The 288,358-nt window shown below is 41.5% G+C and overlaps 4 protein-coding genes across 4 annotated transcripts; 2 read left to right on the forward strand and 2 right to left on the reverse strand.

The window, feature by feature from the left end:
• The first annotated feature begins 10,887 nt into the window (after positions 1–10,887).
• On the forward strand, positions 10,888–95,843 carry PAN3 (poly(A) specific ribonuclease subunit PAN3). The gene is made up of 21 exons (XM_059836083.1): positions 10,888–11,311; positions 17,031–17,171; positions 24,132–24,253; positions 36,316–36,382; positions 38,012–38,082; positions 40,275–40,337; positions 50,227–50,388; positions 59,187–59,337; positions 67,315–67,562; positions 68,146–68,250; positions 68,900–68,957; positions 69,942–70,103; positions 70,264–70,380; positions 70,484–70,585; positions 78,457–78,622; positions 79,070–79,157; positions 85,141–85,280; positions 86,054–86,183; positions 89,123–89,187; positions 89,910–90,048; positions 93,147–95,843. The coding sequence occupies exons 1-21, from the start codon at positions 10,888–10,890 to the stop codon at positions 93,285–93,287; spliced, it is 2,862 nt and encodes a 953-aa protein (XP_059692066.1). The 3' UTR covers positions 93,288–95,843.
• A 1,638-nt stretch (positions 95,844–97,481) lies between these two features.
• On the reverse strand, positions 97,482–210,463 carry FLT1 (fms related receptor tyrosine kinase 1). Its single transcript, XM_059825882.1, has 30 exons — positions 210,406–210,463; positions 194,788–194,884; positions 194,271–194,491; positions 184,886–185,010; positions 178,666–178,828; positions 178,442–178,578; positions 176,750–176,924; positions 174,701–174,818; positions 172,584–172,753; positions 172,013–172,172; positions 156,677–156,791; positions 147,048–147,156; positions 140,363–140,653; positions 135,106–135,252; positions 131,925–132,056; positions 126,147–126,253; positions 122,881–123,019; positions 118,151–118,255; positions 114,868–114,981; positions 114,018–114,106; positions 112,035–112,194; positions 111,519–111,616; positions 110,837–110,959; positions 109,594–109,705; positions 107,871–107,970; positions 106,402–106,507; positions 106,178–106,308; positions 105,681–105,765; positions 104,729–104,820; positions 97,482–99,476 (listed from the first exon to the last, which is right to left on the reverse strand). Exons 1-30 carry the CDS (start codon positions 210,461–210,463, stop codon positions 99,272–99,274), a joined length of 3,984 nt encoding a protein of 1,327 aa, XP_059681865.1. The 3' UTR covers positions 97,482–99,271.
• A 38,814-nt stretch (positions 210,464–249,277) lies between these two features.
• POMP (proteasome maturation protein) lies at positions 249,278–259,080 on the forward strand. Its single transcript, XM_059821014.1, has 6 exons — positions 249,278–249,310; positions 250,818–250,915; positions 251,792–251,852; positions 254,846–254,947; positions 256,817–256,910; positions 258,559–259,080. The coding sequence occupies exons 1-6, from the start codon at positions 249,308–249,310 to the stop codon at positions 258,624–258,626; spliced, it is 426 nt and encodes a 141-aa protein (XP_059676997.1). The 5' UTR covers positions 249,278–249,307; the 3' UTR covers positions 258,627–259,080.
• Positions 259,081–261,340: 2,260 nt separating this feature from the next.
• Positions 261,341–274,850, reverse strand: SLC46A3 (solute carrier family 46 member 3). Its single transcript, XM_059817419.1, has 6 exons — positions 274,822–274,850; positions 274,353–274,565; positions 268,198–269,071; positions 267,693–267,776; positions 266,140–266,296; positions 261,341–264,213 (listed from the first exon to the last, which is right to left on the reverse strand). Exons 2-6 carry the CDS (start codon positions 274,542–274,544, stop codon positions 264,126–264,128), a joined length of 1,395 nt encoding a protein of 464 aa, XP_059673402.1. The 5' UTR covers positions 274,545–274,565; positions 274,822–274,850; the 3' UTR covers positions 261,341–264,125.
• Positions 274,851–288,358: the final 13,508 nt, after the last annotated feature.

Below are 288,358 nucleotides of genomic sequence, written 5' to 3' on the forward strand. Positions count from 1 at the left end.
TAAATGTATTTCTATTAACAACAATAGGGTTAAGCCATATGGGAAATAAGGTCTTGCTGCCCATTTGAGAAATGCTGCTGTTTGCTGGCTCTGGACTGATTTTTTGGTCCTTATTTTTCTTTTTAATCTGGGATTAAACACTCCTTGTCCTTTTCTAGTGTTACTATAAAAAACTGAAATTGCTTTCTGCTTTCATTGGTCATCCACTCCTGCTCTTCCCCATTTTTTCTTCGTAAATGTTTTACTCTCCAATTTCATTCCCACTGCTGTTTGCTGGACTTTTTCATCCCTGCCTTTTGCAGCAAACATCTCCATGAAGATTTTCAGAACACCTAACTCAACCCGATGACCCCAAACAGCTTCTCAGCTAACAGTGCAGAATCCTAAACCTGGGTGAGTTTATGCCATGAAGTTTCAGATCTTTTGAAAGATACATTTTCTGAAATCCGTGAACAAGACGTGGTCTATGTGATCTTATTCTGGGGTCATTATAGGAAGGGCTCTCGAAGGGGATGCTGCAGAAGGACAGGATGCCCACAGCTCTCCATGAAAATACGTCCTGCTAGGCACAACCGTTTCCCTGAGTAAGCAGACCATGTACTGGCCTTATCCAGCATTCACAGATGGCTTGCACCCAGGTTTTTGCATGTTTTGGGAACGAGACTGTAGTCAGGATCAAACTTGATTCCCCCTGGGGTGCTCATTGATTTCACCTTCCTGCCAGTATCAGGGCTCGGCGCCTGAACTTGCCCTGGAATGTTTGTCAGAGAGAAACTGGTGTATTGCTGGGAGGTGGACAGATCCTGCAGACAGTCGGGTCCCAAGCATTTCGGGGGTTCTCCTTAAAAAGCAGAAGTGTGCTGGCCCATCTCATATTTTCCTGGGTCTCCGTCACAGGGATGTAATGGACACCTGTGTGTTCTGCCAGGGGTTTTTCAACAGTATTGTCCTATAGTTTTTGTGCAATCAGACACACCACAATCTAATCCAGAGCTTGTTAGGGCCTGAGTTTGCAGTCCTTGCTCATATAAAATTTCCTCTCATTTGCCAGCCACAGCATCTCACAGCTTCATTTCTCTCAGGTGCCCTGAAACTGTGGGTAATCCCATGAATAGCTCTTAGTAAGAGAGGGTGCAACAAAAATAAAGGGAGTAAGAGTTGTTGTTGTTGGAAAACTTCCCCTGATGAGAAAGGTCACCGAAAGCTTCTGTTCCGCCACAAAATTCTCCAATTTGTAAACCACAAAACTATACTACCGCCTCAGTCCCCGGGCCCCATCCACCCTCCCACCTCATCCACTATAGCAAGACTAATTGTACGCTAGATAATGTTCTCTTGAACCACAAGCTCTAGCTTAGGATAACCAGAAAAAGTTAAGAAGATGAGGAACTGGAATAGTGCTTTTAATGTATATAGCTGTATTTACATATATATTATATTGTATATATTGTTTTCTAAAGTTCTTGGGATTACATTCCTTGCTGCTGGGGAACATTTATTTCCAGCAAATAACACAGGTAGGATGCTTTTTCTTTCCTGCAACTATTGCCTATAATTTAAAGACAGACCTGTTGTTTTAAGTCTACAGATATTGTGGAGATTCTCCTCTAGGTGTTATTATAGTTTAGCTTTTCTTTGCTGGTTAAGTGTTGCAGTTTCTGATGATTCTGGTTCATAATACGGATACCGTCTGTGCATCTGCACAACTTATTACTAGATCTTCTCTCCAGACAACAGACAGATTCTTAAAGGGAACACACATACATTTTTAAGCAATTACATATAATTCATTAAATGCTTAACATTTTTTACATCAAAATTGCTTTTAAAGAGTGATCTGCTAGAGAGAGCTGTATGGAGTTAGCCGTTGTCAGGATTTCTTCTGTCAGCTATGCCTCTGACCTTTCAAATCCTAGCCGGTTTGTATGTCCAAAAGCATTTGCTTTTTTCTTTATATCAGTTGGCCTTACAAGAACTAACACTGCCTCCCTATGTACCTCACCTTGATTAAATAATATCTCAACAGAAAGAACACCAGTCCTCCTGGAGGATAATGGCACCTTGGGGCTCCCCTACCTTTTACTTTCTCTCTGCAAAACTGTCTTGTAGCCGTGCTGAAGTCTATCCCTCGCAGGGGCCTTTGGGCACCATCATATCCCAGATGTTAATCATTTTTACTTACTTTGTTATGCAGCCTGCAAGACTAGCAAAGCTCAGTCAAGAAGAAAACACAGAAAACCCTTTTTGACAGGGTTTACTTAGCAGTAGTATCAGCAGTCATGCAAAGCAGTAGATCATAAAATACTCATTTTCATTTTTACTCCACCTTCTCTTCAAATAACTCACATAGATTTTCAACCATGAATGAATAATACCTAACAATTGCTCTTTGAAGTAAATATTATTATCCCTGTATATGGAGCTGAAAATGGACTGCAGGTTGTTAAATAACTTTCCCAGGCATGCATGAGAACTGCGTCAATCAGGAAAAACCCACACTCTCTTTTTTTTCAGTCCTGGATTTTGGATCGGCAAGATCATGTTTGACAGGAGCAAGCCATTTACTTTAGAGTTAGAGAAAAATAGTTTCAGGCATTTGAGATGGAAGCAGATGTTATTTCCTTTTCTCTTAATAGTTAAATGTTGGGATGATTTTCAGTAGAGGAAATCAAGCTTTAAAATCCAAAACTTTTCACTCTAACAAAACAAAGGCACTTTCTAGATATTAGTATCATGCCTTCTTCTATTTAGATCATTGAACAACAACAACAACAAAACCTGGTAATATACCGATGCATCGTTATATTTCACTCTACCAAGGTATCTGATTCACAGATTATTTACCTGGAAACTGCAGATAGATTGTTTAAAGTGATCAGGTCAAGCTAGCATTAACACCAGAAAACACATTTACATCAGAAAAAAGGAAACAAAAAATCAGTATATTTAAATACTTTTTGGCTTGAGCATGAAATGTATCAGGCGCAGTGAGAGCAAAAGCCAGGCTGGGCTGGGAGAGACGAGGGTGATGGGAGGGAGGAGAGTATCCCCAGGAGAGAGAAGAAAGGTGGGACAGAAAATAAAAGATGCGGGAGAAAATGAATGGGTAAGAAGTCAAAGGAGAAAGAAAGGAAAGATGTGAAGGGATGCAGTGAGAGACTGAGAAATGGAGAGGAAGGGGTCCAAGGAGCAGCGCGAGGAGACCTTACCTGCTAGCTGAGATGGGCTTCCAGCGGGGCGGCCGTGGGGCCAGCCCGCTGCCATGGCTGGCGATGCCCTGCAGTCCCCCGGCCCCAGCGAGTGAAACCGAGCGGTGCAGGTGGTTGCCTTAAGGGTGCACGTCACTGCCCACAGTGAAACCACTTCTTCAAAAGCGAGGGCCCGAGACCTGAGCCTGAAGGAAACGGCTGTGGGACGGGGAGAAAAGGGGCCTCTCTGGGGGTCGGGGAGCGTCTTCCTTCTGTCAGAGGATGCCTCCGCCAAACCGAGCAGCTGCCTCTGCTCCGGCTGCTCAGTCCTCGCCCGGTTCTTTAGCCCTTCGCTCACACTTCTACAAAAACATATTTTCTCGGGTAAATTTGGTGCAGCTGACTTTTTGCCGACTCACCTCAATTCTTATTTTCGAAGCAGTTATAGTTTCTGCTTTCATGCACTGGCAGTCTGCATAATTTCTCTGGGTATCAATGAGGGCAAGAGCAAGCGGCGCTGCCAAGCTGAAGAGCTGAAAAAAAAATCCAAACCAAGTTTGCGCGATGCCATGGGAATACCCTGCCACATCTGCCGTCGCGGGCTGAGGGATGTGTCCCGCGCTGGGTGAGCACTTGGCCTGCTGGTGCCGGAGGACCTGCTGCGGTCACCTCTGAGAGCCCGGGGGCTGCCACCCGGACGGCACGGGCTGTGTTTACACCGGGGGAACAGGGAACTAGCACTGTCTGCAGGAAGGTTCAAACCGAGCTACAGCTGCTCTGAAGTCGTTTCGCAGATGACTTGTCTAGGGGATAAAAATAAAGGCCTCTAGGCTCATGCTCAGATGCCTCCTGGTCGCTGGCTTGCAAAGGGTGGAACTAGCCCGGCCGTGGCTGAAGCTGCTTGTCCCAGTGAGGCCCCTTGGTTTGTACCAGGACAGGACATCGCAGAGGGGCAGGCAGGTCTCCCCGGCTTCCACAGCCATGCATCGCAGCCCCCAGGCAGAAAGTGGATCCAGTTCTAAGGGATAAGCTGGAGCACCTCCCCCAGGATATGCTGGGGGATTTTTACTACACATTCACCTGTTATATTTTATATATAAAATGACAGTTTATTATATTATCCATTCAGTTTTTATATTTTTACTTGCTAAGGACTAAGCATCCATTCTGCAATTGTACAGAACCCAGATAAAAAGAATCCCTAAGCAAATAAATTCAATGTCAGTAAGGTGTTCTCAGAAACCTGCCAGAGATGATACCTAGATTTTTTTATTCTTTATTGATACCTGCTAAATAGCTTCTCTTGCATTAGGGAAGGTTAAATAAAAATGTAGATGGACCAGAACTAAACAGACATATCATAGGTAAAAGAAGCCACAGAAAATGTCCCAAAGGTAATTGCAGGGGCAATGGGGGAAATGGCACTGAGGCCAGCATTGTTAGCAAAGATGAGCGCATGATGTCTCACAAAACTGCCTTAGAAATACAGACTGAGGCAATAGCATTGTACTCTGGTGCTGAAGACAAGTTTGTGTGTGATGCAGTGCAAAGGAAGGAGCTGAAATGGTATGAAAACTAGGGAGATACATATTTGCAAGGATGCAAAAACCAGGAAAGGAAGTATAGAATTCCACAGGCCTTAGAGAAATCAGCACAAACAGGGAAATGCCATACTGGCAACAAGCTTTCCTGGCTGGCAGGTTGCCTTTTTTTTCCCACAGCCCTCACTGGTACACAGTCCCAGCACGGATGTTGGAAGACACCTCTGGAGATGGCCTAGTCCAGCCCTGTGCTCAAAGCACGACCAGCTAGCACAGGTTGCCCCAGAGCACATCCAGGAGGGTTTTAAGTATCTCCAAGGATGGAGAGTCCACAACTTCTCCAGGCAATCTATTCAGTGCTCAACCACCCTCACAGTAAAGAAGTGTTTCCTGATGTTCACAGGGAACCTCCCTTGTTTCAGTTTGCACCCACTGCCTCTGGTCCTGTCAGTGAGTACAACAGAAAGGAGTCTGGCTCCCCCGTCAGATATCTATACACATTGATAAGATCCCCCCAAGCCTTCTCTTCTCCAGGCTGAACAGTCCCAGCTCTCTCACCCTCTCCTTGTATGTCAGATACCCCAACTCCTTATCATCTTCATGGCTCTTCACTGGACTCACTCCAGTAAGTCCATGCATTTCTTGTACTTTTTTGTATCCCTTTCAACACCACACCTACATACAAGTTTTGCCCTCAGAAACCAGGGTGCAGATAGTTTGTGCTTCTGTTCTGAAACTACCAGAAATCTACCCCAGCCACTTGCTGCTCATGGGCAGTCGGGTGACATGGCAATGACTTGTCTGAACACTTATATATATACTGAAAGAGTGGACGCTTGTCCTTTCATTTAAAATTGGCAAGTGAGCAAAGTGCTTTGTTTTCTCTTCCACTTAATTCATTCAGCACTGGAAGCTGCTGGGATTCCATTGAAGACATTTTGCCTTTTTGTGGTTCAGACAAGGAAAAATTAACATCAGTTTTCTTAATCGTGAGTATAAGAATCTGTTGTTGGCAATTCAGCTGATCTGGTGTCAGAAGTCTTAATGTGCATGTGATGTTTTCAGCTTAAAAGCTTCTGTGAAAGATGCCATCAGCTAGGACAGTTCGTATCTACTGGATGAAGCCAAAAAAAATGTATAAAATCTGGCATATTACCTTATTCCTAAAGATGCTGGACTGGGAGTGGAGGGGGTTCAACAAAGGTGTCATACACATGTATATGACAGTAAAGCATTTTTCTGAGTGAGTAGGGGTTTTTTCCGCCATGGGAGAGTGGTTTCTGTTACCAAGTATTTTATCCAAGTTATGTCACATCATGGTCGGCCTTCACTGCAACAGTTAGATAAAGCCAGCTCCAGTGGGAATAGCCACATTGTAAGAAACTCTCCAGCTAAACCATATGACTGGACTACCAGCCCAGTGAAACTAGACTTACATTTTAGTGCTTGTACTAATATGAACTCTAGCCTAAGGACAGATCTCCCCCCCCTACATTATTAGCATAGGTGTTAGCATACATTATTAACGTAGGTGTTAGCACGAGCACTTCAGGGTCAACTCCTGACTTGCTACTTGATTTGAATTCAAAACTTCACCGAGTTGGAATTAATTTCTTTTTGCATGTGAATGGGAGTCTGGTTAGGAGCAACATTTGGCTTCTTCCAGATACTGTTAGTAAAGACAACCGCCTAGTTAGGGACCAATGGGTACTGCCACAGCAGGTTGGTCCATTCAATCCAATACCCGGACTGCCGTATTAGTCATTCTCAAACACTTCAAAAGAAGATTAAAAAAACCCTAATTTTGTGGAATAATCTCAGGAGTGGCAATTTCCCTTAGACTTCAGGCAGCAGTTGGTGTATATCCTGAACAATCAGGCTTTATTACTCTTCCTTCAAAAAATAAATGAACAAATGCTAAATTCTTGTCTAATATGACTGTGGACTCTGATCATGCTTACATTCTTGTAAATCTTGCTAACTTTTTTTCTTGATGATATACTATAATGATAGACTTTAAAGGTTAAATTCAGATTATGTGAAAACTTTTTTCAGACATATTTCCTTTGATCTGTTTCAATAACATTAAGCAAGGCCAGTTTTGTAAGTAGAGATAGTATCTCTTAATAGACCAACTGGTACTGTTGAAAAAAACAGTGTTCAGGTATTACTTTTTCCAACTACTTGGTTGGTTTAACAAGATTCCTACCTACAAAACTTGTCTTGCCTATGCCTTAAAAAAAATCACAGCTACAATAACGCTATCCCTCAAAAAGTATTGTTACTCATTTGCATTATCTGATGCCAGCCTGCACTTCAGGATCTGTTTCCACATGATTTACTAAACATGTTAATTTTGGGTTGACACAGAAAGAAACTGTGACTCTCAATAGCAGACATGGCTTTCTCAACACTGGTTCGAATGTTAGGGGAGAGCTATCTGGCACTTGCGACCTGATTTAGCTGGAGAAAAGAGTTCTTGGCATGGCTTTCCTTCTCAAGGATTTCCTTTTTTCTCCCCTCCCTGCCCCCTCTTATTTTTCATCTCATAATGTTTGGTTCTGCCTTTCTGTGAGAGCTCATAAAAACTCTGTCACTTGGCTATGGCTGCATGCATGCATACAGGAGTATTTCCCCATTTCTGGGTTGAAAAGCACACCGCAGTTATGACTTGACTACAAAGTGGGACAAGACCCAGGGGCATCTATCTGTTTCTCCTTCATCTTGCTCCCTGGATCTCACGCAAAGTAAATCTGGGTATGTGCCCAGGAGTGGAAAGGCAGCGCTCTCCATATAGGTGCCAGCTTCAGTTAACAGGGGACCTAGTTTTGTGAAAAAAATGATAACATCATCAATCACTACTCTGCAAGAATGCCCAGTAAATCTCCGTGCACTGCACGAGGCAGCGGAGCAAGTTCAAGCAGATAGTGAATGGCCAGCAGGACTCCTCAGTGCTCTGGCTGACCAGCAGGAACAGGCAATAAAAGTAAAATTCTGGAGAGGAACACATAGTTGTGATTAATGAGAAAGTGTCAGGCTCCCATATGGACACTCTGTAGCTGCAGGTCAGCCTTCAGGCCAAGTCCTTATATATAGTTAACAGAACTGAAGAGAGGTGAGAGTTTGCCAGGGCCACAAAAAGAGGCTCATGCCATCTTGAGCCTCTTCCCATTATTGGCTCTGCTCTGCTGGCCAAGAGAACGTAGAAAAGACGAGGATTGCTTCCAAGCCGGTTTGATGCTCAGTGGCTCAGGTACAGCACTGACACCGACTTTGGTGGGGGAGAACCCAAACACCCTTGGCACCACACCGCACGTCTCATTGCTATCTGGACGCTCTGGCTGGCAGGATCATGCACTACTGCCCAGTACACTATGTCAGCTCTTCCCGCATCCAGTGGGAATGTTTTCAACCTGAGCTACAGCATGCAGACAGAAAAAATGTGGGGCATGTACACACAAGCCCATTTGTGTCCTTGTTCCTAACCTCACTGTGTATATATGTAATATTAGACATATGCATGGATCAGCAAAAGAGCTGTGGGAAAAGCACATTCACAAGGTTGAAAACACAGGTTAGAATACACTTCAGCGATGGGAGTGGCTATGCAACTGAAGTCTTTGCTTGGAAGAATTCCTTTCATGTTCAACCAGTTTACCCAGAAAAGGTATTACCCTATGTGTATCATGAAATCTCTTGTAAGATAACTTGATACCATTAAAACCACAGTACTAAAGCTCTGGATGAAAGATCCACAGAGCTCAGGAAAGCTCTGGGTGAAAGCTGAGATTTTTCTTCTCCCTTTATTAACATCTTTCTGCAGCCCCTGCCAACCTCTTCACATGTACGTGTAACTTGTCCATTCAGTCTGACCTTTCTGGAGGGAAGGGATGCTTTCCCAGGGGACATCATACCTGGAATAAGGGGTGATAAATAGACTGCTCATAACCAGACTTCAGCAAAAAGTGATATTGGGTTCCTCTCTTCCCCCACACCTGGCAGTAACTCAACACATCTTCTACCTCCCATACCCCTCTATGAACCCGTGCACTGTAAAAGCCCCACCTGCCTGAGACCTCTGCCCTGTGCTGGCATCTTCCCAGGGCACGGATGAGCAGGAGAGAGAGAGAAAACAATGCACTCCCAGGCTCTCCCTTTCCCTGCTGCAGCAGCTGAGGGAAGCGGGCACCCGTGTGTAGCTGCAACAGCTCACACTGCAAGGAAGCCCTTGGTTTTACTCCTCAGAGGCGTAACACTAATGCCAGGGGACTGAGTGATACACAACTAAGTAGCGCTGCGGGCACCTCAGCTAAAGCAGTTGGGACCGCGTCTGGTCCATGTACCAAAGCAGATTTTGATTGTTTGAGAAGGCGCAAGCTGGGACTGAAATATTTCCCATGGCTGAGCCGTTTATGACGACTCTCTTCCCTGTGGAATCTGCTGCAGTTTGTCTGAGCTCCTACCCTGAAGTTTTAATGGAGAAAACAACAGGGTCTTTCCACCCTTTCCCCTACTTTTCTAAACTTGCAGGAACACAGCAACTGTGAGCTCTTTGCCATACAGCTGAAAGGCTGAAAACTGTTGTGGAATGACAGGAGATGATACCCTCATCTCGTTTTCTTGGGATACCAGGCTAGAACTGGAGCCCTGACTCTTGTAGCCTTGCTCTTCTCTAGTTTTCTGGCCAACCTTTTTTTACGGGGCAACCACCTTTTTTTCCTCAGCTGGTTCATAAGCTCAGAGAAGCCACGCTTCTGACTGCAAAAGCGGTGATCTTGAGATTTCTGCTTAAGGCACACTTACTTCTTGAAGTCTTTAAAGACTTTATCTGAGGAAGAAAGATTTTGATTTGTTCCAACATGACATTTAAAAGCTCACTCATTATTTTTTTAAATTTATTTTGCACAAACTGTCAAATCATCTTGGAGGCAGGCCCTGATTTTCTCTTCGTTTTTAGTAAGAGAAAAGACTAGGATAGACAAAAAGCAATCTTAATTCTACAGTAAATTTTTTTCTTACCAAAATAATGTCAAGTGCGCTTTAACATATGATGATTTTTCCACTACATATACATCATTTCAGCAATTGCACCACAAGCTATGCCAACGATTGAGGAAAGATTTAAAAAAAAAGGTATCTTGAGTAGCTTTGCAAGTGAGTCACTGAAAATTCACGTAACAAAATTCTCCATGCTCAGGGGAAAACACTTCAAACACCCCCTTAAAAACAACCAGCCTGCCGATTCGACTCCTGGAGAGGGAGAATCCCTCAGGCTGCATTCCCGTGATGCCGGCAGGCAGGGAGAAGCCAGCGGGCTGCCGGGCGCTTTTCAGCAGGAGAGAGGTACCCGACTTTTCTGGGGGAACTCGGCTGAGATCCCGCTGGGCGCGCCGGTACCCCGACCTCCGCCCCGCCAGGGGGAAAAGGCGAGAGAACCAGCTCGGCAGACAGCCCGGCAGCCGAGCGGCCGCGGGCTTGGGCTCCGCCTCGTCCCGGCCCGAGGGCACGAGCGGGAGGCAGGGGGTCGCCCGCACCTGCCGTTCGCCCCTTTGAAACCGGCGTTAACGCTCGCAGACCGCGGTTCGTCGAAGGGGCGGCTGGCGCCGCGCAGGACGGTTAACGCCCGCCCGCGCGCGCGCGAACCCAGCCAGGCCGGCTCGACAGTCAGCTCGCTCCGCGCCAGCCCCCGGCCTCTCTCGCCCGCCGGACTCCGCGCTTGACGGCCTGAAGGCGCCGCGGCTCCCGCCTGCCGCTCTTCCGACCGCTCCCGCCAGCGGCAGCCAGCACCCCCCGCTGCTCCACCCCGGCCCCGGCCCCGGCCCCTACCCCGGCCCGGCGGGCGCCTTGGCTCGCCCCGGCGGCCGGCGGCGCTACCCAGCATGCCCCGCGCCGGCGCAGGCGCGCCCGGGCGGCCGCTCAGGAAGAGGAAAATGGCATAAACAACCCCAAGCGCCGGGACCACTGAGGAGGAGGCGCCGCCGCCCCCGCCGAGGGCCGCGCGGCCCCTTTAAGAGGCGCGGAGTCGCCCCCTCCTCCCCCTTCCGGAGCCGGAGCCCGGGGTGACGGCGGTTCCCGCGCCCCTTCCCCCTCCCCGCCCCCTCCCTCCCGCCCTCCTTCCCCATGGTGCCGACCCCGGCGGCGGCGGCGGGGCGGTTGCCATGAACAGCAGCGGCCTGCCCTGCTCGTCGCCGTCGCCGGTGGTGGGGCCGCCGCCGCCGGCGGCGGCGGGGGTCGGCGTGGCGGGGCCGGCGGCCGGCGGGGCGGGGGCCGGCTGCGGCGGCGGCGCCGTGAAGCTGAAGTTCTGCCGTTACTACGCCAAGGACAAGACCTGCTTCTACGGCGAGGAGTGCCAGTTCCTGCATGAGGAGCCCGGCGCCGCCCCCGCCGGCCCGGGGCCCGCCGCCCCTCTCGGCGGGCTCCCGCTCGGCATCCCCCCGGCCGCCGCCGCCGGGCCTGGCTACCCGCCGCACGGGGCCAGTCCGGGCCCGGCGGCGGCGGCGGTGGTGGGGCCTAAGAAAGCCGAGCTGGGGGCGGGAGGCGGAGGCGGCGGCGGCGGGGGGCTGGATGGCCCGCGGCTGGCGAGTGAGTGCGGCGGGGCGGCCCGGGGGTGGGGTGGGGCGGGGGCGCTGTCGGGAGTGGGGCGGCGGGGGGCGGGCGGCGCGTTCTTCCTGCTCCCCGACACGCTGTGGTGCTACCGGAAACAAATAACAACAGCCATGGTGGCGGCGGGGGTCCCCGGGCCGCCCTCCCGGCCTCCCCGCCGCGCTGCCTTGCCCGGTGCTGGGCGCCGTGGTGGTCCCAGCCGGGCGCCTCGGGACGGGGCTGTGCCGGCCGCCCTGGGGCACGCAGGGGGGACCCGCCCCTTACTGATGGGGAAGGAGCGGGCAGGTGTGTGTGGGAAGGGACCCCCGCCGGCTGGCTTTGGGGGGCACCCGGGCAGCTGCACATCGGTCACTTCAGAGCCAGGCTCGGTGCAGGTTCGCTGGAGCTCCCTGCCCAAAGTCAGGCGGGGAGGAGGGTGGTAGCAGGGAGGCAGCGCTTTCCGGAGTAGTACCCTTGGATGGGCTCCTCCAAACAACCTGTGCTGAGTTTCAGCTCTTGGAAGTTTTAAATGTTCCGGCTAAAATATTGCATTAAAAAATTATAAATACCTATATATCTCTACGTTATTTGCTACTGTGAGCAGAAACTGCTTCTAAATTCTTTTTTTCTAAGGCTTCTACAGCCTTCATATGCAGCCCCTTCTCAAATGGTGAGAGTTCAGATTGCCTGTATGCCATGCAGAGCTGCGTTGCTATTACTGGTCGGTTATGCATCTTCCTAATATGTGGTCCAATAGTTAGATGGTGTTTGCAGTAAACTGATTTTTAATAACCATTCTGTTTGTAGGTAAAGCTGCACTTGGCAGCTAGGAAAAGGATGTTCCTTCAGAAAAGTCGTGCCCCTTTAAATGAGTATATTAAGCTTGGTTGCATTACTGATTTCTGTCATAAACCTGGTATTTGTTTACATTAAATGGCTCAACTACTAAATGGTCACAACCATACCTTTTCTGAAATTAAGACGCAACCATGCTGAACATCCTGTATATATTAGTGCTTGATATGTGTTTCAGGAACCTGCAACTGCTATTTTGCCAGGTGTGGTGAGCTTGTGCCACTGAGCAGTATTATCTCTGTAGTTGGTAGCTTGTCAGTGTCTTACGTTAACACAGCACTGTTGTGTCTATACTTCCAGGAGGAGCCTATAATATAAAATTGCTTAATGCTTTCTATTAAAAGACACTATTTTGATATTTTGATCATTTTGTCAAACTTCAGTTGTTGAAGCTGAAGTCTTTCTTGCCTTTTTTTTTTATTTACAGGTAGAAATATCTTGAAGAGATTCAGCAGTGATAAGTCAATCTCTGTTCATTTTTCTTTTGGACAGACTTAGGCACAAAATACACTTTTTCCCCTATGCAAAAGGAAATCACTAAAATCTATTAAACCAGGGGATTCAGGCTTGGGGAGAGGGGGCATAATTTGGCTAGGGGGTAAAAGCTCCTATATGGAGGCTGTTTTTATAAGAAAGAGTTGCAAAATTTGCCCAAGCCCTAAATCTAAGAAAAAAAACCTCGGAGTTTGTGTGTGCTCAGAGGTTGATACTGCTGAACAGTTAAATTATTTGAAAAACTTGCTTCTGTTGAATGTGTCAGAGGTTTAAAACTACATTGAACTCTCTGCAGGAGAGGAGTGAGGGCACCAAGAGTGGACAAACGCACTCCAGTGTTATCAGTGATTACGTGCTGGGAAAGCCACCTCATTTGAAGTTATAGGAGGCAAAAGCTTGGACTGGTGGAAGAAGATCTTACAGGAAGGAAACTAACTAAGAAAAAAGAGTAAGGAAAGGAAGGACAGAGAAATTAAAGTTGAGCCAGGGAGTGGGCCCAGTCTCGCTTCTAAGCTTCCTTGCTTTGACGTACATGTGTGAAAAATAAGGAAATTAGTTGTTCAAAATCTGAAGTTGATCTGTGTAGGTACTGACAAGCTAATATCTAAAATCCTTTCCTTGCTGATGACCCATGATGTTAACAGTATGATTTCCAAAAGGATGGAATGAAAGTTTTATTTCTATAGATGTAGGAAGTAATACACAAAGTTGTATTAAATAATAAAGTTCTGAAGTTAAGAACATGAAATTGGGAATTGCCAGAAATCACCTGTCTGTACAGTGTCACCGACTGTCTTCCCTAATTCAAAAGTATTTGGTAGTCTTTGGTTATGTGACTGTGGATGCCACCTTTTCTTCCTCCTTCCTCGCTGGACCCCAGCCTCATTCAGTGCACAGAGCAGATAGTGCTCATTGACTAATTAACTGTGTAGTCCTATTTATTGTTAAAAGTGGGTCAGTGCCTCATTCTAACATGAGTGTTACTCTAATCCTGCTTTGAGTACAGGATTATTAATTTACTGATAGGTTTTTCTGTGGTAATCACAAAGGCTCTGCAAATACCGACTTATTTTCACAGCATAGGTGATAGGGACGTTGAGTGATAAGGAGAAGATGAACAGTAAAAATACAAGAAATACTCCAGTGCAGAAGTATTTCAATGTGAGGGTATGAAGTGGAATGAGCAGGTGACATCCTCAGAGCTAACTGGGAGAAGTTTCTTGCATGGTGTGTGGTAAGCCATTCTGTGCCACAGAGGTTTTGGATGCTAACATCTGACAAGGATTCCAAAAGTGATCAGATATTCTTGGAAGAAAACTCCGCTTGAGATTATTAAATGCAGAAAAAAAATAATCTCTGAATCAGATTCATCTTCCCCTAGTTATGGCTGAGAGCCTGCTGGGAAATCCTGCTTTATCCTTGCTTCATGCTTATGCTTTTGTCCACATATCCGCTACTGTCCAGTGTCAGGGATGAGGTAGTGGGCTAAATGTGGCTTTGGTCTGACTGTGTGGCTTTTTATGTTCTTGAGGAATGAGACTGACCATGCTGATGAGCTCTGCATGCTCTCAGAAGCTATCACTGCTGCCCCCCACCCCCAAACTACGTGACATTTGGAGCACATGTGTTCAAAGCACCATTCCTGCTTCTTCCCCTGGAGCTGTGAGTGCTCAGCCTTCTGCGTGGTTCACCTTACACATGTAGGGTGGCCAGCTGACTGCCTACAAAATAGGAAGCGTAGTTGGTATTACCCGTCTAAAGTTTGATATTAAAAAAAAATAAATTAATCCTTTTCACTTAGGACCTCTGTGACCAAAAAAAAAAAGGGAAGGAAAAAATAGAACAAAGTTTCCTCCAGATTTGTTAGCTGCCAAAATCTGCACATGGTGCTTTTCTAATAGGCGTATATCCCATGTGTCAGCCCAGCGAGCAGCAGTGGCAGCAGTACATAATCTGAGAAGGCTGTAGAAGGAGCAGCGGTGGGAAATGACTGTTGCTTGGCATTTAGGGGAAGCGATAGGATTGATTAGTAGGGTTTTAAGGAACAGCCCAGGGAAAGAAGGGTAGGGGGCATAATAACATGAAAAATTTCTCCTCTTGTATCTGCTCTCTGTTCTCTCTGGCAATTTCCAACTTCTGTAAGAAGCAAACGGGCAGCCTGCTTTGCTGCACACTGCTGGCTCGTTCCTAGGACACTGTCCCTTCTTGATGCCGCATGAGGGAGGGTCTGGAGAAAAATGTCATCGTGGTATTGAAATGTATCATGTCTATACATAAGTTGGATGAGTTGAAGTTGCACGGGCAACTGCGATTGTATTTGTTAGCTTTCAGGTAGTTTAACAGATGTAATGTACTTTTGTATGTAGACCTCTATTATATATTGATAGATATGAGCTGAGGTATGGCTCTAAACATTTACTAACTTCCAACCCGCTTTTTGCCATAAAGTACATGATACATAGCGCTCACTCTTTCATTTTGTCTTTGATTCCTATAAATGCGACCAAAACCCAGCGGTGTGGAGCTAGGAGCTCCAGGTGCCTTCTGGACGCGGCGGCGGCGGCAGCAGCATCGGCGGGTGGGCGCTGCTGGCCGCGGAGCCGCCGGCGGAGGAGCTGGCCACGGCAGCAGTGCTGCTGCTGCCCGAGATCCCCATGCCAAAGGCTAGCTCACCCTCTCCTAGTGAGAGCTTTTCAACTGGTTCTTTACCGGAAAGCCTTTCTCAAAGTCATCCTAGGAAATCTGTAGTCGAAACATAGGTCTGTGTTTCTGTGAGGTGCCCGTGATACTTCTGTGAGCAGCCTCGTGCTGTGTTTCTCCACAGCTGCTGAGAAAGCCTGTCTGCGAATAGGCTTTGTTGCCAGCCCATGAGAAGGTGGAAAGGGACATGAAGGCTTGGGTTGTGTTGGGTTAGCCTAATAAAAGCAGCATGTCTGTTTTTGCAGCCTGCCACCCACATGTTAGGCGGCCAGTCATAGCAGTAGTGGGTAGTGGCCACCACTGTAGCAAGTGTATGCAATCGCTTGGTGGTTAGCTTAGTGAGTATTACAGCTTAGGTTTTGTAAAATCCGTAAGTATGCTAGGCTTGGAGTGGAAAGACCTATACATTTGTATATTTTCTGTTTTTTAAAAGGTGTTTAAGTCTTTAGCAGTCCATTCCTTTTTAAACAAAATGAAGCAGTGGATATAGAAAAAATGGAAAGATAAGCTATTCAGCAAAACAGATGCTAAAGGTAGTCTGTTGGATTACACTTCTTAATACAATGAAACAATGGTCAGGATTATTCTAAATACGGATTTTTCTTATCTTTGCTAGCATTTCAGTATTTACAGCTTGAAGTATTTAGAAACAGACAGTTATCCCAAACTTTTAAATGTAAGTATAGTTGTGGCATGTCACATACTGGTCACTTTTCACTGGGTTTGTTTCTTTTTCTCTTGTATACAGGAAATAGGTATTATATTGAAGGTGTATGGTTGAGAATTCTTTTTCCAAACCTGTTTGTACTTTTTGCAAGTGATGCTGTATTAGTTGTTGTATACCTCAGTTTTCTTTAGAGACATGTTTCCCCATTCAATTTTCCTGATGCCTTTTCCAGGAGTTGATAGATGATACAATTTTCATCCTGCTTTGCTCTGAATATTTTTAAGAAATGGGGAGGCAATTCTGAGAATTGAAGAGACATTTGGGACATTTGGAGATGGTTAGAGACAACTGAGAATTGAAGAGTAAAAACAATAACCAGTTAGAGGTGCATGGGAGAAATGAAAATTACTGATTTAACTTAATCACTTTTTGTCAACTCCAGAAATCATGAAATTATAGAAATGGATTTTCTTTCCGCTTTTACATGTTTCATGTGGAAATGGAATGGGGAGGAAAATTAGGGGGGGAGCTAAGGAAAAAGAAAGGAGGGAAGGAAAAATTTCTCAATCTGCAAAGTTATATGGGATTTTGAGGGGCAGTTTTAGCATATGAAGCTTTAAAAAAAATACACTGTTAATTGGCTTTGAAACTGATTGTATCTGTTTGCATAATTTGTGGGTTTTCCTTATTGCTTGGGAAATCTTTCAAAGTCGAAATATTCCACAGAAATTACAGATACCTGAGGGGTACTGGTCATTATTTGTTTCTGGTAGTACCCGCCCTGTGTTGGGTATTGAAGAATGTAAAGAAAGCACTATAACTGTTGTAATTGTTTTTCTGCTTCAATGGCAAAGATAAAAGGAGTGTGTGATAGTTACGTTATGTGAGTAAACTCTATATGCTATATCTTAATAATTTGAAGTTTTGATGATGTTTTTTAAGATACAGAGCATCCCCATTTAGTTTCTATCTAGCAGGTATTAGATAACTGATTTTTTGTAGGTATCACTGTAGGAGTGGGCCTTCAGGAAGGATTTGAATGCTCAGAAAATAGTGACCTTGGGGACCAGCTCAGAAAGAGTTCCATGTGTAAGGAACCACCTAGAAGCAAATTTAGACTGCTGCGGGAAAAGTGGACAAATGGTAAGTGAGGGTGGGGTGATAAACACAGGCAGAAACACTTCTGTAGAACCTCAAAAGCAGAAAAAATAATCTTGGTCTTGAGGCAGCTGATGAAAAGGGGGTCAGTGGAAGGATTTAGATAGTAAGCTGATGTGGCTGATATTTTCCTATCTGTTGCTTTCTAGTAAAGATGTAATGCATTACACTGCCAGAAAAATGGTGTGGTGAATCACTGTGTATTGGAGATGAGTTGGAGTAGATCACGCTCTGTGTGTGTGTGCGTGCGTGCGTGTGTGTTCATTCCATCAGTCTTTCAGGAGTTAAACAAGTTCAGATCATGTGATTGTTTTGTTTGAGCTTCAAAGATATTTTGTGCTTAGAATTTATCTGTATTTTTTAATTTGCTTCCTAACAGCCTTTTACTCCTGACCTTTTTTTTAATTTTAGAATAGGGATTTAGAAACAGAGTACAGATATACAAAAGTGAGAGTAGAGACACGTGTTGTACAAGTTGTTGTCAGGTTGGTTATGTGATATGCAATTCCTGTAGTCTGTGAGTAGACTCCCTCAACTCCAGTTGGTCTAATGCTGATGCAACTGGCAGGAATATCTTTCCTTTCTTTTATGCATTCTCCCCCACTGCTGTGAAAAATGTCCTAATATTCTGTTTAGGTTATCTGCACACATTTCATGCAACTATTTATATAAAAAAAAAAAAAAAGCTGAGTTTTAGAACAGGGAGGCTATTAAAAACAAAAGCTTAAATGTGTGCTTTGAAAATTTTCTTGCCGTTTATTGAATAATTTGATGCAATGTATTAGGAATTGTGAAAGCTTTTGGAGAGGGTTTGCTCTGAAAGCTTTGATATTAAGTAATTGCATTACTTTGAATTGCTGTTTCTGATAACAGAGTAGTTCTGATGACTCTTTTGAAAAAGTATCAATTTTAATTTGTATTATCGCTGTGTTTCTGGACTTGGTCCATGGTGAGGAGTCCTGCTGCTCTGGACTCTGTACCGTGTTTTTTACAGAGCAAAAGCATGGCACCTATCCTTTTTTTTCAGTCTTTATCAGATGCTTCTATGATATGCAAGATAAATTAAAAAAAAAAAAAGGCAGTCCAGTCATTTAATATTATGGTAAAGATTGCTGTTTTCATTTGCTTGCCCGAGAATATCTCATCGCCTAGTGGGAGTGTTTGTAAATAAGGCAGCATTTCCCAAACTGTTTTGCTTCCTGTCTGCCTTTCAGCCAACTTGGTTCATTTGTGCTGTCTGCCCTCCAACTGCACTCTCTGTCACGGCATCCTAAGTCAGGCGTGTGCTTTTACTTTTGCCCCTCGTGCCTGAGGGTGTCGATCACTTTCTCTGTTGTCTCTATTTCAGTGATTCCTAGTCTGTGTTTCAAAAACATTGCATTAAATGAGAGAGGCATAAAAACACCGGAGAATCCACTTTCCCTAACAAGTTGCAACAGTAGCAGCACTGTAGAGAAAGTAACACTGAGATGCACATAATAGTATGTTTAGTGCTTGTGAACTGTTACAGGCTGGCACCTCAAGCATGTGATTATTTCCTGATACAAACATGTCAGTACAAAACAAAGTAGGACAAGCATAAGCTCCTTTGACACCTCGGTGCTTCTAGGAGACTAAAAGGACACAGGTCCTGAAAGACTTGCCATAGATAGGCTTTGTGTAAAAGTTTTATTGTTCTTTCCTCAATATTAGGATAGTTATCTCTGTGTAAAATTCCACTGGAGATATGGCACTGTAGTTTTTACTGCTTTATATCTAGCTGAGATAACACCTTGTCCTTTGTATGCATATGTATGCAGTGAGCCTATGATTCAGTTTACCAAGCTGTGTTGAGGTCAAAAGTGCCTGCCCTGTTTCTGTGCTGGGAGTTTAAATTGTTACCTCTCTCTGTATATACACTTTTTTCCTAGCTTAAAACTAATTGTAGTACAGTTTTTAAAGCAGTGATAATAACAAAATGAATTATTTCAATCCATGTTTTATTACCTCACCAGAAATCTTTAAATTGTTGTTTTGAAAAATATGTCAACGAAAATCTGTTGTCATCATACTTTAGCCCATTCATTTTTGGGGCAATATATCACATTACGGTAAAGGATCCATTTTTATATTAAGAACAGTTGCTGAGATGATCAGTGCTGATACTAAGTTCATAAAAGAAGCGGTATAGGATATTACAGTATCTGTTTACTGGTTAGTAAAATGTTAGAATGAAAATATCAGAAACGCCATCTTTTCAGATAGTATTAGTATTCAGGTAGTGCTAGTATTAGGCAAGACGAGCATTAAAACTAAAACCCACTGATTCTGTTGAAGCACGTGTGTTGAGTTCATCACAATAGTACTTAAACTGTGATGAGATCCTTTGTTCCTGAAAAATGTCTTTCTAATAAGTAAGGCAAAAATAACTATCTGTTGGGTTTTTTTCTCTTTGGTGCCTGCATCTGACGGGAAGCCTACTTTCTGCTAACATTCTGTGGGAGAAGAATTATATAAGATGATACTTATTTTTAATTGCAGTTGTCATATTAAGCTGCAGTGTTACTCACCAAGCAAAAAGTTATTAGATAATGTGTGTATAGAAAGTAGAAAATGTCTTCTAAATTTCTCAAGATGTTTTATTTAATTTCTTTCCAGGATTGCTGGGATGTAACTTCTGGCTTTAATATTGATGGAATTTAGAAATTTCTTCTTGTTTTCACATATGTGCTTACGTAACATGTTAGCATTTTGTTTCCCCTATTGGATTCCTAGTTGTTCCCTTACACATCCGTCTTATCTTCTCAGACCTGCTTAGTTAACCTTTCTACTTCTATAAGGAAGTTGTTGCTTCTCTCCAAGGAAGAGTCTGTTGAAAATGTATACAACTTCAATGCATGGCTAGTACTGTTACACAACAGAAAGGCATGTTCCTTTGACCAAAATAGCCAGTTCAAGACTTCTCTGAAAGTGTCTTAACTTACTTATCTAAAGTTATAATCAATGCTTTAAAAGAGAAAAGACATAAACCTCAGAAGAAGCTTTTTATTTGTTATTCTAATAGCGCTGTGCGCAGAGTAAAAAAGCATGTGCTTGCAATGGTTATATAGGAAAGATCTGGATAGACAAATTGAATGCAGCGTCTGATGTAAATTAGTAAACACATAAGAATAAAAACTTTATAAGGACTAAGATCTTCTCTTTCCAGTTTAGACTTCTGTGGCTTTTTAATACCACACTGCTCATGTGGTGAAGTGTGCCCACTTCTGAAGGCCTTCTGCTATGGATTGCTTATGATAAATCGCTTTTTTCATGCTCTGAACTACCATGGTCTTCCAGAAGCAAGTGAGAATTTATGATTTGCCAAATGTTTGGCAGAAGGACGATAAAAGCCTTCTACTTCTCATGGAGAAGGCCAGGTGCCAAATACAGTAAAACTGCCTTGGCTGTTTAGGTATTTGCTGAGCTTTCATCACTGTAACAGCTGAATGTCCCTTCTTTGAACAGAAGTGGAATATGTAGTGAACACTCTTTTTTGGTTCTATAGGCAATGCAGGAATTACTTTTTTTTTTGTACCTCTGTAAGCTGCATCTTTTCTGTTAGCCTTAATTTTCTTGCTTGTTACTATAGGGAAGTTAGTTTAAGGTAGCTAGTGTTGAGTTTTCTTTTGAAGGCAGTAGTTATAATTACCACTTCTGGAGCATTCTGTTCTAAATATGAGCTACTGCCAAGAAAACTTCCCTCTGCTCCACTGAGCTTACTTCTGATGGTTTTCTTTTGATTGTTCTGCAGAATATATTTTCTTGTGGTCTTGGTCCCTCTGCTAGAGGTGTGTTTCTAGGCTGTTTGGAAGGGGACAACAGAAAGCCTCATAGTTGAAAGCAATCTTGAAATTGCTATGGTACTAGTAGAATTGAGTGGTACGAAGGTGGATCAGCACTGGAGTACAGCAATTTGTAGGAACAGTACAAGGAGGCTGATCGGTACGGCTAAACCATTGCACTTCAGTAGGGAGATGGTCTTCATACAGCTGTATAAAAGAAAATGTTCTGGAGTAGCTTTTGCTATCTGGAGTGCCCAGTTAGATATCGGTGTGCCAACAGAAAGCCTGATTTGTAGCTCTGAGCAGCTTTAAGTGGTTTGGATAGGCTTGTGTAGCAAATACCAGTAGAAAGGCAGCAGTGTCAAAGATTAACTTTGTCATTCCCAGCAGTGTCTTTAGCCTTGCTCAGCTCTGGGGTTGCTGCCCGAAGCCTGCTTCTGCTTGCAGCTTGAGCTGCCCGGCACTGAAGATGCTTCAGCCAGACGAGGAGCAGAGCACCTGGCACTGTATTTCTGCCCTAGCAAAGCTATCTGCACCGGCTCCAGTGCTTTGTTTGGATAATGGGTGACTGCAGCTGTACAAGCTGTCTGGAGTTATTGGAGGTCATCTCTGGGGTTTCTTCACACTGAGGGGGCTCTTCACATGCCTTGCTGCTGAATGTGGCAAAACTTGCAAGGTTTCACTTGCCTCTTTCCAGTTTTAAGGATTTTGCACATTAATTGTATGTGTCCAACAGAGAAATGAAGGTATGTGGGTTTTCACGATGGCTCTAGCATAGTGAGGACCAGTGGGAGAAGTGGAAAGAATTGGTTGTTTCTTAATTCTTCAGCAGAGGCTGAAGGATTTGTAAAGTTGATGGTGTAATCTGAGGGAGTCGCTTGCTAGTTTGTTAAAAATTGGATAAAATCTGGAGTGTCTGACAGAAGTATAAGATGAAATAGCAGATATACTGCTGAAATTACATAGCGTACCTTGAAATGACAATTGCTTCTGGAAATTAAGCAGTTTTTTTCTTGGTCTTTTACAGTCAAGATGTAGCAGTTTTTGCTAATGGCTGAAATGCAGGCAGAGAAAGCTATACTGGAAATGTATTTTTAAAATAAATAAAAACCACAGTGTGAACCCTGAACAATTTATGGGCAAACTAGACTGAAACTACTCATAATTAAACATGGATTTGCTATCTTTTGGTTTTCTTGTATGAACAAGTTGTAGTAGTTTTCATGATGCCAGAAAACAATTGTGTTAAAATGCTAACAGTGTGAGTTAGGGACTGACTGTAGCAGGTAGGATGAGACAGTAATTGGTGTTACTGCAGACATTAGTATTTTTCCTGATACAATAGTTCAACCACAAAATACTTTTCCTAGGCTTTTGAATGTAGATTTCCCAAACGAAGGCAAAAGAGGGACAGACATTTAAAAGACAAGGCAAAAAAGCTTTGTCTTTTTTAGGGTTGTAGCAAGAGGACTTGTGAGGTTTCTATGTGGCTGCTCCTCATGAAAGAGTATCTAGGGCGTGGATAGTGGAGGGAGTTTTATTTTCTGATTCTCTTAGCTAACTTTTAAAACTTAAAAAGCAAAAGACATGTTGCATTCATCAGTAATTAGCATCTTTAAAGTTCTTTAGGTGTCTCCCTCAAATCTGCAGACTATACAAATAATGTTCTAGATTTGGCAGCAATACTTCAAGAATCTTTTTCACTTGCAAAGCTGATCAGGATTGCAACTGAAGTATTCAGTTTTTGATCTCTTTCCACATAGAGCTCTTCATTTGAGGTGCTGTTGGTGTTACCCCTGGTTGGCTAGTTCATACAGCTCCAGTCTCGGGGAGTGCAGCTGGGCAGTGTTTCCATCTGTCTGTAGTATGGATGCTGCTAGTCATTCTCCTTTTCCAGCCCTTCCTGTGATTTCATCTGGCTGTACTTTTGCTGTTTCCTGTGCCTACAGCATGGAAATGGCTTACCAGTTTATGTAGTCTCTTCTGGAGGGAAAATTCCCATTCTGATGAAATTTGAGAGGTTATAATCTGCATTCCTTTAGTTCTGCCACAAAGTTGCATTTTATTTCCTTTGAGGATTAGGATCAGGAAGTTGCTTCCGTGTGTCACCGGCTGGCTGTGAGTCCTCCCAGAAGTTCAAGTCGAATAGTTTGGTACAGGATGTTCTTCTGAGTTGGATGTGTGCCTTCTTACCTTGGAGCTACCAATTACTCATGCCTGTTGGCTTGCAGTGGCCTGGCCGTACTGATTAGTGTCTTTCTAATTTGCTGTGGGTGTTTTTCAGAAGCTTAATTTGAAGTGCAGCTTGTATACCATTGTAAACTCTTTTTTTTGTTGTTATCAAAGTACTACCTGCTTGAGTGTTTTGTGTTAATTATGACTGCTTCTTGTTGTTCTCTGTAGTCTCATAGTATTGAATTAATTTATTTCTGGTTAAAGTACTGTGGTAGCACGTCAAGACCCTGGTTTCTAGACAGGGGATTAATTTCTTCTTACATCCTTCATGCTTGCTTTCAGTCCAAAAGAGTTTTTGGCCACACTTCTTAAAATTGTTGCCACTTTATGAAGTATGAGATAATAAAAATAGTCTTATGCTTTTGAGGAAGCTTTTAAAATGTTTGTGTTTTGTGTGAAAGGACTTGAGATACTTTTAAATGTATGTTTTCTGTGTGTTACCCTTTAAAAGAACAGTGCATCCAGTTAAAAGCTCTACTCGACAGATATATTTCCAAGATGTGTATGCAAGAATATAGGTTTTCTTAAAATAAGCTTGCCTTCTAGGCTTTTTTTAGTTGATTTATTTTCTTTCTGATATCATTACTTGCCTTGTTATTCTTGTTTCTAAAGTTCAAACTCCTCATTGTTTCTATCAAAGCTTTTTACTTTTCTGCCTCTTTTTGCATTTGTGCTGTAACTTCATGCTGCATATGCTATCATTTGGTAACCTCTTTCCTAAAGTTTCTTTTCCATTCTGGACACTAATAGGTTTTTCGCTGTTTTGCTGGGAAGATAGATTTGAAATAGTGTTACCAAGCTTTTCCTATTCTACCCTCCCCTGCCAAAAAAAGTATGTCATAGATATTAGCAAATAAACCCACGGTAAATGAAACTTTTTCTGAAACACCTTTCTTTTTTCTTTTAGTTCCCGGAATAGATGGCGGTGGGTTAGCGGATGCTAGTCTCACAGATTCCTACTTTAGCACCAGCTTCATTGGCGTTAATGGATTTGGAAGTCCCGCTGAAACAAAGTATCCCATGATGCAGGTAATAGCAGTGAATTGTGTAGTCTTTCATTAGTTCTGTCTGGAATTGCACCAAGAAGGGAAAACTGTTCAAGAGGCAGGAAAAATGGAGCCTTCTGGTATGTGTCATCTTGTAGTGTATATACAGAGTATATATTCACTTTAATCTTCCAAATGGCGATGAAAAAATATTATTGCTTTAAAATTAGTCTGTTTTTATTGGCACTTATCTGAGCTGTTGTGTTGGGCTTTGCCACGTGTGTTAACTCTGTGTTCCTAGATTTCTTTTTAGGCTCATAGCTTATTTTGACAGCCTTTTACTAAATATATAAAAATTAGATTTTGAGACATTTCAAAGATCAAAAGTCACTGAAACAAAATGTGAACTGTCAAACCTGTAAATTACTAGGCAAAAATTTCAGAATTTGTAAACTCAGTCTCTGGTGGCTTTCAGTGATGTTGAATTCACATTTAAATCTTCTGAAATGTTTTCTTGTATTTATAGTGTTCTGTAGATGTTGGCATAGGAACTCCCATGAGGTGGAATTTATTGTTGGTAGTATTATGCAAAATATACAGCAAAAGGCTGTCATATTTAAAACCTAAATGAGTATCTATTGAATTAACACGTGTAGTACTATAATAACTCCCTCAAACTGTTATGCTTTTTAAAAGCTGAAAAGAAGTGGGTCTCTCCCTGTACTCAAAGGTTTAACAAACCAGTTTCTGGTAAATGAAAGAGAGCACAAGTCAAACAGTTCACACTGAGTCCTGACAACAACTCTCTTTTATATCAAGAAAACTCTCCTTATGAGCTTACTTTGAACTCAATTGTGGCTGTATTATGGATTGAAAAATAACTCAGCAAAAGGTGGGAAATAATTAGGTGTGTTCCTTTTTTTTTTAACTGCATGTTTTCAGGAAGGCTGGATTTTCTTATTCAACACAATTCAACTATAGAAATGTTTGTTACTGACAGTGATGCATGGTTTAAAATGAAAAATTTTAACCTCTGACCCTGAAGTGTACTATTGAAGCTGGAAGTTACAACTTTTGGTATCACTGAGATCACATAATTATATCTTTTTAGCGCAAAGTCATTATGTTTTGTATCCTTAAACTGTATTCTACAGCAACACTGGTGTCTTTCTAAACACAAATTTTTAATTATAATTGTTTCTTCTAGAAAGACAATAAGGCGTGCATCTAACATGAATGCTCATGGTATTTTTAAATACTTTACTAATGCCTGTGAGATAACAGTCAAGGCATTGTGTTTCTCTTTGAGAAAAGAGAATAAATTGTGCCTCTTACCCATTGGAGGCTAAGGAAGATTACTTCTGAAGAAGGATTTCATTCATGTTGAGAAAGTGCTTACAGGCATTAAACTACAGTTTAAAAAGCATTCTTATATTGATCTTTTTTTTCTTTGAATGATGTAATTTAAGTTCTTGTTTGCATAGGTAAAGCTAGTAATGCTGTCTGTTTTGATCGTGTGTCAGGTTCTAAATTAAGTCCATACTAACAAAGTTCAGCCACTTGGAATGCAGTTTTCCATGTCATTCAGCCCTTTGGAGAACAACGTGAGGGAAAAATCTTAGTGACTTTTACTTTAATAATACTAATGCTTTATGGTTTGGAATGCAGACTTTAAATCTGATAGATTGGTGGTTCTGTCAAGGGTATACCTTTTGCACTCTCTCTGAAAATTTGCCCAGATTTTGTCACTTCATTAAACCTTTGCAAAACTGGTTTATATAGAACTGCTGGAGACTTCCTAGATGTTAGATAATTTCCCAAAGATGTAGTGTGCATCGGCGTGTTCCAGCTTGAGTACATTCTTGCAGTTAGAGCTCTGGCCTAATCTAGGCCTTGCCTGAACTCTGAGCAGGAACGCTGATCTGCTTCGTTTCCTTCTTTCCTTTTCTTCCACTTCAGACTGAAGCAGCGTGGAAGTGGATCTGTGTTTAATGAAAGAGAGCTGCATCTGTGTTGGTTGGAACAAAGGGTGTGTAAGGGAAAAGAGACTTAGGCTGTGGGCTTACAGAACCTGAGCTGAAACTAAGTGAATAAGGAACTAGTGAGTAAGGAAGGACTGAGCAAAGGAATTGAAGCCAAGAGGAGACGGTGGTGGGATGCTCACAGAATGAGGACTGGAATTGCGCAAGTGAAAAACACAGAAACTGGGACAAAGAAACAAGTTGGCATAATGCAAAGTTGGGGCAAAGTAGGGTGGAGAGAACAAATGCATGTGCCTATTTCTCTCCAGGTCCTTGAATCAAACTAAAGATACTGAAAATTTAGTGTTCTGCCATCGATGGAACATCAGAAGTCTTCTGTAAAATATCTCATTAGCCTCTCAGTTTTGCTTTTGCAGAGGAAAACATCAGTTCCATCTATGAGTTACTCAGTCATCTCTGGTGGATCTGTGCAGTTCACAAATAGATGCATCAGTGATGCAATATGAGGAAACTTTTTCAGCTCGTTTTTTAAAACTGGGAAATTGCTCAAACATGCAAATAAACACACTGCTAGAAAAACACTAGTAAGATACAGTTAGATGTTAAGAAATGTTAACTTTAGGTTGCCAGTGCAGCCTTGAGGTTATATATTGACATGTATTCCTTGTAACATTGTATAATTTTTTCGGTGGGAAAATTATGTGGGACTTACTCAGGACACAAGATGCGTGGTGCACTTGTAATGAGCATCCATTTGATAGTTGATTAAGTGTTCATCTTACGGTTCCATGCCTTACCTCCTGCATGCTGTTCACATGCTTCTCAGGAAGACTGTTAGTTGGCAGTGCATAAGGCATGGGAAGAAAAAGGATGGCAATTAAACAAACAAACCCCCCCCCCCCCCCAAACAGTGCTGGCAAACTAGAGACCCCAGAGTTTTTGAGACTAACCTGTACAGCTGGAAAGTGAGGAGCGGAGTTAATGACCACACATAGAAAGCTTGGTTCAAGTTGTTTAACTGGCCTTAATCTATCAAAGATAGTAATAGAGTCAGTCTCTTCTGGGTAACGCTCATTTTCTTTTACCATGAGATAATCTTTCTGCAGTCCATGCTTTATTCACTAGATACTTTCCAACATAATCATCAGGGATTCAATAGACGAGTCTTCTTGACTATTTCTAATTAATCTCCAGAATGTATTTGTCATGTGCAGCAAATAAAACTGAGATTTGTTGAAAAGACTGTGATTGTGTATATTGGGGTTATCATAATGCATATGTAATGGAGCCAAATTGCCTCAAGCAAAGCTATATGCAAATTTTGCGATCATCATGGTTTTGTGTGCAGTGCATAATCTGTGTTACGGTGTTAAGTAAGCAGCAAAAGGAAGGAAAGTAAAAGTGGGTTGTATCATGATGAATTGGGGGGGGATGTGCTTCTTTGATCATAAATAATGTAGGTGACTAGTGGTCAACATTTGTGCAGAACGGCTATTTCTGACTTTGAGATTTCATTTTTATGTGTTGAATATTTTACAAGATCTCGAACATCTCATTGGGGTTAGATTAGTGGTGAAGATCCAATTAATGGCAGTGCTCAGTTTGCAGTGGGGGAAAAAGAATGAAAATCCTTGGTGCAGTTTGGAAGAGGCAGGATTTTTGAAGTGGCCATGGCTCTAATTCTTCTCTTTTCTTCTTTTCTGAAAAATATCTCTTTGCCTCATCATTCCACTCCTCCTACCTCAAAGGTCTTTGCTGTTAGCCAACCTTTCATTGCCCCCCCATTGGCCTCTTCTGTTGTTACTCACTAGTTTACTATTGATTAATAGTCTCCTCTCCTCATTGGTTTGCATTTTCCCGTAATACAGTTTTGTTTCATGTGTCTTTTTCTTCCCTGAATCTGCATGTGCTTTCATATACTGCATTAGCAGTATAGATTTCCAGCTTATCAAAGCGTATATTTTCTGTTTTCCCCTTCTCAAACTAATAACAGAGCAGGCCTGCACAACACATGGCCCACAGACTGCATGCTGTCCTTGAAGCTGTTCTTTTTCTTTTTGGCATAGCAACAGCCGAGAGAGAGTCAGAGGTGTGGTTCAAGAAGCAGCTCATTGCTTTTGGCTTTCCCAGCAGTGAGGAGCAGGAGCTGGCTGGGCCAGGATGTGTCTGATGCTTGGCTGTTTGCTCAGTCGCTCTGCATGTGCCACTTGGCTAGCTGGTGTCTGTGTTCCTCTGGCGTTAGTGCCGCCCCTTGACTAACTTGTGGCTTGATCAAAGATACAGAAGGTGCCTGAAGGAGCTTTAGCAGTATTATGTTGGGATGGTAAAAGGATATGTGAATAATCTGGCCACGGTCATAAGGGATAACAAAAAATGCTTCTATAAATACATTAACAACAAAAAGAGAGACAAGGAGAATCTCCATCCTTTACTGGATGCTGCGGGGAACATTGTCATGAAGGGTGAGGAAAAGGCTGAGGTACTTAATGTCTTCTTTGCCTCAGTCTTTAATAGCCACACCAGGTATCCTCAGGGTATTCAGCTCCCTGAGCTGGAAGACAAGGATGGAGAGCAGAACAAACTCCCCGTGATCCAGGAGGAAGCAGTTAACGACCTGCTATGCCACCTGGACACCCACAAGTCTATGGGGCCTGATGGCATCCACTCAGGGGTGCTGAGGGAGCTGGTGGAGAAGCTTGCCAAGCTGCTCTCCATCATTTATCAACAGTCCTGGTGAACGGGGGTGGTTCCGGACAACTGGAGGCTTGCCATTGTGATGCCCATCTACAAGAAGGGCCGGAAGGAGGATCTGGGGAACTACAGGCCTGTCAACCTGACCTCGGTGCCGGGGAAGATTATGGAGAGGCTCATCTTCAGGGCGCTCACGGGACACGTGCAGGATAACCAAGGGATCAGGCCCAGCCAGCATGGGTTGATGAAAGGCAGGTCCTGCTTGACCAGCCTGATCTCCTTCTATGACCAGGTGACCCGCCAAGTGGATGAGGGGAAGGCTGTTGATGTTGTCTACCTGGACTTCAGCAAAGCCTTCGACACTGTTCCCCACAGTATTCTCCTGGAGAAGCTGGCGACTCGTGGCTTAGACAAGTGCACTATTCGCTGGGTTAAAAACTGGCTGGATGGCCGAGCCCAGAGAGTTGTGGTGAATGGGGTGAAATCCAGCTGGCGGCCGGTCACAAGCGGAGTCCCCCAGGGCTCAGTTTTGGGGCCGGTCTTGTTTAATATATTTATCGATGATCTGGATGAGGGGATCTAGTGCACCCTCAGCAAGTTTGTAGATGACACCAAGTTGGGAGGGAGTGTTGATCTGCTTGAGGGTAGGAAGGCTCTGCAGAGGGATCTGGACAGGCTGGATGGATGGGCCCAGGCAGATTGGATGAAGTTCAGTAAGGCCAAGTGCCGAGTCCTACACACACTTTGGTCACAACAACCCCATGCAATGCTATAGGCTTGGGGACGAGTGGCTGGAAAGCTCCCCCGCAGAAAAGGACCTGGGGGTGTTGATTGACAGCCGGCTGAAGATGAGCCAGCAGTGTGCCCAGGTGGCCAAGAAGGCCAACGGCATCCTGGCCTGTATCAGAAATGGTGTGGCCAGCAGGAGCAGGGAGGTGATTGTCCCCCTGTACTCAGCACTGGTGAGGCCGCACCTCGAATCCTGTGTTCAGTTTTGGGCCCCTCACTACAAGAAGGACATTGAGGTGCTGGAGCGTGTCCAGAGAAGGGCGACGGAGCTGGTGAGGGGTCTGGAGCACAAGTCTTATGAGGAGCGGCTGAGGGAACTGGGGTTGTTTAGCCTGGAGAAGAGGAGGCTGAGGGGAGACCTTATCGCTCTCTACAACTACCTGAAAGGGGGTTGCAGAGAGGTGGGTGTTGGTCTCTTCTCCCAAGTGACGAGTGACAGGACTAGAGGAAATGGCCTCAAGTTGCAGCAGGGGAGATTCAGACTGGATATTAGGAAAAATTTCTTTAATGAGAGAGTAGTGGGACACTGGAATAAGCTGCCCAGGGAGGTGGTGGAGTCACCCTCCCTGGAGGTATTCAAGGAGCGTGTGGACGTGGCATTGTGGGACGTGGCTTGATGGGCATGGTGGTGTGGTTTTTTTGTTTGTGGTTTTTTGGTTGGGTTGGGTTTTTTTTATTAACGGTTGGACTTGATGATCTTACAGGTCTTTTCCAACCTTTGTGATTCTGTGACTTTATAGCAGGATGAGGCAGAGGAATACCTTGATGTTAAGACTTCTAATATCATATTAGAATTGGACAATTTGGTTGTAAGAGCATAAAACAGTAGAAGGTGTCTTCATGTATGTTACTTCACAGAAATAAGGTTTTCCTTATTTTGATAGGATGAGGTTTATAACTACATGGCTTTCATTGGACTGCAGGTTATGTAGAAAGTAAGAATCACAACTTTTCAATTAAGCACTCTAATCAAAATAAAAAAAAGACCTAACAGTTTTCAGTATTACAGTTGGCAAGACCAAGCAATGGAGAAGAATTGGTCTTGCTTGCTTTCACCATGCTAATGTTGGTATACTAAGTGTTCTTCAAAAGCCTGAGAAGTAGACACCATGCTCACTTCAAAGCCTTGCAGCTGAATAAACACAAAGACCTTTGTTCCCATTGCTGCATCTGCCAAGAGTCGAGTAATAAAACTCTCCTTATAGCACAGAAGCTTGTAAATGTCTTCAATTTTTAACTGTTGAGAACTGAGTGGAACTACAGACATGCTATTTTATATTTAAAATTATGCAGTTGTTTACATAACACTTTCTGAAGAAATCCAGTTGCTTTAGTTCAAACAGTTGTGAGTGGGACATGCTGTAGATGGTGCCAAATATGCTAACTGTTGAAGACCAGTTTTGGATTGTTTAGAAAAGAAAGCAAAAGGTATCACCCTTTGTAGGTCACAGAGTCAGACAGCTAAACAATGATTTGTTTGGTTGTGACAATCTTACTCTTTTGCAGGATGACTGCTTTTATAGTTCAATTAACATTATTCTAAAAATTACAAAGAAAATTCTGAAATATAGCTCCAGTAGAACAGTATTAAGACGAAGAGAATAGCTTGTGACATACTACAACATATTTTGAGATAACATGCTTAGCACATGAATGAACCTGAGGGAAGTGCTTATTCTGTTAGGGTTAGGGCGAGGAATGTGGAGACAGAAGGAACAAATGCCGTCTCTTATGTATTTTGGGGAAAAGAAATGGTAGAGAAGAAAGCAAAAATCTTCACTTAAGATAAGCGTTGTAACACAAGCTGTGTAAAATTAGATCTAATTGTGTGCAGCAAAGCTTTATTCATCCTCTATCTTGATGACAGTTTTGTAACTATATACTTCAGTGGAGGGAGATGAAAGCAAAGCAAACTTGTCTTAAGTGCAGCTATAATTTTGGGTTTCGCTACTGGATATTGAAGGGTAGAGGCAAGGTGGTGTATACCTTTGGAAGGTGGGAGTATTTCTTGTAACACTTGTTTTCCTAGCATAGAGAACCAAGGAAGTATTGAAAAGAAGGTGAATGGTGTCCTGGGCTGCATTAGGTAAAGCATTGATAACAGGTCAAGGGAGATGATCCTTCCCCTCTGCTCAGCACTGGTGATGTCACACCTGAAGTGCTGGGCTTCTCAGTACATGAAAGACATGGACATAATGGAGAGAGTCCAGCGAAGGGCCACAAAGATGATGAGGGGACTGAAGCATCTCTCCTGTGAGGAAAAGCTGAGAGAGCTGGGACAGTTCAGCCTGGAGAAGAGAAGGCTTGGGGAATCTCACCCATGTACATAAATACCTGAAGGGAGGGTGCAAAGAGGACAGAGTCAGGCTCTTTTCAGTGGTGCCCAGTGACAGGACCAGAGGCAATGGGCACAAACTGAAGCACAGGAGGTTCCCTCTGAACATCAGGAAACACTCTTTCACTGTGAGTGTGACTGAGTGAGCACTGGCACAGGTTGCCCAGGCAAGTCCTGGAGTCTCCATCCTTGGAGATATTCAAAAGCTGTCTGGACGTGGTCTTGGGCAACCAGCTCTAGGTGGCCCTGCTTGAGCAGGAGGGCTGGACCAGTTGGCCTCTAGAGGTCCCTTCCCACCTCAGCCCCTCTGTGAGTCTGTGAAAAGTATCTAAGCCTCAAAACTATTATTAAAACAGCAACCTAATGTGGAAATTATTTTTACAGTGATGCTGTTGATCTGCTGTCAGTGTTGTCTTAAAGTCTGTGTGAAAATACTAATTATTTTAAAAGACCTTAACTTGCAGCGGTTCTGAATAGGAAACGTTAGTACGCAATAGCCTATCTTACGTCTAGGTAAGATAATGCTACACTTTGACAAAAGTTTCATTTTTGACACAGTACCTTTTCACACAGTCTATCTCCTAAGAGGAGATGAGTTACTTTGATTAATCCTGGTGCTCGAAGAAAGAGTAAAAACTTCTGAATGAGCATATTCCCCTCCTGTAACTTAATTGCTTGACTATGCAGGAATTAACATAGTATTCTGAAAAACTTTATTTCTCAATTTTTCCATAAAATTAAAGAGCCTGTATTTTGTTACTGGTGGAAGGTTCAACAGTAGAAGAACTTCAAGCTGAAGCCTCAGGTTAAATCCTTGGACAGGGATGAATGTGACAGTTTTGTTCTGCAGTAGCTTTCTTTTGAGATGTGAACAGAAACAACTTTTTAATTTCTTTAAAGGGAGAGGGGCAGGATGTATGCCAGTCAGCTAGTTGAATTTTAACTAGTACTTAAAGAACCTCAATAAATCATAGCGATAGGCAAGCAAAGAAAATGCGTTTATATGGAACTGAGTGGCATTGGTGTGGTGCTTGGTTATGACAAAGTTGTCTTTCTGTATTAACTTCCATATGGTGAAAGTCATGATGTACTAAAAAAGTCTGAAGCTCTCATATATGTGAGCTTGCCTTGCCTGGCAGGCTTAATAGGAATGAATAGTTCATTCTCTTCTGTTAATGGTTGCTCTTACCTTTCTGGAGCTTTCATCTTTTGGGCTTGACGTTCTTGTGATTGCATTCTTCTTGAAGTTGAATTTGTATGAAAAATAGTTCAACACCATTAGAAGAGATTGAGAAGTGTTATTTAAAATCAAACCTGCCTTCCGGAAAACACAAATAATGAATAGTACTTAGGTTTTGTTTTCTTTTTTTCTTTCAAGACATTTTCAGCCTGACTTGGTAAAAATCAGATACAGGAATAACCTTCATTAAGACTAAATGCTTTCGGGTGTGGTAGAAATTTTAATACTAAAACAGTTTCAAAATCATTTACTGATTATATACAAGGCTTCTATGATAATGTTTAATAAGTGAGCAAAATGAAAAATTCATGAAAGCGAGTGGTGGTGTGGAGGTTTTTAACCTCGTTCAAGGTACAGCTTACAAGCACTTGTTAAAGCAAGAGCTGCCCAAGATCAGTGAGAGAAGCTTTGGTTTCTCAGAATCCTAGTTCACGTAAAATATGTTTGCTTCTTGAACAAGACTTGACTTTGTAAAATGCATGGTTGATGTTCATAGGCTTTGTTTGCGCTGTGCTTTCAGAATCCTGAACAATGTGATCTGTTGCTATCTGTTGCCTCCCTTGCACATACTATATGTTTTTAGTGATATCAGCACTGATTTTCATCATTGCAGTCACCTGTTCACATTGCATGTCTGTTGATTGAATGATCAACTCCTGTACTTGAAGAGGTTAAATATTGATGGCACAAATGTGCTTGGTGGTTCCAAGTTCAAGCCATATGCTTAACCATCTTTGATACCAATGCAGATCTCAATATCATATTTATCCCCATTCCAACAGACCATTTACCTTTTGCATTAAAATTATTATGAAAATCTTGAGTGTTATAAATAGATATTAACACTATTTTTATCTACACCTGGACAAACTTTGTGCAAATGTGAAAGGTTCCCTTTAGGAAATGTCTTCCTAAACCACTTCCTCTTATAAGGCTCAGTGTGGATTTATCAAATGCCAAGAAAAGATGTATAGTAGGGATGCTTTTCAAATATTTGTGAAAAACTATTTAACTTTTCCATTGCTTAGTCAGGAAGGGAATATGATGTATGAATAGTTGAGCTACTATGATCCAGAAATTATTTATTTTGATGTATTCTTATTTTGATGGTGAGCAGAAGGATGAGCGTCTCTGAACTTTGGCAAGGTTGTTACTTTGGGAGACCCACGCTAAGTTGTTACCTTGTTTTGTAGAAATAAGTAAACTTTGTTTCATTAGAGGCATCCCTTCTGTGTAAAGAGTTAATTGTTGATCACTAACCTTTTAGTGAGAGTTACATTGTGTCAGTGTCAGTTCAGTATATTTAGGAAAATGAGACAGGTGTCATCAAAATAAGGAAAGAGCATAGAGCAAACAGCTTTCTTCATTTGAGTCTTGGAAAAGCTGAAGGTTTACATAGTGGTTACATGTGTATGTATATTATACATATTGTCCTAGGACATCTGCATGTTCTGCTTCATGTAGTACTAAGTACTTGTACTGACTGAAGAGTTGTATCAGAGAAACCTGGATGACTGTGGAAAGCTTGCTGTAACAATGGAGCACAGATAATGGAAATAATACATGGGGAAATAAAGCGTTGAGGGATTGAGCATGTTGTTAAGATGGTAACATTTGAAGATACCTGCTGAAGTACCTAAATTTTACCAAAACTTTCTTCAAGTTACTTTTCTAACAATGCAGGCTATTTTTTTTTTTTACAACTTGCTTTCCACATAAAAACTAATTTACCCAATCTATTTGTTCTTTTAGTTGCAACTATTAAAAACTGCAGTGGTAGTATGAAAACTGTGAATATTGAGAAACTTGAATTGCAGTAGGTTTACAGTTCTACCAGACTGGATAACACTCCAGCTTCTGTTGGTTCTCCTGTGTTCTTACCAAATTTACTCCAGAATATTGATCTTTCTGGTCAAGAATTAGATGAAATGGCATTGAAGTATAATGTAGTAAGCTTCTTGCCCTCTGCCACCAACATTGAGATTGGCTGTCGAAAAATGTAAGTATAAAGAGCAGCTCCAGTGACCAGTTTTGACTCTTAGTCTGTGTCTAGACTACTAAATTAAACATGCCTGGAAACTTTCCTTGGTGCTTCGGGCCAGCTGGCAAAAAATAGCCTGTTTGTGCTGGTGTACGCTCACCCAGTAAAGCAGAGGCTGCATGCAAACTGTCTATTTGAAGGGATCTCAAATCTTTTCACTGCTGAATAGTGCCTGGAAATTGGCTGGGAGAGTCCTGGTTGGTGTGGGCCAAAAGCATGCCAGGGAATAACAAATTACTGGTAGCCTCACTTAGTGATGGAGAACACTTGGTGACCTTGCCTTGCTTTTCCTCTTGCACTTTTTCTTCCTTTTGGGAGACAGGAAGAAAATGGTCAAAGAAAATAACAAGCAGGAGTACGGAGAGACACTTCTAAACTTCTGTATCAAAGCAGTGGTAGTTCTTAGAGCAGCACTGCCTCACTTAGTCCAGTTTATGGCTAGCCCATATCTCTAGAGGAATGAAGGAGAAGTAAGTGGAGCCTAGGAGGAATTGAGAGGGTTTCAGATGTCCTGCTGGCTTACAAGAATTGCATGATTTTGCTGAAAGATCTCAAAAGGTGTTTTGTTTTTAAAAAGAATCTATCAAATGCTATACTAATTTGAGTATTTTTTGTTGGCAAAGTTTCATGTTGTGATGATAGTGTGTAATAAAGGGAGGAGTTGTTTCAGGAGTACAGTGTGAAAGAATGTTTAAAGGAGATAAGTAACTGGCTTATCTAACATTTTGATGTACAGGAAGAGAACCATAGGTTTGGTAGACTCTCCCAAGTTAGAAGAAATTAATGAAGATAGTGTTTTGTTTTAATATACAGTCATTTTCGGTTTGCATTACTCTCCTGCAAAATGCTTTATTTTACTAAACGTTTTTGTCAACTACAAACCACTGTCTGCTTAGAGTATTTAAGTGGGGAATAAGAACAGGTTTCATAGTCTGTTCTTAAAACTTTTTAAATATCATCCACAATGCTCTTACTTAGTCTTTTACAGCTTTATTTTACATGTGCAGTTTGTCTTTTATTTTTGCAGAGGATGACAAATAGCAGCAGCTCCCCTAGCCTTCTCAATGACAGTGCCAAGCAGTACGCAGGCCATGGTAAGTACTTTAAAAGTAATATGTATAATAGTATGTTTGGAAATTTAAGAGATTCACTTTAGTAAAACTGAGACTTAAGGGATTTTTTTTTTCTCCTCTGATTGGATTTGAGATGCAGTAGAACTTTTTATTTTTTAACACTAGTGTATTGTGTGATTACTTGTAATCCAAAGCTGAAGTGCTACTGAACTCATAATTTTTGAGCCTTCTCTTTGCTCCAGTAGGGAAAAACAAATCAAGAAAAAAAGTAAAATCATTATTGGTCTTGTTGCTTCAAGTGAAATGCTAGTTTGGAGATCCACTGTAAAGCACTGATAGCTTAAATAAGCATTTATATTGCTCCACAGGAGTATCCCTTTTTACTGTGCTTTTCACATAAGTTATTGTGTGGAATGAATGTAGAGGTTTTTATTCTTCAATTTGGGCTGTATGTTTTTTGTGAAATGTATCACATAACTGATGATTTTTAATAGATATTAAGTTTTGTCCTGTAAACAGTACTTTACATTTTACGTTTTTTTCCCTGCTATTTGAAACATGTTTTTCAACCAAGCAAAATGTCTCCGCAGTGTAGGCCAACATACTCACTAAATTACTGTGGAGGGTATATTGAACTTCTGTAATGCACTTTTCAGAATTGCTTTCCAAATTGTAACAGGCACTGCAGATTATTTCAGCTATAGCTGTCAAACTAACTTCTTTAAAGAAGAGGATACTACTCCCTTATGGCAAGGACATACGTCTAAAATATATTTCTGCTCTGCAAATTGCTGTGTAAATGATGTTCTAGAAATCCATTTGCATGTTTGACCCTGCAGCTAGTATACTTACTAGGGTTATAATTTTTTAAGCATGGTAGTAACTACTGTAAAATTAACTTGCTTGAAAGTTGAAATTTGTTGGGGTTTGGTGTTTTTTTCTTCCTCCTGGTTCATTTCCAGTAGGTTTTGTGATTAATTCTACTTCTTTTGTCCCACCTAACAATTAGCTATTGAAGGCAGTGGAGGTCTCCAGTTTTAAATGCAGTCAGAGTTTGGCTGTGACAGGCCAGATAGTATGGTGATGCATGCGAAGGAGAGAAACCAGACTGACTTTTGGAAACCAGTTTAAATTCTGTTGCGTCTCCAGTCCTTTTTTTTGTGCCGCTCCCCCTGCCCTGCCCTAAGCTGTGCTTCACTTGTAGAATTACCCCTTTAAGGAGTATTGATTAATGTTGAAGAAAGTGTTTCATCAAAACACCAATGTTTACAGCTGGCAGTCATCTGCTAATTTGACAACTCCACCCATGCAGTTTGGAGTGACAGGACAAATAAGATCCACATCATTATTTGTAAGACTGTGTTATATAGAAGATAACTTATTTCGAGAGAGGAAGGCTTTGAAATGTTAGATAGACATTAACAATGTCTATCTAATGTTAACAGCAATTAAACTTACTAACTTCTGCTAATGAGCTCAATTTCAGTTGAGCAGTTGCACAGAATCTAATAAATGCTGCATTTTTTAGCAGTGTGGTTGCTAAACATAGTTTTGTCAAAAGGATTTTTTCCATACAGAAACGTTAAAAAATGTAAAATTTCTTTTTAATATTAGAGGTATATAACATGTTGTTTTACGTTCTTTTTACAGATCCACTAACTTCACCAAATTCATCCTTGTTTAATGACTTTGCTGCCCTCAGTGTGTCTCAAAGGAGGAAGGTAGGCAACAACTAGATCTTAAGTAGCATATTTGTATATGAGTTGACAGGGAAGAAGATCTGGAATAACTTGAAATGCTAGGTGAAATAAAGGATGATTTTTCTAATGTTCCTGGATTTATTTTACTATGTCACTGCCAATATAAATAAGATCTTACTACTTCATTTTTGCTACACCAGATCAGACTGCTGCTGCTATTAAGAAATATTCCAAGCACTTGTAAACTTCAGTTTACAAGAATGCTTTGAATACAAAAATTAGGACCTAGCCCATTGAATTTGAAAACAAATGATTTTTATTGTACGGAGGCACAAGACAAGCCACCTGCTAGCCTTCATGGCAACAAGTTCTGAATATATTAAGAACCATTCCCCCATTTATTTATACATGATGTGAAAGTAATTCTTACAGTTTGAAATGCATTTAGTTTGAAAGATACTCTATAATATTATTGGGAAGCTATGGCTTGGGTTTCTTCCCCCCTCTAATGTCTGTTGAGAAATCTTTCTGTTGCTGAGGGGTAGAAAGCATCTTAAAACACCTTTGACCTGCAGCAACACAGGTTGTGGTGTTTTCCTATATGCTTACAAACACAGTGGCTGGAATAAGAGACAAAAGTCTGGTTACTCCAGAATTACTTCTCATTCTTGTGAACTGTGGCTTATCAAAAAAGACATCTTCTCCCAAGCAGTTATCAGATCTTACTTTCACTGATGACTTTCATGTTTTACCACTCCTCTTACTAGCCACATGATCCTGAACTTCCCTGTAGTCGATAATGCATTGTCTTGAAAGCACACTACATCACCATGCTTGTGACTTTTCATAGAGCTTCATTTGTGTGTTAGCAGTTAGGAGCTCTGTATCATTCCTGCAGGTGAAGGTTGGGCTTAAAGATAATTACCATAATTGGCACATCAGGCTGATGTTTCTTGAAATGAAATGCTGTTGTAGAATGTTAACTTCCTAATATTATGATGTATCCAAACTACATGAAATCTCTGAATTGCCCTTTTCCTTAATGCCAGTGTAGAGCACTGGAAATTGGATGTTAACAACTATATATGTATTGTTTATGCACTTACTGAGGATAGTAAGAATGAAAATAAGCATACATTTCTTTTAACTCAGTCTGCAAGCACTATATATGTGTGCACAAGTGTGACTGTGTGCTTAGGTATATAAACCACATAAACAAAAGAAAATGCACTATTGTACAGAAGTATTACCAGAGGGACCACTGCCTCTAATATTAAAAATTACTTCAAAGTTAATCAAAATAGTAGAAAATGGAAACAAACAGGTTAATGTTTGAGTATAAAGCTCAAATAACTCAAAGCTCAAATACTGATGTAGAGTCTTTTCTTACTTGATCCCTTTTTTCCCCAAGAAAAAAAATCAGCAAATTAAGCCACTTGCTGCTAACACAGTATCAATAGAAAGATTTATCTGTGAAACTAATTGACTTGTATTTTTTTCCAATTAATATTTCAGACATAACTGGCATTAATTGAAAGAGGTTTCTGCTTTTCATATTAGTAATTTATTGACTGCTATTTTGTAATGTATGTTTGTGTAAAAGTTAGTTTGTTAAATAATACTAGTAATGGGGAAGTTTTAATCTAATATTACTTGAGCTGTCTAAAATCTAGGCATCCAGGCTCCCTCTATAGTCAGTAGTGAGAGATGAGCAGCTTAAAGGAACATTCAGCTCATGTTGAGAAAAGTATTTCGGGAAAGACTAGATGTTGGTGACTGCTTTAAGTGGATAAAAATTGATGGCTAGAGTTACAAGAAATTAATCACACTTTTGTGACTGACTGAATTTTACTACCAGACAATATATTGCAAATAGTCATGGATGTCGTTTCTTAATATTTTTAGTGGTTTTTGAGTACAATATTCAAATTGTATTAAGCGATTTTCTCAAAAGCACTAAATGCTTGAGTGCCAGGTATTTAAAAACTTGTGTGATTTCCCCTCACCGCAGTAACTGGGATTTATTTAGAGCTTGATGCCTGCTGTAACACAAGATAGATACCCTTTTAGAAGTGTGTGCTTCTGTTCATTGACTCTAAAGGGAGCCTGGGTGATTAGCTCAAATACAGAAGTTTGACATCTACTATTTGAAAAAAAACTTTCCATTTACTTGCTAAGAGCCCAGGGCTAAGGTTTTGTTTGTTCTGAACTAGCTGGCAAAACCAGCATTTCCTTCGTTTATCACTGACTTGGAGGACAGATATAATACAGTCTTGGTAAGTGAATAAAGAGCAATTGCTTTCCTTTACAAATTAGAATTGTGATATTTTAAATATCTAGAACTATTAAGTTATTTGCAGCTGTGTAAAAACTTGCATGTTTGTGTGTGAAGCTGTGAATACTTTCTGTAAAAGCATGTAATGTGTAGCTGTGTTAAGCAAGGAAGTTAATTTTATTAATCTTTATTATATCTGGATATTGCTGATCATGTTATCCTGGCAGCCCTTTAACAATGGGCAAGCCATATGGGTGTAAATATTTGATATCAATAAAATATTGATAAACCTTGATGATCGTAATTCTGAATATCCTTGCTTTTTAATTAGACAGCTTTTTTGAAACTAGTTAGTGTGACTGGGCTATTCAAGTTGTTTTTGATTATTTTGATGTTTAAAGATGTTATACTTTTTTGTTTAAAAAGTAAACATAGTCCTTGAATTTTTATGAATATTCTCAAGGTTACTTTCTCTGTTTAGAAATTATTAAACTGCATTTCAATTTTAGATTTCAGGAAAGCTAAGATTACTATTTAAAGACATTTTTATAGGATACTTAAAATGAAATCAAAGGAGCTAAGTATTTCTGTAGATGGAGCCTTGGTGGAGGTTCTGTCAACTGTAGAACCTTCTGGATTTACTGTCCGGTTGTTGTAACTCCACATGCAGTAAGACAAGCAACCTTAAAGTGAATTTCCTATAAGAGATTTTCAGGTAAGTATTAATCTACAATGCACAAATAGGATTTGTGAAGCATGGAACAAAAGCTAGAGTTAGTAATAGACTAACCCTCTTTCCTGAGAATAATGATATCACACTTATTTTTTTCTTCGAATACATGTTATGCTTGTTAAAAATAGGGTGGCATTTTGAACTTGAACTTCTTGGGTGTTTTTCCTAAATTGGCTTTAGCCGTTATCTAGAACAATGCTCCCCTCTAAACCCTGAAATGATCTGTCTGGAAAACTCCTTGCATTCATTTTGGTGGTGTTGGTAAATAGTTCATAAAAACACGTGCAATGTAACTGATCAGAATCTGTTGCCAAGGGAATGACAGCTTAATGCACTAAAAAGAAAATCTATGTTGAAACTTATGTTTAAATTTGTTCTGAGACTGTTGCCACCAATCCAGGCTAAAGGGTTCCCCTACTTGTCACTGGTCAGCCTTACAGGATAATGGAAAGCATTGCTTTTAGATTTTACTTTGTTTTTTCATACCTTCAATCCTCATGAAAACTGAACTCTTCTGAAAAGTTCCTGACATTGGTTTATTTCAATTTCATTTTTTTAATTATTCAGTCACACCTAGAGGCGGCCATTAAGGTGGGAACCACTGTTAGTCCACAGGCTGCGAGGAGTGAACCAACTGCTGTAGTGAACAACTTTCAATACAATTTTAATGCTATTTTTTATGTATTTTGAAGAAATTTTTTTTAGAACTCCTTCCATTGGTTTTAGGTGACTAAAAGCCAGGACCGAAAGACTCTAAAATAGATTACAATGGAAAGTATAGGAGCGATTATTTGGACTGAAGTTCACCCAGAACAGGGTGCTGCTGTTTGATGCTCTCTATGGAGACCTAAAGCAAGTGAGACTGGACAGCAGACTTCTTTAATTCATATACTTTGATCAGCAGTAATAAATGTGCAGAGAAAATAATTTTGAAACAAAAGACTGCCTGTAGGCCTAGTCTGCATAAATGCAAGCTTTTTAATGAGTACAAGGAAAGTTTCTCCTCTCATGTTAAAAGAAAACAATAAAGCTAACTTCCAGTCCTGTGGAAACCAAATTCTTAAGACCTAAACTATTAGTTTATTTTTGAGTGTCCTGTTCTCCATCTCGTTTTGTTACCTGTTGGGAAGTTACATTTCTCTCCAGCTTCCTGTGTCCAGCTCTGTTTTGACAACTCTGGTACCTGATCTCTATATTGTTCAGTGGTGTTCATTGAAAAGCCATGTGTGCCATGTTGGGTCTTGCTGTGTTTATTGAAAATGTGCTGAGATAGTTGTTTCGTGTTTCATAGCTTCCTGAATACCATCTCAGAAGCATAAATCATGTTCTGAGAAGTTGAGGTGTCATTACCAAACACCACATCATGTCACTGTGTTGTAAACTACAGAATTATGGTTGCACAGGTTTATAATGTACCTGGGCTAAATTTATAATCCAAACCTGAAATTTTCTTTCTGGGTTGATACACCCCTACTGTGATACTAAAACATTACAGTTTATAAGTGATGCAAAAAAAAAGTTCTTGCAGGAATATAGACAGATAGACTATGCTTCTGGAGAAAACTAGTGAACGTTTGCAGGTAGTATGATGTTTACCTCAGTCTAAAATATGTTTTAAGGGTATGATATCATCTAACCTGTTCTACATTTTTCTTTGGAATAGTTAGTTATTGAAATTGTTCCTTGGTTGTGTGCTCTTGCTGCCTTAGTAATTACTACGTAGTAAGTTATTTTTCATTTTTGAGTGTGACATGAGAGAATAATTATTCACATTCATTTTTGTGTATGGATTAGTGATCATTGTATTATGTAAGAAATAAAATTATTAAAGCACTTCCTTTTAGAAATATGTAACATTTTTGCATTGATAAGGAGTCATCATATTTTTGTTGCCTCATCCTATTGTGTATTTGAAGGAAAAGAACAGAATAAGATGACTGCATAGCACAGCATTTACTTTAGGATTGTATTGAAAAGACCTTTGCTTGTTTTGGTTTTGTATCTAAACAGGTCAGATATATGTTATGACCTACAGATATCTAAAACTTTAAATGCTACCTTCACTCCCCATTTTTAAAGCATAACTTTTCAGTTAGCCACCTAGACTTTCTCAGGTGCAGCTTACAAGCTGAAGCAGTTAACGACAAATGTGACTTCGATATGCAAGATACTTTTGCTTATATTTACAAGCTTTATTTGATTCTTTCTATGCCAAGGTGTATGTAGTCTGTAAGAGTGATTTGTGGTAAAATAATGGAAAGATTTTTTTTAAACTTGTGCACACATTTGTTGAAGACACTATACAAATATTCGAAGCAGCTGGAAAATATACCATTTTTGAGAAACTGTATGCTTAGTAAAGATCAGAGTAAAAGTTGCATCAATCTTTAGTCCTCTTTTACCTGTATTTTTGGTTCTTAACTATGCATCATTTTTCCACTATTTTTATAAGTAATGTAAAAACTTCTGGCCTATTAGAAAAGAGACCTTTAAACATTAAAAAAAACTTGTAGTTTGTTCACTGTGTGCTCCTTTAACAATGGAGTTTTTGAAAGTACGTCTTGATGGTACTTTGCCAAGTCTTCACTACACAGTTAGAACTATCTGCTCTAATGATGGTGGAAAAAGCTTACTTTCCCACCAGCTTATTTCAATTCAGCAAGTGGTATTAGTTTCTTAGTAAAGAACTTTATCAGTTTAACTACATCTGTGCTAGGTTTTAGCTGTTGTGGTAATTAATAAGTCATCCAACATAGCTAGGCTGGAAAATTGTGAGAAAAGAGTTGACTTAAAGATATGTCAGTTTTCCTTAGCTCCTTCTGAACTATTCAAGATTTTCCTGTCTTCAGCATATATACTTATGAAATGCACTTTTTAGTATGTACACCTGAAAAGTTTTCCTTAGCTATGTTTAAAATGCATGATGTAATGCCTGATTTGTTGCAGCTTTCACTCTAAAATTTGATTGAACCAAGAATGGGTTTTTTGCAGTAATCAAACACGTTGCTCTGGAGTAAGACCTATTTCCACGCCAAATTGCACATTTTAGTTTTCTTTGGGTAGAAGAATCTTTTTTGTTTGTTTCTGTATGATACTTTTCAACCAGTGAAAGTTTTATCCCCAGCCAAACCTGGGGTTTCATGAACAATTTAAAAAAAGAGTTCCAGATGGAAGGTTGGCTAGTCTGTAAGTCCATGTAATGTCAATGTATAACATTATAAACTTTAGAATTATAAACATATAAACATTATAAATGTTAGCATACTCTTCCTTTTTCATGAGAGACAAAAAACCAAAACACCACCCAGCAACAAACACCAACCAACCACACACACACTTAATTATTTTTTTAACCTGTTGACCAGGCTCCTATTGCATTTTTTGTGGATATCAAAGTTAAAAAATTGGTTCCAACCCTCAGAAGTTGACATACAGAAAACAAGTATCGTCTGCCTCTCTACCAGTGAGAGGTTGTAGTGAAAGAGGAAGAGGAGAGAGTATCTTGGTTAGCAACAAACCCAAACCACGTGAAGGGGTTTGTAGCTCTTTTAGCCACAAAGCTTAAAAAGTAACGACAAGACAACTTCTCTTTTTCATCAAAGCTTGCAAATCTGTTAAGATACTCCTAGCGATTGTACCTAATGTGCAACACCTTGTAGAACTTATTACTAAATCCAGTTATGCAGTTGTATTCACAATTAAGATGCTGCTTAGCTGATTGTGTCTGTATAGGGATTCTGCCCAGACTGTTGTGCTTTTCCTTAGTAACGTATTGAAGTTCATATCTATAGCTGGGTGTTTCAAGTACTGTCTTATTCCAGCTAATCGGTTATGGCTGCTGTGTGAAAATAGCAATGATGATACCAATGGCTTGTAGTTAGCTTTTAGTGTTCAAGACATAACACAACAAAAGTTCATTCTTTTTCAGTAGACTAGCACCCTAGCTGTTTAACCTCTTTTTTTAATGGTCTCTTTGCCATTAACTTCTGTTAAAAAATTGGAGTCTTACAAAACAAGTCAACGTTGAAACTTAAAATGAAGCGATACATGTAATTTTAAGTACCACAAGGAAATTATGATATTGTATACCTTATCTTTCCTGCCTGACAATGTAATATTTATTTTTATGTTTGTACATGCAGATACAGTCAACTCACTGTACAACAGATGAGCACTAGCTAATGCTACTGTGATATCTTTTAGATATGATAATTGAAGGTAATGCTGCTTAATTTAGCCTGTGATGGAGAAGGCTTAAGATCACTTGTATTTGCTTCAGTAGTATATGCATATAGACATCATTACTGTAGCTCAGATTATTCACAATACTTTAAAACACAATAGCCTGCTCATGTGTTTGTATGCCAAACCTAATTGTACATTTTTGGTACAGAAAATGTCTTGTAAATCTAAAATTCAAAGCCCACCAGTGGTAAGTGCATTTTAAAGAACAGAAATGTAATTCGGGACACCAGTGATTGTGAAAAAATCCAATTGCAGATCTTCAGTTGAAGAAAACTTTGGAAATAGAATCATAGAATTATTTGGGTTGGAAAAGACCTTTAAGATCATCAAGTCCAACCGTAAACCTAACCCTGCCAAGTCCACCACTAAACCATGTCCCTAAGCACCACATCGACATGTCTTTTAAAAACCTCCGGGGATGGTGACTCAACCACCTCCCTGGGTAGTTTATTCCAGCGTCTGACAACGCTTTCAGTGAAGAATTTTTTCCTAATATCCAATCTAAACCTCCCCTGGTGCAACTTGAGGCCATTTCCTCTTGTCCTGTCACTTGGGAGAAGAGACCAACACCCACCTCTCTGCAACCTCCTTTCAGGTAATTGTAGACAGCGATAAGGTCTCCCCTCAGCCTCCTCTTCTGCAGACTAAACAGTTCCAGTTCCCTCAGCCGCTCCTCATAACACTTGTGCTCCAGACCCCTCACCAGCTTTGTTGTCCTCTGGACACGCTCCAGCACCTCAATGTCCTTCTTGTAGTGAGGGGCCCAAAACTGAACACAGGATTCGAGGTGCGGCCTCACCAGTGCTGAGTACAGGGGGACAATCACTTCCCCACTCCTGCTGGCCACACTGTTTCTGATACAGGCCAGGATGCCATTGGCCTTCTTGGCCACCTGGGCACACTACTGCCTCATATTCAGCCAGCTGTTGATCAACACCCCTGGGTCCTTATCTGCTGGGCAGCTTTCCAGCAACTCTTCCCCAAGCCTGTAGCGTTGCATGGGGTTGTTGTGACCAAAGTGTAGGACTTGGCCTTGTTGAGACTTCATCCAATCTGCCTAGGCCCATCTATCCAGCCTGTCCAGGTCCCTCTGCAGAGCCTTCCTACCCTCAAACAGATCAACACATCCACCCAACTTGGTGTCGTCTGCATTGAATTGTGTAGTTTGATTTGCCAGCTTATCCAGACTTAAATATTACATGGAACCTATGAGACAGGAAGAGTCTTTACAGTTTGAATCTTCGTAAATCTTTTCTTGTTTAGATTTATTTTTCTAGGATAGCCTTAGAACATCTTACACCAGTAGTATGTCCAACCCTGAAGTGGAAAGAGGAAGTGTAGCATTGCCCACATGCTCACAGGTCCATGAAACAGGAAGAACTAGGGTCAAAGACACTGTTATGACAAATAGTAGGAAGAAAACAGACTTGCTAAACATGTTCCCAATCTTCTTGTTGAATGAATGGCAAGTAAGCAATTAAGCTGACTTGAAGAATATTTTGTAGTATGGGCTAATTAAGTTACTCATCAGTAGTAGTGTTCTGATGTGAAGATGCTACTCAGGAAGGACCTTTTTGTTTTTAGAGTGGATTTCTTTTGTTCAAATGTAATGTTACTTAGACTTCGGGGGTTTATCTTTTGTAATGTAACACCTTCCCTCTAATCATGCCAACCAATGGCTTCCTATCATTAATTGCTGGCGGCAGCTTGGTTCTACAGGGCAAGGGTTATAATTATTGGCTAGGGTTGAAAATGCTTACCCTTCTCACCCTGGGGAGCCAAGCTGTTGCTAGCAATTAAAGGTAGTTAGCTGTTCCCTGCCTCATGTAAACATTTGCAGCCAGTAATTACTACTGCTTCTCACTTCTTTGCCCTGGAGGAACTGAACTCTTCCAGTCATGCTTTGTAATAATTTGGTTTCATTGTTTTTTTCCTTTTTCTTAGATTTCATTTTAATTATTGTAGTTTAACCTTATTTTTCCATTTAAAAATAATTGTGATGGTTTTGACCTTTAACAACTCATTTGGAACTTGTAACCATATTGGGAGTTGCAACCCAGTTTGAGAAATACTTGCTAAAGGATCATCAAGTGTTTAAATGGTTTAGCCACCTTCCCCTCGCTCAAAAAAAGTTCAGTATATTGAACTATCCCTTCATCTGTATGGCTGAACAGGTTTTTTTTACGTCATAGAAAGACTTCAGGGAAGGCAAAAATGCAATTGCTTTTGTAATCATCCAAGAGAAATTGTCCCCATGCCAAGAAATTGTGTTTGTCCAGATTGTCATGCCTCTGTTTTAGGTAGATAGTTCAGTTCAGAAATGATCAGTGGATGCTGAGTTCTTGCGTGTTTCAAGATGCACTATTCTGCCTCTGTTGCTTTATTTGCTGCTCTGTATAGAGGGCAGGGATGTAGCAAAGTTGATATGCTTATTCAAACTGCTCAGTCTATTTGATCTTTCCTTTCTATTGAATCTCTCCTCTTGGCAGACACTTTTTTTTCCTGTGTTTTCTTGTCTCCTGTAAACTCAGATTACATTTCTGGATCAGATGCTGTTTTGCTCATTGAAAACAAGTGTAATTTATAATTATTTTGATGCAAATAGACTGAAATGTATTTCCAAATGTTAATATTGTATAGTCTATCTTCTAATGTCTATCTGAACAATGAAATCCTGGCCCAATAATCTCCTGGTGATGTTTTATAGTAGATAATGAAAGTAAAATTTTAATTTAGTCTCACCCACTTTTTAGTTTGTTTTTTTCATACCAGTAGGCCAAGAACTATTGGTATATGAACTCATATTGTCTCTGTGTTGCTTCATGGTGTAGAATTGACTGTTGTTCCTCTCCCCTGCCCCCCAGTATGGTCCTTCATAAAGCCTAAAATACAGTTTCATTCTGTTGCCTGGAATCTGAGTCCCATTGTAACTGAAATAGCCTCTCTCCACGTTGGCTAAGTTCCTCTTCTGTTTTGGTTCTCCTTTTCAAAACATTTATAGATCACCTTTTATTATGGAGAATTAAAAGAACCCTTTATGAATAGGAATGTGTTTGGATACTGGGTTATAGTCCAGTAGTCCAAGGGAGACTGTGCCCCTGGACTTGGTAGAACATGGAGAGAGATGGGGAAGCTGTCAAGGAAACTGTTACTCTTCATTATGCTATTATTGCCAATAGCCAGGCTAAGAAAAATACATATTGCATTCAACCCTACCCTAAAGTCCAATGTTATTTGTATGTCTGGCTTCTCAGACCTTACAGCTTTGTTGTTTACGATAGTAGTCCTTCTGAATTACTAAGATGGTAGGTTGCCCAATAGTTGATTCTCCTAATAAATAACCAATATTTAGATTTACTGTGATCAAGTTTGCATTTGAACTATAGGAGGACTTTGTGCCTACTTTTCACACAGTTTACCAAATTTCTAGTTGGTACATCAAAATTCATTCTTGTTTATTGTTATTAAAGTTGGTTAACTTGATCTTCATGGAGTTTATTGCCTCTGTAGTACCAAAGTTAGTATCCTTGGTTGGGTTTTGTTGTTGTTGTGGTGGTGGTTTTTTTTGTTTTAGGCAAATGAGCTACTAGTGACTCTTCTCAATTGTAATTCTTTCCAAAGCTTTCAGCCTAAAAGTTTTCAGGGAAGTAGATGAGGGCATCTGTTTAGGTTTTGTTTTTTGCAGTCATTTTATGGTAGTTTTGTCCTGTGTTTTACAAATTTTTTGTGTGTGAGTGAGGAATCTTCTCCAATTAGATTCTCGCCTTGTTTCCTGAGGAACAATTTGTAAAATGCATCTCAAGGTACACATTGCTAAGATTTCTAAGGTACCAGATGAAGTAAATATCTGAATAAAGGTAAGTTAAATTTTGAGTCATTAAGAAGTGGTCTATGTCCAGATGATGATAGTTCCATTTTCACATCAAAAAACCACAGCAAAAGAAAAACAGCCCAAACCCTGCAATTTGGTCCAATTGTTGGTATAATTGGTATACAAGGTTCAGATCTAAATATGTGCATACATGATGGAATATTTCTTTTGGTGGTATTAACCATCTAGGTGGGTACACGGTGGTTTGAAACCACAGAGAACTTTGGAGAACTTCTGTACTTTACCTGTTTGAAAGTCTTTAACAGATTCCCTCCCCTAGTGTTTTTTTTCATTTAATGTTCATATCATGCTTTATAAATAGTTTCATTTGTAGAGATCATTACTGATGTAATAGAAACGTCACTCCTATCAATGCACAAGTACCTCCTGCGTGTTCGCTTCTGCAAGCATGTTTTATTTTCTCAAGTTAAGTCAGTTTCCAATGCTTTTATGATGGTAATTCTTGTCTGTCTTCACTTAAGACGGCAGCTGAAGTTAGTCCTTTGAATATTAACTTGAGCAGAAATGTTTTTCTCATTGAGTTCTGCTGCAATTGGCTGTGTAGTTTTATCTGATTTTTAAAAGCAAGTCTTCAGGAGATGAGTCTTGGCAAATTAGAACTTAAAAAGAATCATACAAAAGGCAATGTTAATGTCTTGCTTGATAAAAATCTCAAGCGAAGTGTTAGAGTTCAGTATTATGATGTGATTGAAGGTATCTATTTGAGAAATAGGGAAAATTTTAAATTTTTTTTACAGAATTCCCCAATTCATACTCATATTTCAGTAGCTGACTTGTGATGGAAAGTTTTGCTTACAAATAATTAGTAGTCCCTGAAGTTTATTTTCATTTTTTAAAGTTTTTTTTTTATTATAATCAAATAGTCAGGATTGAAAGGAAACAGTCTCAGATAAATTTTACTTGCAAATTGTTTCCTATTCCACCAATCCAGAAATCATATCACAGTGTAATACCTATTTTAGTGTAGCTTTAGATGAGGGTTGTTAGGAGTGGCCTGGTTTCTCTCCTTCTTTTTCGTAGCCCAGGAAGTATCGACTGGGGATGCTGGATGAGAGGATAGTTCCGGTGGGATCAAAAGCAAGAAAATCAAAGAACCCTATCGGCTGTCTGGCTGACAGGTGTAAAACAGGAGTACCCATCAATATGGTTTGGTGGAACAGAGTCACAGAAAACAATTTACAGGTAAAATTATTTTTTACTAGTCACTTTTTTGGATGCTTTATTTTAAATTTTGGAAAATGTTAGAAGCAGTTTTTCCAAATATGGATTGAGATTGGATCAAATACTTATTTCACAAAGGAGGCGTAGTGGCCCTCCAGGAGCGTGACTTGGAGATGTTTTATTCTCTTCACCCACTATGTACTCTGATTATGTTATCTGTGGAGGAGGGGCAAAAGTAATCATTAAAAGTATTTTAAAAGCAAACAAACACAACCTTTTAATTTAATTTTCATGTGAGGAAGTTTTCTACTGTTAAAACTAGTGATCTTCATTAAAATGATTGATACTTAATGCAAATAAAAAATTCCCTCAGCACAGAATTTGAAGATGTAACCACTATGATCAGAAAGTGTAAATTCTAATTTTTATGTTGGGGTAATTTATGTTTCTCAAATTGTGTGTTAAACTTCAGTGTTACTTTATTTCTGAATTTTCTTCAACTCCTTAAGAGGGGACAGGTATAGCTGGATTTGAGCGTATCTCACACAAAAGTAGCAGGTTATCCTTGGGATGATAATGAAGGATAATTCTAGTCTGGGAGGAATCTGCTTGATGTCCCTTAAGATGGGGTTTAGACTGAAATTATTATAGTGGTCAAAACTACAACTGTTTTGCACTTGTGTGGTGCTTTTGATTCTTCAGAGATTGTTACTTTAGTCTTTATGTGAGGGTTATGTTCTTTTTGATGTCTTCTGAGTGAGTGAGATAGGTAAATTGACAATAGACGTATAACTAGAATTTGTGGCACCTTGAGAGTTTCTTTCAGTTCATTAAAGTTCTGCCATGTAAGGGCCAATGTGAGGCTCCTAACAGACCCTTTCCATACCAATACTAGTGTTGTACTACTTGATGTTTGGACATCTTTGCATTACTGAAATTGGGAGTGACAGGCAGCGTCATGCAGGCAAACTGATGCTACATTGTGTAGGGGCATTTGGGCTTAAGTCTGTCTTGGCCCTTTTGTTGCAGGGGAAGCAGCAAAGCCGCTGGGGCGGTAAAGATGAAGCATAAAGGAAACATTGGTAGAGGGACCAAGCATGGTTGCAGAGGAGTAGTTGGAGCCAGTGAAGCACTACTTTTCTCAAGGGAGAGAAGACTGATGGATTGAATTTACTGTGTGTGTCTAATGGGAGTGCAAACCTTAATTAGTAGGCAGTTGCTTTGAGAAGAGAAACAGAAAATTGGTCTTCAAATTTCATGTGGCCATTAAAGGGCAGGAAAAGCCCCATTTGTAATCATGTCGTCCATTGTTTTCTCTGCTGTTCTGTTTCACAGCAAGGTTTGTTGTTGATCTACTCCACTTAGAGCAGATCAAAAAAACTTAATGTTTCTGGAGGCTGGAGAGCTAGTAGTCTGAGACTTAGAGCTTCTGACCAGGAACAATTGTCTCTTCAGTACCTATGCCCTCCAAAGATGTGTTGAAAGTGTGGCAATGAGAAGCTCGAGGTCCCCTCAAGGTTAGTGGCAATAGCTTGGGGTTGGCTGCAGAGCACGTGGCTTTTGAAGGGCCTTCCAAGCTCCTTTATTGTGCCAGAATCCCAGCTACATAATTGACTTAAACTGTGTACAGCATAAGATTTTGTATTACATGATGCCATTACATAGCTTCCCGTGGAGACATGGGACTTCAGAAAAGCATGTATATCTGGTGGAAATAAGAACAGAAGGATGTTCCAATCATGGGAAATAGGAAAAGAAGGGGGACGGATTGCAGAGAACAGTGGAGTCTGGCAAAAGTGAATGGGGAAAGGTGCAAAAACAGGCTGCAGAGGAGATTATGGGAATGTATAAAGTTCTACATAGATGAGAAACTAAATTTTATCTTGATGTTTTCACTCTGATCACTGTAAATCTTTGTATTGTGTGAACATTTTCTAAGTTAGAGCTAAAACAAAGCTCAAAAACTGCTAAAAATTGGAAATTTTAATTATAAAAGCACAAAAATGGCTGGAGAAGTTTGGTATGTGAAACTACTTAAAAACAGGTGGTTTCATGCTGAGATTTCAGATTGACTTTTTTTTCTATTTCAGTATGTATATAATCCACAGATAGCATTGCTCTTCAGTATTTTGAAATACAGGCTGTTTAGAGATTTTTGCAGGTGTGAATATAGGTTATACAAACGCAATCTTCACTGATGGTGAGTGCTAAGCAGTAAGTAGAAAGGTGAAATTATGATTGAGGCACATCTGTTTGAGGATATCTTCTTTTTGTTTATGTTTGAAGATGAGAAAGCAGAATTACACCTCAAAATTGCTGAGGGCTTGCAGTGCTGGGGAGGTGTTGAAGCTCATGTGTCTGTTTGTCCACTCTTCCAAATGTATGGTTCAAGATGTGGGAATACACCATTTCATGGTGCAATATTCAGAGATTTTTGTCCAAAAAAAGGCTTTTTAAAAAGGCAAGGTGGTTTACAATGTGCATTGTAAAACAGTGTAACTGTTTCTCATGCATGGCTATGAGTTTATAATCCAGATCTAATTACTTTAAATACTCCATTACACTTACATGATTACAAGTGGAGTCCACAGAGTGAATTGTGTTCTGGGTTGTGCATTAAAAAAGCAAAAAAAAAAAAATCAAATCAAAGTTTGTTCTTCAATGATATGTCCTACCCTATGTATAGGAAATACCCTGAGCTACTACACCACCACGTGATACATATTATAATAGCAAATGGCAATTCTGCTTAAAATAGTAGGAATAGATACATTTTTTGTTATACATATCAGTTGTTAAGCACCATGAATAACTTATTTTTTGTTGTTGTTTCTTGAACACAAAAAATTCATAGAAATGAATTTTTCAAATATTTTGCATCAAGAACATGGACTTTTAAAACTTTATAGTTTTTCTAGTACTTTAAAGTGGAAAAATGTGGAAATATTCTGAGTCTTTAAAAGTTTACTTTTTAGTGAGATCTACTTGCTAAAATGTAAGAAAACTTTACTAGTAGTTTTATTTGTCTGAGCCTGTGTTCTGGTTTTAAAAAAAGTCTTTGGCCAACAAATTTTACCCAGTTTTAATGAAATTATCTCTCACTCTCTGGAAAAGTAGTAGAGCAATACAGCTAATAATGTTGATGAATTGAAATTTATTAGTTTGTTGTACGGATGATGTGACGACTTGTCACAGTAATTGCGAGAAGGAAGCATTTGCACAAATTCAATAGTGGGAGGGAAGGAGATTTGCTTTGAAGCCCTTGGTGACCTCCAGTGTCTGCTGGGCTGCTCTGACATTCCAGAATGTGTCCTTCCCTGATGTCATAGTTAACAAGGAATCCTCCTGGAAACAGAGGGATTGTGGTGATGCTCTCTACGTGAAGTGAAGCTCCTTGTATGGCACATCTGTCTGTTATAAAACAACAACAAAGAAACCTACAAAAAATAACCACACATAAGAAACAAGCAACACTTTCACATGTTTTCAGATTCCTAAGAGGTATTCTGAAAACTGTGCCAAAAATAGACTGGTAGAGGACTGCCCTGCTTATAGCATGGGCATAGTTTAGTGGTGGTTTTCTGTAACCATTACAGGATTATGCAATTTGGGATGTCAGAACAGATCAGCATGAATTTGGAGGTGAAGGAGAACATAAAAAGAGAACAAAAAGGCTTGACTCCAGTTATTAGCATGGTAAGTACATTAGCACATTCTTCTGAAATAAAATGAATTCGGCCTACTTTTTGCTTCAGGTGGCTTGCTTTGGTAGAATGCGGGACCAGGACTAATCTAACAGAGTAGTGTTACAGCCACCGAAACAGAGGTGGTGACTCTGCCACTGCTGTGCAGCTCTGTGTTGTGAGATGCTGAACTGGAAATGAGAGAGAAAAGGGTGTTTTCCAGTACTCCTGTGGGATCCCTGCATGACCTTCCAAAGGCTCCATAACTTGTGCATCCCTGTGTTACAGCATACTTTGGTACTCCATGGCACTTTGAGGATTCATTTATAAATGAACGCAGCAGTGGGGCCTTAGGAGTTTATCACTGAGAAGCGTAGAGAAAAAAAGCATATGTGTTGAAATCGATAGTTGATGAAACAGGAATTTTCATCTTTCTTCTGGACTATGGAAATCTGTTGATATGTGCAACTCCTCAACATAGAGTAATGCTACATGCCACTGTGCAGTCCTCCCAGTGATGGTCTTCAGCTGAGGTCCTTGGCTTGCTCTTTACTTTCATCTACACCTTTCTTTAAGAAGCCTTGAATTGTTTTTGGTGGTAACCCACAAAATATTTATTTCTTCCCCTCCACACTTTATTTTAATTGTATTTCCTTTTGTATCTTTAAAAGCATAAAAGCCATCAGACAGATAACTCTGTGCTGAATGGTGACACAAATTAGTTGTTTTATAGTCCTTCCCACCTTTTTTACTTCTCTTGTAGTTCCATCCTTACTAACTGCATCATGACTAAATTCAGCCTTCATTTGGACTGTATTTGTATGTGTTTTATAACATTTTGCATTCTCTGATGTACGGAAGGATAGAAATTGTTTTTGTATGTGGAGCTGGATGGACTCAGTTTTGTGGTCTGTCTTTGGAAGTTTCTTTGCAAACCTGACTGAAAAGAGGCTCTTCTCTCTTTGAGAGAGCACAGACATAAAGAGTCTGAAAATAGGGTAGTTTAGCGAAATTTCTTTATGGAATCATTCTGGTAAGAATGTGTGATGCAGGTATTCATTCAGATAATGCCTAGGGAAGTTGCTTCCCTGCTTTAGTTTGACGGTATTTTTATGAAGATACTGGAAGAAGGGGGATGAGATTTAAACTGGCCAGGTTGAGAGGAAAAAGGAATGGTGGTAATTTTCGCAAATGTGTGAGTTGGAAGTTACTTTAGGTGGGTTGCTAGAAAAATTTAACATAGCTGACACAGCTGTACTTGTTTTTGTTTAATGCTGTTTGTTGAAAACTTGTTATTTAATGTTTTGAAATAATTTTGTATGTGCCTTTTTATAGGGCATTTGCATTTGAAACTGAAAATACAGTCTTCAGTTGCATAGGGCAGACAATGCTAGCAGGCTTTGTGTTTCTTGTTTGGGCTTTAGAGAGTGCATTCGCTGCTTTTGTTTTTAACATCAGTGTTGCATAATTCATTACATGTCCTCTAAGTATTTCCTGCATCTCCATTCTTTTAATTACTCCCAAGGTTTAATAGAAGTCTTCAATACCTGTTTTTCCTACCTTTTTTTACCAATCCTGATTTACTCAGACTTAAAATTTTAAGCTTGGTCTAGCATGAGTAAGTTACTTTACTCTGAGATGAGTAATTAATGACTAATTAAGTGAAATTTGTTTTAAAGCTGTGCTTGTGGGAAATTCAAACATAATACAGAATGAAGAAAATGTTTTTCACTAATTAGGTATAGATTATTTTCATTATCATAAAAATTTAAGTTTTTTTTTACTCAACTTCATTTTGGGAAGTTTGGAAAGAACCTAACAGAAAAACTGTAAAAATGCCCTGTAGGATTTTTAAAGCATACCCCCCTTTTAGACAGATTTTCAAGCTTACCGTGATCCAAATGTAAAAGTAACACTGGAATTTACACTTTGTATTATAAGTTGCCAGACTGAAAGTAGAATATTTTTGCAGACCAAGGGTATAATTTTTTGAATCATTGGCCATTAAGAATGTGGCTTCATAATTTGGGCATATTTGCATGCTCATTGGTGCAGAATAGGTTGTCTACAAAGTTTGAAAAATAATGAAAAGATTAAATATTAAAGAACTAATAGTGATATTCCATTCCCTCACTTAAGCTAGTCTAGCCACTTATTCTAGCCTACATGCTATGAAAGTGTTGGGTTTTTTTTTTTAATTGTTTTGTTGGAAGCAAAAAGTGTATGCAGAAAAATTAGTGTTTTACTTCAGATGAAAACTTGTATGCTTTTGGAAACGTTTTAAGAACTGCAGCTTCACATAGATGTAACGTATTTAAACATGGCCTGGGGCTTAAGCTTCAAATTTTCTGACAAAGTATTAACTAATTTTGACCACAAATTATTAAATTTAGTTGTACTAGTTAATGATTAGTTTATTCTGGCTGTTGGCTATGGAGCCTAAATATTTTTCTGTACTTAGAAGACAGCTTGAATGTGGAAGGGTCTTTTAAAATTGGAGCCAAAATTTAAACCACTTTTTCTGCTAATGGGGAGTGTCTTGGATTACAGCTTCATGCTTGTAATATCACAGAAAAATAAAACAGGCTTTTATGTTAAAGGGTCTAGCCATGCAAATCAAAGCTGTTTACTCATATAAAATGCTTTCATCAAAGTTATATAGAAACAACTTAATCTTATCAGGCTTTGATTCTGATTCTGAATTGTGACACCAAAAAATGGAATGAAAACTGAATTTCCACCAGGCTTGACCCACTGCTGTTCATAATTCTACAGCATGAACTCAACTGGTCTAGCAGATTCCTGGGTTTGACTCTTTCATTTGGATAAATTAAAACACCTACCAGTTAAAGTGGAGTTCTCAAGCAGCTTCATTTTGAAATGATGATGGATATATAAGTAACTTTTAGAGGCCAAAACTGGTCTATGAAAGCTTGCAGAAGGCATTTAGAAATAAAAAGCAGCCCTGTTTTGTAGGCATTAATTGAAACAGTTGTTGAAAGTGGTTAAGCCAGAATGATATGGATGGGATTTTGGGAACTCTGTCAGTTGCTCTAGGAAAGGCTGAGGTTATCTTCCAGAAGGTGTCTTTCTCTCCACTTCTATGCTTCAGGTTTTTTGCTACGTCCTGCCTTTGCCGCCTAGTTGACACAGTATTTAGGTGTGGTAGATCTGTGAATGTGTTATGGCTAGTTATAGCAGTGGAAAAACGTGGATCTCATGTAGTTCTTTGAAATTATGTGCTTTTAGCAAGGTGCTACAAATCTGTCCCTTGCTCTCCCAGTTGTTTTGGTTGATGATGACTTTTCAGCTGTATCACTATTTGGACAAATTCTAGTTGGCTCTTTACCAACTTTGTCATTTTTTCCCGTTTCAGTGCAGATTTGGCTGCATTGTTGCATGCCAGATTTTATCTAGTGGAACATAATTCTCTTAGTTATTCCTGTACCTAAAATTCAGATAAGTCCAGAATATTACCGTTTGAGTTTAAACGTATCAGTTATTTATCTTCAGCCTGTATAATGCAACTTGCCGTTTGTTTTGCTGCATTAATGCATACCTTAGCAAGTTTTCCTTAACTAAATGTGATTGAAGAGTTTTAAGATTCTTATGAGCTTTTTACCCATGTAAATCTAAGTTTTACTTCACCTGTCTACATATTTGGTTATAGTTGTTCTTTGAATGTTCAGACACGTGCACATATAGAATGACTAATATGTAACATCATAAGGTGGTTAGCATTTAAAACTTACTGTGTGATAAAAAGTGAAGTATTCTTACTCTTTGCTTTTAAACCTGAACATCCTCTTTAATTTTACAGCTTTTAGAATCCTCTTTCTTTTCCAGTACTTTGAAATACATTAATACTATGATACTTCTCTCAAGTATTAAAATAAAGATATTAAAAACAAATTAACACCAAAACCAATACTTTTCAAATACTGTTCTTCACTGTCTGAATTAGTGTTTTGTAATCACACTTATTTTCTATTTTAGCACTAACTTAACTTCTCTGATGCCACTTTATCCATATTGATAAAAATCGATATGAATTTAACTGACAGTTGATATATTTGGTCATTTTAAAACTGCTTAAACCCAAAGTGATCCAATATAATTTGCTTTAAAAAAAACATTATGGATTATATTAACAGTATCCTTTGTCTTTTGGGAGTTGTTACTATCTTCTCATTTTACCTCTTTTGTTTAGACACTTTTGTGAGGTGCTCTGAAGTTTACTTAAAAAACTTAACTTTGACAGTTAATAATCTTCATGCTTTTCAGTGCGTTCATGTAGTAATTGGTTTTCTTTCTTGGCTTAATGTCTTTTTTCTTCCACTAATGTCTTTTGTAATTGGCTGTCCAATAATAAGCTTTTTGCCTTTTGAGCTCTAATCAGGATTTTCTTTTTCTAACCCGCCCTACCCCAAAACAAAAAAAACACCTCACCCCAAGACACCCAACGCCCCCCCTCCAACTACAAAACCCTGTGCACAGATTTTAATAGAAATTAAAAGTTGTTTGTGTGATCTGTTTTATGTACTAATAAATACTGAATATTTGATGGTCATTCTGCTGCTGTTTGTTTGTGTGGTACCAAATTAAACCTCATTATTAAAGGTGCTACATAAATGGAATAATTAAAAAAGAAGTTAACTTTGCAAAAAAGGAACATATAGGCCTATTTAAAATAGAGGCAGGGATGACTTCTTTAGTAGGAATAATTTTTACTTCTTCACTTTGGAACTGCTACTTAGTTTGAGATTAAATCTCTAAAGTCATGTAGGGACAGTCTGGGCTGCAGTGCCAAGGCTTTCTTAGTGTCAAGTCTGTTCTCCAACTTCATAATGTAATGCTTATGGAAAGCCTTTTGCAAAGTGTTTGTATGAACTCATACATCAGCTGTTTATATGGAAAGCTTGCTAATGCTACTTCAGATGTAAGCTAGAAACATGTTTAAATTTGATCATGCAGATCAGCTTCCAGTATCTGCTGTTCTTGTCAGCAAGATGTATATAACTTAAAAATATCCCCTCCACTCAGTAGGCTTGCCTAGAAAGTATTTTCTACCACATAGGCACTGTCTATCTCTTCACATTTAAAATAAACATTTAATTTACGTTTGTTTTTAAACAGACACCAAATCCTTCTGCAAGTGAGTTTATCCCTAAAGGAGGATCAACCTCCAGGCTGAGTAATGTATCCCAGTCAAGTATGTCTGCCTTCTCTCAAGCCTTGTTCTCTCACCCTTCCATGGGAAGTCCTGCTACTGCTGGGCTAGCACCAGGTAAGTTGAGAGTAATGATTTGGAGTACAGTTGCTTCTTTTAACTCAATGTCAGACATAACCCTGTATAGATAGTGATCAGGTTTATCGGTTATAAATGTAGCCCCCTGTTTTAGCTCTTAATTTTAAGACGGTCTTCAAGCATATAAAAGTGCAGGAACTTGGGATTTATCTTCCAGTAGTATGGAATTCACACTGCAGGCTGTGAAATCTGTTTAGCCGCAGCAGCGCTGAAATTAACCCAGCCTGACTTGTACTCTATTCTTTTTGGGGAAAAGGGGTGCTGAGTTACCACATACTGTGCTCTATGCAGTCCTTGCAAGAACAGTGCCTGCAGATGATTTAAACTACCCCTAATCTAGAAATGCACTGCAGTCTACAATGAATATGTGCTCTGATTACCACATGTTGATCTGCTGTTTTGATTTGTTTCTGGAGTATGTAATCTAGAAGTAATTATTTTCAATGTTAGTGAGTATATATGAGGACTTAAAAATCTTGATAAAAACTGAAAAGTAGAAGATAAGCTTATTCTAAAATAATTTGCCTTGCAAAGTAGTGTTAATTGTTACTGTATCTGTCGTATGTAATCTCACTTTTAAGACCAATTTATGATGGCTCTTATCAAAATGTGTTCCATGCAGTCATACAATTCTGAGTGACAAGATTTTTTTTTTTACACTTAAAAAGTTCAATCTCTTCATGCATCTTTTGGACTTCTGATCTTAAAAAGTTAGCTTAATTCTAATAATTTTTTTAAATAAAATTAAATATTTTTAAGATATAACCATCAGCAGATCTGGATATTGCACATCACAGGCCCTTTAGCAAGTTTCAGTATGTACTTAAACCTTCGCCAATCTCTTGAGGTGAACAAGAAGCATTAGGTAGCTGCCAAAAGGCAGAGAGGCAAATACAGTAAATATTTGGGTTTTTAAACCAGTATTGGCAATTACCATTTATTAAACTGAACTTCAGTCTGTCCTGATGGCAGAGGATAGATCTCGGTGTCGATGTGAAAGAAGCCAGCACTTAGCTCGCATGTTGCAACTATCGAACAGCCTGGGAAAGTGATTGATGCTTCTGCTGACCAAATGAACATGTTGCAGTACTGTGTCTGATTCATACTATATTGTGCTGTACAGTCTTATTGGAAAACTGTTGTGTTTATATGCCTCTCAGCCTTGTCACCTGGATTGAAAAGTGTGTAAAGGATTAAATAGAATACAGTAAAATGATCTACTTTTGGAAAGTGTCCAGTGGGGTCTCAGAGGGATCCTTCACAGTCCAATTTCTTTACTATCTGTAAGTAATACTTGAAAGGATAAGTAACACTGTTGATGAAAGAAGTTCGTACAACAGTTGGAGCTCCTAGAAATATAGATGCCAATGCTGAAAACTATCTAGGTTCAAATACTGTTGTTTATGGATGAGAGGGATGGGGGAGTATTCACAAGAGCTAACTTCAGGCAAAGTTGGCTTGTTTCTCTGCTCTTCCTGTATAATTAAAAAGATAATATCGTTCAGAGTAGGGATCTAGGTTGGATGCTCTTAATTTCTCTAGAAGCTTCTTTCTCTACACGGAGTGCAGAATTCTCTGAACCTAAATGTCCTGTGTAAATAATACTCATAACCATTTAAATGAAAATAAATGTCTTAGCTGTCAATAGTATACATCCACAAAAACTTCAGTTATTCAAGGTGAGTTAGGTGCTCTTTCTAAAAGATTAGGCTCTTAAATAAGGAAGTAGTATTTATGTGTGGGGAAACTTCACCATTTAGGTCGTACTGGATAATAGAATAAAAAAGCATTTAAATATGTTCTGAAATTGTCATTAAAAGTTATTGTTGGGATCTGGTAGCTTTCAATAAGTGAAAAAAATTTCAAGTGAAATCCATGTAAAGAGTTTATAAGAATTTTCCTTTAAATAAAGATAAGTCTCCTTCCAGTTAAATGGTGTATATTCTCCAGTAGAATAACTTTCAGGAATTACGTGTAAGATGTAAGCATTTGCACGAGATTAAGATTGCTTATAGTAGCTTACAGGGTACTGGAGGAAATTAATATTTCATAAGAAATAAGGAAATGTAGTAGGAATAATTTGTTAAAAGTTCCATAGTTTAATTCACCCATAAGAAGCAGGTAAATTATGAGAACAATCCTTTGATTTCCCTCTTGAGGATGGAAAAAATTAAGTTTTTTCACATCTCTAACTTCTGAGATTTCCCTAAAGGTAGGTATAAATCAAAACGACTTTTGACATCTAGTATTTCATAGATAACTATTCACAAAATTGTCCGTGGAAAATATTTGTTCCACCTGTTGATTTATCAACAGTACTGCAGAAATACTGGAAAAAATGACAACTGAAACCTAAAATACTTTAGTATGTTGTATCCACACCTGACATATAGGGTGTAGCATGGAAGAAGGTTGCTCCTACTTTTTTGTGTATTTACTTAGATAAGTGCTTTCTAGCATAATTGCAACACAGAGTCAGTCTTCATCTCAATAGGCTTTAACAGAATGTGAAAACATGGTGAAATAAATGTGACTTAGACAAATAGCTGCAGAAAATTGTCCTATTGAAGAGCTTTGAACAGATCTCCTTCACCCTCTCCAAACCTTCTTCCCTTAAGCTCCCCTGAATAATACCCTATTTTTTGCTTCTTCCATTCCCTTGCTAGCAAACACATTGTGTTTATCATTTGAATGGGGAATTTAGTGAGTTGTCAACCATCTTCAAATAATACTTTTGCTCATAAGCTTAGCTTATCCAGTTCTGTGTAGCAGTTTCAGAGTAATAGCACCATTAAAATATGCAGCAAAGCATATGAAAGAAATCAATGAGTGTCATTGAAGTGCTAAGACATCATTGCTGTGTTAAACTTGAGAGAGAACAGATGTATAGCCCCCAGCAGAGAAAATCTTTGTCTGGCTTGGGTTTGCTTAAGCTAGGTTACAGCTAAAGAGTGATACCTTTGTCATCGATGAAAATGATGGCAAATTGCAGTTGCTTCTATATTTAGTCCAAGACAGGCCTTGAGCTTATGTATATCCCATTTCTGCTGCCAGTCCGAACCTCCAGGCTTAGGAGCCAGGAGCGTGAAGATGATGTGCTTGTGTCCAGGTGACACATCTCCATTCATGATGGGCTACAAGAGTGTAGGTCTCGGAGCTCATGACCTCAGCTGGAAATGGAGCACTTTCAGCTGAGGTGGTTTGAGTGGCCTAATGCACGAAGAGCTTGTTCCGGCCTCCCATATAAAGTATGGTGCAGCCATTCTGCTGAGAAAGTCCCACAGTCATGCCAGAATAATACAAGAGAGGAAGAAGGCAAAGAGATTGTGAAACTAGTTTTACCACAAATAAAATTGAGGAGAAAGAACTTATGACTCTAAAGTTGTTTAGGGAATTAAGCAGATTTAGTTAACTTGGAAATACACAACTATAACGCTAATGACCTGATAGAGAGCTTATAATAAAAAGAAATATATAGTAAATTTAAGGATGCTGCTTGGAAGAAGTTGCTGAAATAGTCCGGTTTTATTATTTACTTCATTTAGTCATTCCTCAAAATGTACCTAGTAGTCTAGAGTATCTCTAAAGTACAAAACATTATAGTAATGGTAAATGCTTAATTTTTGATCTCTGTGTTACAAGCCTTAGAGGCATAGGTATATGGTTGTAGATGAATAAATTTGTAGGCAAAGGTAAGAAAGTATGTATAGAACATTTATTGGATTCCTCTGGTTTTTAAAAAGTATTTATGTTGTAAGCCAACTGATTTGTGTACGCATGAGCTTAATGAAATTCTGCTTCATTAAGATGTAAACTTCCATTGAATCCAAAAAACTCTAGACACTGAGTGTTTAAAGAGAGTTCATGCTTGATGCCCTTTCTTTGATCCTGTTTATCTGTATGAATTCTCAAATTCAAAACACAACCTAGTTTTAATTCAAATACATAGCATGCTACAAAGCTTTATCAGAAGTGTTACTCTCATAACGTATCTTTGAGCACTGTCTCAAATGAATTTTAAAGTCTACCACTTCCCTTTCCTCAGTCACATGAAACTTCAAAAATAAAAAACAATGCAAGAAGTGAAAACGTAACAATCAAGAGGGATATATAAAAATCACCTCTTTCACTACCTAAAATGAGAATAGCAGCATGAGCTCCAGGTATGTGTAGGTAGCCTGTACAGTCACTGTGAATGTTGTGAAAAGACCTTCAAATCCCACAACCATTTCCATGTTGATATGATACCATGACAGCTGTGTACCATGACACTCTTTTTTAGATGTAAACAATAGTGAAGTGAAAGAAGCCCTTTCTCCTTGCAGTTTACCTTTCAAGATAATGATTGATTTCTTCATGAAGGGTGTTAAGATTCACCAAGACAAGGAATGGAGAGCCACCTTTCCTAGTAGATAACTCTCAGGAAGGACAATTTGAAGGAGGCTTTTTGGTGTTTGTCTTAGTACTCCTGTTGGTGTTTTAATATAGGGGAACACTGAACTGTCTCATAGGGAAAGCTTAAAGTGCTTTTCTGTCAGGATCACAGGTATGGTTTATATATATATATATAAAAAATATAAGTCATAATTACGTTATTCAAACCCCATTTTTTCTTAGGCCCTTAAGTGAACAAGTGTTTATATAAACTGTGCTATTGATAACAGCATGTGTAATGCTGTGAGGGGTGGTTCCATATTCACCACATTGTTACCATCATACGTTCACTCCCATTTTTTTCCTTCAGTATGAGTCAGTAGGAATGTATGTTCACCCTTTAATACAGCCATTTTCCTTTATTTTCCTCTAATTGTATTTTTGTCGTGGTTAAATATTAATATTGGTAGGTTTTAACTGATTGAAGTACTATTGAAATTGGTGAGATCTGCTTGAGTTTGTGCACCCAGTTGTTTCTGTAAGTACTTAGCTATGCATCAGTTTCACTGTATTAAAAGTGGATTTTTTCTTTTTTATGTGATATTGGACTTCTCATAATCAACACTTACTTAGACTCTGCAGAATTTAATGCAAGTCTCTCAGAAGAATCTATCCTCTTGAATATTTGCTGCCTCAGCCTGTTGGTACCCACTGCAGCACTAGCAGCAAATTTCTCATAACTTGTAGTATATTGTTCTAGTAGTATAAAACCAAAAGGATTGAAAGGATTTGTGTAACTCTGTCTTCCTTTTCTTTCAATCTTGCGTTAATATCCCAGCAAAGACATTAAGGATTTATATTTGTAACTATTCTTTGGCAGGAACAAATTTTTAAAAAAGTAAATCTTACAGTGGAAATAGTTTGAAATTATATCAGTAAGAACCTCTAGTGATAGATTTTTTTTTTTTCCTGAGAAACTTTCAGTAGAAGGTCGCAATATAATTTTAGTGAGGTTGCAAGTCATCACTTCCATTTCTAAGATAAGATTTACAGTGTACTGTCTCTTGTACGTACAGATTTTACCCTAAAGTAGAGAAGTCTTCGGTTAATTTTTCATTAGTATATATGAAGGCTACTGGGTTTTTTTCCCTGGTTCCTGCAGTTGACTGTTTTATTGAAAAGCCAGTTATTTCTATCTGGGTAGAGATAACATGCTTGCAAGGACTTCAGTTAATACCATGTTTTACTGGAATAGAGTGAAAAAGACATGTCAGTAACTTTCTCTAGATGAAGAGAATCCCTTGAATATCATAGACACAATTTGTAGGGCTGCTTCAGTTTTATGGTCATTTTAATTAGTCATTCTTCAAATTTTAATCGTAATATATTGTTTCCATTGAAACTGCTCTTTTCCCGTAGTGGATTAAGAATGCATTCATGTTTTAGTCTTTTGTTAAAAATGTAACCATCTATACAGTAGCTATTGAAATATTTAAGCATTAGTCACTCAAGGCAACTTTTACCTTAATGGAAACTTTCTTTTGTAGCATAAACCTGTGCTATCACAATCCGTAATGTTTTATGGTCATACAGTTGATTTGTAAGCAGATTTTTAGGAGACTACTTATGTTATAATTCAGAAGTACTTTGAAAATGAAACATTCAGAAGTGCCTATTATAATTCACACTTTATGAAGTTAATACACTAACCAGCAAGCAATTATTCCACAATATTACTTATCTATAAGGTGTGTGTACACACACGTACATGTATTGATATAAAGAGTTCTAGCCTGGAAAAGTCTAGACTTTATTTTTTTATAATTTTCATACTCATATTTTTATATTCTATAAAAAGAATGAATGACTTGAAGAGACCCAACTAAAGAGAAAGGTGTAAGATTTTCTTATGGTTTACAGAAAAAAAAATCTTATTTTGTTGGAACTATTCACTTTTCAAGAACAAAAGAAATAACTGTGCTGAATTAATATGCATGGTTTTTGAGATGTCAAAAAAGTAAATTATAGGTGCTAAATGAAAGGTTACAAATGTTCTGTTAATATCATTAGGATAATATAGCTTCAAAATATTTTTTCCCTAACTGATTAAACTGTTAATACTAAAATTGTCATTTGCTTTTGTGCTTTGTTTAAAAAAAGAAAAAAATAAATGTAGGAGGGATGTGACTACTGTAGAGACAAGACATGAGTATAAAAAACACTCCTACATGTTACTGATGATGCATATTGAGAACTCTGTGTACAATATCTCTTGAAGTAACTAAACTAGCATTTGGTAACTAAAAAGTGTATATGCAAAAAAAGTTGCTCTTGTTTTTATTACTCAGACATTTACTTAAATTACTTCCATTTATAAGATCTGGTAACCAGAGTTACTAACTGAATTCTTAATTAGAGAACAATTCTCAGCTGTCCATAGAGCATTAAATATAAAAGTTGTGTATCTTATATCCTTGCAAAAAAAGAATTTAGTATGACTAATACAATTCTGATTGTTAAAGAAGAGAAAGTACATCCCAAGCTGAACTGAGCAACCATAAGTTTCATAGATGCTCTCCTTTGTATTAATTGAATACTTAGATATCTAGGATCTTCTACTAGTAATACTAGGAGTTTTCTGAAGAGTAATCTCTTCCTCATCTTGGAAGGTTTCTTTGACATCTAAACTTCTATAAATAAGTATATCTGAGAATTCTGCATACAATGACTCTTGAAGTCACTAAACTAGTTTTTGGTAAATAAAAAGTGTGTATGCAAAAAAGTTGCCCTTGTTTTTCCCCACTGGTGCACTTTGTTTAGAAGCTGAGCTTCTCAAGTTTCAGTTGAGTTTCCTGTCTAATATTGAGGGTGGACACCAGTCAATAGAATAATTTTAAATAAATTTGAAAATCTCAGCATAAATGCCTAACAGACTTTGTATTCTGAGAAGTTACCTATCTTTACATATCAAATAGATCTTTTGGAGGATGATTTTTGAATATAGTAATTATAGGAAAATAGGTAATTTCTCCCCTGAAATTATTAAAAGTTGCATATTGTGTACTACTTATTTGTGTGCTGTAGTTACTGGAGATCTAACTCTAATACTCATTCATAGCTGTGGAGTTGGTTCTAGTAAAAGGTACACACGTAATTAGGTGAAGTGAGTTAAGCTTGGCAAACTCCATTAACCGCTCACCTAACTTAACGTAAACATTCACTTACCATACAATCATTAATATTTTATCTTTTTGCAGTTTAATAAACTCTCTTCTAGACACAGCATTAATTTGATTTGTCTCTCCCTTTCTACTACTTCTACATCTTTCACTCCAATTCTTCATGTGTAGATCATAAATTCCCAAGCCCTTTCTCTCTGAACTAAGCAAAGATTTTTGGGAAAATGTATCTGTTCAGTCCTGCTCTTAATGTTTTACTTCTTAACTCTTCATACAGATGTAGCAATCATTAAGCATCTCACCTGCTCAGAATATTATTGATAGTGAAGACTGTTTTTTTTCAAATTGCTAATTTTTTTTGATGACAGGTTTGATCAAGAATATCCTCTTGTGTTTCTTTAAGGAATGTCACTGTCAGCAGGTTCTTCTCCTCTTCATTCCCCCAAAATAACTCCTCATACATCTCCCGCTCCTCGAAGAAGAAGTCATACTCCTAACCCAGCAAACTATATGGTGCCTACTAGTGCCTCTGCTTCTGTTGCTAATGCTGTCTCTCAGCCTCCATCTACCGGCCAGGTGATCCAGAAGGAAACAGTGGGTGGAACAACGTACTTCTACACTGATACAACTCCAGCACCTCTCACAGGAATGGTATGTTTGCTTTCGATACAGAAATGTATCGAGTTTCCAAATTCTGAATTGGTTGATACTACAGAGGTGATTCTTAACGCTCCGAAAACCTTATTCTGTATGAAGATTTGGCCTTTTAGTTGTTGTAATTGTTCTCCAAAATCACTGAGATTTAAGGACCAGAGAATTTTTTTAATGTATTTTCATTTACCTCTGTGAAGAATTTTGGTGGTTTTATACAGCAATAGAAAGAAAGCATTTCATGTATATCGCAGTGGATACATACATAATGAGAAAACATAAAAAATTCAGATTTTTTTTTTTTCTCTGATGGGTTAAATAACTCTTACATTTATAGTGGAGGGGAAAAGGCAGTTACAAAAATGTTAAAATAACTAATGTACATACATACACACACCCCATTGAAATCATTAGTCGTGATTATCACATAAGGAAATTGTAATGTATCTGACAGTATGTTTATCACATGTACTTTGCATGAAGACTTGGTAGTGCAGTAGTTCAAACTAAAAGGGTGACAAAACTCTTAGTTTTCCCTATCCTTAAGGATTTTAAACTGCTTCTTAAAATGTTTTGTTTTCAGGTATTTCCAAACTACCACATTTACCATCCAGCTGCACCTCATGTTGCTTACATGCAGCCAAAAGCAAATGCACCTTCCTTCTTTATGGCAGATGAGCTCAGACAGGTAAGAGGGTAGAGAATTTAAAGGAAAATCACATATCTGGGCAAAAACTAGAAATTCACTAATAGTAGAAGAGAAATAGCCACTCAAAATCTGTGCATCCAGTTTTCCCTGTGGAGAATTTAAAAAATGAGTCCTGTAATGGATGGAGTACCACAGAGGGTGGGGGCAGGTTACAACATACGTGCCTGCAATCTAATCTGCATGCCATGATATTCTGTTCAGCTAAGTATTCTTACTTCTTGTGTATTGTTTTGGTGTGCGTGCGTTCATTTATGTAGCATTCCTTAAAACTGGATAGGATTACAGCTTAAAAGTCTTTCACTGAAATGAAAGTATATGCAGGTGTTAGCTGATGAGCCCTTCTCTGAGGGCTGGCTGTGACTGTTATTTATTTCAGCTTTACTGTACTAGGTGCCTCTATCAATGCTAGCTCTAGCTAATGTGTTTTCTGCAGCTCCTTCCTTCAAGAATTTATACATTTTGTCATTAATGTTTTCAAACTAGTGGTCTTCTCCACCTCCCCGCCCCAGACACTTGCATCAACTTTCTATTTTAATACAAGTGGCTGGTACTTCAAAACCAGTGTACTGTTAACTTATCAAAAATGATGAGCTGAATTATAATGTTCAAAACTTAATTTCCTCTTCAGGAACTGATCAACAGGCACCTAATAACTATGGCCCAGATTGATCAGGCTGATATTCCTGGTAAGTAAGTGTTTCTTATAAACTAAACTGTGATCATATAGTTCTGCAACCATGAATCTTCAACAACATTAACAACATCTTGCAAAAAATACCACCTGGTTTTAATTTTTCATGAAGCCTTAATCATCAGCTTGGGCTGTGGATAACCAGATACAAAGTATTTCAGAAATATGAAGTTTGTTTCTTGCTTCTATTCTCTTTTTCTTCTGTAATTTTCTTCTGTTTTGAACTCCTTAATGGTTGGAAATTCTTAAAATTGCTGAGAGAGGAAAAATCATTAAGGCAGTAAACCCTCGTGAAAAACAGTATTATATTACTTTGTACATATTAGGTATTCCTTTAAAGGAAGCATGTATTTTCAAAGGCTGTATATAAACTAGCAAATCAGTTTGTTTTAAAGTGGATTGGCTGGTATATCAGAGAAGGCTTTGTACTTGTTGCCAGGCAAGAGAAACATTACTATTAATTGTAATTTGGCTTTTGGGGAATTTACAATTGACTGTGTTCAACTTGATTTAAACAGATCACTTTTTTTTGTTCTAAACCACTATGTTAAAACACGTAAGATTTCAGATTTGCTTTTCTGTGATGAAAATGGGGTTCTTACAGTGGCATGAAGTCTGTATGGAAATTGGTGCTTGTTTATGAATCTGTGCAGGAAAAAAACACCAAAGAAAGGTCATTCAGAAGGATGAATTTTTAAGGCAAATGAGAAAATGGCAGATGGAACTGTGTGTCTGTTCTGTTGATTTTACTTGGTGTAACTTTTTCTGAAGACAGTTATTTTAGCTCTGTGGAATCTCTTCCAGAAACACATATATTGGCATTAAAGCAAAAATAGTGAATTTTAACTTCACATGCACCTAAAAGATGGTGCAAAGAATTTACATATTAACAACAGTAATTTTAATCTTCTCTGCTACTGTAATAACTTTCTCAAGTCAACTGACACCTAACATGTTTCTGCGTATAAACTGATTTTAGCAGTTCCTGCGGAAGTGGATAGCTACCACAGTCTCTTTCCTTTGGAACCACTGCCACCGCCCAATCGGATACAGAAAACAAGCAACTTTGGGTACATTACATCATGCTATAAAGCTGTAAATAGTAAAGATGACCTGCCATATTGCCTTCGGAGGATACATGGTGAGAAAAATTGAGCTGTCTCAATAGGAGTAGCGTTCCTAAGCATGTTAGTCATATTTTAATGTGTGGTTGCTTTTCGGTAGTTTCAGAAGAAATGTTAAAGTAAAATATTCTCCCCCAAAACATTACATTTTAAACCATGGTTTTTGTTTTTTTCTAGGTTTTCGTCTTGTTAACACGAAGTGCATGGTATTGGTTGACATGTGGAAAAAAATTCAGCACTCAAATATAGTAACCTTGCGTGAAGTGTTTACCACTAAGGCATTTGGAGAACATTGTAAGTTTTTTGGTTTGTGTTTTTTTTTTTCCCCAACTGATGTGTTGAGACTTTTTTCTAAATATGCTTGAGTTAGTAATTGTCACATGTTTCTATTTTTAAGCTCTTGTGTTTGCATATGATTTTCATGCTGGAGGAGAGACTATGATGAGCAGACACTTCAATGACCCTAGTGCTGATGCCTATTTCACAAAACGAAAATGGGGTAAGGAAAATACATTATTATGCAGTACTTCTGTAAACTGTTTCTAATACTTAAGCAGTAAATAACTGGTCAGAAATAGTCTTTTCGTCTTAATTTTTTTAGCTAATCAGTTCTGTTATATCATAAGCTGATTGGGATCAGAGAACTCTTCTTCACTTTCTATTTGTAAAATTTCTGAATATAATTTTTTTTTTAAATAACAGAAAAATTTAACTAGAATTAAAAGTTTAAGGTAAAAGTCTAACAATGAACAATTTACTTTTCTGGTCACATTTGACTTATGACTAATTTGCAAAATTGATGTCAGTTTGTCAGAGAACTACAATTCTTTGATAGGGAAATAAGTTTGAACAGGACTGGGAGCCAAGAACTCTGGGGTTCTAGTTGCAGGTCTGTCACCGAGTGACACCTGACCCTTACTGGAGAGGTTTCCAAAATCATAAGAGACTATGACAATTTGATGCTTGCTGTTCAGGTGCCTTCTGCTTACAATTTTTTTTTTCCTCATAAAGTATTATGAGGACTAATTAGACAGTGTTTTATTTAATGTTTTGAAATGTGAAGTACTAATTAAGACAAGAAATGGACTGAAAAATCCCTGTAACATACATTCTTTTCAGACACAAAGTTCACATCATAGGTCTGATACTATGGCTTCAAAGGAGTCACTGAAGTGACATCTACATTCATAAATAAAATCTCTCACAGCATGGTCTGTGGCTCAGCAAGTCACCCAGCAGAGCTCATATCCATATGGCTAAAGCCTCATCCCCTCCAAAACAGTACGCTGCCAATCATACTGCCTATTAGGACCCGTTTGTTACCCAGGCAGTCCCGCAAACTGTATCCCAGTGTTGTCTGGAACACAACAGGCCAAAGCTATTAGTAGAGCCCAGTGCCATGCTGAGAAAGAGATGCTCACAGCTAATGGAATCACAGAAAGACTTAGGGTAGGAATGTACCCTCAAAGCTCATTTGGCCCAACTTCCTGCTCGATGCAGGACCAGCCCTGAAATTAGATCCAACAGTAGGGATGACCAGAGGACTGTGACCTGGCCTTGTTTTTTTTATTGGAGTAGCTGTTCCCTAAATGTCTTTAGGCTGTCAGTGTATAAAGAGAAGCAGAAGCTAAGGTTTCTTCTTTCTTGTGCTTTTTGAAATTAGAGTCTTTAGCTGTGAATTCAGTCTGTTTCAAAGGTTGACATGGAAAACTTCACTTGGCTATCTGGTAGATCAGAGTATAATAGATTAGCAGTGCGTGAATACATTCAAAGGCTTGTAGATCCCTTATATACTGAATATTCCCACTGGCTTTGCACTGAGCTGACCAGTATAAGTGAGGTTGGAACTTGAGTTCCACCATTGCTTTTGGTGGTAATATCTCAGAGGAGACCCTAGTTTGATTTGTCGTATCCTGTGGTAAGTCAAAGAATGCAATTACAAATTCAGTGAGCCTGATGTGAAACTAATTTGGTAGGATAAACCTGGAACACCTACTGCCAGGTTAATGACTGTTACGTGCAGCAGTAGACTTCTGAGTGTCTCCCACCCATGTTTTTCAATTTCCACGTTAATCAGTCCTTGTTATGTTTTTATACCTGTCTAGAGTATTATAGAAGAATGATGTCTGTTCTAGATAAAATAATAGAAGTTATAATAAAATTCTTGGGGACACATTCTTTTGTCACACTGGAAAAGAATCAAGTTTTGCTCCTATAAAGGGCAGTCATGTCTCATTAATCTGTCAAAGTTCTTTGAAGGAAGATCCAGTAGATAAGATCTTGGGTTTTTCAATGAAGTCCCTAAGAGTCTCTAAAAGAAACTAAGTGAGTGACCGTGAAATAAAAGAGAAAGTCCTCAGTTAGGTTAATAACTGGTTAGAAGATAAGTAACAGAGTTGTTTTTCACAGTGAAGAGAGATCACTGATGGGGTCTCACAAGAATATGTGCCGGGTGTTGTATTTCTTAACACATTCACTTGTTTGCACTGAAGATAAATAACGGTCTGTCAAAGTTTGCTGATAATACCAAATTATTTGGGTTGTTAAAAACAAAGGCCAATTGTGATGCGTTGCAGAAGGATCTTACAAGACTGGGACTCTTGACAATAATTTAGCAGGTGATGTAATGTAAACCGATGTGATCTAGGGAAAACGTAACTCTAACTTTAAACATAAAATGATGGCCTCAATTGTGGCTGTGACCACTCAATACTGCATCTGGGTTTATAGCTAAGTAGATTAAGGAAAATATTGTCCTCTTGCTGAATAGCAGTAAATAGGAAATTGATTATTGCAGACTATTAAGAAAAGAGTAAACAATGAAATGGAAGACATTGTATTCAAGATGTGGGTGCATCATAGACTCTTATCTGTAGTTGTGGTCCTCCTTACACATTTTGAAGAGTGTAGAAGAACAGCAAAGAAGTTGAGCAGAGGTGACAGGGATGATCAAAGGCGTGGAACAGCTTCTGTATGAAGAACAGCAGCATGGAATAGTACTTTTCATGCTCTTAAAAATGGACAGGAATATGATGGGATTAAAAATGACTGGAATATGGTAGGTGTCTGAAAATTCATCAGGGATAAAGAAAAAATGAATAAGCAACAATAATTTGCTATTTCTTCCAGCATAGAACTAGGAACTGGCAAATGAAACTAGCCAGGCAGCAAATTCAAAACCTGTGTAAAGATAATTAAGCCATGGAACTTTGTCACAGATTATTGTGGACATTTGCCTGGGTTCAAGGGGGAAGTGGACTTACTCATGGAGGAGAAATACTTATCTAGCTCAAGAGTTCTCTGAGCTGCAAATCATTGGAGGCCAGTAGAATATTCTATTTGTTTAATTTCATATGTTCAGGTATCTATTGCAAGCTACTGTTCTGATTTTAGTGTATGTCTTCGAAACAGGCTAGTGGGCTATTTGGACCATTTATTTGACCTACTACAGCTTCCTTCTATAGGCAGGGATGGTCTTTGAAACTGGAAATTACATCAATTTCTGTTCAGCCAAATCAAAGTGTTATTTAATTAAAATGAACTGTTGTGGTGGAACTTACAGGAATATGTAAGGAAGATAACTCTCTCCCTGTGGCACTTCTCATTACCTGCTCTTCCAGTCTTTTTATTAGATAAATTAGAAAAAAGTCACCTGAAATTCCACAATTTTGCCAAATCTTTCTGCACATCTTTGCTTTGGCCTTTCTTTTTTTGTAACTGCTGCTTTCTAGTCTGGTCCTCAGTAGAAGGAGCAATTTAAGAGAGAAAAATAAGATTGCATACCTATAACTTGATTTCTCAGAATTGCCTGCCTTCACAGATCCTTTCTCCATCCCCTCACAGAGTTTCTTGGCCGTCTGCCTGCCTAGAGGAGACTTCCAAGAGAAGCAGGGGAATGGATGGAAGTTGGGTACTCTGCAGCATGAGGCCCAGATTAATACAATTGCTTTTAAAGGTTTTAGGAGGCACAACACTGTGAACCTGATCAGTGAAAGAGAATTTGATTTCAGGTATGCAACCTTATTTATGTTGAACACTCCAGTTGGCAACATGAGACTTTGACAGTTAAAAGATGAGGATTATGGTTTACATAGCTGTCTTGCATGTCACTGGTGTCAGTGTGGTCAGTCTCGTTTTTTTTCTTTTTGCCATGTTATTTACAGACCCTGTTACAGAACTATTTTGGAAGGGATTTGGTGTGGGGAAAAAAAAAAAAGCAGCTTATGTTTATTTTTATACTGTAAACTAATGTCTTTGTTGCTTCTGAATTCTATAGAATTTATTGCTTGTGTTCTTTATGCAGTGAAATACACTCTTCTTTCAGGTGGTACAGTGTGATAATCTGATGTTCTGTCATATTTTATTAAATTTTCACACATTTTAAAATCAGAAATCTGACTTTTCAGTTAATTATTGCTCAGAGTACATTGATTTGAAAAGTTCCTTTTTGTTTGATTCTTATTCCTTGTATTTCCTCAATACACTTTTATTTCTATCAGAAGTGTCTAAACATTAAATCTATCCTTCTGGAACTTGTTGGGTTTCTTAAACCTTTCAAATATTTCTCAACTTCACATTGTAGTATATGTTAGTGCATTTATCTCTGCAGAAATTATTAAATTAGCAATTTAACCCAAAAGTACTGAAATGTTGTTCTTAACAGTCCAATAATTAAATGGTAAACCACATTCGGAATGTATGTGTTTTAAAACTATTGGCTAGAAAATCCTGGCAAATTAACAATAACTATCCACTGCTGCCAGTAAGATTTTTTCTTTGTCCTGATGAGTTTTTGTGGTTGGCAGAGATGAACATGCCTTTGATATGTCCTTTGGTCTGTTTATTAAAAACACTCTGAGTAATTAAACGTTGGTGTACATGCTGTTGTTAATAGCTTTCAGCACCACAGATTCTTCTTTTCAGCGAACAAATACTTTCTAACGAAGATAGGCAAGTTTCCTGGACCTTGCTTTCCTTTGGACGTGGTGGTAGTAATAGTATGTAATGCACAAAAGTGGACTTCACTGCTGACTTCACAGTTTTTGCATCCCCAGTTGCTGAACGTTTTGTCATAAAATACCACTCCTATTGAAAAAGGAGTAAGTTGTGTGCTTAGACTGTGATGAGGAGAAAGAAAATATTGAAAGTCAACGTGCTGTTGTTGAGGACAAAATATGTGACTAATAATTATCCTAAAATACCTTTGCCAAAAGATGCAACTTTTTCAAAGTAAATTCAAGTTTTCAATATCTTCAGATTTTTTACAAAATGTAGTGCTGCACTAGTAGTTCAGAACCTTTCAGTATATTGAAAACTGGGAAGTGTAAAACCGAAGCCCAGGTTTCCTTGGAGAAGGGGGAGAAATGAAGGCTTTACTGCATTTATCATACTTTCAGTACTTTAACTCAGGAACACTAAGTAAGCACTGAACAATTCAGTTCTTAATGTAAAAGACTGATTTCCAGGCCTGAGAGGCTCAGTTTAGTGAGCAGCTAAGTCTTTCATTGGGTTTCTGATTTTTTTTTTTTGTAACTGATGAGAAGTGCTGTTTGTGAGAACGCTTTCCAACAGTGTTCCTGATGATGTAAAACAGGTCCTACTACCGATGGTCCGAGCTTTTCCTTCCCACCCTGGGACTATCCCTGGCTTTATCCTTGCTCTGGGGAACAGAATTTCATTTGAACGCTTTTTTAACAAGCAAAACACAAGTATACACACACACACGAGTGCAAAGGGGATGTTTCTTTCACAGTGGAGAACATCATACCACAGAACTTAAAAATAAATAAATAATGCTGATAATGAGTTTATTTTAACGCAGCAAGGAAAAATAATGGATAACCTGTGTGTTTGGAATGGTAGTTCTTTAATTTTTAATCTTCTCCATTAGTATCTATGTTCAGAGAGATGAAAGTAGTGGGAGAGTCTGCCCTGTAGTAGGTGGGAAGAACATAGTCTGGAATTTTGCATGTTGTGGCTATGGATTCAGCCTGTGGTGGGAAGCCTTTTTCAAATCAGCCATGAAGCCTGTGAAATACCACTTCTTGGCATAAAGTAATTCTGGTATTTTTTGAAACGTTTTCTTATATTCTTGTTACGTTTTTTCACTGTGTTCAGTACTTTTTGGAAAGCTTTCTGAAGCTTTTTGTGTTTTGCCTGAAGAATGAGCTTTTGGGTCTCATCTCCTTGGGTCCTTGCTCAAGTGCCATCTGTGGCAGGCCTGATGGGCCTTCCTGGGACATACTTCATAGTCAGCATTGCAGCAAACTGAACTGCTTTTAATATTACTTGTTTTGAACAGATAGATAATGTAAGAGGGTATTTCAAAATTGATTATTCCACTGTTTAGCTTGCACCTTTAGTGTATGGGAATGTGAGGTGCAGCCAACCCATCTGAAAGCAGCAGCCTAGATTCAGCTGTAGCCTCGAGCGAATCTTCCCAGTAGTAAAATAATGTTGTTGCTTGATTGAGATTTTCTGATAGAGGAGGAGAAGCTGTGTTGAACTCTGATCTCTCAGCTTTTCACCATATGTTGAATATTCTCTTGGTTTCGTTGCCTTTATCTGGAAATGAAAGGGCAAGTGCTGTTGGTTTTAAGTTGCATGAAGAAAAATAACCCCCAGGTTTTGGCTTTTCTCTCTTTTTGGGATATTATAGCAACATTTCTGTTCTGGAAATACTTATTTCATACAGATGTACCTCTGTCTTACAGTGTCCATACACATTCCTGTTAAACATATCACACACGTTGCTGTTTACCAAATATAAAGTGTATTCCATAGTAAGTAGTAACTAGAGAAGGAGCCTCAACTAATAAAGGAGGTTATATCTCCTCAGTCATTTTATATTGTCGTGATTTTTGTCATGCTGAAGAAGAGAGCATTATGAGGGGAAAAATGTTTGCTACATGAGACTTTTGGTATGCTGGTTTGTGGAAAGTGATTTGCATAATGATTTATCAGGAGGCCAGAAAAAACAAATAATATCTCATTATATTCAGCCTTCAGTAGACATGCCAGGCTTATTGCTATTTAAAGGAGTCAGTGTCTTGATCTTCGTAAACTAAACCAAAGCACCTTAAACCTGAAAAATGAACTATAGTTTAAAAGCAAACAAGCAAAAGCTCAGAAATGAAAGCTGGGAACATTTCCACCCCATCACCCCAAAATCTGTAAAATTTCTAAGTATAAGTTTTTCAGTAATCTGTTTGACTTTTTAACTCTCGCATATATATGTTTGTGTATACATGTGCAAGCACACACACACAAACTTATTTTGAGCAAGTGCACAGATATTGATATGCTCCCGTAGGGAGAGGGAAGAAAAAAACCTAAATAGAAAAACCAAGAAACAAATGTTTGGAGGAGAGGAGTGCAGTCAGTTTAGAACTGAATCAGGTGCTTACGTGATTTTACTGAATACTGATGATATTACTGGTCTCAAAATTAGCAAAATCAGTACTGAGGCAACCTCATGAGATGCCTATCATGTTTTGTAAAATTGAGATGCACTGTGTTACTCTGGATGCATTTTCTTCTCTTACTTCAGCTTTGTGCCACGCCAACAGTAGCAATTCTTTGTATTACATGCATCTTACTAAAAATAATGTGTTATCTTTATTTTGTTGTCTCTGGCTCAGTATTACTCAGAAACAGTTTGCAATGTAGAATTGGGGCGTGTGTTTGCAAAGAATTAGTTTTACGTTTGAAAGGACTACAAATCCATTTAGGAGGGGAGTGATGCATTGCTTTCGTATGGCCCATTAACAGGGTCATGCAGTGATGACTTGTCAGGGAGTTGGGTCACAGCAGAACATATGTGAAGTTGTGTTCAATGATGTTTAGCCACCAAATCTTCCAGTCTGATTTGTCCATGTAATTTGAAACCAGCTTGTTACTTTGTCTTATCAGATGATAGAGAATGTTTAATTTGTAAGCCTTCCCTACAATAAAGGAGGTAAAACTGCATCTGTTGCAGCTATTGTGGTACATGCTTGTTGTTTTAGAATATAGGCATTTTTACTTCTGAAGTACCTGCATATTTTGATGTACCACCCACTTTCAGCAATTTCTAACCAGTGCTCTTTTTGTAGTGATTATTCATCTTAGACTTTAAAAATGAGCATAGTTTTCCTGAATGAGACGGTGAAAATAATAATGCCTAATGAATTGCCAGCATTTTAAAATGTGGTGTCCGTCCAAAAAAAACCCAAACCAAAACCCAACCATTAAAGCACAATAGATAAGTCTTTTGAGGGCTGTTAAGTTTTGAATGAAATGAGTATGTGAATTAATTGTATAATTCAAAATGTGCTAACTTTAATTTTATGTAGTAGCCTTTTGTTGATGCTTACAAAATTTTGCTTCTAGGTCAGCATGATGGACCTCTACCACGGCAGCATGCTGGATTGCTTCCAGAGTCTTTGATATGGGCATATATTGTGCAGCTCAGCTCTGCATTACGGACCATTCATACAGCAGGACTGGCGTGCCGAGTTATGGATCCAACAAAGATTCTAGTAACGGGCAAAACAAGGTAAGGAAAGCATTCATTCTCACTGTGAACTGTGATCTGTGTTCATGGTAGCTGCTGGCCATGCATCTGTTAGGGAAATAACAAAGTCTAACTAGAAAGTTCTGTTACTTTTAACTGGCATGAGACTAAAAATGAATACATGCTAAAACTTGTAAATTTTTTGTGAAGTTCTTTTTAAACATGGTTTGGGAAGACTTATGCATTATCCTCAAAGTACTGTTCAGAACCACTACTGACAATTTAGAAATTTGTTGATCTATTTGTAAACTGAAGATTGTCTATTGCATTTCATCAAATAGTAAAATTAGTATTTTCTGCTTCATAGTAATTTGCTGAGTACTGATGACTTTTTTGTCATATCAAAGCATTCAGTGAATGCTAAAGGAAAAATTGATTAACCAACAAAATTTAATTACACTTCTTCCTTTTCTCTTCTTGTTCCTAAAGGTTACGAGTTAATTGTGTTGGAATCTTTGACGTTTTGACATTTGACAACAGTCAAAATAATCCACTGGCATTAATGGCTCAGTTTCAGGTAAGACAACAGCGCCATAGTTAGGTTGGTGACTTGGCACGGGGAGTAGCGAAAACCAGTGTGATTTCCTTTTGGAAGACAAGTATTTTAATTAAACTGTAGTCCGGTATATCTATCTCTAAAAAACTGTATTTTTTCATTCATGATTTGATCTTGGTTCTGCCATGCATTATTCAAATTTGCTTGTAATTTAGAAATGCGAATGCTCATTTTACTATCTCCTGCTTCTAAAATTTCAGCAAACTCACCAAACAGATTGAACTATAAGTGTTTAGAAACTTAAGTGAGAAATGGTTGAAAATATTAATTTCTAAAGGAAAGAGAAGAAAAATCTTACGTTTAGTGTTAGAGATCAAAAAATAATCGTTCAGTAACAGTTTTTGCTCTGCTTTCTCTTTTGTTATTTTAACAAAAATAACTAAGTGTTGAATACCTGTTCACAGAGGAGTAAGAGATCTTTTAAATAACTGCACTTAGGCCTTCTCCTCACTCCTAAAAGGTTCTAGTGTATCTTTATTTTAGGCTCCTAGTTTTTCCGTGCTCTCCTGGCGTTCTCTGAAGTGTGGACTCTGCATAATTCCTGAATTAAGAAGAATCCCTTTAGACTTAACAAAAACTGTTCCACAGTCATCTGGAGCATCACTGTGTACAGGAGTGCCTCTTTCCCTAACTTCCCCTCAGGGTAAAGTACATTGCTTCAGCAGTCATCACATATCCTGTCCGTACTGGGAGTGAAAGACTACAGTAGGGAGTTGGATTTAATTTATTTTCATTAATTGAGCTTATTCACTGTGAGAAAATTGCTCATTCAGAGTCTTCCAGTAATAAATGAAATGTTTGAACTTTGGCCAGGCAGAAACTAGCTTATTGGAGACCATGTCCTAGAACATAGCAACTTCTTTTTTTTTTTTTTTTTTTTGAATGATACAGTAAAGCAATTTTCAGTCTACTTTGAGTACATCAAAGGATTTTCCCTCTGCCCAGCTACATATTAATGGGCTTTTGATAATCATTTAGTGGAAAACAGCTGAGAAAAGATAGGAATACATGCAAGTGCAGGATTCCATGCCTAAAAATGTAATGAGATTTTTTTTTAATCTAAATACTTCCTTAAATTTATTTTAATTGCAGCTGGGAAAGAGATCCTCCTGAGATATTATGACATTCAAGTAATTTTAAAGCAAAACGTTTAATGTACTTGGAGGTACAAATCTAAAAATACTCTCAGGTACATGAATCTGTCAAAAGCATTTACCACCATAGCAGCCCAACACTTGGCAACTAACTTGCTTGGTAATGCCTAGTTTTGTTTAGGGGGGATGTTTTTGCATGTTTTGTACATTGTTAGTATCCAAATTGTTCAGGTATCACTGCTAAACCAGAAAAGAAGTACTCTTAAATAGGTAGTTTGGAAGATCTAAACTGGAGTTGGACAATATAGTATCACCTTTTTTTTTTTTTGTCACTTCTTCTAGAAGGGCTAGGCTTTCACTATCCATTTTGTTCCTTCAGAGATGCTGGACTGAGTTCATTCCTTGAAATTCAGGAGTCATTTATCATCCTCTACCTTTGTTTGCCCTAGCCAGATAAAATTACAAAATAACAGCTGCTGCTTGTCCTTTTTCCTCTCGATCCATGACCCAGTTCCTGAATTCCTCTGGGGCTCCTGTGACTGTTAAAAATGTAGGTTATCTCTTGGTTTACTGCCCAGCTAATATGTATTTCCTTGTCGCTGTCTTCAATGGAGGAAGGTATTTTTGTTAGCATTTGTCACTTTCTGGCTATTTCCCATTGTTAATAGAGATAGGAAGGAGTTTGGCCAGAACAGCGAGGGGCTATGTAACGGCAATGCAATTGTTCTTTTACAATCTGTGTTAAACACATTAATTTATATGATCATTTAAGAGTTAAATAAAGGCAACAATAAGGGAAGCTAAAAACAAGTAAATGAAATATGAATGGCCACTTGCATTAAAAACATGGTGTCAAATCTATATAAATTCCAGTGCATCACTTTCCACCCCCCAATCCTTAAGTCTTGTGTCAATCAGTTATGAGATATAGATGGGAAAATTGTAAATGGTGATGTAGGAAACAGTAGAAAGGTTAATAAATATTTCTGTATTTGGAATAAAATTAGGATGAATCCTTTCCATATGAAATGAAGAGAAAATGTAAGTTTTATTGATGTAACAAGGGCTATAAGGTTACATTTGCTAAAAGTAAATATTTTTAATTTAGCAAACCAAAATAACTTTCACATACACCTCCCCAAAGTCAAAGAAACTAGCTGAAGAGGCATCTGAAGTATTAATGTTGACTTGAAAAAATAATCAATCAAAGAATCTAGGAACTTGGAGGGACTTCTAAGTGCAATTCCAGAACTTAAAAAGATAAGTGAATCCACAGAATTGTAGAGTGTATGAGCTGATATTGATCCAGGTAAACCAGTGGAACTGGATAAACAAAAAAGTAATGTCAGTTTCAAAGAGTTTGTGGAAAATGGATCTTGTCAAAAATTTATTTGACTAGCTTGCATGTCTGGCTGATAAAACCAAGAGTGTGAAATGCTGAGTTATCTCCAGCGTATTTAGCGTAGTACCACATACCTTTTTAATATTTAAAAAAAAAAAAATGCGGAAGGGAGAGGGTACGTATTCAATTAACTTTTAAATTGCTCACTGACATATTTGAAATTCATTTGATGACAGGGAGACATTAATGAAGAGGGCTGCTTCTGAGTTTGTCTCCTAGGGTCTGGTTTTTAGTCTAATGATATTTAATATTTCTAGCAATGAACTACATGTTGATGATAAAATCTTTCCTAGCAAAACTTTCAGGAGATAAAAAGATAGATTGATACAGATTACAGTTATGAACTGAAGTGCTAATTCATTAGTTAGTCATTGGTCATTAGTTGCATGCAAGGTACATCTTTGAACAAAAGGCAGCCTGTACTTAAAAGGTACTTAAACCTTGAAGTTGAGAATCAACTTAGTATGACTGAATAACCACTGTTGATAGTTACCATAGCAAAGGCAGGTCTGTGGCAAAAGGAACTGGCGTCATCCATAGATATGTGCAAAGCATGATACAGAGTATGAACCGGGAAATGATCGTACCTAATGTTGATCCGAACCTTGCACTAGCAAGGCTACTACAGGAATACAGCATTTATTTCTGGTGTCCCTGCTCCAAGGAGGTCTAGTAGTTCTTGTGTGCTCCTTTAACCTTTCTCTGCCTAGAAGCAGGAAGAGCTGAATCTGTTGACATTTTCAGAAGGGAGGTTGGGGCTTAACAGGCATATGTGGATTGCTTCCTTATGGAAAGGATGGTGTACTCCAGCTCTTGGGAAGTTGTGTACCCTGTCTGCATGGGTAGAGTTGGTCAGTGGATGGTAGTTTTGTCCCTTCTAAAATAGGAATCCGACTTCCATAAATCCTGATCTTTATGGGTCCCTTCCAACTCAAGATATTCTATGATGCCCCTATCACACAGGAAAATGACTGCCTGTCTTTGTGCACTTGTAAAACTTCAAACATTGGGCATTGTAATAACATTTTCTTTCAGAGTTTCAGCTGTCAGTGAATAGTGAGGCACCTCTAGAGAGCAATTCAGCTTGCTCAAAATCTGAATTGTCTTGCAGAATTACAGATGTCTTAAATCGATCAGACTCTACTGAATCGCTTGAAGTTTAAGTTCCTAAAATTAGTGGGATGAATCCAAGACACTTTTGCAACTAAAACAAGTTAAGCATTGACTGTAATTTGAAATGGGTGTGTTTGAGGCTGCGTTGGTGTGTTGTATCATCTCTGCCAGTTTTTCTATTAGATGTAACTTATAAAACAAATAAATTCAGGTTCCGAGTCAAACACTTAAAACAAAAGCCTGAATTTAGAATTTCCTGGTTGATGTTAATGTAAGAGTCTTTCTCAACCATTTTTAAAATCTAATGCAATCTGTATTATGAAAACACCTATGTAAGGGAAGACTACGTTTTCATAGGGTGTTGCCTGAAATAGTATATTTTCTGTGTCTCGGGGTTGTGTGATGATAGAGAATTTATATAGGATACATCCTTACGAATTACTAAAAGTTGGAAGGTATTAAACGTAAAGTAGGGGACTGCAGAAAGAAGAAGGATTGTGATTAATACAAATACATATTTCTTCTAAGTCTTCTAGAGAAAGGAAAAAAAAATGCCATTGTGCCAGGTAACATGTCTCTGTATAGACACTGCATCAGCAAGATTCCTCTCTTTGATACTATAGCAGTGTCCTCTGCTGCTCAAACTGACTGCTTGGTAGTGGAAGCAAGTGGGTTCCCACCCAAATGGGGTTTGTTGCTTTGGTTCATTTCTCTTTACCAAAGTACAAAGGAATGCTGATACTCAGGAATTCCTGGTTCCTTAGGAAATCGAGTCTAGTAAATGCCAGTCCCATCTCCTTCTCCACCGCTTTGTCCTTATTTCTGTCTCATTTTCCACATCCTGTTTCTGTCTTCATTAGCTACAAGAGTATCATGCTTTTTAACTTCTGTCGTGTTGTGTATCCATGTTCAAATTGTGCTGCTTAATCGAACTTGATATGGAAACAGCAGGGACATTGAGAGACCTGGAAAGGTTTTCTTTACTCTGTCCCTCAATACCTGGGAGATGTGGCTGCAGGGAAAGCTCAGCTCAGTTACTGCAGCCAGAGGCAGCAAACATGGTTACCCCTCTGGGTGGAGGAGCTGTGAGGGGCTGTGGCACATCCACCATCTCAGCACTTCTCTAAAGCTGCCAAATTCTAAACAGAACTTTTAATGTTGCAGTGCTACCAAATTTTCAGCCTTTCTTACAGAAATGACACAAGGTATATGCCTTGTATGACTGCGTTCTCTGCTAAATGGCATAGCCTTGCTCTAGTCTACGGAGCTGACATTCTCAATAATTAGTAGCTTTTACTTTTTTACTTTCGCAAAATATCTTTCTCAGAAAAAAACCTCAGGAAAATACTGAATTTCTATCTCTAGCTGACTCTTAATATTCAATCTGAAGCAGGCATCCAGCATGGAAAGCCACAGGTGGTTCAAGTTTGGACAAGCTGTGTGCAGCTGAAAGGCTTTCCATGGAAAGAATTAGGCAGCTTTTGCTATCAATGTCACTGTCTGCTGCTAAATTAGGCTCCTGTTTTTAGGGGTGGCCTTTGCAATCTGGTATAGCTTTTCAGAATAATTTCTGGTGGCTGTCTATTAAAATTGGCAGAATTTTCTGTTGTGGCAAAGCAGCCTGTGTGCAGCATTCATCTTTTAAGAGCAGTTCTACTTTTAAGGAAAGTGTTTAGTAACACTAAGGATTTCTTCATAAAATGTGATGCTGCTCAATTTGTCAGTCATACAGGCCTGTTCCTGGCTAGTTATTTCAGGCAGTTCATATCTTTTTCACACTGGCCATCAGAGATGAAAATCTTTGAGCTCCTTGTTAAAACAGAAACATCATTTGCTGGAATCTGGTGCAGATGCCAGTGTGAAAACATGAGTCCAGCAAATGATGTTTCTGTTTTAACAAACAGTCCTTGATAGGTATTTCTGCATTTCTTATTGAGAAGACTTGCTCTATTTGCCACCAACTCCTCGATTTGTCGGGAGTGAGCAGGTGGGTGGTTAGGGGGGCCTATTTGCAGAGCTTCTGCTCACTACACAAGAGTTCTCTCTGGTACTATCCTTAAGCTAAAAATAAGTAAATTTTAAGAATTCAAAGGTAAATATAGTACCTAGAAATTGTTAGATATCAGGACAGAAAATCAGGACAGATTTTCCTCTGTACGTTTTGACTACTGTAACTTGAACAGTCATATTGAACTATGACTTGAATAGCACCTATTTTAGTTGCTCAAATTCTTCTAAGGTTATTGAAGAAGTGTCTCTCTTTAAACACCATCTAGTATCATACGTAATATTTATCTATACCAAGAATCTTATCTGTGTGTGTTTTCCCTGTTAGCAAGCGGATCTGATTTCCCTGGGGAAAGTTGTGTTGGCTTTGGCTTGCAATTCTTTATCAGGAATTCAGAGAGAGAATTTGCAGAAAGCAATGGAACTGGTGACAATCAACTATTCCTCTGATCTGAAGAATCTGATTTTGTAAGTTTGCTTAATAAATCTTTTAAAGGAAATTTTAAACATACAAATGAAAACGTCAAATGATGTTTTTAGATGCAAGTAAGATTACAGGTATAACTGCTGTCATTGAGTTGTCTGCAGTCAGTGCATCGTTAAACATAATTTAAAATTTGTTTGTATAATGTGTATTTTCATGGTGTATCTCATACATAAGCTTCTAATAAGAATTAGGAGCTTAAACAAAACAATCATTTTAAATTGTATTCAATACTGGGCTTCATTGCCTATTATCTACCATAGCAATATGCTAGTATTATCTTACAGTTTCAGGAGGTGTTGAGAAATAGGCACATTGCCTTTTTGACCAACGGGTTGAGTACTAGCTTTTCTTGGCTGCGTATTACTTTGTGTCATTCTTTAGTATAGTCAGCCTTTCTCTTCTTGCCGCCTAAGAGGGAAAAAGTAGAAATCTGTCCCCTCCCTCATTTGAAAAACAATTGCATGACAGTCTGAATCTTCACGTCTTCTCTCTTTTTGAGTATGTTCTTGCTGTTTGAGTGGGTGAACTACACAGTTCCATGAAAGTACGCTCCTATCTTATATAAATAACTGACTGGATGTATACATGTAAATTAGACATGTTTTCTCTGTTAATATCTAAGAAACGCTGCAATTGTCAACTTTGTGTGTTAAATAGACATCAGGGTCAAATAGTTATAAAATAACAGAATGATCTCTCTGGCATTTGCAGAACATTTAAGTAATCTTTTTTTGGGGTGGGGATATTTTGGCAGGTATTTGCTGACCGACCAAAACAGGCTTCGCAGTGTAAATGATATCATGCCTATGATTGGTGCGCGATTCTATACTCAGTTGGATGCTGCTCAAATGCGAAATGATGTTATAGAGGAAGACCTTGCAAAGGTAAATCATTTAGTAATTCCTACAGGGAGACCTATAGTCAGTATTCCTACAGCTGTACCTTAAAAGGGAATGTTTTTCTACTGTTTTTTCCTTTTGTTTGTTTAGCAACCTAAGTAATCTGCCTGCAGGCTTGAGAACTCAGGGTATTGAAAGTCTAGAAGCTCCAAGAACCTCTAGTTTTAGGATGTCCTCAGCTGGGCTTTAACAAAAGTAACGTCTTCGTGTCCAGCCAGCAGTCTTGTGGAAAAGATGTTCTTTATAGAATGGTTAAAAAGTAGTATTCTGAGTAAATAAGGCTATATATGTCATCACACACTAGAATGTCATCGGACACTAGATCATGTAGTTTGTGCTAGAGCTTATACAGCAACAAATGTTGCCTTTAAATTCTTGGATAGACTTGAATTCCAGTGTCCCTTTACTTATCTCGTACATTTTCCTTTCCAAATGAATGCGAGATCATGGACCTGAATGCTGCCATCCTCAGTTTCCCTGAAGTATGCACGTCTTGCTGTATGGGTCTGGTTAGTCTAGCTACAAAGGAAATATGTACTTTGTCCCATGTTAATGTGTATTTGTTCAGCAGGAAAGGATGTCTGCTCATTGGAAGCCACTGATCACAGGATTTTTTAACAAGACTGAGATACATTACAGAAGGCTTTCATGATGCTGAAGATATGTGTGAGATAGGGTATTAAGTTTTTAAGGATTTAATCAAGTCCTGTGACTCCTTTCCATTACATACCCTCATTGAGAATTTTTTTAAGAGGCAGTAGACCAATGGTTGGGATTCTGATGGATTGGTTCTCTTAATTTCTTCACCATTGGTTTGTTGAATAACAGTTTTTCCCTCCTTGGTGAAAGATACTGGAATCTATCAGAAGCAAAGAGCTGCAGAAGAGCAAGGTGGTATCTGCTTTGGACGCAGAGCTCTAGATGACAGGTGCCCACTCTGATAGTCAACCCCTACTGCTCTGAAGATGTTCACAATAATTTCTTGGTAAGGTGGCCCAATGTGCTTGCACAAATTTGTGCAGGTGGACCTTTTCCAGTAACAAAGATGGAGATTGTCCTGTAATCAGCATTAAGCAGTCCACATTTTCAGTCAGGTTGTTTGTAGCAGTTGCTTATCACTGGCAGGTGAGCAGAGCAACTACAAATACAAGTTGTTGCATAGTCCCCAGTTTGGCAATAGCTGTTTACCTGGCAGTGATAAATAGCAATTGCTAATTAGCTGTTGTACTATAACCTGTTTGTACTATCACATCCTCAGTAACATCAGAGCTACAGTATCCCTTTACTCTAGCCTGGTACCCTCTCTTCATTATTGCCCCAAAGCAGGTGCTTACGGGAGAGTGTTAGAACAAGACTAGCACGTGTAATATTTTTTCCTTGTATTCTCCAAGCAAGCAGTTATCTGTAGCTTAGGGGCTTCTGATGCTGGAGGTGGTTTGTATGTAGTCAATAACTTTGTTTTCTTGAAGCCATGAATATTTTTTTACTCCAGTAATGCTCATGTTTCACCCAGCAGTGACCCCATTACTCTATCCCTTTCCTTCCTCACCTTAATATTTCCATCATCTATATGTCACAGCATTCAAAGCCTCAGTTCTTCAAGTCCTCTAATCCATTCTGTAGAAGAGCTCCCTGCCTTACAGGCTACCAAGCCTGCAGGGAGGCCACTTGGAGACTTAGTGCCAGTGTTGTTGCTCAGCTGTGTCATCATTGACTGGGAAATCTGCAAGGCAGTGGCATACACACAGATGTGGTTTGGGCTTTTGTGTATTTGGCCATGTACAAAAAAATTATTTGGAGGTTGTATAGACCTCTGCTAGCTGGACAAGGTAAGTCTTCTCTGTCAATCTCTAAGCATAGCTACAATTGTGGTACGAGGTGTTCTGCTGTGTGTTTTTTAGACTGGTAATAGAAGCCTTGCAACCCCTAGGTTGTCTGAGGTCAAGCTGTTATCACCGTGACCTGCTTTATTTACCCAGCTGTGCACAGTAATCTACTCCAGACTGAATTCATTTGAAATCAATATGATCATGCATGGAATGAGATGCAGCTTAGCATGAATAATGTTGGAGAGCTGGGCCATTGGAGAATATGAATAATATCAGGAGAGAATCTTTTTTCCCCTGCCAGCTTTGAGCAGCTTTTACTTACACAAAAGATTAATCCACAATGTAATGTAAGCTAGAATGTAACTCTTTTTACTATATCCTAATTGATGAGGAAAAATGTATGAAATCAATTTTTCAATTGCATGTGTTCTAAGCATCTGTAATTCTAATGTTCTGTCTTTTGCGTGAGCTCGTTCTCATTGCTTTGTCTCTGTCATTGATGGACTCAGTTTATACTGTTTTAATACTTAAAAAAGTCTGGCTTTTTTTGGAAAAACTTCTTTCAAAATTATATTTGGAATCAATTGTAATTTGAATGTTAGTCTGATATTATTGTTGCTAAATATTTACTAATAATGGCCTACAATGCACTTCTGAAAAACAAATCTGGTAGATTATGTTCCTTCTCATCTTTACCTGAAATAAGGTGGTATACTATGTACTTCTACAGGTCTTGATAACTGTGTGTATATATATATTAACATATTCTTCTTTTTTTAACTTACTATATTTTAGCATACCATAGACTGGCAAGAGACTAGACTTACATTTCCACAAAGAAACAGATTGTCTGATCCAGTTCCTGCTGGGGCAGCAAAGTATCATTAGTTGTTAAATCTCCACATTATAATTGGGCTACCGATACACAGTATAATGCATTCAATCTCTTTCTGAAAAAATTATACCCTCCTCTTAGAATAAATAAATCATTGTAATTAATAGTGCTTCATTGCCATTACTCCTATATATCTTTTGCAAATAAGTGTCTTAATTTTATGTGTCAGAAACTTTAATAAACTCTTTCTTGTTTTCTAGGAGGTGCAAAATGGAAGGTTATTTAGGCTTCTAGCAAAATTGGGAACAATCAATGAGAGACCAGAGTAAGAAATATTTGTTTTCATGGTGTAGAGTATGTAAAAGCCAGTTTGCAGTGCAAGGTTTCTTCCCTCGTAAATTTAAGCTAAGCATTTTCCCCATACTAGCCCCTGAAGAAATGAGTATTTAAGAAGCCTTGAGAAAAATAAAATAAGACACTTTGACCAAAATTTTAAATAAAGGAGGAGAGAATACAAATAGATATGCCAAAGTGGCTTCATTTTTTTGGTATGGTTTCTCTTTAATGGTCTCTTGTGAGTGACAATAGTTTTTGAGGAAATCCATAGCTTGCTTTAACTGTAGTAAATGGTGTAGATATTGGTTTTAAGCTAGTTAATTTTCAGCTTGTTTTTTATCAACTACTACATAAAAATGAAGTGTCCATGGTCTGTTCTCCATCCTATTGAATAGGCTTGGAGTTGTGTCTGTAATGCTGGTTTCTAACATGTTTCTACATGTTAAACTTGTTGAAGATAACTGTTGCTTTCTTCCATCACTTTTCTGTGGCCTTCGGTAGGCATTAGCTTCGGGTACTTCAGCTGAGAAACTTTGAATATGTTGGTCTTCTGTTTGTGGCAGAGGGGAGACTGTAATTTAATTGCAAACTGTAACAGGTAGCTTAGCAGAGCAGTAAGATTACTCAGTTTAGATTGAAGAGTCGTGTATCTGTGGGTTTTGATTTTTCTTAACTTTCTGAGCTTTAATACAAGCCTTTGTTTTACACCAGGTTTCAGAAGGACCCAACATGGTCAGAAACTGGAGACAGGTATTTACTAAAGCTCTTTCGAGATCACCTTTTCCATCAGGTGACAGAAGCGGGTACTCCTTGGATTGACCTCAGTCACATTATCTCATGTCTTAACAAGGTACACTGTACTTGGGTTAGCTTTTAAAAATTTGTTTGGGTTAACTTTCTTTAAAATAATATTCCACTTCAAAGCAAGTTGGCATTGGCAGGTTAATTATGTTGATTTAACTGATGGTTATTTTCCCCCTGTTTTGGATGAAAACAATGTATTCACTAAGCTAATATTCAAACATTTATGGATATTTTAAATAAACTTAGTATATTAATATTCAAACTTGGAATTCGGTAATATAGCGTGAGATACAGTATTAACTTTTAATCCTAGAATGCATTGAATACTGTGGATAAGCAATGCTGGTCCCTTTATGCTACTCTGGTCTTTCAACACAGCATAAAGGATCCATAAAACCTCTTTAACTGGGGGAGGTTTCTGCTGATACAGTTATCACAGAGGATGGTCATAAGGCAAGAGGATCCATTCCTAAACTGTGCTGACCAGAGTAGGAGACAGGAGGGAAACTGCAATAGAAATTTGTTGAAAATCCTTACCATCTAGGACAGTGCTGGAAAATTTGTGACTTACAATGTTAAGTCCACTTATGATAACTTCCCTAGCCTCTCCAGCCCTTCATTTTCCAAGGTTGATTTAACAAAGCTATTTGCAGTTTTCCAAGAGCTGCACTACTAGCAAAATTTTAGCTGAGCACTCTCGTGATTAATAGCAGGAGACGGGTGAGAGACCACAAGATCTTCCGTAGTTGTAGAACTTGTCTTGCTCCATAAGTTAAAGTACGTGAGCTGATTATTTTTTTTTATTGGCAGATCAGCTTTCGACTTCTTTTACATTGTTTTGCTGAACTTCAGTAATTCATAGGAGACTAAGATGCTACTTCTTCCCTTTTTTTTTTTCTTTTTAGCTACTTGGTCATTCCACTCACTCTGTAGAGAATGGTGATGCAGACACTGACAATATACAGTTTCAGTGGCTAGTATTTTCTTTTCTAGTATTAGGATAGCCAACTTTCTCTTCCAGAAAAAATTGAATATGTTCAGATCCTTTGACATGTAACAACTGACTTAACTACAGTTAAATCTTTTTCTAAATTGTCAGGGCTTTTAATCTCCTATTAGACCGCTGCTGTGCATTTCTTTAACCTCCTTTTTATCTTTCCGGTTGGTGTCTGTAATCACTTTAAAACAGACATTAAAGGGATTGAGGCTAAATCAAAAAGAAAGCATGTTGATATTCAAATAGGCAGTGAAATGCCATCATGATTTGAAAGCAGTGACCCATACAGTACTGTAGCAAGAGGGGAGAGTCCTGAATTCATAGGTCAGGTAAGAGACGGTGTCAAAGAATGCCTTGTTCTATAAATGTTCATGGCTTACCTTTTTAAACAGAGGCTCTTCTCTTCTTTGGTTGTGGGCTCAGCACACAAAAAATGTAAGGCTTACAGAACTCTACTTTGGAAATACACTCTAAAAAACACTTCTGAAACTGTGGTGTGCACTAGTAGAAGTGGTTATTTGGGCTTTCCTGCTGCAGTCCAAAAGCATTCCTTTTGAATGAAAATTACTCTATTGTTTTAAAAAAATACCTTTTTCAGTGTGCTGTTTTGGGGATCTTTTCAGCTGAGATACTGGTTTATGCCTCCACAGGAGGAGAGAAAGAAAGCCATAAATATTGATGTTTCTAGTTAGCTGTGTGGCTTTCTTAATACAGATCTTCCATATCCTACATTCATTAAGGTAATTCACTGATTTCTTGTGTGATGCTAATGGAAAAAGTAAACTATTTCACAAACACCTTAATCATGATACTATTTTGTAATGATGTTGGAAGAGACTGGTGGTTTTATCCTAATCTACAGGAATTAAAAGCTAATTGGCTTGCTTTTGTCCTTCTGAAGCTACACACAAAGCAGGAACTTTAAATTTCGGAGGTTCCAGCTATTAATGTTATGCTCAGAACATTATTTTAGAAGACAAATGCAAAAAATTTTCTAACTTGCTGTGTTGCTTCAGACAGCAGCTAGCGGAACATCTCAGTGACAAATGTAATTGTTGTTCTGCTATTCAGTACAACATTATAATACATTTATTTAATCCTGCTGGGATTGTATTTCCAAAGATTGTCTCAATAGTGTCATATACCACTTGTCTCTGCCCCACCTTCTGTATTGGAACAAGAAAGTTTGTAGTGTCAAGTATTTGGAAATACCAAAATATTGACTAAAACAGAGCTACAAAAGTTTTGCATTATAAGGGAGTCTGACAATTTTTCATTGATGAACATTTCTTGCAAAGTGAGGAGAACGTAAAATACAGTGTTGGAAGGGCCTTCAGCATGTAAAGTAGGATATTATTATGTTCCAAATTAGGATTGAGTGGTACATCTCTAAACTACATAGTGTAACATACAATTTCCAATATTGAATTTGAGAAGTCAGAACAAAACATGAAAACAAATGTGGAACAGACTTTAATCGTTAACCCCAAATTGTCTATTTGTTTATGGATTATAACTAGGTAATCTTTTGAGGTTTTTTTGTGGTGGGTTTTTTGGTTTGGGTTTTTTTTTTATTTGTTTTGTTTTGTTTTTTGCTTTTGGGGGTTTTTAGAGTAAGGGGTGAAATGTACCATGTAGCTTAGGAACTGGTTTCCAGTACTGCCAAAAATGTGAGGTTTGGGTTTCTGCTGGTTTTTAGACTACCTGGGGCTGGTCCATCCATTATTTCATTTTAGAGTGGGCAAGAAGTAGTTTACCTACCCTACATGGAGGCTTGTGGATCTTCTGTGCAAATGTAACGTCAAACGTGGTTTTGTTCATCAGGAGCTATATGGAAAATTTGCTAGGCTTTCTACACAGGGGAAGATAGCATTGCAGGATTATTAGCTTTATGGAAAGGGAAGAAAACAATGGTAACCTAGTCCAAAGGTCTGGAATGTCCATGAGGTTAAGACCAAAATGTCTCGATTTTTTGGCAAGTATATTGTTGTGGTGCAATTCAGACACTTCCTTTCTGTGGTGTTAGCAGCTTTGAACTGCACCACAACAATATACTTGCCAAGAAATTGATTGCTTTTGTTATTGGGGAAATGTTTTGCCATTTCTTTCACACTTCTTTTATTTTATCTTTTGCATTCTTGTTACAGTTAGATGCTGGTGTGCCAGAAAAAATAAGCCTCATTTCCAGAGATGAGAAGAGTGTACTTGTGGTAACTTACAGCGATTTAAAGCGCTGCTTTGAAAATACTTTTCAAGAACTGATTGCAGCCGCAAATGGTCAGTTGTAGTATTTGCTGAAAGCATGCAGGACATTGCTGAGGAACTTAACCAATAGCAAATTGCACTACAGCTGAATTGTTGTTGTCATCTCATTTCACATTTGGGAAACAAACAGGAGATGAGCAAAGCTGCTTGCACTTCAGTCAGGTACACTGTTACTTGAAGGGAAGAATGTTTTCACTTATCCTAGAGCTAAGGCTGCCATTGGAGGCTTTATCTGTGAAGAATTTATTTTAGATTAAGGAACACATCAGGTGCATGATGTTCCTGCTTTTATTTTTTCCACTTGTATATGCACTAATTTTAATTTTTTTAAGACTTTTCTGATCTCTGAAGTTTTGCCACATTGTATACTTAAGGGAAACTCTTTGCAAGGACATTTCTGGGATACATTTTTGTCACTGAGGATATAGCAAAATTTATTCATTTTTGATATTATTTGCACCCAGAATAGCATAAAGGACCAGGTAAATAATTTAATAGAAATTGTGTTCTATTAATGACCGTTTAGTTCGTAACCTCTGTAAAAGTGTGTTGTATGCAAGCTCTGTATGCCACCCACTGTTAGCTCAAAGAAATGTGAGAAGACGAAACTTTTTAAAACCAGTCAAGTGAAGTATTGATGAATTGACAAAAAAGGAAAGTCCCCTGTCATTTGATTTAAACTTTGTCTAAGCAAAGTGACGAAAATAGCATAATGGGAAACACCTATGATTTAAGGAGCATATCAAACTTGCTCTAAACACAACCAGCGCCTTTTAAAAACTGTTTGTATGTTTTCCTGCTAGTCAGAAGCATTTACATTTATGCAATTTTTTTAATAGATTTTTTTTTAAAGAAATTGTTTAAATGCCTGAAGTTTCAGGAGTGTATTACTTTAGGTTATTTACAGTATAATTTTTGTATAAAGTTCTGTTCTTTGAACCACAGCTTTATTATGGTACGCTACACTGGATACAGATACAAAGACACTGTTAAAAGAAGATTAACTAAACACAGCAGTTGTCTGGCATCAAGAGCTTTTCAAGTTTTACAGCCTGAATCTGGAGGGATAATGATCTGCTGTGCCTTTGCAGTCACTGCTTAGCCCAAAGTAATATTACTTTTGATAATACTCAACACATGAATATTCCTGAAGTAATTCAGTCTCAAAAGTCCGGAATTTTCCTCCTCAATTACCTTTCTAATATTTGGACATGCAGTTGTCTCCAAACTTGGGTATTCATGGGATTTCTAGTTAAACACCTACACTTTGATACTGAAGACTGCCAAATATGTAGGAATTTCCTTTCTTAAAGCAGTAGTGAAGACTGTATCTATCCTTTCCCAGCACTGAATGTTTTAATAGCACTGGGTGCTCACCATGAAGAAAATGTGGAAACTCAAAAGGTCAGGACAGACTCTAAGCACTTGCAACTGATGTTACTGACATCAATTTTAATAATTCTCAATATTTGTAGTTTTCAGAGAAGTTTTTAATATTTCTCTGTCCACTTTTATAAGCTTTAAAATGATTCTCTGCCTTGAGACTTGCATCAAGAAAAAAGCAACTCTCTTCACATCGAAAGCTTTGAAGACTAGGGACGTGCTTTACACATTTTAGAAAATGTGGTTGAATCCACATTAGGTAGCATCAGTTGTTGAGTTTAAAAATCAATTATTGTTGCATTTGATCGAATGAATTTTAAAAGGAACATAATGTTTAATATTCAAACAATAACAGTTGCCAGAATGTTCTTTTTAATATAAAAGGAACAGGAACTTTGAAAAGTGAACATGCAAAACAGTCTTTTATCATTAGCTCATGTATTTGAGGAAGAGCAGCTGTCTTTTATATGTTTTTTGACAAATCATATTGTAATTCTTTTGTACAAAAAAGAAGTACTTGTATTCTAGAAGAAATATGAAATGCTTAATTTATAAGCGGGCTGAGGTTTTTTCCAGTATTGTTTTCTTTGAAAATGAAAGGGGATCATCTGTTCAGTTGTGGGGTTTGGGAACCTTTGAAAATTTAATTTGTGGACCAATATTTTGTGAAAGTGTAAGGCAGGGGTGAAATAGGGCTTGAATTCTCATCCTTTTTAGACCAGCAAACCACCCTCTGCAAGACATGTCTAAATTGCAAACCTGTGTGTATTTGCGTAATGTCAGTTTGCTTCAGCCCCTAGTAACCTCAGGACTTGGTTTAAAAATAAAAAGGTAGACAGCTAATAAGTTTTCATACATAATGTCAGCCAGAAATTATTTGGTGTCAGGTAATACATAAAATAAAAAAAAGTTGAGCTTTGTTTTCTATTTATTTCATTTGGTCCGTATTTGGGAATGATTTGAACAGTCTGAAGTTCAGCTTGGGTGTTTTTTTTGGGGGGAGAGCCCTTCTACCCCATTTTAATTCCATTTAGAAGGTTGTCCTAAAGTTGTAGTTTGATCCATTCATAGGAAGAACTGTGTATCTGTATTTAAAAAGAAGAGCCACCAGGATGTGCCCTCCCAGATGGGAAATTTAATTCTGACCTTCCTATTTTTTACAGCTAAAAGCACAGAAGGGACAACCTTTGAAATCATCTGATGTTGGTCATTTTAATTTTTGTACCTGTTTTAAATTCTGTTGCTGTATTTACGATATTGTAAATATTTTGTTGAGGGTACCTATGTATTTTTGATTTGCCCTTGTTTCAGTAATTCACGTGTCAACTGCTTCCCCTAAAAAGCACCAGTATGTTAAGTTCTAATGTCATGATCCCAATATGTGTTACTCATCTTTAATCCTGTTTTCATTCTTCATGTGTACAGCAGTATTTTTAATAAAGAATACCAGAAGTAACGTGGCCTTATTTTGACAATGTGAAGTTCTGAAGTTGGATACAGGGCTTTTCAACTTTGGTACTGGAATTATATTTCATTCTATCTTATTTCTTTTGTATTCACTCTGTCTGCAATGCAGAGTTCAAACAATGAGTCACAGAGTGTGTTTAGTGCTTGCCACTTACAGATGTTGTTGACTAGAATTGTACTAATAGACATTTCCTCAACTCCCAAGTCAAGTCCCATCTGCTTCTATCAGATCAGGTCTGCTTTGCTAGACAAGCCCTAATTTTGAAAACTCTTTTAAAGTACCCTTACTTTGATGTTTACTAAGCTTTTTTGCCTAGTAACAAAGAATACTAATTTGAGAATTTGCATGTGAAGTCATTGACAGCTTCATTTCCCAGAATTATTTTTCTGTATTGTTACCAGCAAAGATGAGGTGATTCACTGGTGGGGTAAAATCTCCTATACCCATCCAATCCTGACCATGCTTATGTAACGTGAAATTTTGTACAATAGATGTGAAATTGTCAGTACTCTCTGCGTACATTTAACATGGAGTCATTATCCCTTAAATTGCAGTGGTTTTGAAATCTTATGATACAAGCCGCAGCAAGCTTGATTGATGCACTTATCTAGTCTCCAGTTTCCTTCTTAGTAACGTGCAGCAACAGCTACACAACTCCTGCAGCAGTAGGCAATCCTGTTATGTTCTGCCTCCCCAGAGAAAGTTTAATCTCCGATTCCTTCCAGCACTTGTGTGTAGCTTATCTGCAGTGTGGCTTCCAGATCCCATCAGATTATAAAATGCTGTATAGCAGAGAGCACTCAGCTGAATGTCTCTGTGGAGGCAGCATCCCCAGCTTCTGATGGATGGGGTGGGGATGTGGAGATTCTCTGAAGAAGAGAAAGCATCTACCAGGCCTAAGGTGCTAACTCATGTCCTTTCATCTGTACCAGCTCTTCTAGCTGTAGCAGTAACCAGGTGTCGGGGACAGCTGAATGGATGTTTGTCAATGGGCTGCTTTTTCTGCCCCCACCATGAAACCTTGCCTCTCCCAGAGGCAGAGTTGAACCTTTTGCCTCTAGACACCAGTAAGCACTCCTTAGATATGCTGAATCTAGGGGGTTTCACTCACACAGGGAGCGGTACAAGTGTCCATCACCGTATCCACTCTGCTGTGTGAGAAGTGTGCCTTTCCTGCAATTATTCCGTATTCTCCTTTGCTCACAAAACTGGCCCATGGGCTGGATTGTTTGCCAGATGTGTTAGTGCTGAATCGTCTGCTGCAGCAGTCTCTGACACTGGATTAACTAGTTTAGCAGAACTCTGCAGATTCTTTCAAAGCAAATTTTATTATATGAATTTAGCAGTCAAATACATTATATGAAGACAAAAAATGCAAGACAAAATAAGAGTTATTCACATCTGAAGAAACTTAGGGGGTTCATATAAAAGTAATCTTTGTAGTACAGTTTTCTTAAATATTTATGCACAAAAAGCATATTTATATATTTACACTGTGCAAACATTTCCTTTGAGAGGCATCATCCCATAACTATTTTTGCTCAATTGGAGTTAAGAAATGGTTCTTAAAATTTCCTTTTGTTTTGATCAAGATAAAATATACTTAACCAGCAAGAGACAGTGCAGTAGACAGTTAAAACTGATGATCTCTTGGCCAGGAAGATCTAAATTGATACTTAGCTTAAAAGTAGTGGTACATACTTATTTTACTTGAATATCTAAGAACATTTTTCTTTGTAAGTATGCAAAAGGTCATTTTCCTTTAAGTCTGTTAGTGGGTTAAAGACATAGCTCCTAAGCTGAGTTTTAAGAGGTCAGAACCATATTATATGTAGCATTTTACTTAATTTATGTATTTATAGTGGACCATGAGAAGCTGAGATTGGGCAGTAGTTGTTGATTTGGAAGAGATCAGTGCTACTGTGTTACATGGTCAACTCTCATTTTAATATTGCATTCAAAGGTGAAAAGGGATGGTGCATCCTTACGCTTCTTGAATAAAGAACAGTCATGCCGTTTCTGAGATGCTGTACAAAAGTCTGTTGCAAATGAATGGTAACATTTTTATTCCTGTGCATATATACTGGTAACTAATCTGGAAATCCAACTGTCTTCATAGAAACACTGCCCTAACTTTCCAAGGAGGTTGTCTTGTCATTTCTAACTAATCTCTTCAAACTCTCTAGTGATGAATTCATTTAAAGTATATGCGGTTTACCTCTCTTTTCAGACAGATTCCCATAAATAAAACATAATCAGTGCAGTGTTAGAAGGTCCGTGAGGTTTTGTGGACAGATCTTGGCTTTAACATATCGAGCTTGTGGTTTGGTTCCAGTGTGTGTGTGTTGGCACACCGACAAAGTGCAAAATTTCGAGAATAGTTACTTGATTTCAGCAGGCTTGTCTAAACTGAATTGATCTGTATTCCCTGTTGTTGCAGCCCTGGGTCTGATCTTAGTTCTCCTCTATGCTTGCCAATTGTGTTTTGCAACACAAATTTGAAATTCTTGCCTCGCAAGACTCTTTACTGCGTTTGCCATCCAAAGCAGTAAGAGCCATATAATGCCCCATCCCCAGCTAGCTAATTCAGCTTCCCTGGAGCATTAGCCTTCCCTCACGTTTCTCAAAGTACAGTTTTCACTAAAAACTGTAGAGCATGGTCTTTGTCTTGTTTCTCTCCTCGTGAAGAATCCTTTATTTTCCAGCACTACACAGGCCCCAGCAATAGGGAGCAAATTCCCCAGTGCCTGACACGGGCTTCCGAGGGCTCCCACCTGCCTCTCCTGACCACGACACCGGTGCTGCAGCTGAGTCCAAGCAGAGGCTGGGTGGCCAGAGCATGAAATACCATCCTGCTGCCAGGGACCAGACAGCGAACTGGTTTTATCTGTAATGGTGACCATCCAGGTTTTCCGAAGCACTGGACAATTTTAGTGGCAGTATTTGGGAAAGTCAAGACCTGAGCATTAGTATTTTGCTGTATTTCGTATATGCTTGTTGCAGCCTGTGGAAAAGCAGATCACTGAGATTAAGCCAATGATATCTTTTTAAATTTTAGGATAATTGAAATTATTTGGGTCAAAGTTTTTAAACTGACAATGTTTCAGAAGAACCTTTTTGGATTAAATGCATATTTAAATCTTGGGCTAGAAGTACTTAAATGGGTGGCTGAGAATAAAGGACGACGGAGTTGTAGTCAGGAGGGGGAGAATGGCACGCTTTCATTTTCTCCAGCACTGCGTTACCATATGTGTATCTTCGCTTGGAGTCACTGAGCTGGTCACAGCTGAAACTGCAGAAGCTTCTTGGCTTGCTTATTCCAGAAAGGACTGACTCCTTGCTCCTGCTGGCACCTTTCATGCTGTAACAGAGCAGCATCACTGTTAGCGTATTTGACATGTATGGGCATTTGTTTTAATGACTTGAGCAAAGCCACATCACAAGAAGCAGCTTTGTTTATTCTCAGATGATGGGAATGGCATTGATGCAGATGGGATTGCTCAATGGGAGAGCTGAACAGAGGACTGAAAGAGCCCTCCCGTGTCCCCCTCGAGTCCCCTTCTGAACAGAGATGCTGTGACTGAACATCACTGTTAAGGTGCTTGTGTTCATTTTAAGTATTAAAAGTCTTGGTGCTTATGGGGAGTACTTGATTGCTCAGCCTAAGCTCTAATTGCTTATTTGTGGCAGGTGCTAGGGAGTGAAATTTCATTGCAGGGCAAAGTAGTGTGGAGTGTCTGGTATCTGTGCTGCTGCTGCTGGGCTGTGGGTCCCCATAGAGTTCCCACACTTAAATGTTCTTTTTGAGGCAACTGGGGTTTTCTTGAGCAGGAGTGAATTAATGAAAGGTCTCAAGCCTTGGGGCAAAAGCAGAAAGCTACTAGTGTAGGTGTTCCCAAAGCCTAATGTTGGCATGAATTTTTCAGATAAATGGCTGATATTTGTGAGGAAGGGCACAAGGTCTAGGTATGTCCTCTCTTAGTCTTCTCTCAGCAGCAGACATGAACTGCGGGTTTGAGTTAGAATTTTCTTGTCCAACAAAGGACCAGTTACCCTGTAGGCTGCCTTTTATAAGATGCTCTTTACAAGAGGGGTTTAATGTCTTCCCAACTGAGCCACTCTTAAAGACACTGTTTGCCTTGCAGTACTTTCTCACCCATATTCAGAGAGTGCAGTGCTTAAAAGGGCTCTTTCAATAATGAAGAAAGTTAAAGCAAAGAGAATTTTCACACCATTGAGCTTAGATACCAAAGATTTATCGGTAGACAAAGGCCAAGCCAGAGCATTTTCCATCACTGATTACATGTGAAATCCTAACGTAAACATATGTTGGACCACAATGCCTAAAATTAGATTCCCTCCCCTGTATTTTTATAAGTTCATGGACACTCCAACCCTCTCCGTTTATAAGGTCAGGAACATTGGCAGTCCTAGTCTTGAATTCCAGAGAAGACAGTCAGAACATCTGTTGAGGCTTTTGGAGCCCAGGGTTTTGCTTTTCATTTTAATTTGCACTGTTAGGTCTTTAAGTAAAGTACAGAATTGGTAGCACAGGGCCTTTCCTGATTAGGAAATGGAGAAGTAACAGTTTCTCTTAGATGTCACATTTTCTTGAATCTTTAACTCACAAGCCTGTGTACTTTTTACGGACTGTGGTGTCTGTCTTCTGTCCTACTGTAGGAAATTGGAGGGTCCTCCCAAGAAGACCACCCCATTACATTTGTATGTAGACAGATGGGGTTCATGAGGAGGAGCCCTCATGGTGAGGATTGCAGTTGCATCCCATATTTTTATATTGCATCTGTTGACAGATGGAGAAGTAATTGCCTTGGGATAAATTCCATAACTGTGTGGAAGGTGAGTCACAGACCTAATGGACTTCTTGTGATGGGTTTAAAGAGAAACACTTCTGTGATTTACATTGTAATAGTGAGTCTTAAGGAGTAGTGGGCTGACAAAAGTGGAGTGGTCATACAAAGTTATGAGCCTTAAAATCATCATGCTCTGATCCTTTAATTCATCATCAGGCTTTTGCATCCTGAGAATTTTCTTGTGAGCTAGGCTTGGCTTCTACTTTAATTAATAAACCTTTATACTAGTGGAGCTGCATCTATTCATTTTGCCTTGAGTGGACGGTTGTACCTGGGCATGCACTCGCACAGAGAGCTTTGAGGGAGCCCATGGTGTTTTGGCATCCATAGTCAGGCTTCATTTGGAGTCTGACCTTACAGTCAGTAGAGGCTTCTCTAGCTGTGGACTACCTTCTTTCCACTCTAGGAATGTAAATTAGAAACTGTGTCTAGTTGGTTTTTAATGGGGATCATTTGTTGGAGGAAATGGCTGCTGCTTTCCTGACAGATTCAAGAACGGAGTGAGGTTGGAAGCTGGCTGCAGCTTTTGAGATGCTTGGTCCAGCTCACAAGTGATGGAGTTCTCACTGTTTTTCTGGCTTAGCAATTTGCTTTGGCTCAAAGGTTTGCTCCAGTCCGAGGATTTTGGCTTACTTGGGTTGGGCTTTTTCACCAATACTAAAAAGCTAGAAAAGAGTTGCAGCTGGGGTCCTTTCCACTTGCAAAGGAGCAGAGCTCAGAAGGTTGTTCTTTCTCTGCCCCCGAACCTTTCTGTTGGGATCTTGTTACCTGAGGCCTTATATTAGGAAAGACTTCTCTCTCTTTACGCTGTTCACAGTATCACTTACTTTCATCGCAATGGCAATAACAAGTCACATAGCGACCATTTCTGTTGCTGTGCTGCTGGCCACCACCTGGGCCTGAGGGGCTCACCAGGGTTTGGGCTAATGCGTGTTTCCTACAGTGAAACCACGGGTGAGCTTTGCGTGTTGGTGCCTTTCCCTCCACAGCAGTGGAAGCCTGAGGGGAGGGGGCTCGCCTGAGTCAGTGGGGTACCCCTGCACGGTCAGGTAAGCTGGCTCCCCGCTCAGCTCTCCCCCAGGTCTGGCTCTCGGCTTGGTCACGCTGAGTAAGCACCAGTGCATGCACTGGCTCTCTCCTGGAGTCAACTGACCAGTTTCCTCTGAAACAAACCCTGGGTGCACTTCTGGGGACAGGTAGGATGCACCAGGTTTGGCTCTTTCCACCCAACGCACTCCTCCAGCACTGCCGTGGTAGACGTGGCCCCACCAAGTCTGAATCCTCTCAGCGCCATGCTCCAGGGCACGCACACACCCTTGTGCTGGTCTGAAAGCATCACCCCACCTGGCTGGCTCGCACGCAGTTTCAGATGCTTCAAACTGAGAAAAAAACACACCGAGCCCCATCATTCTGCCCTGGGCAGCAGGGAAATGCGGGAGCCCAGGGGAAGGCAGGCCAGCCTGCCCCAGCCTGCAGGTGAGCGGGGATCAGCAAGGGCATGGCTTCGCAGCACCCTCAGCCTTGGCTCCGCACCCACCCGCTGGTGCGAGTGCATTTGCCTGCATCTGTGTCCTAAACTGCAGCGTTGAGGTTTACAGCATGATGGTAAGTGCTCTGGGAGCGGTTAGGCGTTACAGTGAAGGTGATCTAACTGCAAGCTGCTGCTAAGAGGGGGATGACCCCTTCCTCAGCCTGGCGCTGGCACCAGCTGCCCTGACGGTGAGCTGCTACTGCTCGCTCAGAACCTATTCTGGGGTCATTCTTCTGATAATCCAGTGATCTGAACCAGCTCTCCGCAAGGTAAGCCAAGCAGAAATGTCAGCACAAGAGAGGGGGCAGGACCACAGAGCAGGATGCGTGAGATGCACGGGAAGAAGCAGGACTATGCATCTGGTTAGATCAGCTTACACGTGTCAAACCCCTGCAGGCTCCACCTTTCTACTACTACTTTCAGGAGTATTTATTTACTACTCCAGTTTAGCCTAAGTAAAGGATGCTTAGCTGAGAAGCTACCGCTTAGAGGAATGTGTGCAGACTGAAGGGTCACTGTGTGCATTCACATAAATGAGTGCTTTTTGGCATGACGCTACAGTACCACTTGTTTAGCTTGCAGGCCAGATGACCTTGTATGTTCTCAGCCAACTGCTCTGTTTCCCTGAGGATTTACGTTCCAGCAGCCGCTGTTGAGTTTAATTTTTTTTTGCCATCCAAGCATTCCTTTTCCTTATGCAGCTGAAAATGCAGTTCCAGACGGATGCTTGGGGCACGCTCTGTGTATTCTGCGCCATGCAAAGAAAAAGGCATTTCTTACATTTCATTTGGGTAGGTCGCCATGTTGTCTCTGCTGCTGACAGCAGCCTTCAGAAATGTCACATTTATCCAGAGAAAAAATGGGTTAAACCACTTCTAGGAAACATGGCATCCTTTGGAGCCCTGTAATATCTGCACGTGTTCCAAGCTCTGTAATACCTGGCTCCTCAAAAGAGAGTATGGAAAACTGCCTCAATAAAATCAAAGTAATATAAAATTGCTTACAAGCCTATTTTCTGAAAGGTCAAGGCAGGAGAAAGGGTTTTCCAGCACTTGTTTGGAGTGGTTTTCTATCACCCCGGCTTTGCCACGCATGAGCAGTGCTCCATCGCAGACTCCTGCCAGCAGCACGTTTACCCCGCATGCTGTGTATTTTGGTCGTGTGAGCGTGCACGCTCTCGTGCACCTATTTCTGTGCATTCAACCAACGCCCTCTTAGTCACTGGAATTTTTCTTGAGGCAAGCCCTCTCTGCCTTGACTGCACGTTTCAGCCAGCTCCAATTGTTCAGCGAGACAATACTACACCTCCCAGCCTGCCCAGCTGCAAGTCGCTGACACATTCGGCACAGGCAGGATGGCGGGATGGCCTTGACCTCCTGCCAGCGTAAGATGAACGATGGGTTGGGTCTGGGCAGTCCCTGGGCTGGCTGAGAGCAGCGAGCTGAAACCAGCCACAGACACTGCCAGCTTCGCAGCGGCTGGGAGCTGAGACACCGACGGCATTGAGAAAATAAACATTTCCCATTTACAGAGAGTTCATGTCAGTGCAACACATTTCTTAGAGCAGCCCTAGTTCCCTGCTTGGGCAGCTGTCAGGAATTAGGTGGAGGAAGGTGGCCAATATATTAAAGCACTTAAAGGCAGGAAGAGAAGTGAGGCCCTCACATCCATCTATTGTAAAGTTGCCACTTTAGCATCCTGAGCCCATGGGTATTAAATGGGCCCTGCTTAGCTGAGTCATGGAAAAGAAGGGCAAAAACAAGCACAGGGAGCCTTGTCCCAGCTGGGGTGCCCTTGGGGACTTGCAGAAACAACTGCAAATTCTTCATAGCCACACGTTCCTCCCCCTTGCCAAGGGTTTATTTCCTACATTTACCTTTCTCTACCTTGGTTTAGTGCTCTTTGGCACTTGCTTGTCCAGCCTGGCATTAAGTTGAGGATCAGGCTGATCAATAGGGTGCTAATAAATCATATTGTTGATGTGCATCGAAGGGGTTGAGGGTTATCTGTTTCCTCAAGGGCATATGGAGGGTTAGGTGTGGGAGATGATTGACTGCTGACTCAACTGAGCAGGACACACCTCAGCAAGAGTATTTGCAGGGACTGGAGACACTCAGCTAACTTTCACTAGGCCTGATTTAGCACAAGGACCTTGAATCCTCCTTTGCCCTCTAAAACATGAAGAAGAAGAAGGGAACATAAAATACAGACCCAAAGAGTGTCCGTTTCTGCTTGCTGCCTGTCCACGTGAAGCGTTTCAGTTCTTCTGGAGCCAGCACCATCCCACTGTCTGCTTGATAATCCTTGAAGAAAAAAGAAAGACGCAATCCTATTAGGTGTTAACTGTAGAAAGTTATTTTTACAATGGACTCAATTCCTCTTCGGTCTGATCTTCAGCATCTGTTTGATCGTTTATACTCAGAGGGCTCTAGGAGACAGCAGCTCTGCTGCTGCAGGTGCTGCAGTGCCCAGGTATTTAATGGTGCCTTTCCAAACTGTCTTTCCTTTGGGGTGCAGCAAACACGTGCTGTTAACACAGATACAGAGTGCTAAAAGAAAAGTGTCCGCACAAGGTGAGGTTCTGGCCAGCCACTAGTTCAACCCTGAGAGCAGCACCGTGCCTTCCCCACCTCCCACCGCTTAATGCATACAGCTGGATAACCACAAGCTTCCCCCAGCCCCCCCCCCAGGTCCCCCCCCACCAGGTCAGTGTGTGTGCCCTGTTAGTAGGCATGTCCACAGCTTGTCCACCTGGTAACAGGACATGTTCCTACCGGGGACCTCTGATGGAAACATGACCCACAATTCTCATTTGTGCACTACTATTCAGATGAAAACAGAAATCCAAGGGATTTTAAGTGGCTCTCCCACACCAGTGGGACTCAGGTGGGACTCTGGCAGCCGTACCTTGCAGGCCTACTGGCACCGGCCATTTCTTACCAGGGAAAGAGTGTTTGCAGCCCATGGCATGGTCAGCAAGGATGTGCTGACCCCAATTTGTAGGACAGTGGGATAACACCATACTGCAAGCACAGCTAATCTTGCACCTCATATTAGTAGAGCTGACAAAACAGTAAGACCCCTTCTTGAGTCTCTCTGTATAAATCTGTCACACAAATAAAAAGAAATAAATGGCGTACCGTTTGGCCCAAGAGTCACTTACATTAAATACAAGCGTTTCCTTGATGGTAAGTTCCTCGAATGTCTTTATGCGCTGGGGTGGTTTTATTTTGAAAGTGTTTATGTATCTGTTCAACAAGAAAAGCAGGACAGTTTTCGGTGAGAGTGGGAAGTGTGTAAGCGGGAAGCACTGGGTATTTCTCTGTTTCTTTTAGCAGTTGCCTAACTGTCATTGAGGTCGTTTACACAAAAGGGACTTGTTAACCAGACCCCACCCAAACCTCATTCCCCAGCCCTGGGGTGCACACAGCTGCCCCTCTCACAGCGCCCGAGCCCGGTGACCTGATGGTCCCCTGGGCAGAGACACCCCAAGGGGCCGTCGTAGCCCAATGGGATCCCAGTGGTGGCTTGGTGGCTGGTAGAACACTCAGACCATGTGGAGTGTCTCTGGGTGTTGTCTCCCACCCAGGTCCAAATGAGGCTATGCAGCAAGCTACAATACCCAACAAACAGACTCAGTCTTAATCTTACTTCTCTCACCTGACGTTTTCAGCGCTTCCACAACTTGAGCTCGTAACAGAAAAATTTTCATGGCACAAAGGACCAGGTGCAGGGGAAAACCCACTTTCCGTTGTAAATATAGTATTGAGGGGTATGTAGTCTTTGCCTTCCTAAATACACACAAGAAATCAAAGCGTTATTCCTGGGATCGTGTGGCCGGTCGCCGCTGCCTCAGTCACAGCACACGGTCGTGATGTTAGTACCTGCTGGACATTTGCTTGCAGCAGGTCGCCCAGCTTTTTCACCAGCTCGGAGAACCTTGGTCTGTCGTTGGGATTGCTTTGCCAGCAGTCCAGCATGATTTGGTAGCTGTGAGGACAAAAGCAAAAAGAGCACATGGTGGGCTTACAGCTCACCTTGATCCAAGGCAGCGCAGTCTCTTGACAGCTTGACATTGATAAGAGTTAACTCCTGAGCCCGCCTGATTTTACAAAGATGCTCTCCAACACCACTAAGGCCTCTTACTAAAAGTAAGAGAGTAAACTTTCCACAAAAAAGAAAAAAATCCTTCTTCCTGCAAGACACTGGGAAGACCACATCAAAAGAATAATTTAGCCAACTAGTCATACTTTCTTTTTTTATTCCTAATTAAGCATTAAACCTTTGTATTAAACATCTATTAACTGGCAATGTTTAAGTTAAGGCATCCTAAGATGACTTATATGAATGTGTCATTTCCTCGTATTGGTTGAGTCGAGCTTTCCTTCCTGCAATAAAATATGTGGAAGAGAAAAAAAAAAAAAAGCTCTTATCTACTGTCACTAGGATAATAAAATTAGCCAATGGGTAATACTCCCAGATAGGCATGGCTGGCTCGCATCCTTTCTCTTCTTCCAGAACTATTTTTTGATAAGTGTTGCTATTTAGAGTCATGATGTAGCACTCGAAAAGGCACTGCAAACACCTACACGTACTTGATTTTGCCTCCAGATGTAAAATACCCTGGATATGTTCTTGCTCCTGAACAATTTGTGCCACAGGGTGCATGTTTGGCACGTTGCAGGTGCCTTCCCAAGCAGGGCACTCCATCCCGCTCCCAGGGCAGAGGGTCTGCAAACTCAGGGTCTCACTTGGAGTCCCCCAGGCCTCCAAAAAGGTGTTGGCCAGATACAGCTGAAGGCAGGGGACCGGGGAGCGATAGCTGACGTTGCAGTGGAAGGGCTCAGACAAACCCCGCGGGTGACACAGGCTGCGGGTCCCCGTCACCTTCCTCTGCCATCAGACACTGTCTCCGGGAAAGGGTGGACCCATGTCACCCGAGTGTTTGCGAGGAAGCCTTCACTGTCGTTTCCTAAGTCAAGACGATGTTAATAATGTCACATTCCTCCAGCACTTATCTGCGTGCACGTCGGTAAGTATTAAACCTGGAGAGGAATGAATGACCTTCCTCCTCCAGGCTGCTCACTCAGCTCCCCTCGGAGCCCAGCCCCGGTGGTGCCCTGGGCTCGGGTCCATGTCCCTCCTCACCCTCTCCTAGCCACGGGAGAGCCAGGACGCCAAGGGTGGGGGAGGGATGCAAGAAGATGCTGATGATAGCAAGAAGATACGAGGCAGCATTGGGTTGTTTTTCCTTATGTTGGCAGGGGGTTCGTTTTGTGAAGACTCATACATCATTTGCAAGGCAGCCCAGGAGGGCAGCGGTACACAACGCAAGCAGAGAAAGGCATCTTACATCTCCTCGGTCGCTTGCTCCGGGGCGCGCATTCTTGTGCCTTCCTTCAGTCTGCTGCAGAAATCCTCGTCTATTTGGACTCCGGGGTAAGGAGAGGCACCTGGGGATGACATTGGGAGAACAGGATCACACATCCCCTGAGCTGGATACCTGTGATCTAGCCTTGGCCCTACACATCCCCCGCAAACACTCGGGGCATGCAGCATCTGCTTGCAGAGCTGGGAGCCCAGGGCGTCCCTCACTGCAGGGTCTGGCTCCTGCCAGCTGTCCCAGGCAGGGAACTGCTGCTGACAGGTCCTTGGAGGGGGGCAGGATCAAACCTGGCACTGTCGGTGGTGATTACCTGGCCTGAATGCAAAAAAATACACATGAATTTGACTTGGGAAGAATCCTTCAAGAACAGCCAAATCTGATCTCTCTATGGTTTGGACCACCCCAAAAAAGCAGAGTATCAACAAACCCCAAATGTTCAAAACCACCTTGAAAATAATACAATCATGGTTTTAAATCAGATCACAGTACATTTGCATTATTTCTCAGTTTCTGTGGTTTTAAGAGTCAGCCTGATCGTGCTGTTGGCCTTTTTTCTGTAGATAAGAAAACATCAGGAAGAGGGAAAACGAAAGAAGAAAACAAACCACCTCTCTGAGAGTCAGACAGTCGCCAGGTTCAAGGAGCTGGGGCTTTAAAAAAAAAATAGCAGGTATTATGAGGCTGACCATAAAATCACAAGAGTTGGCAGGCTGACCAACAGCACGTATTTAAACTAATAAATGATTGATTGTCCTGAGAATTGTATAGTATTGTTTCCTCTGCTGTTTGCCTCTTTTGTCAGCCTCTATGTTGAACCCAATTAAGATTCTTCTATTCTGACAGTCATTGTTGTTCCCGCTCATTGTACATCTTGTATCCTGCCTTTTCCACGTGAAAGAAAGGGGAAAAAAAAAGCTTCACTGGGTTTTAATTTCGGTTTGCATGCTCTAGTTCATCCTGCGGCATCTGTGCGGATGCTTGCTCGCCTGCTGCGTCCAGCGGCCCGGGGGGGGGGTGCTGGGTCCCTCCCGGGCTGGGCTGACTGCCTGATCTCAGGCTGGAAATGGGGCTGACACAGTCTGAGACATGCAAAGACCTCTGTGTGTGTTCAGCTCCCTTGCTCCCACCAGAGAAGTAAGAAGCTTTTGAGGGAGCACCCAGCCTATGGCACCGTGTCTTGAATACTATCTGTGGCACGGGAGGCGATGCCTCAGTCCCTGGCAGCTGCCAGCCTGCTGCTCTGTGTTATCTCACAGGGTTCTGCATTTAATAAACACTCTTAAAAATTTGCCCAATTTTCCTGGTTTGTGCCATCAGTCAGACAAAGCACCGCGACTGCTCCGTCTGTGCTGCCATGCTTCTTTACTGAGGGTTTCTACAGGGAAAAGAGGGAAGCTTAGGTTTTGCCCATGGGAGAAATTGGTGGTAAAGTTCTCAGATAGTTGTGCTATCCATTAAAGCTTTCAGCATGGCAAGTCAGCTTTCAGTGCCCTTACAAGCACCAAAATTTTCAGTTCACAGGGGCACGATACACACAGTTCTCCCCTCTACCCCCGCGCCCCACCTCTGCCTGATTTCGGTCTTTCCTTATTAAAGACATGGGAAAAGCTCGTAGAAGGTAATGGATGTTTTCCCCCAGGCTGAAGTCCCCACCACTGAGTCCAGCTCCCGGTGTGCAGAGTTAACGTACCCAAGGAAAATATCTCCCACAGCAAGACCCCGTAGGACCACACGTCGCTTTTTGTATTGTAGATTTTATCAAATATGGATTCTGGAGCCATCCACTTGAGAGGAAGTCGAGCCTGGAGTAAAAGGGACAAACCTGACTATTATTTTCAAAGCCTAAATGAATTTAATCGTAGATGAATCAACTATATATTGTTATGTAAATAATTACCATTCAAACAGGAACCTGTGGGATTTCCTTACAGGCAGTCAAGATAAACCCACACTCATTCAGACACTTTCTTAACAAATTGTTGGAGTAAAAGGCTGTTTTTAAAATATGTGGCACAAAACACCAGACATTGGAAACCTGTGACCAGAGCGACCTGGCCTTTTCTTTACGTGGATGTGGGGGTATACAAGAGAAGAGGTCTCTTGCCAGCATCCTAGAGAAAGGGGGGAAAACCCTACGTCCAAGTGCAAATCATTCTGTGATGGTGTTGGAGATGTTCTCGGGGAAATTTTCAGAGCCTGAATTGCAGGAGTGTATTGGCAACCCTTGAAGCCCCCTCAGCGCAGCCTGTTAGGGTCTCCTGAGCGGTAGCCTAAGTTACGTGAACAAAGTTTCCCAGCTCATATGCAATGCTGGAAGTCTTGAAAGCCATTTACGGTTGAGAGAATAGCTGGCAGGTGGGTGAGACCTCCAGAAGGAGACTCTGTGTGTGACCCCAGTGCCCACACCAAATTCCAACGGCATCAGTGGGCGCAGGCACAGTTTGCTGACCCAGCCTTCATGGCAGGCCTGCCAGGGGGCTTACTGCCTGCTATTTGCAGCAGAAGCAAACAAAAACCGAGTAGGTGCTGGAGGCAGCGAGTCCAGCTCAGCTGCTTGAGGCACCACAAGCAGTGCCTGGCCCTGGTGTGGGTGCGCTGGGGGACACGCACCTTGTTTTGGAGGGACTGGTTTCCTTGAAGGAAGTTTACTGAGTAAGGGGGTTATGCTGAGCCAGCCAAGAAACACGTCTAAAAAATACCTAAATTATTAATAGGGCAGAGCTGTGAAACAGCATGCCCAAGCCTTATGCCTGAGGATAGAAATGCTTTTCAGATATACAATGCATCTGGATAGCTCATCTTCGCATAAAAACTGTGATAGCTTTCAAGCTCTTTTAAGTTCAGGAAATGCAAATGTCTACAGAACATTTTGGTGGACAGTTTGAAATGATATGTTATAAACATTTGGGTAAATAAACAGCATCTTGACTTACATCTCCTTTTCTCACATAATCAGGATTCTTATAAATATCTCTTGCGAGGCCAAAATCACAGATCTTCACGACATTGTTCTCAGATAAAAGGATGTTTCTGGCTGCCAGGTCACGATGAATGCACTATAATAAAACAGTTTCACAATAAAACTGCATTTCCTTAATCCTGCCCAAAAATCTCCTGACTGTCTCCCATATCCTTTTAAATATTATTATTATCATTATCATTATCATCATTATTATTTGATAGATCAATTTAATATTTTTTTAGGGAAGTTGACTGTAGTTTACATGACGTTAATGCAAACAGTGGCAGTTCTTTAAAAAAAAAAATATTCTGAAGTCCAGAAAGTGATAAATTTTTAAGCTCCTTGACGTTTCCAGGGAAAGCACTGATTCATTTGAAGCTCCCTACCTAATATATGTTGAAATGAAGAAAAAGACCCACCACACCCAAAAGATCTTCCCTAAATGAATGAGCTTGACCCACTGCCTTCAGCCATGATCCTGTGTTTATGGACTACGGAGACTTGGATAAACACACCGTTATATTTATAACGCCAAGAGGAAAACGGCTCTTCCTTTGGGAGCTCTCCCAAGGAAGGTGTCACTAAAACATAGATGTGATTTCACCTCTGAATCCCATCCTTCTGCAGGGAAAAATCCCAAGCGCAAAACTCACCTTTCTGGAGGAGAGGAACTCCATGCCTCTGGCCACCTGAAAGCTGTAGGAGATCAGGTCCTCCATAGTGAGGGGCAATTTATAGAGCTCATCAGCATCTGCAAAGGTGGAACACACGGTTTGTTACAAAGATCCCTCACAAGGCGATTATTTTCCCCCTCTCTTACTGATCCTATTACTCCTATAAATTCAGTCTTCTTAGAGTAGTATTTGAAGGTCAACCCACTGTCACTGGAAATAAAAATAGTGCTTGCTTTATACTCCGTGCTTTGGACACTGCTGTGTTTTCCCCACAGATAAGGAGCAGTCAGAAGAAACAATCACACATTTTCCTGTCAGATTTAGTAACCCTGGAAATAATCTTTTTTTAAATCTTCTACCCTCTGGACATGACCCTGTGAGCATCTCCCACGGATGTTTATTAGGGTGATAAATGAGGAAAAAAATTTCAGGGATGCACAGTATGTTGTAAAAATATCACAGACTGTGTAGGGACAGGAAGGAATTAATACCTACCCTCCTCGTCCTCCTCCACATCACTCAGACTTTTATCTTCCTGGAACCCCGAGCTTGCGAAGCTCTCGCTGCTGGTGACACTGGCCAGCCTTTGTTTTTTGCCTTCCACCGGCTCAATATCCTTTTTCTCTTTCGTTGGCTCTCCTTGCAAAGAGGAGTCCTTCAAACAAACAGAGGAGAAGAGGTGCTACATCAGAGCGACGGAGGGGGTGGGAAAGGAACCGAGTCAGACTTCTGTCGCCTTTCCGCCGGGAGAAAATGCTGGGCCGTGGCACGTGCGGTCACGTCTCCCATGGGCACAGGTGTCCAGTGCCACCGCGGCAGGCAGGGGCTGGTGGGAGGGCTGTGTTCCACCAAGGTTGCCATCCACAGAGGGCAGAAGCGTGGTGGCTTGGGAGCACCAGCACATGATTTTGTCGCGCCCCAGGTGATGGCCTACCTCTGATGAGGTAAGGATTTGTGGGGTTCATGGATGGACTCGCCTTTGGCTCATCTCAGCCTGAAATGAGACATGTGAAAGGGCCTATTTCTCTCTGGTAGCCAGAGAAGGAGCCTGGCGGGATGAGTTGAGGAGGATGTGCCCACAGTGCAGGTGTCCCAACTCCCTCAAAATAAAGTGTCAGCTTTTCATCCCAGGCTTCTTAAGGCACCTGCCTCTATGTCCCTGCACAGCGCATGGTGTGGGGCTGTAAGCCCTTCCAACGAGAAGCAAGGGCACATCATGTTTGAAATATAGCTGCTGTTGGAAGTGACTGCCTCTCTTCCCCAATGCCATTATCCAATGCTTTCATGTTACGGCCAATGATGGTTTAATGGGACACATGCAACACTGTTTGGAAAATGCTTCCCCACTGCTACCCAGAGAGCAGCCTAGCCATCTGGCCATGCTCTTGCCCCCTCTTCCCTTTCCTCTTGTCCTGTGACCGTCTCTCTCCCCTGCGCATGCTGGTGCAGAGCTGGCCTCCCTCCTTTCCTCCTGCCCAGGCACCCTTCCCAAGGGAGCCGGAGCACCGAATCTGGGCCGGCTCCTCACGGAGGGGGATGTGAGCAGCTCCCCCCCAGGGTGGACCCTGCACAGCCATGCTTCCCACTGAGCATCCTACACCAACAACTGCACATTGGAAGAGGTGTGTGCTGTGTCTCATGCAGAGTCCAACATGGATGGCCTTGGGGAGAGAGACTCAGCCAAAGCCCTTTGGAGGGGGACGTCCTCCCGAGTGTGCCTTCCTGCAGAGCCCTCCCAAAAAAACCCTGAGATGATGCTGAGCTTTTGGCACAGCTGAGCAGGGGTTTTGAGGACTGCCATTCTGGGTCCAGGCTCCTAAATCGCACTTCAGAGCCCTTAATCCTTTGGGGGATTTTGCTGAAAGTGCACAAGCAGGGATATAGTTGGCACATTTGTGTTCAGGTTTGTAATAAGAAACACACTGTAGGTTTGATTCAGAGGGCTGTGGGCAGACAAGACTCTAATCTCTTTTCCTCTTGATAGCCCTTCTCCTCATACAATAATAAGATTACTTGCAAATCTCCGAACATTAGGGTGTCTTGGAACATGGGCTTTAAATGGCGTTATCTCAGTTGTGTTCCCAGTGGTACTGAAATCAGTGGGCAAACCCACTTCTTTCGGCTTCGCTGACACCAGCCTCTGAAATGACCCCAAGCTCAGCAGGAATGGGTTCAGCGGCAGCGGGGCGAGAGCATGTGGGGACACTTTGGATAGGAGTCACTTCCTCTCGCTGCAGGTGGCTCCACCGAATTACTCACAGCAGTCTCCTTACAAAGTCAGGGAAGAGAAATGAGTCCTTTCTTGGCACAACACATCCCACACCAAATATTAAAATAGGTCAGGCGAACTGCACCCAAAAACCATTTCTCTTCCTTGGTAGAAGAGCGTCTAAGGAGACTAGCTCAGAGGCTGACATCTACATTACTGACACTTCCTTTAGGTAAGATGAGCCCTATCTGAGACATCTGCCTCCTCACCTTGTTAGGGCAGAAGAAATTCCTCTTGCTCTTCAGGTAGTTTGATAAATTCCCATACTTGCAGTATTCAACAATCACCATCAGAGGCCCTGGGCAAAAGGAAAGTGCATTTTGAGCAGCGTAAAGCAATGCAAGGTGGCATCAGTTCTGAGAAAAAGAATAGTCTTTCATGCCCGTAGCTATAACTTGAGTCCAGAATAACTAACAACATGTCCTAATAAAGTAGAAGGCTGCTTGAAGGACACTGGACATGTTAGCAAAACAATACTGTTTCTGGAAATTCGGGAAAGGCCTAATTTTTGAAAGCTGGGTCATGAACCTGGGTCCTGATGGACCCTCCATTTCCTCTTTGGGCAGTCTGTGTTCAGACTGGAGTCCCACAGCCCACACACACTTGTTGAATTACAATAGGTGACATATCTAAAACAAACGATCACTCATACTGGCCCTTTGATTTTCTTAGTGGAATATTATGAAGGATTTTATAACAGTTGCCTTGTGATTATTGTTCAGGGCCAGCAGCTGATATCCCTTGTTCCCAGCCTTTCCAGATCATGTTTAACTTGAGCTTGAGCAGTGAAGTGAGTGAGATAAAGAACAGCAAGTAGTGTGGTCCTAAATTCACACTTCTCATGTTAATACTAGAAGAGAGTTTAAGTAGAAGAATGTTTAATCACTTCATTAAATGACTAAAAATCTCTTTTTCTCTTCCTCTTTTTTTCACCAACCACAGGACAAGCTCAAATATTTCGAGTTAGTAACTTGACCTCTGGATGAAAACCAACACGGCCAACTGACTTATTGGGAGGTGATGCAAACCCAATTTGAGTGCAGTGCAGGTTTTTTTTACCTCCATTTTTCGTGCAAGCTCCCAACAAATTCACAATATTGAGATGATGACCAATGTGGATCAGGATTTTCAGCTCAGTCATCAGTGCTTTGTACTCGCTTGCTGTGGCCCCTTCTGTAAATGCAAAATAAAGTCAATGTGAAATGGGAAAGAACTGGTCCTGCTGAGCTTCACCACTTCTTGTTACTTTCCATTGAAATAACCTCCATTACTGGATGTACTTCATGTGTTGATGTTCTTTGTCTATTCCTCCCTGCTCAGCATCCTCTTACTCGCAATAAAACCCTTAAAAAGAGTTAGGCACTCAACTTCCTCCCAGTAGACTGTTATATTTAGAACTGAGAGAAATTTTTACACATGAATGGTTTTGTCGTTTCAGCCAAAAAACGAAAGAACAAATAAAAAGGGATTTCAAGACTATAATTAACTCTATCTAGAGTAGGTTTCAGCTGACCTGACTTCAGCCATTTAAGGGTTATGTACTAGCCTGAACTAATCAACGTCTCAAGGAATGTGTGGCAAGAGCAAAGCATTTCCAGAGGCTGATGCAGCATCAGCTTTATCCATCTGTATAGAAGAGGTGAACGACCCCTTAGAGGTGCTTGTCTGGTTCTGTTCATTATAGAGGAAGCCTGGAGTATTAACATAGACCAGGGAAGTAAATTTTAATTTGTTAAAATTAGGTGACTGCATCTCATCCTTACTAGTTATGATCAATATTAATAACAACAGTAATAGTACTGATATAAGAAATCCCTCAGCTAAAACCAAAAGATTTTACTTAATGTTGACTGAAACTTTTAATTCCCTCCAAGCAAATTTTTGCTGCAGAAATTTATTTTGGTAAGAAAGCAAGAAAAAACGTATTGCTTTGTGTAGACCCAGAAGGACTTTTTCAGTTTAGTGACACCAAGAGTAAGAACAGTCCAGTGGAAAAAACCTAGAGCTAGGTCTTGGTTTCAGCAACTGAATGGAAACAGATTTTCTTGCTAGCCCCACACAAAGCTTGTCATTTACCCAGTGACCCACTATCGATCTGTATGGGTAGTGACACTTTCCCTCCACCTCATGGGAATCCTGTGAGGACAAAGCCCATGAATGACTGCAAAGTTCCTGGATAATCTAGTGAGGACACAAGGAATGGGGCAGATCTCCCCTAACTTTAGGTGCTCATACTTGAAGGTACCTGCAGAGGATCTAGTCACCACAGGTTCTCCTCATAGTCAGCAGAGATAAACAAGCGCTCAGCGCACCATATGTAGGGATCTGCCTCAGGATGGGATTAACTGTTGTTTCTCACCACTGACAATAAAGGGAATTTGAGTAACTAACTCAGATACAAGCATCTACCCTGCACACGCACACCATGAATCCCACCATGAAGACTTCTTGTAGCTGCCGTCTGCTCCCATCTATTCCAGGAGCAACCCCTGTTGACTTGATGATGCTGGCTGGCACAAGAAGCCTGCTGATGTACAAAAAGAAATGTTGAATCTGGCAGACCACTCTGCCAGCGCATATGTCTGCATGTTGGCAAAACAGCTCAGTTAACCAGGGGTCAGGCAATGACGCAGGTGACAGGCCATCCACTGACACCAGTGACAGAGATGGCTATTGGCCCACTGCTGCAGAAGGTCTGGACAGGGACCAAAGCTTTAGTTTCCTCCCATTTTCCAGACATGCTTGCTGCAGGGTAGGTGTTTGTTTGGTCTTGGCCAACAGGATATTTCTGTGCTTCTGGAACAAGAGAGAGGAGAAAAGTTTGCAAGCCTCTCAGCTGCAAATTCCCTCCTCGGGGATGATCCTGGATATCACAGTAGTACGTACCACGCCCTGCTAAAGCATTTGATATTATATTGCAGAACAAGACTATTGAGAACAGTATCAAGAGGGCACACCCTACGCGGAGTACAGCTGCCAGGTCATTGCTGGCAAGAAATAGAAGCTATTTCAGGTTGAGTGTTGCAGGGACAGACTGTAGGTCTGAGAGTATCTCACATGCCCCTCCAAGGGCTGGAAGTAACATGTACAGATCTCCTGATAACTGGTAAGCAAGTATGCAGCTGTGAAGCTAGGAGCCACTGGGTAAGAGGGATGTATTCAAACTATGCCTGAACAGAGCCAACTGGGAACGTCAGGGATCCAAGCCTTACTGGCAGAACAGGGGATGTGTCCTGGCAAAGAAAACACAAAGAAGGACACTGAAAAGGATTCAAGGATTAAGACAGATAAGCAATGCAGCATAAGGTCCCAGGGCAATGCCAAAAAAAGCCTGATATGATCCTTAGATACATGAACAAGGGAAAGCTAAATACATAGGAAGGGATGCCACCAGGACTCTGGGTTAGGGAATTCAGCCACGGCTGCTGCAGGCTACTACTGAATATCATCCTGCCTGCTAACTTCCCAAGCACCCTCTTCAAATTGATGAGGGTCTTTGTCTTTTCCACTCCAATGAGAAAAGTGACAGTGAATAGCTGGGAGAGGATTTTGCTTTGGGAAGAGTGCTGGTGTATGAAGAGCACCAGCAAATCCATTGCTCAACCTGGGTGTCAGCATCCTATGCACCATGTGAGGAACCTGCAGAAGGTTCAGAGAGGACACACCTGTACAACAGCTCCAAGATTTAAACAGCTCAATCTGTTCACCTTAATAAAAGGGCCTTCATGAAGAAAAATCATTATATAATCTAATGGAGAAGGTTAGAATGAGAACTGAAAGTCAAACAGATGCAAATTAGACATAAGGCATCTGTTCTTAACGAGATGATTAATCATTGAAACTAATGACTAAGGAAAATACAAAAGCTTCCATCCAAGTGTCGTCACATCAAGGTGGATGCCTTATACTTCAGATAAATTTCATTTCCAGGATCAGTCTAGCATAATGGTACAATGCAGGGTACGCAGGAAATCTAATTGCCACTTTTGATCCTACAAAAGTGACTCTTTCATTCTTTCTGGCATTTGAAGTAGTGGAACCAGATTTTAAAAAAAAATGCAAACAGGTTCTCACTGCATCTGAAACTTTCTCCTGTATCATCTGACAATTTATAACCCTTTTTACTGTGAATGCAATTTTTATTTCATAGTTCTGCCATTTCACTTGTGGTGGACCTGAAACTTGGTGTACACATTTTGGAGGCTTCAGAGAGTTATTGGGGGGTGTGTGTGTGTGTGTGTGTGTGTTAACATCATACACAGTTGCTTTCTAAAGAATCGTATTAAAAGTGGGACACTATATAAGGCATCATTTTTTCCATCCCAGATTTGCAGCAAGATACCTTTCAGCATTTTCACAGCAACTATTCTGCATGTTGGTGATTTCTTAATTCCAAAAGCAGATGCTTGTACCACCTTTCCAAAAGCTCCATGTCCAAGAGACTTTCCTGTAAAGAAAATAAATTGGAGAGATACATTCTGGTAAAAAAGAAATCTTGTCAACAAATGGCTTCATAAATAATGAATTGAAAAGTGTGCTTTACAGTGAGTCCCACATGTATATTCCAAACATACAGGTGGTTTAGAATCACAGAATCACTAAGGTTAGAAAAGACCTGTAAGATCATCAAGTCCAACCATCAACCCAACACCACCATGCCCACTAAACCATGTCCCACAGTGCCTCGTCCAGACTTTCCTTGAACACCTCCAGGGATGGTGACTCCACCACCTCCCTGGGCAGTCTGTTCTAATGCTTCACCACTCTGACAAATGATGGGTTCGCTCATGGTGGGTACAATGCTTCCAGGTGTCCAAGGGCAGACATTTTTGCTGTGATATCATTGTCATGCTGCTACTGAGCAGATCACAGCAGAAGCACCCAGAGGTCCTTGAGAGAAACCAGTGGGCATCAATAAAATTCTCCAGCAGTAGAAGCTGAGTGTCTTCATCCTTCATGTTCAGAACCAGGTAAGACTCTAAGGATACCGTTAAAACTTTTCTAGAGTTCATGATGTTTTATGCCAATCTTACCATCTTCACAGCCTCCTTTGTGATTTATTACTGTCTGAAGCAGGGAGTATTGACCACCTCTTTGACAACACACTCATGTGGACAGGCCTGGCCACCTCTGCCCTTCTCAAGTGGCTGACAGAGATTTGATTAGAGAGATCTTGTCAGCATATCAGCTAGCAATACATTTTATTTCCAAGTAACTATTTTCAGATTGTATTTGTGCTTCACCTTCAGCTGAACCTAGACACCTAGGTGGCTAGCAAGCATATAGCAGCAGGCTTTGCGGTGTAGAGGAGAAAAGCAGAAAATAAAGGCCAGCTTTTCATACAAAAGCAAAGGATAATACGTGCCATATATTTATTTCTCAGGTATGCACTTGTGACGCAGCCATCTCCATAGAACAATTTCCATTTTCTATGATGGGCATCTGTTTGAAGCTCTCACTTGGACATCTACCTTGTTGATGTCTAAAGCTAAGTGAGAGTGAATCCTACCCAGACACTCAGAGGCAGAGAAAAAGAGCTGTTGTCCGTTCTAAATTAAATTAAATAGATACTACCACTTATATGTGTATCACATTTCTAAACTGTAATTCTCAGTATGTATGTCAGTAGAAGCAAACAGCATATGTTATCAAAGCAATGGAAACATGAAGAGGAATATATCAGGCCAAAAAAAAAAACCCCAGAAATTTATTTCCCCCCTAGATGTGCTAAAAAGTTCCATTTTTTACAGCAAATAAAACTCATGAAGGACTTTTAATCTGGATGGCTGAAAAGCATCAACAGACTGAGCCTTGGTATGTGAAGGGCTTAGAGTTTGACACACAAATACGAATGAATCAGTGTATATCTTTGAAAAATCTACAGTCACCACCTTTTTCAGTTACTGCATATAGCAGATGTATAAGGGAAGAAACATTAAGACTAAGATCTCAGTTTTCTTGATGAATTGGTGTTCTTAGTCCTCAATATATTGACTGTTCATGGTTTCTACAAGATGAAGTTGCAGTCTGAGGTCCTGTAGACCCCATCGTACCTTTGTTTATTCCATAACTTTAGTCTGTTTCCATCACTGTTAACTCACTTCCCACATCGAGATAACCTACTTAGTCACCACTTGGAAAACATACCAGTTAGCTAATAAAGCTATACAAAGCTGCTAACCTTTCATAAAAGAGAATGAGCACTGGAAACCACACTTCCTTCTCTAAACAACCATTGTGATTTAATGAAAAACTGTAATAACACTTGAAGTATTAGTCTTTGTTGCTCCGTTATTGTTTGTACCATGCTAAATGTTAGCTCAGAATTGGGCTGCTCTAACTTTTCAGCACATAGATCGAACTGCACAGTTTAGTACGTAGATTGTGTCTATGACTCTAACAGATTGCTCTTGCAAAAACCCCATATGTTGACACACAAAGTAATTACAAAATTATTAAACGGAGCAATGAAACAGAGGAATATTAAGATGCCCAACCACCTGAGCAGTCAACTTGTCACAGCCCCCAAGCAGCTACACTGGCCATGTTTGAGATAACGCTCAGGTATGAAATGTTGCAGCATTTACATCCAGACCAACGAAGCAAAATGCTCTACTTAGATTTTCTGCACTTGACTTTGGTTTCCTGAGGCAATTCAGAACCCATTAAAGTGAACATACCCCTCAGTCAAGGAGTTTTGGATCAGGAGGTTTCCATTTCAGTCCCATTTTAGCAGGGTCCTTCAAGCATGTGAGCTGCTGGACTGGGACATCAGCAAAAACAGACACCGCTCTCTATGTATGTGGGAAGGTAGAGGCTCAAAGGTGTGTTCGTTTCTCAGGCCCTTTGCTGCAGTTTGAGTCATCTGGGTTTTCCCCACACCCAGCTTCATATTTTCCATTATGTTACGTACGACAGCTCTGCACGTGAAGGAGAATAGAAAGCGCTCTGCTGGGTGCCGGCGCTGCGGGCTTGCAGTACACAGGAGGGAGCAGGGCTCAGGAAGTCATCTACCACTGGCGTGTTTGACATAGCACTGGAGCCATGTGGCAACACTCCCTTGGGGTCTTGCACCACAGCGTCAGCAGTGTGTGACCTCTCACAGATTACGAAGGTCAAGCCCAAGAGTAAGGTGAGAAATGTGTGATAGCGCAACACTTAGCTGGATGGCAACGTTATCGCCAACCCCACTGACAGTGATTTATAGCACCAGCATTTTTCTGCCTAATGAAAAGATGACATTTTGCTCTCAGTCAGACTAATCTATACTGAATGTTAATTATCCTGACTTCAGTGTGCCTGTGTGAAATTTCCTGTAACATCTGTAGCTCTTACAGATGAAGGGGCAGTCCTGTGATATAAGCATTGCATCACAGCCGTGGGCTGTATGTACGCATGTTGGAGGAACACATGGCAAAGAAGATGTGGGCTGAAAGGAGAGACTTATTTGCAAAAGTTACAATAAATATGTATCCTGGAGGATAAGTAGGTGGAAAGAGAAAAAACAGACATATCTGATGCTGGAAGGGGTTGCATCTCTAAGTAAAAATATTTTTAAAAAACCATAGAAGCACATTTTGTGTTTGTGAGACACTAATCCTCAGAGACTGCCAAGGTTACTCAAAGACTGAGCCAACTGCCATGTAAGCAGGACTTGCACTGAGCTAATCTAGCATACTGCACATACCCAACTTCTCTGAATCTGGTTCTCATTCATTGTCAGCATTCTTTATTTGTTTACACCAGCTTTTCTACTTTTAACTCATTCTCTGGTCATCATTCCTCACCTCCAGACTCCAAACACCAACCCTGCAAGATGTGGGTTTTTCCTTGGTGTTTACATTCCATTTCTGCTTGATTCTTTCTGTGGGATTTACACACAAATAAAGCATCGCATAAACCAGCGATCACATTGTCTGCACATCAAGATCTTGGTCCATCATTGTAAGAAAACTATTTAAAGATTGAAGACACTCCAGCAGAAGGTTATGTTTCAGCATTCCCAGAATTGTGTATGACAATTATAAATCGCTAGCAATGTATTTCAGCTGTGCTTATCCACATCTGGTCACCTTGTGACTTCTAGCAGGCGAATTAAGTGTGATCCTAATTGTATGGATGTTTTAATCACCCTCTGTCCCTGATCCTTGGAGGACAGAAGGAATCTGTTAGAGCTCCTAGTTAAATGCAGGGATTTTCTAGTCCTTGTGGTAGGACAATTCTAATGCATGCCTGAAAGAATAATCGGTGTTATAGCTTATCACTGATATTTTAATGTTGACCCTCTTGCTAAAACCTGTGTGGTTTCTGGAGGGATTCCTCAACTTCAAAATCTGGTCCCTACCCTCCTGCCCTCCTCATCAGCCCCACACTAGGCTAAGCAAGTAAGGAACACTCCCAAACCCGTGCCTTTCACTGGAGCATCTGTAGGCAAGCTATCTAGAGGTTCCAAGTTTCCGTAGATAGATATTTATTTATTTACATGTGGACTCATGTGTCACATTCTTGCACTTCACGGTGCACCAACAAGAGTATTTATAAATCTGCAGTGCAGAAGGAAAACAGTGAGAGCGTTCTGAGAAGAGGAAAGGGAGAAACAGGGAGGGGTACAGGGTGGAGTGTGAGGACCCATTTCTGCATAGGTTTTTTGCCAGATGAGCACATAATCAGATTACAAGGGAAGAAAATTACAGTAAATGCCAAAGATCAGGCTCCTGAGTCTAGCAAGAGAAGCATCCAAGTCAGCAGTCTAACTGGGAAGCCTTCAGTTACCCTGTCTTTATGTTGTGTTTTAAGTAAAACAGTCTGCAAAAAATAGAGTGCAGCATTATTGTCTGTATTTTAGTTTTCCTACCTGGAGTGGAAATATACATATGGAAAGTCAGGTTGACAGTCAGTCACTCCTAAATGCTGTAAGTCAGTCACAGACCAGGGCACTTGGTATGGAACAGCTCACACCAAACCTGGCAGCACGTTGTGCTGTGTGTCTAAAACACACCCAGCTCCTCTTTACCTGTACAAGTACATCTCATTCAATCACTGCAAGCCCAACATGAAGTATGCCAATATTACCTAGTTTAAGCCTTTCCCTTGCAATCTCCCACTTGCTGGCATCATAAGGCAGACATTCACATTGTTCATCTAAGGGGACTTCATCAGGATCCATTATGATTGACAGGTAATGGTTGGTCTTCATGTCAGAGGAATAAGGCTAGAAAACAAAGAGTATGGCAAAATGTAAAAGACGATAAGGGTATCTGTCAGCATCTTCCTGTTTGGATCAAGGGTTTCAAGTTAATTCTGTCCACGGGGCTGTGTGTTTCACAGTCCAATAAATGGTTTGGTTAAGCTCCCTCTGTTATTTTAAACATTGCAAAACTTTTTATGTAAAAGAAGCTCTGTCCTGTAGCTTTCCTCATGTGTGACATATCGTTTTTTCCAATGAAATCCATGTGGATCTGTATTAACATATGGTGTTATGATACAAGCCCTCTGCACAGTCAAGAGAAATATTTTCTGCAAATGACTGAACACTGCTGATAAAAATAACTTTCCTTCATGATTGTGCAAAGCAAGAAGGGGCCATATGCAACAGATGGAGCTGAACTGCCAGTGTTTATTTTTTCCATACACCCAGCAAAGATAGGTCGTATGTGGTTAGAAGTTGTGCAAGAGTAGTCATCAGGAGACTAGGCATTATACATTTCAGAAACTGTTTACAAATTTTCAGAATTTTTTATTTCTTTGGTATCATTTCTGACAAATGTACTGAAATTATTTGAGTTTGGAGGAATTAATAAACACCCAGACTCAAACGCATGATTCCAAACACATAATTTCAAATAAATTTACGAGAAGTTTGGTTTCTACTGAGCAAATGGATTAGCCACTTCACATGAGAAATGTAAGGAAAGATGAACGTAATCTCAAAGTTTTCTGCAGTCCATCCATTTGAAACATATTTTCCTTCAAAGAGCACCTAGATTGCCACTCTAATGCACTGGACTTTCCTCGACACAGAAGTACTTATATTTCTATAGAAAAGGTCTAACATTTGCTCTAATTTCCTGGCTATTAGTTGGAATTTATGGAAAATCTGTTGAAATGAGCACCCTCATGTTGCTTTTCCTAAACTCATGGAAACAGCACACGGGCACATACACAAACGCACAGATATATCTGCATATTCTTTTGTTGTTGCTTTAACTGCCAGCTGTGACTTTCAACTTTCCTCCTCTACAGCTTGGAAATACGTCCCTAATACATGCATTTCCACGCACTTGTTTGAGAAGGATGTTACTAGCTGTGTATGTTTTGGTTACAAACGTAACTAGACTAAAATGACAGTAGCTAATAGCTCCTGTTTTAGTTGCCTTTCACCATCTCAAGTACACAGAAGTTTAGTCCCAAGAAGGATTACACTAATGCTTGGGGAAAAGTCAGGTGGCATAAACCCTGGCTCCAAATCATCCACTGACCCTGGACAGGACATGGATAAGTGGGATATGGATAGAAACAGAAGCATGTGCAGTGCTCCAAAAAGAGCATTTCTTGACAAAGACATGTGTACAAGACAGCTCCTACCAGTCACTTTAGAAGAGCTTTTAAGTGGACCTATCCCAGGAAGAGCAGTAGGGGAGTGGGAAGGTGCAGAGAGCTTTCTATGTTTCTTTATTCAGATACACTGAATACCAAATCTTTGGCACAATTAGAGATTTGAAACATTTTGAATGATGGAGAACTGTTAAGTATAGCATTTGTTCCTGTATACGTAACAGACAGGCTTTAAGAAAATGCTCTCAGAGGGCATAAAAGTATTTTTTTTTCTGCTGTGGCAATGTAATTCTTATATGAAATTTAATTTAGAGCTAATTCCAGATATAAATCCTTCAGAGTAAGGGTTTGTAGCAGAAACACAGAGAAGGCCATAAACATAGACCAACACTAGCTGGAAAGCCTCATCTGGAAAGAAGCCTTCACATGTCATCTAGTTAAAGTCCCTTGTGATTATTTTTATTATCTTTTAACAATCTAACAAGCAAATGTCAAGTTCTGGTATAATAACAAATAAAAAAAAAATCTGCAACCCTTTGCTACTTTTAAAACTTAAATTTTTCCAAGGGTTTGCAGTCATGTTATGAATTGCTTCATCATTACTGGTGAGCAGTCAGAACTGGTCCCACTTGCTTTGTAATTTCTCTATAGCTACAAAGTTTCTCCACAGCTTCAGCTGACCTCAACTTTTCTCTCCCCTAAAACTCCCATGAATTTCTTCTTACGAAAGTTTGCGGCAGACTGACTGCTGCCATACCGCCCTGGTTTGGAGGTCTCGTCCTGCATTCCCATCGGTCAGTAGAAGTTCTCGTTGTAAAACCTAAAATACAGGCAGGCCTTAATGCAGGTTGAGATAAAATGGTCTGGTGGGCTGCAGTGAACCTTTAGCGATTGTCACGGAGCTCGGCCAGCTGGAACGTGCTCAGCCGTGGCAGCTGTGAGCTGAACCCCGTGGCACCGTGCTGTGGTACCTCTCCGGCTGGGCGAAGGAGGGCAGCCGGGGCTCAGCGCCGCTGTGGTGTGGGACTGGGGGCAGAGGGATATGCAGCCCCTCCTCATATCATGTCTTGCAGTGCACCTCATTGCCCCAATACCTCCCTTTCCTCAAATCCATCTGCTCCTGCAAGTTGCTCTGAGATCTTTCTGCACTACTGAAGAACTGTATTGTCTGCTTATGAGAGCTGCTGTGGTTTAACCTGCACACACCACGCAAGGCAGACATGGTGCTGTCAACAAAAACATCACGGTCAGCCTTGAACAAGAAGGAGGGTCAGCTTCAGGGGCAGTTAACATTATCATGCTGATAGAGGATCATCTGCTCTAGAGGCTGCACCACCAAAACAAGTTCAGTAAAATATCACTTTGCAAGTGATGTAATTATACCAGACACTGTGTGCAAACCAGACCCGAGCACGCTCTGTGGAGATCTGTCATTCCCACTCACTCAGATCTTCAAAGACATTAAGATGCCAAACTCCTACAGCTTTTAAGGGAATGGGGATGCCTTTGGTGGGAGTCAGGCACCCAAGTGCTTGCGAGTCTCAGAGCCTTGCCCCCACCCAGGCTTTGCTTCTGGGCTTACTCGTACTCAGCCTTGCCCTTGTTCCCTGGGCACCCGTCAGTAGCCTGGTGATTGCACAGGGAACAAAGGTGAGCAGTAAATGAATCAGATATTTTTTTTTTAGACTCAGCAACCCTAGTGGCCTGGGAAGGATTTTTCTAACACGAGCAAAGGGCTGGGAAGGAGAGGCAGATGCCACCGGGAACTCCCCGTCCGTTCTTACCCTCTTCAGCTTGCGAATGAAGAGGGTCAACAGGAGCCAAAAGAGCGTTGCAGCCACACAGGTACAGGTCAGGGTTATTAGCTCCAGGTTTGACCGCTCTGGTGTGCCTGGGAAAATCAAGCAACAAACATTTTAGAAAATGACCTGCAAAGCAAGGGCACTTTATATTTCTTTGCCATTAAAATAAAATACCAGGAAGGACCAGCTTCTTTTCAATGGGGTATTAATCTCTGTTTAGACTGGCTTGCAGAGCCTGGAAAAAAATGTCTCCCCAGCAAAAAGGTTGTATTGAACACAGCAAAATTGCATGCGATCCATCCATAAGTTTTTCAGTAAAAGTCAGCTTTTCTTTGGGGTGCAGGAGGTGAGGTAAATCAGGTTGAGGATGGCCCGTCAGATAATAATTTCCTTTTGAGGTGGAAATTCTGCTGCAGGGTATTTTTAGACAAATATTCTCCGCGTGAGAATGTGTGTGGGCCTGCTCATGCAGTTTCACTGGCCCCCCCACCCCCCAACAGCGAAACCCATCTGGCCAAGCCCACATCCAAGAGTGGAGCAGAGGTCTCAGAAACACTCAGTCCTCAGCAGCCTCAGGAGAGGATGGGGTTGCACGGAGGGGATGGCTCTGCTGGCCCTTCCCCGGGGGCAATGCCATGGTGCAAGACCTGCTGATAACGTGCAGGAGAAGCTCCGGGGGAGCTTGTGCTGGTGTAGACACCGGTGAATCCAGGTGTGACCCAGGGCACGCTGCAGTGCTGCTGCTTGGGTTTTGCTGTCCAGGGTGTTTGATGCCTTTCCTTGAGCGCTGTGCCTGCTCTGCTCCAGCTCGGTGAGCTCTTCTGTGCTGATGGCTGAGCCCTGCAGCCTGCGCCTTCATCCCAGCTGTGCTGGAAACCCACCAGCCCTCACCAAAAACCTCTCTGGGGGGAAGCTGGGGCCTCCCCCGTGGAGGCTCACAGCGCAGCTGGCAGCGGTCCATGAGCTCTCCTTCGCATGGTCTGGATGGACCCGGTCTGGCACCTGTGAGCTCAGCCTGTGCAAAGCATGGCACGGGGGTCTTGATCCTAACCCCCACCGAACAGCGTGGTCAGAAACCCAGGGTGTAGGACCCAGCGGTCCCTCCAACCCGCTGGTCCCCCGGCAGGCTCTGTGCCAGGCTCTGTGCCGGTCACACCAGCAGCATGAGGCCAGGCTCCCCGGGGGGACACAGGGCCCTTTCCATCCCCAGCAGCACCTCGCAGAACCCAGCAGGCAGGGAGCTGGGAGAGGTCTCCAAACCAGGGAACAGATTAAGCACAGAAAGGGAAAAACAAAAACAACAACTGAAAACGGAGCAGCAAGAAAACATGAACATTAGAAATCTGGAGAGTATTAGAGCCCACTGACAGATTTTAAAAAAAAGCCAAAATAAAACTCACTTCAGACTGCTACTTAGGGACTTGTAAAATGGTTTCAGAGAAGTCTGCTTTGCAAATCCTGTGATCGTGTCAAAATACCACACTTCCCACAATATGTTTTCCATCTGATTGGTAGCAAATGCAAAAAAAACCCTCATGCTCTGCCTCTTATTCTAATACACCCTCCAGAGAGAGAAAATGAGAGGACAAGGAGGAGTAATTCTGAACATGATTTCACAGTGGTTTTGTCAACTGCACTTGCAGCAGTTTCAGACCCTAGGCAGCTTGGTGTTACTCCTGACACATGAAAAAGGGATGATTGATGCCTCACTGGTGGGCTTACCGGGTAATCCAGAGGGATGTGTTGCCTGGTTTTAGGCCAGGCTACGGAGATTTGTTTAGAGGTTGAATTGCTTCCTGTAGCTGTGGCTTAGCTATCATAATATCTTCCCTCTCTAAAGGTGATAATCAGATTTGCATTCATGCCCTATATCTAAGATTCCTCTGGCATGTCCATTCCGGAACTTTGAGAATAAACCTCATTGAAGAAAAATATGACTGCAACTACAAATGGAGATATAAAGTATCTATTTCTCTAAAGGCTTGATTTATATATGGGACACAGTGATGGCATAAATGATACAGGCTAATGCAGCTTGCCTATCCTCTGGCATCAATCTTTCCTTTTACATATGGAAACTCTCCTCTTGCTTCTGAGCAGCACCCATGCAGATGGCGAATAATAGTTTCTGACATTTATTCAGCAAAACCTGGAGGGGCTGAAGGTTCATTTGTTGCCACTGCTCCATATGGCAGGACTCAGAAAACCTGTGAGGCATGGTACAGCCAGCCCTGGGGTGGAAGGCAGCAAGTTCCTAACTGCTACCCTATGCTGCCCAGGAGTTAGCGAAGAGACGTGAAGGTGCTGTCTTTGAGACGTCCGAGTGAATTTAGGCAACTGGAAAGCATTTTTCCAGGCTGGGGTTGGGCTGGGTTATCAAATGCCAGATTCCTAGTCTTGCTAAAAGCCTTGTAGCCAGAGCTGGCTGAGCGCCTCTCAGCTGGGTAGGAAAAGGTTTGATTTGAGGCAGAACAGGCAGGAACACTCAGAAGAGGGCTTAGGATTAGAAGAGTTTGGAGGGGCTGTAAGCAGGACCAAATGCCTCTCTCTGTCCAATAGCCCAAGTTTTCTGGCTCCCCCTTATAACTCTCCCAGACCTTTACCCACCAGCTACCTCACTAGACACAGGCTTTCCCCCATGTGCAGCTCTGCCCTGTCTGACTTGCTGCAGCAAGCGGCAGCCCCCTTCCTGCCCCTGCAGCTCTGCGTCAGGTGTCAATGAGGGAAAAAGCAATGCCTCAGGCACCAACACCACTCTGCTGCACCCAAAATGTCCCTCACCCCTACACCAGTGTGGTCTACCCTGCTTAATCCATGTCCATCCTTGGAGGTTGTCATGACCTGGCCAGACAAAGCCATCACTAACTGGATGTAGTGTTGGTGACAATCCTGGTTTATGCCGAGGTTGAACTAGAGACCTCCAGGACTCCCTTCCAACCCCCTTTGGTAGTTCTCTGAAGTAACAGGAGTCTAAGTGTCCCTTGAGGTTCACCTTTTCTCTTACAGCCACCCACATAACCCAGACTGAACCTCATTTAGTAGCCAAGGGAATTCCAGTTAAACTTCATGTAAACATTCCTGATGACTTCAGAGTCAGAGTGACCTGAAAGGCACAACAACTTTTTGAGATACAAAGTCAGAAAGACAGATAGGTAGAAAAACAGACAGTTATTTAAAAAGCAAACACCATTTTCATAGTGTCGGAATAGTTCTGTGAATGCTTAATAAATGTGATGCTTTCTTTTTCATCAGCAAGGATCACATTAAGGGATAAAGCATCTGCTTTAAGACAGGGCATGTTGGTGCATTCATTTGCTTGTTATACATCCGGATTTCAGTGAGTGTAAAAGATGCTCCTTCCTTCGTCAACACATCCCCTTCAAATTGTGCAGCACCTCTGCAACTAGCTGTATCTCTGGATCCCGCTGAGAGGCGTGTGAGGGTCCCCAGGAGGAGAAGCAGGGCAAGGCTTTCATGGCAAGTCATCCACTCTGCAAGCAGGGCAGACACTGTCCGGCCGGGAGACCCCCTCAAGCAGAGCTGCCCAAGACAGCCTGTGTTCCCCGCGTGGCCAGCAACTCGTGTCCCCCGGTTTTTAAGGACACAGACCCCTCTGCCTATTGGGTGCTCTGGCAGCTATTTGCTGTTCCCATTCACTCCTTGTGGATTCACTGCCTCTTCAGTTCCTCAGCCAATGTCCACAGACATGTCCACAAACGCAGCCCCTCTCCTCCTCAGACAGCCCAGCAAGCATGGCTTCCAAACCAAACACGAGCTGCGATTATTTAAAGACGTCCCTTGGATTCCACCATCCATTCATCCATCTTGGATACAAAAATAACACGTTGTTTTATCTGTGAGTATAAGAATGTTTTTTCAGAGGAAATAAAGAGAGCAGACAGTTTCCTTCCTGACTCATTCACAAACTACTCTTTCAATCTGCTAAACACAGCCATTGGCACGAGGCGCTGCTCCGCTCCCTTTGATCTGCACCCTGTGCTTTGAGAGCCGCCGGGGTGGAGGGGAGGCTTTGGTACTCGCAGTCGCGAGGTCTGTATTTCTCAGAAAGACAAGCAAGCGGCAAAGCCTAGAGAGAGCCCCATGTTTAAGCCCTGATCTCATCCCTCCAGGCTCAGGGATGGGGTGAGCAGCTGCCATTCCCTGGGAGAGGGACAGACACTCCAGTTTGGTGTAGGAATGTGTGAGAAAACCTCCAGTGATGTCCCTTCAGGCAGTAGGAAAAGAAAGGGTGGAAAGGCATTTTCCTTGATCATAGTAGGTAAGACAAACTCTCTCTCTTTTTCTCATCCAGTCTCAAAGATACAGATTTTAATATGGTAGACTTCATCTCCTGCTTATCTAAGAGCTCCCATAGGAATCACACAAGAACATTGTCCCCCAGGACACATAACCAGAGAAGAAGCCTTCCTGGCTGCTGTCTTTCCTCTCCTCTGGATCACGGACTAGGAGATATGACTTCCTAGAAACCATCTGACAGACTGCTTGTGGCTGTAATAAATAACCAAGCTACAATGATGTTAAAAATCAATACAATAATGAATTACATTGTTCAGGACTATCAATTAGTAGGATACATTGGACAGCAATCACTTAGACACAAGTTATTCTTTTAGCTATTATAGCGGCCGTAAAAACCTTAGATTATTCATAAGGAGATAGGTGTTTTTAACTCCTTGATTACAACAGTTAGGCCAGTCCACATGCACATATACTTATCCCTGGCTTTTAAAATCAAAAACACCAATGATCACCATTAACTGAGACTGCTAACACATTGATGGCAGAAAATCAATACTGATTCACTAGCTGTAATTGTCTCCTGCTGTAGGGTAGTATCCAAATACTCCGTAGTAGTCAGATACATTTAGCAATTGTATGAGAACATCCACAAAAACATAATCCCTGCCTGAAAGACCTGGTTGTATTCAAATTGTCTTCTATAAAGAGAAACTAAATGCATTTAGGACTATCTACTTAACACATGAGATCAATAAGATAGGTTCTGTTAAATTCAATTTACACATGGCACTGACTTATATGAAGAATGTCACCCTACTTCTCTTATCTCCTAATATATGAAACAAAAAGGTATTCAATGAAACTGAAAAGTCACTGGATAAACTTTAGTTTTATGCAATGTAAAATTACTTGATAGAATTCACTGCCACAGGCCTGAGTCAAGCTTGGCAGAAGGCAGAACAACACTGAACATTTAAATGAATAGCAAAATAACTGAAGTAATTGTTATAGAAATAACTAGATCATACCTACTTCTTACAACAAGTACCTTTGAAAAATGCATGTGTAACTATTGCTACACTAAAATCTTCTAGTCCAATTTGGCAGTTCACTTTACATTGAAAATAAACAAATGAAAATATCCCAGGCCTCTAATTTCTATGGAATTAACCTGAAATGGGAAAATGAGTGGGTAGGAGAGTGTTCCTTATTCTGGTTTTTGTTTGTTTTGATGATACTAAATTTACATTTCTCTTCTACCCTGACCTGATCTTTGTTGGGTTGAAGCAATTCTTTTTAGGTCAGTGTAAACACGCTCTGAGTTAGCATTTCCTGCTAGGCTTCCTTTCCAACCTGGTATGCTTCCCTTGCTAGGACTTCCTTCAGATTGCTGCCTTCAGAGATCACCGCCTGAGCCTCAAGCTATACCCCTGCCTTTCCAGCCTGAGTAAGAACATCACCCTGGTAAGCTTGCTCTTCCCATTTAATGTCATGCTTTACCTTGTACCGTCACATATGCTGCACTCTCCACAGACCCTTTTAAGTTGGTGGCTATACACTGGTAAAGTCCTTCATCCTCTTCTTTTACTCTTTCAATAAACAGCATTCGGCTTCCGGGCCCTAAAATTATTCCTGTGAAATGAAGTATTTTGCAATGAGAGGGAGCCAGGATATAAACAAAAACAGGCCCTTGTGTAATAATATCTGCTTCAAGTTCTTCTCAAAAGAAATCTGAGCCATGGACTGCACAGCACAATGTTATCTGCAGGAAAGCCAAGTGTACTTGGATGTTTTGGGGATCCTTGGGAAATCAGTGTTTACAAAGCACTTGTGTGAGTGAAAAAGCTCAGCCTAAGGGAATGATCTTGGGAGCACCTGGTATTGTGTATATTGATTAGCACTGTGCCTAGACTTTCAACCAAGCGAGTTCTTCAGCTGTCCCCAGGTTTTGGAAAATGGGTGGTCTGATTACTTAGCACTGCACTTACAGGCGTAAGTCTGGACCAGAAGCAGCTGGAGCTTAGAGCACTTCCAAGATCCAGCTCCATGCATCCACACTGGCCTTATGGGCAGTAGACTCGCTCCAAATCTCACTTGCCCCTGCGGCATGGAACGATGGGCTCCTTCTTGGACAGACCCCAGCTAGAGTGCACAGAGAAGTCCAGTGAGGTGTACCCTAAAACATAGGAGTTACCTGAAGTTTTCAACACCTTGTTTATTCCAGATGGGTCAACCCAGAAGCCAGCCTGGGCAATACTCCAGCAAGTGAGGAAGAGGCAGGCAGCAGATTTGGCCTCATGACTGCCTTTAAGGCACTGTGTAGCCAGGAAACGTGCAGTCAAGTACACACTTGTGTGTTTGGCTCCATCAGAGCTACTGTCCCATCAGAATGTATTCCCACCATCTATTTCAGGCACCTAACTAAAGTGCTCTGACCTACTCTCTCGAGACATCTTCCTGACTCCTAACTTTATGTGTTGCATTACACTTCCTGACTCCTAACTTTATGTGTTGCATTACACCCAAGTTAGACACATAACACACATTTTAGAAGATAGTGTTAATAATGCACATTACAACGATGTGGTCACTGTAAAGCTTCATGGAATCTGGCTCTAGATTAAGTTTCACATCTGTGCTGCAAGTCTGCAGAGGCTTATAACTCACTTGGAGAAATCCTCAGAATTTTTCCCAGTTGCCTTTATTCATGCTATAGTAGTTTCCAATAAGGCAGGACAGAATCTTAAACACAAACTTTCTAAGATGGTGTTACTGAAGACTACACTTAGGATTCAAGTTCCTACAGACCAAACCTCCTTGAACATTTTTGCTGAGCTTGTAACACTAGCTCATTGTGTGCTTCTGATCCAAATGTGGATGAATTCCCATGAGAAAAGGCTTTGCCTTTTCCCTCATCATTCATCTCCACCTGAAATCTCCAAGGAACACTTCTGTGACTGTGGTGTCAACAAAGCTGGACATGTAGCCTTAGCTGATCACAGAATCACAGAATCACAGAAACACGAAGGTTGGAAAGACCTGTAAGATCATCAAGTCCAACCATCAACCAAAAAACACCACCATGCCCATTAAACCATGTCCCACAATGCCGCGTCCACACGTTCCTTGAACACCTCCAGTGATGGTGACTCCACCACTTCCCTGGGCAGTTTATTCCAGTGTTTCACCACTCTCTCAGTAAAGAAATGTTTCCTAATATCCAACCTGAACCTCCCCTGGCGCAACTTGAGGCCATTTCCTCTTGTCCTGTCACTCGTCACTTGGGAGAAGAGTCCAACACCCACCTCTCTGCAACCTCCTTTCAGGTAGTTGTAGAGAGCGATAAGGTCTCCCCTCAGCCTCCTCTTCTCCAGACTGAACAACCCCAGCTCCCTCAGCCGCACCTCATAAGACTTGTGCTCCAGATCTTCGGAGCCACATTCTGGACACAGCAGTAAATATCTCCCAAAGTTTTCCTGTAGCTGCAGCATGCCACCTGGGAAGCTGTTCCTTCCTGCTGCATGAGACCTGGCTGCTGACAGATGCCAGCTGAAGTTGAGCCAGCAGTGTGCCCAGGTGGCCAAGAAGGCCAACGGCATCCTGGCCTGTATCAGAAACAGTGTGGCCAGCAGGAGCAGGGAGGTGATCGTGCCCCTGTACTCAGCGCTGGTGAGGCCGCACCTCGAATACTGTGTTCAGTTTTGGGCCCCTCACTACAAGAAGGACATTGAGGTGCTGGAGCACGTCCAGAGAAGGGCGACAAAGCTGGTGAGGGGTCTGGAGCACAAGTCTTATGAGGAGCGGCTGAGGGAACTGGGGTTGTTCAGCCTGGAGAAGAGGAGGCTGAGGGGAGACCTTATTGCTCTCTACAACTACCTGAAAGGGGGTTGCAGAGAGGTGGGTGTTGGTCTCTTCTCCCAAGTGACTAGCGACAGGACAAGAAGAAATGGCCTCAAGTTGCACCAGCGGAGGTTCAGACTGGATATTAGGAAAAATTTCTTTACTGAGAGAGTGGTGAAGCATTGGAACAAGCTGCCCAGGGAGGTGGTAGAGTCACCATCCCTGGAGGCGTTCAAGGAACGTGTGGATGTGGCATTGTGGGACATGGTTTAATGGGCATGGTGGTGTTGGGTTGATGGTTGGACTTGATGATCTTACAGGTCTTTTCCAACCTTAGTAATTCTCTGATTCTGTGATTTCAGTTTTAGAGACCCCAGATATGGAATTCGTCTGGCAGCTAGGCTGTGAACTTAGAACAGACTTTGCATGCCTGACCGCAGACTCCCCACTGGTACTCCTATGCACATCACTCAAGCTTGGTTTTCTCCTGCCTAGCTATACACTGGCCAAGACACCTGATCCTTCGGCTCCCTCAATTAACAAATGGAGAGAAATATGTTTCTCTGGAGATGACTCTTCTAAGACGCAAACTGAGAGCTGTATTTTTTCCACTGACTCCATAGAGACCCTTTGTGCCTACACCTCCAGCCTGGCTGAGTTTTTGGAGTGAGACAGAATAACCCGGAGCGCCCGTGCTGCTGCCTGCCTGCCTGCCTGTAATACAGGCAATACACCTTCCTTACATCTAGGTACCAATGCCAATGACTTTGCAAATGGCTACCTAAGGCAGATGGGTAAATAAAAAGGCTCCAAAAGGTAAGCAAGTACACAGAGCTCTCACCTGATTCTTGCTGTATTTCTTCATGGTTTTTAAACCAGGATATCTGGGGCTCGGGGATGCCACGAACCTGGCACTCCAACATGGCCGAGTTACTGGTATTCACTGTCTGATTCGTAAGGTGCCGCAGCAGGGCTGGTGCCTCTTGAGCTACAAGACAAAACAACACCGCCATTTTACATTCCTGTAACTGTGGGGCTTTAATTATCTTCCCTACCAGCATTTTACTGATGTAAACAGCTATGGCTGTTCTACCAAGTTAGTTGTTCACAGATTTTCTTTACCATTCTGCTTGGTTAAGAGCATCTGGTGTGTACAGAGTACTCCCGTTACTCAGCTATAGCAGGTTATGATGACCAATGAAGACCCAGTGATGACATTGTTTAAAATATTTCCTCACTTCCATTACCAACCACATTTGTTTATGGAAAGCAACGAGTCTCTATGAAAGCTGAGCTTTGCATCATCAGGAGAACCAAACTGTGACACTAAAGTTTTTCCAATTAGCAGGACACCCTTGTAGCAGAGTATCTCAGCGTCACTGATAGCACCATGCAGGTCTGTACACCACAATACCCATGAATGTGACTTTTATCATTTACTTACTTTAAAGAGTACAGTTACAAATCATATTCAGTAAACTCACATCATCTAAAACCAGAAACCATAAGCACAAAAGCATTGTGTTACATGTCCCAAAGTCTTCATAAATTCTTCCACTTTGCATTTTCACATATTTGGCTGAACACAACAAGGCCTGGCCAAACCACACCACAGCCCGCCTGCCAAAACTGCGTTGGTGAGAAATGTGCCTGTGTCCTCCAGCAGCCACAGATGCTGGAAACCCTGATGGCAGGGGCTGAAGCTGAGTGCTAGCAGGCCATGCAGCATAGCAACACTGCTCCTGTTTTACTTTTATCTACTGACATTCATATGAACGCAATGTAATAAAACACATTTCCATGACAGTCAGCGACAATGAGTATTGGAAGCGCATCTCATCTGTTCTGCTTCTGCTCAAGGGCCTCCCAGAAGGACATTTCAAAAACACTCTGTAAATATCATGTTAAAGTCATCCCTGAAAGAAGCAAAACAACGAACCGTTCTCATCCTCATTTCAACCCTTTGCCACTCCTTCACCCATTTTGTACAGAGCCGAAGGCTGTTCTGACAAAGATCAAGTTATCTGCAATGTTTATGCACATTATATGGCAACATCTTTCTGTCACATTTGCAACTCTCACATCATCCTGTTTGTTATTTTGGTCCCTTTAAAGCAGTGATAGAGAATCCAGGGAACTCCTGAGCAATCTCACAGATGCAAATGCTCTGCAGATTCCCTCAAATTCCCCAGTCTTGCAAGAACAGATTATTTGCAATCTTTCCCTTCAAACACTCTGCCAGGATCAGCAGTTACTAACATGGTAAAACACACATTACAAAATATGAAATAAAACAAAACAAAACAAAACAAAGCAGAAACCAACTCTTTGCAAATATTTTCTTTTAGACTGCAGTAGATACCAGTACACCAAGTTCAAGTACAATATCAGCTGAATTTCTGACATTCTGTGTTTGGAAGATTATTCTCTATCCCCTCAGAAAAACTATCAGATGTTCATCTTCACAATCGTTCTGTTACCAGCTGTAAATAAAAACTTTCCAGAAAAATTAAGCACCTATGTACCAGCAGCCTATGCAGTGTGCATGAACCCCGTAGTACTAAAAGCACTTTTAAAGAAGGCTATCTTTGCTATGCTCTTACCCCTTGACATTAATTCCAGCATAATCATGACCCTGCAAAGACCAGTCTGGGCTTTTCTGAGCTGCAAGTCTGTAATTTCCACAAGTAATGCTATTTTCTGTTTACAGTGTAGCAGACAATTTGTTCTCTCTTCCCAAACAGTAATGCTCGTGAGAGAGGCTGCAAATTCTTCATCAGATACCTACACAATGACATGGTCAACAATATTTGCCTTGCAGCCAAGAAGACTGCCCTCTTCTCATTGATACCTCGCCTCGATTTTTGCACAGTTCTCATTTTTCACAACACAGTCTGCCTATGAACAGGCACCATCTGACACATGTCCACATACACACGCTGAGAAGAGCTCCCCATTTCACATTTATCAGTGGTCCTGATGGACACCCCAGCCCAGACATCCAAAATGAAGACGGACAAGATGACACAACAAAGGCAAATCACACGTTCTGTGAGTTATTTGTGATTAATTTTAATTTGTTTTATAGCCATACACTAAAGATGGGTTTTCATATTACGGAAAACTTTTTTGCTTAAAACTTAGATCCAGTCACCAGTCACATATTTTCAATAATTTCTGTGCTGCAATCAGCTGTTTTTTCAAGGACTTGGTCAACCTGAGGATTATTCTCTGTTTCAAAACACCCATTTTCCCCTGTTCATTTTTGCGGTGAAGCCAAGGGAGGGAGTTTCCAGTGCCCCACTCCACTCACCCCAAAGCCAAGGGGCTGCCCGGGCCGCCAGCATGCACAGTGCAGGGCTCAGCACCCAGCGCAGCCCCCCAGGCTCATCCCCAGCCCTTGTGCCTGCCCACAAACGCTGCCCCGCCGGGCCAAACTCTGCTCTCAGTGCCCCCGAGGAACTTCATTGTAGGCAGAGTTTGGCCCAGGGGAGCGACAGGGGGGTCACAGAGGGGCGAAGGGGGTGCTGGTGTCAGAGCACTCAGCTGACCTGGGGCAGTAAGGATGGAAAATTTGCATTTCCAAAAGCAAACAATGGCAAATGGGGGGAAAACATTACAGTTTGTTCATTTTGGGGGTATACTTTTGCATTCCATTCATTTTTGCCCTTTGTTATGATTATGTTGTCTGTTCAGTTATTTTTATTAATCAATACAAAAATATAAATACAAGCTTTAATTTTAACACTTAAAAAACCCAAGAAATATAATTCACACCTTTCTCCCTAAGTAATATATTACACAACAGAAGGCAGAGAAACTCCCCAAACCGATGAGATTCTCCAGTCATTTGAGGACATCAAAAGTGACATCAGTAGTTTTTATCTGGCCACCAAGAACTGCTTCCCTCAAACACTTCCAGTGAGGTTTCTCTGTGCCTCCCAACACAGGCAGACACATCGGGATGTTACGACACCCTTGCACAGCGTGGTCCTCCGAGGGCTGGTCAAGACCAGGCTGGCAGGACGTCCACCCAGCAGTGATACACATCATCTCAATTCACAACAATTTCACAGAGGAACCGTCTAATTGCCACATCTCTTTTTTTTTGACGCAGACTCATATTGCCTGGCAACTGGCTGCTACAAGTCATCACGCTCCAGCTCCCAAGGCCATGGAAAATTCATAACGTCCTGTCATCACCGCCCACCTTGCCATCAAATGTCTTCTCACAATATAGCCTCGTATAAAAGGGGATTCTGTATTGTAATTCTTTTGAAGACTTGCAAAGGCTAAAGAGTGCACTTGCCCCATTTTCAAGCAGTCACCAATGATTTTGCTTGCTTTTTAGGCATATTTTAGAAAAAAAGAGACCCAGGTCCCTTTGCAAGAACACATTGTTTCTGGAAGCCATCACACTAATAATGAACAAAAGAGCTACTGTATACAAGCAGGCTATAGGTGACATTTCAAGATATAAATGATTATTCTTTTCTTTACTCTGACAACTTCCAGGTTATCAATTGTTTTCTAAGCATTTTAGGCTCCATGAAACTGGCATTATGGGGAAATGCTATTGTTTACCCTTTCACACTTGACAAAAGCAATTCCCACGTGAAAGACAAGTTTAGCCGTGGGACACAGTCTCGATACCTAAAGGAGGAAATAGTCTGGTGAGTTCCCAAGCACAAGAAACTGTCATGTTGTCACCCTCTATTTTAAAAGCACAGCCACTTTGTTCCTTTGCTGTAGCTATTTTGGTCACTACGGTCTGTTTTGTTACGGCTTATGTAAATGCTATATAAATGATCAATCATAAATGTAACCAAAAATAATAAAAGCTATGTATTGTAAAAAAATAAAGTTATCAGATCTATTAAAAATAGTAACTTCTTCCTTATATAGAATTTATAATACACAGAAACATCTCATAGCAAAATCATGACGAAGGAAAAAAAAGGGGAAACACCCACAAGGAAGTTTTAGGTTGCCCTTAATTCTCCTTCAGCAGTTTGGCTGGTTCTTAATCCCCATAATAAATCCAATTGTCATTTGCATACCAAAAGCAATGAATATTTTTAATGGTTTCAATTTTGAATTTGTATTTTTAAAAACATATTAAACAACTCACTGTGCTGGCTGCAACCTTGTCAGTCGTGTTAGTGTAATATTTCTCATTTAATAAAATAATTACAACATTACAAATTCCTGTGTCTTCAGGCCAGGAGCAATACTCACACTTTTATCAGTAGCTTTTTACATTAGTGCATAACTGACTTTAAAAATTGACCAACACAGCAACTGGAAGTCTACCTGGATTTATTTGGAGAAACATGGTTCACGTCTGTCAGTTTTAAAATCATCATTATTATAAATGATATGATAGGTCTGTGCATTATATCAACATTTTTATTTCTTCCCTGCATACTTCCTTTAGAAGATACTTTTTAAGATTAATGTACTTTAGTGTAGAAAATAATTTCAAATAAATAAGCATTAGAACTTGCTCAGCAGGTAATATTTATAAGTCCATCAAGATCAGATTAAAATAAAAAATATATAGTCCAGTCAATCTCAAACTGAATTGTGCTCATTCCGCACATTAAAGTTAACTTATTAAACGTCCATTGTTGACTGAAAACAGCAGTTTTTAAAGTTAATCAGTTTATTCAGCTTTGACACTTTTGATGAGGCCGATATCAAAGTGGAAGAAAAGATTGATCCAAAGTTTTCCTTATCGCTCAGTAGGAGGCAGCAAGAGAAAACATAACAACATGCAAAATGTAGCACAGGGGATCTTCCAAACCCCAGCTTCCACGTGCCTTGTCAAAGCAGAAAACACCCGTCTGAACTCAACTGGAAGCTCACGTGTTACGATTTTGTTTGCTATTCCTCCTACGTCCAACCCATGGGGGAATGTGCACCACCTCAGGGCCTGAAAGGTAGCAACAGTAATAAAAAATCAAGATGATATGAGACACCTGTTACTGTTTAATGAGTCCTTTAATGTTTTACATTGCTTTGTGTTGTACAATCATTCCTTGTGCTTTTATATTTGAGGATCCGAGAGTAAACAGCCTTTTTGTTGCAGTGCTCACCTCTGATTGTAACGTCTTTCTTTTGAACCACTTCTTTCCCCGTGTATATGTTCCTTGCTCGGCAGGCATAGGTGCCCGAGTGTGCCAGGGAAACGTTCTTGATGGTCAGAGTGAGGGTGATGGAGTACTCCTTGTTGAGAGACCTTTTTGCTTTTGTTTGGTTGTTGACTGTCCTCGGTAATATCCAAGCAATGTCTTTGTACAGGAATTTGTTGGCCGAACAGGACAATATTAAATTCTCTCCTTCAATGGGCATTTTTTCCAAATTAATATGGAATCCGCTCGGTACATCTGTCAAAAATCAAGAACACTTTTTAGTTTATATGAAATGAATGAGCCAAAATTAACATAGCGTATATTTTCCCCTTTATCAGGAAGCCTTTGAACTAATCAATGTCGTCGTCTTCCTGCTGAAGTCTCTAATCTTTCCTTTCATATGCTCGGCTCCAGCTATTCTTACAATTTGTCGTGGAGCTATGAGACACTTGGGCTCAGACATCAGTTGGTGTAAACTGAAGTCGCTCTTGGAAGTAATGAGTCTGTATAAATGTTACGCCAAGTTAAGACAGGCTGGGGCAAGGTACCAAAAGCAGAATTATTTAAAGACAGCACAGTGGGACTATGAAAAAGGAGGAAAATTCTGATCTCAGCTCCAGCTTGTGAACTGCATGAGAGAAAATTAATCTCAAGAGGACAGTAGAAAAGTACTGCAGCTCATCATGCTTGGTTATATTGTTTTCTTGCTACTCATGAGTATTCAGACAAATTATGTCTATTTCTTAAAAATGCTTCAAATCCTGAGTACTTCAAATTACTGAATCTGTGATTACACACCTGAGATTTCCCTTGGAACAGAGGTATTTACCGTCCACGCATTTAAAGCGTGTCAGCCACCCAAGAGGAAAGTTGAAACAGTACCTGCTGGCCTGGGTGGCCGGCCAGCTGTGTGCAGGCAGCACTAGGATGAAGACCACTCTATTCAGACTGCCTGGCATTAAACATAAATGAATCATATTTCCACCTGAGAGAAAACAAGGATCATCGCACCAACCATTTACTAAGTGTAAATACAACTTAAGTTTTCACAAGGATCTTTCATAGCAGATAGTTCAGGCAGGAATAATTTAGCCGACAAGGTAAAGGGTCATACTTGAAAAAGCAATGTTGGCAGTTCATTGTAACGTTACTGCAGCTTCCTCCACCTGGGGAGCAGCACAGACCCGCGGCGGTGCGGACTGCCTCCCGGCCGCTTCCACCTGGGGCTCAGCCCTCCAGTGGAGGAGAGTTACGCCACTGACCTCAGTGAAAGTAGAAGCAAGTTCCTGAGAGAAAGCACTTCCAAGTTTTACTCCTAGAATGCAACCTCTCTTCGTTTATTTGTAGCCAATATTCTGATAAAGTCATTTCCTCCTTCTCGGTCAAGTGACATCGACTTTGGCCATTTTCAATTGTTCTTTCACTGTTAATTGCTACGGCCCTTGGCTGTGAACTTGACTCAAATTCATAAGAATGGTTCTGTCTTTCATAAAGGACAATTATGCCTTCTTGTCTTGTCTCTTAGACCATGAATAGCTCTAACGCCGACTTTCATTCAGTTCCATGCTCACCAATGTTGCTTCGGGTTTAATGTCACAGCAGCAGGGACACGTAAAGAGTAGATCTCCAGTGAATAAAATCTTACACCTTCTTTCAGTAGCCCCTTTCACTGATTGACCAATCCATCAGAAAGCTCCTCCCTAAATCCCCACAATGCAAACTGAGCTGTTTTGCCTCCCCAGGGGGACCACGAACATGACCTGCTCACCTCTGCCTTTCAAACAAAGTTCTGCCTGTTGAAAGTCTGGCATCCGTTGCTCCCCTTAATATCGTCTTTTCCACACTTAGCCCTTAGGGTTAAACACAGGGTAAATGAGCTCCTGCAAGTCCTGGATTGAAATTTCCTCTGACTGTAGATGCCTTCCAGGGAGATGCCTGACTTCTCTTGGTTGAACTCATTGCGCCCTTGCAGTGAGAGTGAAGTGTGTGCCTGTCACCAGCTATATTTCAGGTGTGTAGTCCAAAGACCAACCTAACGGAGGCAGTGACACTAACATATTAGATTGGATATTAAAGCCTGTGTGTTGACTTGTTCCTCTTACATTTCATTGGGATCCCTTTTTTTCCTCTCTCCAGCAAACAAAACTATAAGAAAAACTTGAAATCTAGTGAACTCATCTATGAGTGACTATCATCAGCATCCTTTTTGATATGTAAGGGTGCATGGCGCCAGATGCTGGTCTCAGTTAAGAACACGTCGACTGGGAGTGCTACTAAGCTGGAACCTTTCTGTACAGGGGGTACAGAATATTTAGCCTAAGCCATCAAAACGTACACATCTACTTGAATATAGTTGTTTTGTGCATGGGCAGAAGTTTACAGCCCATGGAGTGACACAGGCACCTCCAGAGGGCAATGCAACCCATCGCCTTAAGATGAGTCAAATTCCAGGGATCGTGATCCTTCACGCTTAATTATGAAACGATCCTACATGACCAGCTTAGGCTTAGATACCTAACTTCAAGGCTTAAGTTAGATGAAGTGAGCCCTATGCATGATTTTGGTAAAAAGCATTGAATTCAGACACACTTAAAACCAATCAAGGGGCCAAAGTTTTGATCATGGATAATATATGAATCAAAGAAATTGCTGCATCTTACTCACTGTACATCTCAAATTGTTCTGATATGTGTTGGGAAAGCCAGGGTATGGGTCTGAAATACTGCTAATTTTTGGCTTTCGCAGATGCCAGTACTCAGCAAAAGCTAGGAAGAGCCAAGCAAAACTCTTAAGATGAAACTAAAGATCCCTGGGGACTGAGGCAAATGAACTATTTTTAACGTGAAAGGATAGCGTGCCAACAGAATAATATAGTTGCAACTACTTCCATGTTGTCAGGTCTGGAGCTCTTCCTAGATGTGTCTTCTGTGAAGAAAGACTGTTTTCTGAATAAATCTAGGGACAAAAGCAAAATGCACAGGCTTCCAAGCGAATCATTTGTTTAAAGGCTACAAGCCCCCTAATATATGACACCTCTCACCAATTGTTACAGGCTCAGGCTAGCTAAATAATGTGGCTGGGAATAATGTAAAAGGGTTTTATTTACTTTAGTGATTTGAAGCTTCCTGTGGAAATAGCTCCCAGGTTTCCTGATGGAAGATTTTGTTTATCTTTGCCAAGCACCATCAGGAATCTCAAAATAAAATGCGCTTAGTGACATTGGGAAACCAGGGAGATAAGGCAGAGCTGTTCCTGTTTCACCCTCTGTAATTGCAAACACGCCCATGGGCCTGCTGTGTGCCAGCAAAACAGCCCAAAATGTAGGGAAAGGGGCAGGCTGGAGGGAAGGGGGCTACCACAGTTAAATTTGGCATAAAGATGTTGTTACAGAGGTTGTTTCCATATCAGCAAGCAGGAGAGCTTTCAGAAATCACCTTTCCACATTGCTTTTATATGAGGCCCACAGCTACTTTTGTGTCCTGAACAAAGATTTGATTTTAGAAATAAGTCAGTGTGACAACACCCCAAAAATGCCCAGTTGACAGAGTCCGTAGGAAAGGAAAGCTATGGCAGAGCCCATGGACTTCATGTCCTACGCCCTCAGGCACAGGGTATAAAATTATACCACTCCCAAACCTCCCAGAAACACATACACAAGTTGCACTTCAAGCTCAGAAATAGTGACACTTACAATAACTTAAGAAAGGGGTTGTTCTTACTGGGTCCTCTCTGCTATACCTTCTTGCACTTATTTCCTCCAAGAAGGGGTGGAACATGCCACTGCCAAACTAGGGTTGCTGGGACAAGCTCTGCCTTCCCACCACCTTCCCAATGGTTTCTGCCTATAGAAAAGAGACTTCTCACACCACCACAGCTGCTTCCCTGGAGCACGTGTGTTTTCTAATCCCCATGACAAGGCCTGAAGGAGATTGCCTCCAAAGAAAGGGATTCTTCCTGTTCAGGACAGGCTTTGTTTCCATCTGCCTTTTGGAGTCCTTTCTGGCTTGTCCCTTTTACAGAGGGCAGCAGCTCCACGTCCTATAAGGGATCACCTTCTCCTGCTTAGACACTTCTCTTACGCTTACTTTTGTGTGGTTGAGGCTAGCTTCATATGGCACCAGCAGACCCAACAACTTAAGGTAAACTGGCCCCAGGCTGCCACACGAGACCTGAAGTATTGGTTTTGGACTCATCAGAAGGAAATACTTTGCAGTGTCCTGTTCACATCCATTAGCATTTAAGGCTCTCATATTTTTATTCCCTCAGTGTGTTTTTCAGCAAATGCTGGACACATTTGTTTCATTGACGTGAAACAGAGGTTGTTACCCAGCCACAGCAGTTAGGTCTCAGCCTGATGGAGGAGAATTATGATTACACCACGCGAGCCCAACTGATGCATTATCTGCACAAACGGGAAGAATGAGCCTAACTTGATTTTTCTAAGGACAAAACAGCAGTATTGTTTAAATAAACTGCCTTCAATCAGTGCCACTGAGCGTCAGTGGATGATCAGGACTTTCCATGTCACATGACTGAAGTGCTCAGCTCCAGGAACTCAGAAGACAAAAGCATTTCAACTTCACCACCCTATATAGAAAGTTTGCCACCAGTCAATATATTAAGAATTTCCAAGCCATAATAAAGCAGCCACTCCTCCTTCTGAACACCAGCCAATACAAGAGTCTTCAAAGGAAAGTCATAATATTCTGCATGTCCTCATGCAAGCTTTGGTATCAAGGATAAAGATTTCCTTCTATCGCTGGTCAAGATCTAAGAATGCGAGATCTAAGTAGGGAAAGTAACTCCTTCATGTCACAGCACTAAAATACCTGAAACCGCCAACAAAACTTTGAAAGGGAGATTTGGGTACAGCAAATGGGGCCCATCAAACTTCAGCTTCATTTGGTTTCAGGATTTTCCATGTGACATTTTGAGGACTGAGGAGTAAAAGCTAGAGAAGGCCAAATTCAGCATCTTGCACAATAAAAGAGCAACAGCCTGAGTGAGTGACGCTCAGTGACTCCTGAAAGTCACATGGGAAGTACCCACATAAAGAGGAGAATACAGCTCCATTGGCACGCTAATTTATGGAGAACTATGCATCGTTGCTTAGCTTTCTGTCCAAACAGACACAATGTAAAGATAGGGATGAAAGCAAAACTGTGATTTGAGAGCAGGGACAGCAGTCATCTTCAAGGTGGCAAATGTTCCTGTCACATCCATTAATAGAACATGGAGATGTTCTTCTTGTTTCTGTATTTTAACAAACAACCTGCCTATGTGTCACTTATCTGTTTATACTTTAATAACTACTTCTCATGCTTGCTACCATTTTTCCACATTTATAGATAATTGGCACTTTCTAGATGAGGAAGTGTATTACTACAGCTAGTCAGAATATTTAAAAAATATAAATTTTGGTCCACAAAATCGGGAGGGGGGACAATTTTTCAAAGAAGTTTTCTTTCTTTTTTTAACCAAATCTAGTGAGCGTGTGTCTACTCTCTTTTTATATCTCTCAGTATAGTAACAGAATGAGTTTCACTAAAATTACTCATCAGAATGATAAGCAAGAGACTGACAACAAAAACAGATAAGAGAAACAACAAAAATTAAATGGGATACATTAAAATTATTTTTCCCTTTCAGCTTCAAGATTATGATTTTGGGATTAAAGCAACAGAATATTTTAAACTTTTTGTCTTTTCTCATATTTCGGAATGAATTACATGTCTTTAATGACCTACACATTTAAGCTGTCATCAGCCTAAATGCTCTACGAACTACCACTTTGTTAACAAAACCAGAATAACATATTTCACCAGAAAACAAATCCTTTGTTATGGCATCTGCAGACATTATGCTGCTAGATCATGCAGTTGTGACTCTCAAAAACTCGTTGTGTTTTTTTTCAATAATTCCTGAAATCAAATATTTAATCATTTGTTTCTGAACCTGCAAACACTTGCACACACCTAGTAATGGAAAAATAACTGTAAACATACTCATACGTGTGGCTAAAATAATGAGTCTTCTCAGTGCCATGGCCCAAGTGACATCCAAGGTTGTCTTTCTCAGAAGAGGGAACAATACTCTGTAGTTTATACACTGCCACCTTTCTACCTACAAGTTGCCATCGTCCCTGAGCGCTGTGAGAGGCTGCCCAGGTATCCCAGGCATCCCTCCTCCGGCACCACACTGCCTGCAGATGCAGGCACTGCTCTGGGCACTACCTTGTGAGATCTCCTGGTTGGCAGCAGGATGAGGCTGCAGACACTGTCAGTGTCACACGCGAAACTGGCTTACTGGTGTATGAAAATACAGTAAAATTTAACGTATGGAATGATTGCAGAGGCTAGGTGATTTCAAAGGGGGAATTACAGGTTGCCGTATTTGTGAGCAATTTGTGTCATGGTGGGATACTTGATGGAGGGATGAATCATTCACCAAATTTGGTGTCCTTCTTAGAAAGCCAGACCAGCTGCTGTGAAAAACCCTTCCAGGATCACCCAAAAGCATGGTATGAGTTTACAGGTGCACATATTACAACAATTCTCAAACTATGGTATATGAAAAAGCCACAACAGCCTAACAGTTATAATCCCAGGACCAGGAAACGCGTTTCACTCTAGTGGGGACTAGATCTTACCTGTTACAATAAAGCTGATGTTTCTTTCAGCTTTTCCCACTTTATTGGATGCCACACAGCTGTAGATTCCAGAAGATTTGGCTTCAGCTACAACGAGAATGCTAGCAGTCTGCAAAAGAAAGAAGAGGTTTAGCTCTTGTTGGATCAGGAACTTCCCTTCTCTTTTTCCTAAGTCACTGTTGACAGTCCCATGATTCAGCCCCTCCATTTATTCAGTGACAGGCACCACTGGGGCTATTTAAAGGAGATGTCACCATACACAGTCTTGGAAAGGGTGGAAGAATAACAGAAAACAAGCTCCTTGGGAAACCCTTATATTATCAGAGCCATCATAACCAAAAATCTTTGAATGTGTCTTTCGGGTTGATTTAGCTCTTGCTGCTGATGTAATGATAAGATACAAAACATGAAGTGTGACACAATGTGGTTCACCGAGGAGATGAGCAGCCTGTAGGGCAGCCAGACTGCAAAGGAAATAGGTGAGGAATGCCTCAGGCACTTGGATAATGCTGGGAAAAAATTAGCTTCGTTTGGCACTAAATGCATTTGATTTCTCTTTCATTTTCTCAAGTTAAGTGTTGGGTGAGAAAAAACAGGGGCAAAAGAGATGTTTACTTGTCCTCTTTTGGAATATTTCCTCGTCTTGGACTTAATATTTCTATTAATAAATAATAATATGTTGGATTTCTTTATGTTGCATTCTATCACCATCTGAAGAGGTTCAGCACACTAAATATTTTCGCAAAGTGATATGACTTGCAAGATGAGACCTTGGAAGGCCAGGGACCAACAACACCTGATGTGCCTTTAGAAAAATAAAAGCCATTGTAACAATAAGACTTACACCTTCATGGTGATGGAAAGCCATGGTCTAATGGCTTGGGCACTAAGTGAAAGAAGAAAGTTTTACCAAGAAACTTTCATAACTAAGGACTTTATGCAGAAACAGCTGGGGTGGAGCTGAGACATGGGGCATGCACGCGGAGCTCAGCAGTGGGACGTGCTCTCAGATACAACTTAGTAGCTTAATTTTCTGTCTTTTTGTCTCCACTTCTGTAAAACATGTGTTGGCTGGAGTTACAGGCAGAGCTGTGACAGTGACGAAAGGAAATTGTGTGGCCGCAGAATCCTGTTGTTTGGAATTATTTGGCTTTTCTAAAAACCTTCAAAATAATTTTTGTGCAATTAATACATTCTTTTAAGTCTGCCTGATTGCTGGAGTCCAGAGACAAGCACAAGAGGGTGAGTCAGTAATAAATAAGGACCAGTTATCTACATTTCTACATAAACACTGGCTGAACATTTGCAGTGCTTCTATGTCTCCTACTCAGGAACTTCATGGCTATCCCCAAAATCCTTGCTGAACCCTTAAATAATATAGATCTTCTGGTTTCCCAAAACATTCTTTAGTTGAAAGAGTCTATTACTTTTCCTACTACTCGAGCAAACACAGTGGAGTCAAGTTGTTTGATTTTGGCTTATTTGTTTTAGAAAACTGCCCTATGGCAAATTCAAGACGACAAGTGATGCTAACAGCACCTCTACCCTGTTAAGCTGTCTCAATGGTCAGCTACCTATCTGCTAACAAACTACATCTCATTTCTAGCTAGAATTTTTCTAACCTACCTTTTTGGCTTTTCTGTGAGATGAAAGAGGCTCAGTATTACCAGATAGGTAATTACAGCCCTTAAAAAAAAGCATCCTGTTTTGCTAAATTCAGTAGGTTGAACTCTACCAATTCCTAACTATAAAGCATGGGTCCAGCCCTCTCTGTATTTTGTCATTCTCTTTGAATTCTTTCCAGTTGTTGAACATACATAATTTCGTAAAGTGTGGACACAGGGCCCAGCGGCAGGACTCCTGCAGCCATTTTATCAACACTAACTCAAAATAGAAGGAAGTCCCATAACATCTAAAAACTGCTTCTGCCATCCCAGACTTTCCACCATAAAATTAGCCTTTTTTGCATTAGTTGGTATTATCTCATAGCAACTTTGCCCAGGTTGACCTAATCAGTGACCTAAAATGCACAGTGAAGGAGAATGAAGCTCTTACTTTCTGACTCCAGGACACCTGTCTTTATCCTACTACACCCAGAACCGGAGCATTTCTGAGCCTGAAAAATACAGGTCAATTATTCCTCCCACAATTACTCCAATGGTTTGGAAATTTTTTATACTATCAAACTGTATTTTGTCCTAACATTACCAAGTATTAGTTCTTAATGAAAAATTGTGCACCCTATCTGAGTTTTACTGCTCCAGCCCACTATGATGTCATTATTACTTTTATTACACTGAGGACTGTGCATACAGTTACACTTAAGCAGTATGACTGCAGTTACTGTCTGGAGTGGTTATAGATTATGCCTTTTCTTTCATATTAAATGACCCTAGAGAACATTCCTCAGCACTGAAATTCAGTAATTTAAACTGAATGTTTTTCCTGAGCATTGTTTTGGTTTTGACCAGCTTGCACTGTCCCAAATACTCCTCTAGCATGGGCCAAGGATCATTCCCAACAAGCAACTTCCATGCAACCAAAGTCTTTTGGAGTGTAAGGGAGATAAATGTTATGAACACAGGCTTTAGTGCCAGAGAGAAGTCATTGGTATGTTTACTTGACTAAGGCAGAGAAAGCCATAGTGTCTAGGAAAAAGCAAGACTGACTTTGCAACAGAACAGAATATTTTAGAGACAACATGTCTCTGCATAAATCTTTTAGCTTATAAATTAGTCATAAGGATAAGATAACATCTCTTTAAATAGTTTGTGAGCCCTCCAGTGGTGCAGCCTGTGTTCTGCACTGTGGACGCCAGCCAAAACCCACCAGAGAAGCAGTGTGTACAAAACTAAGCCTGGCATGTTGTTGTTTATTTGAGCTCAATCTGTGCTACATGGTTCCTCTATACACCTATTGCTGCAAAAGGAACAAGACAAAAAGTTCTTGCAGTCTTGTTTCATCTGGCTTCACAATAGGGAGTTTCAGGCCCTGGATTTGCAGCCACGTTGTATACACAGAAAGTCTGAATCCAGTTGCCATGACCAGACAGAACAGGGCAAATCCTTCCTGGCATGCTTGGCATCTTGAGCAACATCTGTCCACAAACTCCATTTACCACCAAAGCTTTGATCCTTTATTCCTCCTTTCTGCACCCATCATCTCAGCTGAAGCACTACTCTACAGGCTCATCTCAAAGCCATGGGCTAGAGAAGTAAATCCCATACTGCTGATGCTTCTGCTGGTAAATAAAAGAGGCATAAAGCAGAAATCCTGAGATATCACAGAATCACAGAATCATTAAGGTTGGAAAAGACCTGTAAGATCATCAAGTCCAACCATCAACCCAACACCACCATGCCCACTAAACCATGTCCCACAATGCCACATCCACACGTTCCTTGAACACCTCCAGGGATGGTGACTCCACCACCTCCCTGGGCAGCCTGTTCCAATGCTTCACCACTCTCTCAGTAAAGAACTTTTTCCTAATATCCAGTCTGTATCTGCCCTGGTGCAACTTGAGGCCATTTCCTCTTGTCCTATCACTTGTCACTTGGGAGAAGAGACCAACACCCACCTCTCTGCAACCCCCTTTCAGGTAGTTGTAGAGAGCGATGAGGTCTTCCCTCAGCCTCCTCTTCTCCAGGCTGAACAACCCCAGCTCCCTCAGCCGCTCCTCATAAGACTTGTGCTCCAGACCCCTCACCAGCTTTGTCGCCCTTCTCTGGACACGCTCCAGCACCTCAATGTCCTTCTTGTAGTGAGGGGCCCAAAACTGAACACAGGATTCGAGGTGCGGCCTCACCAGTGCCGAGTACAGGGGCATGATCACTTCCCTGCTCCTGCTGGCCACACCATTTCTGATACAGGCCAGGATGCCGTTGGCCTTCTTGGCCACCTGGGCACACTGCTGGCTCATCCTCAGCCGGCTGTCAAATGGAAGAGGAATTTACAGATTTGTTCATGGTGGAAACAGATGAGGAAAAGACTGGGGGGGAAAAGAGTGCAAAGCAACTGGCATGATCATTGTGCTTGGAGTCAGGGTGGGCTGATCTTTCCCCTGGAGGGTCTGCCTGAATTTCTCTTGTCTCAAAGTAGTTTAGATAGAGGATTCCCACTGCTCCAGCTAATGGCAGAGAAGCAAGAGGAGGTTTCAGAAAATGGTTGGTAACTTGACTCTTTCCTGACTCCTAGAAGGCCTCTGCAGACACAGGCGTAAACATGCTCCATCCAGAGATCACTGTGCTAATTTCTCTAAACAGTCTGTACATTTAAAAAGCAAAATACTGTCCTTTCAGCATTGAGCAGATTAGTGCAAGTCTGCCAAATTGTTGACTCCCTCCTAGTCACACTTTTAAGAAAATGTATTTGTTTAAAAAAATGGGAAATTAATGAAAATATGCTCTCCTCACCCCCTTGGACTTATCTTTGGCTAAAGGAATATTATTTAGGAAGACTCATGTTGAAATACTGGCAGCACACCATCGGCTTGTTCTGCTTATGCCAAAGACATATGATCTGCTTGCCTCACATGTTGGCGAGGAGCATCAGTGCAAAACATCTGGACAACACGCTTCACCTTCAGGACCGCCCCAGAAGAAACACCAAAATATCTTGAATAGCAGGACATGAACACACGCAGGAGAGCACCCCCTTCCCCCCGGGTCAGACAGGCAAGTCACGGCTGTTAGCAAGCAGAGCTGTGGTTTTCTTCTGCAGCCCATGTTGTCCAGCTTGAACAGGCCATGAGACTCAGTGCACCCAGCTGACTTGCGAGGAGATCGTGCTACAGACAGCTACACCACGGGCACCCTCTGCCCTCCTTCCCCGGGCCATAGGTAGAGTGAGGCAGTGCTCAATTCACGCCCCCTTCACGCACTGAGGGAGTGGATTGATTTCAGCTGGAAGGAGCCGCAGCTTGGCAGAGGCAGGTGCCAAGTTCTGCTGGTTTTAATCTCACCAAGGGCTCGGCTCAGCTGGCACCTCCCAGCGATCTGTTAAAGTGTTGACAGCGATTCTAGTAGCACTCAGGAAGGCCCCAAGAGAAGTTACAAAGTGCTGAGAGAGAGGCAAGCTACGCTCCCACTGCTATCTTTAGCCTGGCTTCCTAGGAAGGTCACACTGTCCGTCTGTCCATCTGTCTGCCAGTATCCTCTCCTCCCCCATGCCCTCAGTAATTTTTGAACCCATTACCCAATTCCAACCAAAATTGACAGACAACTCAAAACTCATAAGATCTCATGCATTTCATGAAAACCAGCTGTTGGGTAGAGGAGAAAGATCAAAATGAGTGTTGTTGTAGTGAGCTAAACAGCTTTCTCTTCTGCTTTGGGTTCCAAATGACCAATCAGCACAGATGTACTGGTCAGACAGCTGGTATATGTAGGGACTGGGAATAGACACAACACATGCTTCCTCCTCTCATCAGTAACGAGAGGACATGGAAGAGATCTAAAGGTTTAGGGCTTGGCATAGAAGATGCAGGAGAGATGGACCCATCCTATTTTGCATGGTCACACCTTATTGGTCATGTCCAAGAAGGATTGACTCTTCTGACTATCTTGCACTCCACTTTTATGTTGGACAGTCACAGTTTTTAATACTACTCACAGTCAGCACATGCCAGGTTAACCCATCATTGCCAGACAAACGAGAGATGGACAAGAGAGAGCCTAGATCTGGTCTTGCAGAATCTTGCTATGGGGTCGTTACTTTCCATTTTCCTTGAAGTCAAGTGGCTTTATCACTCACAAGGGATGGTGCCACTAAAAACCTGTGTCAGTAAGGTATTTATGCAGTGGAAAACAAGGCCATACATATATTTATATATTACATACACATACTAATGATAAACCACAACTTCATGCGTTACTATTCTTTATACACAGTTCCTGGAGGCATCGACTGCGACACAGACGCAATTTTCATGGTACCTATTATTGTCGGTGGGACCCAACATTTGCTACCAGAAGGATGGGGCAGTCAGGGACCTTCTGTTACATTTCAGGTTCTCAAGAATGTGGGTCTAGTAGGTTATTTCCCAGAAACAAGAGGGTTTTGTCCCACTCCCTCCAACTTTTCCCTGTACTCAACTGCCTTCCGGTCTACTGTCTCCTTCACTTGGAATTATCCTTTCTTCTTGACCAACAACTTCCACTCTCTCTCATCTGAACTTGCCTTCTTAGCGCTCTTCTGTGCATTCTCCATGCCCAGGATCTTTGTCCACCTCTCCTGCAGCTCCCTGTCCCTTGTACCCCTGTACAAGGATTACTGACTCCTTCTTCAAGGCTGTTGATAAACCTGTGTGTGCCTGCACACACGGGAGAAAACATATACCCGATATGTATGCACTGATACCACTGAATACACCAGCTCTTTGTACCTCATTATTGCAGGTCATTCACAGATTGACATTTTAATGAAGACTGATCGTGCTAAGAATAACAATAATCAGCATTAGCCCCGAGTTATATATAGCAGTTAGTTTTAGCTGGGAACACTGAGAAGTGATGGTTTTTAGCAGCTGAATGACAGGAGAGTGTCTGTGACCTGTTTACATGATAAGCCTAAGAATAGCCCAAATTTGCAGGAAGTCACTGAAATGTCCAACATGAGAATGAAAACTTTGGGTGGGGGAATCAAATCACTTCAAGAGTTGTCTTATGATTACATATTGTGGCTTATGTTACAAAGTTCTGCCATTATACCACTCAAGTTTCTCAATGTCCCCTTAGAGAGGCTTCAATGGAAATGTTACTAAAACATTGTTGTTGTCACGGTTTCTCTGTCACCAGATGAGTAATGTAGCACAGGCTTCCTGCATTACTTTAACTATACGGTCACAGGGTTTGAGGTTTTTCTAACTTTAAAAATATACTTGTGGCTACCTTGATAACCACAGACAAGCAAACAACCAATTAACCTACCACAGCGAAAAGCCAAACTGGAGGAACTCAGGTGTTGTAGACAGATACAGGAAATGGGTAGAACTGGCACAATGTCTTTAAGCAAGGTGAAAACAGCTACCTTGATTGCTGAAAGAAACCTTTAGACCATTCCTTGTTCACCTTTTCCCTTGATTACAATAATCTCATCCTGTGGTCACCCCCATTTCTGCTTTCATGCTAACCCAAATGTGCAACTTTTTGAGTTTCTTCATCCACTTCCTACTGCTTTGTCTCCTATGTCTTTGTTGTTTCCATTGAGCTTTGAGATTGTTTTTACCATGCTGGCTGTGCTTGGATGTGGAAGTGGGGTAGACACTCTGTTTAGATAGCAGGACTCCATTGATGTGGAAGTGCCTCAGAGAACTAGCTGTTCATAGCTGTTTGCAGTAGCAGAACTGCTCACAGTAGCAGTCCATCGGAGCCAGACACTAGTGATGACGTGCTGCATTCAGTGAGCTCAGTGCTATTAACAGTCTTACAATATCCCATCAGTTGAGGAAGGTTTTGTCTGGACTGTGTCCCTTTGAGTTTGCTGTGGGAGACCAGGAATGTCTCTTGGACTGCAAAGAGTGAAAAGCTATAGACTCCCACAGAAAAAAAAAATCCTGGATGCTCTGGAGCAGCTGTGTGTGCACAAATCATGCAACTCACAGCTTGGCCAGGAACCCAGGCTTAGAGAGCATTTTCTACTTACAATAGCAATCCAGCTGTGCTTGAAAAGCTATGGAAGAGCAGCAGAAATGAAGAAACCTTAGAAAAGCTTGCAAAAAGTGGAGGAAAGAGATTGTTTCACTAACCTCCCCATCCCCATAGGGACCAGGAGGAATAAAGCAATGCAAGGTAGACCTTTCTTAGATGAACTAAACAGCATGAAGACAAGGAATACCAAGGAGAACCACTAAGTTTCACTGCAAAACTTCCCATGTAACACATGCAGACACCATGCCTTGGTTAATTTCTAGGCACATTTTTAAAAAAGGGCTCCTTGCCAAAGGTTCAAACAAAACCTGCAGTTCTGCCACAAGGACCCATTATTAGCATCTTCCTCCAGGGAGGAATTTATTTGCTGTTGACTGGAAGTTGCTTTGACATTTCAGCCACTCCTCTTCCGCTGTCTCCAAAATGCATGGCACACAAGAAGAATGAGGTCTGGTGCAGGTCTGCACCCTGTGAGCAGGTAAGACTTCAACCATAGCGTGGCTAGATTCCTTCTGGAAAATAACTAGTTCTCATCATCTTTTGTTCATCATTCTCCCTTTGGAATAGACTGTATGTTCCTGTGCCTGAAATGATTTCCCTTTCCTCCTTCAAATCCCTCCTTGTGTCTCGTTTTTCATGTGCTTTCTTATGCTAGCCTCCCCTAGGAAGCTGTTTGCTCCCATCTTTGCCTTGATCTTTAAGCACGTAGAGGTGGCCAGCTAAATAGAGCAAATGCCTCACTGGGATCCAGCCTGTTCCCATGTGCTGGAACGGCGCCACGAACACCTGTGGTACTTTCTAAATAATACAACAGCACGAGAAAATGCAGTCCCAGGCCTGATTCTTGGCTGCACGCAAAGCCCTATTTATTCTGCAGTCTGTGAAAGGGCCCTAACATGAGTGTAATTACAGTTTATATCCTTTTTCACATGCAGAAGACCGAAGACCGCCATCAAGGAAAGGAGACCTATATCCCTGGTGCCCTTAGAATTACAAGAAGTGTTTCAGTGTTCTTAGAAATTACAGGCCTAGAATAAGGTAGGCTTTCAAATTTATAATATCTTCAGCCATTACTGCCACAAACCAAACTAGTTTGTGAAACCAGATGCTGTGACAGTGGCATGGCATTGTGCATCTTCGCCTGAGCTCCTCCGTAGAGCAGGCTACCCCACCACACCAAATCAGCATCATGACTAACCCAGGCAAGTGTAGTTGATCTAGGGCATCCTTTAGGAAGACATCTTGATTTGAAGGTTTTAACTGATGGAGCATCCTCCATGCCCCTTGGCAAGTTAATCTCATCAGCTTTCTCTCCCACATTAGACACCAACAGACGACAGGCTTACTCATCTTTCAGAAGTGCCTGCATCTCCCTATGGTCCATAAAGGGATGCTTGACTTGGACTAGACACAACATTTAAACAGTTAATGCAGCAGGGATGAATCCCACCATAGTGACTCTGACTGAGATCTCTCTTAAACTTTGCTTCTGTAATCTGGATTCATTTGGCCCTTTAAATTTTTTATTGCAAGAAAAGACCTGGTCATCTAATAATCTAGGACCACATCTGTGAATAAACTCTCTAATGAGAGTAAATTGTTTAATTCTCATAGGAAAAAACAACAGGAAATTGTGCAATGTCACAAAATGAAGCAAAGATGGTCTGGAACCCTGCCCCTGTGCTCCTGAGGTGCCCCAAGATACTACGGACCAGCTCTAAGAAAGCAGATATGGTGAATCCCACTAGTACCCTCTCCTGGCACGTCACTTACCTTAATATGACCGCATGCAGAAATAAACACTTCTCTACATCTCAGCATATAAATACCAAGTATGGAAGTTATTTGCATGTATACAGCTCTTCAAATCTGAACAATATAAAAATACTGGCTTCTTCACTGTTACCTTGAGAGCATCTTACAGTGCCTTTTCAACACATGCTGTCACACAGAAAGGTTATCTGCTCCTGGGAATCATACCTTATTTTTGCCCTCTATTACAGCCGTTCGCTCAGTGATGCTCTGGATCCTGTTTCCTATGTTGCTGCCAGCTTTCAGGATGAAAGATCCTTCGGTATAAGAACAAAAGCCATGCCTGAAGACAACAAAAATTGAAGTTTTATTGATTTGGTGATAGACTCAAACATTCAACACATAAGACAAAACAATTATTCTGGAAACAGTGATCAGTCAGGGAAACTGCAGGTGCTGTGACGAACAGGCAAGTATAGTTACTTTTCATAAAATCTTGAGGTTTGGAGCCTGATGATTGGATCCACTTCCACAGCTCCTCCTTGAATATTAGCTCTCTGGAGTCAATGTTAACATTTAGCCCACTGTGGACTGGGAGGCCAGAATTTACAATCTGAGCCTAATTATAGGGCTGTGCGAGACCAATGTCCCATTTCCAATGCTCCTGTTTTCAGCCATTGTCATGCTTCAGGCTTGGCTTCAAACATGACTTCATACTATTTTCAGCATTAAATTCAAGACAAGTTGTATTTGTTTCAAGATCCATTCCATAATGTATTGGATGCCATTTCACTATGTGCAGGTTCTTTTTGTTATAATGAAAAATGATGCAAGTTCTCATTTCTGAATGTTTTCTTCAGTTCAGTTTACAAAATGGCAAAATACCAATACTGGGATTCAATGATTACAAGACACACAGTAAAAATAACCATAACCCTGCAAATTCACAAAACAAAGTTAAATAAAACTGTACCTAATTGCCAAAGGGATTTAAATGTTCATTTAATCTGAAAAAATCAAAGTCATGTTAATGAATGGGAATCTCAGGGAAAAAATGTTTTTGCCTTATGCAACAAATTGGCTTCTAATCAGAACATTCAGGTGTGGTCATGGTAGAGCTAATTTGTTTCCCAAACCTTAATTTGGTACACATGGAAATAAACACATTGGAATGCTTCTTAAATGCTGTCTGTCCCTATTCTTCTTTGAGGATATCTAGTTTTGCTTTTCATCCAAAATTTACTCGTTGCTTGTTCAATTCCAGCTTCAACAGTAGAGCTTAACCCTTCAGCAGGGTCAAGCTCTTTCAAATACAATATGTTCCTTTGATCTTCCATGGATTTGAAAGATAATGACTGTAGTATCTGTAATCAAATAGTTCTGACATGTATATCAGTTGTTTGGAGAAATGACCCTTCAAGCCTAGTGATGCAATCCTGACCAAAGAATGAGGTTCATTTCCCTTCAGCTAACTGTGCAGTTTGCTTAAACTTTGTGTTGTTTATAATATCAATGGTACACTAACTTTACATACTTGTTTTTAATTGTGCAGCTTTGCATCAAACTGGCCAGTGTCTTAGCAGATATTACAGCTTAAAGAAATGATGATCTGTAAACTAACTTGGGCTATAATCATTAGCACAGATACATGATTGTCTGCCCAAATTTCTTAACATGCATTGAGAGGCTCAGTGAGCTGAAAAAGCCAAAAAACAGTAGCAGGCCATGGTCATTCATGCATGGAGAGAGGACAGGGAGCAATAGCATGGCAAGAATGCCCTATCTACATAAACATTTATTCCAGACTCTGGTTTAAAAGCCGACTTCTGATACATGATTGTTGAGGCCAGGATGGATGACAGACAGCTGCATTAAGACAGTTGAGGCATTCAGATGGGAAAAAATTATTAAAAATTGTTGGGAAACGTAGATGCCATTTACTTTGCACATTTAATGCTTTAAGAAGTCTGGTTCTGTAACAAGACTAGAACACAGAAGACATGATAATGTTGGTAAGCTTAGAACATTTCCATGCCATAGCAAGATATCAGAACTTATTTCATGATGCCAGTACTGTAGGCACACAAACAGGGAGTATCAAAGGCCCATCCTCGTGACTGGATATTCAGGCAATCTCTGTACAGGAAGACGGAGACCCCAAAAATCTCATTTCATCCATACTAAAAAATAATTTTTTAAATTTTCTTCCTTTCAAACAGATGGAAACCAGTAACTTTCCTCACAGAATGAATTTATGTTTCTTTGTTATAATGCTGAAAATTCGTGCTCTCTACTATAAAAGACCTTACAGAGACACATATTTTGGTAACGGACAGAAAGAAGGTACAATGCATGTTCAGAAACTGCTTGTACAGCTCTGAAAGGCATCTCCAATCTCCTTTCTTGCAGCTCTGGAGCCTCCAGTCTTAGTTATTACTGTACTCTGCCTCATAATTCCTTGAAAAAGACTGTATATATTTAGGTTGCAATGTCTTAGGGATGAGGACAGTGTTATGTCTTTGTTGATGCTTAGCACAATGGGGTGCTGATTACTCATTAATACCATAATACAAACCACCATCATAATTACAATAACACCACAATAACAAGAAAAACACATGTAAAACACTAGATGAAATATTAGCCCTGGCGGCACATACGTGAACTCTACTGACTTCACATACCATACTACCTCCCAACTACTGATTACAATGTTAATGCAGTTATAGTAGAGAATCGAATACACTTCATAGCTGTTGTCCATGGTTTTAATAAAAAGCGAGTCACTGTCAAGCTGAGAATACATTATCCAACAGCCCATGGTACACAGCGGGAGATGTGAGTACTGTCGTACACACCACTTTGGCTCCACGGTCTGCTGGATCAGCAAACGTTTACAAATCAGTTGCAGTGCAGCTGCCAGGCGCAGTCTAGAACAAGACTCAGACTCATCCCTTTGGGTGCGGAACCAGATGCTTTCTCTCCTCAGCTGAAAAACGCTCTCACTTTAACCTCAAATACACTAGCACAGTTTAGGGACAGAGAACACAAACCACCTCCAGTCTCCTGAGCTGGTTACTCAGGTTAGTACTTGGACATCCTTCCTCTTGCTGCTGCCAGTGGTGCCATGTGAAGCCACTGCTTAACCCAGCAGCATCGGGTAGCGATGGGAACGGGACAAGTGCCAGTAATTAACAGTCCTGCCTCCTAACCTGACTTCAGCTCCTAAAAGCAGGCATGTTGTAAGGGAGAGAAAAGGCTCCGCTGAACCTAGATGTAGTCATCAAACCAAATGTTTGTGTTAAATACAGATGCTTGGAAAGAAAGAGAGAAAACTGAAAATATAAAAATTTACTCTGGCTGGGACCAAAATACACAATCATTTTCCCGTTAATGCAATTGATGTTTTGTTGCATGTGTCCTCAGATAACATCAGCTACGTATTTTTACGCTTTGTAAAGAAATTACAAGTTACTTCAAACTATCCACTCAGTAAAATAGCAAAGGTATCCTATTTGTAGCAAGAACTGCCTGTGTTTGCAGGGAAATCCCACTGAATTTTGGATCTCTGAATCTTACTCCAGGTATCTCTGGAGTGCGTGAATTCCTGAAATGTTTTGTTGTGGGATGAGCCTCATTGCTTTGCATCTTCAGGAAAGCTTACAGCAGGGTTACCACCAGGTTAATGAAAAAGCACACAGTGTGCACAGAGATTGATAAACAAGCCAGTATCTGCCAGCACATTTCTAAGCACTTCTTACACCTGTTTCCCTGCAGATCCTTTCATGTCCCTACTTTGTGGGTGCAGCTATGCACGTTTAGAGATCCTATACAATAAATGCTAAGGGGGGGTGTGTACAAATGTATGTTTATAAACATTATGCAATCTCAGAGCAAGGTAATTGGACTCTGCTGTCTTAGTCAAGCGCTGGGAGAAGCAGAGAAATCAGGTTTCTCATCCCCTAAGTAGTTTTTTTTTCCACGTGCCTGCGTGCGTGCATGCACACACCCCGCACGCACAGGCACGCTTCGTCCTTTGTGTCGAGAGCCTGAGAAATAGGCTATTCCTCTGTAAAAAAAGAAGCTGTTAGTTCTCCTGCGGGTTTCAAAAGAAGCCCAGCACGGGGGGAAGGAGGGCTGAGAGCGGCTCTGCGGGCGCTGGGGGCCGGGGGAAGCCGGCAACACGCTGCCTGCCCGGCTGCCTGCAGTGCGGGGCCAGCTCCGCTGGCAGACCTGCTCGTCGCCCTTAGCTTAGGGATTTACACTTCTTTGGAAGGGCTGGGGGGAGGTTTATGCAACCAGAAGTAAGTTCAGCTTTATAAAAGGTCTGTGATATGCGGAGCTGGCACCGGCAGGGGCCCTGGAGAAGTGGCCTGGGGGAGGGGAGCCAGCCTGCTTCTCAAGAATACATCAAGCCCTTGAGGAAGCAGAGTGTGCCATGTTTGAAGATGCAAAGATAATCACAGTGCTGGGAACCGTCTTGTGTAGCGGAGGAAGCCAAACAACAAGAGGAAAGCAGCATATGCTCCTGATTTCGCACAGGAAGCTAGCAGCACCTCCTGCCAAAGTGAGATAAGAAAACTCCCATGGCCTATTCTGGACAAGGCCATGGTTATCAACCTTAGCTTCACACTGTCCTCACTCTGCTCCGCAGCCCGCTCCCTTTCCTAATGAGTTTCAGAGCCCTCACCTCTATTAGCATACAGCATGCCAAGCACAATAGTGTGGTATATTTATAACTATCGACAGGGAAAAGTTTCCAGGGTAAGAGTGTACTTCATGTCATCTTGATGCGTTTCACTGAAACCAAGCTACAAACCAGCTCCAAGCTAAAGTCCTCCCTATGAAACTACTGGTGCCAGAAGAAAAGTTGTTTTCTTGTCACCCCAGTGATTTATAGCAGACTGCAGAAGCTAAGGTAAAGGATTTGTCTACTTATTCACAGGAGAGATTTGACTCTCTGTGTGATAGACAGTCCTAAATGAAAGCCCTAGACCCAGCTTGTGTCCAGACACATCTTCTTCCCCATCCTGGAGACAGTTCTGCAATTTGCAGTTCAAGTAGTACAGTGGCAAATACCAGCAGAAGAGCCTTGATCCCCATATCAGTTGGAAAAATAGCCATCTTTGGTCTTCTCATCTTCTCAGCTCCTCCCTCCCAAACCCTCCTGTGTGATGCCAGAGGCCATTGCAATCTTTCCCTCCTGTAACATCCCACTCAATTTTCTAAGCATTCCTCTTGGCAAAGCCACTGGCAGCCTCAATCACGCTCCTGTTTACTGAGGTAGTATTTGGCAATTGCACCAGTACTGGGAGCAAGAGGAAGCCATCCTGCCACTGATGGTGACCATTTTTGAGAGTGATTAATAGCAGGCACAATATTTTTCTCAGCATCTATCCTTTTTTTAGGGCAATCAATTCCTAGCAGCATCGGGGCAATGTTATTACCACTTCAAGTTGGGCTGACTCACATCTTTCAAGAGGCGGTGGTGACGACACTAACTTTAAGACAGGAACTCTGGAAATTCCTGGAATTGTAAAGAATGTATAGGAACTGTTTTCCACTTGGAAGTTATCAAAAAAATCTGAATGACATGGGCCTCGCCTGCTCCGCGCCTCAGTGTCCAGCGCCGTGCCATTGGTAGTGTGAGGCTGGCGTAGCCACGTGTCCTGAGGAATACTGAGTCAATTTGAGGTAGGAAATAGAGAGAGAAAATAGTAGCAGGGAGCATGTACAGGTTGTGCAACGTGCTTAATGGGGGTGGAGGGGGAGAACGTGTGCTGGCCCCCCGCCAGTGTGCTCTGCAAGCTTTGGCTGTAACACTATAATGCGCTTGGCCGTTACGGAGCTATGGTCCAAGTGTTCCCACTCTAGGTCAAAAATAATTGGTTAGAGGTTGACATGCTGGCCTCAGCGCATTCGGTGGCAAAGCTGCAGCCAGCTGAGAGTTCATCCCAAGCACCTTCTCTGATACACATGCTCACACAGAGTACGTGGGTTAGTGGGGCTAGGAGGAAATCTTCTACAAATAGGAGTTGGATACAGTTTACATCGTATATTATAGTTTGTTTATTTATATTTATTTAGGAGCTTAGCAAGGAATGCCAGACAAGAAGTCCTGGTGAGAGTGGTGCAGGTTCCTTCTCTGCGTGTCTCATTCTTCAGCCCTTCACCTCTCTGCTCGCACTGTCACTGGACCCTACTGCTGCCCACTGCAGTGTCAATGCTTGCCCATCAAGAACAGATGGAACATCACCAGTCCATCTCACTTCAGACATGCTCACAACTCCCAGAGAACAGCAGCGCTCCATCGCTACTGCTCACCCTTGGCCTCCAGCGTGTACACTGGACACTATTAACTATGCTGAAAAGTTATTCACTGCTGTAGGGTGGGTGGAGGATTTCTCAGTGGCCTCAATGCATTAGGCTGGATTGGGGCCCTGGTGCACTGCTCAGTTGCCAGAGTGAGGATTGAGTTGTTTTCTGTTTTGTAGGATGCTCTGTGTCCACATTGAGGAGGATACTTAGAGGGAAAACACATTCTCTAGGGGAGATCCCCAATGTTCTGAATGCCGCATCCTCCTGGTGAGCATCTTTGAAAACAGTAGGGTATATGGCATTCATGGTCTTGTTGCATATCACCATGGCTCTATGGAAAAAGAAAGTGTTTGATAGCTGCACACTGCTTTTCCTGCTATTATCTACATGCAACCAGATAAATGGATAGTGTTTCCCTTTCACAGTCATCCTTTCCAAACATTATGGCTTGCCCTGAACTACCCCAGTATGCTACCACAGAAAGCCGATTGATCTGAACCATCTCAAAAGAAGCAGTAAGTTCAACAGTAGTCTTACCTATCCCACCTTTCAACCCTTCATGAGCCCATGCTCACATTTCCACAGGAAAAAAAAAATCACTTCCACATCTGCATACCTGAGCACCATGCAACACCAGCTGTTCACAACAAAAAATGCAAATGATTGAGGCTGAGGGTCACCGAAAACCACATTTTGCTTTCAACTTCTTTGCCAGTACTTAAGACCCCTAGCCATCAGGGAACATAACAGCATTTGAAAGTAATTTTTCAGTTTTTTTCACATCCTGAGTTGACCTGAAATTTTCTCACCTTGAGTTGGTTATCAGATAAATATATTTTGCTTCTTGACCTTCTGTTTCCTGCTTCACACTGCTTAACATTCTTCATGGACACAGAATACCATCACATTTCAGCCAATCCTTCCTTCCTTCCTTCTTGTCCGCCTTCTTTCCCTCCTTTGCTAGACTGTAATCACTCTCATCTCCTATGAGGTCACTGTGACTCAGCCTCCACTTTCTCTCTGTGAGAGCGCCAACCATGTCCTCCACAGAGGAGCTGAGTGTTGGCTGGAACTACAGACTTATCACTCAAAGCACAAGGTTTCCACAAGCACCTAGAACTTCTTGCTGGGAAAAAGTATTGTATTTTAGTAGTCTGTGTTGTACTGAAAGGAAGAGGTGTTTTCTGATTTGGTTGAGCAGTCAGAAACCTAAAGAGAAAGACCATGAAATCTCTACATGCAATGTCCACTCCTACGCTCTGTTTCTTCTATTTCCGGATAAGGTCCCTATATATGAAGTCCAAGATATTGTTCAGACCCTTCCGGCATAAGTTATTTTCCATGCATAAGTCACTCCTAATAGCTCACTCAACTTCTAGACATAACCTCACATCTATAGCCTTCCAAGATCCAGGTATCCCCAACACCTTCCTTCTCATAATGCCGAAATTCCCTTCCTTTTCTTTGCTGTCCTGACTGGATCCTCTTGGCTCTAAAAAAGATTCATTCTTCACTAATCTATTTATGCAGTCCTTATACTCCCTGTCTTGCTGACAAGCTGGAAGCACAACTAACACCCTTTCCATTTTCCAGTGGTCAGCGGAGGAGATGAAAGAGCTATTGCTGCTCTGAGGTTGTGTTTTTCAAGATGGTTTGTTTTCAGCTTCACTGCAAGTAGGGGTCTGAGAGCAACTCCAGGCTGACTGGAGCGAGGGACTGGAAGTGCAGGCAGAAAACAAGGAAGGGATGAGAAAGAATGGAGGGAAACATTTTTAAGGAGAGAGTGGAGTTGATTAGATGGAAAACAGGAAGAGAAAATACTGACAGACGTGGATATAAGACCAAGGATCCATCTACCCCATATCCTGTCTCAACAATGACCATAAGCAGATGGTTGGGGATGAGTAAGAGCAGAACTAACTTCAGATACTTCCTCCTAATACTCCCCCAGTCACCAATTATTATCAGCTCAAGAGCTTCCCACGACAGAGGCCATTTCTACGCTTCAGTGAATTTCTCTTCCAAGACTTTGTGCAAACTTTTCAAACCCCCAAAATCCTCTGGCAAGGAGTTTCACAGATCTGCTACCCACTGCATGAAGAGCCATCTCCTTTCTCTGTTCTGAATTGCACTCCTCCTGGCTGCATTTAATGGCCCCTACTTCTTGAACTGGAAGACATACACAAGTGATCCTCAGACATCTGTGTCCTTCACAAGTCTGTAGATCTCTATTGTGTAGCCCCTCAAGTCACCTCTTTTTCAGTCTGCAGAGCCTTGATCTCCCTCCTCACTCATCCCTCACACATTCCTCTCATTCCCCGAAATTCCTTTGATCCTTTTTGTTGCCCTTCCTGGTGTGCCTCCCAGTTTGTCTGCATCCTTTGAGATGAAAGGATCAGAAAGACTCATAGTATAAAAGATGTTGGTAATTTATGGATTTATGTGGAGTTATCATGGTGTTCTCTATTTTGTTCTTTATTTATTTCTGGTAATTCCTAACACTTGATTTGCTTTTTGAGCTGCTCATGATTGTGATTGCTTTCACAAACCTGTGTATCACAACACTCAAATCTCTCTTTGCGGTAGTAATGATCAGCCAACAGCCTTTTGACATGTACAGCCTTTTTACACTTACATTTTACATGTGAAAGTCAGATTGCTTTTTCCTATGTACACCATGCACATTTATCTTCAGTGAATTTCATCTGCCACTTTATCACTCAAATACCCAGATTCATACAGTTCTGCATTTCTTCGCAATCAGCCCTCATCCTTACAAATCTGAATAACTTAGTATCATCAGCAAACTCTGTCACCTCCTTACCACCTTTTCCAGGTTATTTCTGAACATGTTGACAAGTACAGAGCCCAGCACCAGCTCCTGAAGAACTTCACTGGTCGCCTCCCCTGCAAGAACTGGCTGTTCCCACTTAACCTCTGTTTTCTATTTTTTAACTGAATATTTTTTTATGAGCATGATCTTACCTCACACGCCGTGTCCGTTCAAAGCCTTATGCAAAGGCTTTTTGAAAGGCGTACACGTAAAAGGAAAAAGGATGCTAACTAAAGTTTGTATATTTTTGTAAAAGGTGTACTCGATCCAGTAATAGTACTCCATTCATAATCGCTCTTAAGCACACACAGAGTTTGACCTGGTGCCTTCCTTTGGCCAAGAGCCCCTGCTAGCGCAGGAGCAGGTTTCTGGCTACAGGCTGGGACGTCCCACTGGCTCGGACACCGCCAGCGTGCGGGGCCTCGCTCACGACGTGCAGTCCCCACGTACAGCCTGTCACACACTTTAATTTCTATGGGCTGGGCCACAGTCAGCAAAAGATCAAGCAGTAATGTCCAACCACCTGCATGACCTTTATGAGTTCTTCCTTAAGACTGGGTGTCACACTGTCCCTAGTAAAGCCAAGAGACCGCTCTGTGAAGGCAACAAGAGGAAAAAAGAAACTGGAAAAAAATCCAAGGAACAGGAAGTGAAAAAAAGATAGGAGAGTGAAGGTTAAAAGTATGATACTAAGCAGAGCATTCCTGACCATCTGGGTGTTACTGTAGTCCTTATGTTTTAGGTTTGATCAATGACCAATTAAAAAAAATTACTTGGGCAACATAATGCATTTTGGTTTAAGACTTTTTGGAAATAGACTTGGAAAACTTTGATTTAAAGTGATTTGAAAACTAGCAATACCAAAATTTGATAGCTTAAGCTTCTGGTTCAGCTAAGACCCATAGTGAAACCATTCACAGCTTGCAGAATACATTCATCAGTGCATTCACTGTATAACCCTGAGGGCAGACCAGGGCAAACTGTACTCAGTGGATAGCATGTATTTGTCAAGCTTTTTTATCCATATGTGTAAGCCAGGTCTGATTCATATGGCATTTTATAAGTGAAATATTAAAAAATACAAAGAGATTTCCAAAATACTGACTGAGGACAAGAGTACAGTCCTACTAGCTGTTTTCAGAGGACTGACTTTTGGCTCACAGTGGAAGTGCAGAATGAGATGCTTCAGCACATTGCTTGTTCAGGCCGAAGCAGATCAGATGCTTTTTCACTTCTCTTTCTTTTGGCTTCAAATTCTCTGCAAGTCCACGCTGCTGCAGTGTACACTCATGTCTGTTCCTCTGCATTTTTTGAAAGATATGTGAAGACCACAGGGTCTGATTTTTATCTATGCTCATCTATTTCCCCAACTATAGCAAAATAAAGGAATGGCTAGCATATTTTTTCATGTTCCCATTTTAAGTACCCTTACATTACTAGACCACTGTAAGAGGATTTTCTTGTAATAGGGAGTGGAAGGCACAAAGGCCACCAGCCAGATCCTCAGCCAGTGTGAATTTAGAGCTGAGGATCTGGCCACATGTCAAATTAAACAAAGGCATTTTTGAACTACCTGTTTATTAATGGCATCTGACCTACTTTTACCAGCTCTAAGAACTCAGACTTCCCCTTCCCGAAAATAGAAGGTGGCATGGGGAACAAAAACAGTCACTGTGGACAAACTAATGGGCATCAATGTTTGCAGGCATCCAACAATTAAATTTGGGTGGTTCAGTACATTTCTAATTAAGTACAATGAACATTTGTTCTTTACTTGTTCATTTTACATACCTCACTGATGTTCCAAATCTGGTTTCCCCTGATAATCTATCCGAGCACATCCTAATGATTCTGTCTTTCAATCCCTTATTAATACACTGACATAAACAATGCAGAAATGCAATTAGACTGCTATGCACACATGGCCTGCCTCCTTTTTCACTGAAACTGGTAGGAATCTAGCTAGGCACTTTCATTACTATAGTTTCAGGCTTTCTATATCTCTGCAGAAGTTTCAAGGAAAACCTCTAGTTTTTGCCCCACTGAGATCCACAGCACACTCCTCTTCCTCCCTGTGCAGTGCTGGAGAGCTATTTCTGTAGAAAATCATTCACGTGACCCTACCCTGACAATGCAGACAAGCCTCAAAGGAAGGTAATATTCCCTTCTCATCACTCCGTGCTAAAACAGTAGTGATTCCACTGAGGAGCATGGACCCACATCACAGTGTTACAAACGTGGTGGTTCCCTGAGATTGGCTCTTTGGCAGCAGTACCAGCTTAGGCATTGCTGCACAGCCCCTAGTCCCTGCTGCCCGTTTCCTTCCTCAACTTCAGGTATTCAGACCCTTCATTCCCAATCCCACCGTTCAGGTGGTTTTACCACCAAGAAGAGTTCATATGCTGCAACTATAGTCAAGGGGGCAGAGAATCAGGTACCAGTTTTTCCAATGACTGTTTTTGTAGGCATCTCCACAATACCATCATGTTTCTCTCTTCCTCATGCACACACACAGAGAAAAAAACAAAAGCCAAAAAAATGCAGAATGGTGTGAGGGCAGGGTTGTAAAATAATAATCTGATACTCAGTTTGAGGCTAAACAAAACTGATAGCTCAAGGAGAGAGGGAGGCAGCAAGGTGGTGGGAGAGTTGGAACACCCAAGCTAAAATTTCAGTGTTGCATCTGTTTGCAGTTTCTGAAGGGCCAATCAGTCAAACCTTGGGCAGAGCACAACGAGGATCACTCTTGAACTGCCCACATGGAAATGTCAAGAGAGAGAAACTGCCCCCAAATGCACTGCCCAACCGCTGAGGAAACCAGCGCTTCCACTGAGCAGTATCAGTATCCCACGTGCCTTTCTTGGCAATCTCTGCCAGACCAGTTTAAGATAAACACAAATCTGCTGAAGAGATTCAGGTCAAGAACCATTAACATCAAGCACGTTCCCGGCACGCAGATGCTCGTTCTGCAGCCTCAGAGCTGATGAGTTTTAGGTGGAGCCTAGCCTGGCTGGCTCCGGAGACCCTCAGCAAGCCCTGCCGCTGGCTTCCCCTCTGCTGACAATCCAACCTGAGCGAAAACAAGGTCAGAAAGAACAACTCCAGGGTGGTAGGAAAGAGGCCAAGGAGGCTGATGGATGCTGCGGGACAAGTGTCCCACAGGCTGTCTTCTGCTATATCCACTGAGCAACTGGGGGCTGCCCAGCCTGGGAATGTATGTGTCTGCTACAGAGCAGCAGAGTAAGGCAGCACTGGAAAAGAAGTTTCTCAGTCATTTAAGAAGACTAATCTTTAATTTTTTTAATTGCATTCTATTTTAACTCTCATTGCATCTTCTACTGTCTTTTGCCTGCCATCTCTGAATTTACTAGATCTGCATAAACTTTAAAAAACCCCAAAACATTACTTTTTGCCCCAGACAGTTTTTCTTGACTCTTCTATGTTCCCTTGCTGGGGTGAACGTCAGAGGAGAAACTCTCCACCTATCCATCTAGTTAGCTAGCTAGCTAACAAAAGATTGTTTAATGGCAATAGAGTTAGTTTAAGCAAAGTAATTTTAACAGAAAATAAAGAACAAGGAATTTTAATGACGTTGATCTGTCCACATCCCAAAAAGTCACGTTTGTTGAGCAATTTTACAGATTTTTTTTTTTTTTTTTTAAATTTGCTACCAGGGAACTTTGGAAACTGTTTAATTTGGCTGGCCGCCTGTTACTGGCCTGAATGATGTAGAGAGGAGAGTTACACAAATTGATTGTATTAATCACAAACCATTAAAATATATCTGCATTTTATTTAAAAGCAATGGAATCCACTGAGGTATTTTCAGATTTTTGAAACAGAAATACTGTCTGGAACAGCAATTGAAAGAACCAGCCAGATAACCTAATGGTTTCTATTAAGGAGCCCATAGGCAACAGTCCTTCAAAAATAAAACCATCTAATTTATGCACTGTGAGTCATTCCCCAGCTTGCAGTGATAGTACTCAAGTGATGTAAAATTAAGCACACATATAAATCTTGAAGCAAACAGATCTGTGCACTGCAAGGTCTCTGCAGCAATGGCATCTTTTACTCAGAGTGTGTGCTCTGTCCCACGGCACAGGACTCAGAAACTTGATGAGGATCCCCACTGCCATACACTGAATAATGGTAACCTGTGGGGGTTTATCAACTTAAGGTACAAGGAACATCTGTGCACAGAAACAGGCACTACTTGAGAACAACTAGAGTAATATTTTAGCCTTGGAAACCTAACATTGGGCAAGTAAATCCAAAGAAATGCTGTAATGGCAGAAAAAGATACATTTTTTATCTGTTGCATAAGGTACACACACCTTAAATCTGTTGTTTAGGCAAACATCCCTCCAAACAAAGAGGAAAGCATAGTGAAATAGTTGGAATTAAAGGGTTCTCCAGTTCTTCAGGGAGAACACTTGAACTGCCACAGACATCGGCCTGAGCAAGGTGTGCCAGCTGCCGAGGTAGTCCACTCTGCTCCCTTCCTGGAGCCGGAGACAAAAATGTAATTATTCAGGTATTTCTGCCTTTCTGGATAGTTAACTGTCACCATATTATTCAGAGGGAGTAATTCCATTCCTCTTAGGCAAAGCATTAAAAATGGTGTTCTGCAGACTACTTCTTCAATGAGCATTTATAGAAGAAGGAAGGGGAGGGGGTTAAAGAGAATTGTCAGAACAATTATGCAGGCAATTTGGAAGCAAGTCTGGAAACAACCTTGTAACAAAGCCAATAGCTGATTCAAATTGTTACATTTCTCCTTTGATCACCTCCTTAAACACACTTCTAATAGCATTTAATTGAGTCTGCAGTTTAGCACATTATTAAACACCTGCTTGCGGATATTAATTTCTGTTTCTGATGACACACTCTCCTGTGATGTAGTGCAGATCTATGCTTGTTAACAGAAGGAAATACTTGACAATGGATGAGCACCACCCCAGCTCCCAAAGAAGAACCAATCACACCATGATTTCAACCCAGATCATGCATAAATGTGTATAAACACTTGAAAGAAACTAAAAGATTGAAAATTTTCATACACGCCTTTCACAGGGTTTCTCTACTTAAAAGATGTGGTGATTTCTTTTCTCTTACACCTTGCACCTCTAAGCAAAAATAAATTAATACGCCGAATTCTGCGACCTGTCCTTCAAAGGTAACATAACAGCAGCCCTCACCTGTCCTCGAAATGGAGAATTTCAGGTTATACCTATTCCAGTAAAAGGAGAGATTGCTAGTGCCACCTCTTGGTGAGAAGGGCACAGAAAGTCACCCATTTGCATAATCCCAAAACAAGGCATAATTGGAAAAACTATGTGTGCTTTTAGGAAGTGCTGACCACTTTCTCGCTGATCACAAAGCACTTACAAGCACCCTTATTTTGAAATAAGATATTTGTCCTGTTTCACTGAATCAGGTGTCTCGTATCCCTGCGGTTAAGCATGTGCTTAAATGTTTGGCTGGATTAGCACTAAAACCTAATTCTATGAAAGCGTTAAAGAAGTTAAATCCTATGTAAAATGACAAACTTCAACTGAAACTGAGAAAATGTTGGTTCCTAAACTTTTGTTAGGTTTTTAAATATCTTCGTTGTGATTTGATCCAAATACCTTGCATGTTTGAACCCTCCAATAGTAGCTTAATGCCAATGCCATTGTGGAGGTTGAGTGTTAATCATTAAGATTGTGTCAAATTTCATGATTCAGGAAGAGCTTTGGGTAAATGAGTCAACGCACAAACTTGTAATTGTAAGAAAAAGAGTTCAAAAGAAAGCTTAAATATAAAAGAGGATTAGCTAAGTGCCACATCAGCATCAAGTAAGCTTGTATGGTGCCATTTATGTTTTACCCCGTTGAATTATCTTCTGGAGAATGCTGGACACATTTGGCTTGCTGAACTATGCAGTCTATGAGTCAACGTGTCATAACGATATTTGACCTTCATAACGGAAAAAGTCTTTAAGATTATTTCTGAATTTCAAAAGAAGCCGCACAGGGGAATCACTGTTCATGGAGGAAAGCATGGAGGAAAGCATGGAAATCTCCTCCATGAGAAAGCATGTGAACTTTGCAAGACATTGTCTGCAAGGCTTCCCTCATAAAAATTAAAAAGCCATTATCGCCTCTGGACATTGCATGCATGAATAGTAGTGAACTGTAAATAAACCTAAGTAGCAATACAAAATAACAACTCTGCCCTCCATTTTCAAATAATGATACACAAATAATTGCATTGTGCCTACATGTTTACTAAAAATACATTGATTAAAAATATACAAACTCTACTGAGTAAGAAATGGTCATGGCAAGCTTTATTCTTGTAAAAAAGTAAATATTTAAATGTAATATTAAGGGAAGACATGCTAAATAGAAGTAAGGAAGCTGTCCTACCTTGTTTTAGAATGGTTTTGTCTACAGGGATACCACATCCACGTAATTTTAGGCTGAGGAATACCATACACGGTGCATGTCAGCACTTGTTTGCTGCTCAGTAAATACAGATTGGGATCAGGGAATGATGACACGGCATTTTCGTATATCTGGGGTTTGACTGTAAAGGGTAAAAATTGGAAAGCAGTTAAAACCAGCTCATTTCCAATGTATTGCATGATCATGAAAATGCTACATTCTTGCAGGGTGAGTAATAAAAAAAATCCCCAGAAGAACAAAGAAAAGCAGCAGGCCTAAGTCAAGTCAGATGAGCGGTTAGTAACACATTTAAGTCATCAGGAACAAGTATGTGACCATGGAAGACAGAAACCCTTCTAATGAAAACCAGTGTCCATCTTCTGATTCCAAGACGAGTCTGTCACGTCGCATATGGGGCTAGGATTTGGGTCCATGAAAGTCAGTAAGAAAATCCACAATGACCTGAACTGTGCAAGATCAATGAAAATCTAGCTCAACGAAAATTTAGCATTTACCTGTTCAGGAGAAGCATGGGAACATGTTGTAAACTTACCATTTACTGTAAGAGTGACTGTAAGATTCTTAGACAAGTTCCACTGTCGTATGCTCAATATTATAGTGTAGTTTCCAGCATCTTCCTCAGCAACATCTTTGATGATTAACGAATAGTCTTTAACCATGTACCGGGCACACTTTTCAGCAGCAGGTAGCCCATCTTTTAACCTGTTTAAAATACCAGAAATCAAAAATTTGAAAAATAATGTTGCTTAAACTGCCTGCTTTATTTAATTTCACAACATTTCTCGATCTTTGGGCAAGGATTGAATTTACAGTCTGAGCTTATCCATCCCTTACAAATAAGATTGCTGTTATTTATAAAACACTTTGGAGAATACCATTCTATATATTAAAATTGATAAGGATCTGATAGGGCTCTGTAGTATTTGAGAGTTGCTGAAAATTGCAACTCTGTCTCTGAAGATCCCAGTTTTCCATGTTTGTGCTGCCATTTAGTCTAGAAGACACCATTTTGGCTAAGAGTCATTCACACAAATAAAGGTTGCATCATCCAGCACTGACCATTTCTTTATGGCCTCAGAATACATCCTGGAACAAAGTATTACAGTAGCCTAAGCACAGCTGTGATTTTAGGAAGAGGAAGAGTAAGTAGATTAGATAAGCACTTAAGAATCAGATATCCTGCTGTCAGGTGAATGTTTTTAAAGATAACAGAAAATCAACATAGAAAGTACTAACTGTTGCTCACACACAGATTCCTAAAGAAGCACAACAATTTTCTTCAAAGTCTAAAATACAGTGTAAAGCACATTTTGGTAGGTTGCTGTATGAAGGTTGACATGATGTTAGTAGAAGAGTGCAACAGAGTTTCACTATTATGACGGACTTGATTAAAATGATTCACAGGTTTTAGTAAGTATTTACAGTTATTAGAGGAGCACTAAAAATTGGGTCTAAAGACTACAGATTTAGGCATTTCACTGTATCTGTATTTTACAGAACCACAGAATAGTTGAGGCTGAAAGGGCGTCTGGAGATCACCTAGTCCAACCCCTTGGTCACAGCAAGGTCAGCAGGTTGCCCAAGACCATTTTCAGTCTGGTTTTGAATACTGCCAAGGATGGAGACTCCACAGCCTCTCTGGACTACTTGTTGCAGTGTTTGACCAACCTCACAGTGATAAATAAAAAAATAAATATAAATTCTTGTTTAAATGGAATTTTTTGTATTTCAGAAGTTTTGGATCTATATGTGTAGTCAACAAGCCCAACCATTAAAGAAACAGAAAATACTTTATAAATGGCTACCATTGGCTCCACTTTTGTCCCTTAATTTTCCATGTGGAGCTATAAATGTAAGGGGTTTGTAAAACAAAACAACATGTTTGGAGCAAAAGTAATTTCTGGCTGTGACTAACATGAACGCTCACTGTTCATGTGTGTATGGTTTGTTTTCTTAATCAGTCTTCTCATAGACCCTTTGTTAAAGTGCAATCAATTGAGCCAGAGCTACTGGTATTTAAAACGATTTAAACAAAAAAACCTTGAGATCATGAATAGATAACATTGTTTTATATAAAAGTGGTTTGGGTTAATACAAAAAGCTGTTCAAAAGATTTCTTAGCACAGTATATGTGAGCCAAAGTGAACTCTCCAGTCACTAAAGTAGATCTACAACCTGCAGATCACCATATAATAAAACCAGCTTCCACTGCTTTTCTAATAGTGCATGTCTGTATGATTCAACTCAGTCAGTTATTTTAATGGAAGGCACCTTCTCTTTTTCCTGCTCTCTGAAAAGCAAGTTCAGGTATCATATCTAGGTCTGAGTGAAGTTGGAGGCAACACCTCAGTCAAGGTTGGTAGACATATTTAGATGTAGAGTGTCCATTGATTTCAATAGGAGACATATCTAACACATTTGAGGATCTGAGTTTTAAACTTTCCAGAATTGCAACATGGAGATAATATTTTCATAGAATATTATTGTTAAAACCCAGGACAATCCTGAAACGTCCAATAAAACTCTACAACCATATTGTCTCTAGTTTGTTGCCGTTTCAAGGGGTCTTATTTGAATATTTTACCAAGATACTATTTTTCATCTAAAAAGAGGTCCAGCGTGCATATGTGGAAGTAACCGTTGTCCTACCATATAACCTCTGGAGAGGGAAATGCCTTCATTTTCATTGATAATCGATAGGATTTTCTTCCAGCTACAGCCTCCAGCGCAGTTTTTCTTCGACGCTTCAAATTAATGAACATTTTATCTTAAACAAAAGAAAAAGAGTGCACCTATATTACTGATTTTCAGCCTGCAAAAAGAGTTGTTCTGCTAAAGACAACAGGAATCCAAATAAAAATTATCTTTAATAACTTTGGTGTTCCCACACGGCAACAGCAAGAATAAAAACTAACCTCATAGAGATCTATAAAATATAAAGAATACCACAAATATACAAGAAACTGAGATACAGTTCCCAGGCCATGAATCTGCCTGGAGAAGATATGCTCTAGCCAAAATTCATATTGTGCTTCAGTCAGAAAAAAAGGCATTGCTTTCAACACAAAAGAGATAAGGTGGTTCATGGTACATGGGAAGCTGAACTATATGAGCAGATGACCCCTCCACCCCTAAGGGCCAAGACTCAATGAATGTTCCAAAAGAAAATATTCTGCCAGATGGGATTTAAGGAATCTTCAGAGAAACAGCAAAGGAAAAGGCAGAAACTTTCTGTATCGTTGGTAAACAGCTGTTTCATCAAACAAACAAATCTTTATCGCTTCTTTGGAACAATCTCAACCTGCTGGAATTCATTCTTTTCCAGTTGTACTGCCCCATATTTCAAACTCTCTGACAAGTTGATGGGTTTAACCAGAGGCAATAAAACAGAATATTCGTACAATATATTGAAATTTTTTTTCTTCCAAAATGCACTTAAGCAAAACAAAACTTTCAAAACATGAAAAATTGTTTGAGTGCCCTTTTTATAGCACCTATGGTGCAATATTTACTCACATTATGGACTGCATAAGGATGTTGAATATCTATTAAACAAGTGCAATATTTAATCACACTTGCCACGTACATTGAAAATAACATGCACAAGACAAATCAGTAGTTTAATTACACAAGTCAGGTTATACTTAAAGGTACAACCCTGATGCTGCAAACCCTTATTCACACAGGCTCTTTCTAATATGGGTATCCCACAGATGGGGCTACTTATGTGAGTAAGAGTTTACAGGCTAGCTTCAACAGTTCCAGCTTCTGGGACTTTAATTTTAGTCTAAAACTAATTTTCTGACAGCTTCAGGCTTATCTGTTTAAGAATATAATAAGTAATATCATGATTCATCCTACGCTCCCAGTGACTCAGTCCAAAGCTTAAATAGAGAAAATGGACGGAAATACTCTCTAAGAATACCAACACGGGGTGCTGAGTCCACACTTCAGGTGAGAGAGAAAAGGTAGACCACTGAAAATGTGGAACAAATCAATATTCTGACCATGAGTCATCTGTCACAGAGGACACCCACCCACCGCTTGGTCTTTAATACCAGTGATGCTCCAAAGATTCTGGATAGTCCTAATTGTAACAGGATGCCACAATGAATGTAGCTTCTCATAGAGTTCCAATGTACGAAATTCCTAATTAAAATAAATTTTAAATAATCAGATCTCACAGAAGGCCCAGGCAGACCATAGGGAACTCATTTAAGACTCCCACTGTAAAACCACATTAATGAGTTGCAGTATCTTGTGCTTGTTTCATTTTTCTGAATGGTCTAGCAGCTACCTGCTCCATGTAGACCTAGTGTATCTATTCTTCATTTTTCATTGAAAACAATGAATAAGTATTGTAGAAGAGGAAGTGGGATTCTTCTATTTAAATTCAGCTTCTACTTTTTTTTTTTTTTGCAAACTACAGTTTAACTGATTGCTTCTGCCAGAACTGACTGAGGGTAGGATCATCACAGTATTTAGCAGACAAGAGTGATCAAACTGAACATTAACATGTCTACTGCCAACAATGCAAAACAGCCATGGAAGAAAAGGCACATACTCCCTCTTGTCTCCCTCCTTTTTCTACCAATGATGAACGTGCTGTAAATTAATTTCCACTTCACTTCAAGCTATGATATGACTGAATTTGGTACACAAGCATTCAGTATTCTACAAATCTGCAATATTTCTTACTGTAAACAATGACTGTTGTGTTAACAGCTTTGATTGATGGCCCGCTCTTCACGTGGCAGGTGTACTGGCCTTTATCTATATCGCGCACTTTGTCAACAATGAGGATACTGTAAAAAATATTGGCTTCTGCATTCTTCTGGTCAATGCGCTGCATTACAGAACCTCTCTTCCTTGTCTATAAAAGCAAAAATTAACAAGAAAGAGCTTAGTCAAACCAATTTTCATCATTATTAAGATTTTTATTTTACTGTACTGCCACCACACCTTCATAAAAAAATCCAGATGCCTCTGTACAGCACAGACATGCAAAAGACACCTAACATTTCCAGAAGGTCAACAATAAAAATTATAAGTAACATTAGATGGCAATTCATTCCTATCTTCACCAAAGTTGTAATAGCATCCAAACTAGTTCTTCCCAGAAGAAGATCATCCTTTCTGTATGGCTTGCCATACAAACACACCCAGCTCCCCATCACTCCTCGTCCAGCATTGCTCATAAAAATCCCTGGAGCCACTGGCACATAGTTTGGTGCCTGGATTCAGTGTCCATAGGCAGCAGACATATAGAAGAAGAGGGCATAAACACAAGAAAGGGAGAATTCTGGAAATGCTATAGACGGAAAAGGGACTGGATTTGGCAAGGGAATAACAGGGTGGAACTGAAGATAATGTGAGTCTGAGGAGTTATTTCCTGCAACTCCCCCTCAGCCTGTGGCCTCAAAGTTTATTTAACCCAGGACATCATTGGTGTCTTATAAACACTGAGCACCCTTCAGTTACCATCCGAAGAAAAACAAAGCAGAATTTCACAAGTGCGGTGCCCGGCTAGGGCTTGGTAAGACAGCAATGAGCAATATATTTGGAGCATTTCTTGTTGCTAAGTTGTTTATTCCTGAGGTGAAAAAATGCCAGGGAAAATGGCTACAGTATGCAAGAAATGATTGCATTAATCTTCCCTATATAATGTAATCATAATTTCAGCTTGTGATTAGGCACAATGAGTGACATAATAAATGATCTTGGCTTGAATCACCAGCATAAATCAAACTGACATGAAAGGAATTGGAGTTGTAAACCTTAAACTAATGTCAAATTTCTTATCAGCTTTACACGGACTCCCTGGTAGTTATTCTGTAAGCGACAAATATTTATGAGGATGCTCCCAACGTGGGGGGAGGAGAAGCACATTCAAGATCATTCCTGTAGTTGTCAAAACAAGAGGATTGTTCATGTGACACTTAACAAATGAGGTTTTGGCTAGCTAAATCAAAATAACTTTTCTAAACATGCTCGAGTCGGGTGCCTGACTGTCTGCCAGTCTTTGAAATGAATGTGTTGAGAAAGACAGCCTCGCTGAAAACTTTTTTGTCACAAGCGAGTCCCTGCCTGGGACTGGTTGATAAATTTCTACCATTTCTCCAGGTTGAAAAGAAGTTCCCAGGGATGAAACAACTCTAGCGTTCACTCGTAATTATGCAATATAAGCAGAGTACATCGTGTAAACATGTTTACTTATTCAATTAAGCACCAGAAAGAAAAAAAAGAAACCTTTAAAGACATGTCAGCAAGGGTCAAAAGATGGAATGCAAACCACGGCAAGCATTTCGAGGCAAAATTCCTCTCGGCGTGCTAGATACAGTGTGATCTATGGGAAACCCCCAGATTCTTCATTTCAACCACAGCACTCACCTCTCCAGGGTAAGTCCACGTCATCTGCACTCTGGTGTTCCATGCTGCGGTGACAGTGCAGTTAATTGCCAAGCTGTCTCCTTTCAGCAACTTGACAAGACGTGGGGTACTTAACTGAACATCAAAAATTGTGTTGGCTGCACATGATGAAGAGAAAGAAAAGTGAATAACGTCACCAGGGCAGAGTGCTTTCTGAAAGATGGGGAGTGGAGAACACTACTTACTTTCTCGGTGCGTTAGGTACTTTGTGCTATACTTGTGTCCACCAACGGTTGTCTCGCAGCTCAGGAGCCCTATGAATTTGTAGGTTGCCTTAGGTATTCTGAAGCCTTTCATGCTGTCCCAGATTATTGTCTTGCCATCAGGAATTAGGGTTTCTCGTGGAATCTGGAAGTGTCAAACACATGTCATAAAAACAACTCATCCTCATGCCACTCTCTAATCAAAGCTGCCTAATAAAAAGGAATGGGGAAAAAAACATCCTAAAAAATGCCGATCAAAGTAGAAAGGGTGACATTTAATTATGCAGATTTTTCAAGTCACATTTTCATCACAAAATAGAGGAAAAATCTGGGTGAAGAATGTGAATGTTTTATTTGTTTCCAAGATTTCATTATTTATAACAGGATGTAATTTATGACACAATTGATTGACACTATCATTAGCCTCAGCACTTGGGCTGCTATTCTGTTGGCTCCTGGTTGGCAGCTAAAGTGCTCGTCTTGGTGAACCTTTGCAATTAAGTATCCTGGTTTCACCACTGAGACACAAATACACATTTTTCAATGGAGGTGACAAATGAACTTAATTTGCTGTCATTTCATGGCTTTAACAAATTCCTGCCAGGATTCAATCTGATGCTTCTCACATTTATGTTATCTAAAGGACTGGACTGTTTTAAAAAAAAAAAAAAAAAAGTTAAGGCCATGAATGGCTGTTCCAAAGCTGACAGGTCACCAGAGTACATGTCTCTAATTCATTACATATAACATGAAGTGCAAATTTTAAAGCCACAAAGCTTCTGTGGGCACTTTTATTGAGAATTACTGATCATACTGAATGAGGAAAGTCATACTGACTAGAGATTTTGAAAGGACACCTTGAAACCCTAAGTACATCACATTTCCACAGAAAAAGTATTCAGGACATTTTAAAAATTTGGCACTTTAAGTCCCTCAGAAGTTGAAGACCCAACAAGTAATTAGTGTAAAGCCATCAGGTGTTTTTAAACTTAAGACCTGAAATCTAATACATACTAAAATATTGCCATGTGGGTTCGAGCATTCACTTTGTCACCAGTACAAATCATATTTTACGTTAGGATCCTTTGAGTTTTAAGCCCCATTTTAATCAGGTATCAAGAAAACCCTGAAAAGGCGAAGCATGACATAGGCATTGCAGCCTATGATGATTGTTTTCATATCATGTTTATTTGTTATGCCTTATCGATGGAATAAATGCCACCATTTGGATAACATAGAGATCAGCCATAAGTACAAAGCCTGAATGCGACTACACTTTTATAAAGTCTGCTTTTATGGTAAAAATAACATATTTTTAAAGACGGCACATAGCAGAGTTTGAGTGAATTAGTGCCCTAAGCGAAGGCCTCTTATTCAACTAAGCACCTTGCAGCCCATCACCTCTCACTGTGCACCCAGTCTCACTATGCGTCCTTCATCTCTTTCTTCCCCGTTATTTGAGCAGAGTCTTGTATGCTGGCCAGCCCGCCCTCTCCTTCCTATGGCCAAAGCCAGCATGGGTGGCTGCCAGGGGCTGGGGGAAGCATGGCTGCCCGGCACCTTCCTGCATGGTACAGCAACTCTCCAAAACGCAGCACTCTCGATGCTGCCTGCTCAGCGCGTGCCGAAATCTGCCCTTGAGATCACCTCCACTCATCTCATGCCATTTCCTCCAACAGAAATGCACGATGAATCAAATGAACAATAATTACAGAGCACAAAATGCTGTGGTAGAATTCCTTATCTTTACAACAGCTGATAAGATGCTATAATAAGCATGCAAATCACAGGGAAGTCTGTGTTACACACACACACACACAAGTAAAGCCCATTACATTATAGCCTGCTGGCTACCATTCAACAATATCTTGGACTCCAAGCACTCTGTTGCCATTCCTGTTCTAAGTAAAACAAATGTTCAAGCTTTGGTTTAACTAGTTCATAGTTATGTTTTCAAGGGCTTCAACTGGATTTATCCTCTTGCTGCTTTGGTGGAAACCAAACTATTTCTGAGCATATTCCTCTATAGGTTTTCACATATACCATGAAGAAAGAGTCAAGTCAGAGATTCAGAGCCTACCTAGACTGGCATTTCCCAGGGAATGCATTCACTTCATATTAATTAGTTAATTGATGGATTACTGAATATGTATTAGCCTTACTACAGGAAAGGGAAGGTAACCAAAACACACAGGAAATGCCGGGGTCTTAGAAATAAAGTGCTTATAAATATGATCCTGTTTTGCAACACCAAATGTTGTCGGTTGTCTGTATATCCAACAGGCTCACCTGCCCTGGAAGCAAATCTTTGCCTGCACAGTTTACCCATCTGGCACCCCTCAAAACCAGCGAGAGCTACATCTTTTTGTGTAGTTTTTTGCAGCTTTGAGACCAAAAAGTTGCATACATTCACACACAAAAGCATAAATTGACATGTTTAATTTTCTATATGGAATACTTTAGAAAGCTGAAGTCTATGATTAGCAAAAGACCACTGTGACACAGTTGGTCTCTGGCTAAGTTGGGGAAACAAGATACTGCAACAAGTCCCTTTCAGAGTGTGGGAACACCAGGATTTTGTCTCAAAAGGGACCAATGGTGATGGCTGGGTGCTTAACCTCATGGCCCTTCACAGCTCTACACTCTCACTTTACTTGCTTTGGGTTCTTCCCTAGCTCTCCTCCACACTTTTCTCCTCTGCCAACCTCACTGGTTCAGATGACCTGTTTCCCACTCTCAGAGAAGCACAGTTGCTTTTCTCTGCCCTAAACCAGCTTCCAGGCTACCACCTAGAGACACAGCATCATCACCATGATGATCACTGCATGGATGGTACAGGACAGAGGATCCCAGAATCACAATAATTTAGGTTGCAAGGAACCTCTAGAGGTCAGCTGGTCCATCCCCCATGCAGAGTAGGGCCAATGTAGTTCAGGGCCTTGTCAAAAAACTTGGCCGTTTGGTCATCACAGAGAGAAGTAGAAAACCTGTGAAGAAACACAGTGCTGGAACAGTGAGTTTTCCACTGAAGCAGCAGAGGATAAATCCAGCTAAAATAATAGCTTACAGATGGGTACCAACAGACAGAGGCATTCAAAGAATCAATTTGTTGTGACAGCTGCAGTAAACATGGAATTTACTGTCTACATACTTATCTGCATGAACCACATCGCTGTGGCTCCCAGTGCAATCTTGGCCTTTTACCTTCTTAGTACTTTGTTTCAAACTAGACTTCAGTTTCTTTTGCTATAGGCTCTGCCTCCTCCTTTGCTCAGCACCAACCACTGAACCTTTTTGTTACCCGGTGGCATTAACACAGTACTACCACAAGGTTTTGGGTATATACACATGGTCAACAATATGTAGTCAAGCTGTGGTTCCCCATATCTCCAAAGGCAGATTGTATTGGAAAGAGCCAGCTGAAAGTATAGTAAGAATGTACATTAGAGTTTTGAATGCTTGTCTTTTCTTTCATGTTTCCCCTTCCATCAACCTGGGAAGGATGAGGTGACATTATTAAGAATTCAGACTGTCCAGGTGTGTGATTCTCAACATCTTTGGGTTTTTTTCCTCTTTTTATTTCTTATGCGGAAGCTTATTTACCTCTATTACAGTGAATGTCATTGTTGACTTTATGACAGAGAATCCAAAAGGAGAGTAAACAGAGGGATCAAACCATTGTACCAAAACGTGATGCTTTCTCTGTTTAGCAAGATAAGAGCAAATGAAGAGGCAATAGAAGTGCATACCTTATTTGCAGTAAGATTTATCTTATTTTAGGGATCTTGAATGAGGCTGCTAGAATCATGTTGATAGGAATGATGGTTTCAGAGGCTCTGGATATATGTTTATTAAGCATTAGATCAAAAGTATTAATTCATTTCACAGGTCTTCACATGATGAAGAAGAGAAAGGGCCATCAGCTGTTGCAGATATAGGTTATAACAGGATCTGAAGGCTGGATTTGAAATAGGAATGAAAAGCTTCATCCCCATTTCCCGATCCCTGTTTCATTAGCGTGTTGATTTTTAAGACTCCTCCTATGTTGTATATGATTGCCATGCTATAGAATGTAATTTGTATAGATGTTCAGTCTGGAAGTTAGAGCAACACAGTATCTGAAAAGGGTTGACTAAGGTAAAGATGCAGTTTTAGTAAAAAAATAATTTGCACTGTTGAAGATGGGCAATAAACCTTCCCCATGTTGGTCCAATAAAACTAAGTAAGTAGCACTGCACAGGAACAAAATGCTGGAGGCAGTGCTCATGCAACTGTCTCAACAAGTCCTTTCAGTAGAGAGAGATTAACAAAAAAAAAAAATCCCTATTTTGACTTCCTGGCAATATAGAATGCAGCATCTAATGACTCTAATGCTGGGATTTTCTTTCCAGCTCCAGAGGACTGCATTATGGGGACACTGACTTCTTCCTTTATTGCTAAATGGAAAACACAGAATAGCTTTTGCCAGCTCTCCAGAATTAGTTTGCCTGCAGCTGTGAAATGCATTTAACGCATCTCTTAATTGCGATGTGAACAAAACCTTGCTGGAATCTTCAAACGTGGGTGTCACAGATGATAATAAAGTAAGATATGATGTAATGCATTGTAGCTGACATACTTCAGGAAATTCTGGGATGAATTAGGGAACACATTTATTTTTCCTGGAATGCAAAGCATGTAAGCAACCAATCCTTTCTTTCAAGACTTGGCTCCACCTCCTCTTTCTCCTTCCCAGAGTATTACATCTGTTTTTGATGGTGTAAAGATGCATCTTACACCACAACTCCAAGCTAAAGGCCAGTTGATATGAAAAAAAGATAGTAGATATGTCTCAATCTTCTCCAAATAAGGAGAAAAAAATATGTTTATATTGTTCAATAAGAGAGAAACCTGACAGGAATTTTTTCAGTTAGGAATTGAATATGCTGAGATTTCAGATGCGACAATACAGTGCCCAAATCAGTTCCCACTTTACACCATCCACCCTGTGGAAAGCCAAGCCTCATCTACTTTTGATTCTATAGCCACAGAATCTTGTGCATCATCCCCTCAGTGCACTTCTTCCAGGAGAACCATGTGTGTGTGTGTGTGTACACACACATACCATAACATCCTAGGTCAGATTACTTTCTTTTCTCTGCGTTTTGCTTTCTTTATTGTGATTTAACAGGTGGAAACCTAGAGGCAAAAATCAGCATCTATATTAGCAAAGCAGCACTGGATAGAATTTGTAAACCTCTAGGTCAAGTTAAAACACAGGATCAAATCTATGGCTGGTGTAACACTCTATAGTCAAAGAGGAATCAAAGGCTTGCATTGATCTAGATGAGCATCTTACAGTGGTGTTGTTGGGCAATTGCATGTTATTCTACAAAAAGACAATTTTCTTTTCCTTGTACAATGATGAACATTTATGCCACTATGTGCAGAACTCCCTTTATTCAGAAAAAAAACATCACTGGCACCTCTCCCTAATTTTTAAGCCAAACAAAGGAACCTGAAAAAAAAAGAAGCGCCATTCTCTGTCTTGATACCAAGCACTTTACTAGAGACATATAAGTCAGTTAGCTGTCCATGTAACTCTCAAGGAACCTAGGAAAGAAATGGTTTCCCCAAAACATGAAAAAAGTCTAGATTTTCTAAAACTGCCCCCACTGTCTCAAACTCTGCACAAGTTTCCCTACAAAGAGAAGCCATCCCCTGTCTGATGATAAGTGCATTCATATGGAAAAGGAAGCAGCAAAGTCACTGGTGGGAGTGAGGTAGGGCAAAGGCTTGCAAGAGATCCTTATAAAGCCCCAGCTAGTCTCCAGGGACTGCACTTACCGGCTGTTCCAGAGGACAGAAGAAGAAAGGGGAGGAAGGGCAAGGGAAGAGGTGGGAGGAAATCTCTTCTCCTAACAAGAAATTCCTTCCTGGGCTTAAGAAAGCTTTGTCAGTGAAAATTTAATAAAATGGTATGAAAAGTTTAAAGGTTCTTCAGAAAAATGCCATCCAGTGTAAGAAATTTGATGAAACCCTTCTATGAGATGAGATGAAGCCTCCAGGGTTGAAATATTTCTAAACACACTGACACCCAGAAACCTCATTTAAGAAATACTAAATTGTTGAAATATTTCAAAAGCATTACAATAGTTGTAAACAAACCAAAAAAACGCATCATCCACAATAACACTTTCAGAGCATGCTTGGACTGAAGTACCTTTTTTAAAGTAACAGCAATGTTTGGTGCTGTGACTCTGCATGGAATGATCATTTCTCTTCCCACAGACATGTGTATTATTTTAGGTATATCACTGTGCATCTCTACAAATGGATTGCCTGTATCTGCAAGAGAAGAAAAATAAAAGGTTAATATCTGAACTCTTAAGACAGTGTATGGAACTTGTAATAGTGCATACAGTCTTGAAAGAACTGACTAATCTATCCATAACAAAAGCTAGACAAAGTCCTCAAATCACTCTTCTTTACTTTTATATAAACAAGTTTAGTAAAATATTATTCAATATTTGAAAATATATTTATTACTCAATATCAATAGCAGTACTTTGGTATCTCCTTTAAAATCCAGGAGGATTAAAGTACATTTTTACCATTACAGTATCATCTCTACTGCTGAGAGATGTATTTCTTATTTCACGGCATTTCTATTTTATTATCACCAGGAGAAATAATTCGATGGGAAATAACTGAAATTCACTTATCAGGAAACCCCTAAACAGGACATGTTCCTGCTCTCTGCAAGGAAATTGATGCAAAAAACTCACATTGACTTCACCAGGAGAAAGAATCTACTGTGATTATCCAGCCACATTTTCAACCCTGACAATACAGACTAGCAAGAGTTAATTATTCTTCTCCTTCCCACTATCACAATACCTATATGTCTCTTTTGTAAGTAAGTGACAAGGTAAATGAAAATGCCAGGAAAACATTCATTCAGTTCGACTCAATAACTAAAGCTTGGCAGAGTAATTTACCATCCCTAGAACAATCCCTTTAACAAAGGGCATTGTCATAAATAGCTTGCGCTGGGAACAGGGAACATTGCTGCTGCTATTGTTTGGACCACTTAACAAAGAGGGGCTCAAGCCACAGGCTCTGGCTCCAAATCTTCTTTGCAGGTGTTCAGATCTGAAGGTTCAGTTTGACTCACATCACAGACAGACTACTTCAAAAATCACATAAGGTTTGGTTTTTAACTCTCAAAAAAGTGGAACATTCAGATCTTAATTCCATGCTTATCTACAGTTCCAATGTTTTTTCAGGCAAATCCTATTATTTTCACTTAGTCAAAAATCTTACAAATAACAATGGAAATCTTTCTTGGATAAGAAATGAGTAAAGCTAGCAAGAATTGAACTTTTATAAAACCTCAAATAGTAATACTTTATTCAAATGTTCTGGTCCCAGAATTCTGTATGTTGATCTATGCTCACTCAAGTAGTTCTTCAAATACATTACTTTTGCTTCTCTTTCAAAAGTATGATCTGCACTTCCCAGTGTTCTGCCCTTCTGCAACAATATTTTTGTTTGAGACATCAAACAGGAAGAGAAGCAAATTCTACTCTAATTTATACTGGGGAGAATCTTAAGGTAGAGAGTCTCAAATGTACCCCAGGATATGGAAAAAAATTTCCTAAAGAGGTTTAATGAAACTGTTACACAAACTTTCTGAAATGAAAGCCACAATGCTTTATTTAATAATAGGTGTTAAATGTCCACTGAGATCGCAAAAGGAACTTATGAGTAATAGAGGATGCGTATGTAATAAAAAATACCCTAAGGACTTGTTAGGCTAACGTTTCCTCTGCAGTACGATTCAAGGAAAGGCCGAGAATGAACCTGTTTGTAGCATGGTGAAAAGAACCTTTTTTGTTTCAGGGGCTGCAGCCACAGAAGAGGTCACCTGCCCCTTAATGTCACCAGACAAATGGATTTACTACTCCCCAAAGACTCGTTCATCTTAGTCACAAAATTAAGAACTCCTGCCCAAAACCAGCAAGCTTTGCAAAGTAGTTTCCTGTATCATAATCTCCAGATCATTACAAGTGTGAGGAAGAGCTGTTCTGGGGACTACCGGTGCTGTCTGCAGACACAGTGTCACCACTGACTGATGCCAATATCGAGGCAGTGGGGGCTGTGCAGCTCAGACCTCGCAGGATTCCTGCCCATCCAAAGGCAGGGACAGGAAACGAGCACAAAACACCACGCTTGGCTTTTTTTGTCTTCTTCTTCAATGGAAACGCACGTTCACGCCTGGAGAAGTCAATGAAGCGCTCTATAAAAGTCAACTAAATGCCCTGGCTGCTCTCAGTAGGCTTTAAAGCTCAGTCGCAGCCTTTCTTGGTACACTCCCTGCAGTGGTACGCCAAGGCGTCTCTGTGCCCCCGCTATTCGCGTGCAGAGCTCCCATTGACATCACCGGGGACTTCCGCCATGGGCCGGAGGGCAATCGATGGCCCCAAGTGCTCCAAATGTCTTCCTGCTTTTGATTAAAAGAAATACGCATCATGTTTCCTAGCACAGTTTTGTTTTCATAATGAGTGTGGAGGCTTTTCCTGATTCCCTTTGATTTTATTATCCTTCCGTCTTAATGGCCATAAGGGGATACTCTCAGTGCCTCAAGACCAGAGTCTAGTGCAGGCTGTACCAGCCTGGATCAGGCAAAGCCGAACCCACAGCAGGACCAGGGCAGGTTATGCCACGTTGGCAGGGTATGCCAATGACGTGGAATCCTTCTGTCCCCCAAAATAATAGCACTCCTTGCTTCTTTTTTCCCCTTTTTCCCTCCCATCATAGCTATTGCCAGTGGTTCCTGCTACATTTCCTCCCAATTCCTTCCTGAGGGGAGGTAAATGCCATCCTTCCCTGAACAGCTGGCTGGTAGCGCATCTGGGATGACCTAACCTCCCGCCAGATTCACTCGCTTTTATGTTCAGAAAGCTCTATACATAAAAGGAACATCATGGATTGACCTATCTTGAAGACCACATCCAAGTTACACATTCAGCTCCATCAGGATTTGGAACGGAAGATCTAAGAGGGTTGACCTTGTTTTTTGATTTTTTTTTTTTCTTTGCTTCAGAGCTGCCTGCAAGGGTAGTGAAATGAAAGATGGACAGGCAGAATATTTGCATATGCTAAAGATTACTTTAAAAGTCAGTTTAGTGTATTTTTTAATTGTGCCTGGAATTAATGACTGTGTGCTGGTTTGACTGTGTTCCTTACAATATCTCTCCATTACAATCAACATGAAACCACAAAGAGCATTCACGAAATCACAAAATCCATGAAGGTCACTTGCTGTATTGTTAAAGAACATAAATAGCAGCTTTTTATTAAGCTGGTTGGCAGCCAGATACAAACTTGATAAGAGACTTAATACAAGCAATATTATGTCTGGTATCAGTAACCTGTCTAGGCTATTTATGGGGTTTGCACAAACAACTAAATTAGCCAACACTGAAATGCCAAATTCAGAGAAGATGGAGAGGTTCTTTATTTCCACAAGCTTCAGCTACTGTTCTTGGGTTTGTTTTGTTTTTAATAATCTGAGCTATGTAAGTCAGAGTACTTACACATACATTTGCAAGAAGGAAAGTCTGCAGGAAAGTCTGAGCTCCTTGAAATCTCTGGTCGTTTGTCCTCTGAAGTTCTTCCAAAATACCTACCTACACTTGGCTCATCATTCAGATTTTTTTCAGGCTAGAAGAGCCAAAACAGCTTCCTCACATTCATGCACGTGAAGAAGACCAAAGTCTTTACTTCAGTACAGACATGCAAATTTCATTGAAGTTAATGGGCCAATTGCCAAATTCCCCTTTCCATTGTAGGGATTCATCCTAACTAACTTTATTTATCCCAGCTAAATTAGTAAGGCTGTTCAAAAGTAATTTGAGGAGAACCTTGCACACCAAGAGTGCCTTTCATCTCACTTACACATCCAAAATATAGACATTTCTCATGTGGCCAAACTGTTAGTGTTGTCACTGGGGAGAAATGGGAAATTCTGCCATGGGACTCATCTGACCTGTTTTGGACATCTATTTTACGGTGAGATGAATCGTGCCCTAGGAAAGCCAGCTGCTCGCATGTAGATGCCTATGTTTCTTAAGAAAAAAAAGTCCTGTTTTGTATGCCTGGAAGCACAACACTTATCTGCAAGAAGGACTTTTCCACTCTTGCCTCTTCTTAGCCTGTAAAATATTACTCTTCAAATTCAAACGATTTCTAAACCTTGAAGGAAGATTTGAGATATAAATTAATAATCACAGAAGTCCAGCAAAAAGGAAAAAAAAATAAAAAGGAGGGGAATACTTTATATCTGGAGCACATTCAGACACAAAGCATTGCTAACATAATTACACACTAATTTTTAGGCAGGGTTTTTTGGTTTTCCTTTGGGGCTAGTTATACTATGCTATCATCGACGTAGGTCCATAACACACACAAAACATGGTTAAAACCCTGAAGAAAAAATATTCTTACCCACGTTATTAGCCAGGAGATCCACACTAGAGGAATAACTATGTTCAGAAAGCGATCTCTAGAAAAGCTAATGGAAATTAGGAACATTTTTTCAGATGTATTCCTCCCTCATGACAGTTCATCTTGGAAATGTATTTCTGTTTCAGTAGAAGCTATAAGCCTTGGTGAAGAAGGACCTCAGAGGGCTTAGTGCATGGCCTTTGACGCTGCCAAGGTGTCCACACATGCTCTGCTCAACACAGTGTACCATGATGTGAAGTCCATGTACGCACAATGACAAAAGCACAGCAATTACATGTGATTGACGTCAGAAAGTCCTAAAGGGCTCTGTTTTGTAACAGGAACCTCATTAGACACTAAAAATGTGTCTGCATACTTGATACAGCTGTAGCATAGTTTAATTTCAACTAGTTTCCTTTTCGTAACAGAGGCGCTATCATATTATTTACTCTGACAATGTAAGCCAAAACTGTACTGCTCATACGTTAAAACTGTGCCAAGAGCAAAGACAGAGAAAAGGCACAGGGGAGGAAGAGCTTCCCAGGCCTCAGCAGGTTCTTCTGTCAGTACCTTATTTCTGAATAAGAAAAGAAAAAGGAAAAAGAATAAGAAAAGAAAAAGAAGAAGAAAATCTCCCTTTCTGTTAGCTTTCAGGATTTTTTGTCTTACTGCTTTTTTCACCTGTTGAATTATGTTGACTTTGACGTGTCTGATCTTAAGAGACCCTTTTGGGAACTCTTTGGATGCCCTCCCTGTTCTGCAACATAATACCTTTAGGGTTACAGGACTCAATCCATTCAGGCTAAATCTTAAATCCATGTCAGTTCTGGGGCTGGATCCAGCTATCTGTCAACAAATGGACCTCCCAAGGAGATGCCATAAGCTCAGCACTTGCAGAATACAACTCTAGAGTTCGAAAATGCACTCAAAACCCCAGATGTTTTGGCACTTCAAAAGCTTACATCTTGAACCATTCACTTAAGCTAAAGCCCTTCATTTTGGACTGTCCAACCCGAAACACGTCTCAAGTCAAACATCCAAAACTAGTGGACATGTTTGACATTCTAGGCATTGGTGAGTACAAGTACTCCCAGTACTTGTACCTTTAATTACCCAGCTCTGATTTGTCTCACCTGACTTAAATCAACTCAAAGCAAGACACCTATTCTAAGCTTGTTTTCCAGATTCCTTGTAAAGTCGGTGATGAGAAATATGTACCAACAGGTCCTTTTTTCTCTCTGATAAATACAGAAAGAGAACAGACAAATGACTCAGCCTAGAGGTCTGATTTTGAAACAGAATATTGTGAATGGCGCTTGATTGAAGTACCAGTACATGTCTCATTTTGCAAGGAAAAGTATACGGTCAGAAGACATGCACAGCAGGAGTGTGAGGAGAGGCAAGGAGGTGGAGAACATTGACTAAGAAATGGGCTAATACCCTAAAGCCAACTACAACTTCACTTAGAGAAGAAGTCTCTGTTGCAGCAGAATTAAGACATTACTGTCGTATATTAATAGCTGAAAGCTGTCTTCATCACAGGAAGTAGCAACACTTCAACTTGAATCAAAGTTTCTTTGAATTCTTGCAAAAAAACTAACCTTGCTATATCAAGGTAAATGAACTTACATGCTTTTCCTCTGTCACACCCTAGGAACAATTGATCAAAGGCAAGAGATTCTGAGAGTAGCGAGTGAAGAGAACTGCACATTTTTGAAGAAAGTGAATGAGCTCCAGCAACTGGAAAAGAGTGTCTTGGAGATATCAAAACAAAGGCAGGCAGAAAGAAAAGCCTTTAGCACTGTCTCCAGGAAAGTCTACATAGGTTTCAAAACAGCCTGCTGATAATTTGGTGTTTCTTAAATGTCTTTATTCCATAACTATCTCTTCTCAAGCAGAAAATTCCCCATGCCTCACTCCAATGTACACAGTGAGTGTTCATTACAAATCTTTCCATTTTACTACTAGGCTGCAGTTGCATAACAAAACAAAGATCAGAGCAGCCTTTGGTCCGAGGCAGTGGAGAAATCACTAAAGAGGCTTTGCGTCATTTCAGATTTTTCCCATGGCTCGTGGTGGAAGTCAGGCCATCAGTTTTCTTAGAGCAAAGTCCAAGGCTCTTAAGAGAATTAATTCATTTCCCTCACTTGATGTCTCAATTGCTGAGCTGTGTGTGGTCAAGAGTTGCTGCAGCACACACTGCGCACTCACTCCCCTGTGCAACTCAGTAGTGACCTCTCCAGCTGAAAGAAGGGTGGTGTCAGGACTAGCTCCTGAAAGAAATGTCACCAGCCTGCCTGTTCTTGATCACCCAAACACAGGACTTCAGAAATCCTTCAAGTCATCCCGGGGCATGTGGGACTTGCAATCTCCTACTCATCGTCTTGCATCTTGTTTTTGTCTATAGTAGCTCATCTTCTGCCGTAGCATACACTCATTACTGAACCAAAGGAGTTACTGGGTTTATTGTTTTTTTTTTTCTTTAGATCCAGTTCATATTCAGTATCACTCTAATTACGGAAATGAATAACATTTTTAAAACAATAAGTGATGACTTCCTGTACAAACAATATCAACTTTCCTGATTCGGATTCTGTGTTTGTAAATAGCAACTATTTGTTCTCCTCTGCAGCATGCTAAGACATGGGAAACAGGCACCTTGGTGATCCACATGGAGCTAATATGGGAAATGGACTGACACAACGTCCTGCCACAGGAAACAATACAAAACTAGGAGGGACACAAATTTTACAAATGTTTATTTCCTAAGCACCCACAAATTCATTTAAAATAAAACTAAACTCAAGAAAGGTAGTCTTCACAGAGGATTTTGTTATCCCCATCTCACCCCCACTTGAGACAGATAATAGAATTTCATGCATGCTTACAGAAACAATGACTTATATTAAGAGATTCCTTAAGTATTTTCTTTCCAAATGCTAACGCTACACTGATCAGAAAGGGTGAGTTTTGGTACTGGGTATCTTGTTTCTTTCCAACTTACTCAACAATTCTTCCTGAAATTGTGAATTTTTGGAGAACTAATATACCCTTCCCCACCTTAGGGCAGAGTGACACTTTCAACAGGCAGTAGATGAGCAGTTACCTTGCAGCCTCCCTCGTTATCAGCAGTTTGCCCTAACTCTCATACATGCTTACTAGGATACAATCAACACTTAAGTGTTAAGAAATTGGTTTTTAATCAAAAGGATTGTCAAGTTTAGAAAATTAAGATGCCAAAGAGGTCTAAGCTTGATACAGGTTTGTCCCTTAAACATTTTACTCTTTTTTGGCAAGTAAGGTAGGAGGAGAAATGTAATCTAACCCTATCTTCAACAGCGACATCAACATTTAATGACTGAATGTCCTTGAAAAATCAACAAAACCAAGACACTCAGGCAGTCTTCCTTAACTGATTATTGGGGGGCAGGGAGGGGATGTGCAAAAACTATTTCTCCAATTATATGTTTTTCTTCCATCACCATGTGAATTACACAGAAAACCTTGGTTCACACACATCTAGTTGAGAATCTTTCAGATGCAAGCAAGCTACATACAACTTGGGAAGCAGTGAAGAGTTAGAAAGACTGGTTGTGTGTTCCATTTGTAAAAATTCAGGATCCAGAAAAATTAACACTTCAAACAGCAAAGAGAGCAAGAAAACAAAGGAATCTCTTATATCATAAAGTGGGTTTAGCAGAGAGGTTCTCAGTCGGAGTCACAACCATCCTTGGTCTTCTCACATGGTAAATGGAGAGGATTGTGGGTAGATCTCAGAGAGAGATGACTTCCAAGGTGGGAGGTTCAAGAAGGTCCCATGATGGGAAGCTTGCAAAATTCACCCAAGAAAATTTTAAGTTTTCTTAGGCAGCAGGAAATGCTGGTCACTAAATTAATAACCTACTTTGGTTACGCTTCCATAGATGCATCTGTAGTTGGATACCCAGTGAATTACATTAAAATAGTTGGGTGAGAAAAAACACTCTGCAGTATATTTCAGATGATGAAAAGCAGGATGAACAGCATGAATTATTCAATAATTCTCAATAAAGCAACATACAATAATGGGGGGAGCTATCTTATTTTCGATCACTGTGGTGAGAGGTCCACTTCAGTCTGCTTCTTCACAGCACCAGTCCCACTCTTCATGTCACAAAATTAAAACAAACGCTAATTCACTCTGATGTGAACTCGTTAGAAGCAGCAGACACATAATTTGGACAACTTCCAGTTGCACATTCTCTGTAATATGTGCTTTCAAAATCTGTGAATCCTGATACCTTACCGTAATCTATTAATTTTATTCTGTAAAAATCAAGAAAAACTAGAATATAGAATTAAATTAAATCCTTAAAGTGTTTATATTTTCTTCTTTTATTATTGTGTCTGTTGAATTAAACCGTTCTGAGAAGTGTCTGATTGATATCCTGGAAGAAAACAGGATCAGAAAGCAATTTCTGTTATAGCCTAACTGACCTAATTCCAGCATTTCCCATACATTACACAATACTTGTTTGCTGAACAAAATTCTGTGTTTAGTTTGATTCTATTTATTCTAGATTTTTACAGTCTGTGTAACATGGACTACAGAGTACATTTTTGGATGTGACTTAACATGCAAATAGTAATTTTCTACAACATAAGATAATTTACTGATCTGGATAGACAGCTTTGGCATCCTTCAGCTGCCTAGAAATCTACAATTTTAGACAGACAAGTTAAAGTTGACATTGTACCAGGTGTATGGTTTTCATAAGTCATCATCCGATTCTGCAAGGTACGACTTCTCTGATACCCATTTCACAGATTCACTTCTAGTCTACTTCCATGGGGAGTTCTATTTACTCTAGCAGACTGGTTGGATTGGGTCTTTTTCTTTCTTCATTTTTTTCCTAACAGATAAAACACTAGCATTTGTATTTGCAAGCTCTGAGAAAGCAGATTTTATACATTAATCGGTAAATTATCGTGACATTTTGCAAGGCTGAAAATATCATTCAAACCACTGTATTTAATCACAACTGAACTGCCTTATTTATCCATTTTGCTGTATTGAAGTGCAAGTACCAAAAAGTGTTAAAAAACCATAATCTTACCGTTAATAAATACATAGACTGTAGATTCCTTCTTCTTTTTCGCTGGACTTGTTGGGTATTTGCAGCTATAGTTTCCAGTGTCACTTGTTTGAGTTCTGCTCAAGGTCAGACTGCTGCAGGACTGCTTCCCATTCCTTCCACAAGCATATTTAATTACTTTCAGCCTTTTGCTATCCTTACTTAGAGTTTCAGGCAAAGACCATGAATGAACCATTTCCCCCCTGCAAATACAGATAAGGAAGCAGAAACAATTATGTTGGGCTGCAATTATATAGCTCCAGTTCCCAAGCTTTCTTTTTTATGATATCAGGCTATTTCTGGGGTTCTCTTTTATCTTGTTTTCCAAAAACAACAACAGAAACAACAAAGAACTATTAAACAATTGCCATTGAAGTTCACTCCCCACCTTTCCCCACAACATAAGGTTTCATTTTTTTCTAATTTCAGTTACAAAAAAAGAAAGTGTCAGGTGTATGAACTCCCAGCCAAATTATCAGAATCCAACTCAGCTGGTTACCTGCAGGTGAGATTTAAAGTCTGGCCTGCTTGAACAACGTGTTGTGTGCCATTTATGCTCAGCTCAGGAACTTTTAATTTTGATCCTGAACTAGATCCTAGAAAAACAAAGAAAAAAAGCCATTAACAGTGACAAATCATCCTGTCCCCAGTCCACTCACATTTATGATGTTATACTGGAAGGGCAAAGCAAAGAAAAGGGGGTGTCCCCCTTACCACACATACCCTTTTGCTCTGAGAATAATCCTGCTGTCCTGACTCAGGACTTACATAATCTTCCACGGGCATTACTCAGGAAAGAAAGTAGAAATGAAAGCTATGCAAGTTTCAGTCAATGACTTTGCTCTCAGATTGTTCACTGAGTGTACCATGAAGAAAGTTCAGGACCTTGCGGCTACACATCTAACCAAGGAAGTATGCCCTCACGCACCGCTGGCTGCATTTCCTTAGGAAACACCACCATGGCAGCGCCTTCAATGGGAAGGGCAAAAGTCAGCCACTTCCATGGCAAGAGCCACGTATTGACCTCTAAGACACCGAACTCTCACTCAAACAACTTGCTGCAAAGCTGGAACTGCTCTGGAAGGAGTGAAAGGGGATTAAGGATCTTCCCTTCCTGACTGAAGGTCACAGCACTGTTACCTACGGTCCCTCACTGCAGGATTCCTACCAGTGAAGTGGTGTCAAAAGGTAACTGGACAGCTCTACAATAAATTTTGAGAACAAGATCAAGGCACCCTCCAGGTCAGGTTTGCTGCTTATTGAGAAAGCAAGCATGCCAACATGGCCCCAGTCATGGCCAGACCATTCTGATATGGGTGAAACCCTGGCTGTCAGTATAACATGATGTGTCTTAGGACACTTGAAAACACCCAGTCAGGTTTCTCACAGGCCACGTGAAGCAATTTTTAGCAAGTCCATGAAAGAGCCCCCTGGTCAAAAGACTAGAGGAACACCGGACCTTGCCTCTCATCAAGCCAGAAAGTGCTGGAAAGGCATAATGTTCTGTCTTTGCCCCATAATAGGCTATGGCTTAAAGCTTTCAGGGCAAGCAGACAGAAATGCATGCCTTAGAGAAGAAACAGTCCTTGATCCATCCCATTGCCCTCGCACCAACAGCAAAGTGTTCCAGAAGCTAGGAACATAACAAGAAAATATTTTGAAACAGTTAAAGTTGAAAACCAGTTTAAGTCTAAATCTGGACCTGAGTGCAATTTGTGAAGATTTTGGTGTTGTGGGAGAGGAGCAGAGAGTATCCCAGATCACTTTACTCCAAGAGAAAGTATTCCTTTGTCACCATACGAGAGAAGCAGCATCACGTAAACAAGGGTAATGTGGATTTTCCACTAGAACACAGTCAAGTACAGTTTCAATTTAGCTGTTTTAAGCCCTTCTAAAAAGTCCCTGCCACAGCCAAAGATGAACAGCTGTATGCACCAAACATAGTAGAAATACGTGAACCTTATTTGGCTGCTATGGATCACCCACTGGAAAGGTATCCCTCTTTCATTGACTATAGAAGGAACTTTAGGACATCATCAACTCCTGGTGAGACCGGCAACTAAATTTCAACTGTATAAACCCTGCAAAGTCAATAGCGGCTCCAAATTCAGCAGCTTTCACCCAGCAGCAGATGTAGCCTCAGATTAGAGGCCGAATGGCAAAACTTTGTTCTGAGATGTGGACTTGAACTCCCTCAGTCTGAGAAACACCTAGAAGCCAAGTATCCACTTTTGGAGAAAGATGCTGAAAGTACAAGGATTTTGTACAAAAGGTAAAGAGGCACTGCTCTCATCTGCTGTTTTTGGGTTGGTGTTTTTTGAGGAGCCAGCTGTGCTCCATTTGTCAGTATTTCCTACTGATTCCCTATAACGTCAGTGGAGACAAGAGACCTAAACCACCTTGTGGGACTACCTAGCACAATCCATGAAAGGAACGAAATAGCTGATTAGGTCTGCAAAACAGTTTGCTAGAGGTCTTCAGAGACCTGTTTCTCTTCCTTAGTAATATAGGAAATGTACACTGTAGGGGTTAACTAACTTTTAACTAACCTTTGGCATCTAAGTTAGTTACATTTATCTGCATTTTTCTTTTTAGCCCTGTATATTTTATTTAAGCTGTGGCTCCAGTAGTTTTCCTGTGTATACTACCATCCATCCCTATACAAAAGAAGATATAAAGGGTACACTTAAACATAGACATAAACTAAATTATCTCACTTGAACAGGCTTCAAGCAAGGGCATAACAAGTTTTCAGAAAAAAGAGGTCCTCTGAACTGCACCGCAAATATTACCAGAAATTTGAATGATGATACTGTACAAACAGACAGACTTCCTCTGTGATTTGTCTAGACAACCACACTTCTAACTAGAAATGAATATATTCTGCCAGCCATTAAGAAGGGAGAAAAAAGATGCAGCAAATCTTTGAAGAAGCAATTTGTTACGTGATATCTTGCAAACATACATTTTTCTCACCTACCATTTAAGGATCTCAACTCTGAAATGCTGGGTCTGCCAAATAGCGCACTGTGCTTTTATGGGATAGTCTCCCATAGATGCTTACGGTCTATGAGTCTACTCATTTGCAGTTCTGAAATAATGTCCCTGAAGCTAAACACAGAGAAACTGAGATAAGATGTGACAAGAGCTCAGGCAGCTTCTGTAAAGAGCAACACAGGCACTTTGGTTGAAAGAGTTTGTCAATGTCCTCCAAATAAACAATCTGACAGTTTCATGAAACCACCGTGTTCCTGCATTTCATTCGTATTCCTCTTGTCATCCCAGAATTGGAGGCTCAGATGCACTCCCAAGAAGGCAGCGTTTATATCTAGCTTTATGAATCTTGTTCCTTACTTCAGGGGGGAACCTGGCCTCAAGCTTCCATGAACTGCTCCTTATTTCGGCCTCTAGAAAAGCTGATAGTACACAATGGTGTTTACAAACAGTTCAATATGTATGAAAGAAACATCACTAATGGCCTGCCAGAGGAACCCATTGGGATCAAAGCCCAGCTGCTAGAGTTGCAACACTCAACCCAGTTGCTAGAGAGCAACATGTAGGTTGCTTCCAGTGTAAAACTGGTGGAAAGGTGGAAAAAATCCATGTGAGTGACAGGCACTGAGAGCAAGGCAGAAGAGCAAGTCTCCAGTGCCCAGTCACGACTGTGGTGCTGAGTGCTTGGCTTTGCTCAGTACCAGCACCGGCACCATACTCTGCCCAGGAGCAAAGCCAGCCATAGAGCACCATGCCCGTGCCTGACCCATGGCAGGACCAGAAGACCAGCCCTGGGAATGTGGGCTGCTGTTGTTTTCAAAGGCTGCCAAAGGTGAAAGAGAAGAAAACATTATAAATGTTACAAGCTTTTCTCTTGGTAACTCTATGGTGATATAAGCAAAGACATCCTCATGAAAATCTCAAGATCTAACTTAAATCAAGCGTATAAAACAAGACAGCCTGGAAACCTGTATGTCAGAAGATCTGCCTCAGAGTTATTAAAATCAAATGAAAAAAAACCAACAACAGATCTTTTCACCCCATCCTGCAGGCAAAAAAGAAACCCAATTATACTGGATACATATTCGAGCTTTTGACCTTTTACACATGCTACATATATCTAAAAGACACCACAGTATTTGTAAATATCATGGGTGGGATCTTAAGGAGTGCTTAGTGTTTGTCTAACTTTGCTCCCATTGATATAAGCCAGAGTTTCATCATTGATTTCAAGTACACTTTAGACACTTAACTAAGTAGTTAACTAAGTAGTTAATCATATTAATATTCAAGACCTAACATCAATGTATTTGGGATGACATACCTGATTTGTTATATATTCATTCAGCTAGTTTTTCACTCACAAAAAGCTGAAGTAAAAGATCCTATTTCTAGCCAATATTGTTGCTTTTGCAAGTATGTGAGACAATGCTTTTACCAGCAAGATGCTAAGTCTTGAAGAAAAATAGCTTTATTTGACATCCTATCTATTCATGGGTCATTAACTTCCTTACATTTTTAAATGCTTCAAAACTGATGCAGAGTACAAACGCAATAGAGTTTGACATGTTTACCAGAAAAGAAAAAGGAAGGAGAATAGCAGGGAAATTCCTACTGTCAATATTTAGAAGCGGATTATGCCTTCTATGTACCTTCTCTGGGCATTTTACTTGACACTGTCTTTTCTGAAGGGTCATGGCTCAACAGGACACGTTCACTTATCATTGTGCCTGTCACTAAGCGACCATCAGCAGCCTACCCTCACACTGACCTACATTGGGGGGTGCAACTTCTTTTCATGTGACAACAAGAGAACTAATTAATCCTGATAACTGAGGAATCTCCTCCCATAGGGAAAGGGGTTATTTTTTTGGCATATTCTATTTGTTTCGGAAGGCTTATTAGATACATGTGAAAGTCAGTCAATAGGGACGCTTAATTAATGAGCAAACATTGATTCAGATTGCAAAAGTTAGCCATTCTGTCTAAAATAACAGAAGGACAATTTTTTTTTTAAGGAGGCAGAGGGTATAATCTGTAATTTGCAAAGGAACAAAAGAATAAACTTTCTTCAATTATTTTCTGCCTTGCAAAAAAGGCAATGCTCTTCCTGAATGAAGTAAACATAAATTAGAATTACCTGTTATCCAAAAACACTGCTTACAAGCAATTAAAAAAAAAGATTAAATAAATGAACATGTATAAATTTTTCCAATACGTTGTGTGAGTTCAGTTCTACAGACATCTGAGTAACCATGCCCACATGATCAGCCTTCCACTTATTTTAGCTAAACCTCAATTTCTCTTCAAAGGATAGATGGGCTGAACTCAAAATTGGGACCATGTTCTGAATTATTATTTACATTCTGATTTTTCCAGCTTCTATTTTTAAATTTCCTTTTGTGCACTTTGAATTTCTGCTACCTTTGACTAAAAAAAGCAAACCCAGAAGCTAGCTCTACGGCTTAGTTAAAAAACCCCATATGATATTAGAAGGTATTAGAAATTTCCTTGAAGTTAACAGGTTTGGTAGCCTTTACTTTTAACAACTTTTTCATAATTTGAGGCTGAGTGACTGTCTTCCAACCACTCCAGTTATCCTGAACATGTTGACTAATCTTTTTTCACCTGCACAATGAGAGGTTATGGAGAACAATTGGTTTATCTTTGCAACTTCAGTGTATACAAAGAAACTGACCTTCTGGGTTTAAAGTGCCATCTGTGGGCAATAAAGTTATCCATCATGAAGTAATTGTTTCAGTTATTGTTGGATTTGCACATGTTTTAAGGCTTGTTAAACATAACCGACCCTTTGTGGTTTTTACCATCATATATAATTTCCTCCTGATTCAAACACATTCAGCAAAAATGTATTTTGTAGAGGGCACTCCTGAACTGGAAAGAGAGTGCACGTGATTTCTTAACAGGGTCTTCACCTCCCTGTGCTCCTTAAAACATGGGTCATTCAGTTCAAATGCAGCCCAGGACTTCACTCTTGCTTGAGAGCGCTTCCTTATGAGTCATCCTATTGAAGGGAATGGGAATACCCACACGTGTGCAACTAATAAGCAATTGCAGAATCCAGCCAAAATGCTTAGAAGCATGGTAGCACCTAGTGGGTTGACCTTCAGTATGTCTCCAGTGAAAATGAGCTGACCCTGACCTTCAGCAGCACCTTAACCAGAACATGGCCACCTGCTAACCTCATATTTGAGTGGCGATTGGAAAAAAATTTGATTTTTTTTCCTGCCTGAAGGGCAAAAGTCTGGCCTCATCCTGCCACAGGGCTAGAGGGAGAAGGAATCACTCTGGGTAATGAAGCTTTCTACTTCTGTGACTGCTGGTGGCTTGGATGAACTGCTACTGGAAGAAGCTACTCTTCCCCCTCTATGGCTCATCTATGTTGCTTGGGTTCCTAGTGCTTAGGCACAGGCAAAGCAGGCGGCGCAGTCTGGTTCCTGCACCCAGAGGTAAAAGCACTATCTATCTCTATTGCCTGTACTTAGAAACAGCCTCCAGGAAAGACCTACAGTGCCAAACCATGGGCCACCCTGAGGTTCAAAGCAGTATCTCCAGGTCCTTCAGATGCCATCTAGGTCTCCATCCGAAAGGAAACCTCACAGTCCTTCATACACCTAACTTCATACCACTTCTCTGAAGCAAATCCAAACATCCCACCTGAAGTCTGCAGAAGAGAAACTAAGACAGCTTATCTGTGAGGTAGCAAGGAGGTATGCCTATGTCCCAAGCTGACATTGACAATTGTCCAGATGAGCAAGCTCATGATCTGAAGCAGCAAAATGTAACCGCTATTTCTGTCAAAGCAGAACTTTGCAGGGCAACTAGGGCCATGGGGACATGCAAGGGTTAACAGACATAGGTTCTTGGACTCTAAGGAGTTTTTCCCTGTTTCCTGTTTGCTCTTGCTTAATGAGAGGCACCATGTCTGCTGGTAGGTAGCTGGCAAACAGAAACACACTCAGGGCAGAAGATGCGGTTCAAGCTGTCTCACTCCTCAGCAGATCTATCACTCACACATGCCTCTGTTGTGAATGAAATGTGGTCTCGTTTGCTTTCAAGGTCAAGAAAATTGTTGGAGGCTATTTACTTACAAAGTACACATTTATGTATAAAAATCATCAATTCATTGATTTGTCTCTTCCAGGTCCAGAAGGGACATTCTGATTACCCAGTCTGATGTTCTGCAACACATGCCCAGTGATTTCTGGATCAAATGTTTAAATATGATTAATCTCAACTATAATTTATGAATTTAAAGTACCATTAGGACACAACAGTCAGCCCAGAAAATGGATAGGTTAATGGAAGAGAAAGCTGGGCTGCTGTGTGATACAGCATCGTAATAGAGTCTGAACAGCGTAAGGTTTATCACAATAGATTAGAAGAGTCCTGGGCAGACTAAAATGCCTTGACCCTGACTCCATGCCCTGGAATTAAAAATCAGTCAGCAGGGCAAATGGATACACTACCTCCCAAGAAAGGTCTTCACAGGCACAGAAGGACGTGTATGTCCATTATTTGAGCAAGCGTGCCCTCTCAGTTCTGGATCTCAGAGCAAGTGACAAAAGTTTTTTTATTATCTGTACGCTTTTGCTGTCCCTAGATGTGTATACACAGTGATACCGGCTTAGATGTTATAGAGGCAAAGCAAACCACCCGGTAGCTAAAAATAGAGCAAGTACAATTCTGATAGCACTTCATTAACGCTTCCGAGCAGTACACATTATCATGCCAATATGGTCAATAGCTGTAAGTGTAAACAAATATTTATTTCCCCAATAATTGCCAAATATTTAGCCAGTATTTGCCCTAGCTAAGTGAGGTTGTGCTTGCAGAAGCCTGTGGTAAAACCATTCTATTAAAGAGCAGGGTGTTTTGTTCATTTAAAAATTCAGATCTAGAAATTTAACAAGCTGAAATCACAGCTGGTTATTTGAAATAAATCTGGCTCCAGATACCACCAATTGAAAGCATTACCATTTCACATCATACCCAAGCAGCTGGAAAGCTGCGAAGGCAGCCAAGGCCACGCAGTTCAGTGCGCTGTGCCCAAGCAATACCTGCTTGAAGGCACTAGCTTCAACAGTTTGTCAGAATGCTGTCTCCTGTCTGCCCTAAAGTCACCAGGTGATTTTGAGCGTGGGAACAGGCACTTTACATAATGCCATTTAAAAATAAATTTCAAAATTTAACATTCAGAGAACCTGGGAAAAAAAAAATATCTTAGTTTCCTCTTTTATCCATCCAATTTTAATACGTCTAGAAACTTAGCATCTGACGTGAGCACCTTTGCCAACATCTAGCCTAGTGAAGGTGCTCATTTCATTAGCTATATAAGGAGAAAGCAATTACAGAGCAGAATTAAAATCAGCCATAATCACAAACTTTTTATTCCCCATTGAGCATATGGAATTGAAAATGGCAATCCAAACGTACAGTCTAACACTTCCATTATGAACCCTCATGGGATCATCACTTTGGTAAACCACACCAAGGGGGCAAAATGCACAAATATATGGTGTGCATTGAGAAAAGTAAGAGCAATATCACAGTTGTGTCCACCTTAGTCTGGTCTTCTCTCCAACAGAGTGAACGCCCAGCTTAAAAAAAACAGGTCTGCTGAGGCTGGTCTCAGTAAGGAGTGGTTAAAGCAGAGCTAGGCTGTAGTGATACTTTCACAGCCACATTTGGCATAGGTCCGTGTGGCTCACACATATACCCCTCCATCCTGCCATGCCTGTTCTGGCCCCTTCGGGGACACCCTACTCAGGCCATTGCAGATAAGAGGCAGCTGTGACTCCATCATCTGCCCATCCAAAAGTGATGCTGTGTGATCAGCCACTGGGATTCACCCAGGAGTATGGTTTCATGCCTCCACACAAGATTAAGCCTGTACTGCTTACAGGACTGTAGGTAGCCCTACCCATATTACGTCTGTGAGTCATCAGATCTACTCTGTCACTTACTGACACATGTCAGCAACCACTGTGCCTCTGCTCTAATTTCACTGTGACAGATCCCAGCACATCATCATCAGTTTGCTATTTTTTGAGAAAAGTTTATCCCATTAGCTAGCGTAGTAGGAAAGTATTGATGTGGTATGAAAGACAAAGCATGGACATTGAAAGCAGACTCAAAAATAATTTAAAATTCCTATATAGACTAGGGGGGGTAAATTTTCTTGACCAAATTAAATTTATTTCTCAACTTGATGCTTAAGTTTTATTATAGATTCCCTGGCAGGACAAATTAAGCAATATAATAGGATTGAATTGGAAGACTATTTCTTATAGATGTCTAAGCAGACAAACTGCCTACATGCCAGTAACCTGCCAGCTCAGCCAGCAGCACAGGCCTGCCAAATCCATTTGGGGCTGTAGTATTCATTAAGCTGTGCATACAGAAATAAATTAGGAACTAAATAAAAGAAAACATAAAGCAAAGTTGCAGGATTTCCACTTTGCTGAAGGCTGCCGGTTATTATTTCCGATGCTCCATCATCACAGCTGAACTGTCCTGTAACACTCCAAGAAAAAAAGACAAAGTCGGGAACTGACTTTCCATCCACCCTACTTTAACCTATAAAACAGAGCTATAGGCAAAAGCCCTGGGTTCAAAACAAGGGAAAATAACTAATGCAACACAGCAGTTTAAACTAGAGAGGTGAGAACCAGAACAGTCTGCACTGAGGACTCCTTTGCAATGGCTCAGGAGGCTGAACCCATTCTGCAGTTAAATGACAGCTAAACCACAAAGTCTACGGTAGGTGCACATGCAGAAACCTTCTGGCAAGCTTGCCTATGGCTCAATTTACATTGGGAAATTATAATCATTAATACTTATAAAATAGATTAGGACGAACATTAATTATAGCACTGGATGAAACAAAGAAAGGTAGGTTTTCACCCCCAACACTACCAGCACAACGAAAGAAGAAAATTCTCTGCATTATACAATACAATGCAATTTAATCCCACTGTGTTATATCCATTTGCCATAAACACAGACAACACCTAAATTTTGGCAGACACTAATTTTCGTTTCCTTGACCCTCAATCCCATGGTTTCTTAGTAAATAATAGTGGATTTTAGATCATACTACAAAAAAATTTCCTCTCTGGAGAATTTTATCAGATAACTGCTTCCTGCAAGGTTCCTTGAACCTCCCCTGAAGATCAGACATGACACAGAGCTAAATAGAGCCCTTGTCTGATCCAGGATGGCAACTCTCACGCTTCTGTTAACATTAGTCCATGGTGATCCTGATGAGACGTTTTTCCATAGAGGAACGACAATGGGAACAAAAGGGGTGAATTCCTTCTCTCCGTGGCAGGGAAGAATCCCACAGGAAGGACGCTTAAGCAAACTATGTGAAATTGTGCAATTCCTCTCATGAAACGCCCTCACACTCATCCCTCGCCGCTCCCCACGCACTAAGCAGGGGGTCCTGTTCCCAGAGCACAGGCTTCCCGAGGGAACTTCTGAGGAGCAGAGACATCTGCTCAGGGGTCCCCGGCTCTGTGAGGGCCACCGTGCCCTGCCTGTTCCGCCCCCACTTCTGGGCACGGTGCGGAAATAATGTCACCACATCGCCACAGCATCTTCAACCCACTGAAGTCCTAGAAACAACTTCCTTCTAACCACTTCCCCAACCTTCAGCTGCTCTAATGGCAAAGAGCACCTTGTTTCAAGGCCATAGCTCCAAAAGAGGGAATACGACTTAAAAGGGATTGCGTTTAGAATGCTTCATGCCACGTATCAGTGAACGTTGGAAGAGCAGCCAACCTCTAGAAAAGTCATGCAAACAGAAATCAGTGTCAACTGCATCACGCTGGATTGTGCTTTGTCTAAATATGTTGCAGGGGTGACTTAACATTGTGGCTACGGACAAATCGATTTTGGTAATGCAAATCAACTGGGAATTGATGAAAAAACAGCAGAGATAGTAAAATCAGGTCATCGTGAATGTGAACCTTTTGCTTCTCCATTAACACTAGCCAAACAAAAGTCTGGGAAAGAAGATGAATAAATCAGTTAAATGTTTCACAAGCATCTATAATGGTCTTCAATAATACAGTTGCGTCACGAGCAAAATCATCCTCCTCTTCATCTTTAGGCTGGCACATTTCCACCCACTGTGCCACAAAAAAAACCTCAAATACCAAACATGACTTAATACAGAAGAAACAGTCATCCACACTCCCAGACCAAGTTTCTCCATACATCTCAATGGCTCAAGACTTAAGTTTCAGACAAAAGTACCTCTGAAATGTATAGTTTCAAATCTCTTCCCACACACCCTTGTGTTTCTCAATCTGTTATTGCTTTGCTTAGTTCCAGTATTAATTCATTCTGCCAGTCACAAAAGGCATCATACTGTCCCATGCTTGGCTTTGTATTTTCACTTTTCAAATTGCTGCTTGCAACATATCTTCTTCTTTTAGCCACCAGGATTTATGCAGTGCTGACCTCCAATCATGGGGGAATGAAACTGAACTTCTGTATCTTGATAGGAGAAAACTGTGTGGGCACCTTCCTGACAATCACTGGACCAATTTTAGGATAAGTGGTTCCCACATGGTGGATTAGGAAGTCAGGCCATTCCCAGCTGCGAATGCTTGGGAAAGGTTGTTTCTCAGTTGCAGGAATATGTGTAGTAAGGATGCATCACAAGGGCAGAGAGAGAAGAGCCTGGTGCTGTCCATGGGTGGAATTCATGCTCAAATATACACAGAAATGTTTCCCCACATTCTTACAAATACTGATAGAGGAAAAAAAGAGACTGCTGGAGAGGAAGTGAGATCTAAAGATAAAGCATATCTGTGGAGGGAGCAGTTTGCTTGTTGAAGGTCTCACACCAATAGGAGAGACTTGCCTCCAAGAGCAGAGGTGACTGTGGTTGGGCATCCTACGCTCCATGGCAAAAGCTACACTTGCAGCAGTCTCGCTTTCCATTCCCTCTGGGGCTGCAGCAGGAAGTCCCAGCCCCTAACTTTGGGGGAATCAAAGGAACAATTATGCTGATAAAGCCCCAGCACAGCCCCACTGGACACAGACTTCTGAAATGCCGAACCTTAACCCTCATCTGCTGAGCTCCTTCCTTTCCCAATCTCAGTCGGACATGAAAACTAGCAAGTTGATAAACACTGTGCTTGAAGTTTCCAAACCACATTAAAGTGTAAGGACTCAGCAACTGTCCTGAAAATCTGGACAATTTCCTTTTGTCCTATACACCCACACAGTGTGAAGGGCTACTGGTTTCAGTCTTTGAAGCATCTAACAAAAAATAGGCTCAGCTTGTTTGTTATTGTTCACATGTGGAAAAAAAAAAACCAAGACCACCAAAAAAATCCTCAGATCTCCACAATGGCAAATTTTTAGGGTTTAAAATGTATCGGGTGCTTCTGGATATGAAGGTCTTTGCTAGGCCACAGGCCAAGTCCTGATTTCCTCCAGCATAAACTGTAAATCTAGAAGATGCTAGCCTAGCCCAAAGGCATTGCTCCAGATTTACACCAGCTATAAGAGAATGAAATCTAGCTTTGTGTAGAGCATATGAGCAAAACACCTGTCTGGTAAAACAACAGTAAGTGATGTAAGCGATTTTCTTTAGCAATAACAGAAAGTTTGATACTTAAACCCCATTATACATTTTTTAAAAACCTGTGGTATACAGCAGGGTCTAACTCTTCTGCCTTACATGAATGTAGTCCGGAATTTTTAAGGGAGACCAGTTTCCATGAAAATCCAGAAGAAATGGGAAACACAGTTTTTCTGGACTCCATTAAGATCTCCAGCCCTAATCCCAAATTAGACCACTGTAGCTGTGTGTCTGTGCAGCTGTTTCAGCTGAGTACTCAAATCAAATTGAAACCTTAACATATGAACTTCCATCTGAATAGCACTTTCGGAGAAGTCAGGTTAGTTATTGCAAGAAATTAACCTCAGCACTGATTAGATTTGACCTGGAACTTCTTCCCTCATTTTTTCCAGCTGACTATGAAATAAAAATGTCCATCATTCGCTGGGGGTTTTGATGATCTAGTTCCAACTGGAATAACTGAGATTCGTATAGCACTGTTCACAGATAAGGTTGTAATAGAGTCTATTTGCCTTCTAGCTGCTAATTGTGAAGTATTGCTTCTGTGTGGAAAGCTGGAAATACAGCCAAACTATCAGCTTACATTTCTGGAAACTTTTCAGTGTTTAAACCCAGTCCTTCACATTCCCAAATGCTACTGATTAAAATTATTGTCATACGAAGTCTAGGACTGGGAGATTGAAATTAATACGGCAACAACATTTTCATGTTGAGCATGTACAGTCTTTAGAATAAATGTATGCAATACAATTTGTGGAATAAATATATACAAGCTATAAAGGAAACATGCAAGTACTATGCAAAACACAAACAAAAGTATTATTCTTTCCCATGATAGCCAAAATATGCATGTGCAGAGAAATACAAGAGAGCTGAAGTGCCCAACGGTCACATGTCAAAGAAACATAATTTCCTTAATCTCATTTTTCAAATGGGGACTCTCACAGCTTGTAGCTTGCATGTTGCTTTGGGGAAATTTAAATTATTAAATAGACATACATAAGTGAAAAGACCTTCTGTCGCTTCCTTATGAAGCTCTCTCTAGTAACACCTGAACTACTGACTATTTCTGTGAATCTCCTCAAGTACCTATCAGTAAATAGAAGCTCAGCAGATGCCCACAGAGACTAAATTACAAGAGTGGACCGTACAGCGGTGATGAATTGAGTTTCGGCAAGAACACTTGAAACGGGAAGTGCTGGACAGCCTGAGTAAGAGTTTTAGGTAAATCGGCAGTGAAGGAGGGTGAAATAGGAAGAAAAGCATAGAGAGATGCATGGTACAAAACATCCCACCACTTCACCAATAACTTTGAAAATCTCTGTGCAAATGCAAGTATGGAGAGTTTTTTACCACTGACCCAGGAGAAGCATGATCAACCTATCTGGGATGTCCAAATGAAGCTATACAAGGATGGCTTTCTTTCAAAAAAAAGAAAATGGAACAAAATCAAAGAGTTTGAAAAAAGTCTAAATTCTGATTAGGAGCACAATCTCTTGTACATTTAAGGGGGGGATATGAATTTCCAGCAAAACAGTTGTAAAGGCACTCAGCCAAACTACAGAGAAGCATCTTTCCGGTGCCTATCGCACCTGAGCCGACCCTGGGATGTACATCCCCAGCACCAGGTTTTCCTCCAAACAAGCCAAGTTTTTCCCATTGGAATTGGTCTAAGGTGCACGTGTCCCTGACAGTCGCTGGAACAGGAAGGTGAACCAGGGTCTCTTACAGCCCCTGGCCCACAGAGTCCACCTTCGCCCTGGGCAGTGGGTTTGCCATGATTTGCACAATGGAAAACCTTTCCGACGGGAAAGAGGAAGCCAGTCGCCTAGCATAGCTGGTCACTGCAGGAGCCCATGTGGGAGCAGGACGCCAGAGTTCAAGCTCAAGCTGTGAAGGAAACCTGGCAAGGATTTGAACCCACATTTCCTGTATCCAGGGTGGGTGTCCCATGCCTATGCCTATTTCACCCTGGGCATAAGAACCTCCTTGGCAGAGACAAATAATGTGGGGAAATTAGCACTTTCCTGGGGAAAAGAAAGGAAAAAAAAAAAAAAAGAATACCTATATATCTATATCGAAGTTGATGAATCAGCACTTCCCGAGCAGGAAAACGTCTCATCGGAGCGGCCCCACCAGCTCTCGTCCCGGGCTGCCTCGGGACGCGGCTGCCGCCGGCCGGCAGCACGAGCAGCGCCCGCGGAGCGCCGCGCCGGGGCCGCTCCCGCGGGGACGCCGGGCACCGCGCCGCGCCGGGGCCGCTCCCGCGGACTCAGCTGCGCGGAGCAGACAGAGCCCCTGGCCACTTGCGCGGGGGACCGTGGCGGGTCGGGCGGCCGCACCGCTAACCGCAGAAACGCCGCGCTGCCCGGCCACGAGCCTCGACGCCCGTCCCGGGGGGAGCTCGGGTTTTTCCTTCTCCACCCGGGATTTGCTCTCGCTCTCAGCCGGCCGCCAGGCCCGGCGATGCTGAGCGCCGTCCCCACGGAACCTGCCCGCGGCCGCGCAGCGCGCACGCCCGCGTCCCGGGGCGCACCTGGGAGCCCCGTGCGGGACACGGGGAGCCCGAGCGCGGAAGGGCTGAGAGTCCGCCGATCCGCCGCGCGGGGCAGCCCCACAGGTCGGCAGCGCTGCGGTGCGATGAGCCCACGCGGGACGGGCTCGTGCCCGGCCCCCACGCACCCCTGCTCCCAGGTGACCCGCAACGCGACGCTGGGACGCACTCCTCACCACGGCGCTCCGGCCCAGCAGGGCCGGCTGCTCTCTCAAAGTAAAGTAAAACTCGATTAAGAAAAGCAAATCTGCACTGACCCATCCCGGCACACGCAGCATTGCGGGATGCAGGCGCCGGGGAGCAGCTCCATCCCACTCTCCGGAGAGACCCACGCCGGGTACCCGCGCGGCCACCCCCTGCAGGCAGCCCCGACCGATGCTCCGCCGTCCTGCCCGGGCGGGAGGCAGCAGGATCTGGATTTTTGCGAAGGAAACGAGCACCGTCTCCGCTTCACGGGCAGAACTTGGAAACAAAGCGGGGAGGAAAGAAGCCTGCCCTGCAGCCAGGACATGCTTTCTTTCCGTGATGCACCCGTTCGGACATCTCCCGGAATGCCTGTCCCCCGCGCCCGGGAAAGACTCGCTTCCCCGCCGGCACCGCCGCCTTGCCCGCAGGAGGGGCGGCACCGCGGCTCCGCACCGCCGGCACCCCCGGGGCGCTGCTCCCGGGACGCTCCCGGGACGCGCCGCCGGGGATCCGGAGGCTAACGACCGCTCGGCATGCGGCGTTTCGCGACTCTCTGAAAAGCGGGGACGGCTTTCCGCGGCCCTGCCGAGGGGAGAGGGGCGGAGGGGAGGCAGGTGGCACCAGCCGACAAGCGGGGTGCGGCGGGGCCGGGCAGGAGCACGGCAGGCGCCGCCGAGGAGGCACATCGCTGGGGGCACGCCGCGGAGAGCCCGGCGCAGAGCGGAGGCCGGATGGGACAGCGGGTCCCGGCGGACCCTTACCTGCGAGCAGGAGGGCGGCTCCCAGCAGCACGGTCCGTGAGAGCAGCTGGCGGGGCATGGTCCTGCCCGCGGGAGCGCAGGGCTCTTCCCCTGCCGACGGCAGCGAGGCAGAGGCAGAGGCAGAGGCGCCGGCTGGGCTCTGACGGGCTCTCCTCGGTCCCGGGCTCCTCCCGCGGCGGCGGAGATAACGGCGCAGCGCGGCGCGGGATCCGCATCCAGCAGCCCCCGAGCCCTCCCCGCCCGCCCCGGCCCGCGGAAAGGGAGTGTCCGCCTTGCCAGCTTCACCTCCCGCGGACATCAATTACCAGCCAGCCCCAGCCTCGCTGATTTATAACTTCTCCACCCCTCACCGCGCACCCCTCCGCCCCCCCGGCCCACATCCTCCGCCGGGAGCACGCCCTCCCCGGGACGCGTCCCCCGCCCGCCCGCCCGCCCGCCCGCCGGCGGGCACGGGGTTGCTCCCCCGCGGGTCTCCCGGCCTCGGCCGCCCCCGGCCCCCGGGGAGACCGGCCGTGCCCTCCCGCCGGAGCCCGGCGCTGGGGAGTTTCCAGCCGCCGGGGCCACGACGCTGCCGGGGCGGGGAGCGGGGCTCGCCGCCCGCACGCCGCCGGGCTCCTCCGGGGAAGGCGCGCACCGGAGTTGCGAGTCCTGGACCAAACGCTGGGCGCTGGGGGTCCCCCTCCGGCAGAGCCCCCCTCCTGCTCCGCAAGAAGCAGCGCCGCGTCCCGTCGCCGGCTCCGGGGCCGGGGGCCAGCTCACGCCGGCGCCGCACAGCCTGTCCCCGGTTGCCGGGCGCGATGCTCGGAGCGCCCCAAAGTGCTGCCCCAAAGCGCCCCGTGCACCTTCTCCCCGCCTTGGGGAGGGGGAGCGGTGGGGCAGCCTGCCCTGTGCGGGGCCTGACCCGGCCCAGCACGGGTCCCCTGCCAGCAGCACTGAGCGCTCAGAGCTGGGAAGCCAGGACGGGACAGCACTGGCTAAGGATGCTCCAGGAGCCTGCCCTACCAGCGCTGCTGCTGGCCTTCACCGACCCTGTGACATCCAGGACTATCCTAGAAATATGTTTCTCCTCTCTATACACTTACCTCATGTTTTCCATACATGTTTTATTTTGTGAAAGACCAGAAGAGAGCCCGTGACAGCAAAACTCAGTCCCCATGTTTCTGCTTTCCCCTTGTGTAGCCAGAGAAAGGCTATTGGGTGAGTCATGTCTTTGGTTTGACCCAGTATGGCCCTTCCTATACTTTTATGCTATGAAATAACTTGCAAGACTGCCTGCATGGGGCAGGTAAATGTGATCACCCCCATTTTGCAGAGAAGGAAATGGAGGCACATAGAGAGGTTAGGCGGCTAGTCCAAGGTCATAGGAAGCTGGTGACAAGAGCCAGAAATAGAACTCAGATCTCCTGTGTCCCACCAGACCATCCTGTGCAAGAAACAAGATGAGAAGTTGGTGTTGTTTTTAACTTGAGAACTGTTTAACTTTCAAGTTTAAAATCTGTGAGAATATTTCCTGCATGCTTCTGTCCGACTCCTATTCGTAAGTGACACCCTAAGCTAAGAATTTAAGCCTGCATTTTCCAGTCTTCCTGCCCCCAGCTGAGACCTTGAAAATAAAATAGTTATGGCTACCTTCCCCCTCATCTGCTTACACCATGGGGAGAAGAACCCAGAGGTTTCTTTCCTGAAGAGGATGACTCATAAGAAATCACCTCCTCCACTGGAGAGGACAGCAGCTGGGAAAACAGTCAGCCAGTGAGGACAGACCAACCAGAACTAGGACACTGGGCATCCTGACAGCTCAGACCCCCTAGGAGCAAGGGCTCCCTGTGGAAGGAGCTAAGGGAACTGTATGTCCCTGCCTTTGACCTACCCAGTGCTGAGTACATGCTGAGTCTGAGATGATGCAGGCCCCATCACAAGCTCAGCAGCCATGCCACACCAGTTCCTCCCCACCCTCTTCACACCTCCTACATCACAGCTGCATTCAGTCATGGCCCTCCAAAGACCACAGCACTTTGGCAAGACATACCTCCCCCTTTTCCAACGGATGTCATCAGCTCCTGATCCACCCAAGGAGCTGAGGACCGGGAAGGGCAAACCTGAAGATCTGCTCCTAACCCCTTATCACTCTTCATATGCTAAAGCCAGGGAAAGAAGAGATGTGGAGCCTGCATGATGACTGAAAAGACCCCAATAGTGAAATACGGGGAAGAAAGAGGCAGCAGACATTCCCATAAAGCAGAATGATGGTACAGTGGGAAGCCTGTGTCTGGAACTGAATGAAAGGCTGAAGCATCTGGACAGATGGACAGTGCATGTGTCAAGGGGAGGGCTGCATGGTATCTATTTCATCTTATTTTTTGTGTACTACCAGGTAACTGGCAACACCTAATAAGGTGAGAACTTATTTTGAAGAGTGGTTTAGGTGCTACGGCCAAACAAACACTAAGGAGCTGGTCATAGACCTGTCCCAGGCAAATGTCCATCCTGCAGGCAATATGACCTCTTCATACCAGAATCTTAGGCCTTAGTTCGATGCTAAGTAGTGGGTGGCATATGTGAAGACAATTTTTATCCTTGGAATAAAGGATATGTAACTGTTGTTATGGTCCCTTCAGCTCTGCAATGTGGGAAATTTCCTTTTTCTAGCATTTGTTAGAAAGACTGTTACTAAATACTAGAAAGGAAATCAGCCCGATTTAGCAGCTGAGAGTAGGCCCTCTTTGAAACGTATCAGGCAAACATCCTTGCTGCAAGGGTGATCATCTGCTCAATCTCCAGCACTACAGAAGCTGCAAAAGCGAGAGGAGAAACAGCCTCCACAGTAGACAACATCAGCTTTTAGTGTTCACTTGCAGCCCAGCAGTACCTTGTATTGTTGAATTTTACCCTGCTCTGAAGGAAGATGGCTTCTACCAAGGCTTTTGTTTGAACAACCCATACATCTGACACTAAGATCATAAAGTTGTCAGGCAGCAAAAGCACCAACTCTCCAATACGCATCCCTTACCCCTCCCTGACCAACAAGACTCATTGGAACAACATAGAAAATGAGCAATAGGAAATTCGATCGAAAAGATGAGTAATCAGGGCATTCAGCTCCTGGGTCCACCTTGAGCAGCAGACTACCATGCTGCAAAGAAACACAGACACCACCCTGAGCACATAGGACATTTCATAGCTGAATACTTGACCAGAGCATTGCCTCTTGTCTGCTCTCTGCCAGTCTTTATGACTCTTGAATGTCTGGCTTCAAGATTTAGGTGGGGTGGAGACTCCTCTCAACCCGGATATGACTTAGTCAAGTCACTGCGACACATCCTGAGCTTGTGGATTCTACTCCCTATTGGAATTAGGACACTTGGAACATCCTGAGTTAAGGCTTTAGCCAAGTCTCCTGAGAGGAATCGCTTGGATGGTTCCCATGGACCTGGCAAAGATAAAGAGCCTGGAAAATCCCACTCACACCAGCAGCTGATACCCTTCCAACCTGACCTGACTCTTTCCAGTCATGGAAGCAATTTTTTATTTGCACCAGTGCTCAAAATAGCTCCGTATGGAACTGATTCCAATGTTCAGAGCATTACACAAAAGGCTACCACCAGCACCTGTACAGCAGGTGCCTCCCCATATAAAAAGACTGCATGGACCAGAGTAACAGCTGAGGGACCTCATGATATCTGTTGATCCCTCTACTCACAGCAGAGAGGTAGACACCTCACAGGAACAGACTAGACTGCCTTTGAGATGGTCCCAAGCTCCAGCTGTTGGAAGAGAAGGAAAGATGTCAAAGCGGAGCAGATTGGATCTCCCTCTGCAGGTCTTCTGCGGAATCTGCATCTGCCAACTGTCTTCCTTTAAGAGGACTGGGTCCTCCCAGGACTGAAAATTTAAGCAAAGCAAAATTTCAGCTGATCATCCAAAAACATTACAATTTTTTCAGAGCCAGTGGGAAAGGGTACAACCCTCCCTGTCCACCAGTGAGAGCCTCCTCCACCCCCATAGTCCCTTGTCCCTTGTCAGTTGCACTGGCACAACCATTTCTGGGGCTCACATCTATTTCTGGGGCTCAGTTTAAAACAAGTTGGTGAAATAAGTCAGGATGTAACTTGCCTGCTTTCTATGGACATCCACTTACAACCTGGGTCATTTCACTGATACAGCTTACAGCACACTCGCACAACAGGAGACCCAGTGAACTGTGCCAACTGGAAGAATATTGGAGCTTTTTACACTGATCTAGCTACTGGGGCAAGATCCTAGGTGAGATGGACTGGGTCTACTCTACTCAAGGCCTTCCTCTGACTCTCTTTTCCTCTGTCTTTTCAATGAGGTGTTTTCACTCACCATTATTTTGATGTCCTCTGGTCCCATCTCCCTACAGCAGGAACAGAGTTTAAGAAACACGTTATCAAGTAAATCCCATTTACCATCATCGTTATAACTTTAGCTGCTGCTGTTATTTGGATTTGCCCACTACACTGAAAGTAGCATGTAAACCAAAGTAGAGTTCCTTAGGTTTCTCCAGGAATGTGAGAAGAAAAAGCTGTACTATGGTGTTTACTGGGACAGCTACTTATACCTGCCCACCAGGCACATGCATAGGTAAGTGTATGCAGAGACATAAACTACAGCTGTGGTTCTGCTTTCCCTCAGCAAGGCTGAACTTTACCTTACGTTATATAGACTCTTGGCTCTGTAACCGGTCAGTATGAGTGTCAATGACAGCCAAAAGCTGCAGCAAAGAATTAGTCCTTGCAGGACAACCTCACAGCACTGCTGCCCATCCTTCACTGAAGGGTACAACTGCTCAGAGCAGTGATTGTGTCATCTCTTCATCCAAATTTCCCACCTGCATCAAAGCTAGGTCCACTTTTGAGGGCAGGCGAAGCAGGCAGCTGTCTAACCATAGCAAGAAAGTAGAAGCAATGGGAGCACGTAATTTGCTGCTGCTCATTTTTTATTATAAATAGTAAACTAGCATGAGCAATTAATCAGATTACTTGGTATTTTATTGGGAGGTTAGGAAGCTAATGAGTAAGAGCTCCTGCAATACTCAGGCCCAGAGAGTACCCCCCTTCCAGGAGTTTCAGAGGCTGAGTTGAGGAGCTTAGCTGGTGGAGTACAAGGTCACCACCCTCGCTGGCAGTAGCTGTTGTGGAGAGAGCTAGAGGCAAGGGTCTGCCCCTCCTGTCCCTTGGGAGCTGCTTTTAAACTGCGGCTGTACCGCTGGTTCCTGCTTATGCTACACCATGGTTCCCCGCAGCTATATCTGCACCTGGTCTCGTACCACCACTGTGGACTTGCTGGGGGATCACCAGGCAGTGTCTGACCCTGACCACTGTCTCTGAACCTGATCCTGACCCAGACCTGCTGTTCTGCATTCCGGCTCCTTGCTTGTGTGGCGACCGCTCCCACATGACTTTTTACTGCGCTTGGCTCACTCAGGAATCAGACGGCCCTCGCTGGTCCCTGGCACATCCAACATGATTTTGGCTCTGCCCACATGTCTTCCTCCTGTCAGGACCATACGGCAGAATGCCAGTGATTTCATCCCCTTTACTAAAAGCACACTATTACAGTACACTTTTTCTTTCAAAATACTACACAATTGATTTTATGTGTGCATTCAGCAATATTTCACTGAACAGGGAAAAAAAAGAGTGGAACAAGAATTTCTTGTCCCTGAAAAACACAAATACAATAGAAGAATGCTAGTAAGCATTTCCACTATATGCCGGACCCCACTCGCACGCATGCACACCTGCATCAATATGGGAATGACCTACTTTTGGCATAGCTGGGTTAGTGTGGTGGTGACCTAGCACTTTCAGCTTCATCTCCCAAGCATCTGAAATCCAGTGCCCTGCCATCACTTCTTCCCTTTATCCGGGAGGTTATATATATATGCCTTTCCTGGAGCCATCAGTACATGAATGTACCAGGATAAGTGTTTAGGAAGAGGCAAGACCACATGAAAGGATCAATTGCATGTCCTCCCTGTGGAATCAGGCCAAGGTCACTGCTTTTCAGTGGGAAAGACAACCAGAAGGTCAGCAAAAGAACCACAAAACCAAAGCAAAACATGTCAAAAAGGGAAAACTACCCAAGAAAATATTGGGCCATGAAAAGAAAACCAGCCTTACAATGAAGAGCTCTTTTCCTCTTACCGCCCCAAATACCAGCCCTTAGAGGCTTAGTGTTTCCCTCACCATAATACAAACCAGGCCTCCACGCCGGGAGCCCGCGCAGCTGCTGCTCGCAGAGAAGCTGGTGACTCAGTGATGTGCAGGAATGCCTATGTCCTGATTATTTTGGAACAAATCAGATACAAAATGTGAACAAAAGCAAACAGTTATCTGACCACAGAAACGATGTTCACAGGAACGTCTTGGGAGCCGTACTGGGAAATGTGGGATACGTACAGCACTGTCAAGGTCCTGCAGCACTGGAGTAATGCATGTGGTTACACCACGTGTGTCCCAAATAGTAGAGTTGGTGTACTCCCCGCCCCACGTTCTGGTTCACTTACATGACTGCAAGCAGGGCAATTTCAGGAGAGAGGATTCAGGGTGCAAGTTTGGACCTCTGGGCCCGGGGAGGTCCAACTGGGCTCAATCAGTAGCAATGCAAGTCTACCAGGCAGGTGGAAAGAAAGAGGGCCCACTGCAATGTTTGCCCAGAACCACGTCGGAGCTCTCTCCAGTTCCATCTCCAAGTACCAAGGATGATGTTTTACAGAGGAAGACTAAGGAGAGCTGCACCGATCCAGGGGGAGTGAAAGAGCTTCCCCTGAAACGCACTAGAATCGTCATTTCTTGCATTCTCCAGCCATGATTGAGATTTTCAAGACAACAGTTTTAAGATAGCTCTTTTCCACACACATTTCCTTGAAAATAAGTAAAAAAGTAAAGCATAAAAAAAATGTTAAAAAAAAAACAGTAAAAAAATTAAACTGGCTGACAGGAATTCTTAAAAGATAGTTTCACTTCCAGTCCCAAGAGATACTGGCGGTTATACCTTAGTGATGCAACAGTGTCGCTTCCATGCTATGAAATGAGTATCTTTGCTTCTTTTGGTGCAGGAAAACCATAACTGGCAGATCAGCACAACGTGGGGGCAGAAAAAGGTTGCCTGCTGACTCAGCAAGCCTCAGAGCTGCCCATCCTGCACTTTGAAACCCTGTCTGGGAATGCTCTCTTGTCACTAGGTCCAGCAGACAGGATCCAGCACAGGTCTAGGAGGGAGAATGATCTGTGCATAAACTAATCTCACAAGTACCGGGAGCTGCTGATACAGTTTATGTGTGTCCTTACCTTGCAAAGCTACTGACTCATCTCCTGAAGCTGAGGTTTAGGGTGTTGTTGGCAAAAGGGGAAAGACAAGAAGAGCAGAGCAGGAGATTTTGGTGACAGGACTTCTCTTGAGATCCTCAGAGTTTGCACTGACTTCTCCTCAGTCCTAGTAATGGGCAGACAGAGGGAAGATGGAGAAGCCAGGACTGGGCTGCAGTTGCTGAATCCAAACCCACGTTTGCCCGAACACCACAAGGCAATGAAGAACATAACATCATTTGAAGAACAATTGTGGAATGTGTATTATACTTTATACACACACAGTCTTTGTTGAGGTAAAACTTGCCCCAAAGGTCTATGTCTATACAGGACTAACTATGTCTTTTTTAACCCTGTAATACAAGGGGCTGAGCATCTCCTGGGGACACCTGGATTAGAAATACATTTTAATGTTTTATTAACAAGCGTGTGGCCTTTCTAGGACAAGCATTGTGCAAGGGCTAACGTCATTAGAAGAAACTGGTTAAAAGTTATTTCATGGAGTCGGACTTTACAGGTAGCATGAGCTGTCAAAAGGCAGAGCTCTCAGTTTTGGGGTTTTTTTAACTCTCCCAAGTAGAACCAGACCTTTTCTCTTTTTTTGCCCCCAAAGGAGGGGGTAAGCAGGCTGCATTCCCATCCAAAGAACCAGGAGACGCTGTGACGCCCCGTGCCACCTCGAGCCCACAGCAGACGGAGGGAGAGCGGGACAAACCCACGGCAGGAACTCGGGGGCGCAGCAGAAACGCCGCTCCCCCCCGGCAGTGAGGGAGCCCCCGCGGCCCCCTGAGCCCCCCTGAGCCCGAGGCTGCACCGGGCGGGAGAGGCGGCAGGCGGGGGGCGGGCGGGACCGCGCGGGGAGACCCCGTCCGCCTCGCCCCGCGGCGGGCGGAGCGGGGCGGAGCGGGGCGCGCTCCTTCCGCGGCGGCGGCCCTGCCCGCGGGCAGCGGAGCCGCTCTCGGGTCTTCCCCTGCGCCGGGGAGGATGCGGAGAGGAGGCTGCTGCCGCTTCCCTTCCCGAGAGCCAGCGAGCCGAATTTCCCGGGGTGTATACGGTCAGCAATAAAAAGAGAAACGCACGATCCAACTTAATTTTCCACCCCCGAAAGGAAATGCTGCTTCCTGTATTATGCAAGGCTGGTGCCAACAACACTGACACAGGAGTCTATTGTCCTTTTCACAAAGCCGTGGTGGGGAAGGACGCCTGAGAAAATAGTCCTTTTGCAGCAGCAAGGAGCTTTTGATCTTTGGGAAGGAAAAAAAAAAAAAAAAGAAAAAAAAAGAGAGAAAAGCGGGTGTGCGCTGGGGGCTGGGAGGGATGCAGCGGGCGGAGCGGGGAGCGCGGCGCAGACGGCCCCCGCCGGTACCGGGGTGCCCCTCGCCGTGCTTCCAGCCCCGCTCAGGCGGCCAGGATGCGCCGAAGTGCCTGCAAATGTCTTTCCTTTTCCATAAAAAGCGATCACACGGCTTCAGCCCCGCTTCCGATGTGTGCAAGCCGGAACAAAGACACCAGGGATTAAGAGCCTCTTCCTGCCTTCCCCCCCACTCCACCCCTCACCCCCCGGTTTAATGCAGATGACTTACAAAGTCTCGGTCACCGGGAAGGAGCTAATGTCTCCCCCGTCGGTGCCGGGGATGCCCCAGCTCCCCCGCCGCCGGCCCGGGTCTCGGGGACACGGCTGCACGGCGGTTCCCATCGTCCCAGGTGGGAGCCGAGCGGTGCCGGCGCCTCCCGTTACCGGCGCCCGGCCGGCCGGCAGCTCGGCACAAGCGCGGGGCTGCCACCCCGCACGGCTCCAGGGGACCTGGATCCCCTCCGCCGGGCGGGCGGGCTGCCCGGGGGGCTCCCCCTCCGCACCGGCCGGGGCACAGGCTACACGGTGCTAGGGCCAGCTGCCATCCCCGGCAGTTTCTTAGCAGGAAAAGCTAATAACATCTGAAGAAGAGCCGGCAGTGTTTCCAAAGGCGGTTTGGGAGACATGCTTTCCTGTCAGAGGCTTTAAAAATATCATGGCTTGCTTTCCCTTAAAGGCTGAAACATTTTATTCCCACTCTAGAAGGATCACATCAGTCCAAAAGAGGGTATTTGGATCCTTGGATATTTGGGTTCATTCCATTTTGCTGCTGCTATCCCTTGTTGCTGCTGCTACCCCTTGTTAAATAATTCTTGAAGAGTTAATCTTTCCTTAAAAGAGCTTTTAAGAGAACAATTCTCATTCTTAAAATAGTTCTTATAAACTTTCTTATTAGTTCTTACTAAAGGCAAGTTCCTGCCTTTCTTAATGGGGTACAAAACCCATTTCCAAGGGAAGTCTATGTCCAGCAAGAGCAGCAGGGTCAGGCTCTTGTTGGACTGTTTTCTGGCAGCTGTCTGTCTGCAGGATGGAATCACTTTGGCCGACTAATGACTGACAGTGGCTCATTATGAGAAAATGCAAATCATTTTCTTTAAATGTGCCTGCTTGCCATCAAAAAGAAAAGGTAATGTTCCTCTTCACACATGTAGATAGGCTGATTTAAAGGCATTTTAGGGAAAGAGGATATGGGGAACCTTCAAGAATGATTATGAAACTTTTCTATATAAAAATAGAACGGGATTTCCCACGTCCAAAAGCAGGGTTCTTTTAAAAAGTCCTCAATCTTGCCCAATTTTTGCGTCTCCTTTGCTGTAAAACCAAAACAGAATAAAAATCCCAAAGTAAAGCAGAACATGTGGGTTTCCAGTAGCTTGCAAGTTGCTCACTGCTGAATACAGCTGGTTGTGAATGATGGTCAGTATCACCGGTGGCCTTCCAACCCTACAGCTGTATCCACACACCCCTGCCTCCCTCCACAGAGACACAGGTTTGGGTCTGCACACTGTGCCCAGCTCTGGTCCATGGTCCTTAGCTCCCATCTAACCTCAGATACGGTCGTTTTTAACGCTGTCAGCATGCCAGCTCTTCAGGCTCTTTCCAGGCTTTCCATGGAGGCCAGGCATACTGCAGGCAGGAAAAGCTGCGCTCTTTCTGCCTGTGGTACTGCCTGCCCTTCCCCCAGCCCTTAGATGTGGGCAATTCAAGTTTATCTCCCACAGACTCTGCCATAGACTTCTGTTATCTGGAATAGGCCCCAGAGGCACAAATCCTTAAAGGCATTGAAGTGCCTAACTCCCATCAGAATGAGGGATGTAGTTGTCTAAATACCGCTGATAATCTACAAAGTTGCTCACGATTTGTATAACAGAGATCACGTAAGTACCTACAGTCTGACATAGCCAAAGCGCTAAGTAAAATTTCCTTTATTATTACTACTGCTGTTGCTACTGCTATTATTCAACATCCGTGCTAGGGTGTGCTCACAAGTCCAAGTCGGGAGTTAGGAGTCCAGTGAGAGAAGGAGCACAAGGAGCAAAGGTTCTGCTTATGAGATTTCACAGCCGAAGAGTACGCTGAGAAACAGCGAGTACATCTGACACAGAAGTGATAACAACAGGAAGATTGTCATGAGCTGCCCGAGCACAAGAGTGCATTCAGCACGCCAGCCGCCTTCTGCTTTCAAGGGTTTCTCCGGGTTGACAACAGAAGTAAATTTGTAATGTTACAAGTACGTTTCTCCCGCCCCTCTGATGACGGCTGATCACTGGGAATTGGACAACGCCTACTGGAACATCTGTCACCAAGCCATGGAAAAACAAGTTAGCCCAGCTTCATGGGCCTCTGTTGGGAACGGGCTGGAAATGGGAGGGATCCCTTCCTTGCACCCACCTATGTCTGTACCTGTCCAACCTCCTCATGGCAAAATACAAAGCACACTTGTGAATTTAGAACCTTAGGCTGGTCATCTGCTGCTTTACACTGGATTCAGCCAGCAATGAAGCTAAGATGACCATCATTTTGGTGAGATGGATGAGGCTTATTAAGAGAGGAAATAGGCATAGCCCTAAGGGATAGGATATACCAAATGAGCACCTAAAAATAAACTCTTTGTTTTTCCTGTTCCATGAAAGCTATTGTTGAAGTTGCCACAGAAATATTTCATAATTGTGAAACAGAAGAACACCCAAGAGGTAATCTCTCCTCTACCTGAGATTTCTCAGTACAGTACAAACTTTGCAAAAATTTCAGTGTGTTTAAAATAATCCATAGATCCAGATGGGTACAAATTTGTAACTGTTCATCATTAATATGACTCAAAAAAACAAAGCCACCATTAGTAACAGACCTAATTTGAACCCTTTAAAACACGATTCAGCTTAACATGTCAGTTTGTCTGCTTTGTGATGGGTAAATGTGCACAAATGTTGTGACTCTAGAGGTCACGTAAGGATGAAATGATGTGTCCAATTTCACACAGCACGAGCGATGGAGTCAGAAAATGAATTCTTTTGGTCAAGCCATCAAAACCAGTCCTGCAGACAGACATACTGTTCAATCCCTTTCACTATGTATCAGGCTCCAGTGTTAGAAATGTAGTGCTGTGACCACAGGAACTACGGAAACCTGGTTTCCTACGTAGCTTAGAGGTTTCTGTGTTTGAGAAAGTGTGAGCTCTGCTCATGCTTTTCCCGTGGGTGAGTATTCATAAGGTATTTAAATGCCCTAGTGAGCCCAGGGACATGCTGGTGACTGACAAGGTATGAGTTCACACTAAAACCTTCCCCTCAGTTTTTTCTCTTATGGATTCTCTCTACTCTAACTACCCGCTATTTTCATGAAAACTGTAGGAATATACTTACATTTAAAATCTATTCTTTTATATCAGCTTTAATTAAAACTGGCCAGCAGATTCCAAAGGGCTTTTTGCTGAGGTAGGAACCATGTAGGTACACAGAGGTTGCTCACATAACTCTCAATTTTTAGAAAACAGTGCTAATTACTTAGATTTTTTGCTGTCCCAGTTCTTTCTAAAGAAAAGCCGTAGCAGAACCTTATTCCCTTACTTTAGAGAATGTCTTCCAATTTCCAGCCTAAGTGAATCCACACCGACTTCACATTTTTTTGTTTTTATGCTGACTTTGTCTTTCTAGCTTAAATACCATCTATTTACAGGTATTTATTCCTTGAGAAATTCTTACGTAAGACACAGAATCAACTTTATTTTTACTATAATTGCCTCCTCTCATAGGATAGGAATGCGCTGGTAGACATTCCCTTTACCTATTCCAGTTTTAACTAATTTTTCTCGAACATTCAAAACCACTGTGCCTTTTCATGGCAGTTTCACACTCAAGGGCCATGAATTAATACATCCATTTTTTTTTTGCTCTGTCATTGCTAATGTATGATTGCCAAACTTGTAGCAGATATTTTTGAGGAATTTACTCAGAACAAAAGTAGTAACCATTCTGCTTCCTGGTCTCATGAAGTTGTGAACATAGCTTGACTCAGAAATTTCGGTAAGTTATTTTAAGTATTATGTACAAAAATATTCCATTTTGAAAGTTGGTTTTATTGGGGATTTTCTGCTCTCTCATACATATGTACACAGCAATTTGGAATGTGAGAACTGCCACTGTAGGGAATGAAAACTACTAGTTCTGGTTCACTAGTTCTGGAAAGAGATGAGTGCTGCCTGCAGAAAAGAAGTTGTTTATTGCAAGATAAACCAAACCAAGCCACACTGTTATTCCAGGAGACAAACCTCTAAAAATGTAGTGGAAGGAGTTTTCAACCACCAAAAATGCATACTCTTTCAGAAGACAGCTGTACAACCAAAACAAAAAGCAAGGTGCCTGCAAAAATCCAGTCTATTCAAAAACAAATAGACGGATCTGAAAGTGAATGCTTAGTTTTGTGCTTCACAGGAAATGTACCTGTTTGCATTTCTGTCTCTCCTCCCACTTAAGGATCCTGAAGCTCTTTCAAAAAACCAACAGACGAACATTTGCAGCATTTTGGAAATGAGAAACATCCTCCTTTCTGAATCAGTCTACTTCTCAGTGACCACATGCTACTTGAGGGCATGAAAAGGCTTCACCAGCCTGTCTGTCCAGGACGGAGAGCTCCTTGAAGACCTGTGATGTGAAGTATTTCTCCTTTGAGCCCTGTTGAGTAGAGGAATCTTTCAGTCAGATACTTCTTCATGTTCCTTCAGCAGCACCGCCATTTTGGCCCACGCACAGGGCTCAATTTGGTTGCCAGATGTAGGTGTCTAATCCCACCTGTAATAACCTGGGGCATTTGAGCCACCCACCCATGGATGTGGGTCCAGCACGCCCAGGCCTCTCCGGAGCAATGGCCAGAGTCCAGAGGGATTGCCTGGGGCCTGCACGATGACTGCATGCCACTGTTTGGACAACTGCTGAATTGTCCCTCAGGCTTCCTTCTTAACGTGTCTTAGAAATGTCCATCTTCTCTTCTAGCTAAGACACTGCTGAGTTCTTTTTAAATGTGTGGTAATTTAATACCACTTAATACCTGGTATTTTCTAAGGAATTTACTTCCAAAGGCATTTAGGCCTAGATTTAGACTAAGTCCTTATAACTGATGTTTTCTACTGTTGGCACACCTTTGAAGGCCTAGAGTGAGCCAACAGGGAACACAAGGCACAGGGACCAGAGTGGGCTTTGGTCTGCCTGACTAAAGGACATGACCACAGCAGTGGATGCAGATGGACCTCCGCTCACACTGACAGTATCGTTAATCTTTGAACTGGAAATACTGAGGAGTTGAATGCTTTGAGTTGACTGACTAGAGCCATCTTGGATCTGGAAACAGTACAGTCATGTTTGGTTAAAACCGTTTCTGAGCTAAGACACTGTACTGCACACTGCTCCATAGACTTGGCCTGGTCTCCACAGGATGATCTACTTTCCAGGCTCTTTTGTTTTGTGTAGACATGCTTTTGATTTTTTTCTGTATTTTCTCCTAAGCAAAGGTGGACCAGCAGTTAAGTTGGAAGGCCTTTGGCTTGCATATTTCAGCAACAAAGTCTTGTTGGAGATGGTGAATGCAGTTGCTTCATTGTCAACTGGTAACATACTTCCTGGGAGGTATGAAAACTGACTCTTCCTAAACCTTTTTCCTTTCTGAGAGAATGAGTTTAAAAGCTCTGGTATTGGTTCTGCCATCTTTTTTGCTGTGCTGAAAACCTTCTTGTGTCAGTTTATTATGCTGTGTTGCCCACACAATCAAGATTTTCTAGCAGTGCCGATTCTGTATCCATCTACACTTTTTCTCTCAGTGAAGTCAGCAACAGTTCAAACCAGAAGCGGTAAGTAACCGACATTGATTTCTGCTCTTGCTGAAATCTAAATTGGACGCAACTTCTGCTTCCTTACATAAATACTTGATGAAGTTCCTTGTTATGATGGCATACCGTAACACCTAAGATATTCCCCATTGTATTGGGATGGTGGCTGCCTAAATGCTGTCTTTACATCTATAAACTGACTGAGGAACATCTTCTGTTTTCTTTTTTCCTGTTTCAGGGTTTGTCAGTCTTTTGTTAATACAAAGAATACCCAGACTTTAAGATGAAAAAAAAAATCTAAAGACACTTGCTAGTAGGGTTGTTACAGAGCTTTTCACTTAATTCAATGAAAAGTTGGCTAAACTGCTTTTATGTTTATTTTTCCCTGATTCATTTGGCTTGCCTGTTTGAGTGGAGAATGTGTGTGCCTGTGTTCTTCTGCCTGAGATATGGAAATTAAAATTATTCCGTGGTTTACTGTTTCCAGGATCAAAATTAACTCACAGGCAGTAGCTTGAGGAATTGTGGCTGAAGAATTGATCTTCCTTTATGAAATTCAATCTGTGCTTCCCTTATTTGTCAGCAGTTGTTTCCTTTATTCTGCTTTGGATAATATTGTAGAAGGCTTGTCAGCCTCTGAACAGAGTATAGCACACACTCAGATGCCACAGTCACTTTGGTCACCTTTCTTTGTCATTGTGTTTACAACTTCCTTTTATTTCAGAGAACAGAGACTTAATGATATTTCCTCATCATGACCATCAGGACCTTTAAGTGTTTCCCCATAAGTTAATCCTCACCTGCACCTTTCTAGTTTAAAATATTTTTTTGGCATCTTTAACTTCTATTGTGCTGAGAAATGTGACAGTGTCTAGTACAGTGTTTCATTTTCAGTTGGCACTCTTTAAGAGTGTTCTCCCTATAGTCTCTCTCTGTTGGGTTTTTTTATTGTTTCCAAGGTCTCTTCTTGTTTGGGTTGAATTTGCAACTCGGAAGGCTGCTGATCTGAAAGACCATTTCACTTTTCTCTCCTTCACAAGTGACCACAGCTTCTTTGGATATATTTTCCGTGTATTTCTTTTTCTCTCTTCTTGTTAGTGCTTTGGGTTTTATTTAATAGAGACTTTTAACTGCTTCTTTATCTAGAAGGGGTATTGCTTCCTTTCATTTATTCTCCTTTCACACTGTTCTTATTTGCCTAAACTTAAGTTATACTTGCAGGGAAACCAAGAATGGTTATTGAAGGTTCAAAGCTACTAGCGTCAGCACAAAGGGACCTGACACCTTCCCACATTTTTTTGAAAGACATAGAAGAACAGGACTATTAAATGACTTGTCTGTACAATTAAAAAAAAAATCTGACATAGAACAGAAAATAGAGCCCATGCCATCTGGCTAAAGTATCATACCACACATTTATCTTTTCTTCAATCTCCCTCTCTAGTTGCTGCAATTACAGAAGAAAAATATCCAGGTCATAAATCATTTCACCCTTTTAAATGTTAATGTTTTAAATATTTAAGCCTTTTTAAATGTTTTTAATAGCTTTACAGTGCCGCAGCCACTGCTCCAGCAATACATCATTCTGTGCTTTTCTACTAGGTGTTTCCAGCTACTAATTAAAAAAGAAAACACGGAGTATGTTGACAGACAGCAGTGGCCCTGGGCACAAAGACATAAAAACAATAGCAACATGATTGCTATAGAAATGGAAGTAGTCTTTAACTAATCACAGGGAAATAAAGATAAGACTAGCACCAGCATCAAAGAACGGGAGAGAAACTTTCCTGTAGAAGCAGGAAAGATCTAAAAAATAGTCCCACAAAAGTCAACTGATTTGGTGATTTGATCTGAAAATACCTTCTCAGGGAGATCAACATCATTATTAAGCTTCATATGCTTTAAAAGTAAAGAAGACAGGAAGCAGGCTGGATTCAAACCATCACGGGGTTTGTCTTGCACAAGAGAGAGAAAACATCATTAACACAGTGATAATGGTCAGTCTCATGATCACACTTGGACTGTGAGAAAAGTGAGATCCCAAGTCCAAACAACAGCCTGGACACTGTGCAAATGCAGAGAAAAGTGACACCTTGTTACACAGTGTTAATGGGGTGAGGGAATGGATGTGACCATCAGAGCCAGAATTCCCACCAGTGAAGTAGTGGTGTTGGACACTCCTAATTATGAGTGCCCAACTAGAAATATGTTAAGTGGATCTGATTTTCAGAAAGTAGCAGGTGCTGAAATTCAAGACTTTCAGAGACTGTCATGTAAGCTGCCCACAAAATTAGGCAACAAAATAATCTCTGACAATCAGTAAATGCAGTAGCTACTTCATCGCTGCAGTGGCAGGGAAGCCAGAGATGACAGTGATGTCAGGAGATAAGACTGCAATAGTGGGAAGTGGAAACCAGAGACACTGGTGACAGCAGGGAAGCTGTTAAGCTAACGAGAAAGAAACTTGAGAAGTGTAAAACCACCTCTATGCCAGCCCACACAGTAACTGTAGAATTGCCTTTCCCATTCCTGCTACTAAAACCAGTAATTTCTTAAACTTGGACTTTCAGACCATTAATAAAATAAAACAAATCAAATCAAAAGAATTAAAATGGAGTGTACAAGTTTATCAGGGGACTGCAGAGGGTTTTGTTTCCCCAGCTAACTGTCAGGTGCACTGTACGTAGCCTCAACACACTTAACTACCGACCCTGTGGTCTCCAGCCCTGCCCAGTGCCAGTATGAGATACGCTCCACCACAGTGAGTGCAGAAGCTCCTTGGGCCCAGCTCCATCTACAGCTATCTTTCAGGACACGTGAGATGTGATCTTCTCTCCTGTAACATGGCAGCAAAAGCACAACATTTCTCTAACCCTCCTGACACCCTTTTTTCATTTTGATATTTTTTTCCTCCTGTACTGCTGATCTAAAGGGAGAGCAGAAACATTTCCATTAGGTGCAAAAAGTATGTTTGTGAGAGGAAATTGGGAAAAATATTCTTAAAGAGTTGCAGTATCTCCTGCTGACCATTTTTGCTGTCAGATTGACTATATTATTTACTATTCCGTATGACTTCACTCCCTATTCCCCTTTGCTCTAGATAATGTAACTTACTGTTCAAGGTCTATCTGCCTATGACAATTTTGCCTTTCTGTATGCTCTGTAATGTATGTAAAATTGTGTGACATCTCTGTGAACACTTTGGGAAACCTCTAGCGAGTTTCTCTTTGCGTTCCTTTTCCCATTGAAACCTGTCCATCCAAAGTCTTCCAGAGTAGCAATGCAACAGGTAGGTAGCAATATACCATTATTTGGAACACAAGTTTACCATTGAAATGTTTATTTCCTGAATAGAAATCAACTTTGTAGCCTGATCTGAGGGATTACTATAGAAAATTAACTCTATCCCAGCCAAAACCGGCACAAGTACATATTCATACTTCCGCTCACGCACCCTGCAGGTCTTGTGACAAAGACTTGTAAGAGTAACAGGTTAAAAAGTTCATACTGAGGTTCTTGTCTTAGTGTGAAAACACATTTCCTTAATTCTAAAGGTGCTAAGAATTGACATTGTTAAATGACGTTAATGGAAGGTACAAATGTTCTGCCTCCTTTGGAATAACAGGACATAGTTACCCACTTGGTTGTCTGGTTTTAGATATCTACGGTTGAAGCAATTTTAAACAGTGTATCTTGTGGGGTCAGAACGCGAAGAAGGTAAGCCAAAAGGAAGTGGCAGCTGAAGTAAGAGGTAGGATATAGCCTCAGAATAAAAGGGATCAGCACAGCATATTTTTAGATGCTTGGGAATGAGGCCCAAAAAGAATAAAACCGTGCAATCAAGGACACTGCTTCCCCTTCCAATCATACACACACTCTCTATATTGTATCTAATCACTCACAGTTATGGAGTCATTTCCTTAGGAGTTCTAAAGGAATCACGTTTGGATTCCAAAATGTGTAAGCAATGCATTAATTTGATACTATAGAAACCTGCATCGGAAGTCCTTGACCAAAATATTCAGCACCACAAGTATGGTATCATTCTTCCAGTCCCTTCACGGTTTTCCACCTGGTATGTTTTTCAAGGATGTATATCAGCTTCGAAAATAAAGAGAACAGATATTAAATCGGTCTTAAACTGATAATGAATCCTTGCATGACTTCATTGTCACATTAAGGAATATATTTCAAGACAAATAAAAGGACTCTTGACTAATTTTATTGTTTCTGAGAAAAGGCCTGTAGAAGGAAGAGTGGGTGGCTGAATAAGATCCCACAAAACATTCAGCATTTATGACATAAAGGCAAACGCATTGACAAGTGAAGTGAAAACTCAGTGTGCTATCACTGAGTCACACATTGAGAAGCACATCTGTTGACACAGATGTGGTATAAAATACCAAAAAATATAGTATAATGCCAAGCAAGCCCTGACCGAAGCAGCAGAATGTAAAAGGCTTTAAAATCATTACAAATAAAAGAGTAAAATCATGTAACAGCCACACAATCTGGCACTCATTCTGTCATTAAGACAGATAGAACCAAAAAAAAGTAAAGCCATTTAAAAGCAACCAGTTGCGGACTGAACCATAACAACCAGATAACCTTGTATTTTGTATTACTATTAATATCTGAAACTCCACCTTGTTTGAAAAATCAGTATAGTTTTGAATGGCTGCCCTCTGAATGACTAATAATGCCAACTAGACATATGTTAGAACAATACAGGCACTGCAGTAATATATGTATATATGAGACATGATGATTGTTATTTCACTTTTAAAAGTCAGTATGCCCTGGGGCACAATTAACAGGCAATAAATTCCTACATGCTACTGAAGTTTAGAGATTAGTGTTTGCCAGTCAAAGCATGGAAACACATTTACACCTAATAAAATAAGGCTGATTAGCTGTTTAAATAATAGGAAATGTCAGTCAGGGGCCACAGAAGGCTCTGAACAATAACTAAACCCATCACCAAAAAATTAACACATATGTTTAAAGAAAAGTCAAATATTAAGCATCTAAAAGAGCCTTAAATGTTTGCCAAGTCATCCAAAAGAGAAGGAACTTTACTTAAGTGATGAAAACAATAGTTAGTGGCAGAAACTTACTGGAGTACAGTAGGGCATGTGTCACTCCAGTCTGTGCACTTCTTTGCAGAGTGATTTAGGAAAATCTTAGACATACCGGACAGGAATCCAGTCAGAGTTTGGAGCATAGTACAGCTTATTATGACATGTTTTGGCCTTGCCCAGTTGTACGATTGCAGGTGATATCAAAGGGTATGTCTGAATCGCAGGCCAGATATGCTCGGCGGTGTGCCCTGCACTTCCCATCTCCCAGCTTTCCACATATCTTAGAAGATACATGTCTCCCCACCGCCCATAGCCCTGCCTGTCCTTCCTAGGGAATTGAGGGCAAAGCAGGAGGATTAGATGGCTATGAAGTCTTGCTCTAACATGAAGTCAGGATGCAGCTATACATGCTCCCAGACCCCAAAATTGGAAAAGCCCAAGCCCCTAATTGAAATATACTGATAAAAAAATATGCTGTTGATTTAGGACTATATATGCTCACTTGAAAGTCAGGTAATGCAAGGAAGGAGGTGGACAATAGCACTGGTATGATATGCCACTCGAATGGACAAGTGACTTCTCTGTACATGTGACTTGAGCCATTGTTTCTTCCTGAGAAGACAAGGATGGGGGCAGAGGCAGGTCTTCCATACATTGATACAGGCCAGGTAGCTCTGTTTCGTAGTGGTCAAGGATCAAAAACTGGATCCTGGCTACTGCCAATGTTGGAATTTGTCTACCCAGATATCTGATTAGTTTTTTAAAAATACTATACTTTTCTGTTAGTTTTAACAGCTTCTAGTGTTCTCCTTCTGTTTTCTCCTTTTTTTCTCCCACTTTGAATTTCAGAGACATTGAAGCAATCGTTACCCAGCACCTGTGTAATGAGACTAATAGCACCATTTCTGACTGATTTAATGGTTTGGTCTTCTACTCAGCACTTATAAACTGACAAAATTAAGCTGTATCACTCAAAATTGAAACATCATGAAGACATGCTGTTTTGCTGGTGTAAAATAGGTACAACAGTAGGATCCACCCAAGGGTACTGAGAGGGCTGGTGGAAGTGCTCACCAAGCTACTTTCAAACATCTACCAGCAGTCCTGGCTGACCAGGGAGGTCCCAGTTGACTGGAACTTAGCAAATGTGACACCCATCTACAAGAAGGGCTGGAAGGAGGATCCGGGGAACTACAGGCCTGTCAGTCTGACCTGGGTGCTGGGGAAGATTATGGAGCAGATCATCCTGAGTGCCATCATGTGGCACGTACAGAACAACCAGGTGATCAGGCCCAGTCAGCATGGGTTTATGAAAGGCAGGTCCTGCTTGACTAACCTGATCTTCTATGACAAGGTGACCTGCTTAGTGGATGAGGGAAAGGCTGTGGATGTTGTCTACCTGGACTTCAGTAAAGACTTGCACACCTTTTCCCACAGCATTCTCCTGGAGAAACAGGCTGCTCATGGCTTGGACCGGTGTACTCTTCACTGGATAAAAAACTGGCTGGATGGCTGAGCCCAAAGGGCTGTGGTGAATGGAGTTAAATCCAGTTGGCGGCCGGTCACAAGTGGTGTTCCCCAGGGCTCAGTTTTGGGGCCGGTCTTGTTTAGTATCTTTATCAATGATCTGGATGAGGGGATTGAGTGCACCCTCAGCAAGTTTGCAGTCGACACCAAGTTGGGCGGGTGTGTTGATCTGCTCGAGGGTAGGAAGGCTCTGCAGAGGCATCTGGACAGGCTGGATCGACGGGATGAGGCCGGTTGTATGAGGTTCAACAAGGCCAAGTGCCAGGTCCTGCAGTTGGATCACAACAACTCCATGCAACACCACAGGCTTGGGGAAGAGTGGCTGGAAAGCTGCCCTGCAGAAAAGGACCTGGGGGTGTTGATTGACAGCTGGCTGAAGATGAGCCAGCAGTGTACCCAGGTGGCCAAGAAGGCCAATGGCATCCTGGCCTGTATCAGAAATAGTGTGGCCAGCAGGAGCAGGGAGGTGATCTTCCCCCTGTACTCGGCTCTGGTGAGGCCGCACCTCGAATACTGTGTTCAGTTTTGGGCCCCTCACTACCAGAAGGACATTGAGGTGCTGGAGCGTGTCCAGAGAAGGGTGATGAAGCTGGTGAGGGGTCTGGAGCACAAGTCTTATGAGGAGCAGTTGCGAGAACTGGGGTTGTTTAGCCTGGAGAAGAGGAGGCTGAGGGGAGACCTTATTGCTCTCTACAATTACCTGAAAGGGGGTTGCAGAGAGGTGGGTGTTGGTCTCTTCTCCCAAGTGACAAGTGACAGGACAAGAGGAAATGGCCTCAAGTTGCGCCAGGGGAGGTTTAGATTGGATATTAGGAAAAAGTTCTTCACTGAAAGGGTTGTCAGACACTGGAACAGGCTGCCCAGGGAGGTGGTTGAGTCACCATCCCTGGAGGTTTTTAAAAAACATGTGGATGAGGTGCTTAGGGACATGGTTTAGTGGTGGACTTGGCAGTGTAAGGTTAATGGTTGGACCTGATGATTTTAAATGTCTTTTCCAATCTAAATGATTCTACAATTCTATGATCCTATGAAACGTTGATTTTTGCCTGGGATACTTGAGTTTGCCAAAATTCCACTGAGCACAACCCTCACAGAAAGGATTCAGCACCTTTCACAAATGTTAGTGAGAACAATTTGTTGTTCAGCTGAGACACTTGGAAAACATACATCAAAATAATATGTTGCATTAAGCAGTGACAAACTAAATAATAACTCATCAAATACAGTTTTGAAACTGAAAAGGTTTGGGAACCTAAGTTCAAAGGCAGTTAGTGTTTGCTGAATTTGTCGATTTTTCCCATTCTGGTTTTCTTCTTGCCCATGGCAGGAGCCAGCCCTCAAGCAACGAACAGAAATGATCTCTCATGGTTATGAATAAAAGCAGGACCTGCATAGTGCTTGTGACATATGCCCACTATTCTATATTGTCTGCTCTGCATCAGTATTCCCATGCAGCACTGAATGATAACCATGTGCTGCATTAGTAAGAGCATAGCCAGCAGACTGAGGAAAGTGTTTTTCCCCCTCTGTTTAGCATTTACGAGATAAATCTGAACTACTGTGTACAGTTTTGGGATCTTCAGTACAAAGAGACAGACAAACTAGAGCAAGACGAGTGGAAAGGCTACCAAAATGTTTAAGGGGATGGAGTACATGACATAGGCAGTGAGGGTGAGAGAACTGGGTTCATTCAACATGGAGAACAGAAGCCTAAGGAAGGATCTGATTGCTGTCTACAACTAATTAATGGGTGGTTATAGAAAACAGATTCATCTCAGAGACACAAGTTCTTGGTTCTCCTGGGGGACTTCAATCACCCTGATATCTGCTGGGAAGGCTACACAGCCAGGCATGTACAGTCCAGGAGGTTCCTCCAGCATACTGATGATAACTTTTTGATTCAGGTGGTGGAGAAACCAACAAGGACAGGTATACTACTGGACCTAGTACTGACAAACAAAGAGGGACTGGTCGAGGACATTAAGGTTGGGGCAGCCTTGGCTGCAGCGATCGTGAGAAGATAGAGTTTAGGATCATGTGTAGTATGCACAAAACAACAAATAGGATTGCAACCTTGGACTTCAGGAGGGCTAACTTTGATCTCCTCAAGGAACTGCTTGGAGAAATCCCATGGGTTAGGGCTCTAGAGTGTAGGGAGGCTCAAGAGAGCTGGGTGATATTCAAGTCCCACCTCCTCCAAGCTCAGGATTGGTGTATCCCTGAGAGCAAAAAATCAGGCAAGGGAAGCAGGAGACCTGCATGGTTGAGCAAGGAGCTTCTGAATAAGCTCAAGTGGAAGAAGGAAGTTTACAGTACGTGGAAGAAGGGACTGACCACTTGGGAAGATTACAAGAATGCTCTCAGAGTATGCAGGGATGAAACGAGGAAAGCCAAGGCCTCTTTGGAATGAAACCTGGCAAAGGATGTCAAGGTCAACAGGAAGGGTTTCTTCAAGTACATCAGAGGCAAAAGGAAAGCTAGAGAAAATGTAGGCCCACTGTTGAATGAGACAGGTGCCATGCTGACAGGTGATGCAGAGAAGGCGGAGTTACTGAATGCCGTCTTTGCTTCAGTCTTTACTGCTCCGGCCAGCTCTCAGGAGTCCCAGACTTTAGAGGTAACAGAGAAAGTCTGGAAGAAGGAAGACTTTCCCTTGGTTGAGGAGGATCAAGTTAGAGACCAATTAAGTAAACTGAACATCCACAAGCCCATGGATCCTGATGGGATGCACCCGCGAGTGCTGAGGGAGCTGGCAGAAGTCATTGCTGGGCCACTCTCCATCATCTTTGAAAGGTCCTGGAGAACAGGTGAGGTGCCTGAGGACTGGAGGAAAGCCAGTGCCACTCCAGTCTTCAAAAAGGGCAAGAAGGAAGACCCAGGAAACTACAGGCCAGTCAGCCTCACCTCCATCCCTGGAAAGATGATGGAACAGCTCCTTCTGGGCATCATCTCAAAGCATCTGGAGGAACAGAAGGTTATCAGAAGTAGTCAACATGGATTCACCAAGGGGAAGTCATGTCTGACCAATCTGATAGCCTTCTATGACAGCATGACCGGATGGTTAGATGAGGGGAGGGAGGGCAGTAGATGTTGTCTACCTTGACTTCAGCAAGACTTTTGACACCGTCTCCCACATCATCCTCGTAGGCAAGCTTAGGAAGTGTGGGTTAGATGAATGGACAGTGGGGTAGATTGAAAACTGGCTAATAGATACAGCTCAGAGGGTTGTGATTAGTGGCACCGAGTCTAGTTGGAGGTCTGTAACAGTGGTGTTCCCCAGGGGTCAGTACTGGGTCCAGTCCTGTTCAACATATTAATCAACGACCTGGATGAAGGGATAGAGTGTGCCCTCAGCAAGTTTGCTGATGACACAAAACCGGGAGGAGTGGTGGACACACCGGAAGGCTGCGCTGCCATTCAGCGTGACCTGTGACCTGGACAGGCTGGAGAGTTGGGCAGAGAGGAACCTTATGAAATTCCACAAAGGCAAGTGTAGGGCACTGCACCTGGGGAGGAATAACCCCATGCATCAGTACAGGTTAGGGGCTGACCTGCTGGAGATCAGCTCTGTGGAAAGGGACCTGGGGGTCCTGGTGGACAACAGGGTGACCATGAGCCACCAGTGTGCCCTTGGGCCAAGAAGGCTGATGGCATCCTGGGGTGCATCCAGAAGAGTGTGGCAAGCAGGTCGAGGGAGGTTATCCTCCCCCTCTACTCTGCCCTGGGGGGGCCACATCTGGAGTACTGTGTCCAGTTCTGGGCTCCCCGGTTCAAGAAGGACAGGGAGCTGCTGGAGAGGGTACAGCAAAGGGCTACAAAGATGATTAGGGGACTGGAACATCTTTCTTATGAGGAAAGGCTGAGGGACTTGGGTCTTTTTAGTCTGGAGAAGAGAAGACTGAGAGAGGATCTTCTTAGTGCTTATAAATACTTAAGGGGTGGGTACCAGGAGGAAGGGGCCAGTCTTTTTTCAGTGGTGCCTAGTGACAGGACAAGAGGTAGTGGGCACAAATGTGGTCATAGGAAGTTCCATCTTAACATGAGGAAGAACTTCTTTCCTTTGAGGGTGGCAGAGCACTGGAACAAGCTGCCCAGAGAGGTTGTGGAGTCTCCTTCTCTGGAGATACTCAAAACTCGCCTGGACGCATTCCTGTGCAATCTGCTGTAGGTGAACCTGCTCTGGTGGGGGGGTTGGACTAGATGATCTCCAGAGGTCCTTCCAACCTCTATCATTCTGTCATTCTGTGAAGTTGCAGCTGGGGAGCTCTTATTAGATATAAGGAAAAAAACCTCCCCAATGAGGTCCTCAGGTGGGACGAGAGGTTGCTGCAGAATCCTCATCCTCAGAGGTAATCAAGACCCTGAGCAATACAGTGCATTTTCAAAGCTGACCCCATTTTGAATGGGGAAATGGGTTGAGACCAGATGAGGTCCTAAGATCCCTTCCAAGCTAAATTATTCTGTGATTTACAAGATCATGACAAGAACACAATGCAGGAAAAATCTAAATCATATGATGAAACCCAGTTTAGTTTCAGTGGCATTTAAGCACATGTTTGAATTATTCCTGAAACAGAATCAAGAAATAAATACAGCTGCATGACGTAAAGAGATAAAGTGCCTATATATAGCTTCAAAAATTCTTGAAGAGGGAAAGGATGTTCTGTCTAGCCTGCCAGATTGGAACCAAGGAGACCATTTGTCATTTCCAACATTTTTTTATAGGCTCTTTTGTGATTTGGGGCAAATAACTTAATCTCACTATAAATCAGCTGCTGACTTATTAAGTAACAGGATAAATCCATTAATACTTAGATATTTGTGCGTCCTTCAAATAATACTAAAATAAAGTTCGCAAGTGGATTCCAACAGGACAAAGGAGAGAATGCATCTCCTTAAGTTCTGAGTCATCTGTCTTAGTGTAAGACAAACTGCGCCATAAGAGCGTCATTGACAGCAAAGCTAGGAGGTTTAGCTCCAGGGTAGACATCTATCATGTAGACATCTGCATTTGGTTAGAAGAATCTCACCCAGGAAGCTATGATGCAAAACTGCTTCCTCATGCCTGAAGCTTTCAGATGTAGTGGTAATCAGTACAGAGTAAGAAGTAGGACAGATGTTTCTTCAGTCTCACAATAACGGCACTTCATGAGGGTGTTTTTTTTTTTCACTGTTGCCAATAATACGTTGACAAAACCACATTGTAATCTCTTTATTAAAAAACCTAGATTATTACAATCACAAAGCTGCCTCAATGACTTCCAAGAAATAAACTTCTGGATGAAAAACAAATGGTTCACATTAAACCTGGGTTAAATATGAATGGCGGTTGGGAAAAATATCTTTGGAATTGACCTAGGACAAGTACATTGACTGCTTACATACACAGAGATCTTTGCTAGTTCTTTAAACAGCACAAATCCCTTGTACTCTTCAGTTTGCACTGCACTCTTTGAATGCCGAATCACCACAAAAATGAGACATGACTTCTTCCATATGATGTTTAGTAGATACTATGTCCTGTGTTTAAAACTGGTGGTCTGTCTGCCTGCGCTTTCCACACATCCCAATATGATTATTATTTCTCCAGGTGTGAGGCAGTAGGTGAAGTGAAGCAAAAGTGAACCTCTACCACAAGCCTGAGCTCAGTAAAAGGAAACATCCATCTTAGAGTCAAATTCTTCTCCAACTACTTTATCATTGATATAAAGGTATGGAGTTCTCCCAAAAGCAAATGAATTTACCAACTTATTATCTGCTGCCACGTCTATTTTCTTAACCACGCTTCTAGAAAGTCCCATCTCAGCTCCTTCTTCTGATGTCTTCCACTTTGGCATTCTTCCTGGAATTACAGTTAGCCTGACTTAATTGAATTAGCATAAAGATGATGTACACGTGTTCTACCACAGTATTACTTACAGTCTTATAAGCATGTGTCTATATCCCCAAGGGCATCTTAGTCTATGTCCAGGGCATTTTAAATCCACAATACTCAGCTATGACACAAAAAGATGAAAGGTTGTAGGGCTGGTCTACAAACTTCACCTCTTGACTTTTCTTATGCTTGGACTGTAAACATGTTACAGTAGAAATTATATTTTAATCCACTCTACGCACAACGCCTAGCACAATGTGACCCTCGTCCAATATTGGGATGCCTGCATATTTTACACTAATACAAATATCAATGAGTAAACCCTTTTTCTTGTGTAACGGAGACAACCTGCATGGTAAGGAACCAGCAGAATCTATGCATTCAAGGATAAGTGAAATCCAGGAGAAAAAATGGTCAAAATCTATTGTCATTGCTGGCAGATCTTAATGACGGGATGCAATTTAGAATGCTTACAACACATCCTGATTGGGTCTCAGGAAAATCATAAGGTAGATTCAAGCAGATAAGAACAGCAGATATATCACTCCAGCTTTTCATCAGATTCTGGGCTGCTACAAGGTCTTGGGTAATCCCACTGAATCAGTGTGTGTGAAGCATGTGGGCTTCCTTACTCCGCTGCCTGGTTTCCTCCTCCCTGAGAACAATGCAATGGATGGGACTGGGAGGGCAGGAGAGCATCCAGCCCTGGAAGACAGCTATTCACGCTGCTCCAGCCAGAGGCCTGTCAGCATTTCCACTCTTTCACACGCATCCCAACTTCAGACAGGGATTACATCATTTTAACCACTTTTCTCACATTTAAAAAAGTCAAAATTAGTCAAAACAAAAACAGCAACCATGTGTGCTCAGGGATGTGAGCGGAGAAATAAGGATAAACAAATCTGCTGTCTTGCATATCCTACCAGCAGTTCATCTCAGCATGATCCTTAAAAACAGCAGGGTGCCTAGCCTCAGCTTTTATCAAATAACATTTATAGGATACCCCACATTCCCTACCAGTGGACCACAAAGAATCAACAGGGAACTAATAGGCTGTCCTTTATTTTTGAAATGTTAGGGTCCAGCTTACTCAAAAAATACTATGATGTATTTTGTTTTGTTTTGTTTTGTTTTGTTTTGTTTTATAGCATGGGAAAGAATGAATGAGAAGTGACCCATACAGACTTACTTATGAAAAATTACAGTTCGTATTACAGGCATGTTTATGAAAACAACTGTGTGTAAGGACAAATACCCTTCAAATTCACAGTTCTGCATCTGCATGGACACACGAAGTTTGCTGTAAAGTCTGTTTTAAGGGAATGTCAGTTTTCCAGTGTCAGAAGAGGGAAGGCAGGCTGTAGTATGTCTAGACAGATGTGTTCAGGGGTGTTGTCCCTAGACAGCAGAGGATATATGGCCTTTAAAGAGGACAAAGATTGGCTTTGCTATAAAAGAACAAGCCTCTTCCTGGAGAGGAAGATGCACTGATTTTTTAGGAAAATGCAGACACATTGTGAGCTCCAAGGAACAGCGATCTAGAGAGGAAGGAAGAGGCTGCCATGTGAGGACTAAACATTACCTACCTATAAACTTCGTAATTAAGGCTCATAGCCTGTTATAAATGAGTCTTCGTACAATCTTCACCTAGATGACAAGAAGCAAATGCTTTATTTTATGTCTTTATTGTTTTCCTCCTCTGCTTCTCTCCCGCTTAAAGAAAAAAAACCTTGTAAAATACACCTGTAATATGGATTTCACTGCTAGTAAGGAGGAAAATCAATGCAGAATATGCTTTTGAACAGAAGCAAAAGGCTCTTCATTCAGGAAAAGACAAAGAAAGTAAAAGACTATAGAAATAACCTGATAATGAAGGGGGATTTCCCAATGAGATGCCACGACTCCATGCTTAGACACTGACTCCCTGGACTCTGAAAGTTTCAAGGAAAAGTTGGCACTGTTACATTCACAGAATTCGTATAGAAAATAGGAAATGTTTTCCAAAATTTTAATAACATTTTGCAAAGTCAGCAAGTTACATTTTGCTACAGGAAAATTCTCAGAAAAGCAAGAAAAGTATGTGAGAGGTAGACAATGGAAAACTGTTTTTTAGCTTTCATATTCCAGTGAGTAAGCACATAACATCCTCCCTTTGGCTGTAAGACAGCTATATTCTCTAATATTTTATTGTGAATAAGCACAGATATATGTTCAAGGAGTTCTCTTCCATGATTCTCGCTGTGGCTTTTAACTTCTTAATAAATTTATTGAGTTGAGTTTCTTTCTCCATCATTTTTCAAATGATGGAATTAATTTAGCAATATTCTGAAGACTAATGTATTATCATAACTCAGTAGCTTGTGGTCTTAAAATGCTAGGAAAGGAAGTGAGTGGTAAGACAGATGTAAAATCCTTTGAACAGAGAAATAATCCTGAAATCTACTCTTCTCTTTCTTATCACCTAACATTCACGTCTTATTATGTTCAAATATGCCAGACAGTGGTTAATAATAGATAAGTATATCTAGAATGAAGGGCAAACACATCATTTCATGCTCCTTATCTCTGTAATCTTTATTCAGAGGAATTCTCTTCTTCTTCTGGAATCTGGGGCAACTTTTCTGGAAACCGCAGCGATAGCAAACTCAGTAAGTTATCAGTCCCCGCAACATGTGTGAGTTGTGGCTGGAAGAAGAGCAGATGAAGATATCAACTAACAGCAGATTTTTTCCATAATATCTGTCATTAGACTAAAGAAAGCATGAGCTCATGGCATATTGGGTACGAAACAAAGGCTGATTAACTTCACAAGGTTTTAAGGAAAACTGCCAGAAAAAGCATGGGGAAATGTGGCATTGAAACAGAATAGCAGATTAATGCATTGTCAGCCTAGCAAGAAGGTAGCTGAGATTATTAATGAATGAATTGGTGGTCTCCATTTAGTAGACTTTCGGGTACGTATCTCAAAGACGGAGTGCAATTTTTAGTCTGTCTTTGAAAATCATCCAGGAAAAGTGCAGAAGCACATGTTTTAGGCTGGATCTGAGGACTACTTCAAGGAATAAGCAAAACATTTGGCCAGCAGAGCTAAATACATGTAATGTAAAATGCTGAAGTATACCTGATGTCTATAATCTTTTCTTTATTTGAAAAGTGCAAAAATGCTGATCTGTAGAGCTTTGGAAACACACTGAATATGTTTGTTTTTTGTGACCAACACTGGCACAGTCTAGTTGTTGCTTCTGCATGGTAGTTGCATGTGAGGCCTGGTGCTTTAGTCTTGCATTCATAAAAATGGGTGTGAAATAAGAAAGAATATCAGCATGTTCAAAAATATCTCCCCTACTGAGGGAGAGAATAGTTGAAACATCTTACCACCCAATCCCAATACGACTTCTCAGCGTATAATGGAAATTAAGTTGTTTCTCTTGGACACAGAGCACATCCACATGTCACCTCACGACTATAAAAAGAAAATTCTGATCTCCCTTAGCCAAATCTTGTGCACTGAGAAGCTACAATACAGCACATGTTTTAGGGCATGATCCTTATTTACGCTCTTCAGACAGAAATATCCCAGAGGAGAAGGCTCCAGACACTCTTCCTTCCTCTCTTTTTCAAAGGAATTTTTTTATCTTTTCAGGATGGTCAGCACGCTATTCTCAAACAGAAGCCAAAAGCTATAGCTTTTACTACGATCAGATTTAGTTGGAATCTAGAGGGAAAATCAGATTTGGAAAAAATAATAATAATCATAGTTTTAACATAGATATAGTTGTTCATAAGACGTGGTGTAGATCCAATTTCTATCTAGAGCAAAGCCCCCCAAAACGAGTATTCTGCCTCAGTTTTCAAGCAGTCTGAGAAGGTACAACATAGTAGCAAGGTTGAGTGGTAATTTTGAAGAAATCTGTAGAATTGGAAATGTGTATATCCAAGGGGGCAAAAATTTTAAAAAGCTGAACATCCTAAATTTAATAATCTAGGTAATTTTCATCCTCCAATACTCACAGAATCAGCACAGCAATCACAAATCTTACAGTAAGAATTTTCAATAAATCTTACAAATTTGTATTGGTTATATCTACTGGCTAGTGGTACACCTAGGAACTATATTTAAGAGAGGGAAAGGATAGTCTAGATAACAACAGAGTCAATAATCTGGCTATAAGAATATGCATAATTTTAGAATAAACTTTGAAGGAAAGGATAATTAGACCTTGGGTAATTGGAAAAAAACATAGACTGAAAAATGGATTTTTCCAAGAGGAGGCTGCAAAGCAAATGTCAAAGCAATATAATATCCTTCTTTCATTTTGTAAAGGAGTTTTGAAAATAGTAAAGAACAGCTTTCATCTAGCATAATTCTAGTTCAGTTTTTGATACAATGTCACAAGGAAAAATACTGTTTAAGGTGAAGAAGAAGGGTGTTAATGGTAGAATTGAAATTTGAATAAAATATTACTCAGAGAAAAGACTATAATGAAGTGCCTTGAAATGGGATGATTCAGGATATATCGGACTTCCTCAGGGACTGTTTTTAGGATCAGTTTTATTTAATATTTCCATAACTGATGGTCCCACAAGAAGTAGGAATATACCAATTTAAGTTAGTGGTAGCCCAGAAAGTCAGGAGGTGTCAAACCAGAGGAACATCAGACTAATTACACACGGATTACATTAGAATAACAGAAATGTAACAGAATAAAATAAGGTCCTTGACTAGAGATTAAGAACAAGACTTTCCGCAGCAAACTAGGAGCTTGCCAGTTAAAGATCTCGGTTGAAGAGAAAGCCTGACAGTAGCCTATGAAGCACCAGTGTGATGCAACTACAAAAAAAAAAGCAAATGTGATCCTAAACTGTATTAAGAGAATTGTATTACTGTAGCTGTGTAGGTACTGATGTGACCACACCTGAAACACTTTACAAAAGTCTGACTACTCATGTTCAAGAACTGTAAAATTGGAGCATGTTCTGGGAAGGGTTACTGGGATTATCAGAGGAACAGCTGATGGCGTGGAGGCTTCATGTCCTCTTCATGGAGGAAGAACCATGGAAGCTAAAAGCCACCAGAACAAATAGGTATAAACTTTTTGTAAATTATTTCTGCCCAGACATGAAGTTTTCATGACCAGAGCAATGAGGTTCCAGCACAACTGCCTAGAATAGGAACAGTCAGGGAAGAATGAAGACGAATGAGATCAAGTTAATTTAAAATGCAAGTTTATTAAGATGTTATGAAAATAATTACATAGCACAGCTCTTTGTAACAGCAGTGGACAGGACTCAGTGAGCCAAGAGGAGCCCTTGAATCCAAATGTGATCCTATGTCAACCTCCCTTCCCCCTCCTCATCTCCCTTGAGCCCGTATATTACTTTGATCTGCCCACTCTGATCCTGCACCACAAAGGTATTCACACAAATTTACTCTCAGAGGAGGATATGACAGTCTCTCTTCAAATGTCCACTGTATATATTTCCCAAACCCTTTCAGGACTGTTTGCTCCTTTGAATAAACGGCTTGGGGTTTGTTTTTCCGGTAATCTTTTACAACTTAAAAAAGTCCTTCTGAAGAAGAAACCACACAAGTTTTCGCAGTTCATTTGCATCTTCTTTGTTCCAGCCTAAATCTAATTCTTTAAAATACTTGCCTTTTTCTTTCTTTTTCTTTCCTTCTTTATTTTTTTAACTTGGAAGGTCACTCTGAATCCAATTCATAATCTTCCTTTAAAAAAATGGAGTTTGTAATTTCTTCTGAAACTAAAAAGAGAGAATTTGCCTGATGGTATTAACTTAATTTGTTTCCTTTCTCTTTAGTTTTAGTTCAGTATGATAAATAACCTCTGCAACACTGTAATGGTATGTGCTTCAATAACTTTGTGCAAATAAACTTGTATTGGCTATCTGCTCCAACAGTTTTCACTTACTTAATAAGTATAGGGCTGCCACTCTGAATGCATTGAGTTTCTGTCACAAGCATTTCCTAATGATGCTATTATAAACCAAATAGGAAACCTCTTTGTAAAACAGTTCCAGCAGCACACTTTCAGCATCTTTCAACAATAAAACTGAGCATAGGAACATGATTTAAGCTGTTAGTATAACACATATAACAAAAAAGTAATACATGTCATAAAACAGGTAGCTGTGGAGACTCAGAATTAAGAGGTGCGATATAAAGAGCAAAAAAAGTTAAGCCCATTGTGTGGAAAACCTACAGTAAGGAAGTATGAATAAAATCATCCATGGAAAATGTATAATCACAGTTTCCAGAAAAATGAACAAAAATAAAATTCATAATACCTTATTTTCTCCATAGAAACAATTAATAAACTGCCAACACCCTTTACAATATAATAGCATTGAATTTCATAAAAGCTTTCCCTGAAGAAACACTGTAATAGTTCTGTAGAAAAACAACGTTGCTGTTTTGCTCCAGCCTTGACTCAGTGAAGTCCACTCCATGGGATCATTGCACCCGTATGGAACCCTCTGAAATTCAAGCAAGCTCTCTACAAGTGTCAGGGTCTGCGTACAAGCTGCTTACTTTACCTACAAGTGAGCAAACTGCAGTTTTCTATCATCAGAAATGAGTCATCAGATTCAAACCTAAGCCCAAGCTTGGCCAAAATTCAGGAGGCTCTAGACCCACTTCTGATTTTGCCTAGGCACCGCTGGCTCACATCCTGAGGAGTTCAAGGCATAAGAAGATTTGAACCTTAACTATTTCTAAGCCAGCCATCACCATGCCATCCATGTGACTAATGATAGCATTCTTAAGCAGCACATTGTGGTTGGATCAGAAATTTTGTCACGCTTTTGTTTTTAAAATGACAGAAAAAGCACACGGAGAAAATTTTCTGTTGGCAGCTTCTTACAGGGAAAAGAAACACTATTTTTAGTGGTGCATATATTTTTGCTGAAAATGTCTGTTTTCTGTGCGAAATGCCAACTTTTCAGTTTGGTGATTACTGGCTTATTTATTGTCCTCAGCTGTAAGAGGAAATTAAGGTGACTTCTGATTATCTTGCTGCTTAATGGACATGGTTATGACTCAGAGCAGTCTCAGACTCCCCTTTTGCTGCTAGGCATTTTGGCAAACTCTTGGGTGATTTTTTTTTCCTGCATAGCAGCAGGAATGGAAATTAATGTTCCATTCAATTCTTTCAGCTGTGACTACTATTAATTATTTTCAAGGTTTCCCTTAGGAAGACACTCTCACAGGAAACGTGCTCTTAGTCTCACCTATATGTATGTACAGGGTAGTTATGCTTCTCGGAGGCAGATGACTCCAGGCTAAGGGGGAAGATAAAAATGTTTTTTTCTGTGAAATCTCATGAGGGACTTGGTTTCAGTGCCAAAACCAGAGTTTATGGAGCAGTGAGATCCCGACAAGATGAACACTGGATAAGTTAAACATTGGACTCAGGCTTAAGGATTAGTTTAAGAATTATATAGTCACAAGGAGGTAACAGTTTACTGAAAACAGCTATTTAGCCATTAATAGGGAAACATTCCTACTGGCCTTCCCCCAGGTACTGCCCACGTAGCTTCAGCTGTTGCATATACATTGCTTGCTATCTTTCAACCCTGTTTTTTCATAATTCTCATCGCATTGCGAGTGAAGAGGAAAAGTACTCAAAATCAGCCACAGGCATCTAACTCCCAGCTAGACTGAACAGAGGCAGCTGGCAAGCGCGGAGGGGGAAGGCAGGTTCAGGGTGTTTGGCTACTGAGCATCCCCTAGTGACTAGCTCTCCCCATTACAGCCTCCTGCTTTTCTGAGTCCACAAAAGGAGCACCAAGATGACAAGCCCAGGTCTCCCAGAGCCCGAGCAACGGATTACTACAACTAAAGACAGAGTAGAGACACCAATCCGAGACTTGCAAAAGCACTGACAAGCTGCAGAACAAGTCATCACTTCAAGACAACAAGGACCTCTGTTTAATCCAAGTGCATAACTTGGATTAAAAAACAACCGGCATCCCTTGTTTGACCTGCCAAAATAGGAACTGAAGACACTTCTACAGATATACTATCTTTTCACTTAAAGTTAACTAATGACTTATAAATCAAATAATGAAACGAGGGATTGTTGGCATTATTTCCTCACTGGATGCTACAGCACGTTAAAAAAGTTTACATTTCATAGAGAGATAACAATGTACTTTTTTTGGTCATCTATTGGACTGCTTGCTGCATTTGAATGATGAGGATGGGCAAGTTTTGACTCGAGAAAATCCTGCAAGCTGTAGAGTTTGCTGGTAAACAAACAGGAAAAAATCATCTGCTCTGGCAATATATGGGATTCATTTTTTTTTTTCTCCCTGCAACAGTAACTTTTTTTCTAAATACTTTCACCAGCTTCAGGAAAGGGTGGGTTAGAGTCAGGGGTTTCCTGAGCCTTTTCAGAACATGGTTTTAACGTAGCCGTGTGTTCAGAAGAGCCCCTAGAGAGTCTTGTTTTGGAACACTCTGACGCCTACACATTATTATCTTTGCTACGTTTTGCAGTTTTGTGTGAAATTTATTTTTAATCTTCAACAAAACATGCCCCTGTTTATCTTAAATTCAGAAAAGGTTTAATAATTTAAAACAAAATAACTTTTTAAATAATTAGATTTACAATGAATGCCAAAACATAAAAGTATAAAGCAAGTTAACAAGAAAGGACTTCCTAAAGATCAAACAAAATGTGTTTATTTGATTTCATTAAAAACAAATAAAAAGTACTTTCACTTTAACAGGTTATAACTGGCTGTTGACAGAAACCAGTGAAAGAGTTTCCCAGTCCCACAGGATAAAGGTTTTCTTCTGGTAGAGGTTCACGTACTCAGAACAGATTGCCCACTGACACGTCAAAGGAATTACATTTTGAAAAGCGACAAAGCTGCATCAATATTAAAAAACATGTATTCAAAGGCAAGTTTCCTTGGACAACATACTACTTTTGCTATTATTAAGTAGGACTGATGGTGTAAATCAATGGGTATTTCTATCTTGCATCCCTCTATACACAAAAAGGCTCTGGGAATGGGAGAGGTAAAAAGTACCATTTAATTTAGTGGAAAGGCAGGATATATTAGCTCAAAAACTGCTTTAACACAGAAGTAGAGCTCCCAGAAGAGAGAAGGCTTCTGCAGATCTCCTCTATAGGCAGAGGAGGCTGGTATGTGGCATGCCATGTTCTGCCTCTGTCATGACAGGTTTCGAGTCCGCAGGGAAAGTCTCTCCCCGAGGCTTCAATGGGAAATGTAGAGACCTCTCATGAAACGATGCCATGCTGGGATCCAGGCAAGAAAAAAGCTAATTGAAACAGGACTTTGCTTTAAGTCACTCTGTCTAAGACTTTGCTTAATGAGGTTTTATGTTTGTTAATACCAATTTAACTGCTAAAAGAGCATTTGAAATAGTATGGGGTTTTTTAAAAGAGTAAACACTTTCCTCATTTCTAAAAGATAAAAGAATCTATGGTCTAAAGATCGCTTGAAACCGCAGCAAAGTCCCCCAGCTAAACCAAAAAGACCAGATTTGACATTCCAAAAATGCTGAGGTAAAAAACATCCAGAAAATACTTAAAACATTTATACATTTCAGACCTTCTCTACAAAAAATGATGAAAAAATAATTCTTAAAAAAATAATAATTTGCAGGTTATCTTTAAAAGCAGCATTTGAAATTCATCATCCTAACTTTACAGAAGTAATAATTTTAGAGGAGCGGTAGTTATTTTCACACTAATTTTAGAGCTTCCCCATACTCTAAAGAGTATGTCCACATACTTTTTTAAGGAGTGTCCACATACAAGAACGGCCTCTTTAGCAACCACAGTCACTGCATCTCACTTTCCACCCTGTTACCATCGGCCTGGAAAGATGCCTTCAGACAGATTATCCAGACCTGCATGCCAGCAACACTCCCCGGCAGGCAGTCTGGGCCCGTGCTTGTGAGCTCCTGTCTGCACTCTGGTGAGCCCAGTGCTGGGGTCAGCCTTGAAATCATCTGCAACACAGAGGGCAGCCATACCTACTGCTTCTGAGCAGTCGAAGCACTCATCGCTCACCACATGCTCTCATTTCTGATCAAAGGTTTGGTCAGCCTGACAGTTGCTCATGTAACTCGTATTAACTTGCAGCGGGGCCACAGAGCGGAATGAGATGCTACTCCAATCATCCACCGTTGAGATGCTCGTTGTAAGATCATTAAAGCTGGTTGTGAAAGAAAACAAGCCTTGCTCCAATTTAAAATACTTGGTAATTTGATGAGAAAATATGTGTGTGATTTGTGTTTATGTCTGGAAGTTTTCCCTAGCATGAAAGCCTTTAAAGGAAAACCAGATCTTTCTTGCAATGTATGTTCTTTTATGTTATGCAGCCTAGACTGTGGATTGCAGTGATGTCAAAAATGTACATGGAGTGATTGTATCCTGTCTGTGTCCTGCAAGAATGACTTTGAAAGTTAGATGTTTCATCTCTACAGTCATATCCTGATCAACAAACTCAGTCAATAAATAAATACATTTAGTGACAAACCTATCTTTTTCTGTAAGCTACAGTTAAACAGGAACTTGATTTGTTTTTTGTATTCACATCTATTCTATAATAATGAATCCAGCACCACAATATCCGAGTACCCATTATAATTATAAGATCAGAGAAACCTTTGTGGTACCCGTTTTCCTAAAAATTATTGAAAAACACCAGTCCTCCATTCTCATTCTTTTGAAGTCTTCACTTTAAGCCTAAGACCTGAATACAAAGGGCCAGAACCTTGGTTGAGAATGTTGTTTGTAAGTGTTGAACTGATTTTGCCCAAGAAAGAGGAAAACAGAGTATAAAGCATATGAATTTTTCAGTAATGTTTTCCAAAGCTGAGTGTGCCATTAAAACATACAGAACATTCCCATTTAAATATAGCTTTTTATGCAAGATTTGGTGTTTAACTGTCACACGCTAGATTTGTAGCACCAGGGCAATTTGGGGCAAAATCTGAAAGGGTTGAGTGAGCTACAGGTCTCAGAAGAAATATGTAAAATAGATACACCAGACGTATGCCCTATGCAGCAAAATTTGTGGAAAACTTTCTGGCGATTGTTGGAAAGTCTTTCAAAGTTTTTTAAGTGCAAGCTAATATTAATCCTGTTACCATACTATTATTGTTGCTATTAGTATGTCCCTACTAATACAGCATTTACCCACCGTTCTCAAAATTAATTTCCAAAGATCACCCTACTGCAGGCCTGTCCCTGTTGGTCACCGGCAGATCAGAGCCCCGAGGGCTGCCCGTGGTCCCTGGTAGAGCAGTGTACCCCAACACCTCTTGTTCACACAGCACTCCCCAGGAAGGCTCCATGGCTGGCCCAGCGCCTGGGGCCATGGTTACCTCAGGAAGCAGCACTGCCTCGTTTTGCTACCTCAGGCTGCCAGCGCTGCGACACGGTTGGGGTCACCCAAGCTCTCTGCTTTTGCCGCCTGTGGCCCACTGGGAAAGGATGGCTTTGACCAAGAAAAGCAGCCCCCACCTGACACCACAACATGGCTGCCCTGGCCTACTGCGGAAAGCCATTGGTCAACTCCAGCTCCTGCTGAGAGCCAGGGTGGTACCAGAACAGCTGGGTTTTGCCGGCATGGGGGGACAGTGCGGTAAGTCTACGAGCAACAGCCCTGGAAGCAGGGAAGTCACGGCCAAGCAGGGCACAGGGCCGGGGGGAACCCCCCGCCCCCCGACACCCTCAGCCAGCCGCGGCCCCGCCCCCTGTAAGGCCCCACCCCCCGCGGCCCCGCCCCTCCCCTCGCGGCCCGTCGCGGGGGGGGCCGCCGTTCCCTCCTTGCGTCTGACGCAGCGCGCTGGGGGCGGAGCGGAAGTGAGGAGGCGGAGGAGGCGGAAGTGGCTGCTCGTGTGGGGCCAAGATGGTGAGTGCGGGCTGGCGGCGGCGGCGGCGGCGCCGGGCGGGGGTCGTTCTCGCGCTGGAGCGGGGCTGACTGGCGCGCGCGCCTGTCTACCCCACTCGGCTGTTGGGGTACTCGGGGGTGGCGGCCGCTGGGCGAGGGGCGCTGGGCCGTGCTGAGTCATGGGGGTCCGGCGCGGCCATGGCGGGCGCTCGTGCTGCCGGGTCCTGGGCCTCACCGGGTCGGAGGCGTCCCTCGCCCCCCTTGTGCGGGCCGGTCTCCGCTAGGCATCTTCCTGAGCGCTCGGGGCCGGGAAGGCGCGAGGGGTACGCGGCTGCGGTTAATGCCCTTCTCCTGGGAGCGGGGTGGGATGGGGAGGCCGAGAGCCCCGGTATCCCCCACCTCCCGGAGCCAGGCGCTTCGTGCGCTGCAGCCCGCGCGGCAGCTCTGGCGGAGGGAGGTCATGTCTCGATCCTCTGTGGTGGATAGCAGTGGTGTGACCACCTAAGCGGACTGGGCACTGGCGTGACTTGAGAGCGTTACTTTTTGGGAGTATTTCGTGGTTTTGTCCTTACGTTTGACTTTCACGTTGCTCTTCCCTCTTGTCGCATCTTCCAGGTAATGTAGCTCTTTAATGCTTTGATTTATAGCAATCTCAGAAAGGTCTGGTCAGTGTTGAGTACGTTACTTGGTAGTTGCTTTATATGCCTGTAATAACAGGTATTTTAGGGTTTTCTAATAGCTATCACATTATTGATAGTTAACACATTAGTACAAAAGACCTTAACTGTAAGCATGAGTTTTCTGTTCGATCCGACAGTGCTGCTGGAGGGAACTCCTGCACTGAACAGCTTATCACTATCACCTTCCAGAGATTATTGCTGTCACCTTCCAGAATTTATTATACATTGGCCTATTGGTGGAGCAATTTGTATGAATAATCCTAAAATCACTGTAATAACATTGGGTGGGTTAGCATGAAATTAGTGGTCTGGGTTAAGATGGCTTTACTTAGTAAATCTGTGGATGTGTGTTTTTCTGGTCTCCTGCTACAAGTTACTGTTTCTCCTTTGCTCTTTCAGTTAACTGGCATACTAGACTGCTTAAATACACCTTGTCCTCTTTATAGCAGCCTTAAACTGTGGATAAAATCAATTTGATCTTACTTGATTGTGTCTGTATTGAAGTAAATGAAGGAATACTCAGACATGTTCCTTTCTGTCCTGTCAGCTGAGCATGACCTGCCTTTTTCCTTTCCATCCCTGCAGCCCAGGGTGGGAATGAACAAGGGGTAATTGCGAGTTTAACTGTTTCAGCCAGATCAAAAAAATGTGTTATCAGTACCTTTAACTGTTATCAGGCTCTCTGAAAGAATTCTAGGTTTGTTTTTTTTTAAGAGACTCTAAAGTCTAGGGCTTGTACATGAGTAGTTGAAGGAGTCTTTGAGCACACTGTTTCATTTGCCTAGCCTAATGGCCCATACAAAAGGGATCTAGTTTTGTTAAAGTAATCCTCACTTTTTTTGTTCCAGAATTCCAGAGGCGCTGATTCTCTATTGAAGGATAGTATACCAATTACTGATTTTTCAGCTTCAGGAGCGTTTGAAGGTCATGATCTTCTGCGTAGAGGGTATGCTTTACTTTTTCTTGTTGAATTGTGCCATAGCTAATGTTGAATTTCAGATACAGGAAGAAAGTATGTGTTAAATGTTGGCTTTTTAAAGAATGTTCCTGGAAGGCGTATCGCAAAAGCTATAGCTTAAAGTGCACATATTAAATCAGATTGTCTTTCAAGCATGTATTTTCTGTGAAGCATCACTTCAAGAAGTGGATAACATTAATGGACTTCTACCTGTGTGATACTGCTCTTTAGAAAAGAGATGGCAAAGTATTAATAATTATTAAATATATGCTAGTTTTTAATATAAGTGTGTATGAGTGTGCCATAGCACTGTGGGAAATGGTAATTTTAGCATTGGTACAAAAATTAAAGTTAATATAGTAAAAATAGTAGGTTTGGGTTTTGCCATTTTACATGTGTGCGAACTACGTGCATGTCTTGGATAATGAATCTAAAATAAGTTCATGGAATTTAAATGGCAGGTAATACAACTATGAGTTGGGGGGAAGGTATGTACAATATTCAGTTGCAAAAGCTTGGAGACTTCTAAAATCAGATACCATGTAGCTTGGACATAATTAAATCTATGATGTTTTCATTTATTAATATTTATCTCTATTTCTGAAGGCGGTCAAGGAAGAAAAACTGTCATTTTGTCAAACATAAAGAAAAAAGGATGCCTGAAATTTAAATTATTCGGGTAGTGCTGTGGTTAAAAGTCTTACTTGCTGCTTCACTATTAGGCTTTTCTTTTTTGTAGTTCAGACTGTGCTAAATGTGTGTCTCTGTGGGTTGATGTTTGTATCTGAGATTAGTTTTGGAATGCAACTTAAAAAACAATATCCCAATTAATTTGAAGCTCAATTTTTTTACTTGTATTTTTAGCTTTACAAGTGTGAAAAATGAATTGTTGCCCAGCCACCCACTGGAGTTGTCAGAAAAAAATGTAAGTATAACATCAAATGTAGCCATCTTCACTAATTATGAAGTTTAAATTAACAATGTGGTTACCTGGACTGCTTTTGTGTGGTAACAAGTAGTGAGCAGGGTCTTGCCTTTAACAGAATAAAGATGTTCAACAATAGTAAAGTTATTTGTATAAATAAAATTTTTGGCAAATGTGTTTAAGGTTAACCTCCCACTTGTGACTCTCTACACTTCAAGTATGTAAGCAGGCTTCCAAGTAGGGATTTACTTAATGAAGTTTAGTAATCTAGAAGCTATTAAGCTAGTTGTATATGCAGCCTCTGTAGTTAGGTGGGGGGCACACCTGTCACCTTTGGAAAGCTGATCCTCCCATTTTGTCTATAGGTTTACCACATATCTTCATTTTCAGACTTTCAGTCTGTGAACACATAAATATTTTTCATTAAATTACTTGATCCCATCTAGAAATTTTACATATACAGTTTGTTGTAAGTGTATGCAATCTTGTCCGGTTTAGTCATCACTTGTGGATCACTTAAGAGTGGTCTGTGGACCATAGGTTTAAGGTAAAGGGAGACTAGAGTGACAGCCTCAGCTAAATAGCTTGTTGAGCTGAATCTTGTCTCTGGTGCCTGTTTTGTCAGCACAGAAGACTTGATGTAATAAAATGTCCTGAAGCAAAGGCAGTAGTTGGATATAATATTCCAAATAGCTAAGCTAATCAGCGTGATGAGGTCTGAATGTAATGTCTAATGTATTCTAGTTCTAACCAGTGCTAGTGTTGTCTTGAGTTAAAAGGATGATGTTAATATGACACCAACTTCATGAGCTTATTTATAAAGACTATGAATGTTTCAGAGCTATTTGTCAATTGATTTTTTTTTTTTACAACTGCCGGCTATAACTTAGTTTTTAACTCTGTTCTTGCTGTATAAACCCTGCATAATTTAAAGATTACGTGCTAGAGAGAAAAAAATGCACTGAAATAATTAAAACACTGTGATCCCTTAAGAAGTATGTGAAACTTTAAAGTTATGTTTTCCACATATTGTTTGCTTAGTTTTTCTGTAAGTTTACAGATGATTTATTTAAGAATTATTTTCATGTACATTTGAATGGGAAAAGAGTTATCTTAGCCTGAGAAGTGGTGGAGTCACCATCCCTGGAGGTGTTCAAGGAACGTGTGGATGAGGCATTGTGGGACATGGTTTAATGGGCATGGTGGTGTTTGTTCGTTGATGGTTGGACTTGATGATCTTGCAGGCCTTTTCCAACCTTAGTGATTCCGTGTGATTCTGTGAGATAGTTATGGTTGGTTCTACTGACGTAAATGGCAGGTTATTCAGGTAGCACTAGTAGAAACCAAATCTTTCTACTACCTAGGTAAGGACGCCTACCTTTATAAAATAAACAAAATGGAAAAATAATGTGACCAGAATTATAAGTTTGGGATGAGGCGTATGAATAGTATTTTCTGCTAACTTTTGAAGAGCATTCAATATAGGTTGTTATGAAGAAAATGCATGTTATGCCTTTGACTTGTATTTTCCTGTTGGTTTTTGAGATCCCATCATAGAATGGTTTGGGTTGGAAGGGTCCTTAAAGATCATCTAGTTCCAACACCCCTGCCATGGGCAGGGACACCTTCCACTAGACCAGGTTGCTCAAAGCCCCATCCAACCTGGCCTTGAACACTTCCAGGGTTGGGGCATCCACAACTTCTCTGGGCTACCTGTTCCAGTGCCTCACCACCCTCATGGTGAAGAATTTCTTCCTAATATGTAATCTAAATGTACCCTCTTCCAGCTTAAAGCCATCACCCCTTGTCCTATCTCTACATGCCCCTGTAAAAAGTCCCTCTCCAGGTTTCTCGTAGGCCCCCTTCAGGTACTGGAAGGCTGCTCAAAGGTGTCCCCAGAGCCTTCTCTTCTCCAGGCTGAACAACCTCAACTCTCTCAGCCTGTCCTCATAGGAGAGGTGCTCCACCCCTCTGATCATTTTTGTGGCCCTTCTCTGGACTCGCTGTAACAGGTCCATGTCCTTCTTACGTTGGGCGCCCCAGAGCTGTGGACACAGTACTACAGGTGGGGTCTCACAAGAGTGGTACAGAGGGGGAGAACCACCTCCCTTGGCCTGCTGGCCACGCTTCTTTTGATGCAGCCCAGGTTATGGTTGGCTTTCTGGGCTGCAAGTGTGCACTGCCTTTGCATAAACAGGATTATATTCTCGTACTAGTAGGCTTTTGTCATGGTGACTGACTACAGGTTTTAAAATAAGAGATTTGTATTTTTTGTTTTACGTTACAATATTGTATTGTGTCAATACTACAGGCATTTAGTCACTACTATAAAAGCCAAATTTGAGACTGGATTACTTATGTTTAACATTAAGCATAAGTTACTTTTGTGTACTTCAGTATTTGTGAGCCAGCACTTTTTCATTAAAAGAACCCTCTACTAAAGGGATTTTCTTTATCGTACTGATCAGTTTTAGAGCAGTTGGTAAAATTATGAGCTTTCTTTTGCTTTTTGGAGTCATACAGAGCATATGTGGTGCTCTGTCTTCCTACTTGATCAGAAAAGAAGTATTTCAAGTGTTTTCAAGTAGTCTTTGATGGCTAACAATAACATTTCATTTGCGGCTTTCAAGTTTGTGTTCTTACTTTAAACCAGACTTAGCTTTCAATTCGTGCTGACAATACTGTAGTAATGTAAAGTAGTGCAAAACTATACCACTTGGTGGTGTTATGTGTCCTGATTGTCAAAAATAACAAAATAAAATTGCTACTATTGATTTTTAATAAAATCCAGCAAAAAGCAATTTCAGTTTCATAAAACAAATATTACTGCATCGCTGTCTTTCATGTATGTTTGAGACACATGATGGAATCACCGAATTTTTACATATAAATTTAATAAGCATGTTCATTTAAGTAGGATGTCACAAATATCTTCTATGGCTGTACTTGAAAGTAACTTTTTCTAAAATAAAAATCAATGTTGTTTGTGATAGTTCCAGTTAAATCAAGATAAAACAAACTTTGCTACACTGAGAAATATTCAAGGACTCCACGCGCCTTTAAAGCTGCAGATGGAATTCAGAGCAGTGAAACAGGTAGGCATTTTTACCCAACTGGTATAACTTAAGCCACTCAGAATTTTTTATCTTGGAACTTGCTTTTAGAGAGACATTTTTCTTTGTTGAAATACCTTGTTTCCAAAAGAAATTCTTTCACTGGAGTACTTTTATTAAAAACAGCCAAGCATTGCAATTAATAGTTTCCAGAACAGTCAATATGCTAAAGCCTTTCAGCTGCTGTTCTTTTATTGGTTACTTGGTGAAGTGGTAACTGCTCTAGCTTTTCTGTGGACTAGCTTCCTGTAAGCCTTCAGAGAAAAGCAGGAGGACTTGAGTATTAATTCCTAAAATACTCTCCTCTGTGGAACGTATGACCTTCATGGGAAGGAATCTGCATCTGTAGGGCAAAGACACTTAGGGATCTGAAGCAGGTAGTGATTTGGGAGTGGATATAGAGGTAACATGAAACCTGAAGCAGAGAATTTGCTATGTGCTTATTATTGTTCCGCAGCCTTTCTTGTAAGATCAGGGGAGGTCTACAGGGAGTTAAGTTCAAAGATTTTAACTCTTAATTGGGAAGCTGAGTCTGTCTCCTTTTCCTTCTTGCCATCTAGGATGGAGAGTAACTGAAGGGAGGCTGACTTTGTCCTTTAGGAAACATAGAAAGTTCATTGGTGCTAGTAAACTTTTTTGGCTTGTTGAAAGTTGTCAAGCTATTAAGAGTTGTTTTTCCAAGTGAGTTGGAGCAATTTCATACTCCCTTCCAGTGGATCAGGTGCTACTGAACCACAGTGAGCTGTGTTAAACTTGGCAGAAATTACTGGTCCTGAAGATGTGAAAGTCAGACAGGATGTATGAAAACATCCCTTGATCTCAGCTGTGCTGTCTTATGAGATAAGATCTTTTTCCTAACTGATGTTAGCACATGGCAGAAAATTCAGTAGGTGAGGCTATCCTGCTCGTGTGTCTCCATAGGTATTCTTGGGGGATGGGTGGGGGGAATATGGTGATTAGAAGGTTTTTCACTCCCTGCTTCATGTTTAAATATACAAGATCTCTTGTGGTTTAATTTCACTTATCTAAAATATTTACTGGAATAGTGTATTTGAACTTCTGACAATTGTACCAGTAGTGATTATGGAAATCTTTGACATATCATGTAGCTATCTCTTTACACACAAAATAATTTTACGGTTGTAAAATATGTTCATGGTATAACTCAAGTATCACTACTAGCAATGAATGCAATTGTAAGTACAGATGTGCCATTCTTGGAACACTTAGGATCTGAATGCTGTGTGTGCCACTTGACCTTTTTTTTTTTGTAATACTGTGGGTGAAGGGTACAGAATAGAGTTTTGAAAGTGACTGGGAGTGGACTTGAAGCTTAAGAATTGGTGGCAATCAGAGAAATAACTATGATTGAGGTGTGAAAATCAACATAGCTCTGTCACTTACATTTCCTGACTTGTGTCAGAGATGTAGGGAACTTAAAATGTGGTTTCCAAACACTGCAGTATATGTCAATTGTCCAGTATGGAGCTCAGGATGTTGATGTGTTTGTTGCAGTGAGCCTCCCCAGCTTTATGTGACAACAGAGGAAAAAAAAAGAAGCCTACTTTTTTTTACCAACACTATTTGCTGTAGTAGCTACACTGCAGTGAAAGCTACAAATCTAGTGAAAGGCTGTTCTTTTCAAAACAGAGATAAACAATAGAAGATGGTGGCGTTACGTAGGTTTTGCTACCTATGTGTGCCAGTAGTTCTCTTATTTCATCATTGTTTTTGAAGGAAGAAGTGACTTTGCCTGTCTCTTTTCTCAGTCACTTTATATTTGGATTTTTCAGTCTGAATCCCCTCAGTTTCAGACTTGCAGAAACTTGAACTCTTGTTGTCCTTTTACAGGTCCAGCGTCTCCCATTTCTTCACAGCTCAAACATAGCACTGGATACGCTGAGGGGGAACGATGAATGCATCGGTTTTGAGGATATCCTTAATGGTAAATACATGTTTTGAATGTTACGGAAATATTTAAAGGTAAAGTTTGGGAACTGTGAAGTTCTTTGCCTCTATGGAATAAGAGAATTAAATGCACAAAATACTAAGAAAAAATTTACCTAAAGGCAAAGAAGCACTGGGGGAAGGAGAAATAAACACAATTCAGCTGCTAGTTGTGGGGAAATTACTCTGAAATACTGAGTAAGCCAGTATTTGCTTGTAGGCTGGATTTCTAAAAGAGTAGAAGATTATGCACTTCTGTTGTATGCCTGTTTACCCAGAAGCTTTTGAACTTCTTGTGCAGATTTTGACAGGTGGAGGTTACAAAGATACAAAGTTTTTCTAAGTTCTATAGTTGACAAGAAAGGCTGGAGGAGAGACACTGAACTAATGAACCAGAGATGTGGCAGGGGGAATGCTCCTTCAAATTAACTCAACAGTTTGCAGTTGTGTGGTGGGCTACTGACTGTTATTTAGTATGTGTGGAATAGAATAAACCTGGAAAAATAGTTTAAAAAAAATATTTCTTTCTAGCTGGTAGTTAAGGACATGAAAGGAGGCAGAGGGTATTTTGAGGTGGGATTGGAGAATGGAAAGAACCAGGGAGACAAGAAACTGGAAATAATGGAGGGGTAAGTGGGAATCTAGAGGCATGAGGTAAATCTGGGATTATTTCCTGGGATGGATTTACAGGGAGCAAGGGAAGGAATCTTAGGTTATTGTGATTCAGGGGGTGGAGCAATGTCAAACATAATTTATAGGAATTTGGTTATCTATCATTGCTCACAACAAGCTCTTACATACTTACAGAGTACTAAGGAGTAAGTTAAATGTGTTTTTGGTAGGGTTCTATTTATCAGCTGGGGCTGGATTAAATAATTTTGGTGTCTCTGGAGGAACCAAAGGCATTAATATGCCTGATTTTTGGAAGGAAAACACTCCAATGCACCCATAAAGAAAGGTGTATTTCTTCCAAAGTGCAGTCACAACCTTTTTTCTGGCCTTGATTTTTCTTTTTTTAATTTTTGTTTTTTGTACGGAAATGAAGTTCATACTGTCAGTATTGGTATGTCTTGTGTCCTCTGCACATGCCTTGATAGCCTTTGAGTACAGTGGCTAATGTCAACCATACTTTACAGAATGGAGGAAATCTCAAAAATACTTAAAGGCATAGAATTTCTGTGAAACTAGGCGGTGAGGTGGAGAAGAGAAACCACAAGTATGTCCCAACTAACACAAGGGCTGGAGTGTAAGCTGCTCCTGTGCAGAGAAGTTGCATTGGAAAGAGATGTGGGGCACCTATGAGGAAAAGCTTTGGTACACTTGAGTTTTCTTAAACACAAAACTCAATCACCCTTGAGGTTTAGGCTGTAGGAAACTGTGCCTATGTAGAACTGGTTGCTTTTACTTGGTGTGTGTGTCCTTATGAAACACTGTTCCACTACAGACCTGTTTGTTATCTGATGATTGCTTTGGATAGACACTTATGAGTTACAGACCTGCATTGTGAAACACTGTCAAAAATCAGTTGAGTAACTGTTGCATTAAGCATTAGAATGAAGGAAAAAAAAAAATATGGTCATGTTCATAGTTATTGTTGGGTTTTGTAGCTTGGTAAAAGCCTCATGCTGTTGACTTTTTTTTTCCAGATCCTTCACAGAGTGAGGTTATGGGAGAACCACACATGATGATGGAATACAAGCTTGGTTTACTGTAACAAAGTGTACTCCACAAAAATGTTTTGTGCTGTCTTTATACTGCAGATCTAAATACATGATACTTAATTGACACTCACGCTGTTAAGGAGTCCTACAGTTATCATTTGCCTTCCTTGATGAAAAGGCACATTAAATGTTTAAAGTCTATAAATTGTTCTGTGCTTGTTGTCAATTATATAAATGTCCTGTAACTAGGTAGTTCAAATAATGTCTCTTCATATGCTGCTCAGGACGATAGCTTCTTAACTATGGAAATGCTATATATGTATACAAGAAATCCAGAAATACCCGTGCATTTTAAAACTCATTACTGTAGGTAAATGCATTTAATGGATGTTCTTGCAGAAGAACTTTTTAAGGGGGAAAAGAAGGTATTTTCCATTGAGTAACTCTTTGTTCATGAAAATTTCCGTACACTTTTTAAACTATTGAATAAAAGTTTGCTATAAATGCTGTTGTGTTCCAAAATATATTTAATCATAAATCAATAATCTCTTATCCACAACACAAACAGTGTTGTTCCTTTTCCTTGCAATATCTTTAAACTTCTGCACTGCCAATGGAATCCTGCTACATACATTTTTATTTCCCCCTGTTGACAGTTGTTCATGAGTGAGCCATTAAACTTCTGTGTAGAATTGGAAGTATCACTGTAAGAAGGGAGTTAAAGGTCTGGATTTTTTCATCTGTGGCCCTGAGAGGATATTCTGATTTCTGAAAGTAGAAGCAAGTTCCACTTGGAGTTTAAAGAGGTGTTTTAAAATCCATTTGGGAACATAATCCAAAAGAGCACTCCTAGATCTAAGTATTTTAGATTTCAGAGATTAAGAAAGAATGCAGTGTCTAATTACGCTGTTGCAGTGAGAACGTGAAGATACAGTGGTACTAGATGACAAATACAGAAATAATTTTGTGGGTTTACCAAAATCAGAGCTTGATTAAGGGAGAATGAGAGACCTATACTTAAATACACCTTATCAAGGAGCAGGTCACTGAAAGGTTTTTGTGTGCTTAAGTGTGTGTGGGTGTTATTAAATTCAGGGTTGTAACAACTATTTTCTCATGTCATACACCTGCATGTGGCATATAAATCCTGCAAGGCAGCTAATATGATGTGGCATATTAGGAGGAAAAAAGAAGTCTGTGGTTAAGAAGATGTCATCTCTTGTCATATGTGGGGAGCTTGAAACAATATTTCTAAGATAGGAACTGTCTTTATTCAGCAGGTTTTAATGACTTGGTTAAAACTGCTAAGTGTACTCGGTGTTCTGTTGTAGATAATTTTAGCAGAAATGTTGCTATAAACCTCTTTTCACAATCCTGAACATCTCTTGTGCTTTTCAGTGTGCTTAAAGCTGCCACAGATTCCGTACCCATGTGGGTGAAAGCCTCTAGCTTCTGTCCTGTAAATTTTACAGTGCTTTTATGTGCATCTATTGCAAAACATTGCAGCAAATTAAAAGCATTGAGATAACATAGTGTGAGACACTTTACTGGCAGTTTTATTTGGTTTTTTGTATTTAAACTTGTTTCATTTAAGAAGTGAAGCTTCTAAAACTGTCTTTCCCTTGAGAGTTGCAGAGATTAGAGGCTTGTGCTATGAAATACAAACTATTTCATTTGTATTTTTTTTTTTTGCCTTAGCAAAAGGTTAAACATAGGACCAATAAATTGAATGTGCAAGTGTATTTTGTTTTCCCTAGCTGTCCTGGTCTTTCTGTGAGCTGATATACTTTATTAAATATCAGAACTGGCTGCTAGTTTATAGGTGACGAGTTTCTTGGCAGTTTTGTATAAAGCAGAAGTAAACTGTTGTTACGAAGCAACCTTGGAGTTCAGTAGGCTTTGTATTGCTTTAGGCTCAGGCCAAAAAGGCTGAGGGATTACCTTGCCAGGTCTGGGACAAATTAAGGTATGGGTATGGATTTTTAGGAAGATTTTTTTTCAGGTCTGGGTATGAATTTTTAGGAAGATTTTCAGGTCTGCTTTCATACCAGCACTGATCCAGGGGTGCAGAAAACAGGGAGCCATCCCATAGCTGTACAGTTACTGGTACCTTGTAGCTAGCTTCCTGCCTCAGTGTATCGAGCTAGTTGGCCTTTCCTGGTGTTGATTGAAAGATGGATGCTGTTGTATCTGAGCAAAGCTACACTATGACAAGTAATTTAGTAGCTTCTCAGTGCAGTGAAGAGTAGACACAGATGAGGAGACTGGATGTAATTTCTAGGTGGTTTTGTTCAAGGATTAGTATACTTTATTATAATCTTGGGTGAGATCAAGCCATATTCAGAGCAAGGAAGCTAATTTTGGGGGTTAGCCAGCCTGGAAAGCAAATGGTACATGTAAGAAGCATGTGCAAGAATATATGCTTTTAATAAAGAGTAATGGGAGTCAAACAGGACTGAGGAAAAGAGCTTTTGAGATAAAAAGGAAGGGTTGCACTTGCTCAGTGTTGCAGCGGGGTGGACTGGGGACTGGTCTTCCTGGCCCGGCCCATTCTCCCTGTTTCATACAGGCCTCATTCTGTAATGCAGGTGCTGGAAGTAGCAACCCGTGGAGGCACGCCAAGCGAGGTGTGCTGACAAGCATAGCTGGCAGGGACCCAGCCTTGGTCTCGTGTTGGACCCAACCTGGGCAAGTGGAGGAAGGTGCTTGCGGGTCCCCTGGTCTGACTTCTTGCAGAGAGCAGTGCTGTCCCTGCCTGCTCTTGGTGCTGATGTTCTGAGCAGCATCCTTTCCTCTCCCCAAGCGCAGGAGGGAAGCAAAAGCACATCTTCTTGCACTGCTGTTTGTTTGTTAGGAACACAAAAAATAGATGACACCATAGTGCTGCTGCTTCTGTTTACATAAACATTCCTCCACCAGTCATCCTGTTGGCCATTTGTCAAAAAACAATGCAAGAACTACAAATACAACATAGAGTTTAAAAAAAACAAACTTCATTATTAATTTCTGTCAAAATAATTTGCATTTCTATACAAATGGAGCAACTACTATAAACTCAGAAGATTTTGATTTAATAAGCTGAAGCATGTTAGTACCTCGTTTCCTCAACTTGTGCTGTGCTAGGCACTTTAAAAAACACAGTTCATATCCTTCATGTGTTTTGACCTAAACTTACAGTCAGTTCCAAATGCTGTGTCTACCAGAAATACTTTGCAAACAGCAAGTACTTTGTACAACAAAATCAAATCATAACAAAGCCATTCCTGAAGTGTACGTGCACGTTCTCATTTGGGCCAACAAAATGCCACTGTGGAACAAGCTTGCTTTATTCTACCTTCTAGCAGAGGTGTGCATTGAAAAAGAGGAAGTGAAGGCACACACTCCTTCTTCATTTGCTTTACTTTTTCCAGGCAGTTTTCTGTCAGTTAATTTCATAAAGCCTCACGTAACTGCATAACAAAGAGGCAAGGAAGACAATGTAATCTTTGTGCTGAAATCCTTTACATCGGTGTTTTCTTAATCTCTCTACTACAAGTACTCATTGTGTTTTGGACGCACTGATTGTTGTAAAACTCAGCTCACTTCAACAAGTTAGCAGCAACTTGGGCACCTCAAGGGGGGAGTGTTAAGCAGTTTTATTTACTGGCTAGTGTCTAAACTAGCTGTGAAGAGCCAATGATCTTTAATTGCCAACATCAGCCTCAGTAGTTTGAGGACAGAAACGTAAGAGCTGGCTATAGTTATCAGCTGTGGAAATATTCATTCCCCCTGTCCTGAATAAATGGCACTGTTTTCACCAGTGACGGTCTCCTGGATAAGTGTAAACTCTCCTTTACCTTATTTGAACCCTCTTCCAAACTTCTCCATGATCATGATACATAGCTTGGAAACAATGCTGTCGTTCAAACAAAAAGGATCTACAATAGTATTATCATGCCGTGGTACTAATATTTTTTGGTGGAATACCACTAAGGAGTTCTGCAAAGTACTCTGTTCATATGATGGATATTAATGGCTGTAAGCAAAGCATTGATTATACAGCGTATGCTATGTCCGTCTTCATTTTTGTCCTATGCTGTGTGCATGTGAAGTCAGTTCCCACATCATAGTTGCTTACCTAGAGTTTTCCTTCTGTGAATGTCAACCACTTTACATTATTTTGATTTCTCTACCTAATCTCTTTTGGGGGAAGAGAGTCACATACAAGCTACCTGTACTTTCAGGGATCAGAACAGTATTGGCTGTCAAACTCTCTCTGAAAAAAACACATGTGATTGATTGGTCCTTAATGTGGTATTGTATTTACACTTCTGCTCTGTTCTGCATTCCAGAAGCTAATACTTTGGATAATTTCTACTTAAAGATAATTTCTACTTAAAGATCGGAAGCCGATTCCTAGGTTTGGCAGTCTCACCAGTTTGCACTGTGGCCCTGGGCAAGTCACTTGTCCTCTCTGTTGATTTTTCTCTCTCTGCAACAGGGAAGATATTATCTATTATAGAAGGAGGTTCTTAATAGCATTTGTGAAGTGCTTTGAAGATGAGAAATGCTGTTCAAGTGCTCATAAATTATGCTGCATTCATTGCAAGATGACTAGATGCATGATAGATTTGGTCACCTCATTTCAGGGTTGTTAAAAACATAATCAAAGATCCACTAAAAAGAAATGCTATTACAGCCCCTCACTAGAAGAAACGTTTAAGCTAAGTACAGCCAACTTAACTAGAAAACAAGAAATATCTGTGGGACAAAAAAATAGAGGTGTCTGTATGCAGTCCCTAATATATGGAAAACGATAAAAATAAATGTGCAATATGGCCTCTGCAAAATGTAGGCATAGGCCTAACTTCACACTCTGCAAGCTGGAAGTTTTCTAAGTACGACAGTTCTGTGTGAAAATCCATTTTAAGAACTAAGTCACAGGCAAGGTCCACACATCATACATTAAACTTGCACAAACACTCTCTGCTAACTGCAGAGCAGTTAAGTCTCTTTACAGCAGGTGCAAGTACTGCCTCCAGTTTGGTTTCTTTCTGAAAAAAGTACCTTTTAGTTTAGTAATTTTAGGCAGGTTTGGGAGCTTCACCATTAAGACAGGCCTTTTAAGGGGTATACAGTGGACCACATCCTCAGCTGGCATGAGCTCCACTGGGTTCAGCAGAATTGCCAGCACCCTCCTAGTTGATAAGCTTATCTCTGTCACCCCACTTAGAATGATACAAGATGTATCACAATCCACAGCTGACATTCTCAACCTTGAGAAAGGGTAAGTAGAAAGAGGGCATCATCCTACCTTATTTTTTTCTTCATGTTGAAAGCAGCATTAAAATGTCCATTGCCAGCCTATTTGCATAGTTAAGTATAAGAGCTAGCTTTATTCAAGTGATAAAAAGAGACTGGATAAAAAGTGCTACCAATTTAGTGCTTCTTGCTGCAGGGCCACTTTGAGATTGCATCTGCAACTGTTGTGTTATCTCTATGGTCTCTATATGACATAATGGTCTCTGCCACTGCATGTCAGATTAGAAAACCCAGGTAGGCGAATCCTTTGTTCAACTATCAACGCTCTCTATGCTGGATACTTCTTCAGGTACAAGCAGAGCCAAGTCCTCCCCATTCCAGCTTGTGCACAGAAGCCAGCTGTAAGACACAGATAAGACAGACATCTTTAGCTGAGATAGATAGTTAAGTATAGCATGCTGATTCAGCACCAACAAACACATCCGATAGCTCTGTTACAGGCATCTTCTGTGGCACAAAGCTGTTGACATATCTTAGTAAACACAATGACAGTACTTGCCCGTATTACACAAGTTGGACAATATCATTACTGCTGTCTTTGATAAGTACTAAACTACTATGCCTGATTTATTACAGACTGGAACAACTACCCTTTCTGCTCTCAAACAGTAACATTGCATGACACTCAAAAGAAAGGGTTTAGAGAAAGGTTATTCAAAGGGTGGGCTATCTGACAGAGGGAAAACAAAAATAACTTCCAATAATTTATGGTGATGATGGACTACAGTCCTGATTGCAGGATGGACTAATTGATGGTAAATATCTGTTGCCTTTTGCACAGATAGAGTGCTTTCTTAACAGAAACTTTCTCTACCATTCAGCACTGAACTAGACTAAAACTAATATTTAATAAAACAGAAGTATTTACTGGGCCTTTGTAAATATAACTGAATTCCTCACTATTACTTTACTGAAAAGTATTCTCCACACTCAGCACAAGACCCCTTTCCTTCAATTGCCTCAGGTCTGAGACCCATCACTACCTTAGTCTTGAGTTACCTTTAGTGTAGCTTCTCTAGACTGTGTAAAACACTGTAGTCAGGCAGGCACAGACTTGAAATTATGTGAAATGTTATATATCTACAGCATTATCACTGCCTATTTAAAACTTAAAATGCAGCTGATGTAGAGATAAAAGGTGACTGAGGTAAAGTCTAAGTATTAGGAAAAAAGATAGAAGTCTCCAGCAAGAGTACCACCCTCTTAAGAAAAACAGTCCCCCCCCCGGATATAAATCTATCTCTCATGAAAAGTGATCCTTCTGTCATTTAGATCTATGTTCCAACACCCTAAAAAGACGTAATTTGTATTGGAAAGAATGCACAGTGAAATTAGCTTTTGTGAATACTCATGAGTATTACTAGATGTTCACCAGATATGATTAGATGCAAAATATTACAGAGGCATATTTTTTAAACATGTCTAGAGGTTTATTCATATGAGCCTTAAAGTTAGTGCAGCTCTTCTACAGATTTTGATGGCACTGGGTCACAAGGTACCCATGACCAAGGACTGGGATAGATAACTTTCCATTAAATTCACTGGGTGATTGGTCATGTTTACAATCCTCATTTGCATCTAGAAGAGCTCAGACTGCAAAACTAAGCCCATGCCTTTCAAGTGATCTGTTACTTTCGTTCTTTGGCAAAGGCTTTCCTCAGGGACATGTGTAAAGGTCTCAAACCAAGGGAAAGGCACGCACATGCAGTCAAGGGTACGGTGTATGCCACTAGTAGTACATTCAGGGTAGACTTCAGTTTGGGGGAAATTAGGTGACAAGTTCACAGCATGGAGCTGAAGGGAGGTAGCTGGATCAGGGCCAGACAGGGCTGATGATGGAAAAGCTCCAGCAAGGTGTAGGGGAGTAGGTGCTGAAGAGAGGAAAACCAGGAAACTACAGCTAACAGCTGCTGCGGATCCATTCCTCTCAGAAATTGGTCACAAGCCTCACTGAGAGAAAGCAGCCCCCATAGCCTGGGCTCCCTCTCGCCTACCCGATCCCCCTAGGGAAGACACTGCCGTGTCCCCTCGTTTCAGCTCAGCCCCACTCCTAGCAGCCCCCTGTACCTTTCATAGGCTTGTTAGATATAAGCAGTTCCTGAACCGTGTGGAAGCTGGAGGGAAGGCTACACACAAAATAAGCCCAGCACACTAGAAAATACTGAAATTTGAGAACTACAGCACTAAACCACTCAGCTTCAACTCATGTCAAAACAGAAATTACCAGTAAAAGCAATCAGAAGCACACTCCTGATCCATACTTACCACAGGACAGCCAGTGGAATTAGACAAAGGCCTGCCGATAAGAGGAAGCTAAAGCCTGAAAACCATGCAACAGTAGCTGCATAGAGAATATTAAAAACTGAAAGTGAAATAGTGCCGGTCACAACTTCTAAACAGGCAATACAAGCAAACACAGCACCTGCCAAAAACAAATGGATGAATTACAAACAAAACAAAATAAAACCAAAACCCCTTCAAAATAATAAAGTTTTCAAACTTGCTTTGAAAGATCTATCTACAGTATTTTAGCAAGTATGCAAGTAACAAGCACTCGAGTATCATATGTCTTTGATATGGAAGTGTCTTCTGTGGGGACTCCTACAAAAGACTTGTTTTTTAAATAAAAAAACCCCAAACCAAAACCAAACATTTTGCTGATGGAAACTATTTTTCTTTGCTACTATTCTGTGACTGTACCTATTTTCTTGAATCTGCTTATCACATGAAGTTCAAACTGTTCATCCTCCCTAACCATGTTCTGCACATCTCCATCCTTTACCCCTTCCAGTTCTCCTCTCGATTCTCACTCTTCCCTTTCTTGTTTCTTCCTTCTCTAATCTTCACTCTTATATGCAGAAAAGGCTCTGATCCAACAAAGACTGCTGGCTCAGCACATAACCATCTCCTTCTCATTTTTGAAAGGAAAGAAACAACATTTTTTGCACTGCACCCACTGGGGTGGCAGTCTATCCCATCAGTGTCTTGCTGAACACATTTTCTCAAGCCGCATTCATATTCACAGGATCATAAACAAAATCACAATAGGTAAGCAGAAAAGGATGACAAGAAGCAATCTGATTCCTGCATCAAACTACTCAAGCAGCCAAAGCCCTGAAAAATGCCAAAAAACTGCAAAATCAGAAGTGTATGTTAGCATAGTTAAGTACAAAGAAATCTTTGTTTTATTGTATAAAGATATGTCTTCTAAAAAATAAAACCAAACAACTCCGGAGAATGCTTCTAGAAAGTATATGCTCCCCAGAAGCAAAATATGTCATGCTTTTTTCTGTGTTCCATAAGGAAAGGACTTTGAGAAGCAATACGTTATATCTTCTGGGACATGTTTAAGTAGCCATAGGCACCCGTGAAGCCAGGTACATAGCTCAGGATCCATGTCTAATTGTTTTCAAGTGCTTTGAAGGTTGACCACCTACTGCTTACCTTTCTAAATCACTAAGTGTGACATTGACTAAATAACAGAAATATATCTTTGCATGTCAAAATCTTGTGAATGTAGAAGCACTTCTGAAATCAATCTTGACCATTTCTCTGCTTCAAGTTCCCCATGGTCTATATTTTTAGACCAGTATCTCACTTGAAGGTTGAAACTTGCAGTAGTTTTTAAACACAATGTTGTTTATATTAAATTCAGAATCAAAAGCCATTAATATAATGAAATAGGGTCATATCATATGACTTGAAAGAAAAGCAGTCTTAAAATACCAATACATATCTGTTTGTTTAAAGGTAATCTTGGTGCATCTCTGTTTTGAAATACCGTATTATTGCATCGTTTAAAACCAAATTCTACTCACCCTGTTCACCAGCGAGAACCACTTTTGACAGCATGGATCGGAGAACAGGAATAGGCATAAAGCAGAGCAACGATGGCACTCTTACTGTAAAGCAATGAATCAGTCATGAGACACTGAAGTAATAAAAATCCAGGATTTTACAAATACATTGCAAATGAATTAGTCATATACTTTTGAATGCTCAGTTCCCCAAACAGTAAAAGGCAATAGAAAAGTCAAACTAGAAATGCACTGAGACACAATTATCCAAGCATAGAAAAATTAATAAATCCAATATATCTGTATGGCACTGAAACCAAATCATAAGCAAGTAATTCCATTCTCTCTCCACAGACTTCACTTTTAATTAAATCCTAAATCAGTCTGACTCAACCTTATGTATTTTACCTTTCTAGGACCATTGCAAAAAGGTACGTCCAGTATCTACCAACTGCACTCACTATAGATAACATAGCATTATTTTCACACATATTGTTGACCATGGAACAACTGATTCTGAACTCACCTAAAAACATGAGCAGGGTAGTTTTGGCAAAGGCAGCCATGATCATTCCTCCAATGTAAGAAAATATCCCAATAAAGACAATATAAATGTCTTTGAGACATTTAGAAAATAAGTAAACTCCTAAAAAACTGGTCAGAGAGACAGACGTGAACGCAGCTGCTCCATATCCAATGTATACTTCATTCCAGCAGAGTGGCTCATCCAGTTCATAGAGTGTAAAAAGTGAACTCCCACCAACCATAGTAAACAAATAAGTCATAAATGTAAAAAGTAACACAATGATTAAAATTCTCTTTTTAGAAGGGGCAGTTTTAAAAAGCATGTACACTCCAGAAAATGTCTCTCTAAGAAGTTCTTTACAAGATACTGGTGTCTGGTGCTGGAATTCAGATATGCCTATTGTATCTTCCAGAAAAAATGTAATATAGATAATATTAACAACATGAAGAAGAGATGCTGTCACAAATGTCCATGTAAAGCCTATTCCTCTTAGAAAGTAGCCAGATGACAGTCCTGCCAATCCAGATACAACTCCAAAAATCAAATCCACCACAGCTATTCGTGTTGTCTTCTGCTTCTCATCGTGACACACGTCTGCTATAAAAGCAAAACCTCCTCCAAGGAATGTTGCCATACTTCCAAACAGTCCAGTAACAAATGCAACCGCAAATAGGATAGAAAGTGACAAGGAAAAATATGATATTACAGTGAGGCAAATATCAGCAATCAAAGCTCCCATTGATGGTAAAACTAAAGACCTTTTGCGTCCCTGGCGATCCCCATTAGCTACAATGACAAAGGCAACTATAAGGCTGGGAACTGCTCCAGTTAAGTCCAACTGCATATTGAAAACGGAGGCTTTTTCTTGAACTTCCTGCAAAGAGAAAACAAAAATAATTGTAAATACTATAATACACTGTAAAAAAATATTAATTTGTAATAATACTACACTTACATAATGATTAGCATGCAACATAATGTATAGCACAATACATGTTTATATATTATAAATAGTATTATAAAACATAATATATACAATATCATTTTATAAGAGTATATAACATTATATTATGCTATAATATTATATTATGCTATAATAAAATACATTACTATGTTTATAAGAGTGCATTATATCACAGTAATTGCTAACACAAAGGAACTGGATATTCAAAGACTCCCACTTTCGTAATTTTACCTTCAATATTCCTCAAACATCCCTTGTTACATTTTAAGCCAGAACTTATTTCTTAAGATACAGTCTAACTAGTACTCTTGACACAGAAGTTTCAATGGAGACAAGAGAACAATTCTTTTGAACATGCATTTACAAGAGCTGGTGCTTATACTGTGAGTACCTCCTTCAGTACAGGGTATAGCAAAAGGACACTGGGCCTATTTTCATCTTTCAGAAATCAGTAGTAAAACAGCCTTTGATTGAGGAACATATCCCATGCTCCCTACTCACAGGAGATCCATTTTCCTCCCAAATAATCCTACTGAGAAGGTTACAAAGAAACCATTCACTGACTAGCACATTGTGCAAGTAAACAGATCAGGATTTGCTCTGACATCCCAGTGTACAACGTTAATACTAATAATAACAACAACTACAAATGTGAAACACAGCATACTGACTCACAGATATGTGAATTAACTAATTTTTTAAAATACTGGAAAGCTCTGGGTTCAGAAACTGTTCAAAGCAATGATCTCTCTATAACTATGCTACACCAGGTATTCACAGCAGCTAACACTAAGACAATAAACAGTAAACACCCATTATGGGAAAAATTTCAGAGTTTTTTTTAACAGAAGTAGAAAAATCAAATGTAGCTGAAAAACAACCAGTTAACAGAACATGAATGGCTGTAGAAAAAAGAACCAAAGAAAAGTCAATTAAAAAAAAGACTATCTTGTTATGAAGCCAGCTGCTAAATGATGCTCAGCAAGCTAATTCAGATCTTGCTTTTGATACATCAATGCAGGCTAGACAGACAGCAGCCACAGCAGCCCTTTCAAAGACAACCACCTGATCAAACAGAAGAGCAGCAGAGGAAAAGGAAGTAACTTCATTCGCACAAACCCTTTATACTCTATAATATAAACTTTCAGATGCAGAGAGTAAAGTCACTCAAAGTTTTGTTCAAGTTTTCTGAGGTATCACACTGACTTGGGCAGGGGTTGCACTCTTCAATCAGTAGCTGGTACAGCTGTGTAACTCTTCCCAAGCCATTCTCAGCCCATATTCAAGCCATCTATATTCCACGTTTCCTCTGTAGCTAACATAATCCCCACTGAGTAGCATCCAAAAGATGAAAAAACCTAGAATTTCCAGGAATGTACTTTGAGCAATTTTAAAAGCAGCTGAGTGTTTTATAAATTCATATTTGTATTTACAGGCAAAGACCATGAGTTTCTAGTTCAATCTCTTTGTTTGTTTGTAAGATACCAGGTTTTATTGCAAGAGGGAACTTCAACTGATCCTGAGGCCCTCAAGGAAAGCCCTCAAGATCACCAGCACTCTGGAGTCTTTTACTCTCTTCCCTTACGGTGTCCGACTACCTTAGGATTCATGATGACCTGTCTAATGGCCAGCACTGTAGTCACCCTGGAAGGGTCAACCCCATGAAGACGGAACAAACCAAGATGGAAAATGATATTCTGATCTTTAACTCCTCCCCTGCTGACAGAGAACTCTATGTAGTTGCAGGCATGGCTTCTTTACCAGGATCAATAGGTTCAAAGACATGAATGTCAAAGAAATGCTAATACTTTAGAAATAAAACTACATGTTATTACATACCATTTCAACCCATATTATATTAACCACACAATACAAATACTATTGCCAAACCATAACGAAGTGTTAAACTGGAGTAATAAAACAACAAAGACTTGGGTTTCATTGTTTTGGAAATAGATGTGCAACATAAAGAACGTGGCTACACATCCAGATACCGCAAATGACCATAACCTTGCTGACATAAATGACTTGTTGTCTACTGATGAGAAGACTAAAAGACAAAAGTACAGAAAAACTCCATTTAGAGTGTAAAGCACTCAACTGCCCACTTCATGTTTTAATAAAGTCAATGGAAAGGAATACAGAAAATGATAGGTCAAACCTGCAGCTGCTTTAAAATCATGTTACTATTAAAATCAATGGAACTACATAAATTCGAAGAAAAAGGTCTAGTTTTTTAATCTGCAAATTCACTCTACTCTGAAAAAATGCTCGCGGTGAACAGAGGTAGTTCTTAAAAATCACAGATTTCAAAATGAAAAGAATGAAAATGAAGAAGCAATTCACTTATGTAAGGATTAAATTAATAGAGAAGTGTAGTGCCTGAGGCTGAACAATGTACAGGACGTGAAAAAATGACAGGCTCATAAACCAAAAAAAAAATTACTGAGTAGCAAAGGAAAATGCATGGATTGGATAATAAATAAACTGGATGATAAATAATGTTTAATGATTAATAATATAGCTCTGAGCTAAAAAACCAAAAGGATTGGCCAAGCCAGTGAGTGGAATGCTTCAGCTTGTATTCAAATTACCTTTGAACTTATTTTATTATAAAATTACTAATTTACTTCAAATGGTAAGAAATAATTAATCTAAATGCTGCATTTTGAACTATAACCTACGTTTTTGCAGGCTCCAAGTGGTTTTTGTCTTCAATTTCCTTTTACATTTTGTTTTGAAACAGGTGAGATTAGTAAAAAGCTTCTCCATTCTCAGAATAGAAGGACTTATACTGAACTATTAAGGGAGGTGTTCTTCTAAAAGTTAATGCCAAACAGGGCCTGTTGGGAACACTCCTGACAGCAAAATTTACAGCATTTGTAAACAAAAGTCAGTTAGGATGGTCTTGGAAAATCCATATCCTCAGCAAAGGGCTTGGAACTGCATTACTGGATCTACTCTCTTCCCCATACACAGGATTATTGCTCAGCACAGAGACCGGGTTCCACTGAAGTTAATGGGTGTTTTGAGCATTTTACATTCTTATATTATGGTAATAAGTGTGCTATCAGAAATGCAGGCAAGACATCAAGACAAGGGCATAACTGTTCAAAGGCTCATTCCCTGCTGGCAGTCACTGAAATGGAGGGAATGGAAAATTGGCAGGAAAGGGAAACAAAGAAGTTCTACTGGCCATTACTCAATTACTGTCTTGAAGGATTCATGTTCTCATATATCAAGTTAATTATAATTTGTACCTTTTAGACCAAAAAAAACTGTAATGTGTGAATTCACCACCACATCAATCAGAGATGCTATCTAAACTTCAGCTGAAATTAAGCACTCTGCTTCAGTGTTTTGCAAGAAGAAATACAAAGTCTTATATCCTGAACCATAGGTGATCACAATTTGAAAATCAGGTTGAATTTGCGGGGTTTCTAGCAAATGCAAAGTGCAGAAACGTTTGTGAAATGTGGGTTTCTTGATGGGCTCTGTGACTAGAACTGTATGGACCACCTATGGTTTTCTTACAGTTGCTCCTTCCACTGACACATGACACCGTATCACAAAATGCTCACTCACACCACCAAACAGGGAGCTAACACTAAAGAAAACACTTTGGGGGAGTAACATACAAGCATTACTCAGACAATACTTGGTTATTACCTCCAAATTAATTCCAACGAGTGGCATACATTACCTTCCTTGGCTAATGGATCAGCCCAGACGGCATGCTGGACTACAATTCTATCAACTTTTTACTTTCACATTCTTTCTACTAAGACTGGCTTCTGTCACATGAGGAATAACCTACTCCACACTAAAAATCCTGAATTATTTCTTTGATCATCTTCAGTGAAAGCATGTACCATTAAAAAAATTCTTTTATATATGACAAATGAAATAGATAAGCTCAGGTGTTCAGTCTTGTGCGTATGCAGCACATTAGAGATTCAAATCTGGGATGTGAGCAAAAATTTTGAAGTGCCACCTTTTCAGCAGCATAGGGGAATTCCAGCTGACTGTTTCCATAACTCCATCTTCTGTGTAATTTACAGTCCGAGTCATCTACTTTTCTGACCCTACAGTGGTTTCATGTTCCACTTAATCCAACCCAACTGCCAGCTGTCGATGCCAAGGATGGTTCTGCTGTACCTCTTCTGGAAATGGGTTCCCTCTGCCCTCCCCATGTCAGATACAGCAATCACGTGGCCACTGAGTGTGTTGGAGCAGTGCACTGCTTCAGAAAAAAATACCACTCAAAAAGCAACTAACTCAAAAAAAGAGATGAGCTTTCTGTTGCATCAGTGCCCTGATCAAATCCAAACCGTAACCTGTAACTGTGGAATTGCGAGATACAACACATGGGGGGCAGCAACGGGGGGAGAGGGGAAAGGAAGAGGGAATATGATCATCTCTGCTGCTGGCAGCCCATAGTTAGCTCTGCTTTAGTGTAGCATTAAAACTGCACTGGAAGTGCAACGGAAGAGATTCCAGTCAACAACTAGCTATCCAGCATGCTGAACTATGAAAAAGTGCTAAAAATGTAATTGACCACGGGATGCTGTCATCTTAACGTCTTTGTATTTCAACAAGGCAGACTAGCACTCTGAATGGCAAATCATCAATTATATTTGATTGTGCAAAGATAAGTTAATTTTTTTTTTTTACATTTTAAAATTACAGATTTTTAAATTTTAATCTCCCCCATTCTTCATTCTTGTAATTCCTCTGAAATAAATGCATTCTAAACTAGATCTTATTCCTGAAAATTACAGGACATTTGATAAACTTTACATGGTTACAAAGAACACTAGAAGTCACAGAGACAACGGATGGCTCATAAACACATGCACAACCATCACTGGAAGGAGAAGCCTTCAGCGGTACCCGTTGTAATGTCAGGCCAATGACAATTTGGGCCCAATCCTCTCAGGTGATTTTCAACTCCTGTTAAAGTATTAATTTACCTCAGCATCTTCCTGGAGACAATTCTTTATCTTTAAAGCACTACAACTACCTATAGTGCAAGACAAGAGCAATGAGACAGTAAAGCGACAGCAGTTTACAAAACTACTCCTTTTCTATCTATAAAAGGTTAAGTATATAGAAGGAGGTTATGTTGAGACAGCACCTAATGGCTTCGAGTTTATTTACAGCTGTATTTCTCTCCCCCACCCCCCCTTACCTTCTGCTTGATGTAAGTCGGGCTACTTTTATTCTGTTCACAGTAACTGGCATTGCTGTCGCTTACGAAAGTGGAGTTGTACTCCTCCTCCCACAGCCGCCGGTAGATGAACTGCTGCACCAGCGGGCTCGTCAAGGAAGACGCAAATATGTAGGTGAAAATGACGGGCTCCACGCACAAAACCTTCCTCATTTCTGGGTTTGGCGTTCAATCCTGTGTACCAGAAAACAAACCGCAATTACGACCTGAAAGGGAAACACCCGACCTGCCGCCCGCTCCGCCCCGCCTGCTGACAGCCCCGACCTGCCCGGGAGAACCCCATCAACGAGCCCCCCCCGCCCCGCCCCGGCCGCACCTGCCCCGCCGGCACCGGCAGTGCCCCCCCCCGCTGCCCGCCGCCGCCTCCCTCGGCCGGCCTGTGCCCCGCGGAGGCTGCCCCCGCCCGCCGCCCGCTCTCCTCCGCCCGCACCGGCCGCCGCGGGGGTCACGCAGTGCCGGCGGTGCGTGACACCCAGAGGCGGGACGAGGAGGACAGCCGTGTCCCTCAGCGGAGAGGCGTCCCCTGCCCCCCCGCCGGCCCGGCGCCGCCCCCACGCCGGCCCGCGGCTGCCGAGCGGACGAAGCCGGGCGCCGCCATCTCGCCCCCGTGCCGGCGGCGGCTGCTCGGTGCCCCTCACCCCCCCGCGCCCTGCGGGCGGGGCGCTGCAGCAGGCGGGCCCGCGGCCTGGCGCTGCCGGGCGAGCCTGGGCGGGCCGCCGGGCCGAGGAGGGAACGGCGGTGTGGCGGCTGTCCCCGCGGGGCTCGACAGGACGACGGTCGCGGCCTCCTCCGCGGCCTGGGGGCAGCCCTCACCGGCGGGAGGAGAAGGGTCTCCCCCCCGGTGTTGGCACCCGTGCCGGGGGACGCATGGGGTCGCTGCTAGAAGTCATGACAACGCAGCAGTTTCGTGATTCCACCCCCAGAGCAGCAGCGTGCCAAACTGCTGTCGCTCAGTGTTTGCTGGGCCAGCGAGTTTGTTTTCGCCCGTTACGAAATGAGGATGTTTCTTATCAGCGGTGCCTCCGGCCTCGTTTGACACTGTACTGGTGAAGCCGGGCGCCGCAGGTCCCGCTGCCTGCAGCTCAGCTGGGTCCCGGGGGGTCAGCCTGCCCGGGGGGCTGGCACGGCCCCTCCCCGGCCGAGGAGGAAGCTGCGGGTTGTTTCTGCGCCCTGCTGCCGTCTTGTCTGCTCTCAGCTGAAAGGGTTCAGAGGTTTTATTATAGCTGCTGCCCTTCCACACGCTCTCTTGGCTTGTCAGCGCGGGTAAAAGCAGTGTTTGTTATCCAACAGCTGGTCTCTGGTTAATACATCCCATTCTCTCCCACTCTGACATAGCGAGTGCCGTGTGTCAGGGGAAAGGTCGGCGGGCTGCCTCTCTGTTGGCACAACTGCTGTGGCACATGCCTCGGCTCTACAAGAAAGGTCATGGTGGTGCAGATCTGCACTGGCGCAGTTTAGGTATGACCTCTACCCACCTTGATGTACACAACGGAGGGAGCACGCCCTGGCATCGGAGCTGTAGAACTTCAGGATGTGTTTTCTTGTACAAACTACGGAAGCCTTGTCTGCTCATTGGTGGTGGCTGCCCGTTGGGTTATGGAGACCAAACAAGCTCACTGTCTGAAGTAAATGATCAAGGCCACTGAGCTTGTACATTGGGCTGATCCCTCTGCTTTGAGGTGGGGTGCATTGGGGTGGACAACACAGTACCCCTGCTCTCTTCCTTCTCAGTGGTGTACTATCGTCTTAAGACAGAGATGATTCTGGCTTCCTCACAGGTGTAGTACAACAAGGAGAGATGACATAGTTGGGGAGTAGAAGCCCAAAGAACCTCCTTTCAGTCTTAAATACTGCTTTTCAATTACAAATATTGCAAAAAGTCTTATTTGCTACAAGTACATCAAAACTTAAAAGGTTCCCTGATGTAGCTTTTCTCTTAAAACAAGAAGTGCAGTTTAATAACTTCATGAATATTCAGTTCCTTCATAAACTGTTTTGAAGCTAGATTTACTGTAACATGGGTCACATGCTCTTGAATAAAGTTTTAATTTGTTTTGCTGGCATGTGACATGTCATTCAGAACCAAATTTAGGGACAACACTAGCCTGTCATGTGTCTCTTAGCATAGGATCAGCCCAATGTACAAGCTCAGTGGCCTTGATCATTTACTTCAGACAGTGAGCTTGTTTGGTGTGGCATATAGGCCTGCTCACAGAGACACACAGACAGTGTTTCAAAAAAAGTGCGACTCTGGCCTGAGATCAGCTGTAGAGAGTATTGTCCTGAGATCAGCTGTAGAGAGTATTGTCCTTCTCCTCGACCTATCCAGGTCCAAAGTCTGATTCATCCTGTGACAGTATTTTGTTTGTCACAAGATAAAGCAAAAACGATCATGTGAGGGTTACACCTAAACGGGCTGCTAGACAAGAGGGGCTGTTCAGGTCACTCAGCCAGCTGTTAACATTTATTTGGATGTGGTGAAGAAGGGCTTTTAAGCCTGTGGGAACTTTCTGTTCTACAGAACGATATTGTCCAGGGCCCCATTAGGTCTCTTGCTAGGTCCATCTGTGCTGAAGAGCATGTTGCTCATGAACGCAAGTGTTTGAATACAGGCCAGGTTGCCAGGCAAAACTTGTTTTAGCTAGCAGTCCCTTCAGGACAGCCTTCCCAGTGCCAACGAGCGGAGTTCCAGCTGCAGAGGTCCTCCGCTTCTGCCCTTCCTACCTCCAGTAGCTGTGTTTAAGTTTGGGCTTGGGTTTGCAGAGTGAAGTGGCTCCAGCGAAGTTGTGGCCTCACCAATGCTGGAGGCAAGGCTGCAGCATGAGCTGGGCCCCTCTAAGCACCTGATTATCTTTGTCCAACAGTTTGAAGTCTGTTCATGAGTATCTTCTAGTGCCAACAGGTAACAGATATCCCTCACGCAGGTGCATTGGAACAGACTTGGCTCTCCCTTGTTCCCAGTCCCCCCTGCAAGGGGAACTAAAAGCAATAGATGTGATTGAACTTTTAAGATCAGACTTAGCCGGGTGATGTTTACCCTTCGAAGCCAAGCATTTTCAAATAACATGGCAAACTAGCTTCCTTTCTCCCCTATCACCAATATTCATGTTGGCCCAAATTTGAATGACATGCCAGTGAACACACTTCACAAAGGTCACACGTATGTGACATGACAGTGAACAGACTTGACAAAGGTCACAGGCGTGTGGTGGCTGCAGCTTTGCAGTTTGCACTGTTTATTTACTGACATCCTCAATTGAATTAGCACATGTATTCATTGTAGAGGTCAGGCTTTTGGGGAGCACTTGCTAAGTTTCCAATCAAAAAATCTTAAAAACCAATCAGATTACTGATCTTTGAAGGCGGTATGTTGCTTGTGTGCCAGGACGTGGAAAAAAGGAGACATGTAATGAAGTTCAAAGTTCAGAACATTAGGAGACTTTTGAGAGATCCCACCAGCACTGGTCAAAGGGCAAAGACATTATGTTACCTTCAGTGAAAAAAATCTTAAAACAAAGCCTCCTGCACTTGAAGAAATTATGCATGACTTACGTGGCAAGATCCTGGCATTCAGTGATTGTTACAAGTGCATTCTCAGTCAACTTTGCTGCTGCAAAAAACCCACAATTTTTAGTTTTTTATATATATACACAAATCATTAATACTGTAAACATTTTTTCTAGCAAATTCTTTTGATGAAGTTGAAGACATTTTTGAGATCTGGGTAGTCACATTTCTTTGCTGAAAAAATTGGTAGTGCTTTAACAAATAGTATTGCCACGTAAAATGTGATTTTAATTGCCTGCTAAGAAGTTACAGAATCACAGAATCACAGAATCACTAAGGTTGGAAAAGACCTGTAAGATCATCAAGCCCAACCATCAACCAAAAAAACCACCACCATGCCCATTAAATCACGTTCCACAATGCTATGTCCACACGTTCCTTGAATACCTCCAGTGATGGTGACTCTACCACTTCCCTGGGCAGTTTATTCCAATGTTTCACTACTCTCTCAGTAAAGAACTTTTTCCTAATATCCAGTCTGAACCTTCCCTGGCGCAACTTGAGGCCATTTCCTCTTGTCCTGTTGCTAGTCACTTGGGAGAAGAGACCAACACCCACCTCTCTGCAACCTCCTTTCAGGTAGTTGTAGAGAGTGATAAGGTCTCCCCTCAGCCTCCTCTTCTCCAGACTGAACAACCCCAGTTCCCTCAGCCGCTCCTCATAGGACTTGTGCTCCAGACCCCTCACCAGCTTTGTTGCCCTTCTCTGGACACGCTAATTAATAATAATAGCTGGAACACAGAGCCGCGTACGGTAACTGGAGAGCTGAGAGTGCCTATAAAACCAAGGCAGCAATGAGGAAAAGGACTAGTAACAAGACAGAGTTACCCCAATAAAGCACTGCGATGCGTTTTGGTTTTTTTTACGTACTGTTTTAAATTGAGATGACTTTAATTTTCCACTTTAACAATCTACTGAGATCATGGAGAACCTTAGCGCTCTACAAATCATTTGTGGATTACAGAGTTATATTCAATTCATGTTTTCAAGGCTATCTTGATAACAATGGTTAACACAAATGAAAAAAAGAAACCTAAACAGGGAAGAGAGAAGCACACTTTCTGCAGACAGTCGCTTTTATACAAAATGCGGTTCTGCATAAACGTTGCGTACCCTGCGGCTTGCCCATGAGCATGGCAAACGGAGGTACATGAAGGAAGTTCTCCAAATCGTACCGCTGGGGGAAAGGAGAAGAGAATAAGCTGTGCAATTCTGCAGAGGCATGCCTGTGTTTAGATGTAACTGTTTTGTTTTCATTATAACTGAGTTGATTGCTGAAGCTCGAATGCAAGCCCTGACAACAGAGAGTAGTAGTGAAGATTTAAATGAGACTGAAAGAAAACATGATTAAGGAAAATTTGTGCAGCAAATCCAACCACACAATTTTGAAGAGACGAGGGTAGACTGTTACCATGATGCAACCCAGAGAAAACGTGTGCAGATTTCATATCACTACTTTCCATTCAGTGCAGATCATCACTGATTTTCAGGGCCTAAAATGGCCTCTCTGACCTTTGACTATTTACACAGCTAAAGGCATCTGCCCCAGCAAGTGGTCGCTGACCTGCAGCCCAAATAGTGCAGAGAGGCTCACACCTTCACCATTCTCTCCTCCGACTGGCTTCATCCGCACTGTGTAGCATTTTGGTCTGTCTCTCCTCTTGCCCCATGGAGTAACTGAAAGCCACAGATAATCATAAATAATAACATTTTTGTCTTTTTGCAGTCCAGAATATCTGAAACAATGCATCTGAGTTCATCTGGTGTGGAAGAAGGTGCTTGAAAGGTATGGGCAAGGACTTCCCAGCGACCTGGTATCGCTGAAAATGGGGTGTTGTTCTGAATCCCTTTGTCACAGCACGAGTACTACCGCTGGCTGTAGTCTCCATGCCATATGGTACTTATTACTGTTCTTAAGTGCTGTGTTGAAAATTTGTGCTTGTTTGAGTCCTCAGACACGTGTAAGGCATCAGAATGTATTTATTTTCTCTCAATTAGATAATCTTAACAGCATCGATGTTCTTGCTAGCCTCTCATCACGTACACCACATAACAGCAGCCATTTCCAAATGGTGTGGTTTATTCAGTATTTTTGCTTTTCAGTTAATTCCCTCTCATATATTTGCAAGTCCTCAGTGCTCATCTCTGATTATTTCATATCTCAGATTTAGATATTTCCATTGAAAGCCCTTCACCCTCGTGGCTTTTCTGTTTAGATGACTTGGTGGATGAGAATTCTGTAGCTCCCTTCAGGTTGGGTTCGGGTGCTGTGTATGTGGACAGCCTGTTGCGGTTTCATCCAGCCCAAAACAAAGCTACAAGGAACTACTAGACCTGCCGTGGCTGGCTTTCAAGCTTCTTGAGAATTTGAAATTTATGTTATGCAGCTGCCTGGTTCTGTTTGTCAGGGTTTTTTTTGTTTTTTTTTTTCTTCCTGTTTTGCTTTTAATTACATTTATGTGTTACACATATGATAGTTCTTCACTGTAGACAGGTGATGTATGTTGTGTAAGTCTGACAGCATTGCTTAACACAGAATTTCTACTGAGCTGTTGTACAGCACCAATTTAGCACCTTAGCCTTACTTTGCAAAACCTCTTTGAAAATAACTATTGGTAATGCTGTCCTGCCTGCTGCCCTCTGTCCCCTCCCTGCGAAGCTGTTTATTGGGTGGGGATGATCAGCAGCGGGCTCGAGATATTCCTGGTTACTGTGACTCAGCAAAGTCTTTCTCTGTTTGGTCTGTATTCCACTTTACCCATTTGCAGAAGTGGACAAAGGCATCCTTCTGCATAGAAGAATCTTTTATTCTGAAACAGTGGCTTTCTTTCCTTTTTTTTGTTTTTAGTTTAATATAAACAATTCCTTAAAATAAGGAATGAAGAACTGAAAGTAAGCCGTTGAGGCGGGGCTGGAGTGGCTGCGTGTGAGTCACATGCTGTTCTGTTGCAGGAGGCTGTTAAATTTTATCTGCTCTTAAAATTTTGCTAAAGCAAAGTGCCTTTCCAGTTTGCTAAAGAAAACTGCTTTTCACTCCTGGTAAAGTTGGTGGGACCGGCCAGCTGCATTCCCTTTTCAGAGATAAGGACTTATCACCTACCATCACCCTCAAGATAGGCAGCAATGTTTTGGTGAGCTTCACCAAGACCAGTAAGCAGAATGCAGTGTATTCAGGATACAAGTATTTAAGATGAGTACCATCAGGAGGACTTCCTGGTGGTGACAGATGACAAATTGTTCCGGTCTTTCAAAGCCAATGGGAGATTTGCTGCTGTTCTTCCAGGGGACCATGCGGCAGGCCTGAGGCTGAGCAGCCCTGCAAGGACTCAGAGAGAAGTGATAAAGGCTCCATCACTTGGAGGAGTTTGAATTAGGGTGAGTGAGACCGTGCCAGGACCCGGGGCAGGGCATAGCTGATCTCATGTGCTCTTTCCAGTTTTGGATTCTCAGGGGGAAACACAACTGGTCTCACAGGGGGAACCTGTGAAAGGTTTCAGCGGAAGCAGGACTCTACCCTGCCTTGCTTTGGTTTGCGTGCTAATGGCATTTTTCCTTACTAATTGACCACCAAAACTGTTCTTGACATTCAAAGCAGCAGGGGATGCAATTATCAGTCCTTATTCCTATCCATTAGAAAATCCTGAAATACAACATTTCCCTCATTTTCCAAACATCTGTCTGGGTCTATTCAGAAGGATCTGCAAAGTGATGGTCAGTGTGCCCTGTTACTTCCTCCACTGAAATATGTCCTTCCTCCGCATGCTTCTGCTGTCGTTTTGTGCATATAAACATCACTGGGTATTTATCCCAGTTATATCCTTTTTGTTTTAAAATAGTTGTGGGGACAGTAAGTTTCCTGACAGTCTTCTAGGTATCATTGAACAGCAGCAGGAAATGCCCTGGGATTCTTAAATTATCACAATGCCTGTAACAGAGTTGTCCTGCACTGTTTTCAGACAAGTTCCTTGCAAGATTTCTTATACAGGAATATGGGTTAATGTTGTTGAAAATAATATGGCACTTGCATCCAGCTTTAGGATTCATAATAAGTGAATTTCTTTTAGAATAGTACTGAATGCTATTTACTGCTCCCACAGGGAAATTAAATAATAGAGCAGCTCCATTCCTTGGGAAATTGGGCCACTTATAAATGGGAGGTACTCAGTTTACCCAATTTAATCGTAAGTGTGAAGTCTCAGTTTAAGCAGCTAGTAAACAGGTCCTTCAGGGACCTATTAAAGCCGACAACGTAAGCATGACAGATGCAGTTCTTGGTTCAAAAAGTTCCTGAACTGCTGATTCCTGGAAGCAGGTAAGGTATACTGAGAACAGCCAGCACATTCGCTTGTTCTTTATCCTTTTTTTCTAAGCATCTGTTATTTGCCACTGTCAGAGAGGGGAATGTGAACTAGATGGGCTTTTATCTACTCAGTATGGCCATACTTGTTTTAGTAGGACTTCAGTGCTGATAGAAGAATAGAGGTAGCCCTTTGAAAAGATTTCACAAAAACTGGGAGTTTAACATGGCATGCACGAGGCAAAGGCTGTATGAATGAATGAAGAGGAGAAGGCACTAAAATAAGGTTGCATGAAGATGCATATTTTGGGTTATAACATGCATAGTCATTTACAAGCAGTCTTGCCCTGAATTATTCAGCTGTATAAATGCCTGTCAGACTGCTGTATCTAACCAGTCTCAGTTTGGCTGTGCAACCTGCTCTTTCCCTTTCATGCAGGCCAAACTTTGCATCAGAATTTCTTTCTTGATGATAGAAGTGTGCCTGGCATGGCTCTGCCATGGGAGAAGGGTGACCAAGTAGATCACAGTGTTGTAGCACACAGCTAAGGTGGGCAATAGTTCAGATGGGAAATTTCCCCTTTAATGTACATCACCTCCTGGTCAGTAAACCATCTTGTTATTTCATACCCTCTCTTTTTATTTCATGCTAAGGGATATTTTTATTTTCACAAACAAGATACATGCTCTCACCCATCTGCAGGGGGTGAAAAGCATTGGTCTTCTATTACTTTTTTAGGACATTTCTCAGGAATGTCAGTTGTCTCCAGAAAGGGCTAGAAAGCCTGTGCAGTTCAGTGGTTTGGCTGTAAGCTTGCTAGGATAAACTGCCATAAAGGGCCACCAAGCCTCCTATGCTTGATTGAGGCCAACAGCAGACGTAGGGAAGAATGGAAACATGGGACAAGTGTAGCTGGTAACCTCTCTCAGCCTCCAGCAGTTTGCATCTGAGGGGTTTTAAGAAACAGATGTGATTTTAGGCACAGCTGAAGATTGTTATCATCTATGAATCTTAAAGCATCTCACAGGATGTGGCTTTCAAGCTGGGGTAGGATATGAATGAGAAATCTTCCATTATATATTAGGTTTTACTTACAAACTTGGCACTGTTAAAATTGTTTGGGGGTTTTGTTACAATAGGAGTCATTGAGTTTTCTGAATGTGGTCTAGAGCTGTATTCTTTTATTTATTTTTTTTTTTCCAGGTGGCTGGCAAGAAGTTAAATGACACTGCAGAAAATCTTGGAGAAATTTTTCATTCTCCACATGGGCCTGGGTGTGTTGTTTTTTCCTGTGAGAATGTGCAAGTATTTTCCAGGTCGCTTTGCAAGTGACATTCTGAACCTGATCAGAACTTGCTGGGTGTTAAGCTTGCCTCACTGTGGGGAGCAAGTTTTGCCTTCTGTCTATTTTTAAAATGAGATTTGTGGTGTGGAAACTGAAAACCAGTAATCAAATGTTTTTGCAAAACAGAGTTGATGGTGACAGCGTGCTTTACAGACACTGAACCTCCTGTTCATAACTGTGTTATCTGCTCCCCTGACTGTTTTTGCATGGCATGCCCATGGGTGCTAAAACTGCTTAATGTGACAAAGAATTGCTAGTAAAGCACTTAGGGGCTTAACTGCAAAATTAATTTGGCAAACAGAAAAAAATATTGTCTGCCTCTTGAAGGTCTTTGTTCCTTTTCTTTCCTTCCCAGCTGGTTGTTCTCTGCTGCTTACTTTCTCATTCTGGTTGACTGTGTTGTGATGGTTCTCTTCCTTTGCATTCCAAGCTCTCCGCTACCCTATGCCTTCCCTTGGTGCATCTTCTGCCCAGCTTCTTACATGCCTTCTACTCTGGCTTCTTCTCTTTGGCAGAGGCCTTGTGGTGGCCTCGGGAGCTCCTGTCCCCCTGGGATGCCTGTGGCCTGGGAATATCTACTGTTTTTTCCATGTCTTATTCCCCAGCACTGACACCTCAGAGAAGCAGCTGGGCTCCCTCCTATAATTGTTTCCAGCTGTTTGCAGATATATCAGGCAAATGAAGCCTGGAAGGATGAAAAGGAGCCAGAAACAAAAAAGCTGAGCTCTCACCAGCAGATCTAGCAGCTCTCCGTGAAACCAGCTGGTGTCCTTAGCTTCACTTTTGTTTTTCACCGGTTTAACTTTCTGTCTCTCCTGTTCTATCTGCACATGTTTCAACATTGGCAATCCAGTCGCTGTGTTGAAATAGTTATATCTTCTCATACCCTTTCTTTTTAAACTTGAATAAATTGTTTATTCTATGTTGAGAAAAACTTGTTTACAAGAATGATGTTTTGAGCCCAAACTTGTATGCGTTCTCCAGGACAACAAAAGAAAAGTTCCTCTTTCAAAACTGAACATTTCTGTTATTTTTAAAACAGAAAGACGTTGGTGAAGATATTACTACATGTCTTCAATAATTCAAAGAGAATCATAAAATCGATTTACAACCTCACATACTGTATTCAAATGTAAATAATGTTCACCTCAGAAAAAGCCAGCCATGTGAGACAGCAGGTACTTGAAATATCCTCTTTTCCCCCCTCTTCTCTTCTTTAAGACTTTCTGAGGATTGGATTATCACATCACTAGGTACAGTACTGTTGTTTTATAAAAAAACTGAAAATGTTTTAAGAGATAAATGGAGACACACTCATTCAGAAATATCATAGCTTGAAGTTTGTCTTTTCTATTGCGTATTTCCTGACTGTGGCTTTTGTTTAGTCTTTAAAAGATTGTATAAGAACTGCCAGGGAGCCCCCCATTTTGTGCCGGGCTCTATATTTGTTGAGGGTCTGGCACTCCTCTTGGGCTCCAGGAGAGCTCTGGCTGAGCAGGAGGTACCAACCTTGCTCACGTCTACAACCCACGTACAAGCTTGGGTCAATGTGAGAGTAACAGGGTACTGTGTTTCTTTGGTCTGACTATTTGGCATGTTCCAAAGATATCAGCAATGAATATTTAAAAGATCTTCACTGATTCACTGCATGAATCAAGGAGAGATTAATTTATGATATCTCATCTCCACACTCAGCTCCTTCTTTTTAATCTCTGATCAGGAGTAACACTTCCGACTGGTGCTGTTGTTGTCCTCTGGCCTTCGGTTAATAAAACAGGAAATCCAGTTTTAGCATGCCTTATCCTGGATCCAAACCACGAATGCTACTTTACACTGATAAGATTTATTGCAAATCAGATAGTGTCTGACTAAATCACTCCAATGCTTTGCCTACGTGACACCCACAGGCTGGCTTCCTTTGCCATGTAAAGCCAGTATGAAAATGTGAACCTAAGAAAACCCTATTCTGAGTTAACTTGACTTAAATGTGACTATAATGCCTACAGCTAATCTGGATCAAGTTTGTCCTGCAACATGATCCGGCAGTCCGTAACTCAGGGACTAGCAGCAGCAGAGCCATGAAGCTGAGCTCAAGGCAACCCAGCCCGGATGCGCAGTCTCCCCTCTCCAGGATGCCTGGAGCAGGGATCCAGCCCACAGCAATGAGCTGTTGCCATCACGATTCCCTCTCCACAGCGCGTGAGGAACCAAAAGCACAGTCGGCTGCACACGGAGAGGCACCTCTACTGCTTTCCCATGTGAGTAAGACCCACAGCTTTTTGGTGGCTGTGCTAAGTTGAGCCAGGTCTCAGTTTTCCCTACTCTTTGGTTGTTTGCTTCTGCCATCACTTGTCCTTTTCAGTTGTTTTTCTGGCCACACGTTAAACTGAAGTAAGAATTCAGTTCAGTTAAATACTACATTTTTTATGGTGCGACAGCAAGCAACAGGCTTGTGGTTAAAGATACTGAAACTGTTCATTAAGCTGTACCTTTGGTGGCTGCTATACCGGGCTCCTCTCTGGAAATTGTTCCTTATTGCTGTGAGCAAATTCAACTCACATTTGTAGGAGTCCTGACGTGATTCCTCTTACAATGTTGTTTGCATTTGTCATTTCTTTGGGTCCTGAGTGAAGCACAGGCAATACGCTATATGCTATTTGTTGACTGCTTGTCAAAGCCTGGACAAAGAGAGGTGAAAGGTGGTTGAGGTGGGGCTGAATTGTTTTCTGGAGGTTTCCATTTTTCATGGTGAGATTGACTTCATCCGTATACTTGGTCTGCAAGTGGGGTTTGTGCCCAGAAAGGCTCTGGGGAGAAAACAGCATGCACTGGTTTATAATGTTACAATCAAGGTCCAACCTGAAATCTTTGAAATATTTTTATTTACTGTGAGAAGTAGAATATTCTGTTGCCATGTTACAGCCTCCCAAAGCTCATGGGGACACAAAGACTGGCCAGAAGAGGCAGCTGATAAATATCAGCTATTCCATCGCAGGCAGATAAATGCACCGTAAGGAAAGTGGGGCATTTGGACCCGGTAGGTATAAATCACATTTGTCAATGCATGCCCATTAGGCTGACACTATTAATTGCAGCTATAATCAGCACATCAGTATTCTGCATTTTCTGCAGAAAATTTGGTACCAGTATTTTAACTAATTTGCGCTACATTTGATTCTTCATTCTTAGAAAGATTGGTATTATTTACCTGTCTTTGAAAAGCTGCTAAAATGAATGTAGCCTCAAGCCTACTTTAATTGAGAGGAGCAAAATACATTTTTTTTAATAAGTAAGCATCCTGAAATTACTGATTAAAGACTGATTTAATTTTCCATACTAGTGCAATTCTTCAGCCTAAGTCCAATACAATTTAACAGTTCATTCATGCTGAACTCAGCATAAAATATTTTATACATTTTTGTGAAGTCACCTCAGATTCTTACAAACTCGTTATACTAATTACCTTTTTAATGAGCATAACTGAAGGAAATGGTGTACTTACAGGGTCCAGGGAACACTGTATGAAAGAGAGAATAATACTATTCTCAGCATTTCAAGAGCAGATTTTGTTTCTAAGCTAGTAGAAAATTCAGCCCAATTTCAGAATCACGTAGTGTGAAATCCCATAGTAAATGGTGGAAATTTATAACAAAAATGGAAAATTAAAGAATCACACTCTCTACCATACAGGAAAGCGAAGTTCCAAAAACTCCTGTTTGATTACATCCATTTCAGTGGCTAGATTTGTTGAAAGAAGCGGGTTTTAAGGGGCTGCGGAGTCAGAACACTGAAGACAACTCCAGCAAAGTGAAGGGGAAGCTTTGGACATAGAGGTTCCTCTGCTGCTGTTTCTTTCAAGCTCTACGCTTTAAGTTACTGGTGGGGTATTTGAGGGGACACAGAGCAAAGGCCATATGCATTTTGTTGATTCTTGTTTGGCTGAAAAGCTGCAGTGGGCTCTAACCACGGTGAAAAGCCGTTCTTCCTTGGGAAAAACAGAAGGAAGGCACAGCCCCACTGTCACCACTTGCCATCCTCAGGGGCTAGGCTAGTGGAACCCCATGCAGGTGGGCAAAACCCCACAGTCCCAGAGAGACCTGCCTTCCCAGCATCTCCGCTCAGCGACATGGCAAGCTTTGATCCTATTTGCTTGTGTAGCTGAGTCCTGCCTGGCAGGGATTTAGCGAAGGAAATCTGATTTTGGTAAGAAGCAGCTCACCAGTAAAAGCATGGCCCAGAGCCAGGGAATAAATTGGGGCAGAAGGGGAGAGGGGATGGTAGTGTGGCAGCTCATCTGCTGCTATGGTGCTGTACGATGAAGCAAGCTGAATTCAGATGGAAGATACTGTATGAAAATAAACGAATGAATGAATGAATAATACCCCAGAGTAGATGCACATGGACAAGGACATGGAGCTTGTGAAGTGTCACTTACACATTTCGTCTCTTAAGGGTGAACAAGTCTTCCTCCAGTCCCTAACAGAGAAGGCAGTAGCTGGGAAGAGAGGGAGCACCAGCTGCATGATCATGTTTGGAAGGGAAGCACAGAGGAAATTTTCCGCCTCGCCTCGCCTCACCTCGCCTCTCCAGAATGATGTGCTTTTATTAACCTTATAGAAATGCTATAAAATAATTACTAAATTTTAATTGTTTCCCCTTTTTATGGGACATTAAAGATTTGCTTTGCTGAAAAACACTGGCTGTAAACTACCTCATTTACCTAAATATCATGTGAAGATTTCTTTCAGAAAAAAAAA

Source organism: Gavia stellata, chromosome 1 (assembly GCF_030936135.1).
Source record: "Gavia stellata isolate bGavSte3 chromosome 1, bGavSte3.hap2, whole genome shotgun sequence".
Classification (NCBI taxonomy): domain Eukaryota; kingdom Metazoa; phylum Chordata; class Aves; order Gaviiformes; family Gaviidae; genus Gavia; species Gavia stellata.

Excerpts from the sequence above, each read along its gene's own strand:
- SLC46A3 (XM_059817419.1), bottom strand. The coding sequence starts at position 274,544 with ATGAGGAAGGTTTTGTGCGTGGAGCCCGTCATTTTCACCTACATATTT. Across the intron at positions 269,072-274,352 it reads CGACTTACATCAAGCAGAAG|GAAGTTCAAGAAAAAGCCTC; the intron begins GTAAGGGGGGGT and ends TTCTCTTTGCAG. Across the intron at positions 264,214-266,139 it reads ATTCCACTGGCTGTCCTGTG|CTGGCTTCTGTGCACAAGCT; the intron begins GTAAGTATGGAT and ends TGTGTCTTACAG.
- PAN3 (XM_059836083.1), top strand. The coding sequence starts at position 10,888 with ATGAACAGCAGCGGCCTGCCCTGCTCGTCGCCGTCGCCGGTGGTGGGG. Across the intron at positions 17,172-24,131 it reads GCGGGAAAAGTGGACAAATG|TTCCCGGAATAGATGGCGGT; the intron begins GTAAGTGAGGGT and ends TTTTTCTTTTAG. Across the intron at positions 40,338-50,226 it reads ACAGATATAATACAGTCTTG|CCCAGGAAGTATCGACTGGG; the intron begins GTAAGTGAATAA and ends TCTTTTTCGTAG.
- POMP (XM_059821014.1), top strand. Across the intron at positions 250,916-251,791 it reads CATGATCTTCTGCGTAGAGG|CTTTACAAGTGTGAAAAATG; the intron begins GTATGCTTTACT and ends TTGTATTTTTAG. Across the intron at positions 256,911-258,558 it reads TTTTGAGGATATCCTTAATG|ATCCTTCACAGAGTGAGGTT; the intron begins GTAAATACATGT and ends TTTTTTTTCCAG.
- FLT1 (XM_059825882.1), bottom strand. The coding sequence starts at position 210,463 with ATGCCCCGCCAGCTGCTCTCACGGACCGTGCTGCTGGGAGCCGCCCTC. Across the intron at positions 174,819-176,749 it reads CACAACAGTCATTGTTTACA|ATAAAATGTTCATTAATTTG; the intron begins GTAAGAAATATT and ends CTTTTGTTTAAG. Across the intron at positions 109,706-110,836 it reads ATTATGTGAGAAAAGGAGAT|GCTCGACTTCCTCTCAAGTG; the intron begins GTAAGTCAAGAT and ends CTTTTACTCCAG.